Raw genomic sequence first — 288358 nt, 5'->3', positions numbered from 1 at the left:
TATGGTATGACGTTAAAACGTAAATAGGTTATATGGTATGACGTTATAACGTAATAGGTTATATGGTATGACGTTATACCCTATTACGTTATATGGGTTGACGTTATAACGTATTACGTTATATGGGATGACGTAATAACGTATTGCGTTATATGGGATGACGTTATAACGTATTACGTTATATGGGACGACGATATAACGTATTACGTTATATGGAACGACGTTATACCGTATTACGTTATATGAGAAGACGTAATAACGTATTACGTATTATGGGATGACGTTATCACATAATACGTTATATTTTATGACGTCATAACGTAAATAGGTTATATGGTATGACGGTATACCGTATTACGTTGTATGGGATGACGTCATAACGTATTACGTTATATGGTTTGACGTTATAACGTATTACGTTATATGGTATGACGTTATACCGTATTACGTTATATGGAACGACGTTATACCGTATTACGTTATATGGGACGACGTTATAACGTATTACGTTATATGGAACGACGTTATACAGTATTACGTTATATGGGATGACGTTATAACGTATTACGTTATATGGGATGACATTATAACGTATTACGTTATTGGGACGACGTTATAACGTATTACGTTATATGGAACGACGTTATACCGTTTTACATTATATGGGATGACGTAATAACGTATTACGTAATATGGCATGACGTTATCACATAATACGTTATATGGTATGACGCCATAACGTAAATAGGTTATATGCTATGACGGTATACCGTATTACGTTGTATGGGATGTCGTTATAACGTATTACGTTATATGGGATGACGTTATAACGTATTACGTTATATGGGACGACGTTATAACGTATTACGTTATATGGAACGACGTTATACCGTATTACGTTATATGGGATGACGTAATAACGTATTACGTAATATGGGATGACGTTATCACATAATACGTTATATGGTATGACGTCATAATGTAAATAGGTTATATGGTATGACGGTATACCGTATTACGTTATAAGGGATGACGTTATAACGTATTACGTTATATGGGATGACGTTATAACGAAATGGGTTATATGGTATGACGTTATAACGTAATAGGTTATATGGTATGACGTTATACGGTATTATGTTATATTGGATGACGTTATAACGTATTACGTTATATGGGATGACGCTATAACGAAATGGGTTATATGGTATGACGTTATAACGTAATAGGTTATATGGTATGACGTTATACGGTATTATGTTATATTGGATGACGTTATAACGTATTACGTTATATGGGATGACGTTATAACGTACTACGTTATATGGGATGACGTTATAACGTATTTCGATATATGGGAGGACGTTATAACGTATTACGTTATATGGTATGACGTTATAACGTATTACGTTGTATGGGATGACGCTATCACGTAATACGCTATATGGTATGCCATTATAACGTAATACGTTATATGGTATGACGTCATAATGTAAATAGGTTATATGGTATGACGGAATACCGTATTACGTTATATGGGATGACGTTATCACGTAATGCGCTATATGGTATGACGTTATAACGTAAATAGGTTATATGGTATGACGTTATAACGTAATAGGTTATATGGTATGACGTTATACGCTATTACGTTATATGGGATGACGTTATAACGTATTACGTTATATGGGATGACGTTGTAACGTATTACGTTAAATGGGATGACGTTATCACGTAATACGCTATATGGTATGACGTTCAAACGTAAATAGGTTATATGGTATGACGTTATAACGTAATAGGTTATATGGTATGACGTTATACCCTATTACGTTATATGGGATGACGTTATTACGTATTACGTTATATGGGATGACGTAGTAACGTATTACGTTAAATGGGATGACGTTGTAACGTATTACGTTATATGGGATGACGTTATAACGTATTACGTTATATGGGACGACGTTATAACGTATTACGTTATATGGTTTGACGTTATAACGTATTACGTTATATGGTATGACGTTATACCGTATTACGTTATAAGGGATGACGTTATAACGTATTACGTTATATGGGATGACGTTATAACGTATTACGTTATATGGAACGACGTTATAACGTATTACGTAATATGGGATGACGTTATCACATAATACGTTATATGGTATGACGTCATAATGTAAATAGGTTATATGGTATGACGGTAAACCGTATTACGTTATAAGGGATGACGTTATAACGTATTACGTTATATGGGATGACGTTATAACGTATTACGTTATATGGGACGACGTTATAACGTATTACGTTATATGGGATGACGCTATAACGAAATGGGTTATATGGTATGACGTTATAACGTAATAGGTTATATGGTATGACGTTTTACGGTATTATGTTATATTGGATGACGTTATAACGTATTACGTTATATGGGATGACGTTATAACGTACTACGTTATATGGGATGACGTTATAGAGTATTTCGATATATGGGAGGACGTTATAACGTATTACGTTATATGGTATGACGTCATAACGTAAATAGGTTATATGGTATGACGGTATACCGTATTACGTTGTATGGGATGACGTTATAACGTATTACGTTATATGGGTTGACGTTATAACGTATTACGTTATATGGGATGACGTAATAACGTATTGCGTTATGTGGGATGACGTTATAACGTATTACGTTATATGGGACGACGATATAACGTATTACGTTATATGGAACGACGTTATACCGTATTACGTTATATGAGAAGACGTAATAACGTATTACGTATTATGGGATGACGTTATCACATAATACGTTATATGGTATGACGTCATAACGTAAATAGGTTATATGGTATGACGGTATACCGTATTACGTTGTATGGGAAGACGTTGTAACGTATTACGTTATATGGGTTGACGTTATAACGTATTACGTTATATGGTATGACGTTATACCGTATTACGTTATATGGAACGACGTTATACCGTATTACGTTATATGGGACGACGTTATAACGTATTACGTTATATGGAACGACGTTATACAGTATTACGTTATATGGGATGACGTTATAACGTATTACGTTATATGGGATGACATTATAACGTATTACGTTATTGGGACGACGTTATAACGTATTACGTTATATGGAACGACGTTATACCGTATTACGTTATATGGGATGACGTAATAACGTATTACGTAATATGGGATGACGTTATCACATAATACGTTATATGGTATGACGTCATAATGTAAATAGGTTATATGGTATGACGGTATACCGTATTACGTTATAAGGGATGACGTTATAACGTATTACGTTATATGGGATGACGTTATAACGTATTACGTTATATGGGATGACGTTATAGCGTATTACGTTATATGGGACGACGTTATAACGTATTACGTTATATGGGATGACGCTATAACGAAATGGGTTATATGGTATGACGTTATAACGTAATAGGTTATATGGTATGACGTTATACGGTATTATGTTATATTGGATGACGTTATAACGTATTACGTTATATGGGATGACGTTATAACGTACTACGTTATATGGGATGACGTTATAACGTATTTCGATATATGGGAGGACGTTATAACGTATTACGTTATATGGTATGACGTTATAACGTATTACGTTGTATGGGATGACGCTATCACGTAATACGCTATATGGTATGCCATTATAACGTAATACGTTATATGGTATGACGTCATAATGTAAATAGGTTATATGGTATGACGGAATACCGTATTACGTTATATGGGATGACGTTATCACGTAATGCGCTATATGGTATGACGTTATAACGTAAATAGGTTATATGGTATGACGTTATAACGTAATAGGTTATATGGTATGACGTTATACCCTATTACGTTATATGGGATGACGTTATAACGTATTACGTTATATGGGATGACGTAGTAACGTATTACGTTAAATGGGATGACGTTGTAACGTATTACGTTATATGGGATGACGTTATAACGTATTACGTTATATGGGACGACGTTATAACGTATTACGTTATATGGGACGACGTTATAACGTATTACGTTATATGGGATGACGTTATCACGTAATACGCTATATGGTATGACGTTATAACGTAAATAGGATATATGGTATGACGTTATAACGTAATAGGTTATATGGTATGACGTTATACGCTATTACGTTATATGGGATGACGTTATAACGTATTACGTTATATGGGACGACGTTATAACGTATTACGTTATATGGAACGACGTTATACCGTATTACGTTATATGGTATGACGTTATAACGTATTACGTTGTATGGGATGACGCTATCACGTAATACGCTATATGGTATGCCGTTATAACGTAATACGTTATATTGTATGACGTTATAACGTAAATAGGTTATATGGTATGACGTTATACCGTATTACGTTATATGGGAAGACGTTATAACGTATTACGTTATATGGGACGACGTTATAACGTATTACGTTATATGGGATGACGCTATAACGAAATGGGTTATATGGTATGACGTTATAACGTAATAGGTTATATGGTATGACGTTATACGGTATTATGTTACATTGGATGACGTTATAACGAAATGGGTTATATGGTATGACGTTATAACGTAATAGGTTATATGGTATGACGTTATACGGTATTATGTTATATTGGATGACGTTATAACGCATTACGTTATATGGGATGACGTTATAACGTACTACGTTATATGGGATGACGTTATAACGTATTTCGATATATGGGAGGACGTTATAACGTATTACGTTATATGGTATGGCGTTACCACATAATAGGTTATATGGTATGACGTTATACGCTATTACGTTATATGGGATGACGTTATGACGTATTACGTTATATGGGATGACGTTGTAACGTATTACGTTAAATGGGATGACGTCATCACGTAATACGCTATATGGTATGACGTTAAAACGTAAATAGATTATATGGTATGACGTTATAACGTAATAGGTTATATGGTATGACGTTATACCCTATTACGTTATATGGGTTGACGTTATAACGTATTACGTTATATGGGATGACGTAATAACGTATTGCGTTATATGGGATGACGTTATAACGTATTACGTTATATGGGACGACGATATAACGTATTACGTTATATGGAACGACGTTATACCGTATTACGTTATATGAGAAGACGTAATAACGTATTACGTATTATGGGATGACGTTATCACATAATACGTTATATGGTATGACGTCATAACGTAAATAGGTTATATGGTATGACGGTATACCGTATTACGTTGTATGGGAAGACGTTGTAACGTATTACGTTATATGGGTTGACGTTATAACGTATTACGTTATATGGTATGACGTTATACCGTATTACGTTATATGGAACGACGTTATACCGTATTACGTTATATGGGACGACGTTATAACGTATTACGTTATATGGAACGACGTTATACAGTATTACGTTATATGGGATGACGTTATAACGTATTACGTTATATGGGATGACATTATAACGTATTACGTTATTGGGACGACGTTATAACGTATTACGTTATATGGAACGACGTTATACCGTATTACGTTATATGGGATGACGTAATAACGTATTACGTAATATGGGATGACGTTATCACATAATACGTTATATGGTATGACGTCATAATGTAAATAGGTTATATGGTATGACGGTATACCGTATTACGTTATAAGGGATGACGTTATAACGTATTACGTTATATGGGATGACGTTATAACGTATTACGTTATATGGGATGACGTTATAGCGTATTACGTTATATGGGACGACGTTATAACGTATTACGTTATATGGGATGACGCTATAACGAAATGGGTTATATGGTATGACGTTATAACGTAATAGGTTATATGGTATGACGTTATACGGTATTATGTTATATTGGATGACGTTATAACGTATTACGTTATATGGGATGACGTTATAACGTACTACGTTATATGGGATGACGTTATAACGTATTTCGATATATGGGAGGACGTTATAACGTATTACGTTATATGGTATGACGTTATAACGTATTACGTTGTATGGGATGACGCTATCACGTAATACGCTATATGGTATGCCATTATAACGTAATACGTTATATGGTATGACGTCATAATGTAAATAGGTTATATGGTATGACGGAATACCGTATTACGTTATATGGGATGACGTTATCACGTAATGCGCTATATGGTATGACGTTATAACGTAAATAGGTTATATGGTATGACGTTATAACGTAATAGGTTATATGGTATGACGTTATACCCTATTACGTTATATGGGATGACGTTATAACGTATTACGTTATATGGGATGACGTAGTAACGTATTACGTTAAATGGGATGACGTTGTAACGTATTACGTTATATGGGATGACGTTATAACGTATTACGTTATATGGGACGACGTTATAACGTATTACGTTATATGGGACGACGTTATAACGTATTACGTTATATGGGATGACGTTATCACGTAATACGCTATATGGTATGACGTTATAACGTAAATAGGATATATGGTATGACGTTATAACGTAATAGGTTATATGGTATGACGTTATACGCTATTACGTTATATGGGATGACGTTATAACGTATTACGTTATATGGGACGACGTTATAACGTATTACGTTATATGGAACGACGTTATACCGTATTACGTTATATGGTATGACGTTATAACGTATTACGTTGTATGGGATGACGCTATCACGTAATACGCTATATGGTATGCCGTTATAACGTAATACGTTATATTGTATGACGTTATAACGTAAATAGGTTATATGGTATGACGTTATACCGTATTACGTTATATGGGAAGACGTTATAACGTATTACGTTATATGGGACGACGTTATAACGTATTACGTTATATGGGATGACGCTATAACGAAATGGGTTATATGGTATGACGTTATAACGTAATAGGTTATATGGTATGACGTTATACGGTATTATGTTACATTGGATGACGTTATAACGAAATGGGTTATATGGTATGACGTTATAACGTAATAGGTTATATGGTATGACGTTATACGGTATTATGTTATATTGGATGACGTTATAACGCATTACGTTATATGGGATGACGTTATAACGTACTACGTTATATGGGATGACGTTATAACGTATTTCGATATATGGGAGGACGTTATAACGTATTACGTTATATGGTATGGCGTTACCACATAATAGGTTATATGGTATGACGTTATACGCTATTACGTTATATGGGATGACGTTATGACGTATTACGTTATATGGGATGACGTTGTAACGTATTACGTTAAATGGGATGACGTCATCACGTAATACGCTATATGGTATGACGTTAAAACGTAAATAGATTATATGGTATGACGTTATAACGTAATAGGTTATATGGTATGACGTTATACCCTATTACGTTATATGGGTTGACGTTATAACGTATTACGTTATATGGGATGACGTAATAACGTATTGCGTTATATGGGATGACGTTATAACGTATTACGTTATATGGGACGACGATATAACGTATTACGTTATATGGAACGACGTTATACCGTATTACGTTATATGAGAAGACGTAATAACGTATTACGTATTATGGGATGACGTTATCACATAATACGTTATATTTTATGACGTCATAACGTAAATAGGTTATATGGTATGACGGTATACCGTATTACGTTGTATGGGATGACGTCATAACGTATTACGTTATATGGTTTGACGTTATAACGTATTACGTTATATGGTATGACGTTATACCGTATTACGTTATATGGAACGACGTTATACCGTATTACGTTATATGGGACGACGTTATAACGTATTACGTTATATGGAACGACGTTATACAGTATTACGTTATATGGGATGACGTTATAACGTATTACGTTATATGGGATGACATTATAACGTATTACGTTATTGGGACGACGTTATAACGTATTACGTTATATGGAACGACGTTATACCGTTTTACATTATATGGGATGACGTAATAACGTATTACGTAATATGGCATGACGTTATCACATAATACGTTATATGGTATGACGCCATAACGTAAATAGGTTATATGCTATGACGGTATACCGTATTACGTTGTATGGGATGTCGTTATAACGTATTACGTTATATGGGATGACGTTATAACGTATTACGTTATATGGGACGACGTTATAACGTATTACGTTATATGGAACGACGTTATACCGTATTACGTTATATGGGATGACGTAATAACGTATTACGTAATATGGGATGACGTTATCACATAATACGTTACATGGTATGACGTCATAATGTAAATAGGTTATATGGTATGACGGTATACCGTATTACGTTATAAGGGATGACGTTATAACGTATTACGTTATATGGGATGACGTTATAACGAAATGGGTTATATGGTATGACGTTATAACGTAATAGGTTATATGGTATGACGTTATACGGTATTATGTTATATTGGATGACGTTATAACGTATTACGTTATATGGGATGACGTTATAACGTACTACGTTATATGGGATGACGTTATAACGTATTTCGATATATGGGAGGACGTTATAACGTATTACGTTATATGGTGTGACGTTATAACGTATTACGTTGTATGGGATGACGCTATCACGTAATACGCTATATGGTATGCCGTTATAACGTAATACGCTATATGGTATGACGTTATAACGTAAATAGGATATATGGTATGACGTTATAACGTAATAGGTTATATGGTATGACGTTATACGCTATTACGTTATATGGGATGACGTTATAACGTATTACGTTATATGGGACGACGTTATAACGTATTACGTTATATGGAACGACGTTATACCGTATTACGTTATATGGTATGACGTTATAACGTATTACGTTGTATGGGATGACGCTATCACGTAATACGCTATATGGTATGCCGTTATAACGTAATACGTTATATTGTATGACGTTATAACGTAAATAGGTTATATGGTATGACGTTATACCGTATTACGTTATATGGGAAGACGTTATAACGTATTACGTTATATGGGACGACGTTATAACGTATTACGTTATATGGGATGACGCTATAACGAAATGGGTTATATGGTATGACGTTATAACGTAATAGGTTATATGGTATGACGTTATACGGTATTATGTTACATTGGATGACGTTATAACGAAATGGGTTATATGGTATGACGTTATAACGTAATAGGTTATATGGTATGACGTTATACGGTATTGTGTTATATTGGATGACGTTATAACGTATTACGTTATATGGGATGACGTTATAACGTACTACGTTATATGGGATGACGTTATAACGTATTTCGATATATGGGAGGACGTTATAACGTATTACGTTATATGGTATGACGTTACCACATAATAGGTTATATGGTATGACGTTATACGCTATTACGTTATATGGGATGACGTTATGACGTATTACGTTATATGGGATGACGTTGTAACGTATTACGTTAAATGGGATGACGTCATCACGTAATACGCTATATGGTATGACGTTAAAACGTAAATAGGTTATATGGTATGACGTTATAACGTAATAGGTTATATGGTATGACGTTATACCCTATTACGTTATATGGGTTGACGTTATAACGTATTACGTTATATGGGATGACGTAATAACGTATTGCGTTATATGGGATGACGTTATAACGTATTACGTTATATGGGACGACGATATAACGTATTACGTTATATGGAACGACGTTATACCGTATTACGTTATATGAGAAGACGTAATAACGTATTACGTATTATGGGATGACGTTATCACATAATACGTTATATTTTATGACGTCATAACGTAAATAGGTTATATGGTATGACGGTATACCGTATTACGTTGTATGGGATGACGTCATAACGTATTACGTTATATGGTTTGACGTTATAACGTATTACGTTATATGGTATGACGTTATACCGTATTACGTTATATGGAACGACGTTATACCGTATTACGTTATATGGGACGACGTTATAACGTATTACGTTATATGGAACGACGTTATACAGTATTACGTTATATGGGATGACGTTATAACGTATTACGTTATATGGGATGACATTATAACGTATCACGTTATTGGGACGACGTTATAACGTATTACGTTATATGGAACGACGTTATACCGTTTTACATTATATGGGATGACGTAATAACGTATTACGTAATATGGCATGACGTTATCACATAATACGTTATATGGTATGACGCCATAACGTAAATAGGTTATATGCTATGACGGTATACCGTATTACGTTGTATGGGATGTCGTTATAACGTATTACGTTATATGGGATGACGTTATAACGTATTACGTTATATGGGACGACGTTATAACGTATTACGTTATATGGAACGACGTTATACCGTATTACGTTATATGGGATGACGTAATAACGTATTACGTAATATGGGATGACGTTATCACATAATACGTTACATGGTATGACGTCATAATGTAAATAGGTTATATGGTATGACGGTATACCGTATTACGTTATAAGGGATGACGTTATAACGTATTACGTTATATGGGATGACGTTATAACGAAATGGGTTATATGGTATGACGTTATAACGTAATAGGTTATATGGTATGACGTTATACGGTATTATGTTATATTGGATGACGTTATAACGTATTACGTTATATGGGATGACGTTATAACGTACTACGTTATATGGGATGACGTTATAACGTATTTCGATATATGGGAGGACGTTATAACGTATTACGTTATATGGTATGACGTTATAACGTATTACGTTGTATGGGATGACGCTATCACGTAATACGCTATATGGTATGCCGTTATAACGTAATACGTTATATGGTATCACGTCATAACGTAAATAGGTTATATGGTATGACGTTATACCGTATTACGTTATATGGGATGACGTTATAACGTATTACGTTATATGGGATGACGTTATAGCGTATTACGTTATATGGGACGACGTTATAACGTATTACGTTATATGGGATGACGCTATAACGAAATGGGTTATATGGTATGACGTTATAACGTAATAGGTTATATGGTATGACGTTATACGGTATTATGTTATATTGGATGACGTTATAACGTATTACGTTATATGGGATGACGCTATAACGAAATGGGTTATATGGTATGACGTTATAACGTAATAGGTTATATGGTATGACGTTATACGGTATTATGTTATATTGGATGACGTTATAACGTATTACGTTATATGGGATGACGTTATAACGTACTACGTTATATGGGATGACGTTATAACGTATTTCGATATATGGGAGGACGTTATAACGTATTACGTTATATGGTATGACGTTATAACGTATTACGTTGTATGCGATGACGCTATCACGTAATACGCTATATGGTATGCCATTATAACGTAATACGTTATATGGTATGACGTCATAATGTAAATAGGTTATATGGTATGACGGAATACCGTATTACGTTATATGGGATGACGTTATCACGTAATGCGCTATATGGTATGACGTTATAACGTAAATAGGTTATATGGTATGACGTTATAACGTAATAGGTTATATGGTATGACGTTATACGCTATTACGTTATATGGGATGACGTTATAACGTATTACGTTATATGGGATGACGTTGTAACGTATTACGTTAAATGGGATGACGTTATCACGTAATACGCTATATGGTATGACGTTAAAACGTAAATAGGTTATATGGTATGACGTTATAACGTAATAGGTTATATGGTATGACGTTATACCCTATTACGTTATATGGGATGACGTTATTACGTATTACGTTATATGGGATGACGTAGTAACGTATTACGTTAAATGGGATGACGTTGTAACGTATTACGTTATATGGGATGACGTTATAACGTATTACGTTATATGGGACGACGTTATAACGTATTACGTTATATGGTTTGACGTTATAACGTATTACGTTATATGGTATGACGTTATACCGTATTACGTTATATGGAACGACGTTATACCGTATTACGTTATATGGGACGACGTTATAACGTATTACGTTATATGGAACGACGTTATACAGTATTACGTTATATGGGATGACGTTATAACGTATTACGTTATATGGGATGACATTATAACGTATTACGTTATTGGGACGACGTTATAACGTATTACGTTATATGGAACGACGTTATACCGTTTTACATTATATGGGATGACGTAATAACGTATTACGTAATATGGCATGACGTTATCACATAATACGTTATATGGTATGACGCCATAACGTAAATAGGTTATATGCTATGACGGTATACCGTATTACGTTGTATGGGATGTCGTTATAACGTATTACGTTATATGGGATGACGTTATAACGTATTACGTTATATGGGACGACGTTATAACGTATTACGTTATATGGAACGATGTTATACCGTATTACGTTATATGGGATGACGTAATAACGTATTACGTAATATGGGATGACGTTATCACATAATACGTTATATGGTATGACGTCATAATGTAAATAGGTTATATGGTATGACGGTAAACCGTATTACGTTATAAGGGATGACGTTATAACGTATTACGTTATATGGGATGACGTTATAACGTATTACGTTATATGGGACGACGTTATAACGTATTACGTTATATGGGATGACGCTATAACGAAATGGGTTATATGGTATGACGTTATAACGTAATAGGTTATATGGTATGACGTTTTACGGTATTATGTTATATTGGATGACGTTATAACGTATTACGTTATATGGGATGACGTTATAACGTACTACGTTATATGGGATGACGTTATAGAGTATTTCGATATATGGGAGGACGTTATAACGTATTACGTTATATGGTATGACGTCATAACGCAAATAGGTTATATGGTATGACGGTATACCGTATTACGTTGTATGGGATGACGTTATAACGTATTACGTTATATGGGTTGACGTTATAACGTATTACGTTATATGGGATGACGTAATAACGTATTGCGTTATGTGGGATGACGTTATAACGTATTACGTTATATGGGACGACGATATAACGTATTACGTTATATGGAACGACGTTATACCGTATTACGTTATATGAGAAGACGTAATAACGTATTACGTATTATGGGATGACGTTATCACATAATACGTTATATGGTATGACGTCATAACGTAAATAGGTTATATGGTATGACGGTATACCGTATTACGTTGTATGGGAAGACGTTATAACGTATTACGTTATATGGGTTGACGTTATAACGTATTACGTTATATGGTATGACGTTATACCGTATTACGTTATATGGAACGACGTTATACCGTATTACGTTATATGGGACGACGTTATAACGTATTACGTTATATGGAACGACGTTATACAGTATTACGTTATATGGGATGACGTTATAACGTATTACGTTATATGGGATGACATTATAACGTATTACGTTATTGGGACGACGTTATAACGTATTACGTTATATGGAACGACGTTATACCGTATTACGTTATATGGGATGACGTAATAACGTATTACGTAATATGGGATGACGTTATCACATAATACGTTATATGGTATGACGTCATAATGTAAATAGGTTATATGGTATGACGGTATACCGTATTACGTTATAAGGGATGACGTTATAACGTATTACGTTATATGGGATGACTTTATAACGTATTACGTTATATGGGATGACGTTATAGCGTATTACGTTATATGGGACGACGTTATAACGTATTACGTTATATGGGATGACGCTATAACGAAATGGGTTATATGGTATGACGTTATAACGTAATAGGTTATATGGTATGACGTTATACGGTATTATGTTATATTGGATGACGTTATAACGTATTACGTTATATGGGATGACGTTATAACGTACTACGTTATATGGGATGACGTTATAACGTATTTCGATATATGGGAGGACGTTATAACGTATTACGTTATATGGTATGACGTTATAACGTATTACGTTATATGGGATGACGTAGTAACGTATTACGTTAAATGGGATGACGTTGTAACGTATTACGTTATATTGGATGACGTTATAACGTATTACGTTATATGGGACGACGTTATAACGTATTACGTTATATGGGACGACGTTATAACGTATTACGTTATATGGGATGACGTTATCACGTAATACGCTATATGGTATGACGTTATAACGTAAATAGGATATATGGTATGACGTTATAACGTAATAGGTTATATGGTATGACGTTATACGCTATTACGTTATATGGGATGACGTTATAACGTATTACGTTATATGGGACGACGTTATAACGTATTACGTTATATGGAACGACGTTATACCGTATTACGTTATATGGTATGACGTTATAACGTATTACGTTGTATGGGATGACGCTATCACGTAATACGCTATATGGTATGCCGTTATAACGTAATACGTTATATTGTATGACGTTATAACGTAAATAGGTTATATGGTATGACGTTATACCGTATTACGTTATATGGGAAGACGTTATAACGTATTACGTTATATGGGACGACGTTATAACGTATTACGTTATATGGGATGACGCTATAACGAAATGGGTTATATGGTATGACGTTATAACGTAATAGGTTATATGGTATGACGTTATACGGTATTATGTTACATTGGATGACGTTATAACGAAATGGGTTATATGGTATGACGTTATAACGTAATAGGTTATATGGTATGACGTTATACGGTATTATGTTATATTGGATGACGTTATAACGTATTACGTTATATGGGATGACGTTATAACGTACTACGTTATATGGGATGACGTTATAACGTATTTCGATATATGGGAGGACGTTATAACGTATTACGTTATATGGTATGACGTTATCACATAATAGGTTATATGGTATGACGTTATACGCTATTACGTTATATGGGATGACGTTATGACGTATTACGTTATATGGGATGACGTTGTAACGTATTACGTTAAATGGGATGACGTTATCACGTAATACGCTATATGGTATGACGTTAAAACGTAAATAGGTTATATGGTATGACGTTATAACGTAATAGGTTATATGGTATGACGTTATACCCTATTACGTTATATGGGTTGACGTTATAACGTATTACGTTATATGGGATGACGTAATAACGTATTGCGTTATATGGGATGACGTTATAACGTATTACGTTATATGGGACGACGATATAACGTATTACGTTATATGGAACGACGTTATACCGTATTACGTTATATGAGAAGACGTAATAACGTATTACGTATTATGGGATGACGTTATCACATAATACGTTATATTTTATGACGTCATAACGTAAATAGGTTATATGGTATGACGGTATACCGTATTACGTTGCATGGGATGACGTCATAACGTATTACGTTATATGGTTTGACGTTATAACGTATTACGTTATATGGTATGACGTTATACCGTATTACGTTATATGGAACGACGTTATACCGTATTACGTTATATGGGACGACGTTATAACGTATTACGTTATATGGAACGACGTTATACAGTATTACGTTATATGGGATGACGTTATAACGTATTACGTTATATGGGATGACATTATAACGTATTACGTTATTGGGACGACGTTATAACGTATTACGTTATATGGAACGACGTTATACCGTTTTACATTATATGGGATGACGTAATAACGTATTACGTAATATAGCATGACGTTATCACATAATACGTTATATGGTATGACGCCATAACGTAAATAGGTTATATGCTATGACGGTATACCGTATTACGTTGTATGGGATGTCGTTATAACGTATTACGTTATATGGGATGACGTTATAACGTATTACGTTATATGGGACGACGTTATAACGTATTACGTTATATGGAACGACGTTATACCGTATTACGTTATATGGCATGACGTAATAACGTATTACGTAATATGGGATGACGTTATCACATAATACGTTATATGGTATGACGTCATAATGTAAATAGGTTATATGGTATGACGGTATACCGTATTACGTTATAAGGGATGACGTTATAACGTATTACGTTATATCTGATGACGTTATAACGAAATGGGTTATATGGTATGACGTTATAACGTAATAGGTTATATGGTATGACGTTATACGGTATTATGTTATATTGGATGACGTTATAACGTATTACGTTATATGGGATGACGTTATAACGTACTACGTTATATGGCATGACGTTATAACGTATTTCGATATATGGGAGGACGTTATAACGTATTACGTTATATGGTATGACGTTATAACGTATTACGTTGTATGGGATGACGCTATCACGTAATACGCTATATGGTATGCCGTTATAACGTAATACGTTATATGGTATGACGTCATAACGTAAATAGGTTATATGGCATGACGTTATCACATAATACGTTATATGGTATGACGCCATAACGTAAATAGGTTATATGCTATGACGGTATACCGTATTACGTTGTATGGGATGTCGTTATAACGTATTACGTTATATGGGATGACGTTATAACGTATTACGTTATATGGGACGACGTTGTAACGTATTACGTTATATGGAACGACGTTATACCGTATTACGTTATATGGGATGACGTAATAACGTATTACGTAATATGGGATGACGTTATCACATAATACGTTATATGGTATGACGTCATAATGTAAATAGGTTATATGGTATGACGGTATACCGTATTACGTTATAAGGGATGACGTTATAACGTATTACGTTATATGGGATGACGTTATAACGAAATGGGTTATATGGTATGACGTTATAACGTAATAGGTTATATGGTATGACGTTATACGGTATTATATTATATTGGATGACGTTATAACGTATTACGTTATATGGGATGACGTTATAACGTACTACGTTATATGGGATGACGTTATAACGTATTTCGATATATGGGAGGACGTTATAACGTATTGCGTTATATGGTATGACGTTATAACGTATTACGTTGTATGGGATGACGCTATCACGTAATACGCTATATGGTATGCCGTTATAACGTAATACGTTATATGGTATGACGTCATAACGTAAATAGGTTATATGGTATGACGTTATACCGTATTACGTTATATGGGATGACGTTATAACGTATTACGTTATATGGGATGACGTTATAGCGTATTACGTTATATGGGACGACGTTATAACGTATTACGTTATATGGGATGACGCTATAACGAAATGGGTTATATGGTATGACGTTATAACGTAATAGGTTATATGGTATGACGTTATACGGTATTATGTTATATTGGATGGCGTTATAACGTATTACGTTATATCGGATGACGCTATAACGAAATGGGTTATATGGTATGACGTTATAACGTAATAGGTTATATGGTATGACGTTATACGGTATTATGTTATATTGGATGACGTTATAACGTATTACGTTATATGGGATGACGTTATAACGTACTACGTTATATGGGATGACGTTATAACGTATTTCGATATATGGGAGGACGTTATAACGTATTACGTTATATGGTATGACGTTATAACGTATTACGTTGTATGGGATGCCGCTATCACGTAATACGCTATATGGTATGCCATTATAACGTAATACGTTATATGGTATGACGTCATAATGTAAATAGGTTATATGGTATGACGGAATACCGTATTACGTTATATGGGATGACGTTATAACGTATTTCGATATATGGGAGGACGTTATAACGTATTACGTTATATGGTATGACGTTACCACATAATAGGTTATATGGTATGACGTTATACGCTATTACGTTATATGGGATGACGTTATGACGTATTACGTTATATGGGATGACGTTGTAACGTATTACGTTAAATGGGATGACGTCATCACGTAATACGTTATATGGTATGACGTCATAACGTAAATAGGTTATATGGTATGACGGTATACCGTATTACGTTGTATGGGATGACGTTATAACGTATTACGTTATATGGGTTGACGTTATAACGTATTACGTTATATGGTATGACGTTATACCGTATTACGTTATATGGAACGACGTTATACCGTATTACGTTATATGGGACGACGTTATAACGTATTACGTTATATGGAACGACGTTATACCGTATTACTTTATATGAGATGACGTAATAACGTATTACGTTATATGGGATGACGTTGTAACGTATTACGTTAAATGGGCCGACGTTATAACGTATTACGTTATACGGGATGACGTAATAACGTATTGCGTTATATGGGATGACGTTATCACATAATACGTTATATGGTATGACGTCATAACGTAATAGGTTATATGGTATGACGTTATACCGTATTACGTTGTATGGGACGACGTTATCACGTAATACGTTATATGGTATGACGTTATAACGTAAATAGGTTATATGGTATGACGTTATAACGTATTACGTTATATGGGATTACGTTATAACGTATTACGTTATATGGGATGACGTTATAACGTATTACGTTATATGGGACGACGTTATAACGTATTACGTTATATGGAACGACGTTATACCGTATTACGTTATATGAGATGACGTAATAACGTATTACGTATTATGGGATGACGTTATCACATAATACGTTATATGGTATGACGTCATAACGTAAATAGGTTATATGGTATGACTGTATACCGTCTTACGTTGTATGGGATGACGTTATAACGTATTACGTTATATGGGATGACGTTGTAACGTATTACGTTAAATGGGATTACGTTATAACGTATTACGTTATGTGGGATGACGTTATAACGTATTACGTTATATGGGACGACGTTATAACGTATTACGTTATATGGAACGATGTAATAACGTATTACGTTATATGGGATGACGTTATCACGTAATACGTTATATGGTATGACGTTATAACGTAAATAGGTTATATGGTATGACGTTATAACGTATTACGTTATATGGGATTACGTTATAACGTATTACGTTATATGGGATGACGTTATAACGTATTACGTTATATGGGACGACGTTATAACGTATTACGTTATATGGAACGACGTTATACCGTATTACGTTATATGAGATGACGTAATAACGTATTACGTATTATGGGATGACGTTATCACATAATACGTTATATGGTATGACGTCATAACGTAAATAGGTTATATGGTATGACGGTATACCGTATTACGTTGTATGTGATGACGTTATAACGTATTACGTTATATGGGATGACGTTATAACGTATTACGTTATATGGGACGACGATATAACGTATTACGTTATATGGAACGACGTTATACCGTATTACGTTATATGGGATGACGTTGTAACGTATTACGTTAAATGGGATGACGTTGTAACGTATTACGTTAAATGGAACGACGTTATACCGTATTACGTTATATGGGATGACGTTGTAACGTATTACGTTATATGGGATGACGTTATAACGTATTACGTTATATGGGACGACGTTATAACGTATTACGTTATATGGGACGACGTTATAACGTATTACGTTATATGGGATGACGTTATCACGTAATACGCTATATGGTATGACGTTATAACGTAAATAGGATATATGGTATGACGTTATAACGTAATAGGTTATATGGTATGACGTTATACGCTATTACGTTATATAGGATGACGTTATACCGTATTACGTTATATGGTATGACGTTATAACGTATTACGTTGTATGGGATGACGCTATCACGTAATACGCTATATGGTATGCCGTTATAACGTAATACGTTATATTGTATGACGTTATAACGTAAATAGGTTATATGGTATGACGTTATACCGTATTACGTTATATGGGAAGACGTTATAACGTATTACGTTATATGGGACGACGTTATAACGTATTACGTTATATGGGATGACGCTATAACGAAATGGGTTATATGGTATGACGTTATAACGTAATAGGTTATATGGTATGACGTTATACGGTATTATGTTACATTGGATGACGTTATAACGAAATGGGTTATATGGTATGACGTTATAACGTAATAGGTTATATGGTATGACGTTATACGGTATTATGTTATATTGGATGACGTTATAACGTATTACGTTATATGGAACGACGTTATACCGTATTACGTTATATGGGACGACGTTATAACGTATTACGTTATATGGAACGACGTTATACAGTATTACGTTATATGGGATGACGTTATAACGTATTACGTTATATGGGATGACATTATAACGTATTACGTTATTGGGACGACGTTATAACGTATTACGTTATATGGAACGACGTTATACCGTTTTACATTATATGGGATGACGTAATAACGTATTACGTAATATGGCATGACGTTATCACATAATACGTTATATGGTATGACGCCATAACGTAAATAGGTTATATGCTATGACAGTATACCGTATTACGTTGTATGGGATGTCGTTATAACGTATTACGTTATATGGGATGACGTTATAACGTATTACGTTATATGGGACGACGTTATAACGTATTACGTTATATGGAACGACGTTATACCGTATTACGTTATATGGGATGACGTAATAACGTATTACGTAATATGGGATGACGTTATCACATAATACGTTATATGGTATGACGTCATAATGTAAATAGGTTATATGGTATGACGGTATACCGTATTACGTTATAAGGGATGACGTTATAACGTATTACGTTATATGGGATGACGTTATAACGAAATGGGTTATATGGTATGACGTTATAACGTAATAGGTTATATGGTATGACGTTATACGGTATTATGTTATATTGGATGACGTTATAACGTATTACGTTATATGGGATGACGTTATAACGTACTACGTTATATGGGATGACGTTATAACGTATTTCGATATATGGGAGGACGTTATAACGTATTACGTTATATGGTATGACGTTATAACGTATTACGTTGTATGGGATGACGCTATCACGTAATACGCTATATGGTATGCCGTTATAACGTAATACGTTATATGGTATGACGTCATAACGTAAATAGGTTATATGGTATGACGTTATACCGTATTACGTTATATGGGATGACGTTATAACGTATTACGTTATATGGGATGACGTTATAGCGTATTACGTTATATGGGACGACGTTATAACGTATTACGTTATATGGGATGACGCTATAACGAAATGGGTTATATGGTATGACGTTATAACGTAATAGGTTATATGGTATGACGTTATACGGTATTATGTTATATTGGATGACGTTATAAGGTATTACGTTATATGGGATGACGCTATAACGAAATGGGTTATATGGTATGACGTTAGAACGTAATAGGTTATATGGTATGACGTTATACGGTATTATGTTATATTGGATGACGTTATAACGTATTACGTGATATGGGATGACGTTATAACGTACTACGTTATATGGGATGACGTTATAACGTATTTCGATATATGGGAGGACGTTATAACGTATTACGTTATATGGTATGACGTTATAACGTATTACGTTGTATGGGATGACGCTATCACGTAATACGCTATATTGTATGCCATTATAACGTAATACATTATATGGTATGACGTCATAATGTAAATAGGTTATATGGTATGACGGAATACCGTATTACGTTATATGGGATGACGTTATCACGTAATGCGCTATATGGTATGACGTTATAACGTAAATAGGTTATATGGTATGACGTTATAACGTAATAGGTTATATGGTATGACGTTATACGCTACTACGTTATATGGGATGACGTTATAACGTATTACGTTATATGGGATGACGTTGTAACGTATTACGTTAAATGGGATGTCGTTATCACGTAATACGCTATATGGTATGACGTTAAAACGTAAATAGGTTATATGGTATGACGTTATAACGTAATAGGTTATATGGTATGACGTTATACCCTATTACGTTATATGGGATGACGTTATGACGTATTACGTTATATGGGATGACGTAGTAACGTATTACGTTAAATGGGATGACGTTGTAACGTATTACGTTATATGGGATGACGTTATAACGTATTACGTTATTTGGGACGACGTTATAACGTATTACGTTATATGGTTTGACGTTATAACGTATTACGTTATATGGTATGACGTTATACCGTATTACGTTATATGGAACGACGTTATACCGTATTACGTTATATGGGACGACGTTATAACGTATTACGTTATATGGAACGACGTTATACAGTATTACGTTATATGGGATGACGTTATAACGTATTACGTTATATGGGATGACATTATAACGTATTACGTTATTGGGACGACGTTATAACGTATTACGTTATATGGAACGACGTTATACCGTTTTACATTATATGGGATGACGTAATAACGTATTACGTAATATGGCATGACGTTATCACATAATACGTTATATGGTATGACGCCATAACGTAAATAGGTTATATGCTATGACGGTATACCGTATTACGTTGTATGGGATGTCGTTATAACGTATTACGTTATATGGGATGACGTTATAACGTATTACGTTATATGGGACGACGTTATAACGTATTACGTTATATGGAACGACGTTATACCGTATTACGATATATGGGATGACGTAATAACGTATTACGTAATATGGGATGACGTTATCACATAATACGTTATATGGTATGACGTCATAATGTAAATAGGTTATATGGTATGACGGTATACCGTATTACGTTATAAGGGATGATGTTATAACGTATTACGTTATATGGGATGACGTTATAACGAAATGGGTTATATGGTATGACGTTATAACGTAATAGGTTATATGGTATGACGTTATACGGTATTATATTATATTGGATGACGTTATAACGTATTACGTTATATGGGATGACGTTATAACGTATTACGTTATATGGAACGACGTTATACCGTATTACGATATATGGGATGACGTAATAACGTATTACGTAATATGGTCGACGTTATCACATAATACGTTATATGGTATGACGTCATAATGTAAATAGGTTATATGGTATGACGGTATACCGTATTACGTTATATGGGATGACGTTATAACGTATTTCGATATATGGGAGGACGTTATAACGTATTACGTTATATGGTATGACGTTATAACGTATTACGTTGTATGGGATGACGCTATCACGTAATACGCTATATGGTATGCCGTTATAACGTAATACGTTATATGGTATGACGTCATAACGTAAATAGGTTATGTGGTATGACGTTATACCGTATTACGTTATATGGGATGACGTTATAACGCATTACGTTATATGGGATGACGTTATAGCGTATTACGTTATATGGGACGACGTTATAACGTATTACGTTATATGGGATGACGCTATAACGAAATGGGTTATATGGTATGACGTTATAACGTAATAGGTTATATGGTATGACGTTATACGGTATTATGTTATATTGGATGACGTTATAACGTATTACGTTATATCGGATGACGCTATAACGAAATGGGTTATATGGTATGACGTTATAACGTAATAGGTTATATGGTATGACGTTATACGGTATTATGTTATATTGGATGACGTTATAACGTATTACGTTATATGGGATGACGTTATAACGTACTACCTTATATGGGATGACGTTATAACGTATTTCGATATATGGGAGGACGTTATAACGTATTACGTTATATGGTATGACGTTATAACGTATTACGTTGTATGGGATGACGCTATCACGTAATACGCTATATGGTATGCCATTATAACGTAATACGTTATATGGTATGACGTCATAATGTAAATAGGTTATATGGTATGACGGAATACCGTATTACGTTATATGGGATGACGTTATCACGTAATGCGCTATATGGTATGATGTTATAACGTAAATAGGTTATATGGTATGACGTTATAACGTAATAGGTTATATGGTATGACGTTATACGCTATTACGTTATATGGGATGACGTTATAACGTATTACGTTATATGGGATGACGTTGTAACGTATTACGTTAAATGGGATGACGTTATCACGTAATACGCTATATGGTATGACGTTAAAACGTAAATAGGTTATATGGTATGACGTTATAACGTAATAGGTTATATGGTATGACGTTATACCCTATTACGTTATATGGGATGACGTTATAACGTATTACGTTATATGGGATGACGTAGTAACGTATTACGTTAAATGGGATGACGTTGTAACGTATTACGTTATATGGGATGACGTTATAACGTATTACGTTATATGGGACGACGTTATAACGTATTACGTTATATGGGACGACGTTATAACGTATTACGTTATATGGGATGACGTTATCACGTAATACGCTATATGGTATGACGTTATAACGTAAATAGGATATATGGTATGACGTTATAACGTAATAGGTTGTATGGTATGACGTTATACGCTATTACGTTATATGGGATGACGTTATAACGTATTACGTTATATGGGATGACGTTGTAACGTATTACGTTAAATGGGACGACGTTATAACGTATTACGTCATATGGGATGACGTAATAACGTATTGCGTTATATGGGATGACGTTATAACGTATTACGTTATATGGGACGACGTTATAACGTATTACGTTATATGGAACGACGTTATACCGTATTACGTTATATGAGATGACGTAATAACGTATTACGTATTATGGGATGACGTTATCACATAATACGTTATATGGTATGACGTCATAACGTAAATAGGTTATATGGTATGACGGTATACCGTATTACGTTGTATGGGATGACGTTATAACGTATTACGTTATATGGGTTGACGTTATAACGTATTACGTTATATGGTATGACGTTATACCGTATTACGTTATATGGAACGACGTTATACCGTATTACGTTATATGGGACGACGTTATAACGTATTACGTTATATGGAACGACGTTATACCGTATTACTTTATATGAGATGACGTAATAACGTATTACGTTATATGGGATGACGTTGTAACGTATTACGTTAAATGGGACGACGTTATAACGTATTACGTTATATGGGATGACGTAATAACGTATTGCGTTATATGGGATGACGTTATCACATAATACGTTATATGGTATGACGTCATAACGTAATAGGTTATATGGTATGACGTTATACCGTATTACGTTGTATGGGACGACGTTATCACGTAATACGTTATATGGTATGACGTTATAACGTAAATAGGTTATATGGTATGACGTTATAACGTATTACGTTATATGGGATTACGTTATAACGTATTACGTTATATGGGATGACGTTATAACGTATTACGTTATATGGGACGACGTTATAACGTATTACGTTATATGGAACGACGTTATACCGTATTACGTTGTATGAGATGACGTAATAACGTATTACGTATTATGGGATGACGTTATCACATAATACGTTATATGGTATGACGTCATAACGTAAATAGGTTATATGGTATGACTGTATACCGTCTTACGTTGTATGGGATGACGTTATAACGTATTACGTTATATGGGATGACGTTGTAACGTATTACGTTAAATGGGATTACGTTATAACGTATTACGTTATGTGGGATGACGTTATAACGTATTGCGTTATATGGGACGACGTTATAACGTATTACGTTATATGGAACGACGTAATAACGTATTACGTTATATGGGATGACGTTATCACGTAATACGTTATATGGTATGACGTTATAACGTAAATAGGTTATATGGTATGACGTTATAACGTATTACGTTATATGGGACGACGTTATAACGTATTACGTTATATGGAACGACGTTATACCGTATTACGTGATATGGGATGTCGTAATAACGTATTACGTAATATGGGATGACGTTATCACATAATACGTTATATGGTATGACGTCATAATGTAAATAGGTTATATGGTATGACGGTATACCGTATTACGTTATATGGGATGACGTTATAACGTATTACGTTATATGGGATGACGTTATCACGTAATACGCTATATGGTATGACGTTAAAACGTAAATAGGTTATATGGTATGACGTTATAACGTATTACGTTATATGGGATGACGTTATAACGTATTACGTTATATGGGACGACGTTATAACGTATTACGTTATATGGGATGACGTTATCACGTAATACGTTATATGGGATGACGTTATAACGTATTACGTTATATGGGACGACGTTATAACGTATTACGTTATATGGAACGACGTTATACAGTATTACGTTATATGGGATGACGTTATAACGTATTACGTTATATGGGATGACGTTATAACGTATTACGTTATTGGGACGACGTTATAACGTATTACGTTATATGGAACGACGTTATGCCGTTTTACATTATATGGGATGACGTAATAACGTATTACGTAATATGGCATGACGTTATCACATAATACGTTATATGGTATGACGCCATAACGCAAATAGGTTATATGCTATGACGGTATACCGTATTACGTTGTATGGGATGACGTTATAACGTATTACGTTATATGGGACGACGTTATAACGTATTACGTTATATGGAACGACGTTATACCGTATTACGTCATATGGGATGACGTAATAACGTATTACGTAATATGGGATGACGTTATCACATAATACGTTATATGGTATGACGTCATAATGTAAATAGGTTATATGGTATGACGTTATACGGTATTATGTTATATTGGATGACGTTATAACGTATTACGTTATATGGGATGACGTTATAACGTATTTCGATATATGGGAGGACGTTATAACGTATTACGTTATATGGTATGACGTTATAACGTATTACGTTATATGGTATGACGTTATAACGTACATAGGTTATATGGTATGACGTTATACCGTATTACGTTATATGGGATGACGTTATAACGTATTACGTTATATGGGATGACGTTATAACGTATTACGTTATATGGGACGACGTTATAACGTATTACGTTATATGGAACGACGTTATACCGTATTACGTTATATGGGATGACGTAATAACGTATTACGTAATATGGGATGACGTTATCACATAACACGTTATATGGTATGACGTTATAACGTAATAGGTTATATGGTATGACGTTATACGCTATTACGTTATATGGGATGACGTTATAACGTATTACGTTATATGCGATGACGTTGTAACGTATTACGTTAAATGGGATGACGTTGTAACGTATTACGTTAAATGGGACGGCGTTATAACGTATTACGTTATATGGGATGACGTAATAACGTATTACGTTAGATGGGATGACGTTATCACGTAATGCGTTATATGGTATGACGTTATAACGTAAATAGGTTATATGGTATGACGTTATACCGTATTACGTTATATGGGATTACGTTATAACGTATTACCTTATATGGGATGACGTTATAACGTATTACGTTATATGGGACGACGTTATAACGTATTACGTTATATGGAACGACGTTATAACGTAAATAGGTTATATGGTATGACGTTATACCGTATTACGTTATATGGGATGACGTTATAACGTATTACGTTATATGGGATGACGTTATAACGTATTACGTTATATGGGACGACGTTATAACGTATTACGTTATATGGAACGACGTTATACCGTATTACGTCATATGGGATGACGTAATAACGTATTACGTAATATGGGATGACGTTATCACATAATACGTTATATTGTATGACGTCATAATGTAAATAGGTTATATGGTATGACGGTATACCGTATTACGTTATAAGGGATGACGTTATAACGTATTACGTTATATGGGATGACGTTATAAGGTATTACGTTATATGGGACGACGTTATAACGTATTACGTTATATGGGACGACGCTATAACGAAATGGGTTATATGGTATGACGTTATAATGTAATAGGTTATATGGTATGACGTTATACGGTATTATCTTATATTGGATGACGTTATAACGTATTACGTTATATGGGATGACGTTATAACGTATTTCGATATATGGGAGGACGTTATAACGTATTACGTCATATGGTATGACGTTATAACGTATTACGTTATATGGGATGACGTTATCACGTAATACGCTATATGGTATGCCGTTATATCGTAATACGTTATATGGTATGACGTTATAACGTACATAGCTTATATGGTATGAGGTTATACCGTATTACGTTATATGGGATGATGTTATAACGTATAACGTTATATGGGATGACGTTATAACGTATTACGTTATATGGGACGACGTTATAACGTATTACGTTATATGGGATGACGTTATCACGTAATACGCTATATGGTATGACGTTATAACGTAAATAGGTTATATGGTATGACTTTATAACGTAATAGGTTATATGGTATGACGTTATACGCTATTACGTTATATGGGATGACGTTATAACGTATTACGTTATATGCGATGACGTTGTAACGTATTACGTTAAATGGGATGACGTTGTAACGTATTACGTTAAATGGGACGGCGTTATAACGTATTACGTTATATGGGATGACGTAATAACGTATTACGTTAGATGGGATGACGTTATCACGTAATGCGTTATATGGTATGACGTTATAACGTAAATAGGTTATATGGTATGACGTTATACCGTATTACGTTATATGGGATTACGTTATAACGTATTACGTTATGTGGGATGACGTTATAACGTATTACGTTATATGGGACGACGTTATAACGTATTACGTTATATGGAACGACGTTATAACGTAAATATATTATATGGTATGACGTTATACCGTATTACGTTATATGGGATGACGTTATAACGTATTACGTTATATGGGATGACGTTATAACGTATTACGTTATATGGGACGACGTTATAACGTATTACGTTATATGGAACGACGTTATACCGTATTACATTATATGGGATGTCGTAATAACGTATTACGTAATATGGGATGACGTTATCACATAATACGATATATGGTATGACGTCATAATGTAAATAGGTTATATGGTATGACTGTATACCGTATTACGTTATATGGGATGACGTTATAACGTATTACGTTATATGGGATGACGTTATAACGTATTACGTTATATGGGATGACGTTATAACGTATTACGTTATATGGGATGACGTTATCACGTAATACGCTATATGGTATGACGTTAAAACGTAAATAGGTTATATGATATGACGTTATAACGTATTACGTTATATGGGATGACGTTATAACGTATTACGTTATATGGGACGACGTTATAACGTATTACGTTATATGGGATGACGTAGTAACGTATTACGTTAAATGGGATGACGTTGTAACGTATTACGTTATATGGGATGACGTTATAACGTATTACGTTATATGGGACGACGTTATAACGTATTACGTTATATGGGACGACGTTATAACGTATTACGTTATATGGGACGACGTTATACCGTATTAAGTTATATGGGATGACGTTGTAACGTATTACGTTAAATGGGATGATGTTGTAACGTATTACGTTATATGGTATGGCGTTATAACGTAAATAGGTTATATGGTATGACGTTATACCGTATTACGTTATATGGTATGACGTTATAACGTAAATAGGTTATATGGTATGACGTTATACCGTATTACGTTATATGGGATGACGTTATAACGTATTACGTTATATGGGATGACGTTATAACGTATTACGTTATATGGGACGACGTTATAACGTATTACGTTATATGGAACGACGTTATACAGTATTACGTTATATGGGACGACGTTATAACGTATTACGCTATATGGTATGACGTTATAACGTAAATAGGTTATATGGTATGACGTTATAACGTAATAGGTTATATGGTATGACGTTATACGCTATTACGTTATATGGGATGACGTTATAACGTATTACGTTATATGGGATGACGTTGTAACGTATTACGTTAAATGGGATGACGTTATCACGTAATACGCTATATGGTATGACGTTAAAACGTAAATAGGTTATATGGTATGACGTTATAACGTAATAGGTTATATGGTATGACGTTATACCCTATTACGTTATATGGGATGACGTTATAACGTATTACGTTATATGGAACGACGTTATACCGTATTACGTTATATGAGAAGACGTAATAACGTATTACGTATTATGGGATGACGTTATCACATAATACGTTATATGGTATGACGTCATAACGTAAATAGGTTATATGGTATGACGGTATACCGTATTACGTTGTATGGGATGACGTTATAACGTATTACGTTATATGGGATGACGTTATAACGTATTTCGATATATGGGATGACGTAATAACGTATTGCGTTATATGGGATGACGTTATAACGTATTACGTTATATGGGACGACGATATAACGTATTACGTTATATGGAACGACGTTATACCGTATTACGTTATATGAGAAGACGTAATAACGTATTACGTATTATGGGATGACGTTATCACATAATACGTTATATGGTATGACGTCATAACGTAAATAGGTTATATGGTATGACGGTATACCGTATTACGTTGTATGGGATGACGTTATAACGTATTACGTTATATGGGATGACGTTATAACGTATTTCGATATATGGGAGGACGTTATAACGTATTACGTCATATGGTATGACGTTATAACGTATTACGTTATATGGGATGACGTTATCACGTAATACGCTATATGGTATGCCGTTATAACGTAATACGTTATATGGTATGACGTTATAACGTACATAGCTTATATGGTATGACGTTATACCGTATTACGTTATATGGGATGACGTTATAACGTATTACGTTATATGGGATGACGTTATAACGTATTACGTTATATGGGACGACGTTATAACGTATTACGTTATATGGAACGACGTTATACCGTATTACGTTATATGGGATGACGTTATCACGTAATGCGTTATATGGTATGACGTTATAACGTAAATAGGTTATATGGTATGACGTTATACCGTATTACGTTATATGGGATTACGTTATAACGTATTACGTTATGTGGGATGACGTTATAACGTATTACGTTATATGGGACGACGTTATAACGTATTACGTTATATGGAACGACGTTATAACGTAAATATATTATATGGTATGACGTTATACCGTATTACGATATATGGGATGACGTAGTAACGTATTACGTTAAATGGGATGACGTTGTAACGTATTACGTTATATGGGATGACGTTATAACGTATTACGTTATATGGGACGACGTTATAACGTATTACGTTATATGGGACGACGTTATAACGTATTACGTTATATGGGATGACGTTATCACGTAATACGCTATATGGTATGACGTTATAACGTAAATAGGATATATGGTATGACGTTATAACGTAATAGGTTATATGGTATGACGTTATACGCTATTACGTTATATGGGATGACGTTATAACGTATTACGTTATATGGGACGACGTTATCACGTATTACGTTATATGGAACGACGTTATACCGTATTACGTTATATGGTATGACGTTATAACGTATTACGTTGTATGGGATGACGCTATCACGTAATACGCTATATGGTATGCCGTTATAACGTAATACGTTATATGGTATGACGTTATAACGTAAATAGGTTATATGGTATGACGTTATACCGTATTACGTTATATGGGAAGACGTTATAACGTATTACGTTATATGGGACGACGTTATAACGTATTACGTTATATGGGATGACGCTATAACGAAATGGGTTATATGGTATGACGTTATAACGTAATAGGTTATATGGTATGACGTTATACGGTATTATGTTATATTGGATGACGTTATAACGTATTACGTTATATGGGATGACGTTATAACGTACTACGTTATGTGGGATGACGTTATACCCTATTACGTTATATGGGATGACGTTATAACGTATTACGTTATATGGGATGACGGAATACCTTATTACGTTATATGGGATGACGTTATCACGTAATACGCTATATGGTATGACGTTATAACGTAAATAGGTTATATGGTATGACGTTATAACGTAATAGGTTATATGGTATGACGTTATACGCTATTACGTTATATGGGATGACGTTATAACGTATTACGTTATATGGGATGACGTTGTAACGTATTACGTTAAATGGGATGACGTTATCACGTAATACGCTATATGGTATGACGTTAAAACGTAAATAGGTTATATGGTATGACGTTATAACGTAATAGGTTATATGGTATGACGTTATACCCTATTACGTTATATGGGATGACGTTATAACGTATTACGTTATATGGGATGACGTAATAACGTATTGCGTTATATGGGATGACGTTATAACGTATTACGTTATATGGGACGACGATATAACGTATTACGTTATATGGAACGACGTTATACCGTATTACGTTATATGAGAAGACGTAATAACGTATTACGTATTATGGGATGACGTTATCACATAATACGTTATATGGTATGACGTCATAACGTAAATAGGTTATATGGTATGACGGTATACCGTATCACGTTGTATGGGATGACGTTATAACGTATTACGTTATATGGGTTGACGTTATAACGTATTACGTTATATGGTATGACGTTATACCGTATTACGTTATATGGAACGACGTTATACCGTATTACGTTATATGGGACGACGTTATAACGTATTACGTTATATGGAACGACGTTATACAGTATTACGTTGTATGGGATGACGCTATCACGTAATACGCTATATGGTATGCCGTTATATCGTAATACGTTATATGGTATGACGTTATAACGTACATAGCTTATATGGTATGAGGTTATACCGTATTACGTTATATGGGATGATGTTATAACGTATAACGTTATATGGGATGACGTTATAACGTATTACGTTATATGGGACGACGTTATAACGTATTACGTTATATGGGATGACGTTATCACGTAATACGCTATATGGTATGACGTTATAACGTAAATAGGTTATATGGTATGACTTTATAACGTAATAGGTTATATGGTATGACGTTATACGCTATTACGTTATATGGGATGACGTTATAACGTATTACGTTATATGCGATGACGTTGTAACGTATTACGTTAAATGGGATGACGTTGTAACGTATTACGTTAAATGGGACGGCGTTATAACGTATTACGTTATATGGGATGACGTAATAACGTATTACGTTAGATGGGATGACGTTATCACGTAATGCGTTATATGGTATGACGTTATAACGTAAATAGGTTATATGGTATGACGTTATACCGTATTACGTTATATGGGATTACGTTATAACGTATTACGTTATGTGGGATGACGTTATAACGTATTACGTTATATGGGACGACGTTATAACGTATTACGTTATATGGAACGACGTTATAACGTAAATATATTATATGGTATGACGTTATACCGTATTACGTTATATGGGATGACGTTATAACGTATTACGTTATATGGGATGACGTTATAACGTATTACGTTATATGGGACGACGTTATAACGTATTACGTTATATGGAACGACGTTATACCGTATTACATTATATGGGATGTCGTAATAACGTATTACGTAATATGGGATGACGTTATCACATAATACGATATATGGTATGACGTCATAATGTAAATAGGTTATATGGTATGACTGTATACCGTATTACGTTATATGGGATGACGTTATAACGTATTACGTTATATGGGATGACGTTATAACGTATTACGTTATATGGGATGACGTTATAACGTATTACGTTATATGGGATGACGTTATCACGTAATACGCTATATGGTATGACGTTAAAACGTAAATAGGTTATATGATATGACGTTATAACGTATTACGTTATATGGGATGACGTTATAACGTATTACGTTATATGGGACGACGTTATAACGTATTACGTTATATGGGATGACGTAGTAACGTATTACGTTAAATGGGATGACGTTGTAACGTATTACGTTATATGGGATGACGTTATAACGTATTACGTTATATGGGACGACGTTATAACGTATTACGTTATATGGGACGACGTTATAACGTATTACGTTATATGGGACGACGTTATACCGTATTAAGTTATATGGGATGACGTTGTAACGTATTACGTTAAATGGGATGATGTTGTAACGTATTACGTTATATGGTATGGCGTTATAACGTAAATAGGTTATATGGTATGACGTTATACCGTATTACGTTATATGGTATGACGTTATAACGTAAATAGGTTATATGGTATGACGTTATACCGTATTACGTTATATGGGATGACGTTATAACGTATTACGTTATATGGGATGACGTTATAACGTATTACGTTATATGGGACGACGTTATAACGTATTACGTTATATGGAACGACGTTATACAGTATTACGTTATATGGGACGACGTTATAACGTATTACGCTATATGGTATGACGTTATAACGTAAATAGGTTATATGGTATGACGTTATAACGTAATAGGTTATATGGTATGACGTTATACGCTATTACGTTATATGGGATGACGTTATAACGTATTACGTTATATGGGATGACGTTGTAACGTATTACGTTAAATGGGATGACGTTATCACGTAATACGCTATATGGTATGACGTTAAAACGTAAATAGGTTATATGGTATGACGTTATAACGTAATAGGTTATATGGTATGACGTTATACCCTATTACGTTATATGGGATGACGTTATAACGTATTACGTTATATGGAACGACGTTATACCGTATTACGTTATATGAGAAGACGTAATAACGTATTACGTATTATGGGATGACGTTATCACATAATACGTTATATGGTATGACGTCATAACGTAAATAGGTTATATGGTATGACGGTATACCGTATTACGTTGTATGGGATGACGTTATAACGTATTACGTTATATGGGATGACGTTATAACGTATTTCGATATATGGGATGACGTAATAACGTATTGCGTTATATGGGATGACGTTATAACGTATTACGTTATATGGGACGACGATATAACGTATTACGTTATATGGAACGACGTTATACCGTATTACGTTATATGAGAAGACGTAATAACGTATTACGTATTATGGGATGACGTTATCACATAATACGTTATATGGTATGACGTCATAACGTAAATAGGTTATATGGTATGACGGTATACCGTATTACGTTGTATGGGATGACGTTATAACGTATTACGTTATATGGGATGACGTTATAACGTATTTCGATATATGGGAGGACGTTATAACGTATTACGTCATATGGTATGACGTTATAACGTATTACGTTATATGGGATGACGTTATCACGTAATACGCTATATGGTATGCCGTTATAACGTAATACGTTATATGGTATGACGTTATAACGTACATAGCTTATATGGTATGACGTTATACCGTATTACGTTATATGGGATGACGTTATAACGTATTACGTTATATGGGATGACGTTATAACGTATTACGTTATATGGGACGACGTTATAACGTATTACGTTATATGGAACGACGTTATACCGTATTACGTTATATGGGATGACGTTATCACGTAATGCGTTATATGGTATGACGTTATAACGTAAATAGGTTATATGGTATGACGTTATACCGTATTACGTTATATGGGATTACGTTATAACGTATTACGTTATGTGGGATGACGTTATAACGTATTACGTTATATGGGACGACGTTATAACGTATTACGTTATATGGAACGACGTTATAACGTAAATATATTATATGGTATGACGTTATACCGTATTACGATATATGGGATGACGTAGTAACGTATTACGTTAAATGGGATGACGTTGTAACGTATTACGTTATATGGGATGACGTTATAACGTATTACGTTATATGGGACGACGTTATAACGTATTACGTTATATGGGACGACGTTATAACGTATTACGTTATATGGGATGACGTTATCACGTAATACGCTATATGGTATGACGTTATAACGTAAATAGGATATATGGTATGACGTTATAACGTAATAGGTTATATGGTATGACGTTATACGCTATTACGTTATATGGGATGACGTTATAACGTATTACGTTATATGGGACGACGTTATCACGTATTACGTTATATGGAACGACGTTATACCGTATTACGTTATATGGAATGACGTAATAACGTATTACGTAATATGGGATGACGTTATCACATAATACGTTATATGGTATGACGTCATAATGTAAATAGGTTATATGGTATGACGGTATACAGTATTACGTTATAAGGGATGACGTTATAACGTATTACGTTATATGGGATGACGTTATAACGTATTACGTTATATGGGACGACGTTATAACGTATTACGTTATATGGGATGACGCTATAACGAAATGGGTTATATGGTATGACGTTATAACGTAATAGGTTATATGGTATGACGTTATACGGTATTATGTTATATTGGATGACGTTATAACGTATTACGTTATATGGGATGACGTTATAACGTACTACGTTATGTGGGATGACGTTATACCCTATTACGTTATATGGGATGACGTTATAACGTATTACGTTATATGGGATGACGGAATACCTTATTACGTTATATGGGATGACGTTATCACGTAATACGCTATATGGTATGACGTTATAACGTAAATAGGTTATATGGTATGACGTTATAACGTAATAGGTTATATGGTATGACGTTATACGCTATTACGTTATATGGGATGACGTTATAACGTATTACGTTATATGGGATGACGTTGTAACGTATTACGTTAAATGGGATGACGTTATCACGTAATACGCTATATGGTATGACGTTAAAACGTAAATAGGTTATATGGTATGACGTTATAACGTAATAGGTTATATGGTATGACGTTATACCCTATTACGTTATATGGGATGACGTTATAACGTATTACGTTATATGGGATGACGTAATAACGTATTGCGTTATATGGGATGACGTTATAACGTATTACGTTATATGGGACGACGATATAACGTATTACGTTATATGGAACGACGTTATACCGTATTACGTTATATGAGAAGACGTAATAACGTATTACGTATTATGGGATGACGTTATCACATAATACGTTATATGGTATGACGTCATAACGTAAATAGGTTATATGGTATGACGGTATACCGTATCACGTTGTATGGGATGACGTTATAACGTATTACGTTATATGGTATGACGTTATACCCTATTACGTTATATGGTATGACGGTATACCGTATCACGTTGTATGGGATGACGTTATAACGTATTACGTTATATGGGATGACGTTATAACGTATTACGTTATATGGGACGACGTTATAACGTATTACGTTATATGGAACGACGTTATACCGTATTACGTTATATGGAATGACGTAATAACGTATTACGTAATATGGGATGACGTTATCACATAATACGTTATATGGTATGACGTCATAATGTAAATAGGTTATATGGTATGACGGTATACAGTATTACGTTATAAGGGATGACGTTATAACGTATTACGTTATATGGGATGACGTTATAACGTATTACGTTATATGTGACGACGTTATAACGTATTACGTTATATGGGATGACGCTATAACGAAATGGGTTATATGGTATGACGTTATAACGTAATAGGTTATAGGGTATGACGTTATACGGTATTATGTTATATTGGATGACGTTATAACGTACTACGTTATATGGGATGACGTTATAACGTACTACGTTATATGGGATGACGTTATAACGTATTTCGATATATGGGAGGACGTTATAACGTATTACGTTATATGGTATGACGTTATAACGTATTACGTTGTATGGGATGACGCTATCACGTAATACGCTATATGGTATGCCGTTATAACGTAATACGTTATATGGTATGACGTCATAACGTAAATAGGTTATATGGTATGACGTTATACCGTATTACGTTATATGGGATGACGTTATAACGTATTACGTTATATGGGATGACGTTATAGCGTATTACGTTATATGGGACGACGTTATAACGTATTACGTTATATGGGATGACGCTATAACGAAATGGGTTATATGGTATGACGTTATAACGTAATAGGATATATGGTATGACGTTATACGGTATTATGTTATATTGGATGACGTTATAACGTATTACGTTATATGGGATGACGTTATAACGTACTACGTTATATGGGATGACGTTATAACGTATTTCGATATATGGGAGGACGTTATAACGTATTACGTTATATGGTATGACGTTATAACGTATTACGTTGTATGGGATGACGCTATCACGTAATACGCTATATGGTATGCCATTATAACGTAATACGTTATATGGTATGACGTCATAATGTAGATAGGTTATATGGTATGACGGAATACCGTATTACGTTATATGGGATGACGTTATCACGTAATGCGCTATATGGTATGACGTTATAACGTAAATAGGTTATATGGTATGACGTTATAACGTAATAGGTTATATGGTATGACGTTATACGCTATTACGTTATATGGGATGACGTTATAACCTATTACGTTATATGGGATGACGTTGTAACGTATTACGTTAAATGGGATGACGTTATCACGTAATACGCTATATGGTATGACGTTAAAACGTAAATAGGTTATATGGTATGACGTTATAACGTAATAGGTTATATGGTATGACGTTATACCCTATTACGTTATATGGGATGACTTTATAACGTATTACGTTATATGGGATGACGTAGTAACGTATTACGTTAAATGGGATGACGTTGTAACGTATTACGTTATATGGGATGACGTTATAACGTATTACGTTATATGGGACGACGTTATAACGTATTACGTTATATGGGACGACGTTATAACGTATTACGTTATATGGGATGACGTTATCACGTAATACGCTATATGGTATGACGTTATAACGTAAATAGGATATATGGTATGACGTTATAACGTAATAGGTTATATGGTATGACGTTATACGCTATTACGTTATATGGGATGACGTTATAACGTATTACGTTATATGGGATGACGTTGTAACGTATTACGTTAAATGGGACGACGTTATAACGTATTACGTTATATGGGATGACGTAATAACGTATTGCGTTATACGGGATGACGTTATAACGTATTACGTTATATGGGACGACGTTATAACGTATTACGTTATATGGAACGACGTCATAACGTAATAGGTTATATGGTATGACGTTATACCGTATTACGTTGTATGGGACGACGTTATCACGTAATACGTTATATGGTATGACGTTATAACGTAAATAGGTTATATGGTATGACGTTATAACGTATTACGTTATATGGGATTACGTTATAACGTATTACGTTATATGGGATGACGTTGTAACGTATTACGTTAAATGGGATGACGCTGTAACGTATTACGTTAAATGGGACGACGTTATAACGTATTTCGTTAAATGGGACGACGTTATAACGTATTACGTTATATGGGATGACGTAATAACGTGTTACGTTATATGGGATGACGTTATCACGTAATACGTTATATGGTATGACGTTATAACGTAAATAGGTTATATGGTATGACGTTATAACGTATTACGTTATATGGGATTACGTTATAACGTATTACGTTATATGGGATGACGTTATAACGTATTACGTTATACGGGACGACGTTATAACGTATTACGTTATATGGAACGACGTTATACCGTATTACGTTATATGAGATGACGTAATAACGTATTACGTATTATGGGATGACGTTATCACATAATACGTTATATGGTATGACGTCATAACGTAAATAGGTTATATGGTATGACGGTATACCGTATTACGTTGTATGGGATGACGTTATAACGTATTACGTTATATGGGATGACGTTATAACGTATTACGTTATATGGGACGACGATATAACGTATTACGTTATATGGAACGACGTTATACCGTATTACGTTATATGGGATGACGTTGTAACGTATTACGTTAAATGGGATGACGTTGTAACGTATTACGTTAAATGGGACGACGTTATAACGTATTACGTTATATGGGATGACGTAATAACGTATTACGTTATATGGGAAGACGTTATCACGTAATACGTTATATGGTATGACGTTATAACGGAAATAGGTTATATGGTATGACGTAATACCGTATTACGTTATATGGGATGACGTTATAACGTAATACGTTATATGGGATGACGTTATAACGTATTACGTTATATGGGACGACGTTATAACGTATTACGTTATATGGAACGACGTTATACCGTATTACGTTATATGGGATGACGTAATAACGTATTACGTAATATGGGATGACGTTATCACATAATACGTTATATGGTATGACGTTATAACGTAAATAGGTTATATGGTATGACGTTATACCATATTACGTTATATGGGATGACGTTATAACGTATTACGTTATATGGGACGACGTTATAACGTATTACGTTATATGGGACGACGTTATAACGTATTACGTTATATGGAACGACGTTATACCGTATTACGTGATATGGGATGTCGTAATAACGTATTACGTAATATGGGATGACGTTATCACATAATACGTTATATGGTATGACGTCATAATGTAAATAGGTTATATGGTATGACGGTATACCGTATTACGTTATATGGGATGACGTTATAACGTATTACGTTATATGGGATGACGTTATAACGTATTACGTTATATGGAACGACGTTATAACGTATTACGTTATATGGGATGACGTTATCACGTAATACGCTATATGGTATGACGTTAAAACGTAAATAGGTTATATGGTATGACGTTATAACGTATTACGTTATATGGGATGACGTTATAACGTATTACGTTATATGGGACGACGTTATAACGTATTACGTTATCTGGGATGACGTTATCACGTAATACGCTATATGGTATGACGTTAAAACGTATTACGTTATATGGAATTACGTTATAACGTATTACGTTATATGGGATGACGTTATAACGTATTACGTTATATGGGACGACGTTATAACGTATTACGTTATATGGGACGACGTTATACAGTATTACGTTATATGGGATGACGTTATAACGTATTACGTTATATGGGACGACGTTATAACGTATTACGTTATATGGAACGACGTTATACAGTATTACGTTATATGGGATGACGTTATCACATAATACGTTATATGGTATGACGTCATAATGTAAATAGGTTATATGGTATGACGTTATACGGTATTATGTTATATTGGATGACATAATAACGTATTACGTTACATGGGATGACGTTATAACGTATTTCGATATATGGGAGGACGTTATAACGTATTACGTTATATGCTATGACATTATAACGTATTACGTTATATGGTATGACGTTATAACGTACATAGGTTATATGGTATGACGTTATACCGTATTACGTTATATGGGATGACGTTATAACGTATTACGTTATATGGGATGACGTTATAACGTATTACGTTATATGGGATGACGTTATAACGTATTACGTTATATGGGACGACGTTATACCGTATTACTTTATATGAGATGACGTAATAACGTATTACGTTATATGGGATGACGTTGTAACGTATTACGTTAAATGGGACGACGTTATAACGTATTACGTTATATGGGATGACGTAATAACGTATTGCGTTATATGGGATGACGTTATCACATAATACGTTATATGGTATGACGTCATAACGTAATAGGTTATATGGTATGACGTTATACCGTATTACGTTGTATGGGACGACGTTATCACGTAATACGTTATATGGTATGACGTTATAACGTAAATAGGTTATATGGTATGACGTTATAACGTATTACGTTATATGGGATTACGTTATAACGTATTACGTTATATGGGATGACGTTATAACGTATTACGTTATATGGGACGACGTTATAACGTATTACGTTATATGGAACGACGTTATACCGTATTACGTTATATGAGATGACGTAATAACGTATTACGTATTATGTGATGACGTTATCACATAATACGTTATATGGTATGACGTTATCACGTAATACGTTATATGGTATGACGTTATAACGTAAATAGGTTATATGGTATGACGTTATAACGTATTACGTTATATGGGATTACGTTATAACGTATTACGTTATATGGGATGACGTTATAACGTATTACGTTATATGGGACGACGTTATAACGTATTACGTTATATGGAACGACGTTATACCGTATTACGTTATATGAGATGACGTAATAACGTATTACGTATTATGGGATGACGTTATCACATAATACGTTATATGGTATGACGTCATAACGTAAATAGGTTATATGGTATGACGGTATACCGTATTACGTTGTATGGGATGACGTTATAACGTATTACGTTATATGGGATGACGTTATAACGTATTACGTTATATGGGACGACGATATAACGTATTACGTTAAATGGGACGACGTTATAACGTATTACGTTATATGGGATGACGTAATAACGTATTACGTTATATGGGAAGACGTTATCACGTAATACGTTATATGGTATGACGTTATAACGGAAATAGGTTACATGGTATGACGTAATACCGTATTACGTTATATGGGATGACGTTATAACGTAATACGTTAAATGGGATGACGTTGTAACGTATTACGTTATATGGGACGACGTTATAACGTATTACGTTATATGGAACGACGTTATACCGTATTACGTTATATGGGATGACGTAATAACGTATTACGTAATATGGGATGACGTTATCACATAATACGTTATATGGTATGACGTTATAACGTAAATAGGTTATATGGTATGACGTTATACCATATTACGTTATATGGGATGACGTTATAACGTATTACGTTATAAGGGACGACGTTATAACGTATTACGTTACATGGGACGACGTTATAACGTATTACGTTATATGGAACGACGTTATACCGTATTACGTGATATGGGATGTCGTAATAACGTATTACGTAATATGGGATGACGTTATCACATAATACGTTATATGGTATGACGTCATAATGTAAATAGGTTATATGGTATGACGGTATACCGTATTACGTTATATGGGATGACGTTATAACGTATTACGTTATATGGGATGACGTTATAACGTATTACGTTATATGGAACGACGTTATAACGTATTACGTTATATGGGATGACGTTATCACGTAATACGCTATATGGTATGACGTTAAAACGTAAATAGGTTATATGGTATGACGTTATAACGTATTACGTTATATGGGATGACGTTATAACGTATTACGTTATATGGGACGACGTTATAACGTATTACGTTATCTGGGATGACGTTATCACGTAATACGCTATATGGTATGACGTTAAAACGTATTACGTTATATGGAATTACGTTATAACGTATTACGTTATATGGGATGACGTTATAACGTATTACGTTATATGGGACGACGTTATAACGTATTACGTTATATGGGACGACGTTATACAGTATTACGTTATATGGGATGACGTTATAACGTATTACGTTATATGGGACGACGTTATAACGTATTACGTTATATGGAACGACGTTATACAGTATTACGTTATATGGGATGACGTTATCACATAATACGTTATATGGTATGACGTCATAATGTAAATAGGTTATATGGTATGACGTTATACGGTATTATGTTATATTGGATGACATAATAACGTATTACGTTACATGGGATGACGTTATAACGTATTTCGATATATGGGAGGACGTTATAACGTATTACGTTATATGCTATGACATTATAACGTATTACGTTGTATGGTATGACGTTATAACGTACATAGGTTATATGGTATGACGTTATACCGTATTACGTTATATGGGATGACGTTATAACGTATTACGTTATGTGGGATGACGTTATAACGTATTACGTTATATGGGATGACGTAATAACGTATTGCGTTATATGGGATGACGTTATCACATAATACGTTATATGGTATGACGTCATAACGTAATAGGTTATATGGTATGACGTTATACCGTATTACGTTGTATGGGACGACGTTATCACGTAATACGTTATATGGTATGACGTCATAATGTAAATAGGTTATATGGTATGACGGTATACCGTATTACGTTATATGGGATGACGTTATAACGTATTACGTTATATGGGATGACGTTATAACGTATTACGTTACATGGAACGACGTTATAACGTATTACGTTATATGGGATGACGTTATCACGTAATACGCTATATGGTATGACGTTAAAACGTAAATAGGTTATATGGTATGACGTTATAACGTATTACGTTATATGGGACGACGTTATAACGTATTACGTTATATGGGACGACGTTATAACGTATTACGTTATCTGGGATGACGTTATCACGTAATACGCTATATGGTATGACGTTAAAACGTATTACGTTATATGGAATTACGTTATAACGTATTACGTTATATGGGATGACGTTATAACGTATTACGTTATATGGGACGACGTTATAACGTATTACGTTATATGGGACGACGTTATACAGTATTACGTTATATGGGATGACGTTATAACGTATTACGTTATATGGGACGACGTTATAACGTATTACGTTATATGGAACGACGTTATACAGTATTACGTTATATGGGATGACGTTATCACATAATACGTTATATGGTATGACGTCATAATGTAAATAGGTTATATGGTATGACGTTATACGGTATTATGTTATATTGGATGACGTTATAACGTATTACGTTATATGGGATGACGTTATAACGTATTTCGATATATGGGAGGACGTTATAACGTATTACGTTATATGCTATGACATTATAACGTATTACGTTATATGGTATGACGTTATAACGTACATAGGTTATATGGTATGACGTTATACCGTATTACGTTATATGGGATGACGTTATAACGTATTACGTTATATGGGATGACGTTATAACGTATTACGTTATATGGGACGACGTTATAACGTATTACGTTATATGGAACGACGTTATACCGTATTACGCTATATGGGATGACGTAATAACGTATTACGTAATATGGGATGACGTTATCACATAACACGTTATATGGTATGACGTCATAATGTAAATAGGTTATATGGTATGACGGTATACCGTATTACGTTATATGGGATGATGTTATAACGTATAACGTTATATGGGATGACGTTATAACGTATTACGTTATATGGGACGACGTTATAACGTATTACGTTATACGGGATGACGTTATCACGTAATACGCTATATGGTATGACGTTATAACGTAAATAGGTTATATGGTATGACGTTATAACGTAATAGGTTGTATGGTATGACGTTATACGCTATTACGTTATATGGGATGACGTTATAACGTATTACGTTATATGCGACGACGTTGTAACGTATTACGTTAAATGGGATGACGTTGTAACGTATTACGTTAAATGGGACGGCGTTATAACGTATTACGTTATATGGGATGACGTAATAACGTATTACGTTAGATGGGATGACGTTATCACGTAATGCGTTATATGGTATGACGTTATAACGTAAATAGGATATATGGTATGACGTTATACCGTATTACGTTATATGGGATTACGTTATAACGTATTACCTTATATGGGATGACGTTATAACGTATTACGTTATATGGGACGACGTTATAACGTATTACGTTATATGGAACGACGTTATAACGTAAATAGGTTATATGGTATGACGTTATACCGTATTACGTTATATGGGATGACGTTATAACGTATTACGTTATATGGGATGACGTTATAACGTATTACGTTATATGGGACGACGTTATAACGTATTACGTTATATGGAACGACGTTATACCGTATTACGTCATATGGGATGACGTAATAACGTATTACGTAATATGGGATGACGTTATCACATAATACGTTATATTGTATGACGTCATAATGTAAATAGGTTATATGGTATGACGGTATACCGTATTACGTTATAAGGGATGACGTTATAACGTATTACGTTATATGGGATGACGTTATAAGGTATTACGTTATATGGGACGACGTTATAACGTATTACGTTATATGGGATGACGCTATAACGAAATGGGTTATATGGTATGACGTTATAATGTAATAGGTTATATGGTATGACGTTATATGGTATTATCTTATATTGGATGACGTTATAACGTATTACGTTATATGGGATGACGTTATAACGTATTTCGATATATGGGAGGACGTTATAACGTATTACGTCATATGGTATGACGTTATAACGTATTACGTTATATGGGATGACGTTATCACGTAATACGCTATATGGTATGCCGTTATAACGTAATCCGTTATATGGTATGACGTTATAACGTACATAGCTTATATGGTATGACGTTATACCGTATTACGTTATATGGGATGACGTTATAACGTATTACGTTATATGGGATGACGTTATAACGTATTGCGTTATATGGGACGACGTTATAACGTATTACGTTATATGGAACGACGTTATACCGTATTACGTTATATGGGATGACGTAATAACGTATTACGTAATATGGGATGACGTTATCACATAACACGTTATATGGTATGACGTCATAATGTAAATAGGTTATATGGTATGAGGGTATACCGTATTACGTTATATGGGATGATGTTATAACGTATAACGTTATATGGGATGACGTTATAACGTATTACGTTATATGGGACGACGTTATAACGTATTACGTTATATGGGATGATGTTATCACGTAATACGCTATATGGTATGACGTTATAACGTAAATAGGTTATATGGTATGACGTTATAACGTAATAGGTTATATGGTATGACGTTATACGCTATTACGTTATATGGGATGACGTTATAACGTATTACGTTATATGCGATGACGTTGTAACGTATTACGTTAAATGGGATGACGTTGTAACGTATTACGTTAAATGGGACGGCGTTATAACGTATTACGTTATATGGGATGACGTTATCACGTAATACGCTATATGGTATGCCGTTATAACGTAATACGTTATATGGTATGACGTTATAACGTACATAGCTTATATGGTATGACGTTATACCGTATTACGTTATATGGGATGACGTTATAACGTATTACGTTAGATGGGATGACGTTATCACGTAATGCGTTATATGGTATGACGTTATAACGTAAATAGGTTATATGGTATGACGTTATACCGTATTACGTTATATGGGATTACGTTATAACGTATTACGTTATGTGGGATGACGTTATAACGTATTACGTTATATGGGACCACGTTATAACGTGTTACGTTATATGGAACGACGTTATAACGTAAATAGGTTATATGGTATGACGTTATACCGTATTACGTTATATGGGATGACGTTATAACGTATTACGTTATATGGGATGACGTTATAACGTATTACGTTATATGGGACGACGTTATAACGTATTACGTTATATGGAACGACGTTATACCGTATTACGTTATATGGGATGTCGTAATAACGTATTACGTAATATGGGATGACGTTATCACATAATACGTTATATGGTATGACGTCATAATGTAAATAGGTTATATGGTATGACTGTATACCGTATTACGTTATATGGGATGACGTTATAACGTATTACGTTATATGGGATGACGTTATAACGTATTACGTTATATGGGATGACGTTATAACGTATTACGTTATATGGGATTACGTTATCACGTAATACGCTATATGGTATGACGTTAAAACGTAAATAGGTTATATGATATGACGTTATAACGTATTACGTTATATGGGATGACGTTATAACGTATTACGTTATATGGGACGACGTTATAACGTATTACGTTATATGGGACGACGTTATACCGTATTACGTTATATGGGATGACGTTATCACGTAATACGCTATATGGTATGACGTTAAAACGTAAATAGGTTATATGGTATGACGTTATAACGTAATAGGTTATATGGTATGACGTTATACCCTATTACGTTATATGGGATTACGTTATAACGTATTAAGTTATATGGGATGACGTTGTAACGTATTACGTTAAATGGGATGATGTTGTAACGTATTACGTTATATGGTATGGCGTTATAACGTAAATAGGTTATATGGTATGACGTTATACCGTATTACGTTATATGGTATGACGTTATAACGTAAATAGGTTATATGGTATGACGTTATACCGTATTACGTTATATGGGATGACGTTATAACGGATTACGTTATATGGGTTGACGTTATAACGTATTACGTTATATGGTATGACGTTATACCGTATGACGTTATATGGGATGACGTTACAACGTATTACGTTATATGGGTGACATTATCACATAATACGTTATATGGTATGACGTCATAATGTAAATAGGTTATATGGTATGACGGTATACCGTATTACGTTATAAGGGATGACGTTATAACGTATTACGTTATATGGGATGACGTTATAACGTATTACGTTATATGGGACGACGTTATAACGTATTACGTTTTATGGGATGACGCTATAACGAAATGGGTTATATGGTATGACGTTATAACGTAATAGGATATATGGTATGACGTTATACGGTATTATGTTATATTGGATGACGTTATAACGTATTACGTTATATGGGATAACGTTATCACGTATTACGTTATATGGGATGACGTTATAACGTATTTCGATATATGGGAGGACGTCATAACGTATTACGTTATATGGTATGACGTCATAATGTAAATAGGTTATATGGTATGACGGTATACCGTATTACGTTATATGGGATGACGTTATACCGTATTACGTTATATGGAACGACGTTATACCGTATTACGTTATATGAGATGACGTAATAACGTATTACGTAATATGGGATGACGTTATCACATAATACGTTATATGGTATGACGTCATAACGTAAATAGGTTATATGGTAAGATGGTATACCGTATTACGTTGTATGGGATGACGTTATAACGTATTACGTTAAATGGAACGACGTTATACAGGATTACGTTATATGGGATGACGTTATAACGTATTACGTTATATGGGATGACATTATAACGTATTACGGTATTGGGACGACGTTATAACGTATTACGTTATATGGAACGACGTTATACCGTTTTACATTATATGGGATGACGTAATAACGTATTACGTAATATGGGATGACGTTATCACATAATACGTTATATGGAATGACGCCATAACGTAAATATGTTATATGCTATGACGGTATACCGTATTACGTTGTATGGGATGACGTTATAACGGATTACGTTATATGGGTTGACGTTATAACGTATTACGTTATATGGTATGACGTTATACCGTATGACGTTATATGGGATGACGTTACAACGTATTACGTTATATGGGTGACATTATCACATAATACGTTATATGGTATGACGTCATAATGTAAATAGGTTATATGGTATGACGGTATACCGTATTACGTTATAAGGGATGACGTTATAACGTATTACGTTATATGGGATGACGTTATAACGTATTACGTTATATGGGACGACGTTATAACGTATTACGTTTTATGGGATGACGCTATAACGAAATGGGTTATATGGTATGACGTTATAACGTAATAGGATATATGGTATGACGTTATACGGTATTATGTTATATTGGATGACGTTATAACGTATTACGTTATATGGGATAACGTTATCACGTATTACGTTATATGGGATGACGTTATAACGTATTTCGATATATGGGAGGACGTCATAACGTATTACGTTATATGGTATGACGTCATAATGTAAATAGGTTATATGGTATGACGGTATACCGTATTACGTTATATGGGATGACGTTATACCGTATTACGTTATATGGAACGACGTTATACCGTATTACGTTATATGAGATGACGTAATAACGTATTACGTAATATGGGATGACGTTATCACATAATACGTTATATGGTATGACGTCATAACGTAAATAGGTTATATGGTAAGATGGTATACCGTATTACGTTGTATGGGATGACGTTATAACGTATTACGTTGTATGGGATGACGTTATAACGTATTACGTTATATGGGATGACGTTGTAACGTATTTCGTTAAATAGGATGACGCTGTAACGTATTACGTTAAATGGGACGACGTTATAACGTTTTACGTTATATGGGATGACGTAATAACGTATTACGTTATATGGGATGACGTTATCACGTAATACGTTATATGGTATGACGTTATAACGTAAATAGGTTATATGGTATGACGTTATACTGTATTACGTTATATGGGATAACGTTATAACGTATTACGTTATATGGGATGACGTTATAACGTATTACGTTATATGGGACGACGTTATAACGTCTTACGTTATATGGAACGACGTTATACCGTATTACGTTATATGAGATGACGTAATAACGTATTACGTAATATGGGATGACGTTATCACATAATACGTTATATGGTATGACGTCATAACGTGAATAGGTTATATGGCAAGACGGTATACCGTATTACGTTGTATGGGATGTCGTTATAACGTATTACGTTATATGGGATGACGTTATAACGTATTACGTTTTATGTGACGACGTTATAACGTATTACGTCATATGGGATGACGTAATAACGTATTACGTTATATGGGATGACGTTATCACGTAATACGTTATATGGTATGACGTTATAACGTAAATAGGTTATATGGTATGACGTTATACCGTATTACGTTATATGGGATGACGTTATAACGTATTACGTTATATGGGATGACGTTATAACGTATTACGTTATATGGGACGACGTTATAACGTATTACGTTATATGGAACGACGTTATACCGTATTACGTTATATGGGAGAACGTTATAACGTATTACGTTATATGGGACGACGTTATAACGTATTACGTTATATGGGATGACGTTATAACGTATTACGTTATATGGGACGACGTTATAACGTATTACGTTATATGGAACGACGTTATAACGTAAATAGGTTATATAGTATGACGTTATACCGTATTAAGTTATATGGGATGACGTTATAACGTATTACGTTATATGGGATGACGTTATAACGTATTACGTTATATGGGACGACGTTATAACGTATTACGTTATATGGAACGACGTTATAACGTAAATAGGTTATATAGTATGACGTTATACCGTATTACGTTATAAGGGATGACGTTATAACGTATTACGTTATATGGGATGACGTTATAACGTATTACGTTATATGGGATGACGTTATAACGTATTACGTTATATGGGATGACGTTATCACGTAATACGCTATATGGTATGACGTTAAGACGTAAATAGGTTATATAGTATGACGTTATACCGTATTAAGTTATATGGGATGACGTTATAACGTATTACGTTATATGGGATGACGTTATAACGTATTACGTTATATGGGACGACGTTATAACGTATTACGTTATATGGAACGACGTTATAACGTAAATAGGTTATATAGTATGACGTTATACCGTATTACGTTATAAGGGATGACGTTATAACGTATTACGTTATATGGGATGACGTTATAACGTATTACGTTATATGGGATGACGTTATAACGTATTACGTTATATGGGATGACGTTATCACTTAATACGTTATATGGTATGACGTTATAACGTATTACGTTATATGGGATGACGTTATAACGTATTACGTTATATGGAACGACGTTATACCGTATTACGTTATATGGGATGACGTTATAACGTATTACGTTATATGGGACGACGTTATAACGTATTACGTTATATGGAACGACGTTATAACGTAAATAGGTTATATAGTATGACGTTATACCGTATTACGTTATATGGGATGACGCTATAACGTATTACGTTATATGGGACGACGTTATAACGTATTACGTTATATGGGACGACGTTATACAGTATTACGTTATATGGGATGACGTTATAACGTATTACGTTATATGGGACGACGTTATAACGTATTACGTTATATGGAACGACGTTATAACGTAAATAGGTTATATAGTATGACGTTATACCGTATTACGTTATATGGGATGACGCTATAACGTATTACGTTATATGGGACGACGTTATAACGTATTACGTTATATGCTATGACATTATAACGTATTACGTTGTATGGTATGACGTTATAACGTACATAGGTTATATGGTATGACGTTATACCGTATTACGTTATATGGGATGACGTTATCACGTAATACGCTATATGGTATGACGTTATAACGTAAATAGGTTATATGGTATGACGTTATAACGTAATAGGTTATATGGTATGACGTTATACGCTATTACGTTATATGGGATGACGTTATAACGTATTACGTTATATGCGATGACGTTGTAACGTATTACGTTAAATGGGATGACGTTGTAACGTATTACGTTAAATGGGACGGCGTTATAACTTATTACGTTATATGGGATGACGTTATCACGTAATACGCTATATGGTATGCCGTTATAACGTAATACGTTATATGGTATGACGTTATAACGTACATAGCTTATATGGTATGACGTTATACCGTATTACGTTATATGGGATGACGTTATAACGTATTACGTTAGATGGGATGACGTTATCACGTAATGCGTTATATGGTATGACGTTATAACGTAAATAGGTTATATGGTATGACGTTATACCGTATTACGTTATATGGGATTACGTTATAACGTATTACGTTATGTGGGATGACGTTATAACGTATTACGTTATATGGGACCACGTTATAACGTGTTACGTTATATGGAACGACGTTATAACGTAAATAGGTTATATGGTATGACGTTATACCGTATTACGTTATATGGGATGACGTTATAACGTATTACGTTATATGGGATGACGTTATAACGTATTACGTTATATGGGACGACGTTATAACGTATTACGTTATATGGAACGACGTTATACCGTATTACGTTATATGGGATGTCGTAATAACGTATTACGTAATATGGGATGACGTTATCACATAATACGTTATATGGTATGACGTCATAATGTAAATAGGTTATATGGTATGACTGTATACCGTATTACGTTATATGGGATGACGTTATAACGTATTACGTTATATGGGATGACGTTATAACGTATTACGTTATATGGGATGACGTTATAACGTATTACGTTATATGGGATTACGTTATCACGTAATACGCTATATGGTATGACGTTAAAACGTAAATAGGTTATATGATATGACGTTATAACGTATTACGTTATATGGGATGACGTTATAACGTATTACGTTATATGGGACGACGTTATAACGTATTACGTTATATGGGACGACGTTATACCGTATTACGTTATATGGGATGACGTTATCACGTAATACGCTATATGGTATGACGTTAAAACGTAAATAGGTTATATGGTATGACGTTATAACGTAATAGGTTATATGGTATGACGTTATACCCTATTACGTTATATGGGATTACGTTATAACGTATTAAGTTATATGGGATGACGTTGTAACGTAATACGTTAAATGGGATGATGTTGTAACGTATTACGTTATATGGTATGGCGTTATAACGTAAATAGGTTATATGGTATGACGTTATACCGTATTACGTTATATGGTATGACGTTATAACGTAAATAGGTTATATGGTATGACGTTATACCGTATTACGTTATATGGGATGACGTTATAACGTATTACGTTATATGGAATGACGTTATAACGTATTACGTTATATGGGACGACGTTATAACGTATTACGTTATATGGAACGACGTTATACAGGATTACGTTATATGGGATGACGCTATAACGTATTACGTTATATGGGATGACATTATAACGTATTACGGTATTGGGACGACGTTATAACGTATTACGTTATATGGAACGACGTTATACCGTTTTACATTATATGGGATGACGTAATAACGTATTACGTAATATGGGATGACGTTATCACATAATACGTTATATGGAATGACGCCATAACGTAAATATGTTATATGCTATGAAGGTATACCGTATTACGTTGTATGGGATGACGTTATAACGGATTACGTTATATGGGTTGACGTTATAACGTATTACGTTATATGGTATGACGTTATACCGTATGACGTTATATGGGATGACGTTACAACGTATTACGTTATATGGGTGACATTATCACATAATACGTTATATGGTATGACGTCATAATGTAAATAGGTTATATGGTATGACGGTATACCGTATTACGTTATAAGGGATGACGTTATAACGTATTACGTTATATGGGATGACGTTATAACGTATTACGTTATATGGGACGACGTTATAACGTATTACGTTTTATGGGATGACGCTATAACGAAATGGGTTATATGGTATGACGTTATAACGTAATAGGATATATGGTATGACGTTATACGGTATTATGTTATATTGGATGACGTTATAACGTATTACGTTATATGGGATAACGTTATCACGTATTACGTTATATGGGATGACGTTATAACGTATTTCGATATATGGGAGGACGTCATAACGTATTACGTTATATGGTATGACGTCATAATGTAAATAGGTTATATGGTATGACGGTATACCGTATTACGTTATATGGGATGACGTTATACCGTATTACGTTATATGGAACGACGTTATACCGTATTACGTTATATGAGATGACGTAATAACGTATTACGTAATATGGGATGACGTTATCACATAATACGTTATATGGTATGACGTCATAACGTAAATAGGTTATATGGTAAGATGGTATACCGTATTACGTTGTATGGGATGACGTTATAACGTATTACGTTATATGGAACGACGTTATACAGGATTACGTTATATGGGATGACGTTATAACGTATTACGTTATATGGGATGACATTATAACGTATTACGGTATTGGGACGACGTTATAACGTATTACGTTATATGGAACGACGTTATACCGTTTTACATTATATGGGATGACGTAATAACGTATTACGTAATATGGGATGACGTTATCACATAATACGTTATATGGAATGACGCCATAACGTAAATATGTTATATGCTATGACGGTATACCGTATTACGTTGTATGGGATGACGTTATAACGGATTACGTTATATGGGTTGACGTTATAACGTATTACGTTATATGGTATGACGTTATACCGTATGACGTTATATGGGATGACGTTACAACGTATTACGTTATATGGGTGACATTATCACATAATACGTTATATGGTATGACGTCATAATGTAAATAGGTTATATGGTATGACGGTATACCGTATTACGTTATAAGGGATGACGTTATAACGTATTACGTTATATGGGATGACGTTATAACGTATTACGTTATATGGGACGACGTTATAACGTATTACGTTTTATGGGATGACGCTATAACGAAATGGGTTATATGGTATGACGTTATAACGTAATAGGATATATGGTATGACGTTATACGGTATTATGTTATATTGGATGACGTTATAACGTATTACGTTATATGGGATAACGTTATCACGTATTACGTTATATGGGATGACGTTATAACGTATTTCGATATATGGGAGGACGTCATAACGTATTACGTTATATGGTATGACGTCATAATGTAAATAGGTTATATGGTATGACGGTATACCGTATTACGTTATATGGGATGACGTTATACCGTATTACGTTATATGGAACGACGTTATACCGTATTACGTTATATGAGATGACGTAATAACGTATTACGTAATATGGGATGACGTTATCACATAATACGTTATATGGTATGACGTCATAACGTAAATAGGTTATATGGTAAGATGGTATACCGTATTACGTTGTATGGGATGACGTTATAACGTATTACGTTGTATGGGATGACGTTATAACGTATTACGTTATATGGGATGACGTTGTAACGTATTTCGTTAAATAGGATGACGCTGTAACGTATTACGTTAAATGGGACGACGTTATAACGTTTTACGTTATATGGGATGACGTAATAACGTATTACGTTATATGGGATGACGTTATCACGTAATACGTTATATGGTATGACGTTATAACGTAAATAGGTTATATGGTATGACGTTATACTGTATTACGTTATATGGGATAACGTTATAACGTATTACGTTATATGGGATGACGTTATAACGTATTACGTTATATGGGACGACGTTATAACGTCTTACGTTATATGGAACGACGTTATACCGTATTACGTTATATGAGATGACGTAATAACGTATTACGTAATATGGGATGACGTTATCACATAATACGTTATATGGTATGACGTCATAACGTGAATAGGTTATATGGCAAGACGGTATACCGTATTACGTTGTATGGGATGTCGTTATAACGTATTACGTTATATGGGATGACGTTATAACGTATTACGTTTTATGTGACGACGTTATAACGTATTACGTCATATGGGATGACGTAATAACGTATTACGTTATATGGGATGACGTTATCACGTAATACGTTATATGGTATGACGTTATAACGTAAATAGGTTATATGGTATGACGTTATACCGTATTACGTTATATGGGATGACGTTATAACGTATTACGTTATATGGGATGACGTTATAACGTATTACGTTATATGGGACGACGTTATAACGTATTACGTTATATGGAACGACGTTATACCGTATTACGTTATATGGGAGAACGTTATAACGTATTACGTTATATGGGACGACGTTATAACGTATTACGTTATATGGGATGATGTTGTAACGTATTACGTTATATGGGACGACGTTATAACGTATTACGTTATATGGGATGACGTAGTAACGTATTACGTTATATGGGATGACGTTATCACTTAATACGTTATATGGTATGACGTTATAACGTATTACGTTATATGGGATGACGTTATAACGTATTACGTTATATGGAACGACGTTATACCGTATTACGTTATATGGGATGACGTTATAACGTATTACGTTATATGGGACGACGTTATAACGTATTACGTTATATGGAACGACGTTATAACGTAAATAGGTTATATAGTATGACGTTATACCGTATTACGTTATATGGGATGACGTTATAACGTATTAAGTTATATGGGATGACGTTATAACGTATTACGTTATATGGGACGACGTTATAACGTATTACGTTATATGGAACGACGTTATAACGTAAATAGGTTATATAGTATGACGTTATACCGTATTACGTTATAAGGGATGACGTTATAACGTATTACGTTATATGGGATGACGTTATAACGTATTACGTTATATGGGATGACGTTATAACGTATTACGTTATATGGGATGACGTTATCACGTAATACGCTATATGGTATGACGTTAAGACGTAAATAGGTTATATGATATGACGTTATAACGTAATAGGTTATATGGTATGACGTTATACCGCATTACGTTATATGGAATTACGTTATAACGTATTACGTTATATGGGATGACGTTATAACGTATTACGTTATATGGGATGACGTTATCACTTAATACGTTATATGGTATGACGTTATAACGTATTACGTTATATGGGATGACGTTATAACGTATTACGTAATATGGGATGACGTTATCACATAATACGTTATATGGTATGACGTCATAACGTAAATAGGTTATATGGTAAGACGGTATACCGTATTACGTTGTATGGGATGTCGTTATAACGTATTACGTTATATGGGATGACGTTATAACGTAAATAGGATATATGGTATGACGTTATACCGTATTACGTTATATGGGATTACGTTATAACGTATTACCTTATATGGGATGACGTTATAACGTATTACGTTATATGGGACGACGTTATAACGTATTACGTTATATGGAACGACGTTATAACGTAAATAGGTTATATGGTATGACGTTATACCGTATTACGTTATATGGGATGACGTTATAACGTATTACGTTATATGGGACGACGTTATAACGTATTACGTTATATGGGATGATGTTGTAACGTATTACGTTATATGGGACGACGTTATAACGTATTACGTCATATGGGATGACGTAATAACGTATTACGTAATATGGGATGACGTTATCACATAATACGTTATATTGTATGACGTCATAATGTAAATAGGTTATATGGTATGACGGTATACCGTATTACGTTATAAGGGATGACGTTATAACGTATTACGTTATATGGGATGACGTTATAAGGTATTACGTTATATGGGACGACGTTATAACGTATTACGTTATATGGGATGACGCTATAACGAAATGGGTTATATGGTATGACGTTATAATGTAATAGGTTATATGGTATGACGTTATATGGTATTATCTTATATTGGATGACGTTATAACGTATTACGTTATATGGGATGACGTTATAACGTATTTCGATATATGGGAGGACGTTATAACGTATTACGTCATATGGTATGACGTTATAACGTATTACGTTATATGGGATGACGTTATCACGTAATACGCTATATGGTATGCCGTTATAACGTAATACGTTATATGGTATGACGTTATAACGTACATAGCTTATATGGTATGACGTTATACCGTATTACGTTATATGGGATGACGTTATAACGTATTACGTTATATGGGATGACGTTATAACGTATTGCGTTATATGGGACGACGTTATAACGTATTACGTTATATGGAACGACGTTATACCGTATTACGTTATATGGGATGACGTAATAACGTATTACGTAATATGGGATGACGTTATCACATAACACGTTATATGGTATGACGTCATAATGTAAATAGGTTATATGGTATGAGGGTATACCGTATTACGTTATATGGGATGATGTTATAACGTATAACGTTATATGGGATGACGTTATAACGTATTACGTTATATGGGACGACGTTATAACGTATTACGTTATATGGGATGACGTTATCACGTAATACGCTATATGGTATGACGTTATAACGTAAATAGGTTATATGGTATGACGTTATAACGTAATAGGTTATATGGTATGACGTTATACGCTATTACGTTATATGGGATGACGTTATAACGTATTACGTTATATGCGATGACGTTGTAACGTATTACGTTAAATGGGATGACGTTGTAACGTATTACGTTAAATGGGACGGCGTTATAACGTATTACGTTATATGGGATGACGTTATCACGTAATACGCTATATGGTATGCCGTTATAACGTAATACGTTATATGGTATGACGTTATAACGTACATAGCTTATATGGTATGACGTTATACCGTATTACGTTATATGGGATGACGTTATAACGTATTACGTTAGATGGGATGACGTTATCACGTAATGCGTTATATGGTATGACGTTATAACGTAAATAGGTTATATGGTATGACGTTATACCGTATTACGTTATATGGGATTACGTTATAACGTATTACGTTATGTGGGATGACGTTATAACGTATTACGTTATATGGGACCACGTTATAACGTGTTACGTTATATGGAACGACGTTATAACGTAAATAGGTTATATGGTATGACGTTATACCGTATTACGTTATATGGGATGACGTTATAACGTATTACGTTATATGGGATGACGTTATAACGTATTACGTTATATGGGACGACGTTATAACGTATTACGTTATATGGAACGACGTTATACCGTATTACGTTATATGGGATGTCGTAATAACGTATTACGTAATATGGGATGACGTTATCACATAATACGTTATATGGTATGACGTCATAATGTAAATAGGTTATATGGTATGACTGTATACCGTATTACGTTATATGGGATGACGTTATAACGTATTACGTTATATGGGATGACGTTATAACGTATTACGTTATATGGGATGACGTTATAACGTATTACGTTATATGGGATTACGTTATCACGTAATACGCTATATGGTATGACGTTAAAACGTAAATAGGTTATATGATATGACGTTATAACGTATTACGTTATATGGGATGACGTTATAACGTATTACGTTATATGGGACGACGTTATAACGTATTACGTTATATGGGACGACGTTATACCGTATTACGTTATATGGGATGACGTTATCACGTAATACGCTATATGGTATGACGTTAAAACGTAAATAGGTTATATGGTATGACGTTATAACGTAATAGGTTATATGGTATGACGTTATACCCTATTACGTTATATGGGATTACGTTATAACGTATTAAGTTATATGGGATGACGTTGTAACGTATTACGTTAAATGGGATGATGTTGTAACGTATTACGTTATATGGTATGGCGTTATAACGTAAATAGGTTATATGGTATGACGTTATACCGTATTACGTTATATGGTATGACGTTATAACGTAAATAGGTTATATGGTATGACGTTATACCGTATTACGTTATATGGGATGACGTTATAACGTATTACGTTATATGGAATGACGTTATAACGTATTACGTTATATGGGACGACGTTATAACGTATTACGTTATATGGAACGACGTTATACAGGATTACGTTATATGGGATGACGTTATAACGTATTACGTTATATGGGATGACATTATAACGTATTACGGTATTGGGACGACGTTATAACGTATTACGTTATATGGAACGACGTTATACCGTTTTACATTATATGGGATGACGTAATAACGTATTACGTAATATGGGATGACGTTATCACATAATACGTTATATGGAATGACGCCATAACGTAAATATGTTATATGCTATGAAGGTATACCGTATTACGTTGTATGGGATGACGTTATAACGGATTACGTTATATGGGTTGACGTTATAACGTATTACGTTATATGGTATGACGTTATACCGTATGACGTTATATGGGATGACGTTACAACGTATTACGTTATATGGGTGACATTATCACATAATACGTTATATGGTATGACGTCATAATGTAAATAGGTTATATGGTATGACGGTATACCGTATTACGTTATAAGGGATGACGTTATAACGTATTACGTTATATGGGATGACGTTATAACGTATTACGTTATATGGGACGACGTTATAACGTATTACGTTTTATGGGATGACGCTATAACGAAATGGGTTATATGGTATGACGTTATAACGTAATAGGATATATGGTATGACGTTATACGGTATTATGTTATATTGGATGACGTTATAACGTATTACGTTATATGGGATAACGTTATCACGTATTACGTTATATGGGATGACGTTATAACGTATTTCGATATATGGGAGGACGTCATAACGTATTACGTTATATGGTATGACGTCATAATGTAAATAGGTTATATGGTATGACGGTATACCGTATTACGTTATATGGGATGACGTTATACCGTATTACGTTATATGGAACGACGTTATACCGTATTACGTTATATGAGATGACGTAATAACGTATTACGTAATATGGGATGACGTTATCACATAATACGTTATATGGTATGACGTCATAACGTAAATAGGTTATATGGTAAGATGGTATACCGTATTACGTTGTATGGGATGACGTTATAACGTATTACGTTATATGGAACGACGTTATACAGGATTACGTTATATGGGATGACGTTATAACGTATTACGTTATATGGGATGACATTATAACGTATTACGGTATTGGGACGACGTTATAACGTATTACGTTATATGGAACGACGTTATACCGTTTTACATTATATGGGATGACGTAATAACGTATTACGTAATATGGGATGACGTTATCACATAATACGTTATATGGAATGACGCCATAACGTAAATATGTTATATGCTATGACGGTATACCGTATTACGTTGTATGGGATGACGTTATAACGGATTACGTTATATGGGTTGACGTTATAACGTATTACGTTATATGGTATGACGTTATACCGTATGACGTTATATGGGATGACGTTACAACGTATTACGTTATATGGGTGACATTATCACATAATACGTTATATGGTATGACGTCATAATGTAAATAGGTTATATGGTATGACGGTATACCGTATTACGTTATAAGGGATGACGTTATAACGTATTACGTTATATGGGATGACGTTATAACGTATTACGTTATATGGGACGACGTTATAACGTATTACGTTTTATGGGATGACGCTATAACGAAATGGGTTATATGGTATGACGTTATAACGTAATAGGATATATGGTATGACGTTATACGGTATTATGTTATATTGGATGACGTTATAACGTATTACGTTATATGGGATAACGTTATCACGTATTACGTTATATGGGATGACGTTATAACGTATTTCGATATATGGGAGGACGTCATAACGTATTACGTTATATGGTATGACGTCATAATGTAAATAGGTTATATGGTATGACGGTATACCGTATTACGTTATATGGGATGACGTTATACCGTATTACGTTATATGGAACGACGTTATACCGTATTACGTTATATGAGATGACGTAATAACGTATTACGTAATATGGGATGACGTTATCACATAATACGTTATATGGTATGACGTCATAACGTAAATAGGTTATATGGTAAGATGGTATACCGTATTACGTTGTATGGGATGACGTTATAACGTATTACGTTGTATGGGATGACGTTATAACGTATTACGTTATATGGGATGACGTTGTAACGTATTTCGTTAAATAGGATGACGCTGTAACGTATTACGTTAAATGGGACGACGTTATAACGTTTTACGTTATATGGTATGACGGTATACCGTATTACGTTATATGGGATGACGTTATACCGTATTACGTTATATGGAACGACGTTATACCGTATTACGTTATATGAGATGACGTAATAACGTATTACGTAATATGGGATGACGTTACAACGTATTACGTTACATGGGTGACATTATCACATAATACGTTATATGGTATGACGTCATAATGTAAATAGGTTATATGGTATGACGGTATACCGTATTACGTTATAAGGGATGACGTTATAACGTATTACGTTATATGGGATGACGTTATAACGTATTACGTTATATGGGACGACGTTATAACGTCTTACGTTATATGGAACGACGTTATACCGTATTACGTTATATGAGATGACGTAATAACGTATTACGTAATATGGGATGACGTTATCACATAATACGTTATATGGTATGACGTCATAACGTGAATAGGTTATATGGTATGACGTTATACCGTATTACGTTATATGGGATGACGTTATAACGTATTACGTTATATGGGATGACGTTATAACGTATTACGTTATATGGGACGACGTTATAACGTATTACGTTATATGGAACGACGTTATACCGTATTACGTTATATGGGAGAACGTTATAACGTATTACGTTATATGGGACGACGTTATAACGTATTACGTTATATGGGACGACGTTATAACGTCTTACGTTATATGGTATGACGTTATACCGTATGACGTTATATGGGATGACGTTACAACGTATTACGTTATATGGGTGACATTATCACATAATACGTTATATGGTATGACGTTATAACGTAAATAGGTTATATGGTATGACGTTATACCGTATTACGTTATATGGGATGACGTTATAACGTATTACGTTATATGGGATGACGTTATAACGTATTACGTTATATGGGACGACGTTATAACGTATTACGTTATATGGAACGACGTTATACCGTATTACGTTATATGGGAGAACGTTATAACGTATTACGTTATATGGGACGACGTTATAACGTATTACGTTATATGGGATGATGTTGTAACGTATTACGTTATATGGGACGACGTTATAACGTATTACGTTATATGGGATGACGTAGTAACGTATTACGTTATATGGGATGACGTTATCACTTAATACGTTATATGGTATGACGTTATAACGTATTACGTTATATGGGATGACGTTATAACGTATTACGTTATATGGAACGACGTTATACCGTATTACGTTATATGGGATGACGTTATAACGTATTACGTTATATGGGACGACGTTATAACGTATTACGTTATATGGAACGACGTTATAACGTAAATAGGTTATATAGTATGACGTTATACCGTATTACGTTATATGGGATGACGTTATAACGTATTAAGTTATATGGGATGACGTTATAACGTATTACGTTATATGGGACGACGTTATAACGTATTACGTTATATGGAACGACGTTATAACGTAAATAGGTTATATAGTATGACGTTATACCGTATTACGTTATAAGGGATGACGTTATAACGTATTACGTTATATGGGATGACGTTATAACGTATTACGTTATATGGGATGACGTTATAACGTATTACGTTGTATGGGATGACGTTATCACGTAATACGCTATATGGTATGACGTTAAGACGTAAATAGGTTATATGATATGACGTTATAACGTAATAGGTTATATGGTATGACGTTATACCGCATTACGTTATATGGAATTACGTTATAACGTATTACGTTATATGGGATGACGTTATAACGTATTACGTTATATGGGATGACGTTATCACTTAATACGTTATATGGTATGACGTTATAACGTATTACGTTATATGGGATGACGTTATAACGTATTACGTAATATGGGATGACGTTATCACATAATACGTTATATGGTATGACGTCATAACGTAAATAGGTTATATGGTAAGACGGTATACCGTATTACGTTGTATGGGATGTCGTTATAACGTATTACGTTATATGGGATGACGTTATAACGTATTACGTTTTATGTGACGACGTTATTACGTATTACGTTATATGGAACGACGTTATACCGTATTACGTTATATGGGATGACGTTGTAACGTATTACGTTAATTGGGATGACGTTGTAACGTATTACGTTAAATGGGACGACGTTATAACGTATTACGTTATATGGAACGACGTTATACCGTATTACGTTATATGGGAGAACGTTATAACGTATTACGTTATATGGGACGACGTTATAACGTATTACGTTATATGGGATGATGTTGTAACGTATTACGTTATATGGGACGACGTTATAACGTATTACGTTATATGGGATGACGTAGTAACGTATTACGTTATATGGGATGACGTTATCACTTAATACGTTATATGGTATGACGTTATAACGTATTACGTTATATGGGATGACGTTATAACGTATTACGTTATATGGAACGACGTTATACCGTATTACGTTATATGGGATGACGTTATAACGTATTACGTTATATGGGATGACGCTATAACGAAATGGGTTATATGGTATGACGTTATAACGTAATAGGATATATGGTATGACGTTATACGGTATTATGTTATATTGGATGACGTTATAACGTATTACGTTATATGGGATAACGTTATCACGTATTACGTTATATGGGATGACGTTATAACGTATTTCGATATATGGGAGGACGTCATAACGTATTACGTTATATGGTATGACGTCATAATGTAAATAGGTTATATGGTATGACGGTATACCGTATTACGTTATATGGGATGACGTTATACCGTATTACGTTATATGGAACGACGTTATACCGTATTACGTTATATGAGATGACGTAATAACGTATTACGTAATATGGGATGACGTTATCACATAATACGTTATATGGTATGACGTCATAACGTAAATAGGTTATATGGTAAGATGGTATACCGTATTACGTTGTATGGGATGACGTTATAACGTATTACGTTGTATGGGATGACGTTATAACGTATTACGTTATATGGGATGACGTTGTAACGTATTTCGTTAAATAGGATGACGCTGTAACGTATTACGTTAAATGGGACGACGTTATAACGTTTTACGTTATATGGGATGACGTAATAACGTATTACGTTATATGGGATGACGTTATCACGTAATACGTTATATGGTATGACGTTATAACGTAAATAGGTTATATGGTATGACGTTATACTGTATTACGTTATATGGGATAACGTTATAACGTATTACGTTATATGGGATGACGTTATAACGTATTACGTTATATGGGACGACGTTATAACGTCTTACGTTATATGGAACGACGTTATACCGTATTACGTTATATGAGATGACGTAATAACGTATTACGTAATATGGGATGACGTTATCACATAATACGTTATATGGTATGACGTCATAACGTGAATAGGTTATATGGCAAGACGGTATACCGTATTACGTTATATGGGATGACGTTATAACGTATTACGTTATATGGGATGACGTTATAACGTATTAAGTTGTATGGGATGTCGTTATATCGTATTACGTTATATGGGATGACGTTATAACGTATTACGTTTTATGTGACGACGTTATAACGTATTACGTCATATGGGATGACGTAATAACGTATTACGTTATATGGGATGACGTTATCACGTATTACGTTTTATGTGACGACGTTATAACGTATTACGTCATATGGGATGACGTAATAACGTATTACGTTATATGGGATGACGTTATCACGTAATACGTTATATGGTATGACGTTATAACGTAAATAGGTTATATGGTATGACGTTATACCGTATTACGTTATATGGGATGACGTTATAACGTATTACGTTATATGGGATGACGTTATAACGTATTACGTTATATGGGACGACGTTATAACGTATTACGTTATATGGAACGACGTTATACCGTATTACGTTATATGGGAGAACGTTATAACGTATTACGTTATATGGGACGACGTTATAACGTATTACGTTATATGGGATGATGTTGTAACGTATTACGTTATATGGGACGACGTTATAACGTATTACGTTATATGGGATGACGTAGTAACGTATTACGTTATATGGGATGACGTTATCACTTAATACGTTATATGGTATGACGTTATAACGTATTACGTTATATGGGATGACGTTATAACGTATTACGTTATATGGAACGACGTTATACCGTATTACGTTATATGGGATGACGTTATAACGTATTACGTTATATGGGACGACGTTATAACGTATTACGTTATATGGAAAGACGTTATAACGTAAATAGGTTATATAGTATGACGTTATACCGTATTACGTTATATGGGATGACGTTATAACGTATTAAGTTATATGGGATGACGTTATAACGTATTACGTTATATGGGACGACGTTATAACGTATTACGTTATATGGAACGACGTTATAACGTAAATAGGTTATATAGTATGACGTTATACCGTATTACGTTATAAGGGATGACGTTATAACGTATTACGTTATATGGGATGACGTTATAACGTATTACGTCATATGGGATGACGTAATAACGTATTACGTTATATGGGATGACGTTATCACGTATTACGTTTTATGTGACGACGTTATAACGTATTACGTCATATGGGATGACGTAATAACGTATTACGTTATATGGGATGACGTTATCACGTAATACGTTATATGGTATGACGTTATAACGTAAATAGGTTATATGGTATGACGTTATACCGTATTACGTTATATGGGATGACGTTATAACGTATTACGTAATATGGGATGACGTTATCACATAATACGTTATATGGTATGACGTCATAACGTAAATAGGTTATATGGTAAGACGGTATACCGTATTACGTTGTATGGGATGTCGTTATAACGTATTACGTTATATGGGATGACGTTATAACGTATTACGTTTTATGTGACGACGTTATTACGTATTACGTTATATGGAACGACGTTATACCGTATTACGTTATATGGGATGACGTTGTAACGTATTACGTTAATTGGGATGACGTTGTAACGTATTACGTTAAATGGGACGACGTTATAACGTATTACGTTATATGGAACGACGTTATACCGTATTACGTTATATGGGAGAACGTTATAACGTATTACGTTATATGGGACGACGTTATAACGTATTACGTTATATGGGATGATGTTGTAACGTATTACGTTATATGGGACGACGTTATAACGTATTACGTTATATGGGATGACGTAGTAACGTATTACGTTATATGGGATGACGTTATCACTTAATACGTTATATGGTATGACGTTATAACGTATTACGTTATATGGGATGACGTTATAACGTATTACGTTATATGGAACGACGTTATACCGTATTACGTTATATGGGATGACGTTATAACGTATTACGTTATATGGGACGACGTTATAACGTATTACGTTATATGGAACGACGTTATAACGTAAATAGGTTATATAGTATGACGTTATGCCGTATTAAGTTATATGGGATGACGTTATAACGTATTACGTTATATGGGATGACGTTATAACGTATTACGTTATATGGGACGACGTTATAACGTATTACGTTATATGGAACGACGTTATAACGTAAATAGGTTATATAGTATGACGTTATACCGTATTACGTTATAAGGGATGACGTTATAACGTATTACGTTATATGGGATGACGTTATAACGTATTACGTTATATGGGATGACGTTATAACGTATTACGTTATATGGGATGACGTTATCACGTAATACGCTATATGGTATGACGTTAAGACGTAAATAGGTTATATGATATGACGTTATAACGTAATAGGTTATATGGTATGACGTTATACCGTATTACGTTATATGGAATTACGTTATAACGTATTACGTTATATGGGATGACGTTATAACGTATTACGTTATATGGGATGACGTTATAACGTATTACGTTATATGGGATGACGTTATAACGTATTACGTTATATGGGATGACGTTATCACTTAATACGTTATATGGAACGACGTTATACCGTATTACGTTATATGGGATGACGTTATAACGTATTACGTTATATGGGATGACGTTATCACGTAATACGCTATATGGTATGACGTTAAGACGTAAATAGGTTATATGATATGACGTTATAACGTAATAGGTTATATGGTATGACCTTATACCGTATTACGTTATATTTAATTACGTTATAACGTATTACGTTATATGGGATGACGTTATAACGTATTACGTTATATGGGATGACTTTATCACTTAATACGTTATATGGTATGACGTTATAACGTATTACGTTATATGGGATGACGTTATAACGTATTACGTTATATGGAACGACGTTATACCGTATTACGTTATATGGGATGACGTTATAACGTATTACGTTATATGGGACGACGTTATAACGTATTACGTTATATGGAACGACGTTATAACGTAAATAGGTTATATAGTATGACGTTATACCGTATTACGTTATATGGGATGACGTTATAACGTATTACGTTATATGGGATGACGTTATAACGTATTACGTTATATGGGACGACGTTATAACGTATTACGTTATATGGAACGACGTTATAACGTAAATAGGTTATATAGTATGACGTTATACCGTATTACGTTATAAGGGATGACGTTATAACGTATTACGTTATATGGGATGACGTTATAACGTATTACGTTATATGGGATGACGTTATAACGTATTACGTTATATGGGATGACGTTATCACGTAATACGCTATATGGTATGACGTTAAAACGTAATAGGTTATATGGTATGACGTTATACCGTATTACGTTATATGGAATTACGTTATAACGTATTACGTTATATGGGATGACGTTATAACGTATTACGTTATATGGAACGACGTTATACCGTATTACGTTATATGGGATGACGTTATAACGTATTACGTTATATGGGATGACGTAATAACATATTACGTTATATGGGATGACGTTATAACGTAAATAGGTTATATAGTATGACGGTATACCGTATTACGTTATAAGGGATGACGTTATAACGTATTACGTTATATGGGATGACGTTATAACGTATTACGTTATATGGAACGACGTTATACCGTATTACGTGATATGGGATGTCGTAATAACGTATTACGTAATATGGGATGACGTTATCACATAATACGTTATATGGTATGACGTTATAACGTAAATAAGTTATATGGTATGACGTTATACCGTATTACGTTATATGGGATTACGTTATAACGTATTACGTTATATGGGATGACGTTATAACGTATTACGTTATATGGGATGACGTTATCACGTAATACGTTATATGGTATGACGTTATAACGTAAATAAGTTATATGGTATGACGTTATACCGTATTACGTTATATGGGATTACGTTATAACGTATTACGTTATATGGGATGACGTTATAACGTATTACGTTATATGGGACGACGTTATAACGTATTACGTTATATGGAACGACGTTATAACGTAAATAGGTTATATAGTATGACGTTATACCGTATTACGTTATATGGGATGACGTTATAACGTATTACGTTATATGGGATGACCTTATAACGTATTACGTTATATGGGACGACGTTATAACGTATTACGTTATATGGAACGACGTTATACCGTATTACGTGATATGGGATGTCGTAATAACGTATTACGTAATATGGGATGACGTTATCACATAATACGTTATATGGTATGACGTCATAATGTAAATAGGTTATATGGTATGACGGTATACCGTATTACGTTATATGGGATGACGTTATAACGTATTACGTTATATGGGATGACGTTATAACGTATTACGTTATATGGGACGACGTTATACCGTATTACGTTATATGGGATGACGTTATCACGTAATACGCTATATGGTATGACGTTAAAACGTAAATAGGTTATATGGTATGACGTTATAACGTAATAGGTTATATGGTATGACGTTATACCCTATTACGTTATATGGGATGACGTTATAACGTATCACGTTATATGGGATGACGTTGTAACGTATTACGTTAAATGGGATGACGTTGTAACGTATTACGTTAAATGGGATGATGTTGCAACGTATTACGTTATATGGGACGACGTTATCACTTAATACGTTATATGGTATGACGTTATAACGTATTACGTTATATGGGATGACGTTATAACGTATTTCGTTATATGGCAGTACGTTATCACATAATACGTTATATGGTATGACGTCATAATGTAAATAGGTTATATGGTATGACGGTATACCGTATTACGCTATATGGGATGACGTTATACCGTATTACGTTATATGGAACGACGTTATACCGTATTACGTTATATGAGATGACGTAATAACGTATTACGTAATATGGGATGACGTTATCACATAATACGTTATATGGTATGACGTCATAACGTAAATAGGTTATATGGTAAGATGGTATACCGTATTACGTTGTATGGGATGACGTTATAACGTATTACGTTATATGGGATGACGTTATAACGTATTACGTTATATGGGATGACGTTGTAACGTATTACGTTAAATAGGATGACGTTGTAACGTATTACGTTAAATGGGACGACGTTATAACAGTTTACGTTATATGAGATGACGTAATAACGTATTACGTTATATGGGATGACGTTATCACGTAATACGTTATATGGTATGACGTTATAACGTAAATAGGTTATATGGTATGACGTTATACCGTATTACGTTATATGGGATAACGTTATAACGTATTACGTTATACGGGATGACGTTATAACGTATTACGTTATATGGGACGACGTTATAACGTATTACGTTATATGGAACGACGTTATACCGTATTACGTTATATGGGAGAACGTTATAACGTATTACGTTATATGGGACGACGTTATAACGTATTACGTTATATGGGACGACGTTATAACGTATTACGTTATATGGGATGATGTTGTAACGTATTACGTTATATGGGACGACGTTATAACGTATTACGTTATATGGGATGACGTAGTAACGTATTACGTTATATGGGATGACGTTATCACTTAATACGTTATATGGTATGACGTTATAACGTATTACGTTATATGGGATGACGTTATAACGTATTACGTTATATGGAACGACGTTATACCGTATTACGTTATATGGGATGACGTTATAACGTATTACGTTATATGGGATGACGTTATAACATATTACGTTATATGGTATGACGTTTTAACGTATTACGTTGTATGGGAGAACGTTATAACGTATTACGTTATATTTAATGACGTTATAACGTATTACGTCATATGGGATGACGTTGTCACGTATTACGTCAAATGGGACGGCGTTATAACGTATTACATTATATGGGATGACGTAATAACGTATTACGTTATATGGGATGACGTTATCACGTAATACGTTATATGGTATGACGTCATAACGTAAATAGGTTATATGCTATGACGGTATACCGTATTTCGTTATATGGGATGACGTTATAACGTATTACGTTATATGGGATGACGTTATCACGTAATACGCTATATGGTATGACGTTATAACGTAATAGGTTATATGGTATGACGTTATACCCTATTACGTTATATGGGATGACGTTATAACGTATTACGTTATATGGGATGACGTTGTAACGTATTACGTTAAATGGGATGACGTTGTAACGTATTACGTTAAATGGGACGACGTTATAGCGTATTACGTTATATGGGATGACGTAATAACGTATTACGTTATATGGGATGACGTTATCACGTAATACGCTATATGGTATGACGTTATAACGTATTACGTTAAATGGGACGACGTTATAACGTATTACGTTATATGGGATGACGTTGTAACGTATTACGTTAAATGGGATGACGTTGTAACGTATTACGTTAAATGGGATGACGTTGTAACGTATTTCGTTATATGGGATGACGTAATAACGTATTACGTTAAATGGGATGACGTTGTAACGTATTTCGTTATATGGGATGACGTAATAACGTATTACGTTATATGGGATGACGTTATCACATAATACGTTATATGGTATGACGTCATAATGTAAATAGGTTATATGGTATGACGGTATACCGTATTACGTTATATGGGATGACGTTATAACGTATTACGTTATTTGGGATGACGTTGTAACGTATTACGTTAAATGGGATGACGTTGTAACGTATTACGTTAAATGGGACGACGTTATACCGTATTACGTTATATGGGATGACGTTATAACGTATTACGTTATATGGGATGACGTTGTAACGTATGACGTTAAATGGGATGGCGTTGTAACGTATTACGTTAAATGGGACGACGTTATAACGTATCACGATATATGGGATGACGTAATAACGTATTACGTAATATGCGATGACGTTATCACATAATACGTTATATGGTATGACGTCATAACGTAAATAGGTTATATGCTATGACGGTATACCGTATTTCGTTATATGGGATGACGTTATAACGTATTACGTTATATGGGATGACGTTATAACGTATTACGTTATATGGGACGACGTTATAACGTATTACGTTATATGGAACGACGTTATACCGTATTACGTTATATGGGATGACGTTATAACGTATTACGTTATATGGCATGACGTTATAACGTATTTCGTTATATGGGAGGACGTTATAACGCATTACGTTATATGATATGACGTTTTAACGTATTACGTTATATGGGAGAACGTTATAACGTATTACGTTATATGGGACGACGTTATAACGTATTACGTTATATGAGATGATGTTGTAACGTATTACGTTATATGGGACGACGTTATAACGTATTACGTTATATGGGGTGACGTAGTAACGTATTACGTTATATGGGATGACCTTATCACTTAATACGTTATATGGTATGACGTTATAACGTATTACGTTTTATGGGATGACGTTATAACGTATTACGTTATATGGAACGACGTTATACCGTATTACGTTATATGGGATGACGTTATAACGTATTACGTTATATGGGATGACGTTATAACGTATTACGTTATATGGTATGACGTTTTAACGTATTACGTTGCATGGGAGAACGTTATAACGTATTACGTTATATTTAATGACGTTATAACGTATTACGTTATATGGGATGACGTTATAACGTATTACGTTATATGGGATAACGTAATAACGTATTACGTTATATGGGATGACGTTATCACGTAATACGCTATATGGTATGACGTTATAACGTATTACGTTATATGGTATGACGTTTTATCGTATTACGTTATATGGGACGACGTTATAACCTATTACGTTATATGGGATGATGTTGTAACGTATTACGTTATATGGGATGACGTTATAATGTAAATAGGTTATATGGTATGACGGTATACCGTATTACGTTATATGGGATGGCGTTATAACGTATTACGTTATATGGGATGACGTAATAACGTATTACTTTATATCGGATGACGTTATCACGTAATACGCTACATGGTATGACGTTATAACGTAATAGGTTATATGGAATGACGTTATACCCTATTACGTTATATGGGTTGACGTTATAACGTATTACGTTATATGGGATGACGCTGTAACTTATTACGTTAAATGGGATGACGTTGTAACGTATTACGTTAAATGGGACGAAGTTATACCGTATTACGTTATATGGGATGACGTCATAACGTAAATAGGTTATATGCTATGACGGTATACCGTATTTCGTTATATGGGATGACGTTATAACGTATTACGTTATATGGGATGGCGTTATAACGTATTACGTTATATGGGATAACGTAATAACGTATTACGTAATATGGGATGACGTTATCACATAATACGTTATATGGTATGACGTCATAACGTAAATAGGTTATATGGTAAGATGGTATACCGTATTACGTTGTATGGGATGACGTTATAACGTATTACGTTGTATGGGATGACGTTATAACGTATTACGTTATATGGGATGACGTTGTAACGTATTTCGTTAAATAGGATGACGCTGTAACGTATTACGTTAAATGGGACGACGTTATAACGTTTTACGTTATATGGGATGACGTAATAACGTATTACGTTATATGGGATGACGTTATCACGTAATACGTTATATGGTATGACGTTATAACGTAAATAGGTTATATGGTATGACGTTATACTGTATTACGTTATATGGGATAACGTTATAACGTATTACGTTATATGGGATGACGTTATAACGTATTACGTTATATGGGACGACGTTATAACGTCTTACGTTATATGGAACGACGTTATACCGTATTACGTTATATGAGATGACGTAATAACGTATTACGTAATATGGGATGACGTTATCACATAATACGTTATATGGTATGACGTCATAACGTGAATAGGTTATATGGCAAGACGGTATACCGTATTACGTTATATGGGATGACGTTATAACGTATTACGTTATATGGGATGACGTTATAACGTATTAAGTTGTATGGGATGTCGTTATAACGTATTACGTTATATGGGATGACGTTATAACGTATTACGTTTTATGTGACGACGTTATAACGTATTACGTCATATGGGATGACGTAATAACGTATTACGTTATATGGGATGACGTTATCACGTATTACGTTTTATGTGACGACGTTATAACGTATTACGTCATATGGGATGACGTAATAACGTATTACGTTATATGGGATGACGTTATCACGTAATACGTTATATGGTATGACGTTATAACGTAAATAGGTTATATGGTATGACGTTATACCGTATTACGTTATATGGGATGACGTTATAACGTATTACGTTATATGGGATGACGTTATAACGTATTACGTTATATGGGACGACGTTATAACGTATTACGTTATATGGAACGACGTTATACCGTATTACGTTATATGGGAGAACGTTATAACGTATTACGTTATATGGGACGACGTTATAACGTATTACGTTATATGGGATGATGTTGTAACGTATTACGTTATATGGGACGACGTTATAACGTATTACGTTATATGGGATGACGTAGTAACGTATTACGTTATATGGGATGACGTTATCACTTAATACGTTATATGGTATGACGTTATAACGTATTACGTTATATGGGATGACGTTATAACGTATTACGTTATATGGAACGACGTTATACCGTATTACGTTATATGGGATGACGTTATAACGTATTACGTTATATGGGACGACGTTATAACGTATTACGTTATATGGAACGACGTTATAACGTAAATAGGTTATATAGTATGACGTTATACCGTATTACGTTATATGGGATGACGTTATAACGTATTAAGTTATATGGGATGACGTTATAACGTATTACGTTATATGGGACGACGTTATAACGTATTACGTTATATGGAACGACGTTATAACGTAAATAGGTTATATAGTATGACGTTATACCGTATTACGTTATAAGGGATGACGTTATAACGTATTACGTTATATGGGATGACGTTATAACGTATTACGTCATATGGGATGACGTAATAACGTATTACGTTATATGGGATGACGTTATCACGTATTACGTTTTATGTGACGACGTTATAACGTATTACGTCATATGGGATGACGTAATAACGTATTACGTTATATGGGATGACGTTATCACGTAATACGTTATATGGTATGACGTTATAACGTAAATAGGTTATATGGTATGACGTTATACCGTATTACGTTATATGGGATGACGTTATAACGTATTACGTAATATGGGATGACGTTATCACATAATACGTTATATGGTATGACGTCATAACGTAAATAGGTTATATGGTAAGACGGTATACCGTATTACGTTGTATGGGATGTCGTTATAACGTATTACGTTATATGGGATGACGTTATAACGTATTACGTTTTATGTGACGACGTTATTACGTATTACGTTATATGGAACGACGTTATACCGTATTACGTTATATGGGATGACGTTGTAACGTATTACGTTAATTGGGATGACGTTGTAACGTATTACGTTAAATGGGACGACGTTATAACGTATTACGTTATATGGAACGACGTTATACCGTATTACGTTATATGGGAGAACGTTATAACGTATTACGTTATATGGGACGACGTTATAACGTATTACGTTATATGGGATGATGTTGTAACGTATTACGTTATATGGGACGACGTTATAACGTATTACGTTATATGGGATGACGTAGTAACGTATTACGTTATATGGGATGACGTTATCACTTAATACGTTATATGGTATGACGTTATAACGTATTACGTTATATGGGATGACGTTATAACGTATTACGTTATATGGAACGACGTTATACCGTATTACGTTATATGGGATGACGTTATAACGTATTACGTTATATGGGACGACGTTATAACGTATTACGTTATATGGAACGACGTTATAACGTAAATAGGTTATATAGTATGACGTTATGCCGTATTAAGTTATATGGGATGACGTTATAACGTATTACGTTATATGGGATGACGTTATAACGTATTACGTTATATGGGACGACGTTATAACGTATTACGTTATATGGAACGACGTTATAACGTAAATAGGTTATATAGTATGACGTTATACCGTATTACGTTATAAGGGATGACGTTATAACGTATTACGTTATATGGGATGACGTTATAACGTATTACGTTATATGGGATGACGTTATAACGTATTACGTTATATGGGATGACGTTATCACGTAATACGCTATATGGTATGACGTTAAGACGTAAATAGGTTATATGATATGACGTTATGACGTAATAGGTTATATGGTATGACGTTATACCGTATTACGTTATATGGAATTACGTTATAACGTATTACGTTATATGGGATGACGTTATAACGTATTACGTTATATGGGATGACGTTATCACTTAATACGTTATATGGTATGACGTTATAACGTATTACGTTATATGGGATGACGTTATAACGTATTACGTTATATGGAACGACGTTATACCGTATTACGTTATATGGGATGACGTTATAACGTATTACGTTATATGGGATGACGTTATCACGTAATACGCTATATGGTATGACGTTAAGACGTAAATAGGTTATATGATATGACGTTATAACGTAATAGGTTATATGGTATGACCTTATACCGTATTACGTTATATGGAATTACGTTATAACGTATTACGTTATATGGGATGACGTTATAACGTATTACGTTATATGGGATGACTTTATCACTTAATACGTTATATGGTATGACGTTATAACGTATTACGTTATATGGGATGACGTTATAACGTATTACGTTATATGGAACGACGTTATACCGTATTACGTTATATGGGATGACGTTATAACGTATTACGTTATATGGGACGACGTTATAACGTATTACGTTATATGGAACGACGTTATAACGTAAATAGGTTATATAGTATGACGTTATACCGTATTACGTTATATGGGATGACGTTATAACGTATTACGTTATATGGGATGACGTTATAACGTATTACGTTATATGGGACGACGTTATAACGTATTACGTTATATGGAACGACGTTATAACGTAAATAGGTTATATAGTATGACGTTATACTGTATTACGTTATAAGGGATGACGTTATAACGTATTACGTTATATGGGATGACGTTATAACGTATTACGTTATATGGGATGACGTTATAACGTATTACGTTATATGGGATGACGTTATCACGTAATACGCTATATGGTATGACGTTAAAACGTAATAGGTTATATGGTATGACGTTATACCGTATTACGTTATATGGAATTACGTTATAACGTATTACGTTATATGGGATGACGTTATAACGTATTACGTTATATGGAACGACGTTATACCGTATTACGTTATATGGGATGACGTTATAACGTATTACGTTATATGGGATGACGTAATAACATATTACGTTATATGGGATGACGTTATAACGTAAATAGGTTATATAGTATGACGGTATACCGTATTACGTTATAAGGGATGACGTTATAACGTATTACGTTATATGGGATGACGTTATAACGTATTACGTTATATGGAACGACGTTATACCGTATTACGTGATATGGGATGTCGTAATAACGTATTACGTAATATGGGATGACGTTATCACATAATACGTTATATGGTATGACGTTATAACGTAAATAAGTTATATGGTATGACGTTATACCGTATTACGTTATATGGGATTACGTTATAACGTATTACGTTATATGGGATGACGTTATAACGTATTACGTTATATGGGATGACGTTATCACGTAATACGTTATATGGTATGACGTTATAACGTAAATAAGTTATATGGTATGACGTTATACCGTATTACGTTATATGGGATTACGTTATAACGTATTACGTTATATGGGATGACGTTATAACGTATTACGTTATATGGGACGACGTTATAACGTATTACGTTATATGGAACGACGTTATAACGTAAATAGGTTATATAGTATGACGTTATACCGTATTACGTTATATGGGATGACGTTATAACGTATTACGTTATATGGGATGACCTTATAACGTATTACGTTATATGGGACGACGTTATAACGTATTACGTTATATGGAACGACGTTATACCGTATTACGTGATATGGGATGTCGTAATAACGTATTACGTAATATGGGATGACGTTATCACATAATACGTTATATGGTATGACGTCATAATGTAAATAGGTTATATGGTATGACGGTATACCGTATTACGTTATATGGGATGACGTTATAACGTATTACGTTATATGGGATGACGTTATAACGTATTACGTTATATGGGACGACGTTATACCGTATTACGTTATATGGGATGACGTTATCACGTAATACGCTATATGGTATGACGTTAAAACGTAAATAGGTTATATGGTATGACGTTATAACGTAATAGGTTATATGGTATGACGTTATACCCTATTACGTTATATGGGATGACGTTATAACGTATCACGTTATATGGGATGACGTTGTAACGTATTACGTTAAATGGGATGACGTTGTAACGTATTACGTTAAATGGGATGATGTTGCAACGTATTACGTTATATGGGACGACGTTATCACTTAATACGTTATATGGTATGACGTTATAACGTATTACGTTATATGGGATGACGTTATAACGTATTTCGTTATATGGCAGTACGTTATCACATAATACGTTATATGGTATGACGTCATAATGTAAATAGGTTATATGGTATGACGGTATACCGTATTACGTTATATGGGATGACGTTATACCGTATTACGTTATATGGAACGACGTTATACCGTATTACGTTATATGAGATGACGTAATAACGTATTACGTAATATGGGATGACGTTATCACATAATACGTTATATGGTATGACGTCATAACGTAAATAGGTTATATGGTAAGATGGTATACCGTATTACGTTGTATGGGATGACGTTATAACGTATTACGTTATATGGGATGACGTTATAACGTATTACGTTATATGGGATGACGTTGTAACGTATTACGTTAAATAGGATGACGTTGTAACGTATTACGTTAAATGGGACGACGTTATAACATTTTACGTTATATGAGATGACGTAATAACGTATTACGTTATATGGGATGACGTTATCACGTAATACGTTATATGGTATGACGTTATAACGTAAATAGGTTATATGGTATGACGTTATACCGTATTACGTTATATGGGATAACGTTATAACGTATTACGTTATACGGGATGACGTTATAACGTATTACGTTATATGGGACGACGTTATAACGTATTACGTTATATGGAACGACGTTATACCGTATTACGTTATATGGGAGAACGTTATAACGTATTACGTTATATGGGACGACGTTATAACGTATTACGTTATATGGGACGACGTTATAACGTATTACGTTATATGGGATGATGTTGTAACGTATTACGTTATATGGGACGACGTTATAACGTATTACGTTATATGGGATGACGTAGTAACGTATTACGTTATATGGGATGACGTTATCACTTAATACGTTATATGGTATGACGTTATAACGTATTACGTTATATGGGATGACGTTATAACGTATTACGTTATATGGAACGACGTTATACCGTATTACGTTATATGGGATGACGTTATAACGTATTACGTTATATGGGATGACGTTATAACATATTACGTTATATGGTATGACGTTTTAACGTATTACGTTGTATGGGAGAACGTTATAACGTATTACGTTATATTTAATGACGTTATAACGTATTACGTCATATGGGATGACGTTGTCACGTATTACGTCAAATGGGACGGCGTTATAACGTATTACATTATATGGGATGACGTAATAACGTATTACGTTATATGGGATGACGTTATCACGTAATACGTTATATGGTATGACGTCATAACGTAAATAGGTTATATGCTATGACGGTATACCGTATTTCGTTATATGGGATGACGTTATAACGTATTACGTTATATGGGATGACGTTATCACGTAATACGCTATATGGTATGACGTTATAACGTAATAGGTTATATGGTATGACGTTATACCCTATTACGTTATATGGGATGACGTTATAACGTATTACGTTATATGGGATGACGTTGTAACGTATTACGTTAAATGGGATGACGTTGTAACGTATTACGTTAAATGGGACGACGTTATAGCGTATTACGTTATATGGGATGACGTAATAACGTATTACGTTATATGGGATGACGTTATCACGTAATACGCTATATGGTATGACGTTATAACGTATTACGTTAAATGGGACGACGTTATAACGTATTACGTTATATGGGATGACGTTGTAACGTATTACGTTAAATGGGATGACGTTGTAACGTATTACGTTAAATGGGATGACGTTGTAACGTATTTCGTTATATGGGATGACGTAATAACGTATTACGTTAAATGGGATGACGTTGTAACGTATTTCGTTATATGGGATGACGTAATAACGTATTACGTTATATGGGATGACGTTATCACATAATACGTTATATGGTATGACGTCATAATGTAAATAGGTTATATGGTATGACGGTATACCGTATTACGTTATATGGGATGACGTTATAACGTATTACGTTATTTGGGATGACGTTGTAACGTATTACGTTAAATGGGATGACGTTGTAACGTATTACGTTAAATGGGACGACGTTATACCGTATTACGTTATATGGGATGACGTTATAACGTATTACGTTATATGGGATGACGTTGTAACGTATGACGTTAAATGGGATGGCGTTGTAACGTATTACGTTAAATGGGACGACGTTATAACGTATCACGATATATGGGATGACGTAATAACGTATTACGTAATATGCGATGACGTTATCACATAATACGTTATATGGTATGACGTCATAACGTAAATAGGTTATATGCTATGACGGTATACCGTATTTCGTTATATGGGATGACGTTATAACGTATTACGTTATATGGGATGACGTTATAACGTATTACGTTATATGGGACGACGTTATAACGTATTACGTTATATGGAACGACGTTATACCGTATTACGTTATATGGGATGACGTTATAACGTATTACGTTATATGGCATGACGTTATAACGTATTTCGTTATATGGGAGGACGTTATAACGCATTACGTTATATGATATGACGTTTTAACGTATTACGTTATATGGGAGAACGTTATAACGTATTACGTTATATGGGACGACGTTATAACGTATTACGTTATATGAGATGATGTTGTAACGTATTACGTTATATGGGACGACGTTATAACGTATTACGTTATATGGGATGACGTAGTAACGTATTACGTTATATGGGATGACCTTATCACTTAATACGTTATATGGTATGACGTTATAACGTATTACGTTTTATGGGATGACGTTATAACGTATTACGTTATATGGAACGACGTTATACCGTATTACGTTATATGGGATGACGTTATAACGTATTACGTTATATGGGATGACGTTATAACGTATTACGTTATATGGTATGACGTTTTAACGTATTACGTTGCATGGGAGAACGTTATAACGTATTACGTTATATTTAATGACGTTATAACGTATTACGTTATATGGGATGACGTTATAACGTATTACGTTATATGGGATAACGTAATAACGTATTACGTTATATGGGATGACGTTATCACGTAATACGCTATATGGTATGACGTTATAACGTATTACGTTATATGGTATGACGTTTTAACGTATTACGTTATATGGGACGACGTTATAACCTATTACGTTATATGGGATGATGTTGTAACGTATTACGTTATATGGGATGACGTTATAATGTAAATAGGTTATATGGTATGACGGTATACCGTATTACGTTATATGGGATGGCGTTATAACGTATTACGTTATATGGGATGACGTAATAACGTATTACTTTATATCGGATGACGTTATCACGTAATACGCTACATGGTATGACGTTATAACGTAATAGGTTATATGGAATGACGTTATACCCTATTACGTTATATGGGTTGACGTTATAACGTATTACGTTATATGGGATGACGCTGTAACTTATTACGTTAAATGGGATGACGTTGTAACGTATTACGTTAAATGGGACGAAGTTATACCGTATTACGTTATATGGGATGACGTCATAACGTAAATAGGTTATATGCTATGACGGTATACCGTATTTCGTTATATGGGATGACGTTATAACGTATTACGTTATATGGGATGGCGTTATAACGTATTACGTTATATGGGATAACGTAATAACGTATTACGTTATATGGGATGACGTTATCACGTAATACGCTATATGGTATGACGTTATAACGTATTACGTTATATGGTATGACGTTTTAACGTATTACGTTATATGGGACGACGTTATAACCTATTACGTTATATGGGATGATGTTGTAACGTATTACGTTATATGGGATGACGTTATAATGTAAATAGGTTATATGGTATGACGGTATACCGTATTACGTTATATGGGATGGCGTTATAACGTATTACGTTATATGGGATGACGTAATAACGTATTACTTTATATCGGATGACGTTATCACGTAATACGCTATATGGTATGACGTTATAACGTAATAGGTTATATGGAATGACGTTATACCCTATTACGCTATATGGTATGACGTTATAACGTATTACGTTATATGGTATGACGTTTTAACGTATTACGTTATATGGGACGACGTTATAACCTATTACGTTATATGGGATGATGTTGTAACGTATTACGTTATATGGGATGACGTTATAATGTAAATAGGTTATATGGTATGACGGTATACCGTATTACGTTATATGGGATGGCGTTATAACGTATTACGTTATATGGGATAACGTAATAACGTATTACGTTATATGGGATGACGTTATCACGTAATACGCTATATGGTATGACGTTATAACGTATTACGTTATATGGTATGACGTTTTAACGTATTACGTTATATGGGACGACGTTATAACCTATTACGTTATATGGGATGATGTTGTAACGTATTACGTTATATGGGATGACGTTATAATGTAAATAGGTTATATGGTATGACGGTATACCGTATTACGTTATATGGGATGGCGTTATAACGTATTACGTTATATGGGATGACGTAATAACGTATTACTTTATATCGGATGACGTTATCACGTAATACGCTATATGGTATGACGTTATAACGTAATAGGTTATATGGAATGACGTTATACCCTATTACGTTATATGGGTTGACGTTATAACGTATTACGTTATATGGGATGACGCTGTAACTTATTACGTTAAATGGGATGACGTTGTAACGTATTACGTTAAATGGGACGAAGTTATACCGTATTACGTTATATGAGATGACGTAATAACGTATTACGTAATATGGGATGACGTTATCACATAATACGTTATATGGCATGACGTCATAACGTAAATAGGTTATATGCTATGACGGTATACCGTATTTCGTTATATGGGATGACGTTATAACGTATTACGTTATATGGGATGACGTTATAACGTATTACGTTATATGGGACGACGTTATAACGTATTACGTTATATGGGAGAACGTTATAACTTATTACGTTATATTTAATGACGTTATAACGTATTACGTTATATGGGATGACGTTGTCACGTATTACGTCAAATGGGACGGCGTTATAACGTATTACATTATATGGGATGACGTAATAACGTATTACGTTATATGGGATGACGTTATCACGTAATACGTTATATGGTATGACGTCATAACGTAAATAGGTTATATGGTATGACGTATTACGTATGGTTATAACGTATTACGTTATATGGGACGACGTTATAACGTATAACGTTATATGGAACGACGTTATACCGTATTACGTTATATGGGATGACGTTGTAACGTATTACGTTATATGGGATGACGTTATAACGTATTTCGTTATATGGGAGGACGTTATAACGTATTACGTTATATGGTATGACGTTTTAACGTATTACGTTATATGGGACGACGTTATAACCTATTACGTTATATGGGATGATGTTGCAACGTATTACGTTATATGGGACGACGTTATCACTTAATACGTTATATGGTATGACGTTATAACGTATTACGTTATATGGGTTGACGTTATAACGTATTTCGTTATATGGGAGTACGTTATCACATAATACGTTATATGGTATGACGTCATAATGTAAATAGGTTATATGGTATGACGGTATACCGTATTACGTTATATGGGATGACGTTATAACGTATTACGTTATATGGGATGACGTTGTAACGTATTACGTTAAATGGGATGACGTTGTAACGTATTACGTTAAATGGGACGACGTTATAACGTATTACGTTATATGGGATGACGTTGTAACGTATTACGTTAAATGGGATGACGTTGTAACGTATTACGTTAAATGGTATGACGTTTTAACGTATTACGTTGTATGGGAGAACGTTATAACGTATTACGTTATATTTAATGACGTTATAACGTATTACGTCATATGGGATGACGTTGTCACGTATTACGTCAAATGGGACGGCGTTATAACGTATTACATTATATGGGATGACGTAATAACGTATTACGTTATATGGGATGACGTTATCACGTAATACGTTATATGGTATGACATCATAACGTAAATAGGTTATATGCTATGACGGTATACCGTATTTCGTTATATGGGATGACGTTATAACGTATTACGTTATATGGGATGACGTTATCACGTAATACGCTATATGGTATGACGTTATAACGTAATAGGTTATATGGTATGACGTTATACCCTATTACGTTATATGGGATGACGTTATAACGTATTACGTTATATGGGATGACGTTGTAACGTATTACGTTAAATGGGATGACGTTGTAACGTATTACGTTAAATGGGACGACGTTATAGCGTATTACGTTATATGGGATGACGTAATAACGTATTACGTTATATGGGATGACGTTATCACGTAATACGCTATATGGTATGACGTTATAACGTATTACGTTAAATGGGACGACGTTATAACGTATTACGTTATATGGGATGACGTTGTAACGTATTACGTTAAATGGGATGACGTTGTAACGTATTACGTTAAATGGGATGACGTTGTAACGTATTTCGTTATATGGGATGACGTAATAACGTATTACGTTAAATGGGATGACGTTGTAACGTATTTCGTTATATGGGATGACGTAATAACGTATTACGTTATATGGGATGACGTTATCACATAATACGTTATATGGTATGACGTCATAATGTAAATAGGTTATATGGTATGACGGTATACCGTATTACGTTATATGGGATGACGTTATAACGTATTACGTTATTTGGGATGACGTTGTAACGTATTACGTTAAATGGGATGACGTTGTAACGTATTACGTTAAATGGGACGACGTTATACCGTATTACGTTATATGGGATGACGTTATAACGTATTACGTTATATGGGATGACGTTGTAACGTATGACGTTAAATGGGATGGCGTTGTAACGTATTACGTTAAATGGGACGACGTTATAACGTATCACGATATATGGGATGACGTAATAACGTATTACGTAATATGCGATGACGTTATCACATAATACGTTATATGGTATGACGTCATAACGTAAATAGGTTATATGCTATGACGGTATACCGTATTTCGTTATATGGGATGACGTTATAACGTATTACGTTATATGGGATGACGTTATAACGTATTACGTTATATGGGACGACGTTATAACGTATTACGTTATATGGAACGACGTTATACCGTATTACGTTATATGGGATGACGTTATAACGTATTACGTTATATGGCATGACGTTATAACGTATTTCGTTATATGGGAGGACGTTATAACGCATTACGTTATATGATATGACGTTTTAACGTATTACGTTATATGGGAGAACGTTATAACGTATTACGTTATATGGGACGACGTTATAACGTATTACGTTATATGAGATGATGTTGTAACGTATTACGTTATATGGGACGACGTTATAACGTATTACGTTATATGGGATGACGTAGTAACGTATTACGTTATATGGGATGACCTTATCACTTAATACGTTATATGGTATGACGTTATAACGTATTACGTTTTATGGGATGACGTTATAACGTATTACGTTATATGGAACGACGTTATACCGTATTACGTTATATGGGATGACGTTATAACGTATTACGTTATATGGGATGACGTTATAACGTATTACGTTATATGGTATGACGTTTTAACGTATTACGTTGCATGGGAGAACGTTATAACGTATTACGTTATATTTAATGACGTTATAACGTATTACGTTATATGGGATGACGTTATAACGTATTACGTTATATGGGATAACGTAATAACGTATTACGTTATATGGGATGACGTTATCACGTAATACGCTATATGGTATGACGTTATAACGTATTACGTTATATGGTATGACGTTTTAACGTATTACGTTATATGGGACGACGTTATAACCTATTACGTTATATGGGATGATGTTGTAACGTATTACGTTATATGGGATGACGTTATAATGTAAATAGGTTATATGGTATGACGGTATACCGTATTACGTTATATGGGATGGCGTTATAACGTATTACGTTATATGGGATGACGTAATAACGTATTACTTTATATCGGATGACGTTATCACGTAATACGCTATATGGTATGACGTTATAACGTAATAGGTTATATGGAATGACGTTATACCCTATTACGCTATATGGTATGACGTTATAACGTATTACGTTATATGGTATGACGTTTTAACGTATTACGTTATATGGGACGACGTTATAACCTATTACGTTATATGGGATGATGTTGTAACGTATTACGTTATATGGGATGACGTTATAATGTAAATAGGTTATATGGTATGACGGTATACCGTATTACGTTATATGGGATGGCGTTATAACGTATTACGTTATATGGGATAACGTAATAACGTATTACGTTATATGGGATGACGTTATCACGTAATACGCTATATGGTATGACGTTATAACGTATTACGTTATATGGTATGACGGTATACCGTATTACGTTATATGGGATGGCGTTATAACGTATTACGTTATATGGGATGACGTAATAACGTATTACTTTATATCGGATGACGTTATCACGTAATACGCTATATGGTATGACGTTATAACGTAATAGGTTATATGGAATGACGTTATACCCTATTACGTTATATGGGTTGACGTTATAACGTATTACGTTATATGGGATGACGCTGTAACTTATTACGTTAAATGGGATGACGTTGTAACGTATTACGTTAAATGGGACGAAGTTATACCGTATTACGTTATATGAGATGACGTAATAACGTATTACGTAATATGGGATGACGTTATCACATAATACGTTATATGGCATGACGTCATAACGTAAATAGGTTATATGCTATGACGGTATACCGTATTTCGTTATATGGGATGACGTTATAACGTATTACGTTATATGGGATGACGTTATAACGTATTACGTTATATGGGACGACGTTATAACGTATTACGTTATATGGGAGAACGTTATAACTTATTACGTTATATTTAATGACGTTATAACGTATTACGTTATATGGGATGACGTTGTCACGTATTACGTCAAATGGGACGGCGTTATAACGTATTACATTATATGGGATGACGTAATAACGTATTACGTTATATGGGATGACGTTATCACGTAATACGTTATATGGTATGACGTCATAACGTAAATAGGTTATATGGTATGACGTATTACGTATGGTTATAACGTATTACGTTATATGGGACGACGTTATAACGTATAACGTTATATGGAACGACGTTATACCGTATTACGTTATATGGGATGACGTTGTAACGTATTACGTTATATGGGATGACGTTATAACGTATTTCGTTATATGGGAGGACGTTATAACGTATTACGTTATATGGTATGACGTTTTAACGTATTACGTTATATGGGACGACGTTATAACCTATTACGTTATATAGGATGATGTTGTAACGTATTACGTTATATGGGATGACGTTATCACTTAATACGTTATATGGTATGACGTTATAACGTATTACGTTACATGGGATGACGTTATAACGTATTTCGTTATATGGGAGTACGTTATCACATAATACGTTATATGGTATGACGTCATAATGTAAATAGGTTATATGGTATGACGGTATACCGTATTACGTTATATGGGATGACGTTATAACGTATTACGTTATATGGGATGACGTTGTAACGTATTACGTTAAATGGGATGACGTTGTAACGTATTACGTTAAATGGGACGACGTTATAGCATATTACGTTATATGGGATGACGTTGTAACGTTTTACGTTATATGGGAGAACGTTATAACTTATTACGTTATATTTAATGACGTTATAACGTATTACGTTATATGGGATGACGTTGTCACGTATTACGTCAAATGGGACGGCGTTATAACGTATTACATTATATGGGATGACGTAATAACGTATTACGTTATATGGGATGACGTTATCACGTAATACGTTATATGGTATGACGTCATAACGTAAATAGGTTATATGGTATGACGTATTACGTATGGTTATAACGTATTACGTTATATGGGACGACGTTATAACGTATAACGTTATATGGAACGACGTTATACCGTATTACGTTATATGGGATGACGTTGTAACGTATTACGTTATATGGGATGACGTTATAACGTATTTCGTTATATGGGAGGACGTTATAACGTATTACGTTATATGGTATGACGTTTTAACGTATTACGTTATATGGGACGACGTTATAACCTATTACGTTATATAGGATGATGTTGTAACGTATTACGTTATATGGGATGACGTTATCACTTAATACGTTATATGGTATGACGTTATAACGTATTACGTTACATGGGATGACGTTATAACGTATTTCGTTATATGGGAGTACGTTATCACATAATACGTTATATGGTATGACGTCATAATGTAAATAGGTTATATGGTATGACGGTATACCGTATTACGTTATATGGGATGACGTTATAACGTATTACGTTATATGGGATGACGTTGTAACGTATTACGTTAAATGGGATGACGTTGTAACGTATTACGTTAAATGGGACGACGTTATAGCATATTACGTTATATGGGATGACGTTGTAACGTTTTACGTTATATGGGATGACGTTATAACGTATTACGTTATATGGGACGGCGTTATAACGTATTACATTATATGGGATGACGTAATAACGTATTACGTTATATGGGATGACGTTATCACGTAATACGTTATATGGTATGACGTCATAACGTAAATAGGTTATATGGTATGACGTATTACGTATGGTTATAACGTATTACGTTATATGGGACGACGTTATAACGTATAACGTTATATGGAACGACGTTATACCGTATTACGTTATATGGGATGACGTTGTAACGTATTACGTTATATGGGACGACGTTATAACGTATTACGTTATATGGGATGATGTTGTAACGTATTACGTTATATGGGACGACGTTATAACGTATTACGTTATATGGGATGATGTTGCAACGTATTACGTTATATGGGACGACGTTATCACTTAATACGTTATATGGTATGACGTTATAACGTATTACGTTATATGGGTTGACGTTATAACGTATTTCGTTATATGGGAGTACGTTATCACATAATACGTTATATGGTATTACGTCATAATGTAAATAGGTTATATGGTATGACGGTATACCGTATTACGTTATATGGGATGACGTTATAACGTATTACGTTATATGGGATGACGTTGTAACGTATTACGTTAAATGGGATGACGTTGTAACGTATTACGTTAAATGGGACGACGTTATAACGTATTACGTTATATGGGATGACGTTGTAACGTATTACGTTAAATGGGATGACGTTGTAACGTATTACGTTAAATGGGAAGACGTTATAACGTATTTCGTTATATGGGATGACGTAATAACGTATTACGTTATATGGGATGACGTTATCACGTAATACGTTATATGGTATGACGTTATAACGTAAATAGGTCATATGGTATGACGTTATACCGTCTTACGTTATATGGGATTACGTTATAACGTATTACGTTATATGGGAAGACGTTATAACGTATTACGTTATATGGGACGACGTTATAACGTATTACGTTATATGGAACGACGTTATACCGTATTACGTTTTATGGGATGACGTTATAACGTATTACGTTATATGGGATGACGTTATAACGTATTTCGTTAAATGGGAGGACGTTATAACGTACTACGTTATATGGTATGACGTTTTAACGTATTACGTTATATGGGAGAACGCTATAACGTATTACGTTATATGGGACGACGTTATAACGTATTACGTTATATGGGATGACGTAGTAACGTATTACGTTATATGGGATGACGTTATCACTTAATACGTTATATGGCATGACGTTATAACGTATTACGTTATATGGGATGACGTTATAACGTATTACGTTATATGGGATGACGTTGTAACGTATTACGTTATATGGGATGACGTTATCACATAATACGTTATATGGTATGACGTCATAACGTATTTAGGTTATATGGTATGACGGTATACCGTATTACGTTGTATGGGATGACGTTATAACGTATTACGTTATATGGGATGACGTTATAACGTATTACGTTATATGGGACGACGTTATAACGTATTACGTTATACGGGATGACGTTATAACGTATTACGTTATATGGGATGATGTTGCAACGTATTACGTTATATGGGACGACGTTATATATGGGATGACGTAGTAACGTATTACGTTATATGGGATGTCGTTATCACTTAATACGTTATATGGTATGACGTCATAACGTATTTAGGTTATATGGTATGACGGTATACCGTATTACGTTGTATGGGATGACGTTATAACGTATTACGTTATATGGGATGACGTTATAACGTATTACGTTATATGGGACGACGTTATAACGTATTACGTTATACGGGATGACGTTATAACGTATTACTTTATATGGGATGATGCTGCAACGTATTACGTTATATGGGATGACGTTATAACGTATTACGTTATATGGGATGTCGTTGTAACGTATTACGTTATATGGGACGACGTTATAACGTATTACGTTATATGGAACGACGTTATACCGTATTACGTTATATGGGATGACGTAATAACGTATTACGTAATATGGCATGACGTTATATGGTATGACGGTATACCGTATTACGTTGTATGGGATGACGTTATAACGTATTACGTTATATGGCATGACGTTATAACGTATTACGTTATATGGGACGACGTTATAACGTATTACGTTATACGGGATGACGTTATCACGTAATACGCTATAGGGTATGACATTATAACGTAAATAGTTTATATGGTATGACGGTATACCGTATTGCGTTATATGGTATGACGTTTTAATGTATTACGTTATATGGAATGACGTTGTGACGTATTTCGTTATATGGGAGGACGTTATAACGTATTACGTTATATGGTATTACGTTATAACGTATTACGTTATATGGGAGAACGCTATAACGTATTACGTTATATGGGACGACGTTATAACGTATTACGTTATATGGGATGACGTAGTAACGTATTACGTTATATGGGATGACGTTATCACTTAATACGTTATATGGTATGACGTTATAACGTATTACGTTATATGGGATGACGTTATAACGTATTACGTTATATGGGATGACGTTGTAACGTATTACGTTATATGGGATGACGTTATCACATAATACGTTATATGGTATGACGTCATAACGTATTTAGGTTATATGGTATGACGGTATACCGTATTACGTTGTATGGGATGACGTTATAACGTATTACGTTATATGGGATGACGTTATAACGTATTACGTTATATGGGACGACGTTATAACGTATTACGTTATACGGGATGACGTTATAACGTATTACGTTATATGGGATGATGTTGCAACGTATTACGTTATATGGGACGACGTTATATATGGGATGACGTAGTAACGTATTACGTTATATGGGATGTCGTTATCACTTAATACGTTATATGGTATGACGTCATAACGTATTTAGGTTATATGGTATGACGGTATACCGTATTACGTTGTATGGGATGACGTTATAACGTATTACGTTATATGGGATGACGTTATAACGTATTACGTTATATGGGACGACGTTATAACGTATTACGTTATACGGGATGACGTTATACCGTATTACGTTATATGGGATGACGTAATAACGTATTACGTAATATGGCATGACGTTATATGGTATGACGGTATACCGTATTACGTTGTATGGGATGACGTTATAACGTATTACGTTATATGGCATGACGTTATAACGTATTACGTTATATGTAACGACGTTATAACGTATTACGTTATACGGGATGACGTTATCACGTAATACGCTATAGGGTATGACATTATAACGTAAATAGTTTATATGGTATGACGGTATACCGTATTACGTTATATGGGATGACGTTGTAACGTATTACGTTAAATGGGATGACGTTGTAACGTATTACGTTAAATGGGACGACGTTATAACGTATTTCGTTATATGGGATGACGTAATAACGTATTACGTTATATGGGATGACGTTATCACGTAATACGTTATATGGTATGACGTTATAACGTAAATAGGTCATATGGTATGACGTTATACCGTCTTACGTTATATGGGATTACGTTATAACGTATTACGTTATATGGGAAGACGTTATAACGTATTACGTTATATGGGACGACGTTATAACGTATTACGTTATATGGAACGACGTTATACCGTATTACGTTTTATGGGATGACGTTATAACGTATTACGTTATATGGGATGACGTTATAACGTATTTCGTTAAATGGGAGGACGTTATAACGTACTACGTTATATGGTATGACGTTTTAACGTATTACGTTATATGGGAGAACGCTATAACGTATTACGTTATATGGGACGACGTTATAACGTATTACGTTATATGGGGTGATGTTGTAACGTATTACGTTATATGGGACGACGTTATAACGTATTACGTTATATGGGATGACGTAGTAACGTATTACGTTATATGGGATGACGTTATCACTTAATACGTTATATGGTATGACGTTATAACGTATTACGTTATATGGGATGACGTTATAACGTATTACGTTATATGGGATGACGTTGTAACGTATTACGTTATATGGGATGACGTTATCACATAATACGTTATATGGTATGACGTCATAACGTATTTAGGTTATATGGTATGACGGTATACCGTATTACGTTGTATGGGATGACGTTATAACGTATTACGTTATATGGGATGACGTTATAACGTATTACGTTATATGGGACGACGTTATAACGTATTACGTTATACGGGATGACGTTATAACGTATTACGTTATATGGGATGATGTTGCAACGTATTACGTTATATGGGACGACGTTATATATGGGATGACGTAGTAACGTATTACGTTATATGGGATGTCGTTATCACTTAATACGTTATATGGTATGACGTCATAACGTATTTAGGTTATATGGTATGACGGTATACCGTATTACGTTGTATGGGATGACGTTATAACGTATTACGTTATATGGGATGACGTTATAACGTATTACGTTATATGGGACGACGTTATAACGTATTACGTTATACGGGATGACGTTATAACGTATTACTTTATATGGGATGATGCTGCAACGTATTACGTTATATGGGATGACGTTATAACGTATTACGTTATATGGGATGTCGTTGTAACGTATTACGTTATATGGGACGACGTTATAACGTATTACGTTATATGGAACGACGTTATACCGTATTACGTTATATGGGATGACGTAATAACGTATTACGTAATATGGCATGACGTTATATGGTATGACGGTATACCGTATTACGTTGTATGGGATGACGTTATAACGTATTACGTTATATGGCATGACGTTATAACGTATTACGTTATATGGGACGACGTTATAACGTATTACGTTATACGGGATGACGTTATCACGTAATACGCTATAGGGTATGACATTATAACGTAAATAGTTTATATGGTATGACGGTATACCGTATTGCGTTATATGGTATGACGTTTTAATGTATTACGTTATATGGAATGACGTTGTGACGTATTTCGTTATATGGGAGGACGTTATAACGTATTACGTTATATGGTATTACGTTATAACGTATTACGTTATATGGGACGACTTTATAACGTAGAAGAAGAAATGGTGAAAATCAAGAAGATCAAAACAGAACAAGAAGCGTGGAAATACATAAATAAATACAGAAGAAGAAGAGAGAATATAGATGAAGATTTTATGAAATAAGCGAGGAAGAGTGGAAAAATCATTTTATGGAAATTTTAGAAGGAACAGAGCACAAAGAGGGCAGGAAAAAAGAGGAGCATCGAGCAGAAGAGAAAATAATGGAGGAGAGAGAAGATAATATATAGAGAAGGAAGAGGTGATATACAAACTAAGAAACTTGAAGGAGAAGAAAGCAATGGGGGAAGGCGGGTTAGAAAATGAAGTATGGAAGTATGCACCGAAGGAAGTGGGTGAAGCGTTATGGGCTCTGTTAAGGAAAATATGGAATGGGGTGGGGATACCAGAAGATTGGAAAAAAGGAGCAAATATGTCCGATATATAAAAAGAGGGACAAGAGAGCAGGGAAGGGTTACAGAAAAGTAACATTAATGGATACAGCATACAAGATCTGTGCAGGGATACTGCACGAACGACTGGAGGCAGAGATTGAAAACAAACTGAAAGAGAGCCAATTCGGATTCAGAAAAGAAAGACGCGGTATTTGTGATAAACCATATCATAGACAAACAGTTGAGTAGAGAAAAAGAAAAACTACATGCCTGCTTTGCGGACTTAAAAGCGGCGTTCGACAGGCTAAACAGAAAGAAATTGGAGGAGAAAATGAGAAAAATGGGGATTAACGAAATCTTGCCCAGAAGGATTAAAGAGATATACGCAGAAACAAAGAATGTGGTAAGAATCAAGTATAACAACACAAAAGAATTTTGGACAGTGAGGGGAGTCAGACAAGGATGCCCGTTAAGCCCTACGTTATTTAACATCTACGTGGCGGGGCTGGAAGAAGAATTAAGGAAAGGACAAGTCAGGGGGGGGGCATAGTGGTAGGAGAAAGAAAGGTATGGTCATTGACATATGCAGACGATATTGTGCTGATGGCTGATAGAGAGGAGAAGCTAAAGGAAATGCTAAAGAGATTCGAAATATTTTTAAAGGAAACCGAATTGGAACTGAGCACGAAAAAAGCCAAGAGTGTAGTTTTCGAAAAAAACGAAAGAACAAGAGGAGACAAAGAAAATGGAAATGGGGAGAACGAGAATTAGAAGAAGTGGACGAGATAAGATACCTAGGGTACATACTACTGTAAGAACGGTAGTAATGAGAAACACATAGAAGACAGGAAAAAGAGAGCAAGAATAGCAATGAAGAAAACATGGAGCGTGGAAGAAAAAATTTCCAAACAGGACAACAAGAGGAGAATGAAGATGTTTGGAACGCTGGTAGAGAACGTGGCGCTGTTTGGAGCATAGGTATGAGGCTGGAACATGGAAGAAAGGCTGGATAGAATACAAAGAAGATATGTGAAATGGAGCTTAGGTTTAGATATGACAACACCGAATTATATATCGATGGAAGAATGTAAGCTAACAGAAATCAAAGAAAAAGTATTAGGAAGAGCAGCAAGGTATGAAGGGAAAGCCATAGAGTCAAAAAAGGAACTAGTAAAGAAGTGCATAAAGGAAAGAGAGAGAAACTGGGGAAATGGCCAATAACGGAAAAGAGCAAGAAAGAGAAAGAAGGGACTAGAAAGGATGAGAAATGGAGGGACACAGATGGAAGTAAGAGAAGAGCAAGAAAAGATGACACTAGACCAAATTATAGAAGAAAGGAGAAAGAGAGAAGCAGAAGAGAGGGGGGAAAGGATAAGGGAATCAAAATATGACAAACATTATAGAAAAATCGCCAAAGAAGAGTTAGCAAAATACTTAGAAGGGAGGATGAAGTGGAAGGACAGAAAAATATTAGCAAGATTCAGATGTGGAAACGAGACTAAATCAAGGGAATACTGGAAAGAAGAGGGAGAAAAAAGATGCAACCTATGTAAAAAGAAAGAAGAAGACCTGAGACACGTAATAGAAGAATGAGAAATAACAGGAGAACCAAGGGACACAGAAAATAATAATAATAATAATAATAATGATAATGATAATGATAATGATAATGATGATAATAATAATAATAATAATAATAATAATAATAATGATGATGATGATGATGATAATGATAATGGTAATAATAATGATAATAGTTATCCTTACTCATCCTCAATTATTAACAAATCACACACCCATACATTCTAATTAAAACGTTAAAAACCTTCCTTATTTTATTTTGTTTTTTTTTATTATGGGTAATAGCACAGAAATCCCCATGCTATAGTAATTAGCAAATGATACAAAAATGTAAGTATTTGTAGAAACAAATAAGAACGTTTAATAAAGGAAAAATGAAAAAGAAAATGATAGATACTTCTACCTCTCGGAGGGATCAAGCAAAAGGACCAAACGCATCGAGATCTACAGTAAGACACGGTAAACCGGCCTATCCTGTTCAATATCCATGTTTAGTGTCCTATTATAAATGTATGGCATGAACAAGAACGGCAATCAAAATAATAAATCAGCAATAGCATTCGTAAATGATATGTTAATAAACAATAAAACAAGAAACAATAAACCGTGACAAATAAAAATCCAGCTGCAAGACCTAGTCAAGAAAGTAGAAAATTACGCTTTCCAACACGGAAGCTAAGAATCTACACCCATAAATGTGAAACAATCTCGTTCAGTCCATATATTTCAAAAACTTCAAAAGCAAAGTACGGCGTGAGAATAAATTCGAAAATATTCTTCCATACAACAGAAAATATCAACGGAAAATTTTCCGATGCAAACAAAGTTAGATGCTTCGGAGTCCATCTAAACTTCGGGTTAAATCACAACGACAACATAAAGACACAGTTATAGAAAGCAGATAAATTCTTCTTATACCTCATAAGACTACCTTACTCGAAAGATTCGCACAGATCAATAAAACTTCACTGCTACAAAACACTAATTAGACCAACCATTCTAATGTATGGTCGTTAAATCTGTTTCAATGTAAGTGTCAACGCCACGGAAAAATTAAGAATCATTGAAAGAAAATACATCACAGCATGTTTAGGAATATATAGATTGCCAGAATTGAAATTTAGCAAATACAGCAAATCACAAGCTATACGAAGAGCCCAAATTAATCCATATCGATTCTTCATTCTTAAATTAGTCAGACCACTGGTCAAAGATACATAAAATAATCACAAACTTCATCGTCGCCCACAATCTATAGTCAAACCCGTTATACCATAAACACGTTCAAAAAACAGGTTATTTCCCCCCGGAATCCTTCACCTGTTTAGATAGCGTGAAATTAATCCAAAACAATAATAACTTAGCATTATTCTATCACTACAGCAGAAACGTAATAATAAAAAATACTGTACGATAGCGACATAGACCATAAGGATAGCAATATAAGACTTATGTATAAATTGTCAACCGTAGATTTAAGTAAGACACTCAAAGACAATAAAGATAAAAATAAATAAGACAATAAAGATAAATAACCACCGTAGAAAATTAAATTATAGCAATAAGAAAACCGTATGTTTAGTTAGTAAATGAACCAAAGATTGTAAGCAAAGATCACAAAAGAACAATGCAAATGTCACGTAAACTTGAGGGTTAGACGATAAAATAAAATAGCTGAGTCGTAACACAACTATTAATTTTGTTTTCATTAATCTTTATTATGAATTCAGCAATCACAATGAAATACACACTGAATTAACACACACAAATCACAATTCACTCCAATCACCTTATGTAAAACCTAGTTACACTGATACGTTAAGTACGCGACTGTTATAAGAATAGAGACCGGTAAAGATATGTTGACTATTCTAAGGATACGGAATAAGTGAAGTTTTACTGACGATACTGTGTCTGGGGAAAGCTAGGGATGGGTGTGTCTAAGGACACGGGACTATCGGACTTGTTGATGATAATTTTGGTTAAGGAAGTGAGGGTAGTAGACATCTTTCTCCGATTGGATAATAAGACGGTTGGTGGACCAGGAAGGGTTTTAGCCGCCCTCGTGAGAAAGTTGCTAACGCAACATAGCAGACGCGAGGAAAACCTACTTTCCCTGTTAACCCGTAGTAAACAATAAACGTAAAAGGAAATCTAAGACAAGAGATACTCGCTTGGCCTGAAGGACCTTAACTATGAAAATTCCAAGACCCCTGGTGGGTACTTAGGACTACTGAGGGCACGCGCCAAGGATGTGCAGACATCTGGGCGCCATCCTGCCCGCGGTGTGTGGCCTGGTCTCTGATGTGAATTGACGTTATACAAACACAGTTAAATTAAGAAAATGTTCCCTGCGATTGTGTAATCATATATACGTAATTATATATCTCATACGTTTATTCTCTTTCTTTCCCCTCCTAAAATGTCAGCGATCCATAATACAATATCGGGCCTCCCTATACTAGTTTGTAAGTTCATAGTCTAAGGAATGGTTACATTGTAAGTCAATAAATGGTAGTATGAAGTGCAACGTTTATGTGAGCACCTATACTAGGCGTACATTACGCAAACATTAAAAACTTCCCACAAGCTGAGACCCTCAACTCATAAATCAAATTCTTTTTATTTTTGATTCATTGTAGTAAATGAAATCATTTACCAACATATTTGTCACACTTTTCTCATTCAGATAAGACCAAGCACGATATAATTTGGAGCATATTTGCTTACCGAGTAAATGATAATTAAATACATATCAATAAGTAAATCTAACATCACAAATATATTAGTAAAAGTTTAATTTTGGAAAAGTTAGAAATAAAAAAGTTTTACTTTTGATTCAGCACATAGATACATTGTCTCCGCGCTATCTGCCACTGGACCATATTACACCACCACAAAATATCCCGAAGTTCTTGTTGGACTCAACGGGTATAACATCGCATATACTTTGCATATTTACTGCATAGGCCTCCGCAGTTTATTTAATTTTTTATAATCATTGTAACAAAAGTTAGTGTTATAATTTCATTTTATTGCAGCATAAGTCCAGTTTTTGTGTGTGCAATAAAATATTGTTATACTACTATCACCAGGAACGATGTGTAAAAGTACACTTACAAGAAAAGATAAAAATTTATTTCACAGTTATACTTAAATGTGGCATAAAGAGTAATATGTGAAAGAAAATTTCAGAAACATTGATTTCCAGAATTATTTCATTACTTTCCACATACAGTTGTCAATATCCACAGTTGGCTGAATCCCACATGTAGAGTGTAATAAAAGAAGAACAAGACAATACGATAAAATGTTGTAAGAAACAAGAAATTCTAACAGTGAAATAAATAAAAAAACAGAAAAAGATAAAACAGATAATAGGAAACTACAACGGAACAAAGAAAGCTCAAGAAAGTAGACAGTTACAACTAAAATGGCAGAAGAAAGAAACACAAGAGGAAAATTAGAAAAACACATCATAAACAGCAAAATGGCAACAAAAGACAAAGAATAGATAACAACAAGTATAAACAAAGGAAATATAGTTGTGAACACAGGGAATAAAGGCATGAAATTTGAAATCCTGAAAAAGATACATATGTTTAGGGAAATGAGAAATTTTTTTTTTTTTTTTTTTATTTATTTGTTGAAATTACAATCAATTCTCGCGTTGAGAAGAAATGAGAAATATGAAAGACAAATTAAAGGAGATAAGAAAGGCAAATAATATATTTAGTTACACCTAATACAAGATGTTAAGCTAGAGAAAAATAACAGGAGATAAGGAAATAAAATGGATAGAAAAAAGAAGAAAACTTGAAACTACAAGATAAGATAGATGAACTCGAAGGGATGACGATAAATTAAAAGTGATAAACGAAGCGGAATATATTCAAGAGATAAAAACAAAACACCATTAAAAGCTGTAACAGTTATACTTTCAGACCAGAAGAATAAGATGAGAGTATAAGTAAATGAAAAGATATGGAACATTCAAGGACATTAGATATAGCATTGCAAAGAAAGGACAAGATCATACATGATCTATCACAAACGCTATCATACTTTGAGAAAAATATATTTTTTATCTTTCTTAAAATCCTTTTTAAGAAGGAAAAATGATTTGAAACAAGAACAAAAGAAACTTTCAATCATTTTTCTTGCCTTAAATCGCAGTGTAAAAATAAAGATGAAAATTTGGGGAAATTAGGATTACATCAACATGGATTTTAGCAACAGGTTTGGAACCATGCAGGATCTTAATCCTACTACAGAATTTATCATCAATACTTTTGCGACATAAATTCCTGAAGATGGATTTCTAATATCTTCATTGGAATTTTGTAAATTTCTACCAGAATAAAATATCCAAAATTAAAGCTAGTGGTTTGTTGAATGACTTGACATATCTCATAGCTGTGTATCCTTATATTCTAGAATGAAGCTGATAAAAAATAAACAGTGTTCAATGTTATAGCGGATTGTAAAGACAATACAATGAACGAGCATACCTTGTTGTCGCGAATTGAAACGTTGCTCGTCACCGTGTGTGTCTGATTTGACGTGCAAGACATTTCCTTGCGGAAGTTGACCCTCTAGTTGTTGGCGCGAGGTTCGCCGCTAACGGTTGCTGCGATGCTGATGATGATGTGATCATGTGGCACTGTATGATTTACTGCTGTATCTCTGTTCACTTGATCGTCCAATGCTCGTGATCCGGCTCGAAGGACCAAATGTTACGACCGTTCGCGTAGAGACGCGATCGCGAGGGAAACGTGTGAGCGGGAGACGTAAATTTTTGCTACGATTATGATAATCGACGCCGCGAATTAGTCGTTCCCCTGTTTCGTTTAGAATAACAGAGATAGTTCAAATGATTTTAACTTTGAATTAACACGGTTAATATAAACGTGCATATTTAACGATATTTAAAGTTATAATGAATACGTCACAAATGATTTAACGATGATACAATTAGTTTGTTACAGTAATTTGACCCGATTTTATGATATTTCTCGATGTATTCGTTAGACTAAGCGACTTTGATTTTACTCGTCTGAACCTCTCGATGCATCCCGTTTGAAGTCTCATTTGCCACTGACTGCCCTTCCATTTTGTCCTTTGTCTTCTCTGAGATACGACCCCCACTACGCTCGGATCACGCCGCCGTTCGCGCCTATGATCACGTATACCAGCTTCTTTATGCGGATAAAATAACGCACCGAAGGCGAATAGATGTTTCTGGAACTCGCTGCTTGACGACAACTATGCGTTTATCGCTACTTTGTGTATATCTCGACGGTCGTGTAAGACGATCTGTTTGCGACGGTTAGGAACACGGCCTATAGTAAGCCGTGGGGCGTAATAAACGGAGAGAATAGAATAATCTACAGGATTATCAACGGTGAAGTATATAAATATACTAACGACTCAGAAAACATAATTGAAGCGAGTTGCTTAGATATGAAATTATTGTTAATAACTAAAAGAATAATAGTACAAGTTAGAATAGCAGAGAGACAAACGTGATTGTGCAGTGAGTCTAGGAAACAGGATAAAATATAAAACAAATAAAAATGGAATATGCAATACGTCCTATCCAAGAAGATTGGATACCAACTAATGCATAATAAAAGAATGTCCGCAATATTTGGAATTAAGAACAAAATTCTTGAAATAAACAACCACCATCTTTATGAACAGAGAAAATTGATTATTGAGACTAAAGAATTTTATTAAGAAACAACATGACGCTCAGAGCATAATAACTGAAGTTATAATAACCTGAGCACAACTCAAAAACTTAGCTATGACCCTTTTGTAATAACTAACAAACAAACATTTCAAACTTAATTAATTATAAACAAGCTACAGATAATTTGAAGTTGGATATGAACAAGCTTAATAACAAAATTAAATAAATAGAATTTTTCTTATTTAAATGCGACAGTTCGTATTACAAAACAAATTTTGTTCAGGAATAAGGTTTTCTGAAAATTTCCAGCGAAAATTTTTGCAGTTTTCTAAAGGAATTATAACCTATGAGATAAATGAAATAAAAATACAAAAACCAACTGATATTAAAAGAAGAATGATTATTTTACAAGATAATATGAAACGGTGTAAGGGATTACATATGTAACATATTGTCCCGATGTACACATATCTGCGAAGCTACTTACTACCCTGTATATTCCAGAAACTTCTTAGTTTGCCCCAGCCTTAGCAATTTGAAACTATTTTATTAAAATTAAGAATTTTCCACATTAGATCGAACGCACTTCTAATAGGTACCAAACAGTATATATATATATAGCAAGATTTTACATATCTCTAAATTATTCACAGAAAATTAATACGGCACATAATTAGACTTCGGATTGTAAATATTAAGAATAAATAACCGATACAGTCTCACAAAAATAGAAGGATAAAGATAGAGATAAGGGATCAAAAACAACAGTTATTTTTCAAATTTGTATGAAAAGCCCTTAAGAAAATAAGTTCCTCCTTAAATTGAAAACAGTTATATGTATAGAAATCAAACTTGCGATAAAAGTAAAAAAGATAGAAAATAAGAAAATTGTATTTGTTTTTATGACTCACTTTTACATGTAGTATAATTTCCACCGCTATTTTATCATAGAACGCTATTTTCAAACGCGAATTGTTCCAACTCGATAGTCCCTTGCTTTACTGTAAACGGAAAATTCTTTCGTGTTCTCAACCAAATTTATCAAATTCCAGCAATGACACATGCTATGTGATTGTCAGTAGAACATGGAGAAATGTTTCCAGTAAAGTTTCGAGCGACTTATCGGCGATTTTCAGGAGACACGACGCGACGATATCGCGTGTACAGTGCTTCTATCGGTGTTGATGCGCTTTAATACATAGTGCAAGAGAACACTAATAAGATTTCCCAGTGGGCCTGTAAATCCTTATAGATCACTCAAAAATATATCATATTGTTTGTTTCAACTACTAGCAATTTAAAACGTCGTCTACATATATTTAGAAAGTTAGCAAAGACATATATTTGTTCCTGAGCATGATTTCTATCAGTTGAGCGTTGTAGCAAAATGTCCGATACAATTTAATGTTGAATTTGTCTTTTTTTTAGGCTAGCTTGATTGGATTACAGGTAGATTTAAACGATCCGTGTGTTGCATCTCCAAGGCATCTTCGACTCATCGATACGCAGTGATACCCGGCAAACTTCTAGTTTGGACAAGCGACGTTGCTTGCAGGCAGTTTATATACATGTTTTGGCATGTGTTGTCGGCAGGCAATGTCTACAGACGCCTGTAGTCTGCCCGTACGCGCCTTAAGTTTCACTGACAGACATTGTCCGCCGATTACTACGACATCTGTCTGTGGACAATAGGCCGTCAGTGTGGAGTTATCTTTACCCGAATAATTTAAGAAATATAAAATAAACTTCAACGAAAAGTTGCTAGCTTCGATATCTTACTAATACAATGTTATCGAAATTGAATAAACCTCGTTACTGTATTTAAAAGGAAATTGCATTTATATTTCAAGTTTATAGAGACAACAACAACAACCAAACAAAGAATCGCAACGAAGAAATAAACGGATACAACAAACAGAACACTGGATCGAAGATAGAACAATAAACAAGATAGAACCAAGAAAACAACAGTAACGAAGAACCGGGGCGCAGAAAAAAGCACGAAGCGTGCGAGCTGGAGAGGAAAACTGTGACCGTCGGTGCAAGCGGTAAGCCTACAAAATGGTTGCCGAGCAGGAATAATCGGCTGGAGAGCCAACCTGCTGGGACCGAGCTATATGGTGGCAGGTATCGCGTGGCGCCAGCTAAGCGAGCTGCCGCCCGAAAGGGTAGGTTTAACTTGTCCAATGATCCGCAAGGAGAGGGCAAGTCGCGCGCCGACCATCTATGCGCGCCATTCCCAAGTCGAACGCGAACATCTAAATGCGAAGCCAGTATGCGTTTTTACTGCAGGTATGGCGCGGTCGACCAAAAGGTCGGGCCCTCAAACGCACACATTACTTGTACAATTCGAGTGCTGCAGATACGGAAAAGTAATTTATAATTTATCGTAATTTATCGTAATGCGAATTTTGGCGCGTCGTCATAAATAGATTTTTATTTAAAACGAAATTGTTAAATATCCTTTTGTATCAATTCACATAACGTTAATAAATCAATATTAGACATATTACTCATAAATTGTACATATCTTTGTGCATATACGCATAGTTTTCGTGCATATCTCAATATTTGTATATTTTATGTGTATAACTTTCATATGCTTTTCGCAAATTTTACATTCATAAACATCTGCAATCTACACGTTACGTTTTTCGTTGTATTTACAAGTACGGACATTAGATATTCTATTACATTCTTTTATTATAATCTTTTGATATATTTATAGTTGTTTAATTATTAGGTCATCCCATAAGTTCGTGCCGTTTTTCGAGAGGTTATATATGTTAAGATCGTTTACATACCTTTCAGTTTCATGAAAAAATGTAATCCCCCTCTCGTTGTACAACTTCTTCCCATTTTTCTGGTAGGTTCCGTCTCGATAAAAGTTCTCTTGTTTTTCTTTAAAATAATTTTCTATGCTATTTTTGAGAGTGTCAATATTTTCAAATTTTTTAGCTACTAAAAAGTGTTGTAATGCTCTGAACAGGTGGTAATCAGATAAGGCAATGTCTGGGGAATATGGGGGATGTGGTAAAATTTTTCAATTAAATTCAGACAATTTTTTTGTAACGCTTTTCGCGACATGCGGTTTAGCATTGTCGTGATGGAAGATAACGCTGTTCCTATTCACTAAACCTGGCCGTTTTTCAGCTAGTGCTTCCCTTAATTTTTCTAACTGAGCGCAATATTTGTCTGAATTAATGGTATCACCACTAGATAAAAGTTCAAAATAGAGTATTCCTTTATAATCCCACCATACACACAAAAGAACTTTACGTGGATGTAACCCTGGTTTTGCACAGCGTTCAGGTGGCTGATTTCGTTGGGATCAGCTACGTTTCCGTTCAGGGTTTTCGCAAAGTATCCACTTTTCATCACCAGTTACCAGGGGCGTTTAAGGAATGGTTCACGTTTATTACGTGCAATTAATGACATGCACGCTGTCGTTCGTTCAAGACGGTTCCGTTCCGTAAGTCCATGGGGCACCCAAACGTTCAACTTTGACACCATCCCCATTTTTTTAAACACCTATGAATTGTTGTCTTAGGTATTTTCAGGACATTTGACATCTCTTGAACTGTCAAACTTGGTGATTTTTCAACAAGATCCCGAATTTTATCTCCGTCTGTCTGAGGAGGACGCCCGGAGCGTACCTCCTCTTCTAAACAGAAATTCCCAGCTCTAAAACGTTGGAACCACTTCCTACAGGTGCGAGATGAAAGCGCATTTTCTCCGTAAACAGCACATATGTTTTTCCTGGCAATTGTGACCGAACTTTCTTTCCGAAATTCATATAGATGTCGAAAATGGATACGCATTTCACTCGTGATTTTTTACTGTTAGAAGTCACTGTGTTCACTATATTACGATCTTATGCCCACGAAGATCTACTCTAGCCTGTTCTCGATCAGCTAAGCTCAAGTGCATTGGTCCCTTATCGCCGTATGTTTAGAAATCGACACATGAAATATATACACAAAAACTTATGGGATCACCTAATATGTAAACGATTTTGAACTATTTAATTTAATAAAGACCTTAGATCGACGGATTTTAACTGCTGTCACATAATCGTTAATTCATTACTTTTCCTCCAACTGTCACGAATTTTCACAAAGTGTGTATTTCGGATCGTTAATCTCATACGGATGTAAACTTCATTTTCTTAATAATCTTGGTCAATCATGTATCACATTTTCTATAAAATCTATAAGATCAGCAAGTGCTCTAATACTTGTGAACAATCATATATCTTAATTCGTGCCTTTTGTATTAATACAGAAGCTTCATGCGAGAAAGAATTTTCGATATAAATGTTCTCAATGTTGTAAATCGAGTTCTGCCAGAGCAACCGAGCCAAACGGACGTGTAAAACAGTGCTTCAGAAAAAGTGCGGCAAGTGGGGAAGAGAAAGTTACGAACGGCAACGCCCATAGCTAAATGGTGGAAACTCGTGTCTTCTACTAAGAAGACTACAAGCAAAACTAAAATGAAAAAGCACATCCCACCGATAAAAATAATTAACAAAGACGAACAATACTACATAAATAAAACAACAAACATATCAAAACCAAGCCAACCAATAAACGAAGAACAGGAATGCTCAGCTACAAACGAAGTTGATATGGAAACAATACCAAACAATGAAGAGAATATTACCAATAACGAATTAACCCAACAGGATGAAAGCTGGAAGGTGGCAAGTTGTAACAAGAAACGAAAAATAACAGGAAATTCAGATACAGAAAAGCAGCGATGGCTGCAAGAATTACCATTAAGAAACTCCTTCAGCTCACTTACGGAAGAAATAGACGACCCAACAACCAAAAACACAACTAAATCAACGCAAACTACAAAACCACCACCAATATTTGTCGACGCCCAGATAATAGACCCGCTTATTGATCGACTAAACGATATAGTTGGGAAGGAAAACTACACAATAAAACAAACAAAATTAGAACAAGTAAAAATTCAAATAAACACCCCAGAAAATTATAGGAAAGTGATAAAAGAATTAAAAGAAAAAACGCTGTGTACCACACATACCAGCTGAAAACGGAAAGGAGCTACGAAATAGTTATAAGAGGACTACATTCAAAAACTAACACAAAAAAAATTAAGTGACGAATTAGCAAAAATTGGTCACCAAACAAGAGCAATAAACAATATGACAAGATACGATACGAAGCATTTAACAACACACTGTCCATACGTAGGGAAAATAAATGATGTAAAATGTTACAACTGTAATGGAAACCACCCAGCCAGCTATAAAGGATGCGAAATCAGAAAACAATCACAACGTAAACAGTTTCCACCACTTGGCAATAGATCAATCAATAACTACCAACCACAACAAAGTATAACGGATAATTAAGCAACATTGAAAGCACAAAATGAACCAAAAGCTATAAACGGAAACACCGATCCCCAAGGAAACCGCAGCTACGCGCAAGTAACCCAAAACATTAGACAAACAACGCCCACAAACAAACAGAATCAAAGCAACAACACCGAAGACGATACAGAAATCAAAGAAATGCTCAGACAATCCATTAAAGGTACAGAGATATTAAGAAAAATGGTAAGTGAGAAAAACACAATACTAAGGCAACAAGTACAACAAACAACAGTCATGTTACAACTACTCACAAACTTGCTAAGTAAAAAATAAAAATGGACATGCTTAAAATAGCAGCCTGGAACTCTAACGGACTACAACAAAGGGCCCTAGAAACTAAAACATTCCTGTATAATAATAATATCGACATACTACTCGTATCGGAAACACACTTCACTATAAAAAGTTACATAAAAATACCGTACTACACAATATATGATACCAAGCATCCTTCAGGAAAATCACACGGAGGGACCGCAGTAATAATAAGAAACGACATTTAAACACCACTAACACAGCCAAGCTAGTAAGGAATATATACAAGCAACCACCGTTACTGTACAAACTAGCAGCAACCATTTACAGTTGTCAGCAGTATATGTACCACCGCGACACAAAATGACATCACAAACGTGGGAAGAGTACTTTCAACACTTAGGTGACAAGTATATCGCAACGGGAGACTACAATGCAAACCACACGCTATGGGGATCAAGAATTACCACACCTCGAGGTAGAACCCTGGAAAAATACATTAACAACAACCTCAATATATTATCCACAGGAAGACATACTGGCCGACAGACCTAAGCAAAATACCTGGCCTACTCGATTTTGCAGTTACAAAGGGACTAAACGCAAATAAACTAAAAATAACACCCAGCCTCATTGCATACAGCCCAATTGCTTACAGAAACAAATTAATACTTTATAGCAATCCAGGGACACTATGCAACAGAAAAACCAAATGGCAAATTTTTAAAGAAATAATCGAGAGCAAAACCAGTTGCAGCATCCCATTGGAAACACCCGAACACGTCGAACAGGCAGTAACACCATTGACAGAAACTATCCAAGAAGCATCATGGACAACCACTATACCTGAACCAACCAACAGACAAACAAAAATAATTCCATCAGACATACTTGAAAAAATTAGAGAAAAAAGAAAAGCGAAAGCAAAATGGCAAAAACATAGAACACGAGAAAACAAAAATCACCTAAACAAACTTGCAAAGGAAATAAAAAACAAAATAAAAGTGCACAACAATAACAAATTCACAAAATTCATAGAGTCACTCTCTGCTCACGAGAACTCCAACTACTCCCTATGGAAAGCCACGAAAAAAAAAGAAACCAATAAAACTAGTCCCAGCAATCAGGACGGCAGACAACACATGGGCAAGAAGCAACGAAGAGCAAGCTGAAGAATCTTCCAACCACCTTTGAAACACATTTATACCACATAATATCAACAACAGCAACCCCAAATGTCATACGGACGAGGACGCGTTTACCACTAGTACCTCAACTGACAACCACTATACCATACCTAAAACAACAGCACAAGAAATTAGAAACATAATCGAGAAAACAAAAAACAATAAAGCACCACGAATCGATCTAATCAATGGTAAAATCTTGAAAAACCTTCCGCCAAAAGCGATAACACTAATGACAATAATATTCAATGCAATACTAAGAATCCAATACTTTCCTAAACTGTGGAAACTAGCACAGGACATAATGTTACCCAAACCAGGCAAAGAACCACACCAAACTGCATCTTACAGACCAATATCACTACTTCCTGTGTTTTCCAAAATACTAGAGGAAATAATATGCAACCGCATAAAACCAATAATATAGAAGGAAAAATTAATACCAGATCACCAATTTCGATTCAGAAACATACACTCCACTATAGAGCAAATGCACAGGCTCATTAAAGAAATAATACTAGCATTAGAAAACAAACAATACTGCACAGCCCTCTCTATGGACATAGATAAAGCATTTGACAAAATAAACCACGAAAGCCTACTACAAACAATCAGGAAACAATTTCCGGAGCAAATATACCAATTAATAAAATCTTACTTAAGCAGCAGAACCTTCGTAATAAAAATCAAGGACACATACTCTGAAGTTAAAGACATCAAGGCAGGGGTTCCGCGAGGAAGCGTCTTAGGATCAATACTATACACAAAACATACCAACAACTACCAATAGCAAAATACTGACACTCACGGACGACACAGCTGTACTAGTCAGGCACACTAACCCAGAAACAGCAGTCAAATTACTACAAGAACATATCACAAAAATAGAAAAGTGGCTGCAAGATAAACAAATAAAAGCAAACCCCGATAAATGCAACCATATTACACTCACACTGCGAAAACAGACACCGGCACGCACATACCGCAAACAAGGCAAGTCAAATACCTAGGACTAAACCACCTAGAAACACAACTCACATGGAAACAGCATACTAAATCAATAATAGACAAAATACAGACAACAAGGAGACAAATGCATTGGCTAACAAGTCGAAAATCCAAATTAAGCATAGAAAATAAATTAAAAATATACAAAACGATCATAAAACCCATCTGGACGTACGGAATACCACTATGGGGGGCAGCGGCAATGAGCCATATAAACAAAATAGAGACAGTACAAGCTAAAATTCTTAGAACAATAGTAAACGCCCCATGGTACGTTAGAAACGAAGGCATACGGAAGGACCTGGGAATACCAATGGTCAAAGAGAAAATTAGCAGACACGCAGAAAAATACAAAGAAAAAATAGGAACACAGCCAAACTGGCTAGCTGCGGAAACGATCAACACCTCAAACATGGATAGAAGGCTGAAAGGGAAATACCCAGCAGACCTCACAAAGGACACAATCAAACAAACACGAAGATGGTATCCCACTGGGGGTAGCTACCCACATAATAATCTAACAGCTAAAAAATTCTACCAAATGTCCAAACTGGACAAATTGTGAATCTAATCTATAAAATAAAAAAAACCTGTGATCTGAGTTTAGATCTCAGTTTAGAGTGATACATCTCCTAAAAGGATTAAGAGATTTTTTAACAAATTCCCAAAATAACAGTGAATTTTAGAACAAAGATAATGGAAATACATAAACATCTTGTTAATAACGACGTGGGTATACTGATAGGAACTAATATCTGCAGAATATATGAATGTCTTAAACATAAGGTAATGCTAAAAAACGTTCTCTTTGTCCAACGACCTCTTGATTCCTATACAACCTCTCCTGGTTATCTTGCGCACGCGTAACATTCACGTACCGTTACATGCATTGCCATTCCATACTTTTCGTATCCTTTTTATACTGTTACTTGAATATAGAATTATATAAAAAATACAAGAGCACAAAGATATAGAAAATATAAAAATATAAAAATAAAAGTTTACAAAACTGTCAAAATTACAGAAAATCAGATTAAACATTAGTACCTATATTCTACATTCTTTTTGTATTACATATACATTTTTTACATTATAAATGTCGGGTTTACATTAGAATTAGGGTTAGGGGCGTGAAACGAATCTTCATTTGGATTACACATTGTCGTTGTGCAATAGGGAAGACATTGACTAGTGCAACTGCGATTATTATAGAATCGGACAAGTAACCGTGGTAATTAGATACTCGAGAAACTAATGACAATGATCCTAAGTGCAATAACGAAACCGCGGTCAACGGGATAGTAGATGTACGGGCTCACAAAATCTAAGTCGGACTCTTTAATAAAACGCGTAATATTCACTGGTCGTATGGGGTTACTCTTTTCGTCGATGAGATCGCAAGAAAGAATGAATTTCCGTCCCGATGATGCCACAGAGAAAAACTATGATGGGGTGTGTCTAAGGACACGAGATCATCGGATTCGTCGAGAAAAGCCTTCGTTCAGAAAGTAAGGGAAATTGGCGTTGCTGCTAATTGGTCAATCTCCATATCGGTGGTTAGAAAAAGATGCTGGCCGCCCTCGAGGGAATGTTGCTAGTTGGAGACGCCGTTCGTTGAAAAATAGGTCTCCCCTATTTTCCCGTAGTTGGGACAAAGACTGTTTGTCTGTTTGAAGGACTTTAGTTGACTAAATCTTAAGATTTATAACGGGCCCTCGGGCTAGCCGAACATGTACTGCGGAGACGCATCGACATCTGGCAATCATCTTACTCGAAGAATAGGGTCTGCGTGTGGCGAGCCAGGGGACAGAAACCGTTGGAATGTTTACTGTCGCGTGCCGCCACAAATATTTCTTTTAAGGAGAGCTATAGAATTACTCCATACCTTTGTTAGACAAAGCGTTCATCCCCTGATCGCAGCTACGTTCGGCGACTGGCTGTCGCCTCGAGCCCAAGCTCATTATTACAAATCTCGAACAAATACAATCGGATTAAAAGACGACAATTGTTTAATTATGCCTATGATAGAATCTAGATTACGGTGTTAAGGGATTTTCCTGAAGTTCCAAAGGGAAGGCACCGATGTTCTTTTATCTCCGACATATATATGAACCAAAATAGAACATATAAGATATATTTTATATCACATGTTTCATGCCCCACTCTTTTCTTAATCATCACATTTTATGTCAGACATTTTCCTTTCATAATTTCCTCAGACTTTTCTTCTGAACCTCTACCAAGCTGCATATCACTTTTTACTTTCCTCTTTTTCTCCCCCCCCCCCCCCGACGTACTGCTTAACCTCGTTCTTGTCTAACACTTTTACCGACACGCGCATTTCCTTTTGTTGTAAGCTTCCTCTAAGAACGGGTATTTCGAAAACGCTCGTTTATTATTTGTAACATTTTCCTCTCAAGCAAACGGCGATTCGAAAATCGTTTCCCATACAGACTCTGATTCAGTGAATGTAGCTTGTACGTTAACATAACACAATGTTTACATGATACTCGCATTCCGTCGCATTTCTGTGAAAAATTACATGCTACAACACAAAATAAGCTGTCATTCGAAATTATATATATAATTTCGGTTAATAATAATACCCGGTTATATTGGGTAAATGTTTATATAGACCTTTCTCCTCGTTTTAGTGTGGTGAATTGGGCTCCGTACTTCCCATATTATCTGAATCACTTTATATGTCTATATAAGATGATTTTTAATACAAACATCAACGTCAATGATTTCACTATGTACGTGAATGATTTTGATACAGTTTCTTGATACAGATGTACATAAAGTCATTGATTTAAATATATTGTAGTATCGTAAACTATTATAATTAGTTTATTAATAATAAATTGATTAAACAGATGTTAATTAAACAGAAAACAATGATTATTTAACATGAACTAATCGCAAAAACGTATTATAATTAAGACAACTAGATAATTAATTAACAACTCTCGTCAACACAGATTCAACTCTCTCTTCACAACGCTAACAACACTATCTCAACAACGCAACCCGCACTCTCTGGCCTCTCAATTCATATTGCTGTTAATTCGTTTATCGTCCCTTAGCAACCCCCTGTCTTTTGTCTTAACCTTATATCTTTTGTTTTAGCCGCACCACGCACATGCTCAGCAACCGCTTGTTTATAATTCGCACGCCCCCCCCCCCTCTCGCTAGACCCTTCGTCCACGATACTACACTCTGCCGTACTGGTAATCACATCTGCCCTCAGATGTGCTCATCTTCGCTAGTTCACTCGCGTCGTTGACTACGACAGTGTCACGTAATTTTTGGGGTTGATTGGTGAAAATAAAATAGCTGAGTCGTAACACAACTATTAACTTTGTTTTAATTAAACTTTATTATTAATTCAGCAATCACAATGTAACACACACTGAATTAACATAAATCACAACTCACTCCAATCACGTTATGTAAGATTTAGTTACAACAATACGTTAAGTACGCGATTGTTATAAGGATAGAGACCGGTATAGATACATTGACTATTCTAAGGATACAGAATAAGTGAGTTTTTCTGGCGATACTATGTCTGAGAAAGGTTAGACCGACATATACATATTTTACAAATTTTATTATATTATTATCCATATAAAAATTCGTGGTATAATAATCATTATTTTTAAGTATTAACACGTTGACTGCCACGACACCTGTATTCGGGTGTCAGCAAAGTTTCTGACCAGGCCGCGTAACCCATATTCGGATGTCGCTTATTTGACTACTTGCGAAGGATCGTCGTAGGTATTTGAAAAGATATTCCATAATAATAAAACTGTTGAATTGTTATAAAATAGAAATACGAAAATGGTTTATTAAAAAATTATTTAGAATGTAAAACCTTAAAGCATTCTATACGTAGCTGAGGTTGGTCGGGACAATTTGGTCAATAAGTTGTTGTTTTCTTCAAATTCTTTTGTGTCATTGTTCGGTCCACCCGACGTCTTTTATTTGCATAACATAGATAGTTTGCATGCGCGTCTAATGCTTCTTCCGGAATAATTTTTGCGAATGGCGATATTATGCTGACTCCGTCGAAGACAAGGATTTTTTGTATTTTCAGACAACCTTAATAATTTTGCAACTAATAATTGTCTAAATATTCTAATATTTATATTTTTCCTTGTTGCAATTTTCTAAACCGTCAAAGCGTTTACAACAGAAATTCTCAGAAGGAATTGAATGCCAAGTTTTCTGTACCATTTGATTCCTTTTCTAATTGTGGTGGCATAAGAAACCATTTGGTCGGAATAATCTATACCACACTTTCCTTCATTATATTCAACGATAGATAGTGGTTTTAATGTTGCGAACAAATGAAACGAAAGATCATTCTTGAGATCACCACTTGAGCAACTCGTATTACTAAAACATCGATGGGGAGCACCTAGCAGAAAACGCTCGGTACTGCTGTACGCGTGGCCTGACAGAGATTTCTTTGAAAACACGCGTGACAGTCAACGCGTTAAAACCGTTATTAGATATTTATTTAATCAGTCTAAAATTTGTAGTACAATCATGAAAAGCTAACAATAGAATCACGTCTAGACTTCACAAGCATGCCGCAAAATAACAGTGTCATATGTATTTATACAGCATTAGTCTGTTGTCGTCAGATTCACAGTGTCGCGGAATCAGTTATCGTCTGAGTTGAGTCGTCTTTCGGATACGTGATACACATTAAATAGACATTTACTAAAACAATTCTTTTGCCCACCAAGCATTAATTGGTAATATCTGATGAGTGAAGAACATAATTTGATTATTAGAAGGTTGATTTCTGAAATTTCTATAAATTTCTATAAAATGAAAAAATATTCAACTACGTACTAGCTTTGTATGAATAATTTTAACCTAAAAATTTGTTCTGTACTAAAATAGCGGTGGAAATTATACTACATGTAAAAGTGAGTCATAAAAACAAATACAATTTTCTTATTTTCTATCTTTTTTACTTTTATCGCAAGTTTGATTTCTATACATATAACTGTTTTCAATTTAAGGAGGAACTTATTTTCTTAAGGGCTTTTCATACAAATTTGAAAAATAACTGTTGTTTTTGATCCCTTATCTCTATCTTTATCCTTCTATTTTTGTGAGACTGTATCGGTTATTTATTCTTAATATTTACAATCCGAAGTCTAATTATGTGCCGTATTAATTTTCTGTGAATAATTTAGAGATATGTAAAATCTTGCTATATATATATATATACTGTTTGGTACCTATTAGAAGTGCGTTCGATCTAATGTGGAAAATTCTTAATTTTAATAAAATAGTTTCAAATTGCTAAGGCTGGGGCAAACTAAGAAGTTTCTGGAATATACAGGGTAGTAAGTAGCTTCGCAGATATGTGTACATCGGGACAATATGTTACATATGTAATCCCTTACACCGTTTCATATTATCTTGTAAAATAATCATTCTTCTTTTAATATCAGTTGGTTTTTGTATTTTTATTTCATTTATCTCATAGGTTATAATTCCTTTAGGAAACTGCAAAAATTTTCGCTGGAAATTTTCAGAAAACCTTATTCCTGAACAAAATTTGTTTTGTAATACGAACTGTCGCATTTAAATAAGAAAAATTCTATTTATTTAATTTTGTTATTAAGCTTGTTCATATCCAACTTCAAATTATCTGTAGCTTGTTTATAATTAATTAAGTTTGAAATGTTTGTTTGTTAGTTATTACAAAAGGGTCATAGCTAAGTTTTTGAGTTGTGCTCAGGTTATTATAACTTCAGTTATTATGCTCTGAGCGTCATGTTGTTTCTTAATAAAATTCTTTAGTCTCAATAATCAATTTTCTCTGTTCATAAAGATGGTGGTTGTTTATTTCAAGAATTTTGTTCTTAATTCCAAATATTGCGGACATTCTTTTATTATGCATTAGTTGGTATCCAATCTTCTTGGATAGGACGTATTGCATATTCCATTTTTATTTGTTTTATATTTTATCCTGTTTCCTAGACTCACTGCACAATCACGTTTGTCTCTCTGCTAATCTAACTTGTACTATTATTCTTTTAGTTATTAACAATAATTTCATATCTAAGCAACTCGCTTCAATTATGTTTTCTGAGTCGTTAGTATATTTATATACTTCACCGTTGATAATCCTGTAGATTATTCTATTCTCTCCGTTTATTACGCCCCAAGGCTTACTATAGGCCGTGTTCCTAACCGTCGCAAACAGATCGTCTTACATGACCGTCGAGATATACACAAAGTAGCGATAAACGCATAGTTGTCGTCAAGCAGCGAGTTCCAGAAACATCTATTCGCCTTCGGTGCGTTATTTTATCCGCATAAAGAAGCTGGTATACGTGATCATAGGCGCGAACGGCGGCGTGATCCGAGCGTAGTGGGGGTCGTATCTCAGAGAAGACAAAGGACAAAATGGAAGGGCAGTCAGTGGCAAATGAGAATTCAAACGGGATGCATCGAAAGGTTCAGACGAATAAAATCAAAGTCGCTTAGTTTAACGAATACATCGAGAAATATCATAAAATCGGGTCAAATTACTGTAACAAACTAATTGTATCATCGTTAAATCATTTGTGACGTATTCATTATAACTTTAAATATCGTTAAATATGCACGTTTATATTAACCGTGTTAATTCAAAGTTAAAATCATTTGAACTATCTCTGTTATTCTAAACGAAACAGGGGAACGACTAATTCGCGGCGTCGATTATCATAATCGTAGCAAAAATTTACGTCTCCCGGTCACACGTTTCCCTCGCGATCGCGTCTCTACGCGAACGGTCGTAACATTTGGTCCTTCGAGCCGGATCACGAGCATTGGACGATCAAGTGAACAGAGATACAGCAGTAAATCATACAGTGCCACATGATCACATCATCATCAGCATCGCAGCAACCGTTAGCGGCGAACCTCGCGCCAACAACTAGAGGGTCAACTTCCGCAAGGAAATGTCTTGCACGTCAAATCAGACACACACGGTGACGAGCAACGTTTCAATTCGCGACAACAAGGTATGCTCGTTCATAGTATTGTCTTTACAATCCGCTATAATATTTTTTTCATCTTTATTTTTACACTGCGATTTAAGGCAAGAAAAATGATTGAAAGTTTCTTTTGTTCTTGTTTCAAATCATTTTTCCTTCTTAAAAGGATTTTAAGAAAGATAAAAAATATATTTTTCTCAAAGTATGATAGCGTTTGTGATAGATCATGTATGATCTTGTCCTTTCTTTGCAATGCTATATCTAGTGTCCTTAAATGTTCCATATCTTTTCATTTACTTATACTCTCATCTTATTCTTCTGGTCTGAAGGTATAACTGTTACAGCTTTTAATGGTGTTTTGTTTTTATCTCTTGAATATGAGGTGGAATGGTGTAATAGGTACTGAAGTACACTAGGTGATATTTAACCAATAATGTTTATTAAACAGATAACAACAACTGACAATTTGCAAATAACATCGGCTGATTCTTAACGATTATTATACTTACTTGATTAGGAAAACAAATAATTGAATATCCATATACAAATTTAAATATATTATTTACATCATTATATTTTATATATTTAATTTTATCATTTTTTATAAATAATATTTGAGATATATTATTAAAAAAAAATAATTAGTTAATGAACTTGAATAAGTATATGACTTGAAATCATATTATAGAAATAAAATTTTCCATTAACTTTAAATAAACAATTATCTAATTATAAACTAAAATTTAATTATATAGTTAAATTATTATAATTATTAAACATAAACAATTTATTTAATTTAAATCAAAATTAATTATATTTACATTTTTTTTTAATTTTAAATTTATCTAATAAATTTATAATTTATTTAATGAAACCTATAAATAAATTAAACATAAAAAATAAAAAATTTAATTTATATACATATATCTACAAATATATATATATAAATATTTTAAAATTTAAGTACACATAAATTTATATATATATATTTAATATATTTAAATACACACACAAATTTACTTATTTATATTTATATATGTCGGAGCGGACATTAGAATTAGGGTTAGGGGCGTGAAACGAATCTTCGTTTGGGTTACACGTTGTCGTTATGCAATAGAGAAGACATTGACTAGTGCAAATACGATTATTATAGAGCCGGACAAGTAACCGTGGTAGTTAGGCACTCGAGAAACTAATGACAATGATCCTAGGTTCAATAACGAATCCGCGGTCGACGGGATGATAGATGAACGTACTCACAAAATCTAAGTCGGATGCGTGATATTCACTGGTCGTAAAGGGTTACTCCTTTCATCAGTGAGATCGCGAACAAGAATGCCTTTCCCGTCCCGATGATGCCACAGAGGAAAACTATAATGGGGTGTGTCTAAGGATACGAGATCATCGGATTCGTCGAGAAAAGCCTTCGTTCAGAAAGTAAGGGAAATTGACGTTGCTGCTAATTGGTCAATCTCCATATCGGTGGTTAGAAAAAGATGCTAGCCGCTCTCGAGGGAAAGTTGCTAGTGGGAGACCGCGCTCGTTGAAAAATATGTCTCCCCTATCTTCCCGTAGTTGGGACAAAGACTGTTTGTCTGTTTGAAGGACTTTAGTTAACTAAACCTTAAGATTTATAACGGGCCCTCGGGCTAGCCGAGCATGTACTGCGGAGACGCATCGACATCTGGCAATCATCTTACTCGAAGAATAGGGTCTGCGTGTGGCGGGCCACGGGACAGAAACCGTTGGAATGTTTACTGTCGCGTGTCGCCACGAATATTTCCTTTAAGGAGAGCTATAGAATTACTCCATACCTTTGCTAGGCAAAGCGTTCATCCCGTGACCGCGGCCACGTTCGGCGACTGACTGTCGCCTCGAGCCCAAGCTCATTATCACAACTCTCGAACAATTACAATCGGATTGAATAACTACAATTGTTCAGTTACAGACTCCGGTGTTCTTTCATCTCCGACATATATATATATATATAAACACAAACTTACTAATAATATTAATATATTTATATAAATACATACAAATTTATTAATATACACACATATTTAAATATATATAAAATACACACACACACATATTTAAATATAATTTTTAAAATAATATTAATTTTTAAATTAATAATATTAATTAGAAATCAATAAATAAATATTAAATAATTTATTTATATATATATATAAATTTAATAAAAATTAATTTTTTAATTAATTAAATTTATATAAACAAACTTTTATATATTTAAATATAATAATTAAAAACTTAATCTATATATATATACATATAAATTTTTATAATTCTTAAATTAATAAAATTAATTTAAAATTAATTATAATTTATTATAAAAAAATTTTATTAAAAATTAAATATTTTTTTAAATACAAATTAAAATACTATCAAAACAATAAATTCTTTTATTAAATAAATTAATATTAAATATATTAAAATTAACACTAATAATTCAACCCAACATATTATTATTAATTTATCATATCGAATACGAGGTAATACACCACGAATTATAATTAATAAAATTAAATGAAATAAATAAACTAAAATAAAACTAAATGATCATCAATTTAATCCAAAAAACATTATTGTTAATAATAATCTTATAAATATAACATTTAAATATTCAGATAAAAAAATTAATACAAATAATCTTCTATAATATTCAACATTAAATCCAGAAACTAATTCTGATTCACCTTCAATCAAATCAAATGGAACTCGATTTAAATCAATTAACGATCTTATAATAAAAATAATATATAAAGGATATATAAAAAAAAAATATACATTATATTGAAATTTTAAAAATATAAAAAAAGAATAATTTTCAATTAAAATTATTAATAAAAAAAAATTAAAAATAATAAAATTTCAAATGAAATTATTTGAGAAACAGAACGTAATGAACCTAAAATTGAATAATTACATAAAGATACTCAACCAATAATCATAATAGGATAAACTATTAAACTCAAAATTAATATTAAAAAAATAATTCTATAATCAATAAAAAAAAAAGAATAAATTCAAGGATAAATTAATCATAATATTAATGATAAAAAAAAATATAATTATTGGTCTATATAAATATAAATTATTAAAATTAAAAAAAAAAAATTCTTTTAATAACAATTTTAAAGCATCTCTAAAAGGTTGAAATAAACCTTTAATTATTAATTTATTTGGACCTTTTCGTAATTGAATATATCCTAATATTTTACGTTCAAATAAAGTTAAAAAAGCTACTCTAATCAAAATTATTAATATTATAAATAAAATATTAAAAAAAAAATTATTATATATTATAATTTTATTATAATTTATTTAAATTCTAAATTTAATGCACTAAATTTGCTAATATAATAAAAATTATTAATTAACATTTAAAATATAATTTAATTAAAAATTATAGTCCTTTCGTACAAATAATTTATTTATTTTTATAGATAGAAACCAATCTGACTCACGTCGATTTGAACTCAAATCATGTAAGATTTTAAAAGTCGAACAGACTTAATTATTAAACTTCTGCATTTAAAATTTATCTTAATTCAACATCGAGGTCGCAATCATCTTTATTAATATGATCTTTAAAAAGATATTACGCTGTTATCCCTAAGGTAATTTATTCTTTTAATTTATAATACAAGATCATTAATTATTCTTAAATTAAAGTTTATATTTAAAATAAAGTTCTATAAATTTAACAATCCTCCCAATTAAATATTTATATTTAAAAATAAATATAATCTAAATATAAATATAAAATTCTATAGGGTCTTATCGTCCCATAAAAATATTTTAGCATTTTTACTAAAAATTTAAATTAATTATATATATATGAGACAGTATATATCTCATTAACTCTTTCATTCTAGTTTTTAATTAAAAAACAATTGATTATGCTACCTTTGTACAGTCAATTATACTGCAGCCATTAAATAATTAAATCATTGGGCAGATAGACTTAAAATTAAAATCAATAAGCCATGTTTTTGATAAACAGGTGAATATATTTAATTTGCCTAATTCCTTATATATATATATATATTTCAGAATTTATTAAAAAATAAAAATTTTAAACATAAAATATTACTAATATAATCATTATACTTAATTTAAATAAATTATAAATTATTTTTTTTTAATAAATATATATATATTATTCAATTTTATATAAATTTCTTAAATTTTTAAAATAAAATCATTAAATTATTAAGTATTTATTAATAAAAATTATTACTGAATCAATATAATTATAATATAAATTTTTAAATAATAATAATAATTTAATTATATATTTAAATTTATAGATTATCCCATAAATTTTTTATATAAAAATAAAAAAAATTATAAAATAAATTTTTTATATTTTTTATATATAAATTAAATTCATTTAAAAAAAAACTAGATATAAAAATAATCGATTAACATTTAATTTCTAAATATATATATTATAATTTTTTATTCAACAAAAACATAATTATATATTTAACTCTTTTTCTTTCGAGAATAATAAAATTATTAAATTATATTAATTAACCCTGATACAAAAGGTACAAAATTTATTTTACTTATTTAATTCTTTAAAATTTCATTCACATTACTCAATCTATAAATCATTATATTATTTCATAAATTATTACTTTAACAATTATTTATTATACAACTTTACAAAAATATAATTTAATAAATTTTAAACTAAAATATTAAATTTATTATTTAAAAAAAAAATTCAATTTAAATAATTTTCATTAAAAATGAAATATTATAAAAACTAATTTTTTATCTAAAAACATTTTCCAATATTTTTACTATGTTACGACTTATTCCACAAATGAAATTGACGGGCAATTTGTACACTTTTCAAAACTATTTTCAAATTAATTAATTTATTAATTTTACTTTTGAATCCTCTTTCAAATTAATATTAAAATATAATTATTAAAAAATTAAATTTATTATAACTCATAAATTCTTAAATATACTACATTTTGATATGAATTAAAATTTTTTATTAAATTTTTATTAAAATTAATTTTAGGGTTATTATAACTTCAGTTATTATGCTCTGAGCGTCATGTTGTTTCTTAATAAAATTCTTTAGTCTCAATAATCAATTTTCTCTGTTCATAAAGATGGTGGTTGTTTATTTCAAGAATTTTGTTCTTAATTCCAAATATTGCGGACATTCTTTTATTATGCATTAGTTGGTATCCAATCTTCTTGGATAGGACGTATTGCATATTCCATTTTTATTTGTTTTATATTTTATCCTGTTTCCTAGACTCACTGCACAATCACGTTTGTCTCTCTGCTATTCTAACTTGTACTATTATTCTTTTAGTTATTAACAATAATTTCATATCTAAGCAACTCGCTTCAATTATGTTTTCTGAGTCGTTAGTATATTTATATACTTCACCGTTGATAATCCTGTAGATTATTCTATTCTCTCCGTTTATTACGCCCCACGGCTTACTATAGGCCGTGTTCCTAACCGTCGCAAACAGATCGTCTTACACGACCGTCGAGATATACACAAAGTAGCGATAAACGCATAGTTGTCGTCAAGCAGCGAGTTCCAGAAACATCTATTCGCCTTCGGTGCGTTATTTTATCCGCATAAAGAAGCTGGTATACGTGATCATAGGCGCGAACGGCGGCGTGATCCGAGCGTAGTGGGGGTCGTATCTCAGAGAAGACAAAGGACAAAATGGAAGGGCAGTCAGTGGCAAATGAGAATTCAAACGGGATGCATCGAAAGGTTCAGACGAATAAAATCAAAGTCGCTTAGTTTAACGAATACATCGAGAAATATCATAAAATCGGGTCAAATTACTGTAACAAACTAATTGTATCATCGTTAAATCATTTGTGACGTATTCATTATAACTTTAAATATCGTTAAATATGCACGTTTATATTAACCGTGTTAATTCAAAGTTAAAATCATTTGAACTATCTCTGTTATTCTAAACGAAACAGGGGAACGACTAATTCGCGGCGTCGATTATCATAATCGTAGCAAAAATTTACGTCTCCCGCTCACACGTTTCCCTCGCGATCGCGTCTCTACGCGAACGGTCGTAACATTTGGTCCTTCGAGCCGGATCACGAGCATTGGACGATCAAGTGAACAGAGATACAGCAGTAAATCATACAGTGCCACATGATCACATCATCATCAGCATCGCAGCAACCGTTAGCGGCGAACCTCGCGCCAACAACTAGAGGGTCAACTTCCGCAAGGAAATGTCTTGCACGTCAAATCAGACACACACGGTGACGAGCAACGTTTCAATTCGCGACAACAAGGTATGCTCGTTCATTGTATTGTCTTTACAATCCGCTATAACATTGAACACTGTTTATTTTTTATCAGCTTCATTCTAGAATATAAGGATACACAGCTATGAGATATGTCAAGTCATTCAACAAACCACTAGCTTTAATTTTGGATATTTTATTCTGGTAGAAATTTACAAAATTCCAATGAAGATATTAGAAATCCATCTTCAGGAATTTATGTCGCAAAAGTATTGATGATAAATTCTGTAGTAGGATTAAGATCCTGCATGGTTCCAAACCTGTTGCTAAAATCCATGTTGATGTAATCCTAATTTCCCCAAATTTTCATCTTTATTTTTACACTGCGATTTAAGGCAAGAAAAATGATTGAAAGTTTCTTTTGTTCTTGTTTCAAATCATTTTTCCTTCTTAAAAAGGATTTTAAGAAAGATAAAAAATATATTTTTCTCAAAGTATGATAGCGTTTGTGATAGATCATGTATGATCTTGTCCTTTCTTTGCAATGCTATATCTAATGTCCTTGAATGTTCCATATCTTTTCATTTACTTATACTCTCATCTTATTCTTCTGGTCTGAAAGTATAACTGTTACAGCTTTTAATGGTGTTTTGTTTTTATCTCTTGAATATATTCCGCTTCGTTTATCACTTTTAATTTATCGTCATCCCTTCGAGTTCATCTATCTTATCTTGTAGTTTCAAGTTTTCTTCTTTTTTCTATCCATTTTATTTCCTTATCTCCTGTTATTTTTCTCTAGCTTAACATCTTGTATTAGGTGTAACTAAATATATTATTTGCCTTTCTTATCTCCTTTAATTTGTCTTTCATATTTCTCATTTCTTCTCAACGCGAGAATTGATTGTAATTTCAACAAATAAATAAAAAAAAAAAAAAAAAATTTCTCATTTCCCTAAACATATGTATCTTTTTCAGGATTTCAAATTTCATGCCTTTATTCCCTGTGTTCACAACTATATTTCCTTTGTTTATACTTGTTGTTATCTATTCTTTGTCTTTTGTTGCCATTTTGCTGTTTATGATGTGTTTTTCTAATTTTCCTCTTGTGTTTCTTTCTTCTGCCATTTTAGTTGTAACTGTCTACTTTCTTGAGCTTTCTTTGTTCCGTTGTAGTTTCCTATTATCTGTTTTATCTTTTTCTGTTTTTTTATTTATTTCACTGTTAGAATTTCTTGTTTCTTACAACATTTTATCGTATTGTCTTGTTCTTCTTTTATTACACTCTACATGTGGGATTCAGCCAACTGTGGATATTGACAACTGTATGTGGAAAGTAATGAAATAATTCTGGAAATCAATGTTTCTGAAATTTTCTTTCACATATTACTCTTTATGCCACATTTAAGTATAACTGTGAAATAAATTTTTATCTTTTCTTGTAAGTGTACTTTTACACATCGTTCCTGGTGATAGTAGTATAACAATATTTTATTGCACACACAAAAACTGGACTTATGCTGCAATAAAATGAAATTATAACACTAACTTTTGTTACAATGATTATAAAAAATTAAATAAACTGCGGAGGCCTATGCAGTAAATATGCAAAGTATATGCGATGTTATACCCGTTGAGTCCAACAAGAACTTCGGGATATTTTGTGGTGGTGTAATATGGTCCAGTGGCAGATAGCGCGGAGACAATGTATCTATGTGCTGAATCAAAAGTAAAACTTTTTTATTTCTAACTTTTCCAAAATTAAACTTTTACTAATATATTTGTGATGTTAGATTTACTTATTGATATGTATTTAATTATCATTTACTCGGTAAGCAAATATGCTCCAAATTATATCGTGCTTGGTCTTATCTGAATGAGAAAAGTGTGACAAATATGTTGGTAAATGATTTCATTTACTACAATGAATCAAAAATAAAAAGAATTTGATTTATGAGTTGAGGGTCTCAGCTTGTGGGAAGTTTTTAATGTTTGCGTAATGTACGCCTAGTATAGGTGCTCACATAAACGTTGCACTTCATACTACCATTTATTGACTTACAATGTAACCATTCCTTAGACTATGAACTTACAAACTAGTATAGGGAGGCCCGATATTGTATTATGGATCGCTGACATTTTAGGAGGGGAAAGAAAGAGAATAAACGTATGAGATATATAATTACGTATATATGATTACACAATCGCAGGGAACATTTTCTTAATTTAACTGTGTTTGTATAACGTCAATTCACATCAGAGACCAGGCCACACACCGCGGGCAGGATGGCGCCCAGATGTCTGCACATCCTTGGCGCGTGCCCTCAGTAGTCCTAAGTACCCACCAGGGGTCTTGGAATTTTCATAGTTAAGGTCCTTCAGGCCAAGCGAGTATCTCTTGTCTTAGATTTCCTTTTACGTTTATTGTTTACTACGGGTTAACAGGGAAAGTAGGTTTTCCTCGCGTCTGCTATGTTGCGTTAGCAACTTTCTCACGAGGGCGGCTAAAACCCTTCCTGGTCCACCAACCGTCTTATTATCCAATCGGAGAAAGATGTCTACTACCCTCACTTCCTTAACCAAAATTATCATCAACAAGTCCGATAGTCCCGTGTCCTTAGACACACCCATCCCTAGCTTTCCCCAGACACAGTATCGTCAGTAAAACTTCACTTATTCCGTATCCTTAGAATAGTCAACATATCTTTACCGGTCTCTATTCTTATAACAGTCGCGTACTTAACGTATCAGTGTAACTAGGTTTTACATAAGGTGATTGGAGTGAATTGTGATTTGTGTGTGTTAATTCAGTGTGTATTTCATTGTGATTGCTGAATTCATAATAAAGATTAATGAAAACAAAATTAATAGTTGTGTTACGACTCAGCTATTTTATTTTATCGTCTAACCCTCAAGTTTACGTGACATTTGCATTGTTCTTTTGTGATCTTTACTTACAATCTTTGGTTCATTTACTAACTAAACATACGGTTTTCTTATTGCTATAATTTAATTTTCTACGGTGGTTATTTATCTTTATTGTCTTATTTATTTTTATCTTTATTGTCTTTGAGTGTCTTACTTAAATCTACGGTTGACAATTTATACATAAGTCTTATATTGCTATCCTTATGGTCTATGTCGCTATCGTACAGTATTTTTTATTATTACGTTTCTGCTGTAGTGATAGAATAATGCTAAGTTATTATTGTTTTGGATTAATTTCACGCTATCTAAACAGGTGAAGGATTCCGGGGGGAAATAACCTGTTTTTTGAACGTGTTTATGGTATAACGGGTTTGACTATAGATTGTGGGCGACGATGAAGTTTGTGATTATTTTATGTATCTTTGACCAGTGGTCTGACTAATTTAAGAATGAAGAATCGATATGGATTAATTTGGGCTCTTCGTATAGCTTGTGATTTGCTGTATTTGCTAAATTTCAATTCTGGCAATCTATATATTCCTAAACATGCTGTGATGTATTTTCTTTCAATGATTCTTAATTTTTCCGTGGCGTTGACACTTACATTGAAACAGATTTAACGACCATACATTAGAATGGTTGGTCTAATTAGTGTTTTGTAGCAGTGAAGTTTTATTGATCTGTGCGAATCTTTCGAGTAAGGTAGTCTTATGAGGTATAAGAAGAATTTATCTGCTTTCTATAACTGTGTCTTTATGTTGTCGTTGTGATTTAACCCGAAGTTTAGATGGACTCCGAAGCATCTAACTTTGTTTGCATCGGAAAATTTTCCGTTGATATTTTCTGTTGTATGGAAGAATATTTTCGAATTTATTCTCACGCCGTACTTTGCTTTTGAAGTTTTTGAAATATATGGACTGAACGAGATTGTTTCACATTTATGGGTGTAGATTCTTAGCTTCCGTGTTGGAAAGCGTAATTTTCTACTTTCTTGACTAGGTCTTGCAGCTGGATTTTTATTTGTCACGGTTTATTGTTTATTACCATATCATTTACGAATGCTATTGCTGATTTATTATTTTGATTGCCGTTCTTGTTCATGCCATACATTTATAATAGGACACTAAACATGGATATTGAACAGGATAGGCCGGTTTACCGTGTCTTACTGTAGATCTCAATGCGTTTGGTCCTTTTGCTTGATCCCTCTGAGAGGTAGAAGTATCTATCATTTTCTTTTTAATTTTTCCTTTATTAAACGTTCTTATTTGTTTCTACAAATACTTACATTTTTGTATCATTTGCTAATTACTATAGCATGGGGATTTCTGTGCTATTACCCATAATAAAAAAAAACAAAATAAAATAAGGAAGGTTTTTAACGTTTTAATTAGAATGTATGGGTGTGTGATTTGTTAATAATTGAGGATGAGTAAGGATAACTATTATCATTATTATTACCATTATCATTATTATTATTATTATTATTATTATTATTATTATTATTATTATTATTATTATTATTATTATCATTATCATTATCATTATCATTATCATTATCATTATCATTATCATTATCATCATCATCATCATTATTATTATTATTATTATTATTATTATTTTCTGTGTCCCTTGGTTCTCCTGTTATTTCTCATTCTTCTATTACGTGTCTCAGGTCTTCTTCTTTCTTTTTACATAGCTTGCATCTTTTTTCTCCCTCTTCTTTCCAGTATTCCCTTGATTTAGTCTCGTTTCCACATCTGAATCTTGCTAATATTTTTCTGTCCTTCCACTTCATCCTCCCTTCTAAGTATTTTGCTAACTCTTCTTTGGCGATTTTTCTATAATGTTTGTCATATTTTGATTCCCTTATCCTTTCCCCCCTCTCTTCTGCTTCTCTCTTTCTCCTTTCTTCTATAATTTGGTCTAGTGTCATCTTTTCTTGCTCTTCTCTTACTTCCATCTGTGTCCCTCCATTTCTCATCCTTTCTAGTCCCTTCTTTCTCTTTCTTGCTCTTTTCCGTTATTGGCCATTTCCCCAGTTTCTCTCTCTTTCCTTTATGCACTTCTTTACTAGTTCCTTTTTTGACTCTATGGCTTTCCCTTCATACCTTGCTGCTCTTCCTAATACTTTTTCTTTGATTTCTGTTAGCTTACATTCTTCTATCGATATATAATTCGGTGTTGTCATATCTAAACCTAAGCTCCATTTCACATATCTTCTTTGTATTCTATCCAGCCTTTCTTCCATGTTCCAGCCTCATACCTATGCTCCAAACAGCGCCACGTTCTCTACCAGCGTTCCAAACATCTTCATTCTCCTCTTGTTGTCCTGTTTGGAAATTTTTTCTTCCACGCTCCATGTTTTCTTCATTGCTATTCTTGCTCTCTTTTTCCTGTCTTCTATGTGTTTCTCATCACTACCGTTTTTTCAGTAGTATGTACCCTAGGTATCTTATCTCGTCCACTTCTTCTAATTCTCGTTCTCCCCATTTCCATTTTCTTTGTCTCCTCTTGTTCTTTCGTTTTTTTCGAAAACTACACTCTTGGCCTTTTTCGTGCTCAGTTCCAATTCGGTTTCCTTTAAAAATATTTCGAATCTCTTTAGCATTTCCTTTAGCTTCTCCTCTCTATCAGCCATCAGCACAATATCGTCTGCATATGTCAATGACCATACCTTTCTTTCTCCTACCACTATGCCCCCCCCCGACTTGTCCTTTCCTTAATTCTTCTTCCAGCCCCGCCACGTAGATGTTAAATAACGTAGGGCTCAACGGGCATCCTTGTCTGACTCCCCTCACTGTCCAAAATTCTTTTGTGTTGTTATTCTTGATTCTTACCACATTCTTTGTTTCTGCGTATATCTCTTTAATCCTTCTGGGCAAGTTTTCGTTAATCCCCATTTTTCTCATTTTCTCCTCCAATTTCTTTCTGTTTAGCCTGTCGAACGCCGCTTTTAAGTCCGCAAAGCAGGCATGTAGTTTTTCTTTTTCTCTACTCAACTGTTTGTCTATGATATGGTTTATCACAAATACCGCGTCTTTCTTTTCTGAATCCGAATTGGCTCTCTTTCAGTTTGTTTTCAATCTCTGCCTCCAGTCGTTCGTGCAGTATCCCTGCACAGATCTTGTATGCTGTATCCATTAATGTTACTTTTCTGTAACCCTTCCCTGCTCTCTTGTCCCTCTTTTTATATATCGGACATATTTGCTCCTTTTTTCCAATCTTCTGGTATCCCCACCCCATTCCATATTTTCCTTAACAGAGCCCATAACGCTTCACCCACTTCCTTCGGTGCATACTTCTCCTTCAAGTTTCTTAGTTTCTATATCACCTCTTCCTTCTCTATATATTATCTTCTCTCTCCTCCATTATTTTCTCTTCTGCTCGATGCTCCTCTTTTTTCCTGCCCTCTTTGTGCTCTGTTCCTTCTAAAATTTCCATAAAATGATTTTTCCACTCTTCCTCGCTTATTTCATAAAATCTTCATCTATATTCTCTCTTCTTCTTCTGTATTTATTTATGTATTTCCACGCTTCTTGTTCTGTTTTGATCTTCTTGATTTTCACCATTTCTTCTTCTTCGTATCTTTCCTTTCTTTGTTTGCACCTCTATTTGAATGCCTTTTTTCCTCCATAAGAGCTTCTCTACTGTATTTTCCTTTCATAAACTTTGTCACCTTCCTTCTCATCTCTCTTTTCCTCTCTTTCTATTCCTTATCTTTACTTTCTTCTTTTGCATTGCTTCGTTTATCTTCTTGTTGATTTCTGTCCACATTTCCGCTACTGTTCTTCCGTTGCAGGTCCAGTCTTTACATTCGTCCAAGTATTTTTCCACACTTTTGTTTGTCCATTCCCTCTTCTCCTTCTCTTCTTCTTCCTTTTCCTCATTTTCTTTGTAATTCCGTCCCCCCCCCCCCTATTTCTATTTCTAACGGCATGTGGCCTGACTCTGTTCTTTTTCCTATTTTCATGTAAATTATTTCTTCTGTCGCCTCCTGATTGCCAATCACATAGTCTATTACTGAGTTTCCTCTCTCGCCAATATAGGTCCGCTCCTCTCCTTCTTTATCGCTGCCATTGATTATCTTTAGCAGTGTTCTTCCTTCCATGTTTATTGTCTTGTCTTTTGATCGTCTGTTTTTTTCTTTCCCTACGTCCTCGTTTATCGACCCTCCCTCTTCTCCCGTTCATGCGTTCCAGTCTCCGCCGATGATCACCACTTCCTCTTCTCTTCCGTCTACTCTTTCCTCTATTTTTTTCCATGTCCCTTATGTATCTTGATTATAAACCATCATTATCCTATACGTCTTGTAATTGTATATTATTTTTCTTCCAACTATATTATCACTAATTCCTTTATATCCTATTTCTCTTAGGTTTTTATTTATACCCGTTGTTATTCTTCCCTTTGCTCTTCCTTTTTTCCTTACTGTCATTGCTGCCCTGCATTTCCAGTCGAATTCTTTGGGTAGTCTATATTTTAACTTTTCTCTTTTGTCCTTACTTATTAGCCCTGCTACATTTCAGAAGCACGTTTTCATCCCCATTGTAGTCCCCCCTCCTGTTCCTCTTTTTTCATTTTCCTTCCCCTCTCTTTCTTTCTTCCTCCAGCCTCTCTCCGTTTTCGTTCCACCTGTACCATTTGTTCTCTATTGTTAGTTTCTTGTATCCTGTCCTTACATATTCGCCTTGTTCCATTCTTTCTCTGGCTACCCTTCTTATGTGTTGCTTCCCATCCCTTTCTTTTTTTGTCAGATCATCGTCCATGTATACACCCTTTTCCCATTTGCTTTTCTCCTTCATTATCCTTATTTTTTCCTCCATTGATTTCATCGTTGCCACTATTATTGTGTTCTTGCCCCCCCCCCACCCCACCTTTATCATATGTGCTTTTTCTACTTCTGCCCCTATCCTCATTTTTTCGTTTATGAACTCCTTTACTGTCTCTTCATTGCTTCCTTCGTTCCAGTCCACTCCCTTGATTACTATGTTTCTTCTTCTTTCCTCTCTCTCTCTGTCCTGCCCTGATCCTCTCCAATTCTTCTGATTCTACCCAATAATTCTTTCTTTTCCCATTCCCACTCTCCTTTCTCTCTGTCTGTCTCTCTTTCCCTTCTTTCCCTTCTTTCCCTTCCCTCTTTCATTTCTCTCTTCAGCTCCTCCACTTGCTTTTCCAATACATATATCGGATCACGATTCGAATTTTGGGCGCGCGACGACTCTTCATGTGGACTAGCCATCGTTTCACAAAGCCGAGATTTTATTTACACGTATATACAGGTCTATCACTAAGCTTAACAAATAATAGGTACAACTAGTAATAAGTCTAACAAACACTAAGCCTAATGAATAATACGATCTACGAATAATTAAATTAAATAATACTATTAGCAATGTTTGAGTTCAAACGAATCCACGGTCACCGGGATAACTCCTTACTAAGCGAAACTAACTTAGACGCAAATGCGATCGTCGAAAATGCTCGATGTATCACTCTCCAAGGCAATCGCAAGAATGCCAGCCTCGTGGAGATTTTTCTCCCTGTACGATTGCATTTTGTTTTCTATACCCGTTTGGAAGCATCGAGAAGGTTCCAAACGCCGTTGCTAGGCAGTTTCTGCCTGGAGTTTTGATTACTAATACAATGTATGTCCCATTGCCGAGGCAACATCACACGTGGCTAGGCCCGCTCTCGAGGCCGCATGCCGCCACAACCACATTTCTCGGAAAACACATACAACCACTCCAGACCTCCGTTAGATAAAACATCCATCCCGTGACCGTGGCTACGTTCAGCGACCGATTGTCACCTCGAACCCAATCTCGCTTATTACAAATCTTAAGCAATTACAACTATAATAAAATCTAGGCTAAGGTACTAGAGGATGTTCCCAAAATTTCCAAGGAAAGGCTTCGGCTTTCCTTTCATCTCCGACATATATATATATATATATATTTTTTATACATTTGTAGTTGCGCACAAAATTTATTAAAGAAAAGTGTTAACAATGTGTTTTCATGATTTGTTTCTCGCGCCTGACTTCCATTAATCCCTAATATTCCTGTCGCCATGACGCGTATAAATCCAACATGGCTGCTCATAAATGTCATCAGTAAAGTTTTAGTGGCGGGTCTTTAGTTTTGTTTGATATCGAAGTAAATTTTCGTCTGTCGCTCGTTTTTCCTTATTCTACCGCAATCAGAACATTTATTTATTAACATTATTTTAAAGTGACAGTAGTATATCTCGTGTGAATATACGTATATATATATGTTTATGTTGTGTGTTACTTCAGTATAGCTAATGTTTTGTAATTCTTTGATCGCGTTATTTATTGTTTCGAGTAGTTTATTTTATAGAGCATTCGATAATATAAACATATGCACTCACACGTACATATATATGTCGGGTTAACATTAAGATTTAAGGCGCGCAACGATTCTTCGTTTGAATTAGCCATTGTTTTACAAAACAGAGAATATATTTACACGAATAAACAAGGTTTTACAAATATTATGAATAATGAATTTTTATAAATGATATGATTGATTAACAAATGATAAATTAAATTATTAATTAGATTAAAGAATAATAAGTTTTATCGAACAATAAAAGAAACGAATAATATATCTTACGATTTACTAATTTAACGAATAATGAAAATTAACGATTGATAAATTTACAAATATTGAATTTAATTTACGCTATAAACAATGATCCGGGGTTCAAACGAATCCACGGTCAACGGGAAAACTTTAAACAATTTTATAACACAAAAAAAATACGTTTGCCGAATCACTCGGAAAAATTACTCGATGTATCACTTTCCAAGGCGATCACACGAATGCCTCTCTGAATAAAATCTTTTTCGTAATCCGACTGCATTTTGTTTGTTATATTCTCGCTGGAAACATCGAGAAGGTTCCAATCGTTGTTGCTAGGCAATATCTGTCAGAAGTTTGTTATATACTCCTTGGAAACATCGAGAAAGATCCAAACGCCGTTGCTAGGCAGTTTCTGTCTGGAGATTGATTCCTCATACAACGTGTGTCCCATTATATCGACATCTCTAAAGTACAATTCTATGTGATTTCTAGGGAGAACAATACAACCGATCCACACCTTCGTCAGGCAAAACGTTTATCCCGTGACCGTGGCTACGTTCAGCGACCAGTTGTCACCTCGAACCCACTTTCGCTTTTCACAAATGTCAAACAATTACAGATGACAATTACTTAATTACAGTTATGATAAGATCTGGGCTAAAGCATTAAAAGGCTTCCTCAAAATTGCATAGGGAAGGCTCCGGTTTTCATTTCATCTCCGACATATATATATGTATATACGTATTTATATGCCTATTTCTCTTGCCCGTATAGTGTTCATACGAAATGAAATGTTAATTATTTGTTTTATATTAATTTCTTTTAATAAGATAGAACACGCACACGCACACGTATATATGTATATATTTCTGGCAAAGTGATTTTCATTCAGATTCTTTAGTGATATAGTGTTGTGTATTTGAGGTTATGTGTCAATCATTTGATTTCATATATACATATATATCTTGTATTGTGACAACATAGTATTGAAGGTTTTGTTTCTAGATTATTGTGCGTTTAATATGTGTTTACATAATTGTGTTTGATGATAGAATTTCTGTATGCAATTCCTCGAATCGTTGCGGTGTTAATTATTTTGAGCGTTTGGGCTATCGACAGGTTGTCGCTTAGTCCCAAGTGTTGCGTTGTGTGTTCTATTTCTTTTGTAGATTATTAATAGTAGTTTTAGTTTAGAAAAATAGATTATTTATATGTTTATATAGAGACATGCATGTTTCATAATCAAATTCTTATTTTATAATGTTTTACCGGCAAGTAGGCTAGTTTTAAATATGTATCTTAGATTGTAGAATGCACATAGATTAGTAGTAGTTTAGAATATAGATTTTTATATGTTTGTATAGAGACATGCATGTTTCGTAGCGTAGTTCTTATTTTATAACTCTTTACCGGAACGTAGGCTAGTTTTAAGTATGTATCTTAGATTGTTGATTTGAATCAATAATGTAGAAAGAGCATACATTAATATAATTTATATATGTATATATACAGACATGCATGTTTCGTAATGTAGTTCTTAATTTATAATTCTTTACCGGAACGTAGGCTAGTTTCAAGTATGTATCTGTTTAATAGAATGCGCACACATATATATATGTTTCTGACAATGTAACTTTTATTTCTTTAATAATACATTATTGTATGTTTTATGTATTCGTTTGATTAATAAGTCTTAACTTCGTATATACTTATATTTCATAAATTGTGTTACGTCGCGGAACACTTTACCTAGCCGAGGTCACACACCGCGGGCAATGTGGCAACCAGCAGATGTCTTCGGATACTCGCAGCGTATCCTCCATAGTTTCAAGGACCTTCCATAAATCTCATAGATTTCCTAGGAAAGGTCCTTCAAACAAAACAAACATCTGGTTCGGAAGAATTTCCAAAGACTATTGTCTACCACGGCTTAACTAAGGAAAGTTGGTTTTTCGCACGTACGCTGCAATTGTCCTCCCACTAACTACTTTTTCTCGAGGGCGGTTAAGATCCTTCGTTTAACCAATTAGAAACGAAGCCTATTCCCTCACTCTCCTAAATAACATCGGCACCAACAAATCCGATGGTCCCGTGCGCTAGACACACCCATCCTTAGCTTTCCTCCGACACATCATCGTCTCCCAGTACAGTACTGATTTTACATCCTTCGAACGGTCAACATCCTTCCACCGGGTATACACACCCGCAGATCAGTCACTCGCTCATCTCGTACATACGCATCAGCGTAACTGTCTTCGTTATAAGTTGTTGGAATAAACGGTGAAATATAACTTACTACTGTGTCATATTCATTTAACCACCTCTGTTATCTTAATCGAAACAGGGGAACGACTACTTCGCGGCGTCGATTCACCGAATCGTAGCGAGAATTTACGCCTCTCGCTGACGCGTTTTCCTCGAACGGTCGTAACAAATTGATAATATTGTATTTGTTGCATAGTATTATAAGCATTAACTCTAGTATTTACTAGTTCATTACATGTCTAGCATATATGTTTATATTTATATGTAACTCTCCAAGTTGATTGATTAAAATATATTTATATATACATGTATATCTGGTGTTTCAATTATTTCCCCTTTTGTAGTTATTCTTATTTCCCGGTTTATTTGTTTGATTCGTAACTCGTTCAATCCGTTAGCTGGTTTCATTTATTATTTTTTTTTATACTGATTGGATTTATTAGTTGCCCTCGCCTTGTTAATCCTTCCTTTAGTTTCGTAGCGCCGTGTGTTCGTTTGTGCATTCAAATCTTTATTCGCGCGTTTTGCATGGGATAGTTTTCTTGTTCTCGTTACGGCGCGTGCGGAGCGCGGGACGTGACACCCCCGCCCTTGGAGTTCAAATTTCCAAAGGGAATTTGACTGATGGTGTCTCTGAGTTCGCTCAAGGCGGATGTAGATGGCGTTGGTTGTTGAGTGACTACCGGTGTTATCGATATCCCTTGAGGTTGTGCTGTTTGATCATCGATATTTCGTTTTCTTTTGAGGTATAGTAGCAGGTGGGTAACTGAGCCGCATATTGCTCCTAATAGGGCGATTCCACATCCCTAAGTTTCACGTAACTGGTATCCATGTATGGCTATATCTATTATCGTCTTGATTAGTTTAAATATTACAAGTATTCCAAATATTGCTGCACTGACGGTTCCAAATTCCATGAAACCAATCCATAAGCTTGATATGGTATTTTTTGCTATTGTCGTTAATGTGTTTTCGTCCATCATTCCCAGAATGTTTACTGTTCCAGGGACGATTGTTTTTCCTGTTGCTCCTCTGGCCAATGTGTTCAAAACTGCAGATTTTTCTGCCGGGAACATGACGTGGTCCCGAAGTGCATCAAGGTCCTTTTGGGTGTATATTCCGCTCGTGGCCAACGACGATGGTGCTGAATATTGCCACGTTTGACGTACATCCGGGCGGAATTCCTGTGGTGCAATTGTTTCCATGGGTTTTGGTACGAATTTGTGCCAGAGTCCGTCGATATTGTATAGTGTAGGTAATACCGCGCTACATTCTCTGTGGTTTCCGTGTTGCGTTAGAATGTGTGTTTTTGGCGTTAAAAATGCGGTGCGATTCCCTTGCCAAACGGGTAGCTCCGAGTAACATTCTGTTGTATGTCGTACCTTTACTTGTACCGGAATGCATTTGACTATGTGGACTGCTTCTCCTGCGATCAGGGCCATGTGTCCTGGGGTTTTGGTTATGGTATATGCAAATTCATCGGGCAGTAAGATTGCTAAGCTTAAAGCATTCTCTATTAGTTTCTTCTGCGTGGTACATCTTTGTGTCAATATATCATGGTACAATGTTGTCATTTGTCGTTTAATATGTTTCTCTACGTAAATGAATTTTGAGTTGACGTATGCGAATATGTCCAAGTTTTCGACTGCTGTCTTTCTTTTGGAGATGAACGTATTTCCTCTTGTTGTTTCTAACAGGAACAATTTGGGATGTTCGGTGGATAGTAGGGTATATCCACACAGTGGCTGTTCTCCGGTTTTAGTCAGTGCAAATGTTACTTCCTGCGTTGTTAGTGCGTAAACTGGTTGTGCTGATTCTCTGTTGGTTTTTATTTCTTGGATCTTTGTAGCAATTCCTTCATATAGCACATCGTACTGATCAAATTTGCATGGTGAGGGTGGTTGTGGTTGCCAATAAGTGTATCCGTCTTCAGCGTCTAGACAGTTTCCTTCGCTAAAGGTACATACCGTTCCTGATTTCAGTAGAATTTTGTTCTCCTCGATCCGTACTGGCACGACTGCTGATTTTAAACTTATCCTCACTGTTGCTTGTACGACGACCTTTTCCCAGCTCCCGTATGGCTCTACATACTGTGTTCCCTGGCAGCTGCCGTCGTCTGTTAGCTTGCCGGCTAGGACAAGCGACCTTGTTTCTGTTGCATTATCCTTTAGGCCAACTATAAGGTTTTGTGGTCCGAGTGAAAACGTGCCGTCTTGGTGCATCCTTGCGCATTGTTGGGCGGTTGTTTCATGGAGGTATTCGGCGAATCCGTTATGCACTGCCGACGTGTGAGAGTGCATGCCACAGTAATATACAATTCGAGTTATTTGCACCTTGCATTGCCTTACATTGGTAAATTCAAATTCTGAGAGTTGAAGTAATTGTATATAAATATCTTGGGTTTCAGTCAATGTAGGCTGTATGCTGCAGTCCCCGATGGAGTTTAGAGAGATAGTGGTAACATTGAGGTGGTTGCCATTGCAGTCATATCCTACCAGGCCGTGTGTTATTTTGATGAGGGTGAGTACGATGACTAGGCAGTTCATCTTCCTATCAACAATTTATTAAATCGTTTCTTACTCTCGGGTTTATTAGAAATAAGAATAACCTTTTATTATTATTATTAATATATAAAAAAAAAGTTTATATGTTTTTTTTGTGTGTTGTTTTTTTTTTATTATTTTTTTTTTTATTACAATTATAGCTTGTCTTTGAATATATATATATATATATATATATATTCAATATAATTATATATATATATATATATATATATATGTGCGTGCAATGGTAAATATGACGACTTATTTTACGAGTCACTTAGATTATCAATAGATATTGCCTACTTTACAACATGCGTGTATGTATATATTGTTAAACATTAGGTGAAAGTTATATGCACAGTTATAAATGTCATTTGTTTACAGGTGGATAGCGAAAGTATTTGATTTCGTGAGTGGCGTACAGGTGCTTTACAGTTCTACGGTACGGATTGCTATTCCTTGGACTAAAAAAAAATTCTTTCGATGTCTGTCAGATTTTTGTAAACGAACATGCATGGAAGGATTTTCTGCAGAGATTCAAAATGCTCTCTGGATTCCTCGTGAAACGTCTGGACAACATCTACATGTTCTTTCATCCGTCGTTCAGAGAATGGTTGATGAATTCGCCATCAGTTCTATACACACATACAAAAATAGTTAATATATATATTATATATTTTTTTTTCTTTTTTTTTTTTTATATATATATGTTTCATTCGGACCTGTTCCTTGTATGATTACTGTATCTCTGTATATAATATAATATATATAATATGTTATGATTATGTTAGTTGTTATTTATTATATGTATTTTCCTTAACTCTCTCCCCTTTTTTTTGTTGTTGTTTTTTTTTTTTTTTTATTAGTACCTAACATAACTATTACGATGCTGTATTACATTCTATTGGCTATTATTTGGATGTGAGCGCGACGAATTTTTCAACATGGCCGCTCGCGTGTATCTTTGGTATGGCGTTGGTTTAATGTCAACAGTAGCGTGTCGTTGAAATAGTTAATTAATTGTTAATCACTATAATTTTACTTAGTAATGTTTTTGTAATATTGTTTTGTGTTTCATGATATTGTGTGTGTCAATACCGTGTGCTACCTTAATGTGATAGCATGGATTGTATTGTTATCGAATTTCGATAGTCATTGTTTTGATTATACGTGACTTGCATTTATATAAGTCTTGTTTAATTTAGTTAATGTTTTTTGTGTATTGTGTTACCAGATATTTTGTGTAGCGTAACTTTATTCTTTTGCACCGAGTTCAGTCATGTTGTTAATATTTAGTTAGTCTATCTTGATTAATTTCTAACCTACTTCTGTGTTTATTGACCTTTCTCATTCTTTTCTATTAATTTATTATTCCTTGTACTTGCTATTTGCTATTATTTTGTGTATGATATGAATTAGTTTCTTTATTAGTGATTAAAATCTATTTGTTAGATTAACATTGTCTGTAATTCTTCAGATTCTACTCTTTCGATGCTGCATCACTTACCTAGATCATTCCCACAACATCATCCGATTCTTCGATAAGCCTTGGATACTTACTACGGTTGTCTTCAATCGTCTTATATCTGTGGCTATAAAGGTACTGTTTAATTCATTTAATTTAATATGTGTATAATGCATTGTGTGTGCGACCGCTATTGTGCATTACAAAATCCACTTCTACATGTTAGATATAATAATATAACAATGCTACATAGATTAATACATAATAAAATATCCTTTTACTTTCAATTAATCTATCTTAATTATTTTCTAACCACTTTCTATATTTATCAGCTATTTTATTTCTTCTTGTTAATCTGCGAAATCCATGCATGTACACTTCCTTGTATGGTGATTGATTGTTCACGAGGTAAGTTGCACTTTCACTGTTTTCGTTATTCGTTGAACTAGCTCGTTTCCCATTCAAACAGTAATTGGAGCACTTGTAATAAGCTTCTTTTCTTTTGAGGTTTCCGCCATCTGTGTTGTTCGATGAACAGTGCAATGCTTCCACAGTATTGTTATAACATTTAGTACTGTTGTATTTTGCATTAAGGCAATTGAAGTTAATTAGTTCATTTATTTTTCAGCTGGCTGTTGTACATGGTGTTTCGCAAACAGAGATCCATAACCTATTTTGCACGTAAACCTTCTCGTATGATGATTACTTGTTCACAAGGTAACTTTCACTTTCACTCTTTTAATTTTATTGAATCAACACGTTGTATATTCAAACAATAATTGGAGTACACATGATAATTTTCCTTTTTTTTTTCTTTTTTAGGTTTTCGCTATCTGTATTATTCCACGAACAGTGTCACACTTCCTTTTGATTTATCCACAATATAGTTATAACACTTAGTAACCTCGTATTTTGCACTGAGACAATTGAGACTAATTTATTCATTTATTTTAGGTAGCTGTCATACATTATGTTCCACGAACAACGATCCATAACCTATACTTGCACGTACACTTTCTTGTATGTTGATCACTTGTTCACAAGGTAACTTTCACTTTCACTAGTTAATTGTTCATTGAGTTAACACGTTTTATATTTAAGCAATAATTGAAACACATATAATAATTTTCCCTTTTTCCTTTTAGGTGTTCGATATCTGTATTATTCGACAAACAGCACTACAACATACACTACTGCACTACGTTGCCCACTGAAATCACTTTATTCATTGTTTATTTCGATTATGCGCTAGTTTTAGCTTGTTTAAGTGCACTGTTCGCGGAATCCCTTTTACTTCAATCTTGACGTTTTGGTTCTGCAGGATTTCTAGCACTTTATATGGTCCAGTATATTGATCGGAGAATTTTCCTTTACTGGGTTCTTTTAGTAAATATATCGAATCTCCTACTTTAAAATCCTGGGGGTTGATTCGTCGGTCGTAATATTCTTTTGATCTTAGTTTGGATTTTATTAAATTTTCTCTTGCCATTCGTTGTACGGTGTTAATTTTATCGAACAGGTCTTCGAGATATTCTGCGTATGTTGGTTCCATGTTCTCTTCGATTATTACTTCACCAGTAGGTTCTCTGGCTAAATGTCCAAAAACTAATTCGTGCGGGGAGAATTTCGTTCCTTCGTGTACAGAGGTATTATAAGAAAACATAGCTAATTCTACCCATTCGTCCCAATTTCTGGAATTTTCAATGTATAATTTGAGATATTCAATCAGTACGTGGTGAGATCTTTCGATTGAACCGTTACTTTGTGGATGATATGCCGTCGTGGTGTATTGTTTGATGCGGAATCTCTTTGCTACTTTCTTCATTAGTGAGGATGTAAAGTTCGTTCCTTGATCAGTGAGAATAGCTCTCGGTGATCCGAAACGACAAATAAATCGCTTTACAAAAGCGTCCGCTATCTCGGCTGAACAGATTCCTCCTAGTGGAATCCCAATTGAGTATTTTGTTAATAAATCTTGGATGGTTAATATATATTCATTTCCCTTTTGAGTTTTTGGTAATGGTCCTACAATATCCATACTAATTTTATCGAATGCTTTACCCGGTGTGTCTGTAAGTACCATTGGTTGTTTTGCTTTTATTCTTGTGAGTTTCTTTAATTGACATTCCTTACATGTTCTTACGTAATCTTGAATTTCCTTTTTCATATTTTCCCAATAGTAGTGTTGTCGTATTCTTTGATAAGTTTTGGTAATTCCTTTGTGTCCTGCTACGCTTGATTCATGTTTTTCTCGTATTATGTTGTTCCGCGCTTCCACAGGTGGAGTAATTACTTCTCCAGTGCAAATGGTGATGGATAAGGTTTTTTCCATAAATATTCCCTTTAATTTTCTGATTGTATATCGCCAGGGTATTTCCTCCAAGTTTCCTTTGCTAATGCTAAACGAAGTTAACTGTTTTTCATTTACTACGTCTAATAGAGATCTTAGCGAGTTTAATAAATTGTCTGGTGTTATTGGAATATTTCTATTTTCCTTTATCGGTAGGGATACAATGTATTTTCCGGAATCGTAATTCAATCTTGCTTTTTCTAACATTAAATCTTCATAACGAGGCAATTTTCCCGTTTCCTTCATTTCTAAGGCTCCTTTATCTATCGGTTTGCCGTGTATATCTATAAATACTACTTTATGGTCACTTACTCTTGCAATTGAGTCTCGGGTTTCCGAAATTTTTAGTTCCGCAATTATCGTAGGTCTCGTGTCCTTTTCTTGTTGTTGAATTAGTTCTGGAACTACAGTGGAGGTTTCTTTTTCGCTTGTCGTGTCCGTGTCTTCCTTTTCTCGATTGGTTATTTCTCTGTCTGTACTTACATTGATTTCTGTTAGTGCTTGGTCTAAATATTTTATGGGGGTTTCTTCTATTGTAAAATGTTTTCGGGTAAAACCCTTTCCTTGGTTTTTGGAATCACTGGGTTGAGGCAAGACGCGTGGTTTGGCTTCGAATACGGGAGAGTCTTCCGTTGACGTGTCTATTTCGAATCTTTTTGGGACAGGATAGCGAATCGGTGAGACTTCCTCTCTCTTTCTGATTGGTAAACATACTTCTGGAAGGTTCCTGCGTCTGCGTTTACGTTCGCTCTGCCTTCTTTGTATACAATATCAAATTCAAAGTCCGATAATTTTAATTTCCATTTCCAAATTCTGGAAGTAGGATCTTTGATAGAATGCATCCACACTAAAGGTTTATGATCGGTTACGATAGTAAACTTTCTTCCGTAAAGATACGGTCGGAAGTGCATTGCGCTGTAAACAATTGCCAGCCACTCCTTTTCTATGGTAGTGTCACGTCGATTCGGGGTAATTTCACGTTCCGCACGCAAGGTGAGAAATTCGTACTTAAATTTTGATTGTTATTAGAAAATTTATTGAACACTGACACAGTAACAATACAGAATGGTCAAACAGCACAGAAAAGAATGTTCTTACAACGACTCGAGAGGTACTTTTTTATATCAAGGACCCGGCTCCTGTGGAGGGGCTATCGCTGGATGCCGGTCACATAGGGTTTCTATTACTGCTTAGCCATCATTTTGCTGACCAAGGTATGTGAGGCATAACCATCCTTTCGTTGCGTTCTCACGACCACCGTGACATTCCCCCCTCCTTAGCTTCGCTTTGCTCCGCTAAAGCGTAAGGCTCTGGTGGGGCTTCTAAGTTGAATGATCCCCTCATCTTCGTCTTCGGTGATATTTTGGAAGGTGACCGTCCTTGGTACTGTTGATGTTTGATCGATCCTGTTTACGCGAGCGGTAGGGCAGAGTATTTTGATACGTACATTTTTAGGAAATGATCGGCGTAGACATTCGAAAAGTTTACATTTGTACATTACATATATTGTTCCTAGTCCTAGGGCTATGATTCCTAATATTTGTAGTGTGGATATGCCATATTTCTTCAATGAATTTATGCGTCGCTCAAATTGCAGGGTACTGATTTGTGTTTGTAATGTGTCGAGGTTGGCTTTATATTGGTTAAAATTGTGAGTTACTTTTGGAGCTGTTTCTAATATTTTCTCTAATATTGGAACATCTGTTTCTTCGAAGCTGTATATGCTATTCTTAAATTTGGTTTCGTAAGAGATATTTTTATGTGATCATCCTATTTTCATAATATTATGATCGTATGTGATTATGCACCCGGTTTTACTGCTAATTAAGCTTGGTTGTCTAATTTCTAGGATTTTATGTGTCTTACATAACACGTCGATTTGTACATTTTTCGCAGGAATAATAATATAATGGTTTTCCGTCTGCAAAGGTACGAACGTCAATTCTTCCAGCTTGAAGACAGCAGTCGGGCAAGTTTTGACCGTCTGTCGATTAGTAATTAATTCTGATCTGCATTCAGGTGAATTGATTCTATTGTGACTCGGTTGAGTTCTTTTACAAATGTGGATGATTGCCGTTCGTTTACAATATTTGTTTAAGTAGTGACTATCGACAAAGGTGTATTGTTCTGAGTCGGTTAGTATCAAATCAGTTTCTATTACAGGCGCAATGAATACAGAGTTTTGTTTGGAAGGTATCGGGTAAATTTTAGTTATTTTCCATTCATTGTTTTCCAAAAGCGGCACAGTTATTGTATATATAAGTTTGTTATCTCTTATCCATACCTTTAGTTTGCTTAGATCTAGAATTAGTTGAAAGTTTTGAACTGAAGGTTCGATATGGTTAGTCATAAAGTTTTGTCTCGTTATTTGGTCAAGTGTTTTTAAGAATTGTTGTGGGTTTATGATTCCTTGTTTCCCTAACATAACAGTGTTAAAAATTTCGTCGATGTTTATATGGAGTTCTGATATGGTAGATTCGGTTTGAATTAATAGGGAGACTAATATTTCGTTTTTTTCATTGTGGTTTTCAATCTTGTGTATATCGTTGGCTAAGTTTTCAAGTTGATTTGTTTTGGTATTGTCTAGCACGCGTTTGATGAGTGCTGTTTGGTTACTAAGAATTGTTTTTATTTTATTGTTGGAATCAAATAATGTATCGATGTTCTTGTTAATGAGTTCTAAATCGTTTTCGTCGAGAGTTCCGAATAAAGTTTTGGATACTGAGCCTATGACATTGAGCAATCCGCGTTTGCTTTTATAACGCAATAATAATTTGAGTTGCCGAGTCAGGTTTTGAAGATTTCTGTACTTAAATTTTAGGCTGCTTATTTCTGGTATGTAAGCGCAAGGTGGTTTACATTGACGGTCTATTAAATCTATTACGCGTTGTAATCTATTAACTTGGTCAATTGGATCGTTAAGGCCTACTATAAGGGTGATATCTATTTGTTCGTTGTACAGATAGCAATTGTCAATGTGTTCCAGGAATATGTTGGCGTAATTCAATGGTTTTACTTCTAGATCGCTTCTAATGTACTCGAGTGTTATGATGATCCATATTATGGTCTTCTTCCTGAAAGGTAGGGTTTTAGCCTGTTACCGTGGATTCTTTGCGTGTGACCGTTGGAATATTCGATAAGATAGGTGGGTGGATTGGATGAGAGGATTTCTGCAGGTCCTAGCCATTCGTGGTCTAGCTTGTTAGTTTTGTGATCGTTATGTACCCATACTTTATCTTTTACTCGGAATATCGTCTGTGTTTTAATAATTTTTCGCATTTGATCCCTCTGGTATCGCTTTTTGTTAGATTCGGTAACTCGTCTTGCTTTAGCTATATAGGCGTTGTGTCGATTTTTCCAGAGGTTAAACAATTGTTCTCTGGTTAGGCTAGGAGTGGTTGATATTGAGGATGGCATGTTAGCTTGTCGTCCAAATGTTAGTTCGAATGGGGTATGTCCGGTCGTCTCATGTACTGAAGTATTATATCCCATGCATATTAATTTTAAGTTTTCATCCCAGTCGTTCTGTCGGTCGGTCGTACAAGTTCGAATAAGGTCCTTTACTACGGCATGCGTTCGTTCAAGGGATCCGTTAGATTGTGGATGGAAAGAAGTGGTTTTTATGTGTCGGATTTTGAAAGCCCTTTCAAATGTGTCCATCAATTTACATACGAAATTTCGTCCCATGTCCGTCAGAATACTTTTTGGTGCGGAAAATATGTACACATAGTGATCCAAAAGTTCGTTAATGATTGAGTTGGCTGTTTGGTCTTTTAAGGGTATGAGGATGAGATATTTGGTTAATTGATCTTGGATAGACAGGATAAACTGATTGCCCCGTTTGGTTTTGGTGAGAGGTCCGAATATGTCCATTGCGATTTTGTCATTAGGATTAAGGGGTGTGTCAGTTATCATAGGTTGTTCCTTGGCCCTGATACGATTTAGCTTTTCTCGTTGGCAGGTTTCGCAGTTTTGTATGAATTCTGTAACGTCTTGTTCTAGGTTTGTCCAGTGATGGTGCTCTTGTATTCGTTTCACGGTGCGGTGTATACCTAAGTGTCCTACTAATTCGTTATGATTTTCGCGTAGTATCGTTTGTTTTTGTTCGTTATCGTAGTCTACTGGCGGATCTTGTCCAAATATTAATTTAATTTGAGGGAATCTAGTTGTTAGAAACGTTAGCATGAGTTGAATATTTACCTTTTCTAACGTGCTGAAGCTATTGTCGTTTATTCCTATTTGTAAGCGTCCGGTTCGGTGTTTAATAAAGTGTTTGGTTAATTGACGCAACCAATGCTGTTCGTTAAAGTCTCCCAGTTCGGTCTTTGTAATTTGTTTAAAGTGTGGTCTGTTAGGTTTTTGGGTTATCGGAGCTGGGGTGATATTGATTTTCCAGTCTATATACTCGTCATAATAGTCCGGGTTTTCTACATTGGGTTGGATTTCTTCATTAGTGATAGGATACAATCGGGATAGAGCATCTGCAGCTGTATTTTCTTTTCCTTTTTTGTATTCGATTTCATAATCGTACTCCTCGAGTCTCAAACGCCATCGCATGAGTCTCGATGAGGGGTCTTTAACATTCTTTAACCATTTCAAGGCTTGATGATCGCTTTGAATTTTAAATTTTCTACCAAGTAGGTATTGTCTTAGTCTTTTGATTGACCATACTATTGCTAATAACTCTTTCTCGGTTGTGGAACAATTCTTTTCAGGAGGGTTCAAAGTTCGGGATATATAACAGCATGGATGTCCGTCTTGGGAGAGTATTGCTCCTAACCCTTCGTTACTTGCGTCTGTTGTTAATGTGAATGTTTTGTCAAAGTCTGGATATTGTAGTACAGGGGCTTCGCAGAGTTTTTGTTTTAGTGTGTCAAATGCAAGTTGTTGTCTATCGGTCCAGTAGAATGGAGTGTCCTTTTTTGTGAGATCTGTCAATGGTTTTGCGATTTTAGAAAAATTACGTATAAATTTTCTATAGTATCCAACGAGTCCTAAGAATGACTTTATGTGGGTCGCGGTCTTTGGTGTTTTAAAGTCTTTCACGGCTTGAATCTTTTTGGGATTAGGTTTTACTCCTTCCTTTGTTACTACGTGTCCTAAGTATTCTAATTCCGGTTTCAAAAATTCGCATTTGTCCGGTTGTATTTTTAATCCTAAATTTTGTAGTCTGTCTAGTATAATGGCTAGATTTCGGTTATGTTCTTGGATGGTGCTCCCGAATATTATAATGTCATCCAGGTATACGAAACAGTTATTTCCTATTAACCCCCGTAGCGCGGTATCCATCATACGTTGAAACGTCGCCGGTGCGTTTTTAAGGCCGAAGGGCATGCGATTATAGTGGAAGTGACCTTGTGGGGTTGAGAATGCAGTATATTTTTTGGAATTTTGCTCCATAGGTATCTGGTGAAATCCTGACGAGAGGTCTAGGGCCGAGAAAAATTTAGCTTTGCCTAAGTGCTCGAGTATTTCGTCCGAATTTGGTAAAGGATACGCGTCTTGGTCTGTTTGCTCGTTTAATTTTCTAAAATCTATAACGATTCTCCATTTTTGTTTGCCTGATGCATCTAATTTTTTTGGAACTACCCAAATTGGTGCGTTATATGGACTGTCCGATGGTTCTATGATTTGTTTGTCTAACATGTCGTTGATTTGAGTCTCGATTTCCTTTTTATGACATTCGGGCGGTCTATAAGATTTGATGTTTATAGGTTTGTCTGTCTTGAGTGTGATTGTATGTTCTGTCAAGTTGGTACATGGTAATGAGTCTGTTTCCATATTAAAAACGTCTAAGTAATTGATGAGGATTTTCTCAAGGGGTTCTCGAAGTTCTGGATCAATATGTTTGGTACGTATTATTTGTGCGAATTTATTAATTTGGCTTAGTTTATCGGGTTTCTCTATTTCGTTTGTAATGTGACAGATTTGCTTACCAGTGTCGATGAAACATACTGTTGTGGGCTTTCCTTCGATGTATTGGGCTGAGATTAGAGTTTCGCCTGGTCTTATCTTGCTATCGGTTTCCTGGAATGGTAATATAATTTCGTCTAAGGTTAGTTTATTGTTAGTGACGCTGTATTGATACTTTGTAAGGAATGGGAGTCCGATTATTCCATCTTCGATTAGGGGAAAGTTGTTAGGGACTACGTAGAATTGATGATTTTTCTTGAGCATGGTTAAATTGCAAATTTTGTTAGTGGTATGTTTGTCACTTCCCATTAGGAAGGTTTTTGGGTTAGAAGTTTGGACGTTTAGTGAGGCTTTTTCTTTTATAAGGTTGATTCCTGCTCCGGTATCGATGAGGAATCTGGCTCTTCCTCCGTCTCTTCGTTGCAGTACGATTGATAGTAATCTTCCGGTGGTGGTGCAGTTAACTCGAGGTAAGCTTCCTCTGGGTTCTCCGTTGTTTGGTTTACTCGAGGTGGAATCTTTCCTTGGCTGGCGAATGGAAAATTTCGAGAGTAGCATTTTTCGGCTGTGTGTCCAATTCGTAAACACTTTGGACACTTCGGTTTCATGCGGTTGTCTAATGGTCGGCTAGGTAGCTGAGCAAAAGTTTGTGGCTGTGAATCGGTAGTAGTTCGCTTGGATACTAATGTAATGTTGTGAGATTGATTCTTTGGGCGGTTGGCAACACGATTTGCATCTCGTAACCATTGTTCTCTATCAGCTGCTAGTTGTTGGGCAAGGTTCAGGTTCTTTGGATCGCTAGATACCACCATCTGTCCTATCTCGTATCGTAAGTTGAGCAAATATGTTTTAAGTGCTTCGCGTTCTTCAATATCTATAGCTACGCGTCGTTCTGTTGGTGTGCGGTTTTCGTTTTGGACTGCATAATTTAATTCGTTTAGCTGTTGTCGGAATCTGGAGTTAAAAGATTGTACACTTTCTGTTGCCCCTTGTTTTAAATTCTTTAATTTGTCCCTACAGTTGCTAATAGTTGTTGGTGTTAATACGTGTTGTCTTAAGCATGAATATAAGTCTTCGAACGAGTTGATTTTTAGATATCGTATGTTTCGTTTCGCGTTGTCGGTAATCTTTTCGATCAGTATGAGATCTAATAATAGCTCTCTGTCACTTGCCTTGCACCTAGCTCTTGCTTTGCGGACCGATAAGATGAAATCTTCAACGCCTACGTCATCTTGACCACGTAGTGTCTCGACAGTTCGTATGGCCTTATCTGCCTCGAGCCCTCGATCTTCGTTGTAGTTGTTTATTGGTTTAATCGCGGCGCGGCTAGATGCGGCTCGTGGTCTTTGTGACGTGTTCGGTCCGTCAGTTTCGTCATCCGTTACGTTATCAGCAGCGGTTTCTAAATGGGCGTTTATTTGCGACTGGTCAGTCTCGGTGTCGTATTTTATTTCCATGGTTTTTGCAAGATCGCGTATTTCTTTAGAGCGATTTCTATCGCTAGTTTCCGCAAATTCTTTTATGTTTTTAATGTTTTGATCGGTGCTGTTTCTAAAGCTTCTAAACTCGTGAGTTAGGCTTTCAAATTGTTCAATCAGGGTAGCGATTAGTTCGTTTTGTTTAGCGGTACTCTTGTCAGTTTCTATTACTGCTTAGCCATCATTTTGCTGACCAAGGTATGTGAGGCATAACCATCCTTTCGTTGCGTTCTCACGACCACCGTGACAGTAGAGTAGTTTTGTTCGGCGGAATTTAATAGTCTTGAGGCATACGCAATCGGCAAATCCTTTCCGATTGGCCCTTGACTCAGTACACCGCTTATTGCATATCCTGATGCGTCTGTGGTAAGGTTAAAAGGTTTAGAAAAGTCTGGATATTGTAGAATGGGTTTCGTCATTAACGCTGTTTTTAAATTATTGAATGCATCTTCTTGATTTTCCGTCCATTTGAAGGGAGTATCTTTCTTTAATAGTTGTGTCAATGGTTTCGCGACCTTGGAGAAATCGGGTATAAATCTTCTGTAATATCCTGCTAGTCCCAGAAATTGTTTGATATTTTTCGCCTTCTTTGGTCGTGGAAATTTTGATACGGCTTCGACCTTTTTTGGATCGGGTTTCACGCCATCCTCACTAATTATATGTCCCAAATAATTCACCTCATGCCGTAAAAATTCACACTTATCGGGTTGTAATCGTAATTTGGCTGTCCTCGGTCTTTCCATTAATTTATTAAATTTAATTTCGTGTTCCTGGAGAGATCTGGAATAAATCACTATGTCATCCAGATAGACGAATAGTTCTATTCCTTGCAGACCCGATAATACCGAGTTCATTAAACGTTGAAATGTTGCTGGGGCATTTTTTAATCCAAAGGGCATTCTTTTGAATTGAAAATGTCCGTATGGTGTCGAAAATGCCGTTTTGTGGGCGTCCTCTTGCGACATACGGATCTGGTGAAAGCCTGATGCTAAGTCAAACGTGGAAAAATATTTTGCACTTCCTAATTGATCCAATATTTCTGTGATGTTGGGTAATGGGAAGGCATCGCCAATCGTTTTATCGTTCAATTTTCTATAATCGATAACTAATCTCCAGCGTTTATTTCCTTGCGAATCGGGTTTTTTGGGCACAATCCATAACGGGGAGTTATATGGAGATATTGATGGTTCCACTACGTCCGTATCTAGCAATTCTTGAATCTGTCGATTTATCTCTTCTCGATGTATTGGCGGATATCGATACTGTTTGGTATTAATTGGTATATTATCTGTGGTAATTATTCTATGTTCCAGAACTTCAGTTGCCTCCAATGTATCTCTTGGAATATGAAATCTATCTTGATTGTTACGAATCAATTTTTTTTACATTTTCCTTTTCTTCTTCGTTCAAGTGTTCGAGTCGTAGTAACTCATTTATTTTTTCGTATCTACTTTCCTTCGATTTTAAAACTGTATTACACGCTGTCCTAGGAAGCGGGGAGGGATTTTCAAATTGCTTAATTACCATCGTCGGTGTTGTAAATTCGTAATCTCTTGAAGTAGTATTTATTACTCTTATATAGCCTTTTCCTTTATGATTCCTCACAACTGCATTTCCGAAATAGATTCCCTTGCTCGGCTCGATTCTTGGAATAAATCCCTCTTTTATCTCTGGATTAGCGATATTAATTGAACACGTTATTGAACTTCGCTTCGGTATAATTATTTTCTCCTTAGTGTCGAAGGGAATATAAATATTTCCCCATTTGATATGTTTTTCTTCATAATCTAAACGAGCTTTACAACCTGCAAAAAATTCGGATCCTAAGATTCCGTCTTGATCGATTAGTAATGAATCATCGACTACGTGAAAAATAACCGGATGGCCCGCGACCTGTATTACCGTCTGCCCTAGGGAGACCAGGCTCGTTGCCGTAATTCCTCGCACTTCAATTGATTCTTTCTCGTCGATGATGGCTGAATCGGGTAAAGCAGGTTTCTTGATAATATTGATTTCCGATCCAGAGTCTAACAATAAACTCGTCTTGGTTTTTAGATTTGGGGAAACTATTCGTGCAGTTGGGGTCGTTGGAGAATCGTTAAATTTTACTGAAATAATTCGGAGAGGTCGCCTTCCGAATCTGAATTCAACTCTTGATGATTTTCCTTCGCCGGTTGCTTGTGCTTCGCTCTTTCCCTTTTGTCTTGAGATTCTGGATTCTCTGTCTGTGGCCTTGTTTGGTTGTGGGATGACTCCCCCACAGTATTTAGTGGCTGTTCGTTCGATCTTATAGTCGGCATTGCGTTCGCTCCGTCTCTCGTTATGGGTGGTGGAGTTGATCTCGCGTGGGTGGCTGCCCTCGTCCTGTTTGTTGCCGTCGGCGCCGGTCGTCTGATTGCCGCTTGTACTCTCGGGCGATTCGGCGTATCGTTCCCTCGTGGCTCGCCCCATTCTCCCGAAGGACGTGTTTGGTTTCCCGACGGTCTCGAAGCGTAGGGTACGATTAATCCGGCGTCTACTCGGGCTTTAAATTTGTAACAGTCCTTCACTAAATGTCCGGGTTTTTTACAATAGTTACACATGATATTTTGTCTATTAGTATTCGGAAAATTCTGCGATGGAGGTACTGATCTTCGATCTTGGCGGTTGTTTCTGATATTGTTATTAGTGTTCGAGGGACATGCGTTATCGCGTCTGTAATAGTTCGAGGGTGTCGGTCGATGGGGTCGCGTTCTGTCGGTTATTTGTCTCAATTCGTGTGTTGCTTTAACGGCTTGACGATACGCATCTTCTAAAGTATGGTACCCTGCTATTTTTACTCGAAAAGTGTTAACAATGTGTTTTCATGATTTGTTTCTCGCGCCTGACTTCCATTAATCCCTAATATTCCTGTCGCCATGACGCGTATAAATCCAACATGGCTGCTCATAAATGTCATCAGTAAAGTTTTAGTGGCGGGTCTTTAGTTTTGTTTGATATCGAAGTAAATTTTCGTCTGTCGCTCGTTTTTCCTTATTCTACCGCAATCAGAACATTTATTTATTAACATTATTTTAAAGTGACAGTAGTATATCTCGTGTGAATATACGTATATATATATGTTTATGTTGTGTGTTACTTCAGTATAGCTAATGTTTTGTAATTCTTTGATCGCGTTATTTATTGTTTCGAGTAGTTTATTTTATAGAGCATTCGATAATATAAAACATATGCACTCACACGTACATATATATATATATGTATATACGTATTTATATGCCTATTTCTCTTGCCCGTATAGTGTTCATACGAAATGAAATGTTAATTATTTGTTTTATATTAATTTCTTTTAATAAGATAGAACACGCACACGCACACGCACACGTATATATGTATATATTTCTGGCAAAGTGATTTTCATTCAGATTCTTTAGTGATATAGTGTTGTGTATTTGAGGTTATGTGTCAATCATTTGATTTCATATATACATATATATCTTGTATTGTGACAACATAGTATTGAAGGTTTTGTTTCTAGATTATTGTGCGTTTAATGTGTGTTTACATAATTGTGTTTGATGATAGAATTTCTGTATGCAATTCCTCGAATCGTTGCGGTGTTAATTATTTTGAGCGTTTGAGCTATCGACAGGTTGTCGCTTAGTCCCAAGTGTTGCGTTGTGTGTTCTATTTCTTTTGTAGATTATTAATAGTAGTTTTAGTTTAGAAAAATAGATTATTTATATGTTTATATAGAGACATGCATGTTTCATAATCAAATTCTTATTTTATAATGTTTTACCGGTATGTAGGCTAGTTTTAAGTATGTATCTTAGATTGTAGAATGCACATAGATTAGTAGTAGTTTAGAAAAATAGATTATTTATATGTTTATATAGAGACATGCATGTTTCATAATCAAATTCTTATTTTATAATGTTTTACCGGCATGTAGGCTAGTTTTAAATATGTATCTTAGATTGTAGAATGCACATAGATTAGTAGTAGTTTAGAATATAGATTTTTATATGTTTGTATAGAGACATGCATGTTTCGTAGCGTAGTTCTTATTTTATAACTCTTTACCGGAACGTAGGCTAGTTTTAAGTATGTATCTTAGATTGTTGATTTGAATCAATAATGTAGAAAGAGCATACATTAATATAATTTATATATGTATATATACAGACATGCATGTTTCGTAACATAGTTCTTATTTTATAATTCTTTACCGGAACGTAGGCTAGTTTCAAGTATGTATCTGTTTAATAGAATGCGCACACATATATATATGTTTCTGACAATGTAACTTTTATTTCTTTAATAATACAATATTGTATGTTTTATGTATTCGTTTGATTATTAAGTCTTAACTTCGTATATACTTATATTTCATAAATTGATAATATTGTATTTGTTGCATAGTATTATAAGCATTAACTCTAGTATTTACTAGTTCATTACATGTCTAGCATATATGTTTATATTTATATGTAACTCTCCAAGTTGATTGATTAAAATATATTTATATATACATGCATATCTGGTGTTTCAATTATTTCCCCTTTTGTAGTTATTCTTATTTCCCGGTTTATTTGTTTGGTTCGTAACTCGTTCAATCCGTTAGCTGGTTTCATTTATTATTTTTTTTTATACTGATTGGATTTATTAGTTGCCCTCGCCTTGTTAATCCTTCCTTTAGTTTCGTAGCGCCCGCTCTCGAGGCCGCATGCCGCCACAATCTCACTTCTCGGAAAACCCATACAACTACTCCAGACCTCCGTTAGGCAAAACGCTTATCTCGTGAGCGTGGCTACGTTCGGCGACCAATTGTCACCTCGAACCCAATCTCGCTATCACAAATTTTAAACAATTACAGCTATAATAAAATCTAGACTAAAGTACTAGAGGATATTCCCAAAATTTCCAAGGAAAGGCTTCGGCTTTCCTTTCATCTCCGACATATATATTATTTCTGGCATATATATTTCGGGTTCACATTATGATTAGGGTTAGGTGCGTGTAACGAATCTTCATTTGTATTAGCCATTGTTGTTATGTAACAGAGAAGATATTTACTAGTACAAATATGATTATTACAGAATTTGACAAGTAGCCGTAGTAATTAGATACTCGAGATGCTAATGACAATAATCCTACGTTCAATAACGAATCCGCGGTCAGCGGAATAACAAAATGCGCTTCCTTCCAAAGTCCAAGTTGTACTCAACTTGCTTGTCTACGGTACAAGTATTACTAAACTAACTTTTTGTTAAAACGTAGAATATTCACCAAGCGTAAAGACACTATGTAACTCGCTACTGAGACATCACGAGAGAGAATGACTTTCCGTCAGGGTGATGCTGCAGAGGAAAACTGTGATGGGGTGTGTCTAAGGACACGAGGTCATCGGATTCGTCGAGAAAAGCCCTTGTTCGGAAAGTGAGGGAAATTGACGTTGCTGTCAATTGGTCAATTTCCATGTTGGTATCGAGAAAAGGATGCTAGCCGCCCTTGAGGGAAGGTTGCTAGTGGGAAGCGTCGTTCGTGAAAAAAATACATTTCCCCTATCTTCACGTAGTTGGGACAAAAACTGTTTGTCTGTTTGAAGGACTTTAGTAAACTGAATCTTAAAATTTATAACGGGTTCTCAAGCTTGCTGAACATGTACTGTGGAGATGCATCGACATCTGGTAATCATCTTAGCCGGAGAATAGGGTCTGCGTGTGGCGAGCCACGGGACAGAAACCGTTGGAATGTTTACTGTCGAGTGCCGCTACAATTATTTCTTTTAAGGAGAGCTATAGAATTTCTCTATACCTCTGTTAGAGAAAGCGTTCATCCCTTGACCGCGGCTACATTCGGCGACTGATTGTCGCCTCGAGCCCAAATTCATTATCACAAATCTCGAACAAATACAATCGGATTGAATAACGACAATTGCTTAATTGCGGCTATAGTAGAATCTAGATTAATGTGTTAAGGGGTTTTCCCAAATTCCAAAGGGAAGGCTTCGGTGTCCTTTTATCTCCGACATATACATATAAATGTGATATAAATTATATCGTGTTTGGCCTCATTTTAATCAGAAAAATCTCACAAAAAAGTCAGTAAAAATTTAATTAAAAAAAATTAAACATAAGGTTTAACCATTGACTGATGGATAATTAGTATTCTTTCATGGACGATTGAATTCGGATCATTTTACACTACTCAACCGTCGAACTTAGTGGCGTGTTAAAGGGAACACTAGGGCCCCTGTAGGTTGATTTCCCCCCAGTAACGGGAATGACGACCGATTAATTGCGATCAATCATACAGAAAATATAACGAATTGATTATAAAAATAGTATGCTAATAAATAATTGATATTGTTTTACGAAAAGAATAACTGTTAGCATTTTATGCAAGCGTTGGATGAAAAAGGCCGACATTGTTTGACCGATATGTATCTTATTAAGCCGACTCTCACACCTTTTCCTGTTTCGCTTGCGCTGTCTTCTCTAAGTAATTCACTACTGTACAAAACTCTACTGTAATTCATCGCCAAGGAGACACGATTTTCGAACAACTATGAAGACAATACGTGTATGTGACTTTACGTATAAATGTTCGTGAAGATGAACGATGTGCATACGTCCACCTAAATGTATGAAATTTTACTCAGGTGGCTACACCTTTTAGGCCAAACGGTGTTCCATTGAATTCATAGTGAAAACGGGTTGTAGAAAAAACAGCTGGACGTCTCTGTTTCGAAGAAAAGTTGTGCCATTGTAGATTTTGGACTCGTGCTTGAAAGATTATCTCAGCAGGTTATTTATATCACATAACTTGTGCTGTTTGGTTGGTTGGTTGGTTGGTTGGTTGGTTGGTAGACAAGTAATATGAACTTTATGCGCATAATTAATTTATGGTGTTACTGGTTTATTTAATCAACTATGTTATATCCGTTGTTTTCTATGATATCCGTTGCGTTATCATAGAAAGAGACTGGATTTGATTAGGAAAAGAAAACCAAGCTGTTTATGTTTCTTCCATCCAAAATCTTTTACAACGACCAGAACGTACAGCAATTAGTATGGTTTCACCTTCTTTGTCTTTTTAACGTGAAAGTAAATATTCACTTAAACCACGAATGACATAATGGATTAGACGTATGTAATGAATATTCGGTATCGAGTTTGCTATATGTTAACAAATTTATTACATCGTCATCCGTGGAATAAAAATTGGAATAAATATAAATAGCCGTTTTGTGCAAACGGCGGCCATAGAGTGTGGAAAGTAAAAACTACTGCAGGAATCAGTGTAATAGATGCATAGATAATTGGTGCGTTAAATCTATTGTGCAGTTCATGAATTATAGCGCACAGTACTAGTGTATAATGTACATGAAATTACACTTACGTGCTAGACAACAATTTATAAGTAGTACGTGATTCAGCAATAGTCTATTGACTTTCAAACAAGCGTACTTGAATGTATAACGAATAACCACGACATTGACATACGCTGTAATACTAAAAGTATATTTTTAACACGATGTACATGACCATAAATTATTAAGAAAAGTAGGAAGAATTGGAAAAAATTAAAAAAAGCCAACACCACACGGAGTTCCCAAGCGGTCACCCATCTAAGTACTATCCGTGCCCTACGTTGCTTAACTTTCGTGATCGGACGAGAACGAGTGCACTCAACGTGGTATGAGAGTTGGCTGAAGTGAGTAATTTTGTTACTTGCTCTTAATATTCAGGAAAAAAGAAGTGGTCAGTTGACTGTAGACCTCCGAGCAGGACGGACCTCTCAGTACGCGCGTCAAAGTAGACAAACATTCGTTAAAGTAGAAGGAATAAGTGACAAAAAGTGAAAAATATTGCATTGACATCATCTCTATAAATACAAATAAGAATAAAAATAAAATAAAATAAAATAAGACAAAATAAAATTGTATAAAAAGATAGAAGTTACCGATAATGAAGCCAAAAGCAACGAAACGGAACCCACCGTGGACCCGATAAAAAAAGCCATCAAGAGAAAAATAATCACACAAAAAACAGCCAAAAAAATCAAGAATAGTTTAAGACTTTCCGCTCAAAAGACGCGGAAACTCAACCCACAACCAAACCTGGTTGCCAGGACGAAAAGACTAGTAAACATCCTAGGAAACACAGTTATAGATTATCACTCCAGCCAAGAAGAAAAGGCTAAAGAAATGAAAAACATGAAGCCCGTAAGAGCTACCTCGCCTCCAGCAATCATAACAAAAAACAGATTCAGTATACTACAATCTGAACCAGAGCCTCATCCACAACCGGGACCATCAAACTACTCTACTTCGAGCTCAACGCTAGAACAAATAAAAAAGAAAAACGAAACATTACGAGGCAAAATAGGAAAACACAGTCCCACCATACCACCAAAACAATCAACACTGCAGGGGCGACAGACCCCATCGTACAACCCAGGAGGCCCAGCGCCACCAGCATCGCCAAGGGGGGACCGAGCACCGGACGGACGCCCCACCAGATACACCGCAGAGGGGCGTACGAACGCCCCATCCACTACAAGGGATAACAAACCGCCGCCTATCAACATAACGCTACAAGACCCAAAGGACACGGTAACGCTCATAGAGAAAGTAGCGGGCATCAATCAGTTCCAGGCTGAGATTAGAGTTTCGCCTGGTCTTATCTTGCTATCGGTTTCCTGGAATGGTAATATAATTTCGTCTAAGGTTAGTTTATTGTTAGTGACGCTGTATTGATACTTTGTAAGGAATGGGAGTCCGATTATTCCATCTTCGATTAGGGGAAAGTTGTTAGGGACTACGTAGAATTGATGATTTTTCTTGAGCATGGTTAAATTGCAAATTTTATTAGTGGTATGTTTGTCACTTCCCATTAGGAAGGTTTTTGGGTTAGAAGTTTGGACGTTTAGTGAGGCTTTTTCTTTTATAAGGTTGATTCCTGCTCCGGTATCGATGAGGAATCTGGCTCTTCCTCCGTCTCTTCGTTGCAGTACGATTGATAGTAATCTTCCGGTGGTGGTGCAGTTAACTCGAGGTAAGCTTCCTCTGGGTTCTCCGTTGTTTGGTTTACTCGAGGTGGAATCTTTCCTTGGCTGGCGAATGGAAAATTTCGAGAGTAGCATTTTTCGGCTGTGTGTCCAATTCGTAAACACTTTGGACACTTCGGTTTCATGCGGTTGTCTAATGGTCGGCTAGGTAGCTGAGCAAAAGTTTGTGGCTGTGAATCGGTAGTAGTTCGCTTGGATACTAATGTAATGTTGTGAGATTGATTCTTTGGGCGGTTGGCAACACGATTTGCATCTCGTAACCATTGTTCTCTATCAGCTGCTAGTTGTTGGGCAAGGTTCAGGTTCTTTGGATCGCTAGATACCACCATCTGTCCTATCTCGTATCGTCCAGCAATCATAACAAAAAACAGATTTAGTATACTACAATCTGAACCAGAGTGTTACGCCGGGCGACCCTCTGCCTGGCCCAGGTCACTCACCGCGGGCCAGACGGACACCAGATGTCCGCTCTTCCGTACGGCGTACCCTCGATAGCCTTAAGTATCTTCCATAAATCTCAGGAATTTCCTAGTAGAGGTCCTTCAAACCAAACAAACGTCTGTTTCCGAAGAATTTCTAAAGACTCTTGTCTACCACGGCTTGACAAGGGAAAGTTAGTTTTTCTCACCTATTGTTACGACCGTTCGCGGAGAGACGCGGTCGCGAGGAAAACGCGTCAGCGAGAGGCGTAAATTCTCGCTACGATTCGGTGAATCGACGCCGCGAAGTAGTCGTTCCCCTGTTTCGGTTAAGATAACAGAGGTGGTTGATTGAATATGACACAGTAGTAAGTTATATTTCACCGTTTATTCCACAACTTATAACGAGGATAGTTACACTGGTGCGTGTGTACGAGATGATTGAGTGACTGATCTGCGGGTGTGTCTACCCGCTCGAAGGATGTTGACCGTTCGAAGGATGTGAAATCAGTACCGTCTTGGGAGACGATGATGTGTCGGAGGAAAGCTAAGGATGGGTGTGTCTAGCGCACGGGACCATCGGATTTGTTGGTGCCGATGTTGTTTAGGAGAGTGAGGGAATAGGCTTCGTTTTTAATTGGTTAAACGAAGGGTCTTAACCGCCCTCGAGAGAAATTGGTTAGTGGGAGGAAAGTTGCAGCGTGCGTGAGAATACCACGGCTTAACTAAGGAAAGTTGGTTTTTCTACCAGAGACAGAGAAACACCATACATACTTGTTAAAAGGTTTAGACAATAGTTACACCGAAACAGAAATACTCACAGACCTACAAGCCTTGCAAATAGACGACGTAAAATTCACAAAAGTCACACGATTCACGACAAAAAGATCAAGGGAGAACAATATATTGCTCCCAATTTACATAATACAAGTATCCCCCGACAGTAATATAAGTAACTTGTTAAAAGTTAACCATTTTAACTACTTCAGAATAAAATGGGAAAAAATAATTTTAAAAAATGATGATATAACTCAATGCCACAAATGCCAGCGATTAGGTCACACAGCACAAAACTGTAACCTAAACTACCGCTGTGTTAGATGCACTGAGCCCCATGGTCCAGGCGACTGCAAAATAAAAAGAGAAAACACAGTAACCAAAGACAAAATATTCTGCGTTAACTGCAAAAACTACGGACACCCCGCGTCATACAAATGTTGCCCCAAACTCGTAGAGCTTCGTAAAAAGCTAGCCGATAAAATCAAGAAAGACAAAGAAACAAAGATAAAACGAATTGCCCAAATACGCCGTAAATACGTCCCAGAACTAAAGCTCTCTGACGTAGTGAAACAACAAACAAAATTAAATCAAACAATCGAAAACACATAACAATTAACAAACTTAGATCCGCGCTCAAGCCAAAGCTCAATTACAATCGATAACTCCCCCCATCTAAACATTATAAACGTTATCGAAGACTTTAAAAAAGCTATTCTCCAAGCGTTAAAAGAACAACAAATGCAATTAAATGAAATAAAAAATACACTATCAACGCACGAAGAAAGGTTCGACGCCATCTTCAGCACTTTCAATAGTACAGATGACGAATAACCAAAATCCACTAAACCAACAATTACAGCAAAAAACACGTAAATTTAACCTAAAGCATCTGAAAATAAATACAATAAATGCTAACTCTTTAATTTCAAACCAAAAAAGATACAGTATGCTAACCCTAATAAATAAAGAAGCCCCCGATATGGTACTCATCTCAGAAACAAAACTAAACAAAAGACACAATGTACACTTCAAAAACTACTCCATGATAAGACACGACAGACCGAACGCCAGTCAAGGAGGAGGAACAGCGATCCTCATAAAAAACCCTATAAAATACAAAACAATTCTTATTGATAACAATATTGAGAAACAATGATCATAAAAATAAAAATAAGCAATAAGGAAAATTTATTCATCACTGCAGCCTACGCAACCTACGAAAACCAGAAAGACTTTAACTACGAATTCAATAATCTTTTCGAACTCTTACAGCTCAACAAACCGGAAAACTACTATATAATAGCAGGAGACCTTAAGGCAAAGCATACAAGCTGGAAAAACGAAATAAACAACACGAGAGGCAACTTCATTAGAAACTGGCTAGACAATAAAAGCATCCACTACAAAACAAACTTATACAGCTCCGAGCTACCCTCTTACCCAAAAGGAGGCTCATACCTGGACATATGCCTAGCAGATGCGCGACTAAAATTCCAAAACCTACGTCCAAATAACACTCTCAATACCTTAGCCTATGACAGTGACCATAACGCCCTAGTATTTCACATAAACAAAAATACATCTGACTTCCTAACACTCGAAACTCAGACCGAGACACCCAGGTACAATTACAAAAAGACAGACTGGAAAAAGTTCCAAAACATACTTGAACAAAACTGCGACCTAAAGATCTACAACAACGTCAACCTAACAAATAGACAAATCGACTCATTCATAGACGAAATAGAAAAACATACACAAATCGCTCTCCAAAAATCCGTGCCAATCATAAAACAAAAAAATTCATGCGAGCCCTATATCAACAATAAAATAAAAGATCTACACCGAGATAAAAGCTACATACTCTCTAAAATAAACAATATAAAATTTAACTATTCTTACGACAAAAGAGAAGAATTAGAATTCCTAAAGTACCTACTACACAGAATAAAAGCGCAATTGAAACAAGAATTCGCAAATTCTATAAACCATTACTGGACAAACAAAATAAAAAACATCTCCAAAAACGACTCAGCAAACATGTTCCCACAAATAAATCAAATCTTTAGAGCAAAAGAACAAAACCCCATCCCACCTCTCAAATTGCCCCCAGAAAATGCCTCCCTCATCCAAGAAGCAGGTATAACGATATACAACACCATCAAAGACACCGAGGGTAACTTCATAATATCTAAAACAATAGAAAAACTAGACATTATCGGCACCCACTTTTCCAAAATACACACGCAAAACGAACACATGGGCCGAGAACAACTAAACAGAATTATCATCGTCGAAACAAACAAACTCAAAAATGAATTGGAACAAGACAACACGCTAAACAAAACAGTCTGCACATTCCCAAACGAAAACACCGCAGACAACCCCAAACAACCAGATCCAGAAATAAACTACTTCACAAATTACAATCAACTAAACACAATCCTCTCCAAACTAAACAACAAAAAATCCTCCGGCTTCGACGGCATCCCAAACATCTTACTCAAGCGCCTACCGAACAAAATAAAATGGTACTACACAGTACTCTTCAACAATGCTCTAAACAACACATACTTCCCCAGAAAATGGAAAAAAGCCAAACTGATAGCTATAACAAAAAAGGATAAAGACGGCTCATCGCCCGCAAACCTACGACCCATAAGTCTCCTCCCCAACATAAGCAAAGTATTTGAAATAATCATAAACAACCCCCTAACCTCCTTCTGCACAAAAAATAACATAATCCCAGAGAATCAATTCGGCTTCCGACACAAACACTCCACAATCCACGCAATAAACAAACTCACGTTGGACATCTGCTGGGCTCTAAACGCAAAAGAACGAGTAGCCGCCTGCTTAATAGACCTCGAAAAAGCCTTCGACACAGTCTGGATCCCAGGTCTCATATACAAATTGATCAAAAAAAAGTTCCCTAAACACCTGATTAAAATAGTCTGGGACATGATCACAAACAGAACATTCGCAATGACAGAAGGTTCACACTCATCAAGCAAAGAATTCTCCATAAAAAACGGTCTACAACAAGGTACAGTAAATTCCCCGTTACTTTTCAGTATTTACAACAGCGACTTACTAAACCTCTTTGAGCTCAATACATCCATCCATAAACGCTCCATAGCCTTCGCAGACGACCTAATCATCTACGTAACAGGCCGCAAAACCAAAACTATAAAAACGGAACTCCAAGAACTCTTTGAGAAAATAAACGACTATTACCACGCATGGAAACTAAAAATCAACATAAGTAAATGCGAAACCATACTGTTTAGGCCCAAGTCAAGTGAAATCGGCCCAATAGAAAGAGAACACTGCAAAAAATTTCAGATAAGAGAAAAAACAGACAAAGGGGCCCTCATACCACACAAAAATTGCGTAAAATACTTAGGGGTAAACATAGATTACAAATTAAACTACAAGCAGCACACCGAAATTCAACTTACCAAGGCCAATAAAGCATTTTGGAAAATGAAAAAACTATTCCACTCCAAACATCTCGACAGCAAAGTAAAAATTCTATGCTATCAAGCACTAATCAGACCGATCATAACCTACGGCTGCCCAATCTGGTACAACATATCAGCCTCCCAAATGGAAAAAATTCGCATATTCGAAAGAAAATGCATCAGAGCTTGTCTGAGCACTTACAGATCCGAACACAGCGGATTCAAAAAATACGTAAAAAACAAAATAATATACGACCTAGCCAACGTTCACCGCATAGACTGTCACATCCTAAAGCTAATACGAAACCACTTCGCGCAAGCGGCAAAGATAAAAGAAAATAGTTTAATCTTCAGCTGCTTATTTCCAAATGACACATATTACAAAAACACTCTGACAACAGGCTACATCCCGCCAGAAGCTTTCCCATACCTTTTTATTTATTTGTTGAAATTACAATCAATTCTCGCGTTGAGAATTTTCAATAATTTTTCTGGCGTGGCGCAGTGACATGGCTGATTATTTACAATAAGTTAATACTTATTATAGATAGGTATAATTTATAAGTATTATAAGTAAGTGCAAATGCTTAATTTGGATAATTAAGAGAATCTAACGTTTAGGTCTAGCGGGTAGTGCCTCTTCAGCCTGCGAATCTGGTCCGTCGTATCGAGTAGTCCAGTGATTAGGGGGTTTCGGTGTTTGTTGATTCTTTTGTTATATCTGTCGCTATATTTTGCTATTTCCTCTTTGACGGTGGGTATCTTGAGGTCGCGGTGTATTGTTTCATTGATTACATACCAAGGTGCGTCAATTAGGGATCTTAGCGTTTTCGATTGAAAGCGTTGGAGTATTTCAATGTTGGAGTTACTTGTTGTTCCCCATAGTTGGATTCCGTAGGTCCAGACAGGTTTTATTACGGTCTTGTAGAGGGTAATTTTATTCTCTATGTTTAGTTTGGAGCGTCGGCCCGTGAGCCAATAGAGTTTTTTTAGTTTGTCCTTTAGTTGCTTCGTTTTATCTGAGATGTGTGTCTTCCACGTTAGTCTCCTGTCCAGGGTCATGCCCAGGTATCGGACTGTGTCCCTGCTAGGGATTGTTGCATCGTTGATGGTGACCTGGGGGCAGGTTTGTTTTCGGAGCGTGAAGGTTACATGTGAGGATTTCTTTTCGTTGACTTTGAAGCCCCATTTGTGAAACCACTTTTCCATGGAGTCGAGACTTCGCTGGAGAGTGGATGAGGCTATTACCGGGTCTGCGTGGGTAGCTAATAGCGCTGTGTCGTCTGCAAATGTCGCTATTGTTATATCGTTTGATATAGGTAGGTCGGCAGTGTAGATGGAGTACAGTAGGGGTCCGAGGACACTACCTTGGGGTATGCCGGCCTCTATTGGGAATGTTGCGGAAGTGGCGTCTAGGCATTTAACCATGAATTGTCTATTGGTTAGGTAAGATTTTAGGATGGAGTAGTAGGGGTGAGGTAGGATCTTTTTAATCTTGTATAGTAGCCCTTCATGCCATACTTTGTCGAATGCCTGTTGGATGTCTAGGAAAACCGCTGAGCAATATTTTTTCTTTTCGAGTGTTTGGCTGATCGTATGAGTTAAGCGGTGGATTTGCTCTACTGTAGAATGATGTTTTCGGAAGCCGAATTGGTGATCTGGGAGTGTTTTCAAGTTCTCTAGGATTGGAAGGAGTCGGTTCGTGAGCATCTTCTCGAATAGTTTGGACAGGGTAGGTAAAAGACTGATTGGGCGATAGGAGCAGGTTTCGTGTATCGGTTTACCGGGTTTAGGGATGAGGGTAATCAATGAGATTTTCCAGGCCTTAGGATAGTGTTCCAGGCGAAGGATAGCATTAAAAATCGATGTGATGAGTGCTATCCCTTTTGTGGGAAGTTCCTTGATTGCTTTATTGCTTATTAGGTCGTGTCCTGCTGCTTTCTTGGGGTTTAGGCGACTGATTGTTTCTATAGTCTCTGCAGAGGAGAAGGGTTCGATAGGAGGGGACATTTGGAAGGGGGTGTGCAGGTATTCGGTAACGTCCGCGGCGGCTTTGGGGGAATGGGGTTTGAATACTTTTGACAAGTGTTTAGCGAACAGGTCGGCTTTTTCTGTAGGGCTTCGCGCCCATCCACCTTGCGGGCGGCGGATCGGTGGGATTATTTGTGGGGGGCGTGTGAGTTTCCTGGAGGCCTTCCGTAGTGAGTAGTTGGCGTCGGCTGTGGGGGATAAGCTGGCGAGGTATTTATGGAAGCAGTCGTTTTTATAGATTTTTAAGGTTCTGGATAGCTTCCTAGTTGCGTTGTTAAGTTTGCGTTTGTCCTCCGGTGTTCTATGGGTCTGCCATACTCTTCTTAGTCTACGTTTTTCTGCTATTTTTTTTAGTATGTATTGGGGATATTCTTGTTTGCTGTTAGATGGCTTTGTCGGTGTGGAGAGGCGGATTGCGTTTATTATGCTCGTGTTTAAGTATTCCGTGGCTGCTTCGATATCTTCCTTTGTTTTTAGTGGGGTGAAGGCTGAGGTTGAGTGTGTAAAGACTTCTCTGAAGAGCTGCCAGTTGGTGTGTTGGTTGTGAATGGAGCCATTAGGTGTATTCTCGATGATTGTTGAGCTGACTGTTGCTATCACGGGAGAATGATCAGAGGAGAGATCAGCCGAGGAGTTGATCTGGACGTGTCTTGATGGGATATTTTTAGTTATGAAGAAGTCGAGAAGGTCGGGTATTTTGTTGGTGTCAGTGGGCCAGTATGTGGGTTCGTATGTGGTGAGGTAGTTGAGGTTGTTGTTTATTATGCTGTTTAAGAGGTTTTTGCCTCTTGCTGTAACCAGTCTGCTGCCCCATTGAATGTGCTTGGCGTTATAGTCTCCTCCAACTATGAATCTATTGCCCAGGGTGTCCAGGAAGTTATCAAAGTCTTCTTTGGCGATGGAGTGTCTGGGAGGGCAGTATACTGCTGAGGTGGTGATTGAGCCATGACAGTCTTCTATTGCTACGTTTGTTGCTTGTAGGTAGTCTTTCTGGAATGATGGAAGTTCGTAGTGCTTAATACTTGCTTTGATTATTATTCCGGTGCCACCGTGGGCCTTTCCGCTGGGGTGTTGGGTATGGTAGAATTCGTAACCATTTATTTTCAGGTAGCTCTTGTCGGTGAAGTGGGTTTCCGATACGAGCATTACGTCGATTTGCTGGTGTTTTAAGAAGAGTTCTAGTTCAAGTTTGTGTTGCGCTAGACCGTTGGCGTTCCAGAGTGCTATGCGCCTTGGTTTTATTTTGAGTCGGGGCGTGCTAATTTTTCCACGATGAGTGTTAGTAGCGATAGCAAGTGATTTATTTGCTCTGATTGTTTCTCTATTAGCTTTTCAAGCCTTGAGGAGTTGTCTGTGTTAGGTGGGTTGGGGTCACTGTTTTGGGGAAGGTTCCTTTGGCTGTTCGGGTTATTTTGGATGCCTTGTACTGCTTGGGCATAGGAGGTTGAGGTGGAGATGAATTTGGTAGGACTGGGTGCTTGGTTGGTTGAGGGGGTTGGGGTAGTCGTGAATTTCGGCGGGCTGGGTGTTTGGTTGGATACCTCTTTTGCTCTGAGCTTAGGGTACCTGTTCGTGTATAGTGTTTTATATGCTGGGCAGCCTTTGTAGTTGGCGGGGTGGTCCCCTTGGCAGTGGATGCATTTCGCTGGAGTTTCCGGTGATTTGGCGCACTGGTCAGTGGAGTGAGTGCCTGCGCATTTAACGCAGCGGAAAGTATGGTTGCAGTATTTCTGCGTATGACCGTACCTTTGGCACCTTTTGCATTGCACTATTTCTTTTTTCACAAGCGGTGGTTCGAATTTTACTATTGCGTTCATTAGGCGACTGATATTGTAGATTTCCTTATTGTTTGGCTTTTGTTTTATATCTATGAAAAATAAGGATAACGGGTCTTTCGAGACTCTATGCCTTATATTACTTACGTTGATGACTTCGTGGCCGAGTTTTGAGAGTTCGTATTTGAGTTCGTCTATGTCTGCTGAGTGGTGTATGTTTCGTAGGACCACCCGGAAAGGCCTTTCCTGTTTGAGTTGGTAGGTGTGGAAGTTGGCATTCATTGGCCCTACTCGCACCAGTTGCTATTAAGTGAAGTCTAATATGTCTATTCTGGCAGAAATTTTGGAAATCTTTACCCGTAAAACACCTTCCTTGGTCTGCTATTACCCGGCAGGGATTGCCGAATAAAAATATAGCGGACTTAAGTGCTATAATGGTATTAAAGGAATCTAATTTACGAGTATGATACAGGTATACAAATTTCGTGAAAGCATCAACTAAAACAATGATATACTCTTTCGAGTCACTCTTACCACTTAATTTACCCGTTATATCCATGTGTACCGTATGCCAGGGTATGCTGGTCTTAGGTATGGGATGTAGTTCAGCTTGTACTTTACCCGAACTAGCCTTCGAAACTCGACAAGCATGACAGTTCTCAACGAATTTGCGAACATATTTCGCCATTCCTTCAAACCAGTAATACTCGTATAGTTTCTCAAGCGTTTTATCCCAACCTAAGTGCATAATGGACTGATGCACATGATTAATGACGGACCACCTGAAACCCCTTGGGACAATGGGCAAGCAAAGAGTTCTACCTTTTCTCTGTATTTTCCGATGGAGTGTACCAGACCGTAATTCATACGTATTCGCAATATCTTCCGCGAGCTCTTCATTTTGCAACTTACGGACGATCTCAGAGATTTGTGGGTCGCGACGTTGTTCTGCTAACAACCAATCATCGGAGATTTCAGATAGATTGATTTCTTTCTCTACAATTTTGTTGATCGTACGGTGATCCAGATCTACGGGATTTCTCGAAAAGAAATCTACATGAGCCATTCGTTTGCCTTCCCGATACATAATGTCAAAGGTAAAAGTTTGCAGGTAAGCCCACCATCTGTAAACCCTGTCATTTAAATGTACCTTGTCACTGGATGCCTTCAGAGAATTACAATCAGTGACAACAAGAAATTCCCGACCGTGCAGATAGTGACGAAAATGCTTGATGGCGTTTACCACTGCCAGCGTTTCTAACTCATAAGAATGATATCTAGATTCCGCAGGGCTAGTCCGCTTGCTATAATACTCAACTACTCTATTTTTACCTTCGACCCTATGCATTAGGATAGCCCCAAATCCTTCGGAACTAGCATCCGTATGTAGTTCTATTGGATATTTGGGGTCAAAAATCATTAGCACCGGCTCATTGGTCAGAATAGAAATTACTTTTTGCCTAATTTTTTCATGTTTATCCGTCCAATTTATGTTCTTGCTACCGGAAGTGAGAGCATACAAAGATTTCATTACCTGTGAGAATTTAGGAACAAATTTTCGAAAGTAAGAAGCTAAACCAATAAATTGCCGGAGCTGTGTAACAGTCGTTGGTGCGGGCAAAGAGCTCAAGGCTTGTACTTTACCTGGGTTTGGTCGGACTTCTCCGTTATGAATCACATAACCCAGATAAAGTACTGACGTCTTCAAGAAAGAACATTTAGAAAAGTTGAAAGAGAATCCGGCGTTTACGAGGGTATCTAGGACGGTGTTTAATCTTTCTAACGCCTGATCTATCGTATCGGCAATAATTAAAACATCATCCAAATAAACGACAACATATGAATAAGCAAGATCACCTAAGGCATTGAAAATGGCCCTCTGAAAAACAGACGGTGCATTCTTCAATCCAAACGGCATCGTCATGTATTCATATTGACCATCAGGAGTAACGAACGCGGTATATTCAGTCGAATTCGGGTGAATAGGAATTTGATGAAACCCGCTGGCCATATCCAGGCTTATAAAGTATTTCGCCCCTCTCAGTCTCGCGATCTGATCAGCTATGAGAGGAAGAGGGTACCGATCCGCGACGGTGTTTTTATTTAATGCTCGGTAATCTACACATAATCTATCTGAACCGTTCTTTTTTTTAACAAGTAATAAAGGGCTTGCGAATGGTGAATTACTCGGTCTTATGATTTTTGCTCGGATCAGTTCACCTATCCTCTCTCGAACTATTCCCCGCTCCTCCTCACTGAGTCTATAAGGACTTCGTTGCACGGTAACGTTGGGATCAATTAAACGAATTTCTAATTGACCCGTATTTACACGATTCCGCGGAAAACCCGTAATAAATGACTCTTTGTATTTCTCGAGAACAGAAATCAATCGATCTTTATCGTTACCAACTACATCAGTGTCGACCTCATTAATGTTGATCACATCTTCCGCGACTCTGCTACAAGCGTTAACTATTTTTGTCTTACAAATATCGACACTGTTTCGTGTAACATTCACGTCAAAACCTTGGCTCAAAATTTCACGACCAATCATGATATCGTATTTTAAGTAATTATCAGAAAGGGCATGAAAAGTTATCTCCAATGTAAAACCGTTAATACATACAGTGGATAAAATCTGAGATGTACTGTTAACACAAGTATTCCCTATGCCTCGCATTATTACTACATCAGTCGTTCGTTTGCCAGAAAATTTCGAAGCTACGGATTCTTTGATTAATGAGCATTCGGCTCCGGAATCGAAATAAAATGGGTACGACTCACCCAGATGACTTAATTTACCAGCTGGAGGCTCTACCACACAGGAGTCGACTCGACGTTCATTCTTGAAGCCGGATTTTCTGTTCTGCAGTTGTGGACAATCAGGTGCGATATGACCCTCCGCACGACACTTGAAGCAAACCACCTTGGACGATGAAGCTGGACGGTTTCTTTCCTGGTGTTGTGTATCCTTTGTATCCTTTGTATCCTTTGTATCCTTCCGCTGTTCACTACGCATCCTCTTGCGACACTCCGTTATTTTGTGTCCAAGAGTACCACAATAATGACACTTCACCCGGTAATGCGATAACTTGCGTCGTTTAACTTCAGGTTCCTCCGATGTATTTCCTAACAAAGTTGCCGGCAGATCGTTGTAAGGATAAGCTCTCATTTCTTCATAAAATTGTTCCTCCGTCTTGATATTATTTGCGAGCGTTAATCGATGAAAGCGTTGATCTTGTGAGTTTAGCATATAAAGAGTTAAGGCATTGAGTACTTCGGGCATCGTTAGATCTTGCATCTTTATCTGCAACATGGAACGGAGGCGACTACCGTAAGCTCCTAGAGTTTCGATCTCCGTCGGTCGTTCTCTGGACATCCTTATTAATGCCGTGGCGGCTGTCTCTCTGCCACCAAAACGCGAAAGGAATTGTTCCTTAAACGTTGGCCAGGAAAGTTTTCCACCGCGCACTATTTGTGAAAGCCAATGTGCAGCAGATCCCTTTAGGGCACGATTTAAAGCAGAAAGTAACACACTATCTTGCATCGGATAGTCTTTCAAAATCACATCTGTGTATGAGCACCACGCGAATGGATCAGCGCCCGTGCCTTCAGGATCAAAACGTGACAACGTTACATCCTTAGGTTCCATACTCGACTTTTGCTCCCTAGGCTGAGTCATCTGGTTCATGATTCTCATGAGTTGTTCCAAAGTGACACTTGGGCTTGATCCCACTTCTGATGTCGGGTTAACATTAGGATTTAAGGCGCGTAACGATTCTTCGTTTGAATTAGCCATTGTTTTACAAAACAGAGAGTATATTTACACGAATAAACAAGGTTTTACAAATATTATGAATAATGAATTTTTATAAATGATATGATTGATTAACAAATGATAAATTAAATTATTAATTAGATTAAAGAATAATAAGTTTTATCGAACAATAAAAGAAACGAATAATATATCTTACGATTTACTAATTTAACGAATAATGAAAATTAACGATTGATAAATTTACAAATATTGAATTTAATTTTACGCTATAAACAATGATCCGGGGTTCAAACGAATCCACGGTCAACGGGAAAACTTTAAACAATTTTATAACACAAAAAAAAATACGTTTGCTGAGTCACTCGGAAAAAATTACTCGATGTATCACTTTCCAAGGCGATCACACGAAGGCCTCTCTGCATAAAATCTTTTTCGTAATCCGACTGCATTTTGTTTGTTATATTCTCGCTGGAAACATCGAGAAGGTTCCAATCGTTGTTGCTAGGCAATATCTGTCAGAAGTTTGTTATATACTCCTTGGAAACATCGAGAAAGATCCAAACGCCGTTGCTAGGCAGTTTCTGTCTGGAGATTGATTCCTCATACAACGTGTGTCCCATTATATCGACATCTCTAAAGTACAATTCTATGTGATTTCTAGGGAGAACAATACAACCGATCCACACCTTCGTCAGGCAAAACGTTTATCCCGTGACCGTGGCTACGTTCAGCGACCAGTTGTCACCTCGAACCCACTTTCGCTTTTCACAAATGTCAAACAATTACAGATGACAATTACTTAATTACAGTTATGATAAGATCTGGGCTAAAGCATTAAAAGGCCTCCTCAAAATTGCATAGGGAAGGCTCCGGTTTTCATTTCATCTCCGACATATATATAAAAGGGGGGCAATATAAAAATAAAAAAATAATATATATAATAAATAATAACAAACGTAAATAACCTAACACTATCAGATTTAAAATATATTTTAATATATATATATATATATATATATATATATATATATATATATATATATTGAACACAAAACAAAATATATCAAAAATTAATAACAATAAGGAACATCAAACAGCGAACCAACGAAATTGAAGCAGCTACACTAAATCAAAATCGAAACAAGGAGCTCCGGGATAAAGTTCGCTGAACTCACGCATACACCAATAGCGCACAACAGGGGAAATTCCCTTTCTCCCAGAAGCATGGTGACGAAGATGCGCCTCCAAAACCTCTTCGGGAATTTCATTCGCAAAACGAACTTTCACGCAACGATCAGTATCAACGATTTCAACCAGAGGGGGTTCCCCTCACAGGGCTGATAGAAAACTAAGTTGAAATATGGAACTTACATTTTGTCACGTACGATTCCGAGAAGCCCAAAACTGCAACATCCCGATTCCCACGGAAGCGTACCCCCAGCGGACCACCACCCCGTGGGGGATGGCATTATAAATAAGCATAGCAACATAGCGCAGCGTTCATTAGTTTGTTCATAAATCTTGCGATCGTTTGTTATTACGGCTCATCATTCTTTGCGCCCATTACTGCGTTTAGAATTTGTATAAGTATTTTTGCGTTTCGGGGTCTTTAGTTTTTCGGTAAAGAAAAAGGAGTCGCGATTAAATAAAAGAAAATTTTAAGTCCTCATTACGGTATTAATTCAGTTAGCGAGTTACTCAATTTGTATCGAAATAGCTTAATAAAGTAAAGGCTGGTAAAAACCCTATATTCGAGATTAAATAATAAACCCAACAAACCTCGTCGATCACCGAAACACCTGGAGTAATGGCACCCGATAGCACCTTTTCCTCAAGGTAAGAGAATTAATTTTAAAAACTTTCTTCTTCTCTGGTAATCTCGTTGTCCTCGAGAATTGAATTAAAAACCTCCTATCATCGATTTCATTCATTTTCGCGAACGGTTTTAAAGATAGAAACATTGCTTAAATTTTAAACAAAGGTGTTGTCCGTTGTGTCGGCTTTTTTCAGCTTTTTTTTTTGAACGGTGTTTTCAGCTACTGAAACATCCTCTGATCTTCGCATTCCTCCTCCCATTGTTGGTAAAATATTACCCGTCTTTGGGCAAGGCTTGCGAAATCACACGAGTTCCACGCAGAGAGGATCGTTAGAATCATCCTCGTTAATTAAACTCAAAAGGCAAGAAGATCGTGGCGACAGACTTCATCGTGGTAAATGAATTGAGTTTCGGTCCTAACGACAAACTACTACGGCGGAATTAAAAGAGAAGAAGAAGTCGAACGTAAAAATAAATTTATATAAAACAACGAACAATCTCATATTCCTATCTAATCCAGCAACGCTAAAATATAAATATCCAGCTAATAAAATATATATATATAATAACCTAAGCAATTCTACGTCAAAATAAAAATCCGTTCAACGAGGAAAAATATTCATTGTACCCAGCTTTAATCCTCTCCCGCGCTAGTATCCCTGCGCATAGCAAGTTAGCCGAAAAGTGAAATTCGTTTACCAGTTGCATTAAGCGTCAGTTAACGCTATCCTTTAAACGCAAAAGAAAATAATAAAAATAAAATATTTTGAAATAGTCTTTAGACTATTTCTGGTGGCAGCAACTACCGTATTAATTAATTACCTAAATCGGAATTAAATACACAATAATATCATTTCAACTTATTTCCCTTCAGATTACATACAAACTCAAACTATATAAAAAAAAAAATTTTTCAGTAAAATTTAAACTTAAGATTTGATCGATTTAAACAAACAAATTAATACGTAACATTTGGAGTAGTAAATTTTTGGTGGCAGCGGTGGGATCCGCTTCACGGAGGATTAAAGTTGGTTTAAACGATTTGACACGCTCCATAGTAGATTAAAGTTGTCACACTTGTTAATAAAATATATATTTAAAAAACAATGGCGACTGTAGTGGAATCGTTTGACGAAGAAATGGTTTTGACATTGTCGGAAAAGCTTAAAGCATGGGATGCGAACTTTCGCGATATGAGTGCAAAACTCGCCGAATTACAAAGCGGATTATTCGAACTTAAAACGAAACAGGAACCTCAAACACCCAAATCGCCGCCGACAGCACAACAGGAAACGGTCCAGACAGGTGGACATACCCAGCCAATTAAGCTAAAAGACGCGATCGAATCGGTGCCAGTGTTTGACGGATATCGACCATCGGTATTCCATTTTTTAAGAGCTTGTGAGCGCGCGCGAAATATGATTCCCAGATATCAAGAACCTCAATTGGTAAAATTGTTAGTAAATAAGCTTCGTGGACACGCGTTCCTCGCCATCGAAGACACGGAATTAATGAGTTTAAATGATTTCGGAAACAAATTAAAGGATCTATTCGGCCCAAAGAAATCTCTTAATGAATATAAGGGAGAATTAGGAACGATATTTCAACGACCCGGGGAAGATATATTAGATTATATGGATCGCGTTAGAAATCTTAGATTAGCAATAATGGACGGAGAAAGAGGCGACTACGGCATCATATCCCCCGACGTACAAGATACTATAGATTGGGAAACGAGAGAAGCTTTCGTTAAAGGACTTCCGAACGAGGTATATGTACGAGTAAAAATAGCAGGGTACCATACTTTAGAAGATGCGTATCGTCAAGCCGTTAAAGCAACACACGAATTGAGACAAATAACCGACAGAACGCGACCCCATCGACCGACACCCTCGAACTATTACAGACGCGATAACGCACGTCCCTCGAACACTAATAACAATATCAGAAACAACCGCCAAGATCGAAGATCAGTACCTCCATCGCAGAATTTTCCGAATACTAATAGACAAAATATCATGTGTAACTATTGTAAAAAAACCCGGACATTTAGTGAAGGACTGTTACAAATTTAAAGCCCGAGTAGACGCCGGATTAATCGTACCCTACGCTTCGAGACCGTCGGGAAACCAAACACGTCCTTCGGGAGAATGGGGCGAGCCACGAGGGAACGATACGCCGAATCGCCCGAGAGTACAAGCGGCAATCAGGCGACCGGCGCCGACGGCAACAAACAGGACGAGGGCAGCCACCCACGCGAGATCAACTCCACCACCCATAACGAGAGACGGAGCGAACGCAATGCCGACTATAAGATCGAACGAACAGCCACTAAATACTGTGGGGGAGTCATCCCACAACCAAACAAGGCCACAGACAGAGAATCCAGAATCTCAAGACAAAAGGGAAAGAGCGAAGCACAAGCAACCGGCGAAGGAAAATCATCAAGAGTTGAATTCAGATTCGGAAGGCGACCTCTCCGAATTATTTCAGTAAAATTTAACGATTCTCCAACGACCCCAACTGCACGAATAGTTTCCCCAAATCTAAAAACCAAGACGAGTTTATTGTTAGACTCTGGATCGGAAATCAATATTATCAAGAAACCTGCTTTACCCGATTCAGCCATCATCGACGAGAAAGAATCAATTGAAGTGCAAGGAATTACGGCAACGAGCCTGGTCTCCCTAGGGCAGACGGTAATACAGGTCGCGGGCCATCCGGTTATTTTTCACGTAGTCGATGATTCATTACTAATCGATCAAGACGGAATCTTAGGATCCGAATTTTTTGCAGGTTGTAAAGCTCGTTTAGATTATGAAGAAAAACATATCAAATGGGGAAATATTTATATTCCCTTCGACACTAAGGAGAAAATAATTATACCGAAGCGAAGTTCAATAACGTGTTCAATTAATATCGCTAATCCAGAGATAAAAGAGGGATTTATTCCAAGAATCGAGCCGAGCAAGGGAATCTATTTCGGAAATGCAGTTGTGAGGAATCATAAAGGAAAAGGCTATATAAGAGTAATAAATACTACTTCAAGAGATTACGAATTTACAACACCGACGATGGTAATTAAGCAATTTGAAAATCCCTCCCCGCTTCCTAGGACAGCGTGTAATACAGTTTTAAAATCGAAGGAAAGTAGATACGAAAAAATAAATGAGTTACTACGACTCGAACACTTGAACGAAGAAGAAAAGGAAAATGTAAAAAAATTGATTCGTAACAATCAAGATAGATTTCATATTCCAGGAGATACATTGGAGGCAACTGAAGTTCTGGAACATAGAATAATTACCACAGATAATATACCAATTAATACCAAACAGTATCGATATCCGCCAATACATCGAGAAGAGATAAATCGACAGATTCAAGAATTGCTAGATACGGACGTAGTGGAACCATCAATATCTCCATATAACTCCCCGTTATGGATTGTGCCCAAAAAACCCGATTCGCAAGGAAATAAACGCTGGAGATTAGTTATCGATTATAGAAAATTGAACGATAAAACGATTGGCGATGCCTTCCCATTACCCAACATCACAGAAATATTGGATCAATTAGGAAGTGCAAAATATTTTTCCACGTTTGACTTAGCATCAGGCTTTCACCAGATCCGTATGTCGCAAGAGGACGCCCACAAAACGGCATTTTCGACACCATACGGACATTTTCAATTCAAAAGAATGCCCTTTGGATTAAAAAATGCCCCAGCAACATTTCAACGTTTAATGAACTCGGTATTATCGGGTCTGCAAGGAATAGAACTATTCGTCTATCTGGATGACATAGTGATTTATTCCAGATCTCTCCAGGAACACGAAATTAAATTTAATAAATTAATGGAAAGACCGAGGACAGCCAAATTACGATTACAACCCGATAAGTGTGAATTTTTACGGCATGAGGTGAATTATTTGGGACATATAATTAGTGAGGATGGCGTGAAACCCGATCCAAAAAAGGTCGAAGCCGTATCAAAATTTCCACGACCAAAGAAGGCGAAAAATATCAAACAATTTCTGGGACTAGCAGGATATTACAGAAGATTTATACCCGATTTCTCCAAGGTCGCGAAACCATTGACACAACTATTAAAGAAAGATACTCCCTTCAAATGGACGGAAAATCAAGAAGATGCATTCAATAATTTAAAAACAGCGTTAATGACGAAACCCATTCTACAATATTCAGACTTTTCTAAACCTTTTAACCTTACCACAGACGCATCAGGATATGCAATAAGCGGTGTACTGAGTCAAGGGCCAATCGGAAAGGATTTGCCGATTGCGTATGCCTCAAGACTATTAAATTCCGCCGAACAAAACTACTCTACTGTCACGGTGGTCGTGAGAACGCAACGAAAGGATGGTTATGCCTCACATACCTTGGTCAGCAAAATGATGGCTAAGCAGTAATAGAAACTGACAAGAGTACCGCTAAACAAAACGAACTAATCGCTACCCTGATTGAACAATTTGAAAGCCTAACTCACGAGTTTAGAAGCTTTAGAAACAGCACCGATCAAAACATTAAAAACATAAAAGAATTTGCGGAAACTAGCGATAGAAATCGCTCTAAAGAAATACGCGATCTTGCAAAAACCATGGAAATAAAATACGACACCGAGACTGACCAGTCGCAAATAAACGCCCATTTAGAAACCGCTGCTGATAACGTAACGGATGACGAAACTGACGGACCGAACACGTCACAAAGACCACGAGCCGCATCTAGCCGCGCCGCGATTAAACCAATAAACAACTACAACGAAGATCGAGGGCTCGAGGCAGATAAGGCCATACGAACTGTCGAGACACTACGTGGTCAAGATGACGTAGGCGTTGAAGATTTCATCTTATCGGTCCGCAAAGCAAGAGCTAGGTGCAAGGCAAGTGACAGAGAGCTATTATTAGATCTCATACTGATCGAAAAGATTACCGACAACGCGAAACGAAACATACGATATCTAAAAATCAACTCGTTCGAAGACTTATATTCATGCTTAAGACAACACGTATTAACACCAACAACTATTAGCAACTGTAGGGACAAATTAAACAATTTAAAACAAGGGGCAACAGAAAGTGTACAATCTTTTAACTCCAGATTCCGACAACAGCTAAACGAATTAAATTATGCAGTCCAAAACGAAAACCGCACACCAACAGAACGACGCGTAGCTATAGATATTGAAGAACGCGAAGCACTTAAAACATATTTGCTCAACTTACGATACGAGATAGGACAGATGGTGGTATCTAGCGATCCAAAGAACCTGAACCTTGCCCAACAACTAGCAGCTGATAGAGAACAATGGTTACGAGATGCAAATCGTGTTGCCAACCGCCCAAAGAATCAATCTCACAACATTACATTAGTATCCAAGCGAACTACTACCGATTCACAGCCATAAACTTTTGCTCAGCTACCTAGCCGACCATTAGACAACCGCATGAAACCGAAGTGTCCAAAGTGTTTACGAATTGGACACACAGCCGAAAAATGCTACTCTCGAAATTTTCCATTCGCCAGCCAAGGAAAGATTCCACCTCGAGTAAACCAAACAACGGAGAACCCAGAGGAAGCTTACCTCGAGTTAACTGCACCACCACCGGAAGATTACTATCAATCGTACTGCAACGAAGAGACGGAGGAAGAGCCAGATTCCTCATCGATACCGGAGCAGGAATCAACCTTATAAAAGAAAAAGCCTCACTAAACGTCCAAACTTCTAACCCAAAAACCTTCCTAATGGGAAGTGACAAACATACCACTAACAAAATTTGCATTTAACCATGCTCAAGAAAAATCATCAATTCTACGTAGTCCCTAACAACTTTCCCCTAATCGAAGATGGAATAATCGGACTCCCATTCCTTACAAAGTATCAATACAGCGTCACTAACAATAAACTAACCTTAGACGAAATTATATTACCATTCCAGGAAACCGATAGCAAGATAAGACCAGGCGAAACTCTAATCTCAGCCCAATACATCGAAGGAAAGCCCACAACAGTATGTTTCATCGACACTGGTAAGCAAATCTGTCACATTACAAACGAAATAGAGAAACCCGATAAACTAAGCCAAATTAATAAATTCGCACAAATAATACGTACCAAACATATTGATCCAGAACTTCGAGAACCCCTTGAGAAAATCCTCATCAATTACTTAGACGTTTTTAATATGGAAACAGACTCATTACCATGTACCAACTTGACAGAACATACAATCACACTCAAGACAGACAAACCTATAAACATCAAATCTTATAGACCGCCCGAATGTCATAAAAAGGAAATCGAGACTCAAATCAACGACATGTTAGACAAACAAATCATAGAACCATCGGACAGTCCATATAACGCACCAATTTGGGTAGTTCCAAAAAAATTAGATGCATCAGGCAAACAAAAATGGAGAATCGTTATAGATTTTAGAAAATTAAACGAGCAAACAGACCAAGACGCGTATCCTTTACCAAATTCGGACGAAATACTCGAGCACTTAGGCAAAGCTAAATTTTTCTCGGCCCTAGACCTCTCGTCAGGATTTCACCAGATACCTATGGAGCAAAATTCCAAAAAATATACTGCATTCTCAACCCCACAAGGTCACTTCCACTATAATCGCATGCCCTTCGGCCTTAAAAACGCACCGGCGACGTTTCAACGTATGATGGATACCGCGCTACGGGGGTTAATAGGAAATAACTGTTTCGTATACCTGGATGACATTATAATATTCGGGAGCACCACCCAAGAACATAACCGAAATCTAGCCATTATACTAGACAGACTACAAAATTTAGGATTAAAAATACAACCGGACAAATGCGAATTTTTGAAACCGGAATTAGAATACTTAGGACACGTAGTAACAAAGGAAGGAGTAAAACCTAATCCCAAAAAGATTCAAGCCGTGAAAGACTTTAAAACACCAAAGACCGCGACCCACATAAAGTCATTCTTAGGACTCGTTGGATACTATAGAAAATTTATACGTAATTTTTCTAAAATCGCAAAACCATTGACAGATCTCACAAAAAAGGACACTCCATTCTACTGGACCGATAGACAACAACTTGCATTTGACACACTAAAACAAAAACTCTGCAAAGCCCCTGTACTACAATATCCAGACTTTGACAAAACATTCACATTAACAACAGACGCAAGTAACGAAGGGTTAGGAGCAATACTCTCCCAAGACGGACATCCATGCTGTTATATATCCCGAACTTTGAACCCTCCTGAAAAGAATTATTCCACAACCGAGAAAGAGTTATTAGCAATAGTATGGTCAATCAAAAGACTAAGACAATACCTACTTGGTAGAAAATTTAAAATTCAAAGCGATCATCAAGCCTTGAAATGGTTAAAGAATGTTAAAGACCCCTCATCGAGACTCATGCGATGGCGTTTGAGACTCGAGGAGTACGATTATGAAATCGAATACAAAAATGGAAAAGAAAATACAGCTGCAGATGCTCTATCCCGATTGTATCCTATCACTAATGAAGAAATCCAACCCAATGTAGAAAACCCGGACTATTATGACGAGTATATAGACTGGAAAATCAATATCACCCCAGCTCCGATAACCCAAAAACCTAACAGACCACACTTTAAACAAATTACAAAGACCGAACTGGGAGACTTTAACGAACAGCATTGGTTGCGTCAATTAACCAAACACTTTATTAAACACCGAACCGGACGCTTACAAATAGGAATAAACGACAATAGCTTCAGCACGTTAGAAAAGGTAAATATTCAACTCATGCTAACTTTTCTAACAACTAGATTCCCTCAAATTAAATTAATATTTGGACAAGATCCGCCAGTAGACTACGATAACGAACAAAAACAAACGATACTACGCGAAAATCATAACGAATTAGTAGGACACTTAGGTATACACCGCACCGTGAAACGAATACAAGAGCACCATCACTGGACAAACCTAGAACAAGACGTTACAGAATTCATACAAAACTGCGAAACCTGCCAACGAGAAAAGCTAAATCGTATCAGGGCCAAGGAACAACCTATGATAACTGACACACCCCTTAATCCTAATGACAAAATCGCAATGGACATATTCGGACCTCTCACCAAAACCAAACGGGGCAATCAGTTTATCCTGTCTATCCAAGATCAATTAACCAAATATCTCATCCTCATACCCTTAAAAGACCAAACAGCCAACTCAATCATTAACGAACTTTTGGATCACTATGTGTACATATTTTCCGCACCAAAAAGTATTCTGACGGACATGGGACGAAATTTCGTATGTAAATTGATGGACACATTTGAAAGGGCTTTCAAAATCCGACACATAAAAACCACTTCTTTCCATCCACAATCTAACGGATCCCTTGAACGAACGCATGCCGTAGTAAAGGACCTTATTCGAACTTGTACGACCGACCGACAGAACGACTGGGATGAAAACTTAAAATTAATATGCATGGGATATAATACTTCAGTACATGAGACGACCGGACATACCCCATTCGAACTAACATTTGGACGACAAGCTAACATGCCATCCTCAATATCAACCACTCCTAGCCTAACCAGAGAACAATTGTTTAACCTCTGGAAAAATCGACACAACGCCTATATAGCTAAAGCAAGACGAGTTACCGAATCTAACAAAAAGCGATACCAGAGGGATCAAATGCGAAAAATTATTAAAACACAGACGATATTCCGAGTAAAAGATAAAGTATGGGTACATAACGATCACAAAACTAACAAGCTAGACCACGAATGGCTAGGACCTGCAGAAATCCTCTCATCCAATCCACCCACCTATCTTATCGAATATTCCAACGGTCACACGCAAAGAATCCACGGTAACAGGCTAAAACCCTACCTTTCAGGAAGAAGACCATAATATGGATCATCATAACACTCGAGTACATTAGAAGCGATCTAGAAGTAAAACCATTGAATTACGCCAACATATTCCTGGAACACATTGACAATTGCTATCTGTACAACGAACAAATAGATATCACCCTTATAGTAGGCCTTAACGATCCAATTGACCAAGTTAATAGATTACAACGCGTAATAGATTTAATAGACCGTCAATGTAAACCACCTTGCGCTTACATACCAGAAATAAGCAGCCTAAAATTTAAGTACAGAAATCTTCAAAACCTGACTCGGCAACTCAAATTATTATTGCGTTATAAAAGCAAACGCGGATTGCTCAATGTCATAGGCTCAGTATCCAAAACTTTATTCGGAACTCTCGACGAAAACGATTTAGAACTCATTAACAAGAACATCGATACATTATTTGATTCCAACAATAAAATAAAAACAATTCTTAGTAACCAAACCGCACTCATCAAACGCGTGCTAGACAATACCAAAACAAATCAACTTGAAAACTTAGCCAACGATATACACAAGATTGAAAACCACAATGAAAAAAACGAAATATTAGTCTCCCTATTAATTCAAACCGAATCTACCATATCAGAACTCCATATAAACATCGACGAAATTTTTAACACTGTTATGTTAGGGAAACAAGGAATCATAAACCCACAAGTTATAGAACCCGAACAATTCTTAAAAACACTTGACCAAATAACGAGACAAAACTTTATGACTAACCATATCGAACCTTCAGTTCAAAACTTTCAACTAATTCTAGATCTAAACAAACTAAAGGTATGGATAAGAGATAACAAACTTATATATACAATAACTGTGCCGCTTTTGGAAAACAATGAATGGAAAATAACTAAAATTTACCCGATACCTTCCAAACAAAACTCTGTATTCATTGCGCCTGTAATAGAAACTGATTTGATACTAACCGACTCAGAACAATACACCTTTGTCGATAGTCACTACTTAAACAAATATTGTAAACGAACGGCAATCATCCACATTTGTAAAAGAACTCAACCGAGTCACAATAGAATCAATTCACCTGAATGCAGATCAGAATTAATTACTAATCGACAGACGGTCAAAACTTGCCCGACTGCTGTCTTCAAGCTGGAAGAATTGACGTTCGTACCTTTGCAGACGGAAAACCATTATATTATTATTCCTGCGAAAAATGTACAAATCGACGTGTTATGTAAGACACATAAAATCCTAGAAATTAGACAACCAAGCTTAATTAGCAGTAAAACCGGGTGCATAATCACATACGATCATAATATTATGAAAATAGGAGGATCACATAAAAATATCTCTTACGAAACCAAATTTAAGAATAGCATATACAGCTTCGAAGAAACAGATGTTCCAATATTAGAGAAAATATTAGAAACAGCTCCAAAAGTAACTCACAATTTTAACCAATATAAAGCCAACCTCGACACATTACAAACACAAATCAGTACCCTGCAATTTGAGCGACGCATAAATTCATTGAAGAAATATGGCATATCCACACTACAAATATTAGGAATCATAGCCCTAGGACTAGGAACAATATATGTAATGTACAAATGTAAACTTTTCGAATGTCTACGCCGATCATTTCCTAAAAATGTACGTATCAAAATACTCTGCCCTACCGCTCGCGTAAACAGGATCGATCAAACATCAACAGTACCAAGGACGGTCACCTTCCAAAATATCACCGAAGACGAAGATGAGGGGATCATTCAACTTAGAAGCCCCACCAGAGCCTTACGCTTTAGCGGAGCAAAGCGAAGCTAAGGAGGGGGGAATGTCACGGTGGTCGTGAGAACGCAACGAAAGGATGGTTATGCCTCACATACCTTGGTCAGCAAAATGATGGCTAAGCAGTAATAGAAACCCTATGTGACCGGCATCCAGCGATAGCCCCTCCACAGGAGCCGGGTCCTTGATATAAAAAAGTACCTCTCGAGTCGTTGTAAGAACATTCTTTTCTGTGCTGTTTGACCATTCTGTATTGTTACTGTGTCAGTGTTCAATAAATTTTCTAATAACAATCAAAATTTAAGTACGAATTTCTCACCTTGCGTGCGGAACGTGAAATTACCCCGAATCGACGTGACACTACCATAGAAAAGGAGTGGCTGGCAATTGTTTACAGCGCAATGCACTTCCGACCGTATCTTTACGGAAGAAAGTTTACTATCGTAACCGATCATAAACCTTTAGTGTGGATGCATTCTATCAAAGATCCTACTTCCAGAATTTGGAAATGGAAATTAAAATTATCGGACTTTGAATTTGATATTGTATACAAAGAAGGCAGAGCGAACGTAAACGCAGACGCAGGAACCTTCCAGAAGTATGTTTACCAATCAGAAAGAGAGAGGAAGTCTCACCGATTCGCTATCCTGTCCCAAAAAGATTCGAAATAGACACGTCAACGGAAGACTCTCCCGTATTCGAAGCCAAACCACGCGTCTTGCCTCAACCCAGTGATTCCAAAAACCAAGGAAAGGGTTTTACCCGAAAACATTTTACAATAGAAGAAACCCCCATAAAATATTTAGACCAAGCACTAACAGAAATCAATGTAAGTACAGACAGAGAAATAACCAATCGAGAAAAGGAAGACACGGACACGACAAGCGAAAAAGAAACCTCCACTGTAGTTCCAGAACTAATTCAACAACAAGAAAAGGACACGAGACCTACGATAATTGCGGAACTAAAAATTTCGGAAACCCGAGACTCAATTGCAAGAGTAAGTGACCATAAAGTAGTATTTATAGATATACACGGCAAACCGATAGATAAAGGAGCCTTAGAAATGAAGGAAACGGGAAAATTGCCTCGTTATGAAGATTTAATGTTAGAAAAAGCAAGATTGAATTACGATTCCGGAAAATACATTGTATCCCTACCGATAAAGGAAAATAGAAATATTCCAATAACACCAGACAATTTATTAAACTCGCTAAGATCTCTATTAGACGTAGTAAATGAAAAACAGTTAACTTCGTTTAGCATTAGCAAAGGAAACTTGGAGGAAATACCCTGGCGATATACAATCAGAAAATTAAAGGGAATATTTATGGAAAAAACCTTATCCATCACCATTTGCACTGGAGAAGTAATTACTCCACCTGTGGAAGCGCGGAACAACATAATACGAGAAAAACATGAATCAAGCGTAGCAGGACACAAAGGAATTACCAAAACTTATCAAAGAATACGACAACACTACTATTGGGAAAATATGAAAAAGGAAATTCAAGATTACGTAAGAACATGTAAGGAATGTCAATTAAAGAAACTCACAAGAATAAAAGCAAAACAACCAATGGTACTTACAGACACACCGGGTAAAGCATTCGATAAAATTAGTATGGATATTGTAGGACCATTACCAAAAACTCAAAAGGGAAATGAATATATATTAACCATCCAAGATTTATTAACAAAATACTCAATTGGGATTCCACTAGGAGGAATCTGTTCAGCCGAGATAGCGGACGCTTTTGTAAAGCGATTTATTTGTCGTTTCGGATCACCGAGAGCTATTCTCACTGATCAAGGAACGAACTTTACATCCTCACTAATGAAGAAAGTAGCAAAGAGATTCCGCATCAAACAATACACCACGACGGCATATCATCCACAAAGTAACGGTTCAATCGAAAGATCTCACCACGTACTGATTGAATATCTCAAATTATACATTGAAAATTCCAGAAATTGGGACGAATGGGTAGAATTAGCTATGTTTTCTTATAATACCTCTGTACACGAAGGAACGAAATTCTCCCCGCACGAATTAGTTTTTGGACATTTAGCCAGAGAACCTACTGGTGAAGTAATAATCGAAGAGAACATGGAACCAACATACGCAGAATATCTCGAAGACCTGTTCGATAAAATTAACACCGTACAACGAATGGCAAGAGAAAATTTAATAAAATCCAAACTAAGATCAAAAGAATATTACGACCGACGAATCAACCCCCAGGATTTTAAAGTAGGAGATTCGATATATTTACTAAAAGAACCCAGTAAAGGAAAATTCTCCGATCAATATACTGGACCATATAAAGTGCTAGAAATCCTGCAGAACCAAAACGTCAAGATTGAAGTAAAAGGGATTCCGCGAACAGTGCACTTAAACAAGCTAAAACTAGCGCATAATCGAAATAAACAATGAATAAAGTGATTTCAGTGGGCAACGTAGTGCAGTAGTGTATGTTGTAGTGCTGTTTGTCGAATAATACAGATATCGAACACCTAAAAGGAAAAAGGGAAAATTATTATATGTGTTTCAATTATTGCTTAAATATAAAACGTGTTAACTCAATGAACAATTAACTAGTGAAAGTGAAAGTTACCTTGTGAACAAGTGATCAACATACAAGAAAGTGTACGTGCAAGTATAGGTTATGGATCGTTGTTCGTGGAACATAATGTACGACAGCTACCTAAAATAAATGAATAAATTAGTCTCAAATGTCTCAGTGCAAAATACGAGGTTACTAAGTGTTATAACTATATTGTGGATAAATCAAAAGGAAGTGTGACACTGTTCGTGGAATAATACAGATAGGGAAAACCTAAAAAAGAAAAAAAAAGGAAAATTATCATGTGTACTCCAATTATTGTTTGAATATACAACGTGTTGATTCAATAAAATTAAAAGAGTGAAAGTGAAAGTTACCTTGTGAACAAGTAATCATCATACGAGAAGGTTTACGTGCAAAATAGGTTATGGATCTCTGTTTGCAAAACACCATGTACAACAGCCAGCTGAAAAATAAATGAACTAATTAACTTCAATTGCCTTAATGCAAAATACAACAGTACTAAATGTTATAACAATACTGTGGAAGCATTGCACTGTTCATCGAACAACACAGATGGCGGAAACCTCAAAAGAAAAGAAGCTTATTACAAGTGCTCCAATTACTGTTTGAATGGGAAACGAGCTAGTTCAACGAATAACGAAAACAGTGAAAGTGCAACTTACCTCGTGAACAATCAATCACCATACAAGGAAGTGTACATGCATGGATTTCGCAGATTAACAAGAAGAAATAAAATAGCTGATAAATATAGAAAGTGGTTAGAAAATAATTAAGATAGATTAATTGAAAGTAAAAGGATATTTTATTATGTATTAATCTACGTAGCATTGTTATATTATTATATCTAACATGTAGAAGTGGATTTTGTAATGCACAATAGCGGTCGCACACACAATGCATTATACACATATTAAATTAAATGAATTAAACAGTACCTTTATAGCCACAGATATAAGACGATTGAAGACAACCGTAGTAAGTATCCAAGGCTTATCGAAGAATCGGATGATGTTGTGGGAATGATCTAGGTAAGTGATGCAGCATCGAAAGAGTAGAATCTGAAGAATTACAGACAATGTTAATCTAACAAATAGATTTTAATCACTAATAAAGAAACTAATTCATATCATACACAAAATAATAGCAAATAGCAAGTACAAGCAATAATAAATTAATAGAAAAGAATGAGAAAGGTCAATAAACACAGAAGTAGGTTAGAAATTAATCAAGATAGACTAACTAAATATTAACAACATGACTGAACTCGGTGCAAAAGAATAAAGTTACGCTACACAAAATATCTGGTAACACAATACACAAAAAACATTAACTAAATTAAACAAGACTTATATAAATGCAAGTCACGTATAATCAAAACAATGACTATCGAAATTCGATAACAATACAATCCATGCTATCACATTAAGGTAGCACACGGTATTGACACACACAATATCATGAAACACAAAACAATATTACAAAAACATTACTAAGTAAAATTATAGTGATTAACAATTAATTAACTATTTCAACGACACGCTACTGTTGACATTAAACCAACGCCATACCAAAGATACACGCGAGCGGCCATGTTGAAAAATTCGTCGCGCTCACATCCAAATAATAGCCAATAGAATGTAATACAGCATCGTAATAGTAATGTTAGGTACTAATAAAAAAAAAAAAACAACAACAAAAAAAAGGGGAGAGAGTTAAGGAAAATACATATAATAAATAACAACTAACATAATCATAACATATTATATATATTATATTATATATAGAGATACAGTATTCATACAAGGAACAGGTCCGAATGAAACATATATATATAAAAAAAAAGGAAAAAAAATATATAATATATATATATTAACTATTTTTGTATGTGTGTATAGAACTGATGGCGAATTCATCAACCATTCTCTGAACGACGGATGGAAGAACATGTAGATGTTGTCCAGACGTTTCACGAGGAATCCAGAGAGCATTTTGAATCTCTGCAGAAAATCCTTCCATGCATGTTCGTTTACAAAAATCTGACAGACATCGAAAGAATTTTTTTTTTTAGTCCAAGGAATAGCAATCCGTACCGTAGAACTGTAAAGCACCTGTACGCCACTCACGAAACCAAATACTTTTGCTATCCACCTGTAAACAAATGACATTTATAACTATGCATATAACTTTCACCTAATGTTTAACAATATATACATACACGCATGTTGTAAAGTAGGCGATATCTATTGATAATCTAAGTGACTCGTAAAATAAGTCGTCATATTTACCATTGCACGCACATATATATATATATATATATATATATATATATATATTCAAAGACAAGCTATAATTGTAATAAAAAAAAAATAATAATAAAAAAAAACAACACACAAAAAAACATATAAACTTTTTTTTTATATATTAATAATAATAATAAAAGGTTATTCTTATTTCTAATAAACCCGAGAGTAAGAAACGATTTAATAAATTGTTGATAGGAAGATGAACTGCCTAGCCATCGTACTCACCCTCATCAAAATAACACACGGCCTGGTAGGATATGACTGCAATGGCAACCACCTCAATGTTACCACTATCTCTCTAAACTCCATCGGGGACTGCAGCATACAGCCTACATTGACTGAAACCCAAGATATTTATATACAATTACTTCAACTCTCAGAATTTGAATTTACCAACGTAAGGCAATGCAAGGTGCAAATAACTCGAATTGTATATTACTGTGGCATGCACTCTCACACGTCGGCAGTGCATAACGGATTCGCCGAATACCTCCATGAAACAACCGCCCAACAATGCGCAAGGATGCACCAAGACGGCACGTTTTCACTCGGACCACAAAACCTTATAGTTGGCCTAAAGGATAATGCAACAGAAACAAGGTCGCTTGTCCTAGCCGGCAAGCTAACAGACGACGGCAGCTGCCAGGGAACACAGTATGTAGAGCCATACGGGAGCTGGGAAAAGGTCGTCGTACAAGCAACAGTGAGGATAAGTTTAAAATCAGCAGTCGTGCCAGTACGGATCGAGGAGAACAAAATTCTACTGAAATCAGGAACGGTATGTACCTTTAGCGAAGGAAACTGTCTAGACGCTGAAGACGGATACACTTATTGGCAACCACAACCACCCTCACCATGCAAATTTGATCAGTACGATGTGCTATATGAAGGAATTGCTACAAAGATCCAAGAAATAAAAACCAACAGAGAATCAGCACAACCAGTTTACGCACTAACAACGCAGGAAGTAACATTTGCACTGACTAAAACCGGAGAACAGCCACTGTGTGGATATACCCTACTATCCACCGAACATCCCAAATTGTTCCTGTTAGAAACAACAAGAGGAAATACGTTCATCTCCAAAAGAAAGACAGCAGTCGAAAACTTGGACATATTCGCATACGTCAACTCAAAATTCATTTACGTAGAGAAACATATTAAACGACAAATGACAACATTGTACCATGATATATTGACACAAAGATGTACCACGCAGAAGAAACTAATAGAGAATGCTTTAAGCTTAGCAATCTTACTGCCCGATGAATTTGCATATACCATAACCAAAACCCCAGGACACATGGCCCTGATCGCAGGAGAAGCAGTCCACATAGTCAAATGCATTCCGGTACAAGTAAAGGTACGACATACAACAGAATGTTACTCGGAGCTACCCGTTTGGCAAGGGAATCGCACCGCATTTTTAACGCCAAAAACACACATTCTAACGCAACACGGAAACCACAGAGAATGTAGCGCGGTATTACCTACACTATACAATATCGACGGACTCTGGCACAAATTCGTACCAAAACCCATGGAAACAATTGCACCACAGGAACTCCGCCCGGATGTATTATTGTATATATATATGTAATATTGTATATTGTATATGTATTGTATATATATTGTATATATATATTGTATATATATATGTATGTAATATTCAGCACCATCGTCGTTGGCCACGAGCGGAATATACACCCAAAAGGACCTTGATGCACTTCGGGACCACGTCATGTTCCCGGCAGAAAAATCTGCAGTTTTGAACACATTGGCCAGAGGAGCAACAGGAAAAACAATCGTCCCTGGAACAGTAAACATTCTGGGAATGATGGACGAAAACACATTAACGACAATAGCAAAAAATACCATATCAAGCTTATGGATTGGTTTCATGGAATTTGGAACCGTCAGTGCAGCAATATTTGGAATACTTGTAATATTTAAACTAATCAAGACGATAATAGATATAGCCATACATGGATACCAATTACGTGAAACTTACGGATGTGGAATCGCCCTATTAGCAGCAATATGCGGCTCGGTTACCCACCTGCTACTATACCTCAAAAGAAAACGAAATATCGATGATCAAACAGCACAACCTCAAGGGATATCGATAACACCGGTAGTCACTCAACTACCAACGACATCTACGTCCGCCTTGAGCGAACTCAGAGATACCATCAGTCAAATTTCCTTTGGAAATTTGAACTCCAAGGGCGGGGATGTCACGTCCCGCGCTCCGCACGCGCCGTAACGAGAACAAGAAAACTATCCCATGCAAAACGCGCGAATAAAGATTTGAATGCACAAACGAACACACGGCGCTACGAAACTAAAGGAAGGATTAACAAGGCGAGGGCAACTAATAAATCCGATCAGTATAAAAAAAATAATAAATGAAACCAGCTAACGGATTGAACGAGTTACGAACCAAACAAATAAACCGGGAAATAAGAATAACTACAAAAGGGGAAATAATTGAAACACCAGATATACATGTATATATAAATATATTTTAATCAATCAACTTGGAGAGTTACATATAAATATAAACATATATGCTAGACATGTAATGAACTAGTAAATACTAGAGTTAATGCTTATAATACTATGCAACAAATACAATATTATCGATTTGTTACGACCGTTCGCGGAGAGACGCGGTCGCGAGGAAAACGCGTCAGCGAGAGGCGTAAATTCTCGCTACGATTCGGTGAATCGACGCCGCGAAGTAGTCGTTCCCCTGTTTCGATTAAGATAACAGAGGTGGTTAAATGAATATGACACAGTAGTAAGTTATATTTCACCGTTTATTCCAACAACTTATAACGAAGACAGTTACGCTGATGCGTATGTACGAGATGAGCGAGTGACTGATCTGCGGGTGTGTATACCCGGTGGAAGGATGTTGACCGTTCGAAGGATGTAAAATCAGTACTGTACTGGGAGACGATGATGTGTCGGAGGAAAGCTAAGGATGGGTGTGTCTAGCGCACGGGACCATCGGATTTGTTTGTGCCGATGTTATTTAGGAGAGTGAGGGAATAGGCTTCGTTTCTAGTTGGTTAAACGAAGGGTCTTAACCGCCCTCGAGAGAAAGTGGTTAGTGGGAGGACAGTTGCAGCGTACGTGCGAAAAACCAACTTTCCTTAGTTAAGCCGTGGTAGACAATAGTCTTTGGAAATTCTTCCGAACCAGATGTTTGTTTTGTTTGAAGGACCTTTCCTAGGAAATCTATGAGATTTATGGAAGGTCCTTGAAACTATGGAGGATACGCTGCGAGTATCCGAAGACATCTGGTTGCCACATTGCCCGCGGTGTGTGGCCTCGGCTAGGTAGAGTGTTACGCGACGTAACACAATTTATGAAGTATAAGTATATACGAAGTTAAGACTTAATAATCAAACGAATACATAAAACATACAATATTGTATTATTAAAGAAATAAAAGTTACATTGTCAGAAACATATATATATGTCGGAGAGAACATTAGAATTAGGGTTAGGGGCGTGAAACGAATCTTCGTTTGGGTTACACGTTGTCGTTGTGCAATAGAGAAGACATTGACTAGTGCAAATACAATTATTATAGAGCCGGACAAGTAACCGTGGTAGTTAGGCACTCGAGAAACTAATGACAATGATCCTAGGTTCAATAACGAATCCGCGGTCGACGGGATGATAGATGAACGTACTCACAAAATCTAAGTCGGATGCGTGATATTCACTGGTCGTAAAGGGTTACTCCTTTCATCAGTGAGATCGCGAACGAGAATGCCTTTCCCGTCCCGATGATGCCACAGAGGAAAACTATAATGGGGTGTGTCTAAGGATACGAGATCATCGGATTCGTCGAGAAAAGCCTTCGTTCAGAAAGTAAGGGAAATTGACGTTGCTGCTAATTGGTCAATCTCCATATCGGTGGTTAGAAAAATATGCTAGCCGCCCTCGAGGGAAAGTTGCTAGTGGGAGACCGCGCTCGTTGAAAATATGTCTCCCCTATCTTCCCGTAGTTGGGACAAAGACTGTTTGTCTGTTTGAAGGACTTTAGTTAACTAAACCTTAAGATTTATAACGGGCCCTCGAGCTAGCCGAACATGTACTGCGGAGACGCATCGACATCTGGCAATCATCTTACTCGAAGAATAGGGTCTGCGTGTGGCGAGCCACGGGACAGAAACCGTTGGAATGTTTACTGTCGCGTGTCGCCACGAATATTTCCTTTAAGGAGAGCTATAGAATTACTCCATACCTTTGCTAGGCAAATCCCGCGACCGCGGCTACGTTCGGCGACTGACTGTCGCCTCGAGCCCAAGCTCATTATCACAACTCTCGAACAATTACAATCGGATTGAATAACTACAATTGTTCAATTACAGACTCCGGTGTTCTTTCATCTCCGACATATATGTGTGCGCATTCTATTAAACAGATACATACTTGAAACTAGCCTACATTCCGGTAAAGAATTATAAAATAAGAACTACATTACGAAACATGCATGTCTGTATATATACATGTCGGAGATGAAAGGAAAGCCGAAGCCTTTCCTTGGAAATTTTGGGAACATCCTCTAGTACCTTAGCCTAGATTTTATTATAGTTGTAATTGCTTAAGATTTGTAATAAGCGAGATTGGGTTCGAGGTGACAATCGGTCGCTGAACGTAGCCACGGTCACGGGATGGATGTTTTATCTAACGGAGGTCTGGAGTGGTTGTATGTGTTTTCCGAGAAATGTGGTTGTGGCGGCATGCGGCCTCGAGAGCGGGCCTAGCCACGTGTGATGTTGCCTCGGCAATGGGACATACATTGTATTAGTAATCAAAACTCCAGGCAGAAACTGCCTAGCAACGGCGTTTGGAACCTTCTCGATGCTTCCAAACGGGTATAGAAAACAAAATGCAATCGTACAGGGAGAAAAATCTCCACGAGGCTGGCATTCTTGCGATTGCCTTGGAGAGTGATACATCGAGCATTTTCGACGATCGCATTTGCGTCTAAGTTAGTTTCGCTTAGTAAGGAGTTATCCCGGTGACCGTGGATTCGTTTGAACTCAAACATTGCTAATAGTATTATTTAATTTAATTATTCGTAGATCGTATTATTCATTAGGCTTAGTGTTTGTTAGACTTATTACTAGTTGTACCTATTATTTGTTAAGCTTAGTGATAGACCTGTATATACGTGTAAATAAAATCTCGGCTTTGTGAAACGATGGCTAGTCCACATGAAGAGTCGTCGCGCGCCCAAAATTCGAATCGTGATCCGACATATATATATATATATATATATATATATATATATATATATATATATATATACATATACGTAACAATCTAAATAATTCAACATTCAAATAAAATCCGTGCAACGAGCACAAATATTTACCTTACCCAGCTTTAATCCTCTCCCGTGCCAGTATCCCTGCACATAGCAGGTTAGCCGAAAACGTGGAATTTATTTATCAGTAGCCTGAATATTAGTTAACGCTACCCACGAGCAATTAATTCATTAATAAACCATCTAAAGAAATTTCTCTAATCGAAATAGTCCTTAGACTATTTCTGGTGGCAGCAGCTACCGTGTAAATCGAAAGTTTCGATAAAAAAGAATTTTTTAAACTTTAGAAATAGAACTTAACCGGAAATCTTAAATCAATATCTTAAATACAAACATATTATTTAAATTTTCCCTTCCTATTAAATTCAAATTAAATCAAATCAAATTTAATTAAATCACCATAAACAAAACAAAAAAAAAATTGTGCAAATTCAGCGGTTTAGAATCGATTCAAAACAAAGAAGAACGTAACAATAAGAATAGGTAACGATGCCGTTTGGATTGAAAAATGCACCAGCCGTTTTCCAGAGAGCCATTTTCAAAGCCTTAGGCGACCTCGCTTATTCGTATGTCGTTGTTTATTTGGACGACGTTCTAATAATTGCCGACTCGATAGACCAAGCTCTAGAAAGGTTGCACGTTGTACTAAACACCCTCGTAAACGCCGGATTTTCTTTTAATTTCGCTAAATGTTCCTTTCTGAAGACGTCGGTACTTTATTTGGGATATGTAATTCGTAACGGAGAAGTTCGTCCAAATCCGGGAAAAATACAAGCTTTGAATTCTTTACCTGCACCGTCGACCGTCACACAGCTTAGGCAGTTCATAGGTTTGGCCTCTTACTTCCGAAAATTTATTCCTAAATTTTCACAAGTAATGAAACCCTTGTATGCACTCACTTCTAGTAGCAAACACATAACTTGGACGGATAGGCACGAAAAGATAAGACAAAAGGTGATTTTCGTCCTGACCGACGCGCCGGTGTTAATGATATTCGATCCCAATCTTTGGGATCGACAAAGTATTAACTCGTCTCCCCGTGAGTTCTCTAATACTACCCAGTTTTGCAATTGCAAAAATACATAACAGATATGCAAGTAGTCTAGAATATATATTATTATAATATAATACATAACAGTCATAAATTAGTAAGTAAATTTTCATACCCAGGAGACCCCTAATGAAAAACAAACGAATATTATATGATAATTTGAGTGATGAAAGCAGGAAATGTGATGGAGGCATCACAGGTTCATTTGAAATTAGTATTGGGTTGCTCGGAAAATTCGTTCCGATTTACATTTCGATTCGATATATATTTGTCGAATTATATAAATGTCATTTCGTTCCACAACCTTCCTTCACCTTTCACGCAACTTAAATATTCCATCCGTCCAGAACTTCTAGGATTACCGGCGAAAAACTTTTCAATATGAAATAAAAAAAGTAATGGCTCTCTTGATGAAGATTGTGACAATTCTCATAATAGTTATTTGGAGGGAAGCAAACGTAAAAGTAAATCTTCCAAGAAATGCTTCGGTACTAAATGCATTTTGTTTAATATTTGACGATAATCACTCTTCCTTTAGCAAAAACAATGCCCCAACATCAACAAATATTAAAGAAGACTTTGTCAAACAACGAACCAACAAAATTGAAGCGACTACACCAAATCGAAATCAAAGCGAGCAGCTCCAGGACAAAGTTCGCTGAACTCACGCATACACCAATAACGCACAACAGGGGAAATTCCCTTTCTCCCAGAAGCATGGTGACGAAGATGTGCCTCCAAAACTTCTCCGGGAATTTCATTAGCAAAACGGACTTTTACACAACGATCGGTATCAACGACTTCAACCAGAGGGGGTTCCCACTCCAATCCGACGGTCTCTGCATCGAAGAAACTCTCATCGACAGTAACAAGATTGTCAAAACCCTTTAACTTTACGACAGACGCCTCAGGTTATGCAATAAGCGGTGTAAATAGGATAATCAAGAAGACGAAACTTCAGCAGAAGATAAGCAGCACCCGCGTTTCCTCAGGTAAAAGGGAATATGAGAAATTAAGACACAGCGTAAACAAGACAACCAAAAAAACGAAACCTCAGCTTAAGCTAGCAATTACGATATTCACACTTTGTCACAAGTTAGTTACCATTTGGTCAATTGAAGCGTTTACACCTCCACTCTGTCAGTCTGTCTCAATTGAAATCTATAAGTGTTAACTACAGTTTGTCTTAATCGGAATCAAGTTAGTAGAAATTTATAAGTATTAACAAGAGCTACCATCTTTCGATAGAAGTGTTTACACCGTCACTCTGCCAGTTATCTCTCGAATAATTGCTTCAAACGAAATTTATAAGTGTTAACTACGAAGGTTGCCCAAGCGAAATAAGTGCCAAAGTTCGATTAACCGCCGAATTGTATAATAGAACACGATTGACTCCGCATACATTTAAGGTGAGAATTTTGAAGTTTGTATATTCTCTTCTCTGATAACTTCGCAGTTGTACGATATTTGAAATCGGAATAAAAGTATCCGTTGGCAGTTACAATCAACGAACAAGAATATCAAGCACACGATTAACGCGGATTTTGCCCAAGACATTTTGGACTCACAACGACCGTTCTCTGCATTAACTAGTGATCTGACGCAGCCGAAACGTTGTGCTAATTACGGTGTTTTCAATCATAGAAAACACCTATGGTCTCCGTGTTTCTCTTCCCATTATTAGCACATATTGGGCGAGAGGGACGAAGATCTGCTTCGCGCGGCCTCCTCGGGGGCGATGGCCTCCCCTAGCGACAAATTAATCGGTTAGGGAAATTTGCATTGTTGGCTCGATCAAGAGGATCGGAGTGCAAGGAGTGCACTGTTAGTAATTCATGAGAGACCCCGGGAACACTTCTGTCAAACGTCAGGATGACCACCGTGGAGTTTTAGTCGGTAAGAGACCGACGCTGCTCTGCTGCTGCCGCAGAGGTGGAGTGCCCACGAGTATTTCTCCACGTACAAAAAAAAAAAAAAAAAAAAAAAAAAAAAGAAAACAAGCGGAGTGCACTGAGTGCGTCGTCGTCCCACGACATCCCGATATAAAAATCATGCCGAATTCTCCAGAATGTGTTTTAGGCAGTGCAAATTTATTCATTGGAAATGACTCTTTTAATGAGTATCTGGTGAGAGAACCGAATAGGTATCATTATTAAGTTATAGATAAATCGAAAATTACATCACAAACAAAGAAATGAACAGAAATAAGGAAATTTTTAGGCCTAGCAGTTCTAACGAGACAAGTAAAAATGAATGCTCTCTACGACTATTGGTCAACTGATCCATGTATGGAAACTCCATTCTTCTCGCAAGTAATAAGCAGAAACAGATTTTTACAAATAACGCAGAGTTGGAATTTTTGCAACAATTCGACGACGAAATGTCATCGTGTTCTTCCTCTTCGACCGTTGTGAACGCGCTCGGCAAGCGATCATACCGGAAGATTACTGGGTCAAGGTTGGCCTCATGGAGGGCGAAAGCGTCCAGCGCTGAACTCCAACGGCGCACGTGGTCACTGTCACGACCGGCATACTTCAAATCCGACGGACTGACGATAGAGATAAAGATGTGGCGGCACTCGGCGACAATGTATATCGCTGAAGTGCCTAATGAACCATCAACATCCCAACGATCCTTCCACCGAAGGTTCTAGAAGAAAGAGCACGTGGCAACGATCGCGGACGCCTAACAAATGCATGGACGGTGAGGATGTTGAGGGATGACAAAAGAAAGTAATCGGATCCGATCGAAAGTAAAATCATAAGAGTCAGTCTTAGACAGTCACGCCTAGAGTTCGGAAGTAGATTGTAAAGTGTATTGATGTTAGAAAAAAAAAATAAAGTTTTCTTTTTTTATTTTTCACCTCAAATTCCTTTTTTATTTTGTTATTTTACGTGACATCACCACCACCTCCGCCGTCGCCTCAACAATGGCCGATCTCTGCCGTCTCTGCATCCGCGACGGTGCCGTTGGCGACGACGACGCGCGGAAAGAGGATATAAAGATGGAATCGGATGAAAGAGAAGGGACCGAGAAGGACAGCTAACCGATTCACGGACATGAACACGCGGGCAGCGCATATCTGCGGAGGAGGGTGCGCTTTCTGGAGAGTGAGGTCAGTCGTCTCCAGAAGACGGTGGAACGGCTGACCAAGGAATGTGTACTAAGAGGGCAGTAACAGAAGGAAGTGTAGCGACACTCGACAGCAAACTTTCCAACGGTTTCTGTCCCGTGGCTCGTTACACAAAGACCCTATACAAGACAAGATGATTGCCAGATGCCGATACATTCTTACAGAATATTTTCAGTTAACCTAAGGGCCCGCTACAAATCTTAGGATTTTGTTAATTAAGGTCCTTCAAACGGACAAACAGTCTTTATCCCAATAGTCCCTAAATCTACCACCTACTACGGGAAGATACGGGAAATCTGCTTTTCTCACGTACGACGCTTCCTACTAGCATCTTTCTCTCAAGGATGGTTAGTATCCTTTTCCAACCACCAACTCAAAATTTAGCCAATTAACAACGACGTCCACTTCCCTCACTTTCCGAACCAACGCTTTCCTAAACGAATCCGATGATCTCGTATCCTTAGACACGCCCCATCATAGTTTTTCCTATCCAGCATCATCGTGACGGAAAGTCAGTCGCGAGACGCCTGTCCGAATTGATAGTTGATAGTTGGCAGCAATCACTGATACGAGTTGCTCGACATCTCAGGCAATTATCGTCCGAACTCGTAGCGCATATCGAATCGTATCTACCCGAATCTACCCGAGTTCGAACTTGTAATCGCGAACCGCGAACCGCGAACCGAAATTAATAACCGCGAGTTTTACGTCAAGTATACTCACCGAATATATTTTGTTAATAAATATTTATTGTTAAACATATTCGAGTGTTCCTTCAATACCTATCACGCCCATCACCTCAGAAGTAACGACGGTGAAGGGCAAGCGGTGGGGATCACCACTACGAGGGGACGAAAGGAGATGCTCCCGGGACCCCAACGGGAATGATTATGGGCCATAGAATAAGAATACATATAAAAAATTTCCTGCAAAAAGTGATAATTTCGTGGATAGAAGATTGTGGATCAAAGGAAAACGACGAAGAAATATCTAGTACAGCAAACACTTATGAGCTGACAAGCAGATCATCCAGACTAGATCACCCACAAAGACTATCAAATTTCGGAAAACATAAACTTATAAACATAGTGTCTAGTCGTCGGAGTAAAAAAGCCCCAAAACCCCAATGTAGAATTTGCACAATTAAAAAAGAAAAGAAGTAGAATATGTTTTGTCTGTAAATTTTGCAATGTTCCATTACACAGAAGCGATTGTTTTGGACGATATCACACTTTTAAAAAAATATTAAATTATTATTTGCTTGAAGAAAATCATTGTATGGATTATGGAATATTATATAAATATTAATCTAAAAACGATTCTAATAGATCAAATAAATATCAATATAAATATTATAAGTAATTTCGCCAAATTTGAGTTAACATTTCTATAGGTATGAGAAAAAGCGCGTATATTCCCGCGCGATATCCTAGAGTCTAAACAGAGCTAGAGTTTAAACTGGCTTCAACGATGTATCTGCGACCGAGTGAGAGGTAGACAGTACATAGGATTTTCAACCGCTACTGGTCGGTAAAATGATACGATAGTACACAACAAGTGTATAAGGTGAAACCGTGAATGTGCGTAATGCGTGCGTGCGTGCGTACGTGGATAACGATAAGGCGAAGCGAATAATATGCATAGTGAATCTTTTCTGTCTTTTGTGAAGAAAGGTTTTATTTTTCATTCTTTTGGCCTCTTCCCTCTCGTTTCTTTTTCCTTTTCTTCTCTCCAGGGTCACATGAAGCGCACAAATGTCCAAATCCTTCCACGGTTCTTTCTTGGTTCGCTATATTTTGCGAATGAAATTGTACTTCAAATCCACTATATCCAAACGTCTTCCCCTATCCTTTCCTATTTCTCTACCTATATGTCGGAGATGAAAGGAAAGCCGAAGCCTTTCCTTGGAAATTTTCGGAACATCCTCTAGTACTTTAGCCTAGATTTTATTATAGCTGTAATTGTTTAAAATTAGTGATAGCGAGATTGGCTTCGAAGTGACAATTGGTCGCCGAACGTAGCCACGGTCACGAGATAAACGTTTTGCCTAACGGAGGTCTGACGAGTGGTTGTATGGGTTTTCCGAGAAGTGTGATTGTGGCGGCATGCGGCCTCGAGAGCGGGCCTAGCCACGTGTGAGGTTACCTCGGAGGTGCCGATACAATGGGACATACATTGTATCAATAACCAAACTCCAAGCAGAAACTGCCTAGCAACGGCGTTCGGAACTTTCTCGATGCTTCTAACGAGTGCGTATCAAATTTCAGACGAGGCCGGCATTCGTGCGATTGCCTTGGAGAGTGACACCTCGAGCATTTTCGTCAATCGTATTTTGCGCCTAAGATTATTTTTACGCTTAGTAAAGAGTTATCTCGTTGGCTGTGGATTCGTTTGAACCCAACAAACACATTGTTAATAGTGTACATTAAATTCATTATTCGTAAATCATATTATTCATTAATCTTACTATTCGTTAAGCTTATTATTCATTAGACTTATTATCTGTTAAACTTAATTATTCGTATAATTTATTATTTATTAACTTCATTGTTCATCAAATTTATTATTCATTAGACTTAATTATTTGTTAAGCTTTGTGATAGTCTTGTATATACGCGTACATATAATCTCGGCTTTGTGAAACGATGGCTAGTCCACGCGAAGAGTTGTCACGCGCCCAAAATTCCGATTTTAACCCGACATATATTTTAAATAACCCAGAGCGGTCGGAGCCTATATCGTATCGATAAAGTTTGGACCCACGTAAAAATAAGTATAAAGCTCAGGAGTTTTGTCGTTTGGGTATTCAATTGTGTGTTCACTATCGTTACTACTCGCACTCCGCACTCGTAGTACAGATCGACAAATTTTTACAATTTGTTAATTTATCAACCACGGTTGATCATTTTACAATCCACAGGAAAATGATAACATGCTCGATATTCTAGCTCGTGTTTGAAGATACATAAAAAATATATATTTATACACTTCCTATACTACATATCTCATTGAGCATGTGAAAACTCGCTAGTAGAACGCTAGTAGTAGGTTATGAAAATACATCTAATTCATAAATATATTGTGAAAATTATGTAAAGAAATATAAATAGAAGATAAATTTGAGATAACAAAATGATAGCACGCGTCATACAAAATATATGTCGGGTTTACATTAGAATTAGGGTTAGGGGCGTGAAACGAATCTTCGTTTGGGTTACACGTTGTCGTTATGCAATGGAGAAGACATTGACTAGTGCAAATACGATTATTATAGAACCGGACAAGTAACCGCGGTAATTAGGTGCTCGAGAAACTAATGACAATGATCCTAGGTTCAATAACGAATCCGCGGTCGACGGGATGATAGATGAACGTACTCACAAAATCTAAGTCGGACGCGTAATATTCACTGGTCGTAAAGAGTTACTCCTTTCATCAATGAGATCGCGAGAAAGAATGTCTTTCCCGTCCCGATCATGCCACAGAGGAAAACTATAATGGGGTGTGTCTAAGGACACGAGATCATCGGAATCGTCGAGAAAAGCCTTCGTTCAGAAAGTAAGGGAAATTGGCGTTGCTGCTAATTGATCAATCTCCATATCGGTGGTTAGAAAAAGATGCTAGCCGCCCTCGAGGGAAAGTTGCTAGTGGGAGACGCCGCTCGTTGAAAAATATGTCTCCCCTATCTTCCCGTAGTTGGGACAAAGACTGTTTGTCTGTTTGAAGGACTTTAGTTAACTAAACCTTAAGATTTATAACGGGCCCTCGAGCTAGCCGAACATGTACTGCGGAGACGCATCGACATCTGGCAATCATCTTACTCGAAGAATAGGGTCTGCGTGTGGCGAGCTACGGGACAGAGACCGTTGGAATGTTTACTGTCGCGTGTCGCCAGGAATATTTCTTTTAAGGAGAGCTATAGAATTACTCCATACCTTTGTTAGACAAAGCGTTCATCCCGTGACCGCGGCTACGTTCGGCGACTGGCTGTCGCCTCGAGCCCAAGTTCATTATCACAACTCTCGAACAATTACAATCGGATTGAATAACTACAATTGTTTAATTACAGCTATAGTAGACTCTAGGTTACAATATTGCGGGATTATCAAAAATTCCAAAGGCTCCGGTGTTCTTTCATCTCCGACATATATAATTCGTGACATCCTTGTAAAATCTAGACATGATTCTTTTGTTAGTTTTTCGTAATTGTATCACAATTTTAAGATTAATTAAACGAATATTTATTAATGATTTTAACACCGAAAATAACGATTATTATACTGCGAATTTTTATATGAATACAGTATGTTAGAATATGTGAAATATAAGGTCCGGCCAAATAACATCAACAAACGAAAAACAGTTTTGTACGAAGAAAAACAAGAAGGACATAAAGAATAATACACTTTGTTTTCGAGAAAATTGATCTTGGAAATCTGTTTGAAACATGTAAATTTGGTTAGTCTCCGACTAAGTAGACGGAAGTTATTCTACCTGCAAAAATAAGAGAAAAATGTGGAATAAAATCTTTCCGTATGAAGCTTCATTTTCAAGAAAATCGAATTTCTTCGTGCTCGGTTGATAACACTGTTCGACACATATTTAATTTTGCAACCTTCAATAGGCGATTCTTGTAGACTTTTGCGAGCTACACTCGAATTTGCAAACCGTTTTTTCCTATAACTCACAATTTTTGAAAAAGTCAATTTTGAAGAAAATCGGAAATTTTCAACTTTGGAAATATTTTATCTCCTTATAGTAGCAGCTATTGAGTTACGGCTGAGACAAAAAAATTCTGTGGACTCTCCCGAATAAAATGATATGTATTGTTATTGCACTATGAACATTTAAACATGTTTAAATAATTATTAGAGCGAAAAAGCATCTCAGACGCAACATTTGTTCTTACATTTCTCAGTTTATTCAAAAAACTAAAGGTCTAGGAGAAAATGTAACTACAATACGCGATACAACAAACACTTCTGCTAAGGCAAGCATCATCTACCGTATTTCATTTGCGATATAGAAGCACAACTCACGATGGCTTGTTCGCCATTCGGTAGAACGGAACCGCTAAACGCACATAGTTCTACTTTCATCGAAAATATTAACATTATCAAGATTTTTAGATTTCTTATATCGCTACTTGGTATTGATGGTGGCACAACTAAAAAGAATTTCGAATTTGCTTTTATTGAATAGCAAATCTACATTATGCTTTTCTTTCTATCATATAAAACGGTAAATTTAAAATTCCGTCAGTTTTGCGCTACAGGACAAAATTATTAGGTATCGCCCTGACCTTAGTTTTACGATAATAATTTCATATCTTCAGTTGTTTGCGACACTATAAGTGGAAGGTCATACTGCTTTCGCGAATAATGGTATATCTTGTGTTTAGTCAGTCTGATAATGTTATTGAAATGACTCGTTGAAATTCTCTTCGAAAATTTTAAAAAGCCTCTTCTCTAAAATTTACCTTTTTGCGAATTGCGATATATGTTTCTGCTTCATCGATTGAAAAATATTTACTGAAAAATATTCCGTCAATTTTGGAAGTTTATTTTCAAACTCTTCTTTCTCATTCATTTAAAAATTCCCTTTCTCGAGCTCTGCATTCGAATCTCTCCGACGCTTTGACATTTCACAAATAATAATTTGTGAATCATATACTTGTAAATAATAATTTGTCACGACAGTCGTAGTTTTCTGATAGTTGTGAGATAAGTACCGAGGATCATAATCCTTCTACCAGAAGGTTCATCGTCTTCTCTGCTCCGTGGCTGGTTCTTTCTAGAGCATCGTTAAGCCAGTTTGAGAATTTCTTGTGACATTTGCTCTCGAAAGTACACTGAAATTGTGCATCCATTTGAGAGTTTAAGTTAGAAAAATTTACCAAATGTCCAGCTGAACAAATTCTAAAGTACAAATTGAATATTAAAAAAAAAAAAAAAATTTGAGTGCAGCTTGAAAGCTTGTTATCACACAACACTCTCAGAATCGTCTATTTGAGATTCGCTCGTTCGTTTGTCCGTCTGTTCTACAGTTTGTTTCGAAATACAAGTGAGGTGAGATAACGACTGAACGAAAGGCTTTGTGCTCTTATATTTGCGTACAATTACATACAATTGGGTGTAGAGATAAAATACGGATAATGTTACGCCACGAGGCTTACCACAGGCTGTATTTTCTAACCGTCGCTCGCGGTCCTACAACGTCGCAGACGGATCGTCGCGGCTGCCCGGCAAACAAACATTGTAGTGGCAAGCGCATGGTTCATTAAGCAGGGCGACCTCCAGAAACATCGACTCGTGGCCGTTATTTTACCTCGCGTAAAAGAATGTGGCGTGATCCGAACGTAGTGGGGGTCGCCTTCCAGAAAAAACGAAAATAATCGAAGGGAGTTCAGTTCCTTCTGACGAGTCAAACGTGACACTTCGACAAATCTGACGAGCAAACGAATTTATCTAGAGATATCGCAAAGTCGAGTCAAATTTCTGTAACATCTTCATCATATTATTGTAAAATATATTGTTCTATGTTAACCTGTTAATACAGTGTTACATTCATTAAACCACCTCTGTTATCCTAAACGAAATAGGGGAACGACTATTTCGCGGCGTCGATTAACATCATCGTAGCAAGAATTTACGCCTCTCGCTGACGCGTTCTCCTAGCGGCCGCGTCTCTCCGCGAACGGTCGTAACAGATAAAGTAGGATAAACAGAGATAGTCGCCTCTCACTCTCCACTGGAGTTTAGCATGGAACGCCGTAACAACTGAGAGTCTCCTCTCGAGCTCAAAGGTTAAGGGCACAGAGCTATCGGCGATGTCAATAGTTTTCAATAGAAGACAAGGGAGCTTAGTCAGCGAGTTTAAGCGAACGTCTCTTTTTACCTAGCAGTTAAATAATATTTCAATCTCCCGTAATACCCATTCGCTCTATCACACCTACATATATTATGAATAAAATATAAGAGTTAGGTTCACGTTAGGGCATCGATCCGGTAGCAACTGACGCATATGTCGCTTTATTTTTAATTAAGATGTGACGATATGACTTTATGATTTACAGTTTTGCCCTCCTTTTGAGATAACGGCTACTTTAGAATAAGACTAAACAAAAATACATAGATGTTTCGATGACAAACGATAGCGATATGAGTATTCAGCGCCTTAAAAATTAATTACGGCAGAGAATTTTTTAGATTAGAAACTAAAAGTAGAATATTAAAGTTTGTGTTTGTAAGATCAGAAAAGTATTACATTTTTCTGAATATTTCTTTTCATTATTTTCTATCATTTTTCATTCGTTATTTTGTTTTATATATTAAAATGAATACAATAAATAATACAAACAAACTTCCGAATAAATAAAAATATAAACCTATTTCACTCCACAATTCAAAACTTCTAAAGTGTACTTTATTTTCTACTCTAAAAAGCTTTTCAAGACATTCAGATATTCTTCAGATATTAGTTCCTATCAGTACATACACGTCGCTATTAACAAAATGTTTATGTATTTCCACTACCCTTGTTCTAAAATAGCTATTATTTTGAAAGTTTGTAAAAAAATCTTTTAATCCTTTTAGGAGATGTATGGCTAAACTGAGATCGCAGGTGAAATTAAATTTTCGATGTTCTGTAAACTTTTGCTAGCACTAAAGATAGCAAACAACAATTCATGCCAAATAATTGTGGACTAAATAAATTCAAAATTAATTTCATACACAAGCAAAGCACGCGATTCACTGTTGATTTGAGAATCTTCTGCTCCTTCACTTAATTTTTCTAGTGCACCTTCATTAATCTCTAAAAAGCTGGCATTTTGCCACTGAAATTTTGAATTTGTATACAACTTACATATTGCACAAACTTTGCAAGTTTGTTCCTGAAGTTCGGCCATGGCAAATATCACTCAGGACCAGTTTACTGGATGATTGCACCGAATGAACCATTGGTCTCCAAAACGGTCTGACAATTATTATTACACTAGAAGTAATTTTTAGCATGATAAAGTAATATATATGCTTGTTACATGTTTCTTATTCAGGATAACATCTCAAATTTGATTTATTTCGCTTATTTCCTTTATTCGTAGAAAGTGCTTTGTATAAACAAATATTAATAACACTTATATCCACTAATTTGCAAAAATTCAGAACTGTGATTGATCGATATTCATCTTGCGTGGCATGTGACACAGAAATGTAAACTGTTCGTCTGAATACGCATATAACATACACACACGTTATAAAATATAATGTTTATATCAGTCAGTATCGTTTCATTACCAGTCAACTCACCAAAAATAGAATTTGTTTCTACTTTGTGCACTCTTCTGTTTGGATGATCACTTTCGATGAAACGCGGATGAAAATTTTGATGAATATCTCAAAATGAAAAGGAGTATATTCGGATTATGGATCGCAGTAGTTCTCACGGATGGTTCTCGACCGATCGGACTAGCTCTTTCGCTATTACGGGCGACTATAGTCGCCCTGCGTAAGACATCTCGTATTTTACATACAACGAGTATTGTACAAGCCTTCATTAGCAATAAAATGGTGAGACAAGAGGGCATTGTATATGTTGTCCTCTTTCCGCAATGAAAAATTTGTTGATACGAAACGTCTTTATCGCACGCAAAAAATGATTAAAAAACTGAAGTGTGTTATCAATTATAATCGATTGATGTGGAGCGAATCGCGATACCAGTGCCAGATTTGTGATGTTGTCCTGTGTGTAACACCATGTTTCGAAAAATACCACACGCAATTCCATTATTAAAAGCTATTCGTATCCATACAATTATATTATATTATATTATATTATTATATTCTATAATGTTATTTGTTCTCAAATTGTAATTAAAAGTGAGTATGTTAAGAAGTTATAAATACCCTGTTTTGATGAAAGCTTTTTTCTTCGAAAAACACCGTCAGAGCAGCTTGGTTTGCAGTGAGGCGTAAACGCGGTTGCTGATGTCACGTCGATTCGGGGTAATTTCACGTTCCGCACGTAAGGTGAGAGATTCGCACTTCAATTATGATCGTTATTACAAATTTTATTAGAAACTGACAGAGTAACGATACAGAATGTTTTAACAGAACAGAATAGAATGTCGAGTACTGACTTGGGAGGTATTTTTATATCAAGGGTTTGGTTCCTGTGGAGGGGTTATCGCTGGATGCCGGACACATAGAGATTCCGTTACTGCTTAGTTACTGCTTTGATGGCTAAGGTATGTGAGATATAATTATCCTTTCGCTGCATTCCCACGGTCACCGTGACATTCCCCCCTCCTTAGCTTCGCTTTGCTCCGCTAAAGCGTAAGGCTCTGATGGGGCTTCTAAGTTGAATGATACCCTCATCTTCGTCTTCGGTGATATTTCGGAAGGTGACCGTCCTTGGTACTGTTGATGTTTGATCGATCCTGTTTACACGAGCGGTAGGGCAGAGTATTTTGATACATACATTTTTAGGAAGTGATCGGCGTAGATATTCGAATATTACATTTGTACATTACATATGTCGGGTTTACATTAGAATTAGGGTTAGGGGCGTGAAACGAATCTTCGTTTGGGTTACACGTTGTCGTTATGCAATAGAGAAGACATTGACTAGTGCAAATACGATTATTATAGAACCGGACAAGTAACCGTGGTAGAGTAGGTAATCGAGAAACTAATGACAATGATTCTAGGTTCAATAACGAATCCGCGGTCCACGGGATGATAGATGAACGTACTCACAAAATCTAAGTCGGACGCGTAATATTCACTGGTCGTAAAGGGTTACTCTTTTCATCAATGAGATCGCGAGCGAGAATGCCTTTCCCGTCCCGATCATGCCACAGAGGAAAACTATAATGGGGTGTGTCTAAGGACACGAGATCATCGGATTCGTCGAGAAAAGCCTTCGTTCAGAAAGTAAGGGAAATTGGCGTTGTTGCTAATTGGTCAATCTCCATATCGGTGGTTAGAAAAAGATGCTAGCCGCCCTTGAGGGAAAGTTGCTAGTGGGAGACGCCGCTCGTTGAAAAATAGGTCTCCCCTATTTTCCCGTAGTTGGGACAAAGACTGTTTGTCTGTTTGAAGGACTTTAGTTAGCTAAATCTTAAGATTTATAACGGGCCCTCGGGCTAGCTGAACATTACTGCGGAGACGCATCGACATCTGGCAATCATCTTACTCGAAGAATAGGGTCTGCGTGTGGCGAGCTACGGGACAGAGACCGTTGGAATGCTTACTGTCGAGTGTTACAACTATTTCCTTTTTAAGGAGAGCTATAGAATTATTCCATGCCTTTGTTAGACAAAGCGTTTATCCCGTGATCGCGGCTACGTTCGGTGACTGACTGTCGCCTCGAGCCCAAGCTCATTATCACAACCCTCGAACAATTACAATCGGATTGAATAACTACAATTGTTCAATTACAGCTATAGTAGACTCTAGGTTACAATATTGCGGGATTATCAAAAATTCCAATGGCTCCGGTGTTCTTTCATCTCCGACACATATATTGTTCCTAATCCTAGGACTACGATTCCTAATATTTGTAGTGTGGATATGCCATATTCCTTCAGTGAATTTATGCGTCGCTCAAATTGAAGGGTACTGATTTGTGTTTGTAATGCATCGAGGTTGGCTTTATATCGATTAAAATCGTGAGTTACCTTTGGAGCTGTTTCTAATATTTTCTCTAATATTGGAACATCTGTTTCTTCGAAGCTGTATATACTATTCTTAAATTTGGTTTCGTAAGAGATATTTTTACGCGATCCTCCTATTTTCATGATATTATGATCGTATGTGATTATGCACCCGGTTTTACTGCTAATTAAGCTTGGTTGTCTAATTTCTAGGATTTTATGTGTCTTACATAACACGTCGATTTGTACATTTTTCGCAGGAATAATAATATGATGGTTTTCCTGTTTTGATGTCTAAGGTATATGAGATATAATTATCCTTTCGCTGCATTCCCACGGTCACCGTGACACTGACGACCTTTCTCGGACACCGTGCACTATTTTGGCACGGCGGCACGTTCAGTGGGATTGCCGCGCCGAAGAGGCCGTCCAAATGATCTTCCGGAAATGCTCGCGTTTATAACACGCTCGACTATTGAGCACACGATGGACATAGAAAATGAAATGCATTATTACAATTATTGGAAAGATGCCGTCAGAAATACTAATGTCCTGATTCTAAAACAGTCTCTTATGTTCGGAAGTATATGTCATAAAATTGCCTATGAAAATCCTCGCGTATTTATTCTTTTGGACGAAACGTAAATGAAACGACTTTTACAGCTTACAATTTTTTATGTACAGTAAAATGAGTAAAATTGAATATTTATATATTTGTCGGGTTATCATTAGGATTTAAGGCGCGTAATTTGGCTTCAGGTTCCCCCGATGAATTTCCTAACGAAGATGTCGACTGATCGTTGTAAGGAAGAACTCTCATTTCATCATAAAATTGGTCCTCCGTCTTGATATTATTTGCGAGCGTTAGTCGTCGAAAGCGTTGATCTTGTGAGCTTAGCATATAAAGGGCAAAGGCATTGATTACTTCGGGCATCGTTAGATCTTGCAACTTCATCTGCAATATGGAACGGAGGCGACTACCATAAGCTCCTGGGGTTTCGGTCTCCGACGGTCGTTCTCTGGATATCCTTATTAACGCCGAGGCGGCTGTCTCTCTGCCACCAAAACGCGAAAGGAATTGTTCCTTAAACGTTGGCCAGGAAAGCTTTCCACCGCGCACTATTTGTGAAAGCCAATGCGCAGCAGACCCCTTTAGGGCGCGATTTAGAGCGGAAAGTAACGCACTATCTTGTATCGGGTAGTCTTTCAAAATCACATCTGTATATGAGCACCACGCGGATGGATCAGCGCCCGTGCCTTCAGGGTCAAAACGTGGTAACGTTACATCCTTAGGTTCCGTACTCGGTCTTTGCTCCCTCGGCTGAGTTATCCGGTCCATGATTTTCATGAGTTGTTCCAAGGTGACACATGGGCTTGATCCCACTTCTGATATCGGGTTATCATTAGGATTTAAGGCGCGTAACGATTCTTCGTTTGAATTAGCCATTGTTTTACGAAACAGAGAATATATTTACGCGAATAAACAAGATTTTACAAAATATTATGAATAATGAGTTTAATAAATGATAAGATTAACAAACGATAAGTTTAACTAATAATTAGATTAAAGAATAATAAGTTTAACGAACAATAAGAGGAACGAATAATATGTCTTACGAATAATAAATTTAACGAATAATGAGATTAACGATTGATAGGTTTTACGAATAATGAATTTAATTAACGCTATTAACAATGTTCCGGGGTTCAAACGAATCCACGGTCAATGGGATAACTCTTTACTATGCGTAGAATAATTTTAAACACAAAAATACGATTGCTGAGACACTCGGTAAATTGCTCGATGTATCACTTTCCAAGGCGATCACACGAATGAATATCTGATGAAAATCTTTTTCGCTATACGACTGCATTTGTTTGTTATATGCTCGCTGGAGGCATCGAGAAGGTTCCAATCGTCGTTGCTAGGCAGTTTCTGTCAAAAGTTTGTTGTATACTCTTTGGAAACATCGAGAAAGATCCAAACGCCGTTACTAGGCAGTTTTTGTCTGGAGATTGATTCCTAATACAACGTGTGTCCCATTATATCGACATCTCTAAGGTACAATTCTATGTGATTTCTAGGGAGAACAATACAACCGATCCACACCTTCGTCAGGTAAAACGTTTATCCCGTGACCGTGGCTACGTTCGGCGACCAGTTGTCACCTCGAACCCACTTTCGCTTTCACAAATATCAAACAATTACAAATGACAATTGCTTAATTACAGTTATGATAAAATCTAGGCTAAAGCATTAGAAGGCTTCCTCAAAATTGCAAAAGGAAGGCTCCGGTTTTCCTTTCACCTCCGACATATTATTTTAGTGCAGTAGTGATAGTATAATTTTTGTCTATCACAAAATGTACATAAAAATTAATTTGGTAAATTTTTTATGTATTTAAGGATATAAAACATATATAAAATATATTCAAAGCGTACATAATGTAGATCAAGTTTCGCATATTTCTGCATATTTCTGCATATTTTTGCATATTTTTTTTATTTAAGTATAAATTAATATTTCAAAACATAAGTAAAGCTAATAATAAGTGAGTTATCGTGTGCCCATATCTTTCATAACAAAATAACTCTGATACATAGATACTTGTTGACACGTTTTCAAACTCTTCTGCTAGTTATATTTTTCTCACTTTTATACACCTTTTTACACTTCTATTAGTTACCATATATACTGCTGCGAATAATTATAAACTCAACCCTATATTCAAATTTTTTATGATACTAAAACAAAAGTTGAAAGGATCGTTTGTATAATTTTATATTATAATATAAAACAAATCTGAAGATAGAACAAACAAAAATTGTCTTCTTTCTGGAAAAAATTAAATTTTCTCTTAAAATTGTGTTTTTGGCTGTGAAACAATATAAATTCAATGTTAATTTTGTTATCCTTTTATTTAATATTTAGTGGATGTTCCCTTATTTTTTATTTCTTCTATGAATCTGTGAGGTACACTATGCACTTATTTATTTAAAAAACAGGAGAGGTATTATCCAAACAAATTATTGCTTTTTTTTAGAATTTAATGTATATATTAATTTACATTATGCTGCTTTTGTAACATTCGTGCTGCTTTTACGAGCCAATAATCATCTGGAAAATTGAAACCACTAGCTGTTCTTGCATACAATAAAGTGTAGTATAGATTATTCGAATTAAGTGGTTTCTTATGCCACTACAATCAGAAAAGCACTCAAACGGAAACTTGGCATTCAGCTTCTTTTGGGAATTACAGAAAAACGCTTTAACAGTTTATAAGACTACGACAAAGAAGAATACAAACATCAAAAAATTTAGAGAATTATTAGTTATGAAATTATTAAGGCTGACTGCTTATGTAATGAAATCTTCTATTTAACGTAGATATCATAATATTGTCATCCGAAAAAGTGCTTCTGGACTGTTGAAGTTATCTGATAGAGGAACGCATGGATAAATTTATAATAGAAATATATATTGAAGTAAGCTGAAGTAGAGGTATAGTATATGCTGATCCAGATCCTCACTCTAGCAGTGATACAGTATAATAAAATATAATAGGGAGCAGGTTGATACATTGACAGCAAAGGACATTACCAAAAAATTAACCTTGGTGTGTAACTCTAGCTGAAAGTTACAAGAAACAGCAATAAAGGTCTACTTATAGCTCTTTTGTTTCTAGACCTTGTGACCCAAAAACAACATTTATATTCAAGGACACAATAATATGGACCTCTCCTTTTCGTTAACTTTTTTGCTTCACTAAGTTCTATTTTCACCGTAACAGCGGTGTCCAGGTCACGAGTATACAAAAGAAAAAGATATAGATTTTTTCTAGAAGTAAATACTTCATCATGGACAAAACATTACATTGAAAATAATTTTTAAATAAACCATGTTTCTATATTACTTTTATAACAGTTTAATAGTCTTATTATTGTTGAGAATTGTGGATCTTAGTCGCCGAAATAAACGTATAGCAACACTCGCATTACACGTAGAAATGATATTAAAATAGTTTCATATTTATTTAATATGTGATTTACAAGATATTCGTAGATACACACTGAACGTGTCTCAGTACTCTTTTTGTCTCACCATCATTTTCTCCGTTCTTTTGTTCTACGAGACGCTGCGCACGCACATTCTCCCACACACACTCATACTCACATATATGTGTCACTATTACGCGGCTAATTTGTGTGTAACACACAAAATTACACATATCTCAAAAATTATATCCTGTGAAATATCCTTCCAAATAACTTTCCCACTAACTTATCTCGTAAGTACTTAAATAAGCGTTGTTCGGGATTTTGATGGTAGGGAACACGTCACTCGCATACGAAGAATTATCCACTAAACTGATAGCAATTGAGGCGAGTTTTGTCCGTATAAAAAGTATTGGTGGAGTAGATGGGATAAAGAATATTCTTTCAACCGACTAATGATTAGGAAAAAATGGGATCAGCATGGCGCAACAAATTCCGAGGAAAGCATGATGGCCGTATCAAGGGACGACAACACGACAATGCCAGTATTCGCCCTAAGTAGCCTCCTATCCACTCATAACAGCAAACGAAGTAATTCGTCATTCGACTTGCCGATATTTCTGACTCTGCCATTTATTTTCCGACTAGATTTAATACATTGTTACATTTCATTTTTGTTAGGGAAGTGATACATTTACACTGTACATGAGAGTGTGTGTGTAAGGGTTAGAGGGCGTCAAGGACTCAGTGGAGACAAAAGACTGTTGTCAGATGTTAGAAGAAAAACAATAGACAACGTTAGATCAGAAGGACGGTTTCAAGGTGGGACGACCGAAAGGTCAGAGTGTGCGAGTCGAAAAGTGTGTGTGTTGCGAGAGTCAGAGTTAATCGAGACACCGAAGTGTAGAGTCGGTTGGCAACCAGCGTGCGTGCAAGACGTTCTTAGAGAGGAATATAGATGTATAACTGTTGTATGGAAATATAGCCAATAATTTGTATTCCCAAATCCTCGAATTTCCTTAACATGGTAGCAGAGCGTGGTTACTAGTTTTGCAAGATATTTAGTGCGTGGTTACGATCTTGCGAGTGAGTTTTCAGTAAAGAAAAAAAAGCTTTCAGAAAAAAAAAAAAAAATATTTCGAGCACGTAGGAACGCTTGAGTAAGAAAAGAAAAAAAAGAAGAATCAATTAAAATGGAGAGATCGGAAATCATGATACCTATATTCGATGGTGAGGATTATGGAATGTGGAAGCAAAGAATCACGATGTTTCTCAAATATAAGGAATGCGAGGTTGTTACAACTAGAATGAAGAACGAAAGAGACGATGAAGACTGGGACAAAAAGGATTTGAAGGCGATTAATATAATTTATAGTGCAATATCGAACAGACAATTGGAGTATGTTAGGGAAGGAAAAACGGCGTATGATATAATAAAAAGGTTCGATGAAATGTACTTGAAAGAGTCGACGGCACTGCAGATCGTATGCAGAAGGAGATTGGAAAACATAAGACTGGAGAACTACAGTGATTCAGCATCATTCTTTAACGATTTCGAAAAATTAATCAATGAATTAAAAAGTGCGGGCGCACAAGTAAGTGAGAGGGAAATGCTGAATTACATGCTGAATACGTTACCCGAAGAATACAGCTACATAGCGGACATAATAGACGCATTGAAAGAAGAGAATCAAACGGTAGCGTATGTGAAAAATAAAATAGAGATAGCAGAGAAGAAAAATAAATCCAATCGAGGAGAAAGGCAAACCAACGCCTTTTCTGCAAAAAAGGAAGGATGCTTCAGATGTGGTAGATTAGGACACTTTGCGAGAGAGTGTCAAAATGGCGTCCAAGCGGGAAGCAGTAACGGCTATTGGCATGGGCCAACACGTGGTCGAAACAGAGGAAGAGGGAACAAAGGCAATACGAGCAGAGGACGTGGAAACTTTCATCGTCAATCAACAACCGGCACGGGCGAGCATGGAAACTCAAGAGCAGGCATATGGATAGCAACGGCGCACGCAGCAAACAGCAGTGAGACGAATGAAATAAGGAAGAACGAAATATTGTGGCTATTAGATAGCGGTTGTACCGATCACATAATTAATAATATAAATTATTTCGATAAATCTATCGACCTAAAAGAACCGGTAAATATATATTTAGGCGATAATAGACCGATAAAAGCGACAAAAGTTGGGAATGTTATAAGTTATTTTGAAGCATTCGGAAAACAAAATGAAATAAATATGAGGAAAGTATTTTACGCGAAAGAAATGTCCGCAAATTTGATTAGTTTAGGTAAACTAACAGACAATAAGAATACGGTTATTTCCAAAGGAAATATTGCGAAAATAATAGATGAGGATAATAAACTTACAGCTGTAGCGTTCAAAGAAAATGGGACATATAGAATAAAAAGTATATTGAAAGGGAAGAAGCACTTAGTAAACAGCGCCGAACGTAGTGGTATGAGTAAAAAGGAAAGATGGCATAGGATGCTAGGACACGTAAATTTTAAATATTTAGAGATTTTGGGTAAAGAGCAGCTAGTGACTGGCATACCGAATGAATTTGAAAAGGAATTTTTGAAATGTAGGGTGTGTATAGAAAGCAAAATGCATAACTTACCTTTCAAAAATAATCGAACTAAGGCTAGGGAAATAATGGAAATTATTCATACGGACGTATGTGGTCCCTTTAAGACCACCGGATTCAATGGAGAAAAATATTTCATTTCATTTATCGATGATTATAGTAAAATAGCTAGGATCTATTGTATAAAATCAAAAGATGAGGTCTTTGATTCTTTCGTACAGTTCGTAAATGAAGCCGAAAATTTAACGGGCAAGAGGTTAAAAATATTAAGATGCGATAATGGTAAAGAATATTTAAATAATCGAATTTATAAATTTGCTAGGGATAAAGGTATAAGAATAAATAATTGCCCAACATACGTACATGAATTAAACGGGACAGCGGAAAGGTATAATAGAACAGTGATGGACATGGCGCGTTGCTTGTTAGCGGAAGCGAAAGTACATAAAAGGTACTGGCCGGAAATAGTTTGTACAGCGGCATACTTGAAAAATCGAATATTAGCGAATACTATAGAAAGAAAGACACCTTTTGAAATATTCTTCGGGAGAAAACCAAGTGTTAAAAATCTACATCTATATGGAAGTAAAGTTTTTGTAAGAAGGCCAGAACGAAAAAGAGTTTCCAAATGGGACAAGAAGGCAGATATGGGAATTCTATTAGGATATAGTGAAGTAGGATACAGAGTCTTATTAGGTGGGAAAATAACAATATCTAGACATGTAGAGGTCATAGAGACAGACACTAAATGTATCGGTTTTGAGGAAAATTCATCAGAGGCAGATAGAAATGATAGCGAAGATAACTATTCATTGGTTGGTATGGATAAGGAAGAGTTAGAAGGTAGGAAAGATGAAAATAATAGTAGTATTGAAAGCTCAAACACTCCTAGGAGATCTACACGTATTAAGAAAACTCCAGTAAGGTATCCAGAAAAGGAAAATATTTGCGAGATTCATGCAAATTATTGTAAAGTAGATATCCCTCGTACATTTGAGGAGGCGATTTGTTGCGAAAATAATGAAGTTTGGAAACAGGCTATGGATAAGGAAATAGAATGTCTCTATAAGAATAAAACTTGGAAATTGGTAGAAAGGGTAAAAGGCAAAGAAGTATTAGATGTAAAATGGGTTTACACGAAAAAATCAGAGGACAGGTATAAGGCTAGATTAGTGGTAAGGGGATTTCAACAAAGAAACGTAGCCGATGACATATATTCTCCAGTGGCGAGTAATCAGACCTTTAAGATATTGCTATCATATTGTTGTCAAAATGGATTAATAATTGAGCAAATGGATGTAGAAGCTGCCTTTTTAAATGGTGAAGTAACCTCGGAGGTATATGTAAATCAACCAAAGGGATATGCGGACGGAACGAATAGAGTTTGTAAATTATCGAAAGCGCTTTATGGGTTAAAGGAAAGTCCGAGGGACTGGTATGAGTGTTTTGATAAGTATGTGACGAGATTAGGTTTTAAAAAGAACAATATAGAGCTGTGCCTATATACTTATGGAGAGGGAGAAAATGTTGTTTATTTGTTAATATACGTAGACGATTTGTTGATTTGTAGTAAAAACAAAGGGAAGATACAAAGTGTAAAAAAAAATTATTAACTGATAAATTTGAAATGAAAGATTTAGGTGAAGTAAAAGAATATCTTGGAATAAATATAGAGTATGATTATTTAAAAAATGAAATGAGATTAAGCCAAAAGAAATACATAGAATCATTAGCAAACAAATATAAATTACATAACAGCAAATTGTACTGTACACCTATGGAGACCAACTTAAAAATTGAAAAAGCTGAGATAAATAGAGAGGACATTGGATACAAGAATTTAATTGGCGCATTGCTGTATATTAGTGTAAATACCAGACCCGATATAAGTTATAGTGTGAATTATCTGAGTAGATTTCAAGATTGTTGTAACGAGACACATTTTAAATATGCCTTGCGAATATTGAAATATTTGTACCGGACTAGAGATTTAGGGCTACATTATAAAAGAAATGAAAAATGCGAAACGATAGATTGTTATGTGGACGCTGATTGGGCAGGAGATCATATAGATAGGAAATCGACTTCTGGGTATGTAATTAGATTGTATGGAAATGTAATTGGATGGAAGTCTAAAAAACAAAGGTGTGTGACAAAAGCCTCGACGTATGCAGAGTATGTAGCTCTATCGGAAGCGGTGAGCGAAGTAATGACTATCAGAGAACTAATAAAAATCTTCGATGTAAATGTAGACGATAACCCTGTAAAAATCTATGAGGATAACTCTGGAGTAATGAGTATAGCAAAATACGGAACTTTTACAAAAAATTCTAAACACATCGAAGTTCATTACCACTACGTTCACGGGTACATAAAGGAAAATAAGATAAACATAATAAAAGTAAGTACAGAAGAAAACACTGCGGATATTTTTACGAAGGCACTGTGTAGAGAGAAATTTGAAAGGTTTAGGTCATGGATGAATGTAAAATAAGAGAAATGTAAAGAAAGCGATAAATGTCAAATATTTTGTTAATTCGACAAGTATGTAAATAAAATTAAGTGTACAGTATAAATGTAAGGAGGCGTGTTAGGGAAGTGATACATTTACACTGTACATGAGAGTGTGTGTGTAAGGGTTAGAGGGCGTCAAGGACTCAGTGGAGACAAAAGACTGTTGCCAGATGTTAGAAGAATCCAGGCTAGTCGGTTGGCAACCAGCGTGCGTGCAAGACGTTCTTAGAGAGGAATATAGGTGTATAACTGTTGTATGGGAAATATAGTCAATAATTTGTATTCCCAAATCCTCGAATTTCCTTAACAGAGAGATAACAAAATCCAATTAAACTCAAACAACTGTTTGCACATTGCCTTCATTTTTAAGAAGAAATAATCTTCTAAGGTTAAATTGTTAAATCAGAAAATCCAACAAACGACTTCGGTTAAATATCTTGTACTGCATTTGAATCATAAGTTGGGCTGGAAAACATTAAACACCTAATGGTAATTACAATACTGCCCGAGTAGCCGAGCTAACTGGACGTGCAAAGTAGTGCTTCAGAAAAGTGCGGCAAGTGGGGAAGAGAAAGTTAAGAACGGCTACGCCTATAGCCAAATGGTGGAAACCCGTGTCTTCTATTAAGAAGACTAGCAAACCTACCATGAAAAAAATTACACCAATAAAAATTATAAACAAAGAAAATCGTACTACATATACAAAACAACAGACACATCAAAAACAAGTCAACAAACAAATCAAGGACATGACTGCTCAGCCACAATTGAAGTTGACATGGAAACCAACAAAGAAACAACTCAACAGGACGAAAGATGGAAGGTGGCCAGCTATAACAAAAAAAGAAAAATAACAGGTAATCTAGATACGGAAAAGCAGCGATGGCTGCAAGAATTACCACTAAGAAACTCCTTCAGTTCACTTACGGAAGAAATAGACGACGACCCAGCAACCAAAAACACAACTAAATCAACGAACACTACAAAACCACCACCAATATTTGTCGAGGCCCAGATAATAGACACGCTTATTAATACCAGATCACCAATTTGGATTCAGAAACAAACACTCTACGATAGAGCAAATGCACAGACTTACAAATGAAATAATTCTAACAGTAGAAAACAAACAATACTGCACAACCTTCTTTATGGACATCGAGAAAGCATTTGACAAAATAAACCACGAAAGTCTACTTCAATCAATCAGAAAACAATTCCCGGAGCAGATATACCATTAATTAAATCTTACTTACGCAGCAGAACCTTCCTAGTTAAAATTAAAGACACATACTCTGAAGTTAAAGACATCAAGGCAGGGGTTCCGCAAAGAAGCGTCTTAGGACCAATTCTATACACACTATACACGGCCAACATGCCAACAACTACTAATAGCAAAATACTGACATTTGCGGACGACACAGCTGTACTAGTCAGGCACATTAACCCTGCAACAGCAGTCACATTACTACAAGAACATATTACAAACATAGAAAAGTGGCTTCAAGTTAAACAAATTAAAGCAAACCCCGATAAATGCAACCACATTACATTCATACTGCGAAAACAGATACCACCAAACATTACACTGAACGGCACGCACATAATACAAACAAGGCAAGTCAAATACCTAGGACTCCACTTAGATACACGATTCACATGGAAACAGCATATTAAATCTATAATAGACAAAATACAATTACCAAGGAGACAAATGTATTATCTATAATAGACAAAATACAATTACCAAGGAGACAAATGTATTGGTTAACAAGTTGAAAATCCAAACTAAGCATAGAAAATAAACTAAAAATATACAAAACGATCATTAAACCAATTTGGACTACCACTTTGGGGAACAGCAGCAATGAGCCATATAAGCAAAATAGAGACAATCCAAGCTAAAATTCTTAGATCAATTGTAAACGCCCCATGGTACGTTAGAAACGAGGACATACGGAAAGACCTTGGAATACCAACGGTCAAGGAAGAAATTAGCAGATTCGCAAGAAGGTACAGAGAAAGAATAGCAACGCACCTGAATCGGCTGGCAGCGGAAACGTTCAACACAACCATAGAAAGAAGATTAAAAAGGAAACACCCAGCAGATCTCACAAAGGATATATCTTAACAAACACGAAGATGGTACCCCGCTGGGGGTAGCCACCCACATGTTATATTAGCACGCCGCTATAATATTTTACCAAATGTCCTACTGGACAAATTGTGAATGTGAAATTTTAAATAACAAAAAAAAAAAAAAGACTTTTCCAGTTCTATGATAATCGTATTTGCACTAGTCGATGTCTTCTCTATTGCATAACGACACGTGTAATCCAAACGAAGATTCGTTTCACGCCCCTAACCCTAATTCCAATGTAAACCCGACATACATATCTTCGCGGGATAATCCGTGGAAATTTCATTTGAGCCCCGAATATTCGAAATATTTCTTACGATGATGTAGAAATTTTAAACACGTAAACATGAAAAAGGTAATGAAGAATAGGGAGGTTAATTAATTAATTAATTAATTAATTAATTAATTATTATTATTAATTAATTTCTCATATTGTAAGAGCTGTGAAACAGCGTAATAACTCTGTCAGAGGTTTGTTTCCTAAAAGGCTGATGATCGTGACAACGACACGCGACGTAAATAAATTCGCTAGTTCGCATATTTTCGAGTTTTATTGCGTGCAATTAACTCGGCCTCTCGAAAAGTGGGCACGTGAGTTAATTAATCCCTTAACCTACAACGGGATCGGGACAAACGTAAATATTGCGGGCATAGCCCGTAGTATATAATCGGACCAAACGTAAATGTTACAAGCATAGCCCGTAATACGATGATCGAGCCAAATATAATATATAATAGCATGTCTACGTTTTCGGCCCAAAATTCTCGAACGTAAATCATAGGTTAAGAGGTTAAGGGAATCGCGCGAGAGAAGAAGAAGGCGGTGTCGTTAATTAAAAGGATCGCAGATACGTTTTAGTCTTATTACGAATCTGACTGCCTGCCTTAACGGTCAGCAGGAACAATGCAGGAGTAACAAAAGCATGGTCAGCGTTTTCCTCATAAATCGCCTTTTCTAACTCGCTCATACGGAAACGAGAGAATCAGGGATTATTTATTAGGGGTTACTGCAATTATCGTAATGCTTTGTTTCTTTAAATCAATTTCTTCACAAAAAATTTCTTCACAAAAAATTTCTTCACAATTAACTCACTTGGACTTACAAGTAATGTGTGCGTTTCAGAGCCCGACCTTTTGATCGACCGCGCCATACCTCGAGTAAAAATTCATACTGGCTTCGCATCTAGGTGTTCGTTTTCATTCTCGTCTACCCTCTAGCGCCCCCCGCCCGGAGAACGATGCATGCATCGCGTCGCGTCGTTACCAGCGGCGGCCACGAGGAGGCGGAGCTGCCAGCATATAGCTCGGTCCCAGCTGGTTGGCTTTCCAGCCGATTATCTCTGCACCGTCTCGACACCTATTTTATGGTCATCGCCTGCACCGACAGTTCCAGGTTTCCTCTTCGGCTCACACGTTTTGTATTTTGCACAATTTATCTTTGACGTTGTATAAATGCGTTAAACAATAATTTCAACTTGTCGTAATTGGTAATTTAATAAATTCGACGAAACGAACGCGGCTCGTTAGTTCCTCGAGCATCGATTGTTTCTTAATATCCACTCAAGGAGAATAGAATTCGAAGATCACAAGGGAACATAACAAGTTCATTTTGTCGCATTTTGGACGTTACTTGACGCGTAAGTTGGAATGTCCCGTGTCGTACGTTTGGTTAGGTGAAGATCAAATTACGTTCTTCTCGTGGTCTTCAAATTCTGCCATTCTGAAATGTGATCTTTGCGCGCTTGGAAATTGGCGTTTAAATAAGTAACTAAGCCGTGTTTCCCTTATCGACATCGATATACTATATCGATCATGTTACGGTTACATGCTGTGGTTCGCCTATACGTTATTTCCAGTCGTCTCGATGTTTCTCGCGTGAAGCGCTTCGTTGAACAAGCTCAAAGTTCGGCTGGCGTTTTGCGGGCCCTGCACAACGCCTCGTAACTCAGCCCGCCTGTATTTTACATTTATTATCAGACTGCAGCTGTTACGTAACGAACGGGTCCGCGAGTTCGAGCTCGCGCTCGTGACGTACGTGCTACGAAATATTGTACGTATAAGCGATACCGATGCACCGCTTGATCCTGTTCTCTATTTTTACGGACTGTTCGTGCTGCTTGTGGTCGTGCTACTTTATAGCCCAGTTCGAACTCTAACTATGAGCTTCGGGTCGAGATGAGAATCTCGTTGTAACCTACAGGTTCGAAAAAGACTGATAGGCTTTGATCTACGTGGTGGTTGGGAATTTTCATTTGTTTCGAGTTCGCTTAGCTGATAAATAGTGAAAGTGCATTTCTTCAAAAATAAAGAAGAAAGCGAAGTAGATGGAAACGTGGGTCAAATTTGAAATCACTTCTCGGTTATGTGGAGGTTGATTAAACGTGTTGGTGTATATAGTGATGAGACAAGTTAATATTTGGTGTAGTCAAATGTATTTAAAACTATCGGCAGTACTCTTTTAACGATCTCCTTCTAACGAGTTTAAATTCGACTTCGGTTGACGGTTGCGCATAGCGGCGATATTGTTTTGTCCGGAGTTTGTTTATTATCAAGTTTCGTACATCGAGACGGTATCAATGCCCCGAGGCAAATCAACAACATGAGTTACTCTCGATTCGCATCGTCCTATGACTCATGTGCCGCTACAATATGCAATGGATAAAGTGATAAATAGCTTGCGGATGTTTACGCGTCTCTGAAAATGTTAAAAGATGTAAGATGTTTAACGCGAAGTATTCGTGATAATATTCGCTGTAATTTGAAATATCTGCGTGCAGTCTCGTAGATTTTGAATAAAGATTTATCTTTTATCGAAAAATACATACATGTTTTGGCCTATATATAGCTTTGTACTCTTGTCAACTAAAAAAGAGGTTGAAAAAAAGTGATGTTGACTCTTGGAGTAAAAAATTCATTTAGAAATGCACCAAGAGAAGGAAGATAAATTATTGATGAAACACAGGTTAGTCATTTCCGATCCAAAAGAAAAATGCAACTAAAATAATATGTAGACAGCAATTAAGGCAACATACAGATATGCAAAATGAAAAATAAATGTAGAAAGATACTGTAGTATCGTAGAAATTAAAGATATAAATTTTTCCCCGATTACTTACAATTTATTAATATTGAATTGAATATACAGGCGTTAATTGGACAGAAAACGATGTTTGTTTAACTGAAATTAAATGCGATACTCGTATCTATCTCAAACAACTTTACAGTTATTTGGTAACTCTCGTCACAACGAATCTAACACACTCTCTCTTTCTCTCTCTCACTAGCAACTCTAACAACTCTACAACACTGACAATTCGATCAATTCTCTCAACTCTACTCCTCGATGTCTCGATCAACTCTGACTCTCGCAACACACTCACTTTTCGACTCGCATACTCTGACCTCTCGGTCTAGCCCCTTGAAACACGAAACCGTCCTTCTGATCTAACGTTGTCTATTGTTTTTCTCATGCTTATGTAAGAACTAGGTGACTTTAGTCACATAGGTGCTCTTAAATGTAAACGAACCATCAATCAATTTTTAAATCAAAGAGATTTAAAAATTATAAAGTTTCCCTGTGTTATGTCTAAAATGGAAATAATAAAGTCATTGAAATGATCCATCATTTCAAATTCATATCGCTTTTCTTTACTTCAGAACTGCTATAAACATTTTAAATATCATTTATGTCTGGATTTCCTTGCGAAGTTCTCGAAGAATTCGTCAAATAATGTCATCAACAATATAAATAATCGTAAAACATCTATATTTGTGTTTAAAAAATATGCAAATAAAGAGAAATAGAATAACCGAGACCGGAGAAAAAGAATCAACTTTTTTAGCAATGGCAAGGCACATCCCGTATCTGATACAAGCGGAAGAGAAATCAATTTCTATCATGTCGCACGGTGAACAAGAACGCAAATACGGAATCCTTTGTACTACTCCAAACTCTGTTGAGTCACAGTAATAATAATAATCGGGTGTTGACTTCTGCTCGTTTTTACTTGAAGCCTGCTCGTTACCTCTGACATTTGGAGGATCGTTTTCTGCCGAAACCCGTTCCATCTGACGTTAAAATCAATAAAAGTAATATTACGATAGAGACTTTTATCTCCATTGTCGTCGACTTCCGTCAAGTCTTCGTTTTCTGCTCGATGGATATAATACGGATTCCCAAAAACTTTCTTCATATGAAATTTTATTAATATACATTTATCAAAGATTACACATTTTAAAATGTCATGGTAAGGTATACTTCGATATTACTTTTACTCTCGATAGACGTCGCCGTCGTTGCTGTTGCCACACACGAGACACAACAAATCACGAAATTGACATATTACCGGTAATCTCCTCGCGTCGCAGTTCGAACATTTCACAAATAAGTTGAAGAATTGAACTTTAGATATAGTGGTAAAATTTATTATATATTTTTTTTAATAACGTTTATTTAAACCAAGATACATTTTAATACATTTGGGTATTCACAATAAACCATGAATTTTGATAAGATGTGTTAGACAGAAGTACCGATACGCGACGATACGACATAGCCATACTATGTTATGTGTCGCCGTTTTACATTTTTTGTGTTTTAATCTATTCGTTGGATTTAAGCCGTTGGGGAGTGGAGCTTTTATGTGATTTTGTTGTTGGTTGTTTTTTTCTGTCCTGAAAACTTGGTCGCAAAACAGCACGCTTCGGTAGTCTACTTTTTGGGTGCTGTGTAACTTTGGGGAGGGGCGGGATGAGAAGAGGGAGAGGGAGGGGGAGGGGGATGTTAAATAGGTTTATTTACAAAATTTACAATATTTACAATGTTTGCACCTGTGTTATACGGGGGCAGAATTGAGTTCTGATATGGTATGAGTGCCCCTTTGTTTGCTTTTTCTCCTAGTTGGAATTTTTTGCAGTATTCTCTTTCAATTGGGCCGATTTCACTTGACATGGGTCTAAACAGTATGGTTTCGCATTTGCTTGTATTGATTTTTAGTTTCCATGCGTGGTAGTAAGAGATTTAGTAAGTCACTGTTGTAAATACTGAAAAGTAACGGGGAATTTACTGTACCTTGTTGTAGACTGTTTTTTATGGAGAATTCTTTGCTTGATGTGTGTGAACCTTCGGTCATTACGAATGTTCTGCTTGTAATCATGTTCCAGACTATTTTAATTAGGTATTTAGGAAAGTTTTTCTTGATCAATTTGTATATGAGACCTGGGATCCAGACTGTGTCGAAAGCTTCTTCGAGGTCTATTAAGCAGGCGGCTACTCGTTGCTTTGCGTTTAGAGCCCAGCAGATGTCCGACGTAAGTTTGTTTATTGCGTGAATTGTGGAGTGTTTGTGCCGGAAGCCAAATTGATTTTCTGGGATTATGTCATTTTTTGTGCAGAAGGAGGTTAGGGTGTTGTTTATGATTATTTTAAATACTTTGCTTATGTTGGGGAGGAGACTTATGGGTCGTAGGTTTGCGGGCGATGAGCCATCTTTATCTTTTTTTGTAATAGCTATCAATTTGGCTTTTTTCCATTTTCTGGGGAAATATGTGTTGTTTAGTGCATTGTTGAAGAATACTGTGTAGTACCATCTTATTTTGTTCGGCAGGCGCTTGAGTAAAATGTTTGGGATGCCGTCGAAGCCGGAGGATTTTTTGTTGTTTAGTTTGGAGAAGATTGTGTTTAGTTGAATGTAATTTGTGAAGTAGTTTATTTCTGGATCTGGTTGTTTGGGGTTGTCTGCGGTGTTTTCGTTTGAGAATGTGCGGACTGTTTTGTTTAGCGTTTTGACTTGTTCCATTTCATTTTTGAGTTTGTTTGTTTCGGCGATGATAATTCTGTTTAGTTGTTCTCGGCCCATAGGTTCGTTTTGTGTGTATATTTTGGAAAAGTGGGTGCCGATAATGTCTAGCTTTTCTGTTGTTTTAGTTATGATGGAGTTACCCTCGGTGTCTTTGATGGCGTTGTGTATCGCTATACCTGCTTCTTGGATGAGGGAGGCTTTTTCTGGGGGCAATTTGAGAGGTGGGATGGGGTTTTGTCCTTTTGGTCTGAAGATTTGATTTATTTGTGGGAACATTTTTTTTAGATGTTTATGGTGATTTAATTTAATTTGATTTGATTTAATTTGAATTTAATAGGAAGGGAAAATTTAAATGATATGATTGTATTTAAGATATTGATTTAAGATTTCCGGTTAAGTTCTATTTCTAAAGTTTAAAAAATTCTTTTTTATCGAAACTTTCGATTTACACGGTAGTTGCTGCCACCAGAAATAGTCTAAGGACTATTTCGATTAGAGAAATTTCTTTAGATGGTTTATTAATGAATTAATTGCTCCCAGCTTCGTGACATCGTCACTTCCAGTGCCTGACCGCACTGAACTCCATCCCATAGCCGCACCTGGGCTCATATAATTCTACGATCCTCTGGGATCGGGGTACTCACATCGCCATGGTCACTGTTCTCGTCATCACAACAGACATCCAACTCCGCAGGAATGCAACTATCCGGCATTTTCCTTAACCTGTCATGACTGTACTTGTATGACCTTTTCCCATCCAGTGTTTTCAAGGTATATCGGTCTCCTTCCAGGACCTCCGATATCACAAACGGACCCCTGAATTTTGGATCCAATTTTGTCTGGTTCCTTTCTTCATTTTGGCGTAGTACCAAATCACCGGGATTAAACCTAACTACTTTAGCTTTGGTTTTATCGAATCTCTCTTTGTCATACCTAGCACTAGTTTCCATCTCTTTTATTGCCTGTTGTCTTACACTGGAGATATCTATTTCTTTTTCCTCGATGTTATCAGGTAGTAATAAGTCATACGGTCTTGCTGCTCTACCAATCAATAACTCTAAAGGACTCGATTTGGTTACGCGGTTGATGGTGCAATTCAAAGCCAATTGCATCTCCCCGATCGCGTCTTGCCATGAGCGCCCGGTCGTTTCCACCGTTGTGAACATATTTTTTAACGTGCTCATAACACGTTCTACTTGCCCATTGGCCCTACTTGCACCGGTCGCGATCAAATGAACTTTGATTTGTTTGCTTGCACAGAATTCTTGAAATTCCCGGCCTGTGAAACATCTACCCTGATCTGCTATTATCCGACAGGGACTACCGAACAAAAACACGGCGGACTTAAGTGCCTTGATAACGCTAAGCGAATCCAATTTGCGTGTGTGATGTAAGTGCACGAATTTCGTAAAGGCATCGATCAAGACGACGACATACTCTTTCGAGTCATTCTTGCCACTCAGCTTGCCCGTTATGTCCATGTGCACCGTATGCCACGGTATGCCGGTCTTAGGTATAGGATGCAGTTCAGCCTGTATTTTACCTGAACTAGCCTTCGAAACTCTACAAGCATGGCAGTTCTCGACAAATTTGCGAACATACTTCGCCATTCCCTCGAACCAATAATACTCATAGAGCTTCTCGAGCGTTTTATCCCATCCTAAGTGCATAATTGACTGATGCACATGGTTGATGACGGACCATCTAAAACCTCTCGGAACAATGGGTAAGCAAAGGGTTCTGCCCTTTCGTTGTATTTTACGGTAAAGTGTACCGGATCGCAGTTCGTAGGTATTCGCGATATCTTCCGCGAGCTCTTCGTTCTGTAATTTATTAACGATTTCGGAGATTTGCGGATCGCGACGTTGTTCCGCTAATAGCCAATCTTCGGAGATCTCGGCCAGATTAATCTCTTTCTCTGCGACCTTGTCTATCATACGGCGATTCAAGTCTACGGGGTTTCGCGAAAAGAAATCCACGTGGGCCATTCGTTTACCCTCTTGATACATGATGTCAAAATCTAATGTTTGCAAATAAGCCCACCACCTATAAACCCGGTCGTTTAAGTTTACTTTGTTGCTGGAGGCTTTCAAAGAATTACAGTCGGTAACTACTAAAAATTTCCGTCCATGTAAGTAGTGTCGGAAATGCTTGACGGCGCTTACTACTGCTAGTGTCTCCAGTTCGTACGAATGATACCTAGATTCCGCGGGACTGGTCCTTTTACTATAATATTCGATGACTCTGTTTTCCTTTTCGACTCTATGCATTAAAATAGTTCCATACCCCTCCGAACTAGCGTCGGTATGTAGCTCTATGGGACGATTGGGATCAAATATCATTAACACCGGCGCGTCGGTCAGAACGGAAATCATCCGTTGTCCCATCTTTTCGTGCCTGTCCGTCCAAGTTATGCGCTTGTTACTAGAAGTGAGTGCGTACAAGGGTTTCATCACTTGTGAAAATTTAGGAATAAATTTTCGGAAGTAAGAGGCCAAACGTATAAACTGCCTAAGCTGTGTGACGGTCGACGGTGCAGGTAAAGAATTCAAAGCTTGTATTTTTCCCGGGTTTGGACGAACTTCTCCGTTACGAATTACATATCCCAAATAAAGTACCGACGTCTTCAGAAAAGAACATTTAGCGAAATTGAAAGAAAATCCGGCGTTTACGAGAGTGTTTAGTACAGTGTGCAACCTTTCTAGAGCTTGATCTATTGAGTCGGCGATTATTAGAACGTCGTCCAAATAAACAACGACATACGAATAAGCGAGGTCGCCTAAGGCCTTGAAAATGGCTCTCTGGAAAACGGCTGGTGCATTTTTCAACCCAAACGGCATCGTCACGTATTCGTATTGACCGTCGGGGGTAACGAACGCAGTATATTCCGTCGAGTTAGGATGAATGAGAATCTGGTGAAATCCGCTAGCCATGTCCAGGCTAATGAAGTATCTCGCACTCTGCAATCTCGCGATTTGGTCAGCAATAAGGGGTAAGGGATACCGATCCGCGACCGTATTTTTATTCAGCGCTCGAAAGTCTACACACAATCTGTCTGAGCCGTTCTTCACGAGTATCATAGGGCTCGCGAACGGCGAATTACTAGGTTTTACAATTTGTGCTTTAATTAATTCGTCTATTCTCTCGCGTACTATTCTTCGCTCTTCCTCGCTAAGCCTGTAAGGGCTTCTCTGCACGGTGACGTTGGGATCAATTAGCCCTATTTCCAACTGGCCCGTACTGACGCGAGTACGCGGGAAACCCGTAATGAATGATTCTTTAAATTTTTCGAGAACAGAGATTAATCGATCTTTATCGTTACCGATCACATCAGTGTCAACCTCGTTAATGTTGACCGCATCTTCCGCGACTTTACCACAAGCGTTAACGACCTTTGTTTTACAAATAACGAGGCTATTTTGCGTGATATTTACGTCGAATCCCTGGCTCAAAATCTCGCGACCAATCATGATGTCGTATTTTAGGTAATCGTCAGCAAGGACATGAAAAACTATCTCCAATGTAAGACCGTTAATACAAACAGTGGACAAAATCTGAAGTGTACTCTTAATACAAGTATTCCCGATCCCCCGCATCACTACCACATCGGTTATTCTTTTACCCGAAAATTTCGAGGCTAGGGACTCTTTGATTAACGAACACTCGGCCCCAGAATCAAAGTAAAATGGATACGACTCACCCAGATGGCTTAATCTACCAGCCGGAGCTTCCACTACACAGGAGTCGATCCGGCGTTCGTCAATGGAATCGTAGTTTCTTTTCCGCGATGATGGGCAATTAGGCGCGATATGTCCCTCCTCGTGGCATTTGAAGCAGGTCACCTTCGACGATGCGGCTGGTCGTTTTTCCTTCGGGTTTCGTATATCCTGCTCCTTCCCCGTTTGTGTTTGCAGGCGACACTCCGTTCTCCTATGTCCGTGAGCACCACAGCGGTAGCACTTAATCCGAGGAACTGATAGCCTACTTCGTTTAGCTTCAGGTTCCGTTAGTGAATTTCTTGGCGAAAGTGTCGGCTGATCGTTGTAAGGGAGAATCCTCATTTCATCATGAAATTCATCCTCCGTCCTGATATTATTCGCGAGCGTTAGTCGCCGAAAGCGTCGATCTTGTGAACTCAGTATATAAAGGGCGAGGGCATTGATCACTTCGGGCATCATTAGATCTTGCAACTTCATCTGCAGCATGGAGCGGAGGCGACTACCGTACGCTCCCGGGGATTCAGTCTCCGACGGTCGTTCTCTGGATATCCTTATTAACGCCGAAGCGGCTGTCTCTCTGCCACCAAAACGCGAAAGAAATTGTTCCTTAAACGTTGGCCAGGTAAGCTTTCCACCGCGCACCATTTGTGAAAGCCAATGCGCAGCAGAACCCCTTAGGGCGCGATTTAGAGCGGAAAGTAACGCACTATCTTGCATCGGGTGGTCTTTTAAAATCAGATCAGCATGAGAGCACCACGCGGATGGATCGGCGCCCGCGCCTTCGGGGTCAAAACGTGGTAACGTTGCATCCTTAGATTCCGTACTCGGTCTTTGCTCCCCCTGTTTCTGCGCTAGCGTCTGAATTAACTCGCGCATAAGGACCATTTGCTCCTGTAGCACTTTAAACGGTTCTAATCCCACTTCTGATGTCGGATCACGATTCGAATTTTGGGCGCGCGACGACTCTTCATGTGGACTAGCCATCGTTTCACAAAGCCGAGATTTTATTTACACGTATATACAGGTCTATCACTAAGCTTAACAAATAATAGGTACAACTAGTAATAAGTCTAACAAACACTAAGCCTAATGAATAATACGATCTACGAATAATTAAATTAAATAATACTATTAGCAATGTTTGAGTTCAAACGAATCCACGGTCACCGGGATAACTCCTTACTAAGCGAAACTAACTTAGACGCAAATGCGATCGTCGAAAATGCTCGATGTATCACTCTCCAAGGCAATCGCAAGAATGCCAGCCTCGTGGAGATTTTTCTCCCTGTACGATTGCATTTTGTTTTCTATACCCGTTTGGAAGCATCGAGAAGGTTCCAAACGCCGTTGCTAGGCACACTCGTTGGAAGCATCGAGAAAGTTCCAAACGCCGTTGCTAGGCAGTTTCTGCCTGGAGTTTTGATTACTAATACAATGTATGTCCCATTGCATCGGCACCTCCGAGGCAACATCACACGTGGCTAGGCCCGCTCTCGAGGCCGCATGCCGCCACAACCACATTTCTCGGAAAACACATACAACCACTCCAGACCTCCGTTAGATAAAACATCCATCCCGTGACCGTGGCTACGTTCAGCGACCGATTGTCACCTCGAACCCAATCTCGCTTATTACAAATCTTAAGCAATTACAACTATAATAAAATCTAGGCTAAGGTACTAGAGGATGTTCCCAAAATTTCCAAGGAAAGGCTTCGGCTTTCCTTTCATCTCCGACATGTATATATACAGACATGCATGTTTCGTAATGTAGTTCTTATTTTATAATTCTTTACCGGAATGTAGGCTAGTTTCAAGTATGTATCTGTTTAATAGAATGCGCACACATATATGTCGGAGATGAAAGAACACCGGAGTCTGTAATTGAACAATTGTAGTTATTCAATCCGATTGTAATTGTTCGAGAGTTGTGATAATGAGCTTGGGCTCGAGGCGACAGTCAGTCGCCGAACGTAGCCGCGGTCGCGGGATTTGCCTAGCAAAGGTATGGAGTAATTCTATAGCTCTCCTTAAAGGAAATATTCGTGGCGACACGCGACAGTAAACATTCCAACGGTTTCTGTCCCGTGGCTCGCCACACGCAGACCCTATTCTTCGAGTAAGATGATTGCCAGATGTCGATGCGTCTCCGCAGTACATGTTCGGCTAGCTCGAGGGCCCGTTATAAATCTTAAGGTTTAGTTAACTAAAGTCCTTCAAACAGACAAACAGTCTTTGTCCCAACTACGGGAAGATAGGGGAGACATATTTTCAACGAGCGCGGTCTCCCACTAGCAACTTTCCCTCGAGGGCGGCTAGCATATTTTTCTAACCACCGATATGGAGATTGACCAATTAGCAGCAACGTCAATTTCCCTTACTTTCTGAACGAAGGCTTTTCTCGACGAATCCGATGATCTCGTATCCTTAGACACACCCCATTATAGTTTTCCTCTGTGGCATCATCGGGACGGGAAAGGCATTCTCGTTCGCGATCTCACTGATGAAAGGAGTAACCCTTTACGACCAGTGAATATCACGCATCCGACTTAGATTTTGTGAGTACGTTCATCTATCATCCCGTCGACCGCGGATTCGTTATTGAACCTAGGATCATTGTCATTAGTTTCTCGAGTGCCTAACTACCACGGTTACTTGTCCGGCTCTATAATAATTGTATTTGCACTAGTCAATGTCTTCTCTATTGCACAACGACAACGTGTAACCCAAACGAAGATTCGTTTCACGCCCCTAACCCTAATTCTAATGTTCTCTCCGACATATATATATGTTTCTGACAATGTAACTTTTATTTCTTTAATAATACAATATTGTATGTTTTATGTATTCGTTTGATTATTAAGTCTTAACTTCGTATATACTTATACTTCATAAATTGTGTTACGTCGCGTAACACTCTACCTAGCCGAGGCCACACACCGCGGGCAATGTGGCAACCAGATGTCTTCGGATACTCGCAGCGTATCCTCCATAGTTTCAAGGACCTTCCATAAATCTCATAGATTTCCTAGGAAAGGTCCTTCAAACAAAACAAACATCTGGTTCGGAAGAATTTCCAAAGACTATTGTCTACCACGGCTTAACTAAGGAAAGTTGGTTTTTCGCACGTACGCTGCAACTGTCCTCCCACTAACCACTTTCTCTCGAGGGCGGTTAAGACCCTTCGTTTAACCAACTAGAAACGAAGCCTATTCCCTCACTCTCCTAAATAACATCGGCACAAACAAATCCGATGGTCCCGTGCGCTAGACACACCCATCCTTAGCTTTCCTCCGACACATCATCGTCTCCCAGTACAGTACTGATTTTACATCCTTCGAACGGTCAACATCCTTCCACCGGGTATACACACCCGCAGATCAGTCACTCGCTCATCTCGTACATACGCATCAGCGTAACTGTCTTCGTTATAAGTTGTTGGAATAAACGGTGAAATATAACTTACTACTGTGTCATATTCATTTAACCACCTCTGTTATCTTAATCGAAACAGAGGAACGACTACTTCGCGGCGTCGATTCACCGAATCGTAGCGAGAATTTACGCCTCTCGCTGACGCGTTTTCCTCGCGACCGCGTCTCTCCGCGAACGGTCGTAACAAATCGATAATATTGTATTTGTTGCATAGTATTATAAGCATTAACTCTAGTATTTACTAGTTCATTACATGTCTAGCATATATGTTTATATTTATATGTAACTCTCCAAGTTGATTGATTAAAATATATTTATATATACATGTATATCTGGTGTTTCAATTATTTCCCCTTTTGTAGTTATTCTTATTTCCCGGTTTATTTGTTTGGTTCGTAACTCGTTCAATCCGTTAGCTGGTTTCATTTATTATTTTTTTTATACTGATCGGATTTATTAGTTGCCCTCGCCTTGTTAATCCTTCCTTTAGTTTCGTAGCGCCGTGTGTTCGTTTGTGCATTCAAATCTTTATTCGCGCGTTTTGCATGGGATAGTTTTCTTGTTCTCGTTACGGCGCGTGCGGAGCGCGGGACGTGACATCCCCGCCCTTGGAGTTCAAATTTCCAAAGGAAATTTGACTGATGGTATCTCTGAGTTCGCTCAAGGCGGACGTAGATGTCGTTGGTAGTTGAGTGACTACCGGTGTTATCGATATCCCTTGAGGTTGTGCTGTTTGATCATCGATATTTCGTTTTCTTTTGAGGTATAGTAGCAGGTGGGTAACCGAGCCGCATATTGCTGCTAATAGGGCGATTCCACATCCGTAAGTTTCACGTAATTGGTATCCATGTATGGCTATATCTATTATCGTCTTGATTAGTTTAAATATTACAAGTATTCCAAATATTGCTGCACTGACGGTTCCAAATTCCATGAAACCAATCCATAAGCTTGATATGGTATTTTTTGCTATTGTCGTTAATGTGTTTTCGTCCATCATTCCCAGAATGTTTACTGTTCCAGGGACGATTGTTTTTCCTGTTGCTCCTCTGGCCAATGTGTTCAAAACTGCAGATTTTTCTGCCGGGAACATGACGTGGTCCCGAAGTGCATCAAGGTCCTTTTGGGTGTATATTCCGCTCGTGGCCAACGACGATGGTGCTGAATATTACATACATATATATATACAATATATATATACAATATATATACAATACATATACAATATACAATATTACATATATATATACAATAATACATCCGGGCGGAGTTCCTGTGGTGCAATTGTTTCCATGGGTTTTGGTACGAATTTGTGCCAGAGTCCGTCGATATTGTATAGTGTAGGTAATACCGCGCTACATTCTCTGTGGATTCCGTGTTGCGTTAGAATGTGTGTTTTTGGCGTTAAAAATGCGGTGCGATTCCCTTGCCAAACGGGTAGCTCCGAGTAACATTCTGTTGTATGTCGTACCTTTACTTGTACCGGAATGCATTTGACTATGTGGACTGCTTCTCCTGCGATCAGGGCCATGTGTCCTGGGGTTTTCGTTATGGTATATGCAAATTCATCGGGCAGTAAGATCGCTAAGCTTAAAGCATTCTCTATTAGTTTCTTCTGCGTGGTACATCTTTGTGTCAATATATCATGGTACAATGTTGTCATTTGTCGTTTAATATGTTTCTCTACGTAAATGAATTTTGAGTTGACGTATGCGAATATGTCCAAGTTTTCGACTGCTGTCTTTCTTTTGGAGATGAACGTATTTCCTCTTGTTGTTTCTAACAGGAACAATTTGGGATGTTCGGTGGATAGTAGGGTATATCCACACAGTGGCTGTTCTCCGGTTTTAGTCAGTGCAAATGTTACTTCCTGCGTTGTTAGTGCGTAAACTGGTTGTGCTGATTCTCTGTTGGTTTTTATTTCTTGGATCTTTGTAGCAATTCCTTCATATAGCACATCGTACTGATCAAATTTGCATGGTGAGGGTGGTTGTGGTTGCCAATAAGTGTATCCGTCTTCAGCGTCTAGACAGTTTCCTTCGCTAAAGGTACATACCGTTCCTGATTTCAGTAGAATTTTGTTCTCCTCGATCCGTACTGGCACGACTGCTGATTTTAAACTTATCCTCACTGTTGCTTGTACGACGACCTTTTCCCAGCTCCCGTATGGCTCTACATACTGTGTTCCCTGGCAGCTGCCGTCGTCTGTTAGCTTGCCGGCTAGGACAAGCGACCTTGTTTCTGTTGCATTATCCTTTAGGCCAACTATAAGGTTTTGTGGTCCGAGTGAAAACGTGCCGTCTTGGTGCATCCTTGCGCATTGTTGGGCGGTTGTTTCATGGAGGTATTCGGCGAATCCGTTATGCACTGCCGACGTGTGAGAGTGCATGCCACAGTAATATACAATTCGAGTTATTTGCACCTTGCATTGCCTTACGTTGGTAAATTCAAATTCTGAGAGTTGAAGTAATTGTATATAAATATCTTGGGTTTCAGTCAATGTAGGCTGTATGCTGCAGTCCCCGATGGAGTTTAGAGAGATAGTGGTAACATTGAGGTGGTTGCCATTGCAGTCATATCCTACCAAGCCGTGTGTTATTTTGATGAGGGTGAGTACGATGGCTAGGCAGTTCATCTTCCTATCAACAATTTATTAAATCGTTTCTTACTCTCGGGTTTATTAGAAATAAGAATAACTTTTTATTATTATTATTAATATATAAAAAAAAGTTTATATGTTTTTTTGTGTGTTGTTTTTTTTTTATTATTATTATTTTTTTTTATTACAATTATAGCTTGTCTTTGAATATATATATATATATATATATATATATATATATATATATATATATATATATATATATGTGCATGCAATGGTAAATATGACGACTTATTTTACGAGTCACTTAGATTATCAATAGATATCGCCTACTTTACAACATGCGTGTATGTATATATTGTTAAACATTAGGTGAAAGTTATATGCATAGTTATAAATGTCATTTGTTTACAGGTGGATAGCAAAAGTATTTGGTTTCGTGAGTGGCGTACAGGTGCTTTACAGTTCTACGGTACGGATTGCTATTCCTTGGACTAAAAAAAAAAATTCTTTCGATGTCTGTCAGATTTTTGTAAACGAACATGCATGGAAGGATTTTCTGCAGAGATTCAAAATGCTCTCTGGATTCCTCGTGAAACGTCTGGACAACATCTACATGTTCTTCCATCCGTCGTTCAGAGAATGGTTGATGAATTCGCCATCAGTTCTATACACACATACAAAAATAATTAATATATATATTATATATTTTTTTTTCTTTTTTTTTTTTTATATATATATGTTTCATTCGGACCTGTTCCTTGTATGAATACTGTATCTCTGTATATAATATAATATATATAATATGTTATGATTATGTTAGTTGTTATTTATTATATGTATTTTCCTTAACTCTCTCCCCTTTTTTTTGTTGTTGTTTTTTTTTTTTTTATTAGTACCTAACATAACTATTATGATGCTGTATTACATTCTATTGGCTATTATTTGTATTTGAGCGCGACGAATTTTTCAACATGGCCGCTCGCGTGTATCTTTGGTATGGCGTTGGTTTAATGTCAACAGTAGCGTGTCGTTGAAATAGTTAATTAATTGTTAATCACTATAATTTTACTTAGTAATGTTTTTGTAATATTGTTTTGTGTTTCATGATATTGTGTGTGTCAATACCGTGTGCTACCTTAATGTGATAGCATGGATTGTATTGTTATCGAATTTCGATAGTCATTGTTTTGATTATACGTGACTTGCATTTATATAAGTCTTGTTTAATTTAGTTAATGTTTTTTGTGTATTGTGTTACCAGATATTTTGTGTAGCGTAACTTTATTCTTTTGCACCGAGTTCAGTCATGTTGTTAATATTTAGTTAGTCTATCTTGATTAATTTCTAACCTACTTCTGTGTTTATTGACCTTTCTCATTCTTTTCTATTAATTTATTATTGCTTGTACTTGCTATTTGCTATTATTTTGTGTATGATATGAATTAGTTTCTTTATTAGTGATTAAAATCTATTTGTTAGATTAACATTGTCTGTAATTCTTGAGATTCTACTCTTTCGATGCTGCATCACTTACCTAGATCATTCCCACAACATCATCCGATTCTTCGATAAGCCTTGGATACTTACTACGGTTGTCTTCAATCGTCTTATATCTGTGGCTATAAAGGTACTGTTTAATTCATTTAATTTAATATGTGTATAATGCATTGTGTGTGCGACCGCTATTGTGCATTACAAAATCCACTTCTACATGTTAGATATAATAATATAACAATGCTACGTAGATTAATACATAATAAAATATCCTTTTACTTTCAATTAATCTATCTTAATTATTTTCTAACCACTTTCTATATTTATCAGCTATTTTATTTCTTCTTGTTAATCTGCGAAATCCATGCATGTACACTTCCTTGTATGGTGATTGATTGTTCACGAGGTAAGTTGCACTTTCACTGTTTTCGTTATTCGTTGAACTAGCTCGTTTCCCATTCAAACAGTAATTGGAGCACTTGTAATAAGCTTCTTTTCTTTTGAGGTTTCCGCCATCTGTGTTGTTCGATGAACAGTGCAATGCTTCCACAGTATTGTTATAACATTTAGTACTGTTGTATTTTGCATTAAGGCAATTGAAGTTAATTAGTTCATTTATTTTTCAGCTGGCTGTTGTACATGGTGTTTCGCAAACAGAGATCCATAACCTATTTTGCACGTAAACCTTCTCGTATGATGATTACTTGTTCACAAGGTAACTTTCACTTTCACTCTTTTAATTTTATTGAATCAACACGTTGTATATTCAAACAATAATTGGAGTACACATGATAATTTTCCTTTTTTTTTCTTTTTTAGGTTTTCCCTATCTGTATTATTCCACGAACAGTGTCACACTTCCTTTTGATTTATCCACAATATAGTTATAACACTTAGTAACCTCGTATTTTGCACTGAGACAATTGAGACTAATTTATTCATTTATTTTAGGTAGCTGTCGTACATTATGTTCCACGAACAACGATCCATAACCTATACTTGCACGTACACTTTCTTGTATGTTGATCACTTGTTCACAAGGTAACTTTCACTTTCACTAGTTAATTGTTCATTGAGTTAACACGTTTTATATTTAAGCAATAATTGAAACACATATAATAATTTTCCCTTTTTCCTTTTAGGTGTTCGATATCTGTATTATTCGACAAACAGCACTACAACATACACTACTGCACTACGTTGCCCACTGAAATCACTTTATTCATTGTTTATTTCGATTATGCGCTAGTTTTAGCTTGTTTAAGTGCACTGTTCGCGGAATCCCTTTTACTTCAATCTTGACGTTTTGGTTCTGCAGGATTTCTAGCACTTTATATGGTCCAGTATATTGATCGGAGAATTTTCCTTTACTGGGTTCTTTTAGTAAATATATCGAATCTCCTACTTTAAAATCCTGGGGGTTGATTCGTCGGTCGTAATATTCTTTTGATCTTAGTTTGGATTTTATTAAATTTTCTCTTGCCATTCGTTGTACGGTGTTAATTTTATCGAACAGGTCTTCGAGATATTCTGCGTATGTTGGTTCCATGTTCTCTTCGATTATTACTTCACCAGTAGGTTCTCTGGCTAAATGTCCAAAAACTAATTCGTGCGGGGAGAATTTCGTTCCTTCGTGTACAGAGGTATTATAAGAAAACATAGCTAATTCTACCCATTCGTCCCAATTTCTGGAATTTTCAATGTATAATTTGAGATATTCAATCAGTACGTGGTGAGATCTTTCGATTGAACCGTTACTTTGTGGATGATATGCCGTCGTGGTGTATTGTTTGATGCGGAATCTCTTTGCTACTTTCTTCATTTGTGAGGATGTAAAGTTCGTTCCTTGATCAGTGAGAATAGCTCTCGGTGATCCGAAACGACAAATAAATCGCTTTACAAAAGCGTCCGCTATCTCGGTTGACGAGATTCCTCCTAGTGGAATCCCAATTGAGTATTTTGTTAATAAATCTTGGATGGTTAATATATATTCATTTCCCTTTTGAGTTTTTGGTAATGGTCCTACAATATCCATACTAATTTTATCGAATGCTTTACCTGGTGTGTCTGTAAGTACCATTGGTTGTTTTGCTTTTATTCTTGTGAGTTTCTTTAATTGACATTCCTTACATGTTCTTACGTAATCTTGAATTTCCTTTTTCATATTTTCCCAATAGTAGTGTTGTCGTATTCTTTGATAAGTTTTGGTAATTCCTTTGTGCCCTGCTACGCTTGATTCATGTTTTTCTCGTATTATGTTGTTCCGCGCTTCCACAGGTGGAGTAATTACTTCTCCAGTGCAAATGGTGATGGATAAGGTTTTTTCCATAAATATTTCCTTTAATTTTCTGATTGTATATCGCCAGGGTATTTCCTCCAAGTTTCCTTTGCTAATGCTAAACGAAGTTAACTGTTTTTCATTTACTACGTCTAATAGAGATCTTAGCGAGTTTAATAAATTGTCTGGTGTTATTGGAATATTTCTATTTTCCTTTATCGGTAGGGATACAATGTATTTTCCGGAATCGTAATTCAATCTTGCTTTTTCTAACATTAAATCTTCATAACGAGGCAATTTTCCCGTTTCCTTCATTTCTAAGGCTCCTTTATCTATCGGTTTGCCGTGTATATCTATAAATACTACTTTATGGTCACTTACTCTTGCAATTGAGTCTCGGGTTTCCGAAATTTTTAGTTCCGCAATTATCGTAGGTCTCGTGTCCTTTTCTTGTTGTTGAATTAGTTCTGGAACCACAGTGGAGGTTTCTTTTTCGCTTGTCGTGTCCGTGTCTTCCTTTTCTCGATTGGTTATTTCTCTGTCTGTACTTACATTGATTTCTGTTAGTGCTTGGTCTAAATATTTTATGGGGGTTTCTTCTATTGTAAAATGTTTTCGGGTAAAACCCTTTCCTTGGTTTTTGGAATCACTGGGTTGAGGCAAGACGCGTGGTTTGGCTTCGAATACGGGAGAGTCTTCCGTTGACGTGTCTATTTCGAATCTTTTTGGGACAGGATAGCGAATCGGTGAGACTTCCTCTCTCTTTCTGATTGGTAAACAAACTTCTGGAGGGTTCCTAGATAATGCGTCTGCGTTTGCGTTCGCTCTGCCTGCTTTGTATACAATATCAAATTCAAAATCCGATAATTTGAATTTCCATTTCCAAATTCTAGAAGTAGGATCCTTGATAGAATGCATCCACACTAAAGGTTTATGATCGGTTACGATAGTAAACTTTCTTCCGTAAAGATACGGTCGGAAGTGCATTGCGCTGTAAACAATTGCCAGACACTCCTTTTCTATGGTAGTGTCACGTCGATTCGGGGTAATTTCACGTTCCGCACGCAAGGTGAGAAATTCGTACTTAAATTTTGATTGTTATTAGAAAATTTATTGAACACTGACAGAGTAACGATACAGAATGGTCAAACAGCACAGAAAAGAATGTTCTTACAACGACTCGAGAGGTACTTTTTTATATCAAGGACCCGGCTCCTGTGGAGGGGCTATCGCTGGATGCCGGTCACATAGGGTTTCTATTACTGCTTAGCCATCATTTTGCTGACCAAGGTATGTGAGGCATAACCATCCTTTCGTTGCGTTCTCACGACCACCGTGACATTCCCCCCTCCTTAGCTTCGCTTTGCTCCGCTAAAGCGTAAGGCTCTGGTGGGGCTTCTAAGTTGAATGATCCCCTCATCTTCGTCTTCGGTGATATTTTGGAAGGTGACCGTCCTTGGTATTGTTGATGTTTGATCGATCCTGTTTACGCGAGCGGTAGGGCAGAGTATTTTGATACGTACATTTTTAGGAAATGATCGGCGTAGACATTCGAAAAGTTTACATTTGTACATTACATATATTGTTCCTAGTCCTAGGGCTATGATTCCTAATATTTGTAGTGTGGATATGCCATATTTCTTCAATGAATTTATGCGTCGCTCAAATTGCAGGGTACTGATTTGTGTTTGTAATGTGTCGAGGTTAGCTTTATATTGGTTAAAATTGTGAGTTACTTTTGGAGCTGTTTCTAATATTTTCTCTAATATTGGAACATCTGTTTCTTCGAAGCTGTATATGCTATTCTTAAATTTGGTTTCGTAAGAGATATTTTTATGTGATCCTCCTATTTTCATAATATTATGATCGTATGTGATTATGCACCCGGTTTTACTGCTAATTAAGCTTGGTTGTCTAATTTCTAGGATTTTATGTGTCTTACATAACACGTCGATTTGTACATTTTTCGCAGGAATAATAATATAATGGTTTTCCGTCTGCAAAGGTACGAACGTCAATTCTTCCAGCTTGAAGACAGCAGTCGGGCAAGTTTTGACCGTCTGTCGATTAGTAATTAATTCTGATCTGCATTCAGGTGAATTGATTCTATTGTGACTCGGTTGAGTTCTTTTACAAATGTGGATGATTGCCGTTCGTTTACAATATTTGTTTAAGTAGTGACTATCGACAAAGGTGTATTGTTCTGAGTCGGTTAGTATCAAATCAGTTTCTATTACAGGCGCAATGAATACAGAGTTTTGTTTGGAAGGTATCGGGTAAATTTTAGTTATTTTCCATTCATTGTTTTCCAAAAGCGGCACAGTTATTGTATATATAAGTTTGTTATCTCTTATCCATACCTTTAGTTTGCTTAGATCTAGAATTAGTTGAAAGTTTTGAACTGAAGGTTCGATATGGTTAGTCATAAAGTTTTGTCTCGTTATTTGGTCAAGTGTTTTTAAGAATTGTTGTGGGTTTATGATTCCTTGTTTCCCTAACATAACAGTGTTAAAAATTTCGTCGATGTTTATATGGAGTTCTGATATGGTAGATTCGGTTTGAATTAATAGGGAGACTAATATTTCGTTTTTTTCATTGTGGTTTTCAATCTTGTGTATATCGTTGGCTAAGTTTTCAAGTTGATTTGTTTTGGTATTGTCTAGCACGCGTTTGATGAGTGCGGTTTGGTTACTAAGAATTGTTTTTATTTTATTGTTGGAATCAAATAATGTATCGATGTTCTTGTTAATGAGTTCTAAATCGTTTTCGTCGAGAGTTCCGAATAAAGTTTTGGATACTGAGCCTATGACATTGAGCAATCCGCGTTTGCTTTTATAACGCAATAATAATTTGAGTTGCCGAGTCAGGTTTTGAAGATTTCTGTACTTAAATTTTAGGCTGCTTATTTCTGGTATGTAAGCGCAAGGTGGTTTACATTGACGGTCTATTAAATCTATTACGCGTTGTAATCTATTAACTTGGTCAATTGGATCGTTAAGGCCTACTATAAGGGTGATATCTATTTGTTCGTTGTACAGATAGCAATTGTCAATGTGTTCCAGGAATATGTTGGCGTAATTCAATGGTTTTACTTCTAGATCGCTTCTAATGTACTCGAGTGTTATGATGATCCATATTATGGTCTTCTTCCTGAAAGGTAGGGTTTTAGCCTGTTACCGTGGATTCTTTGCGTGTGACCGTTGGAATATTCGATAAGATAGGTGGGTGGATTGGATGAGAGGATTTCTGCAGGTCCTAGCCATTCGTGGTCTAGCTTGTTAGTTTTGTGATCGTTATGTACCCATACTTTATCTTTTACTCGGAATATCGTCTGTGTTTTAATAATTTTTCGCATTTGATCCCTCTGGTATCGCTTTTTGTTAGATTCGGTAACTCGTCTTGCTTTAGCTGTATAGGCGTTGTGTCGATTTTTCCAGAGGTTAAACAATTGTTCTCTGGTTAGGCTAGGAGTGGTTGATATTGAGGATGGCATGTTAGCTTGTCGTCCAAATGTTAGTTCGAATGGGGTATGTCCGGTCGTCTCATGTACTGAAGTATTATATCCCATGCATATTAATTTTAAGTTTTCATCCCAGTCGTTCTGTCGGTCGGTCGTACAAGTTCGAATAAGGTCCTTTACTACGGCATGCGTTCGTTCAAGGGATCCGTTAGATTGTGGATGGAAAGAAGTGGTTTTTATGTGTCGGATTTTGAAAGCCCTTTCAAATGTGTCCATCAATTTACATACGAAATTTCGTCCCATGTCCGTCAGAATACTTTTTGGTGCGGAAAATATGTACACATAGTGATCCAAAAGTTCGTTAATGATTGAGTTGGCTGTTTGGTCTTTTAAGGGTATGAGGATGAGATATTTGGTTAATTGATCTTGGATAGACAGGATAAACTGATTGCCCCGTTTGGTTTTGGTGAGAGGTCCGAATATGTCCATTGCGATTTTGTCATTAGGATTAAGGGGTGTGTCAGTTATCATAGGTTGTTCCTTGGCCCTGATACGATTTAGCTTTTCTCGTTGGCAGGTTTCGCAGTTTTGTATGAATTCTGTAACGTCTTGTTCTAGGTTTGTCCAGTGATGGTGCTCTTGTATTCGTTTCACGGTGCGGTGTATACCTAAGTGTCCTACTAATTCGTTACGATTTTCGCGTAGTATCGTTTGTTTTTGTTCGTTATCGTAGTCTACTGGCGGATCTTGTCCAAATATTAATTTAATTTGAGGGAATCTAGTTGTTAGAAACGTTAGCATGAGTTGAATATTTACCTTTTCTAACGTGCTGAAGCTATTGTCGTTTATTCCTATTTGTAAGCGTCCGGTTCGGTGTTTAATAAAGTGTTTGGTTAATTGACGCAACCAATGCTGTTCGTTAAAGTCTCCCAGTTCGGTCTTTGTAATTTGTTTAAAGTGTGGTCTGTTAGGTTTTTGGGTTATCGGAGCTGGGGTGATATTGATTTTCCAGTCTATATACTCGTCATAATAGTCCGGGTTTTCTACATTGGGTTGGATTTCTTCATTAGTGATAGGATACAATCGGGATAGAGCATCTGCAGCTGTATTTTCTTTTCCTTTTTTGTATTCGATTTCATAATCGTACTCCTCGAGTCTCAAACGCCATCGCATGAGTCTCGATGAGGGGTCTTTAACATTCTTTAACCATTTCAAGGCTTGATGATCGCTTTGAATTTTAAATTTTCTACCAAGTAGGTATTGTCTTAGTCTTTTGATTGACCATACTATTGCTAATAACTCTTTCTCGGTTGTGGAATAATTCTTTTCAGGAGGGTTCAAAGTTCGGGATATATAACAGCATGGATGTCCGTCTTGGGAGAGTATTGCTCCTAACCCTTCGTTACTTGCGTCTGTTGTTAATGTGAATGTTTTGTCAAAGTCTGGATATTGTAGTACAGGGGCTTTGCAGAGTTTTTGTTTTAGTGTGTCAAATGCAAGTTGTTGTCTATCGGTCCAGTAGAATGGAGTGTCCTTTTTTGTGAGATCTGTCAATGGTTTTGCGATTTTAGAAAAATTACGTATAAATTTTCTATAGTATCCAACGAGTCCTAAGAATGACTTTATGTGGGTCGCGGTCTTTGGTGTTTTAAAGTCTTTCACGGCTTGAATCTTTTTGGGATTAGGTTTTACTCCTTCCTTTGTTACTACGTGTCCTAAGTATTCTAATTCCGGTTTCAAAAATTCGCATTTGTCCGGTTGTATTTTTAATCCTAAATTTTGTAGTCTGTCTAGTATAATGGCTAGATTTCGGTTATGTTCTTGGGTGGTGCTCCCGAATATTATAATGTCATCCAGGTATACGAAACAGTTATTTCCTATTAACCCCCGTAGCGCGGTATCCATCATACGTTGAAACGTCGCCGGTGCGTTTTTAAGGCCGAAGGGCATGCGATTATAGTGGAAGTGACCTTGTGGGGTTGAGAATGCAGTATATTTTTTGGAATTTTGCTCCATAGGTATCTGGTGAAATCCTGACGAGAGGTCTAGGGCCGAGAAAAATTTAGCTTTGCCTAAGTGCTCGAGTATTTCGTCCGAATTTGGTAAAGGATACGCGTCTTGGTCTGTTTGCTCGTTTAATTTTCTAAAATCTATAACGATTCTCCATTTTTGTTTGCCTGATGCATCTAATTTTTTTGGAACTACCCAAATTGGTGCGTTATATGGACTGTCCGATGGTTCTATGATTTGTTTGTCTAACATGTCGTTGATTTGAGTCTCGATTTCCTTTTTATGACATTCGGGCGGTCTATAAGATTTGATGTTTATAGGTTTGTCTGTCTTGAGTGTGATTGTATGTTCTGTCAAGTTGGTACATGGTAATGAGTCTGTTTCCATATTAAAAACGTCTAAGTAATTGATGAGGATTTTCTCAAGGGGTTCTCGAAGTTCTGGATCAATATGTTTGGTACGTATTATTTGTGCGAATTTATTAATTTGGCTTAGTTTATCGGGTTTCTCTATTTCGTTTGTAATGTGACAGATTTGCTTACCAGTGTCGATGAAACATACTGTTGTGGGCTTTCCTTCGATGTATTGGGCTGAGATTAGAGTTTCGCCTGGTCTTATCTTGCTATCGGTTTCCTGGAATGGTAATATAATTTCGTCTAAGGTTAGTTTATTGTTAGTGACGCTGTATTGATACTTTGTAAGGAATGGGAGTCCGATTATTCCATCTTCGATTAGGGGAAAGTTGTTAGGGACTACGTAGAATTGATGATTTTTCTTGAGCATGGTTAAATTGCAAATTTTGTTAGTGGTATGTTTGTCACTTCCCATTAGGAAGGTTTTTGGGTTAGAAGTTTGGACGTTTAGTGAGGCTTTTTCTTTTATAAGGTTGATTCCTGCTCCGGTATCGATGAGGAATCTGGCTCTTCCTCCGTCTCTTCGTTGCAGTACGATTGATAGTAATCTTCCGGTGGTGGTGCAGTTAACTCGAGGTAAGCTTCCTCTGGGTTCTCCGTTGTTTGGTTTACTCGAGGTGGAATCTTTCCTTGGCTGGCGAATGGAAAATTTCGAGAGTAGCATTTTTCGGCTGTGTGTCCAATTCGTAAACACTTTGGACACTTCGGTTTCATGCGGTTGTCTAATGGTCGGCTAGGTAGCTGAGCAAAAGTTTGTGGCTGTGAATCGGTAGTAGTTCGCTTGGATACTAATGTAATGTTGTGAGATTGATTCTTTGGGCGGTTGGCAACACGATTTGCATCTCGTAACCATTGTTCTCTATCAGCTGCTAGTTGTTGGGCAAGGTTCAGGTTCTTTGGATCGCTAGATACCACCATCTGTCCTATCTCGTATCGTAAGTTGAGCAAATATGTTTTAAGTGCTTCGCGTTCTTCAATATCTATAGCTACGCGTCGTTCTGTTGGTGTGCGGTTTTCGTTTTGGACTGCATAATTTAATTCGTTTAGCTGTTGTCGGAATCTGGAGTTAAAAGATTGTACACTTTCTGTTGCCCCTTGTTTTAAATTCTTTAATTTGTCCCTACAGTTGCTAATAGTTGTTGGTGTTAATACGTGTTGTCTTAAGCATGAATATAAGTCTTCGAACGAGTTGATTTTTAGATATCGTATGTTTCGTTTCGCGTTGTCGGTAATCTTTTCGATCAGTATGAGATCTAATAATAGCTCTCTGTCACTTGCCTTGCACCTAGCTCTTGCTTTGCGGACCGATAAGATGAAATCTTCAACGCCTACGTCATCTTGACCACGTAGTGTCTCGACAGTTCGTATGGCCTTATCTGCCTCGAGCCCTCGATCTTCGTTGTAGTTGTTTATTGGTTTAATCGCGGCGCGGCTAGATGCGGCTCGTGGTCTTTGTGACGTGTTCGGTCCGTCAGTTTCGTCATCCGTTACGTTATCAGCAGCGGTTTCTAAATGGGCGTTTATTTGCGACTGGTCAGTCTCGGTGTCGTATTTTATTTCCATGGTTTTTGCAAGATCGCGTATTTCTTTAGAGCGATTTCTATCGCTAGTTTCCGCAAATTCTTTTATGTTTTTAATGTTTTGATCGGTGCTGTTTCTAAAGCTTCTAAACTCGTGAGTTAGGCTTTCAAATTGTTCAATCAGGGTAGCGATTAGTTCGTTTTGTTTAGCGGTACTCTTGTCAGTTTCTATTACTGCTTAGCCATCATTTTGCTGACCAAGGTATGTGAGGCATAACCATCCTTTCGTTGCGTTCTCACGACCACCGTGACAGTAGAGTAGTTTTGTTCGGCGGAATTTAATAGTCTTGAGGCATACGCAATCGGCAAATCCTTTCCGATTGGCCCTTGACTCAGTACACCGCTTATTGCATATCCTGATGCGTCTGTGGTAAGGTTAAAAGGTTTAGAAAAGTCTGGATATTGTAGAATGGGTTTCGTCATTAACGCTGTTTTTAAATTATTGAATGCATCTTCTTGATTTTCCGTCCATTTGAAGGGAGTATCTTTCTTTAATAGTTGTGTCAATGGTTTCGCGACCTTGGAGAAATCGGGTATAAATCTTCTGTAATATCCTGCTAGCCCAGAAATTGTTTGATATTTTTCGCCTTCTTTGGTCGTGGAAATTTTGATACGGCTTCGACCTTTTTTGGATCGGGTTTCACGCCATCCTCACTAATTATATGTCCCAAATAATTCACCTCATGCCGTAAAAATTCACACTTATCGGGTTGTAATCGTAATTTGGCTGTCCTCGGTCTTTCCATTAATTTATTAAATTTAATTTCGTGTTCCTGGAGAGATCTGGAATAAATCACTATGTCATCCAGATAGACGAATAGTTCTATTCCTTGCAGACCCGATAATACCGAGTTCATTAAACGTTGAAATGTTGCTGGGGCATTTTTTAATCCAAAGGGCATTCTTTTGAATTGAAAATGTCCGTATGGTGTCGAAAATGCCGTTTTGTGGGCGTCCTCTTGCGACATACGGATCTGGTGAAAGCCTGATGCTAAGTCAAACGTGGAAAAATATTTTGCACTTCCTAATTGATCCAATATTTCTGTGATGTTGGGTAATGGGAAGGCATCGCCAATCGTTTTATCGTTCAATTTTCTATAATCGATAACTAATCTCCAGCGTTTATTTCCTTGCGAATCGGGTTTTTTGGGCACAATCCATAACGGGGAGTTATATGGAGATATTGATGGTTCCACTACGTCCGTATCTAGCAATTCTTGAATCTGTCGATTTATCTCTTCTCGATGTATTGGCGGATATCGATACTGTTTGGTATTAATTGGTATATTATCTGTGGTAATTATTCTATGTTCCAGAACTTCAGTTGCCTCCAATGTATCTCTTGGAATATGAAATCTATCTTGATTGTTACGAATCAATTTTTTTTACATTTTCCTTTTCTTCTTCGTTCAAGTGTTCGAGTCGTAGTAACTCATTTATTTTTTCGTATCTACTTTCCTTCGATTTTAAAACTGTATTACACGCTGTCCTAGGAAGCGGGGAGGGATTTTCAAATTGCTTAATTACCATCGTCGGTGTTGTAAATTCGTAATCTCTTGAAGTAGTATTTATTACTCTTATATAGCCTTTTCCTTTATGATTCCTCACAACTGCATTTCCGAAATAGATTCCCTTGCTCGGCTCGATTCTTGGAATAAATCCCTCTTTTATCTCTGGATTAGCGATATTAATTGAACACGTTATTGAACTTCGCTTCGGTATAATTATTTTCTCCTTAGTGTCGAAGGGAATATAAATATTTCCCCATTTGATATGTTTTTCTTCATAATCTAAACGAGCTTTACAACCTGCAAAAAATTCGGATCCTAAGATTCCGTCTTGATCGATTAGTAATGAATCATCGACTACGTGAAAAATAACCGGATGGCCCGCGACCTGTATTACCGTCTGCCCTAGGGAGACCAGGCTCGTTGCCGTAATTCCTCGCACTTCAATTGATTCTTTCTCGTCGATGATGGCTGAATCGGGTAAAGCAGGTTTCTTGATAATATTGATTTCCGATCCAGAGTCTAACAATAAACTCGTCTTGGTTTTTAGATTTGGGGAAACTATTCGTGCAGTTGGGGTCGTTGGAGAATCGTTAAATTTTACTGAAATAATTCGGAGAGGTCGCCTTCCGAATCTGAATTCAACTCTTGATGATTTTCCTTCGCCGGTTGCTTGTGCTTCGCTCTTTCCCTTTTGTCTTGAGATTCTGGATTCTCTGTCTGTGGCCTTGTTTGGTTGTGGGATGACTCCCCCACAGTATTTAGTGGCTGTTCGTTCGATCTTATAGTCGGCATTGCGTTCGCTCCGTCTCTCGTTATGGGTGGTGGAGTTGATCTCGCGTGGGTGGCTGCCCTCGTCCTGTTTGTTGCCGTCGGCGCCGGTCGTCTGATTGCCGCTTGTACTCTCGGGCGATTCGGCGTATCGTTCCCTCGTGGCTCGCCCCATTCTCCCGAAGGACGTGTTTGGTTTCCCGACGGTCTCGAAGCGTAGGGTACGATTAATCCGGCGTCTACTCGGGCTTTAAATTTGTAACAGTCCTTCACTAAATGTCCGGGTTTTTTACAATAGTTACACATGATATTTTGTCTATTAGTATTCGGAAAATTCTGCGATGGAGGTACTGATCTTCGATCTTGGCGGTTGTTTCTGATATTGTTATTAGTGTTCGAGGGACATGCGTTATCGCGTCTGTAATAGTTCGAGGGTGTCGGTCGATGGGGTCGCGTTCTGTCGGTTATTTGTCTCAATTCGTGTGTTGCTTTAACGGCTTGACGATACGCATCTTCTAAAGTATGGTACCCTGCTATTTTTACTCGAAAAGTGTTAACAATGTGTTTTCATGATTTGTTTCTCGCGCCTGACTTCCATTAATCCCTAATATTCCTGTCGCCATGACGCGTATAAATCCAACATGGCTGCTCATAAATGTCATCAGTAAAGTTTTAGTGGCGGGTCTTTAGTTTTGTTTGATATCGAAGTAAATTTTCGTCTGTCGCTCGTTTTTCCTTATTCTACCGCAATCAGAACATTTATTTATTAACATTATTTTAAAGTGACAGTAGTATATCTCGTGTGAATATACGTATATATATATGTTTATGTTGTGTGTTACTTCAGTATAGCTAATGTTTTGTAATTCTTTGATCGCGTTATTTATTGTTTCGAGTAGTTTATTTTATAGAGCATTCGATAATATAAAACATATGCACTCACACGTACATATATATATATGTATATACGTATTTATATGCCTATTTCTCTTGCCCGTATAGTGTTCATACGAAATGAAATGTTAATTATTTGTTTTATATTAATTTCTTTTAATAAGATAGAACACGCACACGCACACGCACACGTATATATGTATATATTTCTGGCAAAGTGATTTTCATTCAGATTCTTTAGTGATATAGTGTTGTGTATTTGAGGTTATGTGTCAATCATTTGATTTCATATATACATATATATCTTGTATTGTGACAACATAGTATTGAAGGTTTTGTTTCTAGATTATTGTGCGTTTAATGTGTGTTTACATAATTGTGTTTGATGATAGAATTTCTGTATGCAATTCCTCGAATCGTTGCGGTGTTAATTATTTTGAGCGTTTGAGCTATCGACAGGTTGTCGCTTAGTCCCAAGTGTTGCGTTGTGTGTTCTATTTCTTTTGTAGATTATTAATAGTAGTTTTAGTTTAGAAAAATAGATTATTTATATGTTTATATAGAGACATGCATGTTTCATAATCAAATTCTTATTTTATAATGTTTTACCGGTATGTAGGCTAGTTTTAAGTATGTATCTTAGATTGTAGAATGCACATAGATTAGTAGTAGTTTAGAAAAATAGATTATTTATATGTTTATATAGAGACATGCATGTTTCATAATCAAATTCTTATTTTATAATGTTTTACCGGCATGTAGGCTAGTTTTAAATATGTATCTTAGATTGTAGAATGCACATAGATTAGTAGTAGTTTAGAATATAGATTTTTATATGTTTGTATAGAGACATGCATGTTTCGTAGCGTAGTTCTTATTTTATAACTCTTTACCGGAACGTAGGCTAGTTTTAAGTATGTATCTTAGATTGTTGATTTGAATCAATAATGTAGAAAGAGCATACATTAATATAATTTATATATGTATATATACAGACATGCATGTTTCGTAACGTAGTTCTTATTTTATAATTCTTTACCGGAACGTAGGCTAGTTTCAAGTATGTATCTGTTTAATAGAATGCGCACACATATATATATGTTTCTGACAATGTAACTTTTATTTCTTTAATAATACAATATTGTATGTTTTATGTATTCGTTTGATTATTAAGTCTTAACTTCGTATATACTTATATTTCATAAATTGATAATATTGTATTTGTTGCATAGTATTATAAGCATTAACTCTAGTATTTACTAGTTCATTACATGTCTAGCATATATGTTTATATTTATATGTAACTCTCCAAGTTGATTGATTAAAATATATTTATATATACATGCATATCTGGTGTTTCAATTATTTCCCCTTTTGTAGTTATTCTTATTTCCCGGTTTATTTGTTTGGTTCGTAACTCGTTCAATCCGTTAGCTGGTTTCATTTATTATTTTTTTTTATACTGATTGGATTTATTAGTTGCCCTCGCCTTGTTAATCCTTCCTTTAGTTTCGTAGCGCCCGCTCTCGAGGCCGCATGCCGCCACAATCTCACTTCTCGGAAAACCCATACAACTACTCCAGACCTCCGTTAGGCAAAACGCTTATCTCGTGAGCGTGGCTACGTTTGGCGACCAATTGTCACCTCGAACCCAATCTCGCTATCACAAATTTTGAACAATTACAGCTATAATAAAATCTAGACTAAAGTACTAGAGGATATTCCCAAAATTTCCAAGGAAAGGCTTCGGCTTTCCTTTCATCTCCGACATATATATTATTTCTGGCATATATATTTCGGGTTCACATTATGATTAGGGTTAGGTGCGTGTAACGAATCTTCATTTGTATTAGCCATTGTTGTTATGTAACAGAGAAGATATTTACTAGTACAAATATGATTATTACAGAATTTGACAAGTAGCCGTAGTAATTAGATACTCGAGATGCTAATGACAATAATCCTACGTTCAATAACGAATCCGCGGTCAGCGGAATAACAAAATGCGCTTCCTTCCAAAGTCCAAGTTGTACTCAACTTGCTTGTCTACGGTACAAGTATGACTAAACTAACTGTTGCGTCGCATGGAGCAGCGGAACCCCAGCCAACGCTACCTGGCGGCCAGCGGCCCACCTACCTGCTTCCAGACCCCCAATAAACTCAATGACCGGCCATAAAACGTCACCTTCTAGCTAAATTGTTTCCAGATGTGTGTCGAGCAATCTAGTTGTCTAGAAGCATTTCGGTTTATGTCCGGATTAGCAAAATCCTTGAGTTTGTTATGCTATTAAAAAAGGCTCGGAAAAGGCAGGTAGTCACCGAACGAGAAAACCCAACACATAAACATAGGATAGAAACGACTGGTTTTCCCCAGCAATAAAATCACCCCGGACACTGGTGAGAAATTCCTCATGTCCTGCTTCTTTAGCGGGGTCACGACCAATCGGCATCAAGCTTTCCTTCGGGGAAAACTAAGAGGGAGTCAGTCAGCAGTCGGTCAGTGAGTCAGTCAGGCAGCCAGTCAGTCAGTCAGCAGTCGGTCAGTGAGTCAGTCAGGCAGCCAGTCAGTCAGTCAGCAACCTCGGGAAGTCTCAGTTCGCAGCAACGATTCGCGCTTACGCTCTCGCCCTCTCATCCCCTGATCTTACGTTCTAACCGAGTCCAACCGTATCCCGGTTGCTGTTAATTCACCACTCAGTGTATACACAGTGTCTTAATAAAACACAACTGAAAACCCGTTACAGCAGTGTGCACTTCAATTAACCACCTCTATTAGCCTAAACGCAATAGGGGCTCGATCATCTCGCAGCGTCGATTGAACAATCGTAACAGGAATTTACGACTCCTGTTGATGCGCTTCTATACGATCGTGTCTCCCCGCGAGTGAAAGAACACTAACTTTTTGTTAAAACGTAGAATATTCACCAAGCGTAAAGACATTATGTAACTCGCTACTGAGACATCACGAGAGAGAATGACTTTCCGTCAGGGTGATGCTGCAGAGGAAAACTGTGATGGGGTGTGTCTAAGGACACGAGGTCATCGGATTCGTCGAGAAAAGCCCTTGTTCGGAAAGTGAGGGAAATTGACGTTGCTGTCAATTGGTCAATTTCCATGTTGGTATCGAGAAAAGGATGTTAGCCGCCCTTGAGGGAAAGTTGCTAGTGGGAAGCGTCGTTCGTGAAAAAAATACATTTCCCCTATCTTCACGTAGTTGGGACAAAAACTGCTTGTCTGTTTGAAGGACTTTAGTAAACTAAATCTTAAAATTTATAACGGGTTCTCAAGCTTGCTGAACATGTACTGTGGAGATGCATCGACATCTGGTAATCATTTTAGCCGGAGAATAGGGTCTGCGTGTGGCGAGACACGGGACAGAAACCGTTGGAATGTTTACTGTCGAGTGCCGCTACAATTATTTCTTTTAAGGAGAGCTATAGAATTTCTCTATAACTCTGTTAGAGAGAGCGTTCATCCCTTGACCGCGGCTACATTCGGCGACTGATTGTCGCCTCGAGCCCAAATTCATTATCACAAATCTCGAACAAATACAATCGGATTGAATAACGACAATTGCTTAATTGCGGCTATAGTAGAATCTAGATTAATGTGTTAAGGGGTTTTCCCAAATTCCAAAGGGAAGGCTTCGGTGTCCTTTTATCTCCGACATATACATATAAATGTGATATAAATTATATCGTGTTTGGCCTCATTTTAATCAGAAAAATCTCACAAAAAAGTCAGTAAAAATTTAATTAAAAAAAATTAAACATAAGGTTTAACCATTGACTGATGGATAATTAGTATTCTTTCATGGACGATTGAATTCGGATCATTTTACACTACTCAACCGTCGAACTTAGTGGCGTGTTAAAGGGAACGCTAGCGTATGGTATGACGTTATAACGTAAATAGGTTATATGGTATGACGTTATACCGTATTACGTTATATGGGATGACGTTATAACGTATTACGTTATACGGGATGACGTTACAACGTATTACGTTATATGGGACGACGTTATAACGTATTACATTATATGGGATGACGTTATAACGTATTACGTTATATGGGTTGACGTTATAACGTATTACATTATATGGGACGACGTTATAACGTATTACGTTAAATGGGATGAATTTGTAACGTATTACGTTAAATGGGACGACGTTATAACGTATTATGTTATATGGGATGACGTAATAACGTATTACGTAATATGGGATGACGTTATCACATAATACGTTATATGGTATGACGTCATAACGTAAATAGGTTATATGGTATGACGGTATACCGTATTACGTTATATGGGATGACGTTATAACGTATTACGTTATATGGGATGACGTTATATCGTATTACGTTATATGGGACGACGTTATAACGTATTACGTTATATGGAACGACGTTATAACGTATTACGTTATATGGGATGACGTAATAACGTATTACGTTATATGGGATGACGTTATTAATTAATACGGTATATGGTATGACGTTATAACGTATTACGTTATATGGGATGACGTTATAACGTATTTCGTTATATGGGAGTACGTTATAACGTATTACGTTATAATGTATGACGTTATACCGTATTACGCTATATGGTATGACGTTATAACGTAATAGGTTGAATGGTATGACATTATAACGTATTACGTTATATGGTATGACGTTATAACGTATTACGATATATGGGAAGACGTTTTAACGAAATAGGTTATATGGTATGACGTTGTAACGTAATAGGTTATATGGTATGATGTTATACCGTATTACGTTATATGGGAGGACGTTATAACGTATTACGTTATATGGTATGACGTTATAACGTATTACGTTATATGGGATGACGTTATAACGTATTACGTTATATGGTATGACGTTGTAACGTATTACGTTAAATGGGATGACGTTGTAACGTATTACGTTAAATGGGACGACGTTATAACGTGTTACGTTATATGGGATGACGTAATAACGTATTACGTTATATGGGATGCCGTTATCACGTAATACGTTATATGGTATGACGTTATAACGTAAATAGGTTATATGGTATGACGTTATACCGTATTACGTTATATGGGATGACGTTATAACGTATTACGTTATATGGGATGACGTTATAACGTATTACGTTATATGGGATGACGTTGTAACGTATTACGTTAAATGGGATGACGTTGTAACGTATTACGTTAAATGGGACGACGTTATAACGTATTACGTTATATGGGATGACGTTGTAACGTATTACGTTAAATGGGATGACGTTGTAATGTATTACGTTATATGGTATGACGCTATAACGTATTACGTTATATGGGATGACGTTATAACGTATTACGTTATATGGTATGACGTTATAACATATTACGTTATATGGTATGACGTTATACCGTATTACGTTATATGGGATGACGTTATAACGTATTACGTTATATGGTATGACGTTGTATCGTATTACGTTAAATGGGATGACGTTGTAACGTATTACGTTAAATGGGACGACGTTATAACGTGTTACGTTATATGGGATGACGTAATAACGTATTACGTTATATGGGATGCCGTTATCACGTAATACGTTATATGGTATGACGTTATAACGTAAATAGGTTATATGGTATGACGTTATACCGTATTACGTTATATGGGATGACGTTATAACGTATTACGTTATATGGGATGAGGTTATAACGTATTACGTTATATGGGACTACGTTATAACGTATTACGTTATATGGGACGACGTTATAACGTATTGCGTTATATGGGATGACGTTATAACGTATTACGTTATATGGGATGACGTTGTAACGTATTACGTTAAATGGGATGACGTTGTAATGTATTACGTTATATGGGATGACGTTATAACGTATTACGTCATATGGGACGACGTTATAACGTATTACGTTATATGGAACGACGTTATACCGTATTACGTTATATGGGATGACGTAATAACGTATTACGTAATATGGGATGACGTTATCACATAATACGTTATATGGTATGACGTCATAACGTAAATAGGTTATATGCTATGACGGTATACCGTATTACGTTATATGGGATGACGTTATAACGTATTACGTTATATGGGATGACGTTGTAACGTATTACGTTAAATGGGATGACGTTGTAACGTATTACGTTAAATGGGACGACGTTATAACGTGTTACGTTATATGGGATGAGGTAATAACGTATTACATTATATGGGACGACGTTATAACGTATTACGTTAAATGGGATGAATTTGTAACGTATTACGTTATATGGTATGACGTTGTAACGTATTACGTTAAATGGGATGACGTTGTAACGTATTACGTTAAATGGGACGACGTTATAACGTGTTACGTTATATGGGATGACGTTATAACGTATTACGTTATATGGGACGACGTTATAACGTATTATGTTATATGGAACGACGTTATACCGTATTACGTTATATGGGATGACGTTATAACGTATTACGTTATATGGGACGACGTTATAACGTATTACGTTATATGGAACGACGTTATACCGTATTACGTTATATGGGATGACGTGATAACGAATTACGTTATATGGGATGACGTAGTACCGTATTACGGTATATGGTATGACGTTGTAACGTATTACGTTAAATGGGATGACGTTGTAACGTATTACGTTAAATGGGATGCCGTTATCACGTAATACGTTATATGGTATGACGTTATAACGTAAATAGGTTATATGGTATGACGTTATACCGTATTACGTTATATGGGATGACGTTATAACGTATTACGTTATATGGGATGACGTTATAACGTATTACGTTATATGGGATGACGTTGTAACGTATTACGTTAAATGGGATGACGTTGTAACGTATTACGTTAAATGGGACGACGTTATAACGTATTACGTTATATGGGATGACGTTGTAACGTATTACGTTAAATGGGATGACGTTGTAATGTATTACGTTATATGGTATGACGCTATAACGTATTACGTTATATGGGATGACGTTATAACGTATTACGTTATATGGTATGACGTTATAACATATTACGTTATATGGTATGACGTTATACCGTATTACGTTATATGGGATGACGTTATAACGTATTACGTTATATGGTATGACGTTGTATCGTATTACGTTAAATGGGATGACGTTGTAACGTATTACGTTAAATGGGACGACGTTATAACGTGTTACGTTATATGGGATGACGTAATAACGTATTACGTTATATGGGATGCCGTTATCACGTAATACGTTATATGGTATGACGTTATAACGTAAATAGGTTATATGGTATGACGTTTTACCGTATTACGTTATATGGGATGACGTTATAACGTATTACGTTATATGGGATGAGGTTATAACGTATTACGTTATATGGGACTACGTTATAACGTATTACGTTATATGGGACGACGTTATAACGTATTGCGTTATATGGGATGACGTTATAACGTATTACGTTATATGGGATGACGTTATAACGTATTTCGTTATATGGGAGTACGTTATAACGTATTACGTTATAATGTATGACGTTATACCGTATTACGCTATATGGTATGACGTTATAACGTAATAGGTTGAATGGTATGACATTATAACGTATTACGTTATATGGTATGACGTTATAACGTATTACGTTATATGGGAAGACGTTTTAACGAAATAGGTTATATGGTATGACGTTGTAACGTAATAGGTTATATGGTATGATGTTATACCGTATTACGTTATATGGGAGGACGTTATAACGTATTACGTTATATGGTATGACGTTATAACGTATTACGTTATATGGGATGACGTTATAACTTATTACGTTATATGGTATGACGTTGTAACATATTACGTTATATGGTATGACGTTATACCGTATTACGTTATATGGGATGACGTTATAACGTATTACGTTATATGGTATGACGCTGTAACGTATTACGTTAAATGGGATGACGCTGTAACGTATTACGTTATATGGGACGACGTTATAACGTGTTACGTTATATGGGATGACGTAATAACGTATTACGTTATATGGGATGCCGTTATCACGTAATACGTTATATGGTATGACGTTATAACGTAAATAGGTTGTATGGTATGACGTTATACCGTATTACGTTATATGGGATGACGTTATAACGTATTACGTTATATGGGATTTCGTTATAACGTATTACGTTATATGGGACGACGTTATAACGTATTACGTTATATGGGACGACGTTATAACGTATTGCGTTATATGGGAAGACGTTATAACGTATTACGTTATATGGGATGACGTTGTAACGTATTACGTTAAATGGGATTACGTTGTAATGTATTACGTTATATGGGATGACGTTATAACGTATTACGTCATATGGGACTACGTTATAACGTATTACGTTATATGGAACGACGTTATACCGTATTACGTTATATGGGATGACGTAATAACGTATTACGTAATATGGGATGACGTTATCACATAATACGTTATATGGTATGACGTCATAACGTAAATAGGTTATATGCTATGACGGTATACCGTATTACGTTATATGGGATGACGTTATAACGTATTACGTTATATGGGATGACGTTGTAACGTATTACGTTAAATGGGATGACGTTGTAACGTATTACGTTAAATGGGACGACGTTATAACGTGTTACGTTATATGGGATGAGGTAATAACGTATTACATTATATGGGACGACGTTATAACGTATTACGTTAAATGGGATGAATTTGTAACGTATTACGTTATATGGTATGACGTTGTAACGTATTACGTTAAATGGGATGACGTTGTAACGTATTACGTTAAATGGGACGACGTTATAACGTGTTACGTTATATGGGATGACGTTATAACGTATTACGTTATATGGTATGACGTTGTAACGTATTACGTTAAATGGGATGACGTTGTAACGTATTACGTTAAATGGGACGACGTTATAACGTGTTACGTTATATGGGATGACGTAATAACGTATTACGTTATATGGGATGCCGTTATCACGTAATACGTTATATGGTATGACGTTATAACGTAAATAGGTTATATGGTATGACGTTATACCGTATTACGTTATATGGGATGACGTTATAACGTATTACGTTATATGGGATGACGTTATAACGTATTACGTTATATGGGATGACGTTGTAACGTATTACGTTAAATGGGATGACGTTGTAACGTATTACGTTAAATGGGACGACGTTATAACGTATTACGTTATATGGGATGACGTTGTAACGTATTACGTTAAATGGGATGACGTTGTAATGTATTACGTTATATGGTATGACGCTATAACGTATTACGTTATATGGGATGACGTTATAACGTATTACGTTATATGGTATGACGTTATAACATATTACGTTATATGGTATGACGTTATACCGTATTACGTTATATGGGATGACGTTATAACGTATTACGTTATATGGTATGACGTTGTATCGTATTACGTTAAATGGGATGACGTTGTAACGTATTACGTTAAATGGGACGACGTTATAACGTGTTACGTTATATGGGATGACGTTATCACGTAATACGTTATATGGTATGACGTTATAACGTAAATAGGTTGTATGGTATGACGTTATACCGTATTACGTTATATGGGATGACGTTGTAATGTATTACGTTATATGGTATGACGCTATAACGTATTACGTTATATGGGACTACGTTATAACGTATTACGTTATATGGGACGACGTTATAACGTATTGCGTTATATGGGATGACGTTATAACGTATTACGTTATATGGGATGACGTTGTAACGTATTACGTTAAATGGGATGACGTTGTAATGTATTACGTTATATGGGATGACGTTATAACGTATTACGTTATATGGGATGACGTTGTAACGTATTACGTTAAATGGGATGACGTTGTAACGTATTACGTTAAATGGGACGACGTTATAACGTATTACGTTATATGGGATGACGTTGTAACGTATTACGTTAAATGGGATGACGTTGTAATGTATTACGTTATATGGTATGACGCTATAACGTATTACGTTATATGGGATGACGTTATAACGTATTACGTTATATGGTATGACGTTATACCGTATTACGTTATATGGGATGACGTTATAACGTATTACGTTATATGGTATGACGTTGTAACGTATTACGTTAAATGGGATGACGTTGTAACGTATTACGTTATATGGGACGACGTTATAACGTGTTACGTTATATGGGATGACGTAATAACGTATTACGTTATATGGGATGCCGTTATCACGTAATACGTTATATGGTATGACGTTATAACGTAAATAGGTTGTATGGTATGACGTTATACCGTATTACGTTATATGGGATGACGTTGTAATGTATTACGTTATATGGTATGACGCTATAACGTATTACGTTATATGGGACTACGTTATAACGTATTACGTTATATGGGACGACGTTATAACGTATTGCGTTATATGGGATGACGTTATAACGTATTACGTTATATGGGATGACGTTGTAACGTATTACGTTAAATGGGATGACGTTGTAATGTATTACGTTATATGGGATGACGTTATAACGTATTACGTCATATGGGACGACGTTATAACGTATTACGTTATATGGAACGACGTTATACCGTATTACGTTATATGGGATGACGTAATAACGTATTACGTAATATGGGATGACGTTATCACATAATACGTTATATGGTATGACGTCATAACGTAAATAGGTTATATGCTATGACGGTATACCGTATTACGTTATATGGGATGACGTTATAACGTATTACGTTATATGGGATGACGTTGTAACGTATTACGTTAAATGGGATGACGTTGTAACGTATTACGTTAAATGGGACGACGTTATAACGTGTTACGTTATATGGGATGAGGTAATAACGTATTACATTATATGGGACGACGTTATAACGTATTACGTTAAATGGGATGAATTTGTAACGTATTACGTTATATGGTATGACGTTGTAACGTATTACGTTAAATGGGATGACGTTGTAACGTATTACGTTAAATGGGACGACGTTATAACGTGTTACGTTATATGGGATGACGTTATAACGTATTACGTTATATGGTATGACGTTGTAACGTATTACGTTAAATGGGATGACGTTGTAACGTATTACGTTAAATGGGACGACGTTATAACGTGTTACGTTATATGGGATGACGTAATAACGTATTACGTTATATGGGATGCCGTTATCACGTAATACGTTATATGGTATGACGTTATAACGTAAATAGGTTATATGGTATGACGTTATACCGTATTACGTTATATGGGATGACGTTATAACGTATTACGTTATATGGGATGACGTTATAACGTATTACGTTATATGGGATGACGTTGTAACGTATTACGTTAAATGGGATGACGTTGTAACGTATTACGTTAAATGGGACGACGTTATAACGTATTACGTTATATGGGATGACGTTGTAACGTATTACGTTAAATGGGATGACGTTGTAATGTATTACGTTATATGGTATGACGCTATAACGTATTACGTTATATGGGATGACGTTATAACGTATTACGTTATATGGTATGACGTTATAACGTATTACGTTATATGGTATGACGTTATACCGTATTACGTTATATGGGATGACGTTATAACGTATTACGTTATATGGTATGACGTTGTATCGTATTACGTTAAATGGGATGACGTTGTAACGTATTACGTTAAATGGGACGACGTTATAACGTGTTACGTTATATGGGATGACGTAATAACGTATTACGTTATATGGGATGCCGTTATCACGTAATACGTTATATGGTATGACGTTATAACGTAAATAGGTTATATGGTATGACGTTATACCGTATTACGTTATATGGGATGACGTTATAACGTATTACGTTATATGGGATGAGGTTATAACGTATTACGTTATATGGGACTACGTTATAACGTATTACGTTATATGGGACGACGTTATAACGTATTGCGTTATATGGGATGACGTTATAACGTATTACGTTATATGGGATGACGTTGTAACGTATTACGTTAAATGGGATGACGTTGTAATGTATTACGTTATATGGGATGACGTTATAACGTATTACGTCATATGGGACGACGTTATAACGTATTACGTTATATGGAACGACGTTATACCGTATTACGTTATATGGGATGACGTAATAACGTATTACGTAATATGGGATGACGTTATCACATAATACGTTATATGGTATGACGTCATAACGTAAATAGGTTATATGCTATGACGGTATACCGTATTACGTTATATGGGATGACGTTATAACGTATTACGTTATATGGGATGACGTTGTAACGTATTACGTTAAATGGGATGACGTTGTAACGTATTACGTTAAATGGGACGACGTTATAACGTGTTACGTAATATGGGATGACGTAATAACGTATTACATTGTAAGGGACGACGTTATAACGTATTACGTTAAATGGGATGAATTTGTAACGTATTACGTTATATGGTATGACGTTGTAACGTATTACGTTAAATGGGATGACGTTGTAACGTATTACGTTAAATGGGACGACGTTATAACGTGTTACGTTATATGGGATGACGTTATAACGTATTACGTTATATGATATGACGTAATAACGTATTACGTCATATGGGATGACGTTATAACGTATTACGTTATATGGGATGACGTTATAGCTTATTACGTTATATGGGAGGACGTTATAACGTATTACGTTATATGGTATGACGTTATAACGTAATACGTTATATGGGAGGACGTTATAACGTATTACGTTATATGGTATGACGTTATAACGTATTACGTTATATGGGATGAGGTTATAACGTATTACGTTATATGGGACTACGTTATAACGTATTACGTTATATGGGACGACGTTATAACGTATTGCGTTATATGGGATGACGTTATAACGTATTACGTTATATGGGATGACGTTGTAACGTATTACGTTAAATGGGATGACGTTGTAATGTATTACGTTATATGGGATGACGTTATAACGTATTACGTCATATGGGACGACGTTATAACGTATTACGTTATATGGAACGACGTTATACCGTATTACGTTATATGGGATGACGTAATAACGTATTACGTAATATGGGATGACGTTATCACATAATACGTTATATGGTATGACGTCATAACGTAAATAGGTTATATGCTATGACGGTATACCGTATTACGTTATATGGGATGACGTTATAACGTATTACGTTATATGGGATGACGTTGTAACGTATTACGTTAAATGGGATGACGTTGTAACGTATTACGTTAAATGGGACGACGTTATAACGTGTTACGTAATATGGGATGACGTAATAACGTATTACATTGTAAGGGACGACGTTATAACGTATTACGTTAAATGGGATGAATTTGTAACGTATTACGTTATATGGTATGACGTTGTAACGTATTACGTTAAATGGGATGACGTTGTAACGTATTACGTTAAATGGGACGACGTTATAACGTGTTACGTTATATGGGATGACGTTATAACGTATTACGTTATATGATATGACGTAATAACGTATTACGTCATATGGGATGACGTTATAACGTATTACGTTATATGGGATGACGTTATAGCTTATTACGTTATATGGGAGGACGTTATAACGTATTACGTTATATGGTATGACGTTATAACGTAATACGTTATATGGGAGGACGTTATAACGTATTACGTTATATGGTATGACGTTATAACGTATTACGTTATATGGGATGACGTTATAACGTATTACGTTATATGGTATGACGTTATAACCTATTACGTTATATGGTATGACGTTATACCGTATTACGTTATATGGGATGACGTTATAACGTATTACGTTATATGGGATGACGTTGTAACGTATTACGTTAAATGGGATGACGTTGTAACGTATTACGTTAAATGGGATGACGTTGTAATGTATTACGTTATATGGTATGACGTTATAACGTATTACGTTATATGGGATGACGTTATAACGTATTACGTTATATGGTATGACGTTATAACATATTACGTTATATGGTATGACGTTATACCGTATTACGTTATATGGGATGACGTTATAAAGATTTACGTTATATGGTATGACGTTGAAACGTATTACGTTAAATGGGATGACGTTGTAACGTATTACGTTAAATGGGACGACGTTATAACGTGTTACGTTATATGGGATGACGTAATAACGTATAACGTTATATGGGATGCCGTTATCACGTAATACGTTATATGGTATGACGTTATAACGTAAATAGGTTATATGGTATGACGTTATACCGTATTACGTTATATGGGATGACGTAATAACGTATTACGTTATATGGGATGCCGTTATCACGTAATACGTTATATGGTATGACGTCATAACGTAAATAGGTTATATGGTATGACGTTATACCGTATTACGTTATATGGGATGACGTTATAACGTATTACGTTATATGGGATGACGTTATAACGTATTACGTTATATGGGACGACGTTATAACGTATTACGTTATATGGGACGACGTTATAACGTATTACGTTATATGAGATGACGTAATAACGTATTACGTTGTATGGGATGCCGTTATCACGTAATACGTTATATGGTATGACGTTATAACGTAAATAGGTTATATGGTATGACGTTATACCGTATTACGTTATATGGGATGACGTTATAACGTATTACGTTATATGGGATGACGTTATAACGTATTACGTTATATGGGACTACGTTATAACGTATTACGTTATATGGGATGACGTAATAACGTATTACATTATATGGGACGACGTTATAACGTATTACGTTAAATGGGATGAATTTGTAACGTATTACGTTATATGGTATGACGTTGTAACGTATTACGTTAAATGGGATGACGTTGTAACGTATTATGTTAAATGGGACGACGTTATAACGTGTTACGTTATATGGGATGACGTAATAACGTATTACGTTATATGGGATGCCGTTATCACGTAATACGTTATATGGTATGACGTTATAACGTAAATAGGTTATATGGTATGACGTTATACCGTATTACGTTATATGGGATGACGTTATAACGTATCACGTTATATGGGATGACGTTATAACGCATTACGTTATATGGGACGACGTTATAACGTATTACGTTATATGGGACGACGTTATAACGTATTGCGTTATATGGGATGACGTTATAACGTATTACGTTATATGGGATGACGTTGTAACGTATTACGTTAAATGGGATGACCTTGTAATGTATTACGTTATATGGTATGACGTTATAACGTATTACGTTATATGGGATGACGTTATAACGTATTACGTTATATGGTATGACGTTATAACATATTACGTTATATGGTATGACGTTATACCGTATTACGTTATATGGGATGACGTTATAACGATTTACGTTATATGGTATGACGTTGAAACGTATTACGTTAAATGGGATGACGTTGTAACGTATTACGTTAAATGGGACGACGTTATAACGTGTTACGTTATATGGGATGACGTTATCACATAATACGTTATATGGTATGACGTCATAACGTAAATAGGTTATATGCTATGACGGTATACCGTATTACGTTATATGGGATGACGTTATAACGCATTACGTTATATGGGACGACGTTATAACGTATTACGTTATATGGGACGACGTTATAACGTATTGCGTTATATGGGATGACGTTATAACGTATTACGTTATATGGGATGACGTTGTAACGTATTACGTTAAATGGGATGACGTTGTAATGTATTACGTTATATGGTATGACGTTATAACGTATTACGTTATTTGGGACGACGTTATAACGTATTACGTTATATGGGACGACGTTATAACGTATTGCGTTATATGGGATGACGTTATAACGTATTACGTTATATGGGATGACGTTATAACGTATTACGTCATATGGGACGACGTTATAACGTATTACGTTATATGGAACGACGTTATACCTTATTACGTTATATGGGATGACGTAATAACGTATTACGTAATATGGGATGACGTTATCACATAATACGTTATATGGTATGACGTCATAACGTAAATAGGTTATATGATATGACGGTATACCGTATTACGTTATATGGGATGACGTTATAACGTGTTACGTTATATGGGATGACGTTATAACGTATTACGTTATATGATATGACGTAATAACGTATTACGTCATATGGGATGACGTTATAACGTATTACGTTATATGGGATGACGTTATAGCTTATTACGTTATATGGGATGACGTTGTAACGTATTTCGTTATATGGGATGCCGTTATCACGTAATACGTTATATGGTATGACGTTATAACGTAAATAGGTTATATGGTATGACGTTATACCGTATTACGTTATATGGGATGACGTTATAACGTATTACGTTATATGGGATGACGTTGTAACATATTACGTTAAATGGGACGACGTTGTAACGTGTTACGTTATATGATATGACGTAATAACGTATTACGTTATATGGGATGCCGTTATCACGTAATACGTTATATGGTATGACGTTATAACGTAAATAGGTTATATGGTATGACGTTATACCGTATTACGTTATATGGGATGACGTTATAACGTATTACGTTATATGGGATGACGTTATAACGTATTACGTTATATGGGACGTCGTTATAACGTATTACGTTATATGGGACGACGTTATATCGTATTGCGTTATATGGGATGACGTTATAACGTATTACGTTATATGGGATGACGTTGTAACGTATTACGTTAAATGGGATGACGTTGTAACGTATTACGTTATATGGGATGACGTTATAACGTATTACGTCATATGGGACGACGTTATAACGTATTACGTTAAATGGGATGACGCTGTAATGTATTACGTTATATGGGATGACGTTATAACGTATTACGGCTTATGGGACGACGTTATAACGTATTACGTTATATGGAACGACGTTATACCGTATTACGTTATATGGGATGACGTAATAAAGTATTACGTAATATGGGATGACGTTATAACGTGTTACGTTATATGGGATGACGTAATAACGTATAACGTTATATGGGATGCCGTTATCACGTAATACGTTATATGGTATGACGTTATAACGTAAATAGGTTATATGGTATGACGTTATACCGTATTACGTTATATGGGATGACGTTGTAACGTATTACGTTAAATGGGATGACGTTGTAACGTATTACGTTAAATGGGACGACGTTATAACGTGTTACGTTATATGGGATGACGTAATAACGTATTACGTTATATGGGATGCCGTTATCACGTAATACGTTATATGGTATGACGTTATAACGTAAATAGGTTATATGGTATGACGTTATACCGTATTACGTTATATGGGATGACGTTATAACGTATTACGTTATATGGTATGACGTTATAACGTATTACGTTATATGGGATGACGTTATAACGTATTACGTTAAATGGGATGACGTTGTAATGTATTACGTTATATGGGATGACGTTATAACGTATTACGTCATATGGGACGACGTTATAACGTATTACGTTATATGGAACGACGTTATACCGTATTACGTTATATGGGATGACGTAATAACGTATTACGTAATATGGGATGACGTTATCACATAATACGTTATATGGTATGACGTCATAACGTAAATAGGTTATATGCTATGACGGTATACCGTATTACGTTATATGGGATGACGTTATAACGTATTACGTTAAATGGGACGACGTTGTAACGTGTTACGTTATATGGGATGACGTTATAACGTATTACGTTATATGATATGACGTAATAACGTATTACGTCATATGGGATGTCGTTATATCGTATTACGTTATATGGGATGACGTTATAGCTTATTACGTTATATGGGATGACGTTGTAACGTATTTCGTTATATGGGATGCCGTTATCACGTAATACGTTATATGGTATGACGTTATAACGTAAATAGGTTATATGGTATGACGTTATACCGTATTACGTTATATGGGATGACGTTATAACGTATTACGTTATATGGGATGACGTTGCAACGTATTACGTTAAATGGGATGACGTTGTAACGTATTACGTTAAATGGGACGACGTTATAACGTGTTACGTTATATGATATGACGTAATAACGTACTACGTTATATGGGATGACGTTATAATGTATTACGTTATATGGGATGACGTTGTAACGTATTTCGTTATATGGGAGGACGTTATAACGTATTACGTTATATGGTATGACGTTATAACGTATTACGTTATATGGGATGACGTTATAACTTATTACGTTATATGGGATGACGTTGTAACGTATTTCGTTATATGGGATGCCGTTATCACGTAATACGTTATATAGTATGACGTTGTAACGTAATAGGTTATATGGTATGACGTTATACCGTATTACGTTATATGGGATGACGTTGTAACGTATTACGTTAAATGGGATGACGTTGTAACGTATTACGTTAAATGGGACGACGTTATAGCGTATTACGTTATATGGGATGACGTTATAGCTTATTACGTTATATGGGATGACGTTGTAACGTATTTCGTTATATGGGATGCCCTTATCACGTAATACGTTATATGGTATGACGTTATAACGTAAATAGGTTATATGGTATGACGTTATACCGTATTACGTTATATGGTATGACGTTGTAACGTATTACGTTAAATGGGATGACGTTGTAACGTATTACGTTAAATGGGACGACGTTATAACGTGTTACGTTATATGGGATGACGTAATAACGTATTACGTTATATGGGATGCCGTTATCACGTAATACGTTATATGGTATGACGTTATAACGTAAATAGGTTATATGGTATGACGTTATACCGTATTACGTTATATGGGATGACGTTATAACGTATTACGTTATATGGGATGACGTTATAACTTATTACGTTATATGGGACGACGTTATAACGTATTACGTTATATGGGACGACGTTATAACGTATTGCGTTATATGGGATGACGTTATAACGTATTACGTTATATGGGATGACGTTGTAACGTATTACGTTGAATGGGATGACGTTGTAATGTATTACGTTATATGGTATGACGTTATACCGTATTACGTTATAGGGGATGACGTTATAACGTATTACGTTATATGGGATGACGTTATAACTTATTACGTTATATGGGACGACGTTATAACGTATTACGTTATATGGGACGACGTTATAACGTATTGCGTTATATGGGATGACGTTATACCGTATTACGTTATATAGGATGACGTTATAACGTATTACGTTATATGGGATGACGTTATAACTTATTACGTTATATGGGACGACGTTATAACGTATTACGTTATATGGGACGACGTTATAACGTATTGCGTTATATGGGATGACGTTATAACGTATTACGTTATATGGGATGACGTTGTAACGTATTACGTTGAATGGGATGACGTTGTAACGTATTACGTTATATGGGATGACGTTATAGCTTATTACGTTATATGGGAGGACGTTATAACGTATTACGTTATATGGTATGACGTTATAACGTAATACGTTATATGGGAGGACGTTATAACGTATTACGTTATATGGTATGACGTTATAACGTATTACGTTATATGGGATGACGTTATAACGTATTACGTTATATGGTATGACGTTATAACCTATTACGTTATATGGTATGACGTTATACCGTATTACGTTATATGGGATGACGTTATAACGTATTACGTTATATGGGATGACGTTGTAACGTATTACGTTAAATGGGATGACGTTGTAACGTATTACGTTAAATGGGATGACGTTGTAATGTATTACGTTATATGGTATGACGTTATAACGTATTACGTTATATGGGATGACGTTATAACGTATTACGTTATATGGTATGACGTTATAACATATTACGTTATATGGTATGACGTTATACCGTATTACGTTATATGGGATGACGTTATAAAGATTTACGTTATATGGTATGACGTTGAAACGTATTACGTTAAATGGGATGACGTTGTAACGTATTACGTTAAATGGGACGACGTTATAACGTGTTACGTTATATGGGATGACGTAATAACGTATAACGTTATATGGGATGCCGTTATCACGTAATACGTTATATGGTATGACGTTATAACGTAAATAGGTTATATGGTATGACGTTATACCGTATTACGTTATATGGGATGACGTAATAACGTATTACGTTATATGGGATGCCGTTATCACGTAATACGTTATATGGTATGACGTCATAACGTAAATAGGTTATATGGTATGACGTTATACCGTATTACGTTATATGGGATGACGTTATAACGTATTACGTTATATGGGATGACGTTATAACGTATTACGTTATATGGGACGACGTTATAACGTATTACGTTATATGGGACGACGTTATAACGTATTAAGTTATATGGGATGACGTAATAACGTATTACGTTGTATGGGATGCCGTTATCACGTAATACGTTATATGGTATGACGTTATAACGTAAATAGGTTATATGGTATGACGTTATACCGTATTACGTTATATGGGATGACGTTATAACGTATTACGTTATATGGGATGACGTTATAACGTATTACGTTATATGGGACTACGTTATAACGTATTACGTTATATGGGATGACGTAATAACGTATTACATTATATGGGACGACGTTATAACGTATTACGTTAAATGGGATGAATTTGTAACGTATTACGTTATATGGTATGACGTTGTAACGTATTACGTTAAATGGGATGACGTTGTAACGTATTATGATAAATGGGACGACGTTATAACGTGTTACGTTATACGGGATGACGTAATAACGTATTACGTTATATGGGATGCCGTTATCACGTAATACGTTATATGGTATGACGTTATAACGTAAATAGGTTATATGGTATGACGTTATACCGTATTACGTTATATGGGATGACGTTATAACGTATCACGTTATATGGGATGACGTTATAACGCATTACGTTATATGGGACGACGTTATAACGTATTACGTTATATGGGACGACGTTATAACGTATTGCGTTATATGGGATGACGTTATAACGTATTACGTTATATGGGATGACGTTGTAACGTATTACGTTAAATGGGATGACGTTGTAATGTATTACGTTATATGGTATGACGTTATAACGTATTACGTTATATGGGATGACGTTATAACGTATTACGTTATATGGTATGACGTTATAACATATTACGTTATATGGTATGACGTTATACCGTATTACGTTATATGGGATGACGTTATAACGATTTACGTTATATGGTATGACGTTGAAACGTATTACGTTAAATGGGATGACGTTGTAACGTATTACGTTAAATGGGACGACGTTATAACGTGTTACGTTATATGGGATGACGTTATCACATAATACGTTATATGGTATGACGTCATAACGTAAATAGGTTATATGCTATGACGGTATACCGTATTACGTTATATGGGATGACGTTATAACGTGTTACGTTATATGGTATGACGTTATACCGTATTACGTTATATGGGATGACGTTATAACGTATTACGTTATATGGGATGACGTTATAACGCATTACGTTATATGGGACGACGTTATAACGTATTACGTTATATGGGACGACGTTATAACGTATTGCGTTATATGGGATGACGTTATAACGTATTACGTTATATGGGATGACGTTGTAACGTATTACGTTAAATGGGATGACGTTGTAATGTATTACGTTATATGGTATGACGTTATAACGTATTACGTTATTTGGGACGACGTTATAACGTATTACGTTATATGGGACGACGTTATAACGTATTGCGTTATATGGGATGACGTTATAACGTATTACGTTATATGGGATGACGTTATAACGTATTACGTCATATGGGACGACGTTATAACGTATTACGTTATATGGAACGACGTTATACCTTATTACGTTATATGGGATGACGTAATAACGTATTACGTAATATGGGATGACGTTATCACATAATACGTTATATGGTATGACGTCATAACGTAAATAGGTTATATGCTATGACGGTATACCGTATTACGTTATATGGGATGACGTTATAACGTGTTGCGTTATATGGGATGACGTTATAACGTATTACGTTATATGATATGACGTAATAACGTATTACGTCATATGGGATGACGTTATAACGTATTACGTTATATGGGATGACGTTATAGCTTATTACGTTATATGGGATGACGTTGTAACGTATTTCGTTATATGGGATGCCGTTATCACGTAATACGTTATATGGTATGACGTTATAACGTAAATAGGTTATATGGTATGACGTTATACCGTATTACGTTATATGGGATGACGTTATAACGTATTACGTTATATGGGATGACGTTGTAACATATTACGTTAAATGGGACGACGTTGTAACGTGTTACGTTATATGATATGACGTAATAACGTATTACGTTATATGGGATGCCGTTATCACGTAATACGTTATATGGTATGACGTTATAACGTAAATAGGTTATATGGTATGACGTTATACCGTATTACGTTATATGGGATGACGTTATAACGTATTACGTTATATGGGATGACGTTATAACGTATTACGTTATATGGGACGTCGTTATAACGTATTACGTTATATGGGACGACGTTATACCGTATTGCGTTATATGGGATGACGTTATAACGTATTACGTTATATGGGATGACGTTGTAACGTATTACGTTAAATGGGATGACGTTGTAACGTATTACGTTATATGGGATGACGTTATAACGTATTACGTCATATGGGACGACGTTATAACGTATTACGTTAAATGGGATGACGCTGTAATGTATTACGTTATATGGGATGACGTTATAACGTATTACGGCTTATGGGACGACGTTATAACGTATTACGTTATATGGAACGACGTTATACCGTATTACGTTATATGGGATGACGTAATAAAGTATTACGTAATATGGGATGACGTTATAACGTGTTACGTTATATGGGATGACGTAATAACGTATAACGTTATATGGGATGCCGTTATCACGTAATACGTTATATGGTATGACGTTATAACGTAAATAGGTTATATGGTATGACGTTATACCGTATTACGTTATATGGGATGACGTTATAACGTATTACGTTATATGGGATGACGTTGTAACGTATTACGTTAAATGGGATGACGTTGTAACGTATTACGTTAAATGGGACGACGTTATAACGTGTTACGTTATATGATATGACGTAATAACGTATTACGTTATATGGGATGACGTTATAATGTATTACGTTATATGGGATGACGTTGTAACGTATTTCGTTATATGGGAGGACGTTATAACGTATTACGTTATATGGTATGACGTTATAACGTATTACGTTATATGGGATGACGTTATAACGTATTACGTTAAATGGGATGACGTTGTAATGTATTACGTTATATGGGATGACGTTATAACGTATTACGTCATATGGGACGACGTTATAACGTATTACGTTATATGGAACGACGTTATACCGTATTACGTTATATGGGATGACGTAATAACGTATTACGTAATATGGGATGACGTTATCACATAATACGTTATATGGTATGACGTCATAACGTAAATAGGTTATATGCTATGACGGTATACCGTATTACGTTATATGGGATGACGTTATAACGTATTACGTTAAATGGGACGACGTTGTAACGTGTTACGTTATATGGGATGACGTTATAACGTATTACGTTATATGATATGACGTAATAACGTATTACGTCATATGGGATGACGTTATATCGTATTACGTTATATGGGATGACGTTATAGCTTATTACGTTATATGGGATGACGTTGTAACGTATTTCGTTATATGGGATGCCGTTATCACGTAATACGTTATATGGTATGACGTTATAACGTAAATAGGTTATATGGTATGACGTTATACCGTATTACGTTATATGGGATGACGTTATAACGTATTACGTTATATGGGATGACGTTGTAACGTATTACGTTAAATGGGATGACGTTGTAACGTATTACGTTAAATGGGACGACGTTATAACGTGTTACGTTATATGATATGACGTAATAACGTACTACGTTATATGGGATGACGTTATAATGTATTACGTTATATGGGATGACGTTGTAACGTATTTCGTTATATGGGAGGACGTTATAACGTATTACGTTATATGGTATGACGTTATAACGTATTACGTTATATGGGATGACGTTATAACTTATTACGTTATATGGGATGACGTTGTAACGTATTTCGTTATATGGGATGCCGTTATCACGTAATACGTTATATAGTATGACGTTGTAACGTAATAGGTTATATGGTATGACGTTATACCGTATTACGTTATATGGGATGACGTTGTAACGTATTACGTTAAATGGGATGACGTTGTAACGTATTACGTTAAATGGGACGACGTTATAGCGTATTACGTTATATGGGATGACGTTATAGCTTATTACGTTATATGGGATGACGTTGTAACGTATTTCGTTATATGGGATGCCCTTATCACGTAATACTTTATATGGTATGACGTTATAACGTAAATGGGTTATATGGTATGACGTTATACCGTATTACGTTATATGGGATGACGTAATAACGTATTACGTTATATGGTATGACGTTATAACATATTACTTTATATGGTATGACGTTATACCGTATTACGTTATATGGGATGACGTTATAACGATTTACGTTATATGGTATGACGTTGAAAAGTATTACGTTAAATGGGATGACGTTGTAACGTATTACGTTAAATGGGACGACGTTATAACGTGTTACGTTATATGGGATGACGTAATAACGTATAACGTTATATGGGATGCCGTTATCACGTAATACTTTATATGGTATGACGTTATAACGTAAATGGGTTATATGGTATGACGTTATACCGTATTACGTTATATGGGATGACGTAATAACGTATTACGTTATATGGGATGCCGTTATCACGTAATACGTTATATGGTATGACGTCATAACGTAAATAGGTTATATGGTATGACGATATACCGTATTACGTTATATGGGATGACGTTATAACGTATTACGTTATATGGGACGACGTTATAACGTATTACGTTATATGGGACGACGTTATAACGTATTGCGTTATATGGGATGACGTTATAACGTATTACGTTATATGGGATGACGTTGTAACGTATTACGTTAAATGGGATGACGTTGTAATGTATTACGTTATATGGTATGACGTTATAACGTATTACGTTATATTTGATGACGTTATAACGTATTACGTTATATGGGACTACGTTATAACGTATTTCGTTATATGGGACGACGTTATAACGTATTGCGTTATATGGGATGACGTTATAACGTATTACGTTATATGGGATGACGTTGTAACGTATTACGTTAAATGGGATGACGTTGTAATGTATTACGTTATATGGGATGACGTTATAACATATTACGTTATATGGTATGACGTTATACCGTATTACGTTATATGGGATGACGTTATAACGTATTACGTTATATGGTATGACGTTGTAACGTATTACGTTAAATGGGATGACGTTGTAACGTATTACGTTAAATGGGACGACGTTATAACGTGTTACGTTATATGGGATGACGTAATAACGTATAACGTTATATGGGATGCCGCTATCACGTAATACGTTATATGGTATGACGTTGTAACGTAAATAGGTTATATGGTATGACGTTATACCGTATTACGTTATATGGGATGACGTTATAACGTATTACGTTATATGGGATGACGTTATAACGTATTACGTTATATGGGACTACGTTATAACGTATTTCGTTATATGGGACGACGTTATAACGTATTGCGTTATATGGGATGACGTTATAACGTATTACGTTATATGGGATGACGTTGTAACGTATTACGTTAAATGGGATGACGTTGTAATGTATTACGTTATATGGGATGACGTTATAACGTATTACGTCATATGGGACGAAGTTATAACGTATTACGTTATATGGAACGACGTTATACCGTATTACGTTATATGGGATGACGTAATAACGTATTACGTAATATGGGATGACGTTATCACATAATACGTTATATGGTATGACGTCATAACGTAAATAGGTTATATGCTATGACGTAATAACGTATTACGTCATATGGGATGACGTTATAACGTATTACGTTATATGGGATGACGTTATAGCTTATTACGTTATATGGGATGACGTTGTAACGTATTTCGTTATATGGGATGCCGTTATCGCGTAATACGTTATATGGTATGACGTTATAACGTAAATAGGTTATATGGTATGACGTTATACCGTATTACGTTATATGGGATGACGTTATAACGTATTACGTTATATGGGATGACGTTGTAACGTATTACGTTAAATGGGATGACGTTATAACATATTACGTTATATGGTATGACGTTATACCGTATTACGTTATATGGGATGACGTTATAACGTATTACGTTATATGGGATGACGTTGTAACGTATTACGTTAAATGGGACGACGTTATAACGTGTTACGTTATATGATATGACGTTGTAACGTAATAGGTTATATGGTATGACGTTATACCGTATTACGTTATATGGGATGACGTTATAATGTATTACGTTATATGGGATGACGTTGTAACGTATTTCGTTATATGGGAGGACGTTATAACGTATTACGTTATATGGTATGACGTTATAACGTATTACGTTATATGGGAGGACGTTATAACGTATTACGTTATATGGTATGACGTTATAACGTATTACGTTATAAGGGATGACGTTATAACGTATTACGTTATATGGTATGACGTTATAACATATTACGTTATATGGTATGACGTTATACCGTATTACGTTATATGGGATGACGTTATAACGTATTACGTTATATGGGATGACGTTATAACGTATTACGTTATATGGGATGACGTTATAATGTATTACGTTAAATGGGATGACGTTATAACATATTACGTTATATGGTATGACGTTATACCGTATTACGTTATATGGTATGACGTTGTAACGTATTTCGTTATATGGGAGGACGTTATAACGTATTTCGTTATATGGGATGACGTTATAACGTATTACGTTATATGGGATGACGTTGTAACGTATTACGTTAAATGGGATGACGTTATAACATATTACGTTATATGGTATGACGTTATACCGTATTACGTTATATGGTATGACGTTGTAACGTATTTCGTTATATGGGTGGACGTTATAACGTATTACGTTATATGGTATGACGTTATAACGTATTACGTTATATGGGATGCCGTTATCACGTAATACGTTATATGGTATGACGTTATAACGTAAATAGGTTATATGGTATGACGTTATACCGTATTACGTTATATGGGATGACGTTATAACGTATTACGTTATATGGGATGACGTTGTAACGTATTACGTTAAATGGGATGACGTTGTAACGTATTACGTTAAATGGGACGACGTTATAACGTGTTACGTTATATGATATGACGTAATAACGTACTACGTTATATGGGATGACGTTATAATGTATTACGTTATATGGGATGACGTTGTAACGTATTTCGTTATATGGGAGGACGTTATAACGTATTACGTTATATGGTATGACGTTATAACGTATTACGTTATATGGGATGACGTTATAACTTATTACGTTATATGGGATGACGTTGTAACGTATTTCGTTATATGGGATGCCGTTATCACGTAATACGTTATATAGTATGACGTTGTAACGTAATAGGTTATATGGTATGACGTTATACCGTATTACGTTATATGGGATGACGTTGTAACGTATTACGTTAAATGGGATGACGTTGTAACGTATTACGTTAAATGGGACGACGTTATAGCGTATTACGTTATATGGGATGACGTTATAGCTTATTACGTTATATGGGATGACGTTGTAACGTATTTCGTTATATGGGATGCCCTTATCACGTAATACTTTATATGGTATGACGTTATAACGTAAATGGGTTATATGGTATGACGTTATACCGTATTACGTTATATGGGATGACGTAATAACGTATTACGTTATATGGTATGACGTTATAACATATTACTTTATATGGTATGACGTTATACCGTATTACGTTATATGGGATGACGTTATAACGATTTACGTTATATGGTATGACGTTGAAAAGTATTACGTTAAATGGGATGACGTTGTAACGTATTACGTTAAATGGGACGACGTTATAACGTGTTACGTTATATGGGATGACGTAATAACGTATAACGTTATATGGGATGCCGTTATCACGTAATACTTTATATGGTATGACGTTATAACGTAAATGGGTTATATGGTATGACGTTATACCGTATTACGTTATATGGGATGACGTAATAACGTATTACGTTATATGGGATGCCGTTATCACGTAATACGTTATATGGTATGACGTCATAACGTAAATAGGTTATATGGTATGACGATATACCGTATTACGTTATATGGGATGACGTTATAACGTATTACGTTATATGGGACGACGTTATAACGTATTACGTTATATGGGACGACGTTATAACGTATTGCGTTATATGGGATGACGTTATAACGTATTACGTTATATGGGATGACGTTGTAACGTATTACGTTAAATGGGATGACGTTGTAATGTATTACGTTATATGGTATGACGTTATAACGTATTACGTTATATTTGATGACGTTATAACGTATTACGTTATATGGGACTACGTTATAACGTATTTCGTTATATGGGACGACGTTATAACGTATTGCGTTATATGGGATGACGTTATAACGTATTACGTTATATGGGATGACGTTGTAACGTATTACGTTAAATGGGATGACGTTGTAATGTATTACGTTATATGGGATGACGTTATAACATATTACGTTATATGGTATGACGTTATACCGTATTACGTTATATGGGATGACGTTATAACGTATTACGTTATATGGTATGACGTTGTAACGTATTACGTTAAATGGGATGACGTTGTAACGTATTACGTTAAATGGGACGACGTTATAACGTGTTACGTTATATGGGATGACGTAATAACGTATAACGTTATATGGGATGCCGCTATCACGTAATACGTTATATGGTATGACGTTGTAACGTAAATAGGTTATATGGTATGACGTTATACCGTATTACGTTATATGGGATGACGTTATAACGTATTACGTTATATGGGATGACGTTATAACGTATTACGTTATATGGGACTACGTTATAACGTATTTCGTTATATGGGACGACGTTATAACGTATTGCGTTATATGGGATGACGTTATAACGTATTACGTTATATGGGATGACGTTGTAACGTATTACGTTAAATGGGATGACGTTGTAATGTATTACGTTATATGGGATGACGTTATAACGTATTACGTCATATGGGACGAAGTTATAACGTATTACGTTATATGGAACGACGTTATACCGTATTACGTTATATGGGATGACGTAATAACGTATTACGTAATATGGGATGACGTTATCACATAATACGTTATATGGTATGACGTCATAACGTAAATAGGTTATATGCTATGACGGTATACCGTATTACGTTATATGGGATGACGTTATAATGTATTACGTTAAATGGGACGACGTTATAACGTGTTACGTTATATGGGATGACGTTATAACGTATTACGTTATATGATATGACGTAATAACGTATTACGTCATATGGGATGACGTTATAACGTATTACGTTATATGGGATGACGTTATAGCTTATTACGTTATATGGGATGACGTTGTAACGTATTTCGTTATATGGGATGCCGTTATCGCGTAATACGTTATATGGTATGACGTTATAACGTAAATAGGTTATATGGTATGACGTTATACCGTATTACGTTATATGGGATGACGTTATAACGTATTACGTTATATGGGATGACGTTGTAACGTATTACGTTAAATGGGATGACGTTATAACATATTACGTTATATGGTATGACGTTATACCGTATTACGTTATATGGGATGACGTTATAACGTATTACGTTATATGGGATGACGTTGTAACGTATTACGTTAAATGGGACGACGTTATAACGTGTTACGTTATATGATATGACGTTGTAACGTAATAGGTTATATGGTATGACGTTATACCGTATTACGTTATATGGGATGACGTTATAATGTATTACGTTATATGGGATGACGTTGTAACGTATTTCGTTATATGGGAGGACGTTATAACGTATTACGTTATATGGTATGACGTTATAACGTATTACGTTATATGGGAGGACGTTATAACGTATTACGTTATATGGTATGACGTTATAACGTATTACGTTATAAGGGATGACGTTATAACGTATTACGTTATATGGTATGACGTTATAACATATTACGTTATATGGTATGACGTTATACCGTATTACGTTATATGGGATGACGTTATAACGTATTACGTTATATGGGATGACGTTATAACGTATTACGTTATATGGGATGACGTTATAATGTATTACGTTAAATGGGATGACGTTATAACATATTACGTTATATGGTATGACGTTATACCGTATTACGTTATATGGTATGACGTTGTAACGTATTTCGTTATATGGGAGGACGTTATAACGTATTTCGTTATATGGGATGACGTTATAACGTATTACGTTATATGGGATGACGTTGTAACGTATTACGTTAAATGGGATGACGTTATAACATATTACGTTATATGGTATGACGTTATACCGTATTACGTTATATGGTATGACGTTGTAACGTATTTCGTTATATGGGTGGACGTTATAACGTATTACGTTATATGGTATGACGTTATAACGTATTACGTTATATGGGATGCCGTTATCACGTAATACGTTATATGGTATGACGTTATAACGTAAATAGGTTATATGGTATGACGTTATACCGTATTACGTTATATGGGATGACGTTATAACGTATTACGTTATATGGGATGACGATATAACGCATTACGTTATATGGGACGATGTTATAACGTATTACGTTATATGGGACGACGTTATAACGTATTGCGTTATATGGGATGACGTTATAACGTATTACGTTATATGGGATGACGTTGTAACGTATTACGTTAAATGGGATGACGTTGTAATGTATTACGTTATATGGTATGACTTTATAACGTATTACGTTATATGGGATGACGTTATAACGTATTACGTTATATGGTATGACGTTATAACATATTACGTTGTATGGTATGACGTTATACCGTATTACGTTATATGGGATGACGTTATAACGATTTACGTTATATGGTATGACGTTGAAACGTATTACGTTAAATGGGATGACGTTGTAACGTATTACGTTAAATGGGACGACGTTATAACGTGTTACGTTATATGGGATGACGTAATAACGTATAACGTTATATGGGATGCCGTTATCACGTAATACGTTATATGGTATGACGTTATAACGTAAATAGGTTATATGGTATGACGTTATACCGTATTACGTTATATGGGATGACGTAATAACGTATTACGTTATATGGGATGCCGTTATCACGTAATACGTTATATGGTATGACGTCATAACGTAAATAGGTTATATGGTATGACGTTATACCGTATTACGTTATATGGGATGACGTTATAACGTATTACGTTATATGGGATGACGTTATAACGTATTACGTTATATGGGACGACATTATAACGTATTACGTTATATGGGACGACGTCATAACGTATTGCGTTATATGGGATGACGTTATAACGTATTACGTTATATGGGATGACGTTATAACGTATTACGTCATATGGGACGACGTTATAACGTATTACGTTATATGGAACGACGTTATACCTTATTACGTTATATGGGATGACGTAATAACGTATTACGTAATATGGGATGACGTTATCACATAATACGTTATATGGTATGACGTCATAACGTAAATAGGTTATATGCTATGACGGTATACCGTATTACGTTATATGGGATGACGTTATAACGTGTTACGTTATATGGGATGACGTTATAACGTATTGCGTTATATGATATGACGTAATAACGTATTACGTCATATGGGATGACGTTATAACGTATTACGTTATATGGGATGACGTTATAGCTTATTACGTTATATGGGATGACGTTGTAACGTATTTCGTTATATGGGATGCCGTTATCACGTAATACGTTATATGGTATGACGTTATAACGTAAATAGGTTATATGGTATGACGTTATACCGTATTACGTTATATGGGATGACGTTATAACGTATTACGTTATATGGGATGACGTTGTAACGTATTACGTTAAATGGGATGACGTTGTAACGTATTACGTTAAATGGGACGACGTTATAACGTGTTACGTTATATGATATGACGTAATAACGTATTACGTTATATGGGATGACGTTATAATGTATTACGTTATATGGGATGACGTTGTAACGTATTTCGTTATATGGGAGGACGTTATAACGTATTACGTTATATGGTATGACGTTATAACGTATTACGTTATATGGGATGACGTTATAACTTATTACGTTATATGGGATGACGTTGTAACGTATTTCGTTATATGGGATGCCGTTATCACGTAATACGTTATATAGTATGACGTTGTAACGTAATAGGTTATATGGTATGACGTTATACCGTATTACGTTATATGGGATGACGTTATAATGTATTACGTTATATGGGATGACGTTGTAACGTATTTCGTTATATGGGAGGACGTTATAACGTGTTACGTTATATGATATGACGTAATAACGTATTACGTTATATGGGATGCCGTTATCACGTAATACGTTATATGGTATGACGTTATAACGTAAATAGGTTATATGGTATGACGTTATACCGTATTACTTTATATGGGATGACGTTATAACGTATTACGTTATATGGGATGACGTTATAACGTATTACGTTATATGGGACGTCGTTATAACGTATTACGTTATATGGGACGACGTTATATCGTATTGCGTTATATGGGATGACGTTATAACGTATTACGTTATATGGGATGACGTTGTAACGTATTACGTTAAATGGGATGACGTTGTAACGTATTACGTTATATGGGATGACGTTATAACGTATTACGTCATATGGGACGACGTTATAACGTATTACGTTAAATGGGATGACGTTGTAATGTATTACGTTATATGGGATGACGTTATAACGTATTACGGCATATGGGACGACGTTATAACGATTTACGTTATATGGTATGACGTTGAAACGTATTACGTTAAATGGGATGACGTTGTAACGTATTACGTTAAATGGGACGACGTTATAACGTGTTACGTTATATGGGATGACGTAATAACGTATAACGTTATAATAGATGCCGTTATCACGTAATACGTTATATGGTATGACGTAATAACGTAAATAGGTTATATGGTATGACGTTATACCGTATTACGTTATATGGGATGACGAAATAACGTATTACGTTATATGGGATGCCGTTATCACGTAATACGTTATATGGTATGACGTCATAACGTAAATAGGTTATATGGTATGACGTTATACCGTATTACGTTATATGGGATGACGTTATAACGTATTACGTTATATGGGATGACGTTATAACGTATTACGTTATATGGGACGACGTTATAACGTATTACGTTATATGGGACGACGTTATAACGTATTGCGTTATATGGGATGACGTTATAACGTATTACGTTATATGGGATGACGTTATAACGTATTACGTCATATGGGACGACGTTATAACGTATTACGTTATATGGAACGACGTTATACCTTATTACGTTATATGGGATGACGTAATAACGTATTACGTAATATGGGATGACGTTATCACATAATACGTTATATGGTATGACGTCATAACGTAAATAGGTTATATGCTATGACGGTATACCGTATTACGTTATATGGGATGACGTTATAACGTGTTACGTTATATGGGATGACGTTATAACGTATTACGTTATATGATATGACGTAATAACGTATTACGTCATATGGGATGACGTTATAACGTATTACGTTATATGGGATGACGTTATAACGTATTACGTTATATGGGATGACGTTATAACGTATTACGTTATATGGGACGTCGTTATAACGTATTACGTTATATGGGACGACGTTATATCGTATTGCGTTATATGGGATGACGTTATAACATATTACGTTATATGGGATGACGTTGTAACGTATTACGTTAAATGGGATGACGTTGTAACGTATTACGTCATATGGGATGACGTTATAACGTATTACGTCATATGGGACGACGTTATAACGTATTACGTTAAATGGGATGACGTTGTAATGTATTACGTTATATGGGATGACGTTATAACGTATTACGGCATATGGGACGACGTTATAACGTATTACGTTATATGGAACGACGTTATACCGTATTACGTTATATGGGATGACGTAATAACGTATTACGTAGTATGGGATGACGTTATCACATAATACGTTATATGGTATGACGTCATAACCTAAATAGGTTATATGCTATGACGGTATACCGTATTACGTTATATGGGATGATGTTATAACGTATTACGTTAAATGGGACGACGTTATAACGTGTTACGTTATATGGGATGACGTTATAACGTATTACGTTATATGATATGACGTAATAACGTATTACGTCATATGGGATGACGTTATATCGTATTACGTTATATGGGATGACGTTACAGCTTATTACGTTATATGGGATGACGTTGTAACGTATTTCGTTATATGGGATGCCGTTATCACGTAATACGTTATATGGTATGACGTTATAACGTAAATAGGTTATATGGTATGACGTTATACCGTATTACGTTATATGGGATGACGTTATAACGTATTACGTTATATGGGATGACGTTGTAACGTATTACGTTAAATGGGATGACGTTGTAACGTATTACGTTAAATGGGACGACGTTATAACGTGTTACGTTATATGATATGACGTAATAACGTATTACGTTATATGGGATGACGTTATAATGTATTACGTTATATGGGATGACGTTGTAACGTATTTCGTTATATGGGAGGACGTTATAACGTATTACGTTATATGGTATGACGTTATAACGTATTACGTTATATGGGATGACGTTATAACGTATTACGTTAAATGGGATGACGTTGTAATGTATTACGTTATATGGGATGACGTTATAACGTATTACGTCATATGGGACGACGTTATAACGTATTACGTTATATGGAACGACGTTATACCGTATTACGTTATATGGGATGACGTAATAACGTATTACGTAATATGGGATGACGTTATCACATAATACGTTATATGGTATGACGTCATAACGTAAATAGGTTATATGCTATGACGGTATACCGTATTACGTTATATGGGATGACGTTATAACGTATTACGTTAAATGGGACGACGTTATAACGTGTTACGTTATATGGGATGACGTTATAACGTATTACGTTATATGATATGACGTAATAACGTATTACGTCATATGGGATGACGTTATATCGTATTACGTTATATGGGATGACGTTATAGCTTATTACGTTATATGGGATGACGTTGTAACGTATTTCGTTATATGGGATGCCGTTATCACGTAATACGTTATATGGTATGACGTTATAACGTAAATAGGTTATATGGTATGACGTTATACCGTATTACGTTATATGGGATGACGTTATAACGTATTACGTTATATGGGATGACGTTGTAACGTATTACGTTAAATGGGATGACGTTGTAACGTATTACGTTAAATGGGACGACGTTATAACGTGTTACGTTATATGATATGACGTAATAACTTATTACGTTATATGGGATGACGTTGTAACGTATTTCGTTATATGGGATGCCGTTATCACGTAATACGTTATATAGTATGACGTTGTAACGTAATAGGTTATATGGTATGATGTTATACCGTATTACGTTATATGGGATGACGTTGTAACGTATTACGTTAAATGGGATGACGTTGTAACGTATTACGTTAAATGGGACGACGTTATACCGTATTACGTTATATGGGATGACGTTATAGCTTATTACGTTATATGGGATGACGTTGTAACGTATTTCGTTATATGGGATGCCGTTATCACGTAATACGTTATATGGTATGACGTTATAACGTAAATAGTTTATATGGTATGACGTTATACCGTATTACGTTATATGGTATGACGTTGTAACGTATTACGTTAAATGGGATGACGTTGTAACGTATTACGTTAAATGGGACGACGTTATAACGTGTTACGTTATATGGGATGACGTAATAACGTATTACGTTATATGGGATGCCGTTATCACGTAATACGTTATATGGTATGACGTTATAACGTAAATAGGTTATATGGTATGACGTTATACCGTATTACGTTATATGGGATGACGTTATAACGTATTACCTTATATGGGATGACGTTATAACTTATTACGTTATATGGGACGACGATATAACGTATTACGTTATATGGGACGACGTTATAACGTATTGCGTTATATGGGATGACGTTATAACGTATTACGTTATATGGGATGACGTTGTAACGTATTACGTTGAATGGGATGACGTTGTAATGTATTACGTTATATGGTATGACGTTATAACGTATTACGTTATATGGGATGACGTTATAACGTATTACGTTATATGGGATGACGTTATAACTTATTACGTTATATGGGACGACGTTATAACGTATTACGTTATATGGGACGACGTTATAACGTATTGCGTTATATGGGATGACGTTATAACGTATTACGTTATATGGGATGACGTTGTAACGTATTACGTTGAATGGGATGACGTTGTAATGTATTACGTTATATAGTATGACGTTGTAACGTAATAGGTTATATGGTATGACGTTATACCGTATTACGTTATATGGGATGACGTTGTAACGTATTACGTTAAATGGGATGACGTTGTAACGTATTACGTTAAATGGGACGACGTTATAGCGTATTACGTTATATGGGATGACGTTATAGCTTATTACTTTATATGGGATGACGTTGTAACGTATTTCGTTATATGGGATGCCGTTATCACGTAATACGTTATATGGTATGACGTTATAACGTAAATAGGTTATATGGTATGACGTTATACCGTATTACGTTATATGGGATGACGTTATAACGTATTACGTTATATGGGATGACGTTATAACTTATTACGTTATATGGGACGGCGTTATAACGTATTACGTTATATGGGACGACGTTATAACGTATTGCGTTATATGGGATGACGTTATAACGTATTACGTTATATGGGATGACGTTGTAACGTATTACGTTGAATGGGATGACGTTGTAATGTATTACGTTATATGGTATGACGTTATAACGTATTACGTTATATGGGATGACGTTATAACGTATTACGTTATATGGGATGACGTTATAACTTATTACGTTATATGGGACGACGTTATAACGTATTACGTTATATGGGACGACGTTATAACGTATTGCGTTATATGGGATGACGTTATAACGTATTACGTTATATGGGATGACGTTGTAACGTATTACGTTGAATGGGATGACGTTGTAATGTATTACGTTATATAGTATGACGTTGTAACGTAATAGGTTATATGGTATGACGTTATACCGTATTACGTTATATGGGATGACGTTGTAACGTATTACGTTAAATGGGATGACGTTGTAACGTATTACGTTAAATGGGACGACGTTATAGCGTATTACGTTATATGGGATGACGTTATAGCTTATTACGTTATATGGGATGACGTTGTAACGTATTTCGTTATATGGGATGCCGTTATCACGTAATACGTTATATGGTATGACGTTATAACGTAAATAGGTTATATGGTATGACGCTATACCTTATTACGTTATA

General features: G+C 35.9%; 3 protein-coding genes, 2 long non-coding RNA genes and 1 other non-coding gene across 9 annotated transcripts; 1 reads left to right on the top strand and 5 right to left on the bottom strand.

The window, feature by feature from the left end:
• The first annotated feature begins 140911 nt into the window (after positions 1–140911).
• LOC143304175 (uncharacterized) lies at positions 140912–252997 on the top strand. The gene is made up of 8 exons (XM_076626544.1): positions 140912–140955; positions 141031–141119; positions 235743–235855; positions 236260–237170; positions 237353–237475; positions 237969–238057; positions 238294–238383; positions 238485–252997. The coding sequence occupies exons 1-4, from the start codon at positions 140933–140935 to the stop codon at positions 236341–236343; spliced, it is 309 nt and encodes a 102-aa protein (XP_076482659.1). The 5' UTR covers positions 140912–140932; the 3' UTR covers positions 236344–237170; positions 237353–237475; positions 237969–238057; positions 238294–238383; positions 238485–252997.
• LOC117163026 (5S ribosomal RNA) lies at positions 157722–157840 on the bottom strand. Its single transcript, XR_004465399.1, has one exon. It is a non-coding gene; the product is annotated as a 5S ribosomal RNA (ribosomal RNA).
• On the bottom strand, positions 186685–188184 carry LOC143304176 (uncharacterized). The gene is made up of 4 exons (XR_013060877.1): positions 187788–188184; positions 187483–187605; positions 186901–186989; positions 186685–186796 (listed from the first exon to the last, which is right to left on the bottom strand). It is a non-coding gene; the product is annotated as an uncharacterized LOC143304176 (long non-coding RNA).
• LOC143304174 (uncharacterized) lies at positions 188410–207883 on the bottom strand. Of its 4 annotated transcripts, XM_076626542.1 has the most exons (6): positions 207527–207883; positions 207294–207430; positions 206254–206382; positions 202323–202408; positions 189076–189188; positions 188410–188695 (listed from the first exon to the last, which is right to left on the bottom strand). In XM_076626542.1, the coding sequence occupies exons 3-6, from the start codon at positions 206346–206348 to the stop codon at positions 188612–188614; spliced, it is 378 nt and encodes a 125-aa protein (XP_076482657.1). In that variant the 5' UTR covers positions 206349–206382; positions 207294–207430; positions 207527–207883; the 3' UTR covers positions 188410–188611. The 4 variants fall into 4 exon arrangements, with proteins under 4 accessions (XP_076482657.1, XP_076482655.1, XP_076482656.1 ...); XM_076626540.1 differs by lacking the exon at positions 207527–207883 and having other exon boundaries at positions 207294–207520; XM_076626541.1 differs by lacking the exon at positions 207527–207883 and having other exon boundaries at positions 206254–206364; positions 207294–207520.
• On the bottom strand, positions 218042–223741 carry LOC143304177 (uncharacterized). The gene is made up of 3 exons (XR_013060879.1): positions 223409–223741; positions 223118–223287; positions 218042–222987 (listed from the first exon to the last, which is right to left on the bottom strand). It is a non-coding gene; the product is annotated as an uncharacterized LOC143304177 (long non-coding RNA).
• LOC143304173 (uncharacterized) lies at positions 224234–231906 on the bottom strand. Its single transcript, XM_076626539.1, has 2 exons — positions 228321–231906; positions 224234–224442 (listed from the first exon to the last, which is right to left on the bottom strand). The coding sequence occupies exons 1-2, from the start codon at positions 230794–230796 to the stop codon at positions 224234–224236; spliced, it is 2685 nt and encodes an 894-aa protein (XP_076482654.1). The 5' UTR covers positions 230797–231906.
• Positions 252998–288358: the final 35361 nt, after the last annotated feature.

This window comes from Bombus vancouverensis, unplaced genomic scaffold (assembly GCF_051014615.1).
Source record: "Bombus vancouverensis nearcticus unplaced genomic scaffold, iyBomVanc1_principal scaffold0025, whole genome shotgun sequence".
In the NCBI taxonomy this organism is placed as follows: Eukaryota; Metazoa; Arthropoda; class Insecta; order Hymenoptera; family Apidae; genus Bombus; species Bombus vancouverensis.
The sequence above is the reverse complement of the archived record's forward strand: the minus strand, read 5'-3'. Positions and strand labels throughout refer to the sequence as shown.

What these genes read in the sequence shown, in the direction of transcription:
- LOC143304173 (XM_076626539.1), bottom strand. Translation starts at nt 230,796, where the DNA reads ATGGCTAGTCCACATGAAGAGTCGTCGCGCGCCCAAAATTCGAATCGT. An exon ending in CAGAGTCATCGAATATTATA is followed by an intron (nt 224,443 to 228,320) that starts GTAAAAGGACCA and finishes TCCATCGAGCAG; the next exon opens with AAAACGAAGACTTGACGGAA.
- LOC143304174 (XM_076626542.1), bottom strand. Translation starts at nt 206,348, where the DNA reads ATGGTTCATTCGGTGCAATCATCCAGTAAACTGGTCCTGAGTGATATT. An exon ending in TTGCAAAGTTTGTGCAATAT is followed by an intron (nt 202,409 to 206,253) that starts GTAAGTTGTATA and finishes TAATTGTTCGAG; the next exon opens with AGTTGTGATAATGAACTTGG. An exon ending in CGTGTGTTATTTTGATGAGG is followed by an intron (nt 188,696 to 189,075) that starts GTGAGTACGATG and finishes ATTTGTTTACAG; the next exon opens with GTGGATAGCAAAAGTATTTG.
- LOC143304175 (XM_076626544.1), top strand. Translation starts at nt 140,933, where the DNA reads ATGAACAGTGCAATGCTTCCACA. An exon ending in AACAGTGCAATGCTTCCACA is followed by an intron (nt 140,956 to 141,030) that starts GTATTGTTATAA and finishes TTTATTTTTCAG; the next exon opens with CTGGCTGTTGTACATGGTGT. An exon ending in CGTGTGTTATTTTGATGAGG is followed by an intron (nt 235,856 to 236,259) that starts GTGAGTACGATG and finishes ATTTGTTTACAG; the next exon opens with GTGGATAGCAAAAGTATTTG.